At 46.4% G+C, this 245,908-nt stretch overlaps 5 protein-coding genes across 12 annotated transcripts; 3 read left to right on the forward strand and 2 right to left on the reverse strand.

The window, feature by feature from the left end:
* Positions 1–2,423: 2,423 nt before the first annotated feature.
* Positions 2,424–48,574, forward strand: FGFR1 (fibroblast growth factor receptor 1). 6 transcript variants are annotated; one of them, XM_055124580.1, is made up of 18 exons: positions 2,424–2,657; positions 11,339–11,514; positions 32,694–32,960; positions 34,132–34,221; positions 34,360–34,532; positions 39,840–39,963; positions 40,590–40,780; positions 42,382–42,526; positions 43,691–43,887; positions 44,541–44,686; positions 44,866–44,987; positions 45,253–45,363; positions 45,736–45,926; positions 46,521–46,643; positions 46,754–46,824; positions 47,147–47,284; positions 47,577–47,682; positions 47,756–48,574. In XM_055124580.1, exons 2-18 carry the CDS (start codon positions 11,424–11,426, stop codon positions 47,930–47,932), a joined length of 2,463 nt encoding a protein of 820 aa, XP_054980555.1. In that variant the 5' UTR covers positions 2,424–2,657; positions 11,339–11,423; the 3' UTR covers positions 47,933–48,574. The 6 variants fall into 6 exon arrangements, with proteins under 6 accessions (XP_054980555.1, XP_054980562.1, XP_054980553.1 ...); XM_055124587.1 differs by having other exon boundaries at positions 34,132–34,215; XM_055124578.1 differs by having other exon boundaries at positions 2,425–2,657; positions 43,691–43,893.
* A 4,158-nt stretch (positions 48,575–52,732) lies between these two features.
* On the reverse strand, positions 52,733–77,667 carry LETM2 (leucine zipper and EF-hand containing transmembrane protein 2). Its single transcript, XM_012932373.2, has 11 exons — positions 77,468–77,667; positions 69,291–69,362; positions 67,480–67,930; positions 64,891–65,034; positions 63,394–63,531; positions 62,014–62,214; positions 60,693–60,812; positions 57,306–57,419; positions 56,115–56,201; positions 53,746–53,847; positions 52,733–52,845 (listed from the first exon to the last, which is right to left on the reverse strand). Exons 2-11 carry the CDS (start codon positions 69,335–69,337, stop codon positions 52,792–52,794), a joined length of 1,458 nt encoding a protein of 485 aa, XP_012787827.2. The 5' UTR covers positions 69,338–69,362; positions 77,468–77,667; the 3' UTR covers positions 52,733–52,791.
* NSD3 (nuclear receptor binding SET domain protein 3) lies at positions 76,486–198,698 on the forward strand. Of its 3 annotated transcripts, XM_055123682.1 has the most exons (24): positions 76,486–76,879; positions 114,714–115,429; positions 130,891–130,962; positions 131,969–132,131; positions 135,437–135,591; positions 137,587–138,102; positions 140,033–140,159; positions 148,519–148,619; positions 150,615–150,660; positions 153,561–153,691; positions 154,051–154,179; positions 156,102–156,228; positions 159,952–160,149; positions 160,315–160,488; positions 165,561–165,707; positions 169,489–169,645; positions 174,829–175,031; positions 175,995–176,107; positions 177,380–177,649; positions 185,191–185,307; positions 190,126–190,267; positions 191,763–191,869; positions 192,469–192,673; positions 192,877–198,698. In XM_055123682.1, exons 2-24 carry the CDS (start codon positions 114,758–114,760, stop codon positions 193,116–193,118), a joined length of 4,314 nt encoding a protein of 1,437 aa, XP_054979657.1. In that variant the 5' UTR covers positions 76,486–76,879; positions 114,714–114,757; the 3' UTR covers positions 193,119–198,698. The 3 variants fall into 3 exon arrangements, with proteins under 3 accessions (XP_054979657.1, XP_054979658.1, XP_054979659.1); XM_055123683.1 differs by lacking the exon at positions 165,561–165,707; XM_055123684.1 differs by lacking the exons at positions 153,561–153,691; positions 154,051–154,179; positions 156,102–156,228; ... (10 more) ...; positions 192,469–192,673; positions 192,877–198,698 and adding an exon at positions 151,542–153,544 and having other exon boundaries at positions 76,487–76,879.
* Positions 198,699–199,051: 353 nt separating this feature from the next.
* On the forward strand, positions 199,052–204,898 carry PLPP5 (phospholipid phosphatase 5). Its single transcript, XM_004606931.2, has 7 exons — positions 199,052–199,155; positions 199,237–199,345; positions 199,671–199,761; positions 200,461–200,524; positions 200,947–201,071; positions 201,970–202,140; positions 204,016–204,898. The coding sequence occupies exons 1-7, from the start codon at positions 199,091–199,093 to the stop codon at positions 204,207–204,209; spliced, it is 819 nt and encodes a 272-aa protein (XP_004606988.2). The 5' UTR covers positions 199,052–199,090; the 3' UTR covers positions 204,210–204,898.
* A 1,089-nt stretch (positions 204,899–205,987) lies between these two features.
* Positions 205,988–242,047, reverse strand: DDHD2 (DDHD domain containing 2). The gene is made up of 18 exons (XM_055133884.1): positions 241,921–242,047; positions 241,307–241,534; positions 238,636–238,826; positions 235,399–235,488; positions 231,753–231,873; positions 227,525–227,614; positions 225,542–225,677; positions 219,693–219,901; positions 219,146–219,213; positions 218,180–218,302; positions 216,016–216,111; positions 214,253–214,378; positions 213,688–213,843; positions 213,361–213,463; positions 213,070–213,240; positions 211,657–211,813; positions 208,613–208,720; positions 205,988–208,237 (listed from the first exon to the last, which is right to left on the reverse strand). The coding sequence occupies exons 2-17, from the start codon at positions 241,524–241,526 to the stop codon at positions 208,639–208,641; spliced, it is 2,139 nt and encodes a 712-aa protein (XP_054989859.1). The 5' UTR covers positions 241,527–241,534; positions 241,921–242,047; the 3' UTR covers positions 205,988–208,237; positions 208,613–208,638.
* Positions 242,048–245,908: the final 3,861 nt, after the last annotated feature.

Genomic DNA, 245,908 nt, shown 5'->3' on the forward strand with positions numbered 1-245,908 from the left:
CCCGCAGACCGGGAGGTAACAGGCCCCCAACTGGTTATCTGGTCCCGGAGCGTGAGGGCCTTTGTCTCCCCTCAGACATCTCGCAGGCAGGGCAAGGGGCCGACAAATCCTCCCTGACCCTCCCAGCTCTTTGTTATCTCGGAGGGAAGATTACATTTCTGTGTGGCGAGGCAAGGTGCCAGGAGGCGTCGGAGCAGGACCGAGGCGGGCAGAGCTGGCGGCCGACGCGGTTGCCTGGAGCCGCTCAGGCCGTCCTGGGGATGTGCTCCGTCCCGGCCTGGGCTGCCCAAGCACAGAGGAGGGGGTGGTAAGGCGCGGGAGGAAGCCGGCTGGGGGGAAGCAACCAGCTCTCAATTACTCATGAGCAAAGTCTGCGGGGCTTTGGAGGGTGTCTGCACTCTGGCTTTTCTCACCTTCCTCACCCCTAGTCTTGGGCCCCGGGAGGGGAGAAGCGGGAGGGAGGGCCACTGTCTTCATCTGGATCTCTTTCGGGTGACATCTCCTCAACACCCCCCACCCCCCCCAAAGCACTGGGTTTATTTACATCAAGGACATATGCTTTAACGTATTCGGGGGGGTGGGGAGAAGCCTAAAATGGCCCCAAAAGAAATGAAAAGAGGGCTTCACTTAAACTTCCTGCTTTGGGGTGGGAGGGGGGTGTGGGGAGCGTTGGTGATGGGTATGGTGCTGGAATTATGTGCATGAGAAACCATTATTAACAGGATTGAAAAACACAAAGTCTCAAGCAATAAAAAATTTAAAAAGACAAAACTCCCTCTTTCTTGAAGGCTCAAAGAGAGAAAGAGTGACAGATCTCTTTTAGAGGCAAATGGGGGAAACTAGTTAGATGTGAACCTTCGCACCGGACTTCCCCAGCCTGTCTTCTACCGGACTCCCTGCTCTGGTTGGTTCCCTTCTGTGCCTTCATCACGTTCATCCACAAGGATGGGTTTACAGCCAGGACAGACATCCAGGAGGGCTCCTTGTCCTTGAACAGTCTCAAAGCCTGTTGAAGAGAGTTTTTAAGAGATAATTCAGAGTGATGCGAAGGATCACTCCAGAAGGCCGGTGAGGACTCCAGGGACTGACAGGGCTGGGATTAGCGAGGCAGGCCTCTCTGGTGGGAAGCGGCATGGATTTGGCTTTCCTAAAGGGCCGGGGGAGGTAGTATATGATTATTTAAAATGAAGGAGAACTTGGGTCTGGAGAGACAGTACAGCAGGTAGCGTGTTTGCCTTGCACAGAGCCAGTCTCAGCTTGAATCCTGGCATCCTATCCAGTCCTCTAAACAGTGCTACAAGTGACCTCTGAGCACAGAGGCAGAGTAACCCCCGAGCCTTACCAGGTGTGCCCCCCAAACAAAGACAGGAATCGGGGCGCCCAGGTCTGGATTCAGGGATTCACGTATACTTGAGTTGTCTCCCCAGATCCCTGCTATTTTAACTGATCCTTATGAAAACCTAGCGAGGGAGTCCCAAACATCTGGGGAGGGGGGTAATAAACAAGTTTTGATTTTTTCAGATCAGTGACTTGCCCAAAATCAAACTATTGACAAGTATGGGGGGAGGGTGTGCAGAGCACTTCCTGTCTAGTGTGGCCTATGCATCCCACCCTCCCGCCCTTTTTCAAAGCTTTAGAAAGTTAGACTCTGCTTCTTCCTGGGACAGTCTGAGCAGGCCCAACACTGTCAGTGGGAAAGTTCCCCACAGGATTCAGGCCGGTTCCACTAGGGAACCACCAAACGCGGTTGCCTCTGTCTGAGCAGCCGGCTCCTTTGCCCTCAGCTCCCAGCCACTCCAGCGTTCTGCGGGAGGAGTCTGATTCTGAAGCAGCACCACGACCCCCAATCTCCACCACCAACTCTGCTTCTAAACATTCTTCGCAAGGCGGAAACTTCTAGAGGCCAAGCATTGCACGCCCCGTGTAGAGGGTCAAGCTCCCCGCCGGCCAGCCACGAGACCTAAGTTTTGTGATGGGAAAAGAGGAGAGGGAAGGGAAGTGTCGGGGTGGGGAGGAGGGGGGAGGTGGCCCACCTTCTCGGGGATAAATGCCGCTTGCTATTTATGGAGTGTTAACTACGTGCCAGGTTTCCCTCCACCCCACCCCTGCCGGAGAGTCCTCCCAGCCGCCCCATCCCCGTTTCGGAACCGCTGAGAGGCAGCGAGCAGCGCTTCCCCGGGACCCACGATCGGAGTCCAGGCGGGGCCCCCCGGGCGGGCCCCCCCGAAGCCCGACTCCGCTCAGCCGCGGCGCACCCCGGGGCCCAGGCAGAGGCCGGGCCGGGCCGGGCGGCTGCCCCTCGGCTCGGGGGCCCGGCCCGGGACTACAAGGCCCAGCAGGCAGCGGCGGGGGCGGGGCGGGGGTGGGGCCAGGCCGGGCGCGGGCGAGCGGACCCTCCCGGCCCCTGCCCACTGCTGCGGCGGCGTCGGCTGGAGCGGGACTCGGCGGGAGCCCGCGCAGCGCACGGCGGCGGCCACCCAGGCGCGGGCCCTGGGGCGGGCGCGGCGGGACGCCTGAGGCGACACGGCCGCGGGGTCCCGCGCCCACCCGCGCGCCGCCTCCGGGGCCCCCGCTCCCGCTCCATTGTTCGCGCCCGCGCGCGGCGGGGACGGGCCGGAGCCGGGCCCGGGCCCCGGCGGGAGCGCGGCGCCCCCGAGGTAAGAGCCGCCCCGCGCCCCCCTTTGTCTGGCCCGCGGCGCCCCGCGCCCCCGCCCCGCGCGCCGCCCGACGCCCAACTTTTCCGCGGAGTCGCGCCGGCAGCGCGGCGGGGGGTTCGGGAGGGGCCGGCCGGGCCGCGGGGCAGCGTGTGTGTGCGTGTGTCCTGGTGTGTGTGGGGGACGTGTCGCCGTGTGTATGTCCCCGTGTGCGTGTCCCCGTGTGCGTGTGTCCCGGTGCGTGCGTGTCCCCGTGTGTGCCTGTTCCCGTGCGCGTGTGTGTCCGTGAGTCTGTCCCTTGCGCGCGTGTCCCCGTGCGTGTCTCCCCCGCGAGCGTGTCCCCGTGTGTGTCCCCGTGCGCGCGGGCTGCGTCGCGCCCCGCAGGTCCGTGGGTGGGCGTGCGGACCCGGCGGGGCGGCGGGCCGCCCGCGCTCCTCCCGCAGGAGGCTGGAGAGGGTGTCGTCACCCGGCGGCCCACTGTGCCGGCGCGCGGCGCGGAGAAAGGAATTCCCGGTCCCGAGAGCGTGCGCGGCGGGGGCGCCCCCTTGGTCGCCGGGAAGGTGGGAAGTTCGAGGGGCGGGGGTCCCGTCCGGGCCGCGGGGTGGGGGCAGGGACGCGGCTGGTGCGGTACGGCCGATCGCCGGGCCCCGCGCCCGTTGCCGGTGGGGCGTGGGACTGGGTCGGCTGCGGCGCGGGGAGCGCCGAGGGTGCAGTTGGGGAGTTGGGGCGGAGAGGGGGCTGACGCGGGCTTCTTTTTTCCTGGGCCCAGAAGCCATTAGCCCATTAAAACATTTCTGCGGTGTCTTTCTCCCCCGGGTTCCCCTCGGCCCCCTTTCTTTTCCAGATGTGCCGGCCGCATCTGGTTCCGTTTGGCCCTCGGCGGGCACACCGCAGCCGCATTGCTCACATCCTTCTCCCGCCCCGCGGGTGCGCAGTTCCCGGCCCGGAGGGGCGCGCGAGGGGAGCGGAGCGAGTTCGGGGGGCGCGGAGCGGGGCCTCCGCCGGCACCGCAGCGGCTGCGGCCCAAACCCCGCCCGAACCCGCGGGCGCGGGGTTTCGGGCCACGGCTCCAGCCGGGCGGAGATCCCCGGACTTTTCCAAGCTTCTTTCAAATTGAAAACACTTCTCTGGTTTCCTCCTCTGGGCGCCCGTTCCGAGGCTGTAATGAAATCGCACTTTCTCTAGACATGGTAATTACGGCGACTTGTTTCCTCCGCAGATGGGCCCTGCCCTTTGCACCTCCGGACCAGCGCTTTTTTCGGAAACCGTCTAAGTCGTAGAACCTTAGCTTTGGCACGGGGCAGCAGAAAGTGGCCATTTTCCCCCTTGGCCCGGGCCCCTGTTTCCTCTCGAGCTTGTTTAAAAGCTGGGCCCCTGGGACGCGGCTGGGGCTGCCTAATTGCCCCGGAGTCTGGGTCATCTCTCCTCAGTGACCTAGGGAGAGCCGCTGGCCGGCCTGTCTTCCTAATGACTTGTTTACATATCTGCCCCATTTGGTTGGGAGATGGGGGGGCTTCAAAGTGGTGCTGCGGCAGACCCCAAAAGGAGTACTGGGGTCCTTGGGGACCGGCGGGATCGTTGTCAGGTCTGCTTCAGTGACCAGCTCTTCCAAGTGTCTGTTGCATTTACTCCAGTGGGGCCAGCAGGGAGGGAGGGCCCCTGGACTCCCGGCCTCCGAGAGACTGGGCCCTTCCACTCAGAGCTTGGGGGCCCCTCTTCCTTGGCCTCTTCTGGCTTAGGGAAAGTGCCCGTCAGCTCCCGCTGGGTAGCAGGTGAAGCACCTCGGGCCAGGGAACCCTGGTCTGGGCTAGCCCGCTTACTTTATTCCTGGTGGCTTCCAGAGGTCAGGGATACGGGCTGATGGACTTAGCCATGCACACCTAGGAAAAGTCATGAGTTCTTTTGTTGTTTTTCTCCTTAGGTTTTGGCCACACTCAGCATTGCTCTAGGGGCTACTCCTGGCACAGTGCTCAGAGGTGGAACAAAGACAGAGGTGCTTTGCACATGCCCAGACAGTTGAGCTGTCGCTCCATCCGAGTCATCAGTTTTTTGCTTTCAGTTGTGTGTTTTTTTGCTTTAGCAGTTCACCTAAAACTAGATTCCTAAAATAGATTGGCTCCTGCGAGCTGAGGACTGTAGCAGCCAGCTTCTCTCAGTGTTTCCTTCTGGCCTCCATTTTTTACTCTTTCGTCAAAATGGCTGTGAGTTAAGAGCTTCGTAGGAAAGTTTTAGTCTCGCTGCTGGTGGAGAGGCCCCAGAATGGATTCCAAGTCTTACTCTGGAAAGCCTCCGGAGCTCTTAAGATGAGTTTCATTTTCTCTTGGGAAATTTGTCTTGCATTTGTCTTCCCAAGCACTTTGCCTGACTGTTGGGAGTCCAGCTGGAGGGCTTTAAGGAAGAGTTGGTGTTTCCAGAAAGAATGAAATACCACGCCTGGGCCGGGGGGGTTTGCCTTTCTCCCTGAGGATGCATCTTGCGTAGGGCAGAAGTTCTCTCCGCATGACCACTACCAGTTAAAGCAGCTCTGTTTGGGCCGCCTGCCCCCCGAGTAGATAGCTTCTGGGAAGTGATCCGCTCCAGGGGCACGGGGCTCCCCTAGTCCTGCGACGGAGCCTCCCGGGCTACAGAGAGAAGCCTTGGGTTTTTATTTATTACTAATACTTATTTCTTAATATGCGTCACTCCCAAGGACTAGAGACTCTTTCTTTGTTTTTCTTTCTTTTTGGTTTGAGACCCACTCCTTGTTCTGTGCTGAGATGACCGTGGAGGGTACCAGGGATTAGACTAGAGTCAGCTGTGCCAAAGCAGATGCCTCATGCCCTGGACTGTATTTATGGGCCCAGAACTCCCCACCCCCCTTCTCACAGAAACTTAAAAAAAAAAAATTGTAGACTGAGCGGCTTAACTTTCTGCCCCTAACCTTTTTTGGGGGACCCACACCCAGTGGTACTTGGGGCTTAATCCTGCCTCTGTGCTCAGGGATCACTCCTGGTAGGGCTTGGGGGGCATTGCGGGGTGCCAGGGACTGAAGCCAGGTACCTTACCACTCGGACTCTCTCTCTGGCCCTGCTCCAGTGTTTTGAAGTACTCGCCGCGCCATTCTGCGTCTGTTTGCTTGTTAGAGGGCACAGGCCAGTTAACACTCTGGACGATTGTGGTCACTCCAGGTGGTGCTTAGGGTCCCGGGTGAAGCCAAGGATGGGACCTAGCTCATCTGTGTGTAGAGCATGTGCTCAGCCCTAGCAGCTGTTGCCCCAGCCTGGCGCAGCCACTCTGAAAAGTGAGTAAAGAGCGCTCTCGTTGGGGAAAATGACCATTTCTGTGAAGAAGCTATTTTATTAAATTATTGTTTTTTGGACAGTCAAAAACACTCAAAACAATAGTTTTGCTGTTGTTTCCTTACTATTGAGGACTCTGAGGTGTTTAGAAAATGTCCCAGTTGGAATGCTTGGGAGTAGAGTTTGCCAGGCTGATCAGGTGAACTTGACCGTTGCTTTCTCAACCTCTTTTCTGTTGAGTTTGTTTCTTTCCAGTCAGCCTTTCTTTCATTCACAAGCTCCTCTAATTAGCAAATGTGTCAGCATCCACCTGGCAGGTGTTAGGTGCTGAGGATGGGAACAAAAGTCAGATGCGAGGGAAAAGAGACAGGAGAGCATGAATAACACTCCTGCCGATGAGACTAGCACGCATGAAGGGGGCTGGGAAAACTTTGGGGACTGCTTTGGAAATTCAGAGGGATGCGATCCTCAGCAAGAAGATTTGAGAGACTTGTAGAGACTCTGCTTGTCTCCGTGAGACTCAGAACGGTGAGCTCTTGGCTTGGTGGACGTGAGCGAAGGGCAAAGAAGAAACTCGGGCCGGGAGCTTGCCGAGCTGTGTCATCCCATTGAAATAGCGCATGAGCCACCGGGAGCCACGTCCACAACAACAACAGAAGGGAAACCCATTTTCCATAATTCATAAGTGTGTTTAGATTTTAATATTTTGCTTAAACACAGTATCAGCTATTTGAGTAATCAGCATAAGAATTTAATTGAGCTATGTTCTTTTTTCAAAATATCCTGGTTTCTAACATCAGTATATTTTTCACTTCTAGCATATGTCAGCTTAGGTTAGCCACTTTTTAGTTGTCTGACCGTTTCAAGCAGCTAGGAGCCCTGATGGCACAATGAAGCCTAGAGTCTGGGTTTGAGGATGGATGGATAGTAGCGAATTTATAAAAGTGGGAAGTTCTTTTCCTCTTGCCCCCAGCTACCGAGATGTACTGGGTGCTGACCAGGAGTGACTCAAAGCACACTCCTTGTAACTTCCTCCACTCGATTATTACTGTGGAGAGAAGCGGTGAGTTTTACCCACTGCCCGTCTGAGCCTTATAGCTACCTGTGCAAGCGTTTGTTTCTCTCTGGCAGGTGGGACTCTGGGGCTAAGGAAGGTTGAGTGATGTGCTTAGGACAGGAGTTCACTTTTCCCTGGGCTGGAGAGATAGTACAGGACTTACATCCAGCTGACCCTTGGTTTGACTCACCAAGCACCGCCAGGAGCCATTTCTGAGCACAGAACCAGGAGTAGCCCTAAGCATCATGGATATGCCGCCTCCAAGCCTCCAAGGAAATTAATTCAAAAGGATTTACCTCCTAACCCTACCAGATTAGCTTTACCCCCTCACCCTATTCACTAGTATTGACTCCATATAATTTTGTTGGCTCTTGGGTTTGTGTTTGGTGCGGGGGCCACTCCCGACAGTGTCCAGGGCTTACTACTGGCTCTGCTCTCAGGGGTCATTCCCAGTGGGGCTTGGAAACTGTATGGGGTCGCCACCTGCAAGGCAAGTGCCCTACCTGCGGTACAACCTCTCAGGCCCCTCCGCATTATTTTTAGACTAGGAGTATCATCTGAGCTTCACCCCAGACTCTGAGACATTGTGGAGGCACATGCTAATCTGTGTGTGAAACACCCATTTACCCTGAGATTTACTGAGTGAGATGCCCTTGCCCTCAGCCGCTGGGGTTGGAGGCCCCCTCCGACCGGTGGGAGGCAAATATACGTTCCTGTACCCCTGTACTCGCTGTGAGGCCTTTGCACCTTGGCGGCGCTGAGTCCTCCCCAGGAAACCAGGCCAGGGGGAGAGCTGAGGTGGAACAGCTGTCTCGGAGGAAGCTGCCGTCCGCACCTGTGAGGCTCCACATCTGTGGAGCAGTGAAGGAAGGAGAGTGCCCCTAAGGGCTTTCAAGAATTCGCTAATTGGAGAAAGAGCAGAAGGTGAGGGGAGGAGGAGGTGGCAGTCCAGGCTCCAGACTGCCTGTGGACGAGCAGTTAGAACTCGTTGGCTCCAGCCTTCGGAAGGGGTGTGCCAGGGGTATGCCGCCCCTTCCAGGAGCCACTGCCTGCCTGGGAGGCTGGGCTTTTCTTGCCATCCTTTGTCCTAAAGATTCGGGAAGGAGGGGCTGGAGCAATAGCACGGCAGCTAGGATGTTTGCCTTGCACACGGCCGACCCGGGTTCGATTCCCAGCATCCCATATGGTCCCTTGAGCACCGCCAGGAGTAATTCCTGAGTGCAGAGCCAGGAGTAACCCCTGTGCATCGCTGGGTGTGACCCAAAAAGAAAAAAAAAAGATTCAGGAAAGGTAGGATGGGAACTTTGCAAGGAAGCCATGAGATTAGTTTGTTTTGCTTGGGGCTGGGGGTAGACTTACCTAGCAGTGCTCAGGGGTCATTCCTTATGCTCTTGAGGGACTATATGGGGTGCTGGGGATCAAACCCAGGTTGGCTGTTTGCAAGGCAAGGTGCCCTGCCCGCTGTGCTGTTGCTCCAGCCCCAGCTATGAGAAGAGTTTCGGGTGACCGACTGGCAGGGTTGAAATAGGGCTGTCACTGTGGCAGGTGGGCAGGATTTTCAGGACACAGTGCCAAGTGGTAGTAGGAGCCTCTGTCTGTTTCTTTTGAAAACAATCTTGTCACAAGATGATGCCACCCTTTCCTGGAGGGTTACTGGACAGGAGTGATAGCCCAGCGGGTAGGGTGTTTGCCTTGCACGCGGCCAACCCAGGTTCGATTCCCTCTCGGAGAGCCCAGCAAGCTGCCGAGAGTATCTCGTCTGCACAGCAGAGCCTGGCAAGCTCCCCGTGGCGTATTTGATATGTCAAAAACAGTAACAACAAGTCTCACAATGGAGATGTTACTGGTGCCCACTCAAGCAAATCGATGAACAACGGGGACGACAGTGCTACTAAAAGTCCCCTTTTTGTGGTGGGGACACACCCCACAGTGTGCAGGGCTTACTCCTGGCTCTGCATTTCAGAGATCACTCCTGATGGTTCTGGGTGCCCTGGCCCCTGAAACGTCTAGACTCTGGTGGTTTCGTGGGACTTAGGTTCTTAGCATGTATCTGTTGTTTCTGGACTGTGTCCTGTGTTTGGTGTGTCTCTGGGCTATGGACTCATAGCAAGAGCACTGATTGGCCACTCTTCGACCCTTGTGAAGCAGGCTGAGAATCCCCCTGCGGGCAGAACTTCCCGACCAGGGATGGCCCCGTGTCCTGGATGGCAACAAGGGTCTGTCTTTCAAGCAGGGAACTGAGAATGGAAGTGAGTGAGAGTTTGTGTCAGTTCCAGCAGGCTACACTAGCCCCTTTGCCTCTGACAGCTGAGCCTAGATACTGTTGCTTTCCAGCTGGGAGTCCTTGCAGAGCTGAGCCTCTCCTGGTCTTTCCCATCCCAGTGGGTTTACTGTGAGAAGAAAGGACATCTTACATGTTACCAGTGTTCACGGAGCCTGCTTACCCCAGCAGCGATGGCATTGCTTTGCATGTAGCCGGCCCAGGTTCAATCCTTGGCATCCTGTATTGTCCCCTGAGCACCGCCACGAGTGATTCCTGAGTGAGAGCCAGGAGTCAGCTCTAGCACCACCACGTGTGGTTCCCCACCTCTCCCCCTCCAAGACCCTGCTCGACCCATACTAGGTGTTCAGTACATATTTGTCCATCACAATTTTTTTTTTCAGTTTCCTCCTTACAGTCAGGAAAACTAAGATAATTTTTGTTTGGTGTTTTTGGACCACCCCCAGCGATTCACAGGTCTGTCTCTGTACTCTGGGGTCATTCCTGTCAGGCTCAAGGGACTGTTTGGGGTGCTGAGGATCAAACCCAGGTTGGTTGTGTGCAAGGCAAACCCCTACCCTACCGGCTGTACTATTGCTCTAGCCCCGAACTTTTTTTTTTTCTTTTTGGGTCACACCCAGCGATGCTCAGGGGTTACTCCTGGCTCTGGACTCAAAAATTACTTCTGGCGGTGCTCGGGGGACCATAAGGGATGCCGGGGATCGAACCTAGGTTGGCCGCATGCGAGGCAAACACCCTACCCACTGTACTATTGCTCTGGCCCCTAGCCCCCAACGAGAAATTTAAAGCATGCCTCTTTGAAAATAAAGAGAAATTCTCCTTTGATGTGAGTTCATTAGGATTCTCGGAAAGCCTTGGGCGGAAGCACATGAGCGTGGCCTGCTGCTGACAGGTTCTGGGGGGCTCTGCTATCCAGGCCTGATGTCCCTCCACTCGGGCTGTCGGGAGGCAGGGCTGCGGTACCTCAGTGGGCACGGCCCCAGGAGATGGATTCTCTGAAGAGCTTGGATGGTTCCCTGGAGTAGTTAGGGCAAAAGCCACCTTGATGATGGAGACGGTCACCCTGGGAAGGTATTGCTCAGTCCGAGGTCATCAGTGGAGCTCTCTCAGCCTTACAGCCCAGAGGTGCTCGAAAGTTCCCCCTCCAGCCCCAGGGCAGTGGGTGGGTGCTCTGCCTCTGCGGTGAGATGGTGAGTGGTGTGAGCCGTCACTGCATTCTGTCTGGCCGCACCCACTTCCAGATGGGCTCGGCTTGCGGCCTGACCCCACTGCCCTGTGCAGTGTGCCTGTGCTGGACAGAGAGGCACAGCGTGGGGCCCAGCCGGAGTGGTCCAGAATCCCCGTATCCCTATGTCCTAGTTCTTTGTGTGTGTGTGTGTGTGTGTGTGTGTGTGTGTGTGTGTGTGTGTGTGTTTTCTTTTTGCATCACACCCAGCGATGCACAGGGGTTACTCCTGGCTCTGCACTCAGGAATTACCCCTGGCGGTGCTCAGGGAACCACATGGGATGCTGGGAATCGAACCCGGGTCGACCGCGTGCAAGGCAAACGCTCTCCCCGCTGTGTTATCGCTCCAGCCCCTATTTCCTGCACCCCACCTCACTCCCTCCTTCAGCCCTCCCCGCTTGCCCTCACAGGATTCGCCTTATTGGGGCCCTCTTGGCAGGCCCAGCCTCCTGCAACCAACCACACCTAGGAAGCCCTTGCCCAATAAGCGTCAGGACCCTCGGCCTTCCATGAGTCCATTTGCTCTCCTGGCACAGGCAGTCTCGGCTTTGTGCCTGGGAGAGCTTCACGACAACTTTCCCAGCAAGCCGGCACATAGTCCGCATTCAGTAAATAATTGCAGAGCTGAGTTAAAGTGCTCCTTTGTGTGATCCAGGCCTCTAACCTCAGATCCAACATTTGGGCAGGGCCACAATTCTCCTCTTTGTGCCTTGAGGGAGGAACGTTATTGCTTCAAGAACCCTCCGGACAGAGGAACTCGGAACATGCTCCTCTCCCCGCTCTGCACCCCCTATCACCCACTGCTGCGCACCCGCCTAACATTTCCGTTCTTCCTTCCCCCAGAGTCAGCTCGGAGAGGATTACGCTCAAGGCGGAGTCTCCATGGAGGTGTGGCGCCTGGTCACCAACCTCTAACTGCGGAACTGGGATGTGGAGCTGGAAGTACCTCCTCGTCTGGGCTGTGCTGGTCACAGCCACACTCTGCACTGCCAGGCCGGCCCCAACCCTGCCTGAACAAGGTAAAGTCAACGCCTGGCCCTCGCCAGCGGGTGGGGCGGGGGCAGAGCCACTGGGCCTCCTGTCACTGGGAGACTGCCAGGCCCCCTCCCTGCTGTGGGCCTGCTCAGAATCAGTTTCATCATTGAGTTGTGAGGCCCGAGGTTGGTCGTGAGGTCAGAGGTTGGTCATGAGGTCAGCGGTTGGCCATGGGTGACCTGCTCAGGGCAGGTTTGTGCTTTTTTTCTACCTGAAACGAAAGAGCTGTGATTAGGCCCCCAGAGTGGGCTCCCTAAGCCAGACAACGATGTCCAGATTGAGGCTGTGTGAGGCAGTGGTGCGCGAGGGACACTAAATTAGGGTTCAGTGCTTGGGTCACACTCCAGGGACTGTCAGGGAAGGGGGAGCAGATAAACAGCCCAGGCCCCTAGGGAATGGGCAGTGCTTCTGTGAGAGCGGCATCGGGGCCTGTCTGTGTGCCATCTTGCCTTCCTGCCGGCGGCTGGAGAGTCGGGGAGCACCGGGTGAGAGGTGGGGAGGACGGAGAGTGACTAGCTGGAGCAGCGTGGGAGAGGGGAAGGTGAATGTGGCTCCAGTTGGGGCCTGAGCCATCGTGCGGTGGGTAAAGTACTTGCCTTTCTGTGGCTGACTGGGGTTCTATCCCCAGCACCCCATACAGTGCCCTGCACACCCCCCCCCCCCCCCGGCAGTGGTCTCTGAGCATCGAGCCAGGAGGAAGTCCTGCACAACACCAGAGACAGGAGAAGAAAAGAAAAGTGCAGTTCTGGGGAGAATTGGATTGGGTCGGCTTTGTTCCGCGCTAAGGTGGACAAGGTGTACTAAAGTGCAGTACGTGAAAGAACTTCGAAAAGATTTTGTTTTGTTTCAGGACTCTGGGGTCGTGCTCAGGGGCTACATCTGACTCTGCCTAGGGCTTAGAGCAGATATAGCCCAGGGGTCAAGCAAAGTGGGGTCTGCCACATGCGAAGCAAGTGCCTTAACCCTTCTGCTATCTCCCGGCCTTTAAAAAGTTGTGATCCGGTTGTCACTTTTCAGCTAGTTCATCTGGCCCAGCTGAGTTCGGGTGGATGGGAGGAAGAAGCTATGTTTGAACCCTGTTCCACCACTTAATGAATGAAATGTATTACTGGTTTTGACAAATCACTCAAACACATGAACCTTTGTTCATCTTTAAAATGGGGGTGTAAGGGACTGGAGACATAGTCCAGTGGGGAGGATGTTTGCCTTGCACGCAGGGTTTGATTCCAGTGCCTCAGGGTCCCTTGAGCCTTTCCAGGACTAATCCTGAGCACAGAGCCGGGAGTAAGTCCTGAGCCCCACTGGCTGTGGCTCAAAAACCAAAAAAATAAACAAAAGTAAAATCATCGCCTGGGGGTAGTAATAAAGGGCTAACTAAAATAATCTGGATCGATCAGTTATCGGTCAGGTGTTTCTACTTATTACCACTGCTATAGCTTTTGCCAAAAAGACAATTGGGTGGTGGTTTTAATGAGGATAGGTGGGTATGAACAAGGGTAGGATCCCTGTAATTGTAATGGAAGAAAAAATAGTGAAAGATACTTCAGAAATAGGACCTATGGGTTTAAATGTGTTGATTGGCAATGGAGTCGTTAAGGTCGGAAGTTTGTAAGGATTTGCATCAGCTGTCAAATCGCGTAGATAGGGATAAGGGGTCACAAGAGCACTGACCACGGGATGATGGTTGCGATATGCATTTGTGATAGGTCCTAAAGTGGCCTTTAAATAAAACCCTCAAGCTCTTGCAGGTCTGAGAGGGTGGGAGAATGAGGTAATGTGAATCTCAGAGTTGCACATTTGCAAGCAAGAAAAGGGCATCTAAGCTATAAGCATAAGAAACTGCAGGGGGACGCTAGCGGTGGTGGAGGAGATGATCGAAGCTCCTGTTTGAATTTATCATTAGAAAAGGAAGCCAGGCAGGGTGGAAGGAGCTGGGGGCTGAGAGTTTGGTTTGGTTTCAGGCCGCTCCTGGCAGTGCTGTAGGGCCGTATGTGGTCTGGGTTCAGACCAGGATCACATTTGCGCGGTGCTGCCAGTTAAGCGCCTTTGCCTCCGTAGCTTCTCTCTGGCCCAGGCTGAGTGTTGTTGACAATAAATAAGATTCTAGAAAGGGAGAAGAGATGGGAGAAGTGGAGGCTGTGCAGGAATAAGACTGAGTTAGATGCCACGGAGCAAATCAACTTGGGCTGTAATTCTGTGAAACGTCACTTTCTCATGTGTTGTAAGTACAGGGTAGTGTTCATAATGTAACATCCAGGTAACTTTCACCCCAATCAGGATAGGGAACACTTTCCTCACTCCCCACACTTCCCACATGCTCCTTTGCAATCCCTTTGCACGGACCTACGCACGCACCATCCATGTGACTTCATCGCTGTACTTGAGTTTCACCTGCTCTGGAACTTCATATAATGGAATTATCGGCTGAATCTAAACCCCTTTACTGTTGATGGCTGTTTGGGTTGTTAATACCCAAATCCCTGTGAGTATACATGTCTGAGTCTTTGTGTGGGCATGCATTTTCCGTGCTTTAGTTTTGTGGTTGGCTCTGCTTCTCACGGACGGTTAAACTGGGGAGGATGCATCTCTGTGCCTACATAATCTATACTGGTGATGAACATCCGCTCTCGGCGACACTTGATTCCTCTGAGTGTCAAGTGAGACTGTACACGAAGCCTTTGCACAGAGCCGGGAGCGGCAGAGCGGGCAGGCGCTGTCTCCCCTGTTGCTAGGAGGCACTTTGCTTTGCGGCTGGCTGGAGCCAGGACAGACTCAGATTTGGAGGGCCCAGCTCTCTGGCCAGCGTGTGTCCGTGCTGCCCGTCTGCGTGGGCTTCAGGCCTCCTGGGAGAGCACTGGGCCCTGCCGTGAGCTGCCATGACACCGTGGGGGGAATCCGCCTGTGCTTCCCTCACCTGTCAGGTACTACCATGCTGTCTCGGCCCTGCTGACAAGTAATGCTGCTGTCCTCGGGGAAACTCATCTCTGTAAAACCAAAACCAAAACTCTGCCCAAAACTGTAGCAGAGCCTCCCATACTTACTTGGCCTACTGTTGCCCTTTACCAGGAAAAAAAAAAATGACTCCGCGCCTCACCTCCTGGAAATCTACTTTGGGAACATATAGAAAGTGCCCCCTGGTTGCACTCCTGGGTGGTGTGAGAGCCTCTGCCAACTCTTTAGAAAGGGGTGTGTGTGGGTGTGTGTATCTGTCTGTCTCGAGTTAGTCTCTGTGTCAGGAGGCCTCCCACCCCCACCATGTCTGCAAATGTCCCTGAGGGATGAGGAGGTCCAAAGTTCCTGGCTGTCCTTGGAAATTTGATTTAATAAAGGTTCCAGGAGAACCAAGCTCTCTCCCCTCCCCCTCTCCTTCCTGCCCTTCTCAGCTCGGAATCCTGAAGCAGCCCAGCTGGCTTGAGCTCCAGCTTGGAGGGAGGGACAGGGGTGCGTGGATGCACTGTGGGGGTCATGCGCTGAGTGTGGTGGGGCCAGGGGCGGGGGACTCTTTGCGAAGAGGCAGGCCAACTTGAAACAAACCTGTTTCTATGCATTTTTTCTCTGTTAGAGCAAATCCACATTCTCAAAGTAAATCCAGAATTGCACGTAAGGCCAGTTTTTAAGAGTTGGGTAGGGGGAGTTCTACCCCTCTCTTAGACCCCCCAGACCATGGTCAGAGGGACACAGCTCTGAGTTCACGCTCAGAAACCTGCAACTAATAAGTGCTTGAGTGGGCGGGGCTTCACAGTCCCTCCCGCCTTCCAGACTCCAAGGGGCGAGGTTCCACTTAATGGAAAAGCTGCAAGTTTCCATTTCTGGCCGCAAGCCCCCTGGACTCTGTGTCCCACAAAGCCAGGCTTTGTCTTTGTTCTGCAGAAACCTGTGTCGCGGGGCTTCAGGCATCGGTGACGCTCCCGGGGTCTGGCCACACTGCCCAACCCCCGCCACACTGCCCAACCCCCGCTGCCTCGGGAGGTGGAGGTGGAGGCTGGAGGCACGCAGACGGGCACTCAGGGAGAAGAGCACTTTCCTTCTGCTTCACATGCATGCCGAGGGGGACTTTCTCACTCGTGCCAAGAGAGCGCTTGGGATTTCAAGGAGCTGAGGGTGAAATTAGACAACCCACTTGGACGGGATGAGGGTTAGGGTTCCCAGGTTTCTGCAGGGGCTCAGTTACCAGGTTCCATACACCCCGCCTGGGCCCCTCTGCCCCGTATTCCCCAGAGGGGTGTCTGACTGCGAGTGCCTCTAAAAAGGTGTGGGCCAGTGATCTAGTGGAGGTGGGACGGGGACACACACACACACACACACACACACACACACACACACACACATACACACACACACACACACACACACACACACACCGCCCCGGCCACAGTGAGGAAGAGGGGCTCACTTGTCGGGACACACACACACCCCCAGGCCTGACCACACAGGGCCTGAGCGCCGCGGCCTCTCCTTGCTGTGTTCTTGGCTCTGGCGTCTGCATTGCTCCACCATTAGCTCCACCGATTTTCCACTCTGACTTTGCCAAGCAGCTCCCCGGAGTCAGGGAGGAGCAAATGGCCGTCCGGAGCCTTGCGTACGGGGCTGGGCCGTGCCCCTGCACGGGGTCTGGCCAGGATTCTGTCACCTGGCACGGGGACAAGCAAGGATGGTGGCCAGAGATGCACCATCGCGGCTCAGCAGTGAGTGCCAGGGGGTCGCCATGCTGGCCATGAGGTCTGGGGTCTGAGAGCCTGGCCAGGAGCTATGCCCTGTGGACACCACCTTCGTCACTTCTCTGCTGCCCAGGGTCGCAGGTCTCTCCGGGGAGGTGCCCCTCCCCCCAGGCTTTTGTGCAGATTCCTTCCTTGCTGCTGTTACCCGTTTGGGAGGCACGTCAGATGCTCAGGCTCCCTCTGTGACCAAGGCCAGGGAGCCAGTGCCCTGTTTGGGGGGCACATCAGATGCTCAGGCTCCCTCTGTGACCAAGACCAGGGAGTCAGTGCCCTGCTGGCGTCAGACAGCCCCCTCCCTCCCCGCCCACCTCCCCCTGCCCTCTCCCTGTGCCCTGGAGGTGCTCCCGCTCCTCCCTGCTTGGAAGAGTCTTGGGAAATCAAGCTGCCCGAGCACTCAGTGCTTTGTCTCAAGACCCAGTTGACAGGCCTGCTGTCCCTCAGTGCTCACTTTCCACTGCCCACTGCCCGCATGGACAGGCCTCTGGGCGTGAGGGGTGAAGGGCCGGGACGGGAAGGAAGTTAAAAACCATCAAGGCTGGAGTTCTCAGGACTTAATCAATAAGGAAGATGGATTTACAGCTTATTCTTCCCTAGTGCTCTATAAGGTTGGAAAGGAACCTCGGCTGATGGCTCCTGGCTCACAGATAACCTTCCCCTGTCTCACCCCCCCCTTCTTCTCAATGTCTTACTCTCTCTCTTTTTTTTTTTTTTGCTTTTTGGGTCACACCCAGGATGCTCAGGGGTTACTCCTGGCTCTGCACTCAGGAATTACTCCTGGCGGTGCTTGTGGGACCGTATGGAATGCCAGGGATCGAACCCAAGTCATCCTCGTGCAAGGCAAACGCCCTACCCGCTGTACTATCGCCCCGGTCCCTGTGTTACTCTCTTTCATCCCTGTGTTCTTCCACCCATCTGGCCAAGGACTTTCTCTATTCCTTTTCTCTAAAGGGAATACGGGTTTATATTAGACAGGCTAATGTTTATTATATATGTGTATACATATGTATGTAAAGTCATTGCTTATTCTGGTCTGTTACCCTGAAGTGTCCACCCCTACCCTTTCTCCGTTCATTTTGTGACTCCTGATGAGTTCTATGAGGCTTATCTTGGGTTTGGTATAAAGCTCAGCTTGATGCCTTCCCTGCCCTCCCTCTCTGTTCACCTCCCGACCTAGTGTTTACTACCTTCTGCCGTATATTATAAGGAGTTTTTTAACATATAGCAGCTTTTTCCACTTCAAAGTTTTGCCAGCCAGAAATAATAATTTTATTCTTTTAAAACATTGTTACTTCGATCTGTAGCCTATTACAGATAATTTAGAAAATACAGACCTGTAAAGAGACAAAATAGCAACTCTTGTATCCTCATCCCAAAATAATTATTTATCCAAAAATAATTTCTACTAACTCCAAATCTATTCTTTTAAGACCTTTGTCTTTCATTTGTACAAATGTGACTTTTCAGAAATGGACTTTATATTGCCCTGTAGCTTAAAGATGTTTTTGCCAGCAGGAACATTTTTCCTACATGCTTAATAACTACATAGTATTCCGTTGTGTAAATAAAGATTGTATTTAGTTATGCAGCCCTCTGTTATTCTTAGTAGTTCGCACAGAGGGCTGAAGTGATATGTAGCAGATCGGGCTTTTGCCTTAAAGCAGCTGACCTGGGTTCTATCCCTGGCACTACCCCCTGCCAGGAGTGATTCCTGAGTGCACAGTCAGGAGTAAGACCTGGGCACCAGGTGTGATCCTAGAAACAACAATTTGAGGGTTTTTTTTTAAGGTAAGCACTGTCATCCCATTGTTCATTGATTTGCTCGAGCAGGCATCAGTAACGTCTCCACTGTGAGGCTTGTTACTGTTCTTGGCATATCGAATATGCCACGGGGAGCTTGCCAGGGTTGCTCTGCGTGTGGGCCAGATACTCTCGGTAGCTTGCCATGCTCTCTGAGAGGGACAGAGGAATCGAACCCAGTCGGCAGTGTGCAAGGCAAACGCCCTACCTGCTGTGCTATCACTCCAGCCCTTTCATTTATTTCTTTTGGGTTTTTCTCATGGGGGTTAAGAACACTCATTACTAGCCACAGCAAAGGTCTTTAAACGACAAATAAAGGACAGGGTGTGCACACACTGTGAGGCCTTGAGTCAGTTCCCTGGCATCACAAATGAAGTAAAGTAATATTTAAAGAACTACTTAATATATCTTCATGCTTTACATATTTTTATATCCTAACACATTCCCTCCCACTCCCACCCCCCTCCACCACTGACCCCCAGAGCCATCAGTGTGTGGGTAATCCCATGAGAAAACAGGACTCTGGGTCACGCAGCTGGAGGGGGTGGGGCGGGGTGGCACTCAACGACACACGGCAGGTGTGCTTCCAGGGTTCCCAGTGCTCCAGACTGTCCCTTTGTCTAATTGAGTTGAATCAGGCGTCAGGGTCCGGAGCGATAGTGCGAGCAGGGAGGGCGTTTGCCTTGCACAGGGCAGATCTTGGTTTGATCCTCAGCATCCCATATGGTCCCCCGAGCACCACCAGGTATAATTCCTGAGTGCAGAGCCAGGAGTAACCCTGCCTCAAAAAAGAGAGATGGGGGGGAGGGAGGGAGGGAGGGAGGGAGGGAGGGAAAAGAAGAGAAAAGAAAAGAGAAAAGAATAGAAAAGAAAAGAAAAAAGTTCAGCTCCCTTTGCCGGTCCTGTAGTGCTGGGAATAGGGCTGCGAGGTGGCTGCCGGTGGCGCCTGCTCCTGATCAGAAAAGTGGTTTCCTAAGTGAAAGTCATCAATAGAACAAAAGCCCTATTGAGACCTACCTGGACAGGGCCTGGGGTCAGGCCACCAAGTGATCGGTCCCTGCCCTGGCATTTTGGGTGGGCTGCTGTAAGTTCTGGAATGTGGTGCCTTTGCAGGGACACACGTACATAGCTTGTTTCTCTCATGGCTGTGGCCCGCAGTGTCGTGGATGGGAAGAAACAGCCTAAAGGCTGGGGAGCAGCAATATTGTTTGGACTTGCCCGGGTCTTTTTTTTTTTTTTTTTTTTTTTAGTTAAATGCAGAAAGGAAGGGGGTGCATGGAAGTTCAGGAATTTTGTTTTTGTCAGCATTGACATTTAACAAATTAATGTTTTAAACATGTAGCTGTAGTAATAAAATAATTATAGAATTAAAATATATATATTAGTTTGTGGTATGAAATCTGAAGTGTACCACGGAAACTGAACACAGATTTCCAGAGCATCACTGCTAAGTTCCTTATGTCAGTTCCGTATAACCTTCAGGGAGGAAGGACAGTAAAAGTCTGAGAGGCCTTGGGCAGTTATCTTGCATGCAGCCAGCCCTTGCTCAATCCCTGGAAGCCCATCTGGTCCCCTGAGCACTGCCAAGATTAAATCCCAAGTGCAAAGTCAGCATTAACCCTTGAACATTGCCAGGTATAATATAAAAACACAGGGCCAGAGCAATAGTTCAGCAGGTAGGGCATTTGCCTTGTACCTAGCCGTCCCGGGTTCGATCCCTGGCATATGGTTCCCTAAGCACCGCCAAGAGTAATTCCTGAGTGCAGAGCCAGGAGTAACCCCTGAGCATCGCTGGGTGTGACCCCAAAAGCCAGTATGTAGATAAATGAAATTAAAACACACAAATACATAGTCTTAGAGGTCTTCCTTGAAAAGGGGGCCACTTCCTGCTTCTACTCTGGGCCTTCCCATGGGTTGCACCCAGCCCTGACAAGTATTAATCTCATCAGCCAGATGCAAATACATTATGTGGCTCATTTTAAAAGCTTCATCTCCAGAAGGATTTTAAGTAAGATTTGGTTCATATTAGATACCCAGTTAAATATTTTGAAAATGAATGAACTGGTGAGTGGTCACTCATTTTCCCTTCTGGGGAGCTGCACCCTGGCAAGGCCAGGGCCTGGGTCCTGGGTTCGGTCAAATGCAAGGGAAGGGTCTGGATCTCCAAGCCTTCTCTCCGACTCCTGTGTTTCTTTCTTGAAAGATACCTAAGAGGCCGGAGCAATAGTACAGCAGGGAAGGCATTTGCCTTGCACCCAGCCGATGCGGGTTTGGTCCCTGGCATCCCATCCCTGAGCAGAGCCAGGAGTCAGCCCTGAGCATCTCTGGGTGCCACCAAAAAAAAAAAAAAAAAAAAAGCTACCTAGGACCTGAGAGATGGCTGAAAGCCTGGGGGCATGCTGTGCCCGTCCCTGGGGTGCTGACAGGAGGGCCCAGGAGGGCCCTGGGAGCTCGGAGAGGGAGAGGACCTGCCAGCATTCTCTGCGTCTTGCTGTGTGTGCATGCCCTGGCCGGGCTCTCAGCAGCACCAAGAAGGCTCGGCCAGGGCCATAACAGCTGTTCCAGAACCTTCACTGGCTTCTAATGGTGATGATGAGCATGGTTCCACAGCTGCATTTTAAGTCACAAGGACCCTAGCACTGGGGAAACTTGTCAACCTCACAGACAGGTGAATTGGATGTGGAGTGATCAGCCCCAAAGTTGATGTGCAGCTTAAAGATCTAGATCAATGCAGAATAACCACCTCCTGCCCCGTCGTTTGGGTTTTGTTGTTTTGATGACCCTGGCGTAGGTCCCAGAGTGAAGAAACTAGGCAAAAGGGACATCTTGGGATTCTTTGTTTAGATATGTGAGATGAGTGTACAATTAAATGTCTTAACAGAAAATAAATAGATGCCTTGAAAATTGTGATTTTTAGAAGAAGAGAGGGGCAAAATCCTTCCTTGGTAGCGGGAAGATAAGGAGACGAGGTGAGAATCACTGCAGGTGTGGGCCTGCATCATCTGGCAGTGACTCGGGATTTTCTCACCCGGCTTCTTCAAAGCCATTGTAGTTCTCTTGCAAGGTTTTTTCTTTCTTTCTTTCTTTCTTTTTGGATCACACCTGACGATGCTCAGGGGTTACTCTTGGCGGTGCTCGGGGGGGACCATATGGGATGCTGGGGATTGAATCCCGGTCAGCAAATGCCCTACCCTCTGTGCTATCACTCCAGCCCTTCTTGCAAGGCTCTTGACTATGATGGGAAACCCAAGCTGGTGTTTCTCACATGCCCTCAGTTTCCTGTGTATGCAAGGACCACATTTTAAATTCTTATCAGTTTAGAAGATAGGTGCTCCTTCTAGTTTAGAGGTTGGGAAAGTGATTATAAACAGCATACTTGGGTTTGGGTTTTGGTGTTTAGGCCACACCCAGCAGTGCTCCTGACTCTGCACTCAGGGATCACTCTTGGTGGGGCCTGAAGGACCAGATAGGGTTTATTGAACCCAGGTCAGCTATATGTAAGATGGGCACCCTATCTGCTGTGCTGTCTTTCCAGTCTGAAGAGTAGTTGTTTTTATTTTATTTTATTTTATTTTTTCTTTTTGGGTCACACCCAGCGATGCTTAGGGGTTACTCTGGCTTTGCACTCAGGAATTACTCCTGGCAATGCTTGGGGGACCATATGGGATGCCGGGGATCAAACCCGGGTTGGCCGCGTGCAAGGCAAACGCCCTACCCGCTGTGCTATTGCTCCGGCCCCAAGAGTAGTTGTTTTTAAACATCGTTTCAGACTGGCAGTGGTTGAAGGACGCTTGTCTGATGCTGTTTGAGGAAGGAGACTTTCTTGGGGCACTTTCTTGCTTTGCTGGAGTTTTGACTTGAAGTCAGTTATCACCCCAGTGGAATGCCAGCCAGCGCTGCAGCCTTGTAGAAGAATCCTGTGCATCCCCCATCTCTGCTCCTTTATTGTCAAACTCCAGTTTACTTTTGGAATTAAGGTTTATTTTCCTTAGGTTTAGGAATTAGCTTTTGAACCTTAGACAGTCAGATTCCTCTTCTGACTGCCGAGTGAAGGTCCCCCTCTGGAATTCAAAACTTTTCTTATCTTAAGCATTCAAGATTATACTAATGCTTTTAAGGGTGCATTTGGAAGTGGCATTTATTCTATCACTTTAGCCCTCATTGCCCTCAGGCAGTTTGTTTGTTTGTTTTTTATTTGATTTATTTGCCTAGATTGTTCTTGTGGGATGAGCTTGATTATCTGGCTGACAGTGTTCTAGCCTCTGTATCCATGCTTCTGAGGCTTCTTCTCGTGACCGCACCTCCGGCTTAGGAGAAGGGACAAGGAATGGAAGCCTTTATTGCAGGTGCGAGTAGCTGGAGCTCTGCAACCACAACAGCACCTCTTTGTTGTTATTTTTGTTTTCTCTTCGGGTCACATAAAGTGATGCCCAGGGCTGAGCTGTGGCTCTGCAGGGTCCGCTCAGTGGGGTGGGCAGGCTGGGAGGCTGGGATCGGGCAAGGCACGGGCTTTACCCGCCACTCTAGCACTGCGGGCCCCCAAGTGGTATCGCATAAGAAGGAAAGTCTCATACTGTGGGGCTGAGAGGATGACCTCAGTGATGTCCAGCGATTCCCAGTGGAATTTGAAATGCTTGGAGCTGGAGCATGCCTAGAGCTTGTCAGACCCACATACTCCACGCTGAGGAGACTGAGACCTGAGGCAGGGGACATGCCCTAACGCTCACTCACAGTTCGTGGTCACCCGTTAGCCAGCTGGCTCTAACGGAGTGAGGGGCTACGTGGGTTTGACCAGGATCTTAAGCTTGCCTCTGTCCCAGAGCACCTCTGGAATGCTGACATTTCCCAGGGTCACCTCATAACCTCTCCCAGGTTATCTGAGCAGAGGGTTCCCCATGTGGATGTTGGTCCTCACCTGGCCCCAGGCGCTGCCTGAGAGCCTTACTGCCGCTCTGGGGGAAATCCCTCCGCCACATTCCTTGCATTTCTTTAAACAGTGCTCAGTGTTCAGCTTCCACGTGTGTGGGGGAGGAGAGAAGAATGGAAGCGCGGCCTGTGCTGCGTGGGGTATAAACGAACCACTTCCTACCCCCCTGTCCTGCAGATCAGTAGAACAGACCCGGGTCCCCAAGGTAGATTTCAGGGGCCAACAGAAACCAGCCCCTCCCAGTGCCTCCAATGTGGGGAAACTTGACAGGGTTGACAACACTTTGTCAAGTTGGAACATTTTTTATTTTTATTTTATTTTATTTTTGCTTTTTGGGTCACACCCAGTGATGCTCAGGGGTCACTCCTGGCTCTGTACTCAGGAATTACCCCTGGCCGTGCTCAGGGGACCATATGGGATGCTGGGAATCGAACCCGGGTTGGCCGCATGCAAGGCAAATGCCCTACCCACTGTGCTATCACTCCAGCCCCAGTTGGAACATTTTTTAAAAGCCCAGTGCCATCCACACCATCATTTTTGTGTGGTTCTAAAGTAAAATTTCCCATTTTTAACTTTGATTTCTTTTGTTTTGGGGCCACAGGGCTGACTCCTAGCTCTGTTCTCAGCTTTTACTCCTGAGAGCGTGGGGGGACCGTATGGGATGCCAGGGATCGAACCAGGTTGGCTTTGTGTAAGATGTGTTCACCCTGGAGCTTCCATCTCCAGGACTTTTTCACCATTCCTGACTGAATCTCTGAACCCTTTAAGCACTAAGTGTCCCCCGCCCTTCCCCAGCCCCTAGCAACCACCTTCCTACATCATTTGTTTTGTTACGTTTTGCTTTCGCCACACCTGGCGATGCTCAGGGCTTACTCCAGGCCCTGTGCTCAGGAGTCACTCCTGGTAGTGATCAAGGAGGCTATGAAGGTGCCAGGGATCACCCCCAGGCCTGCAGCATGCAGGGCAAGCGCCCTCCCCGCTGTGCTGTTCTTCAGCCCAACCCCCATCACTTAATTTTTAAAAGATGTTTGTACCTTCGTTTCCATAAAGTAAGACTAGGGTCATTTCTTGAACCTCTCCGATTCTCTGGGGCGGGCCTTTGGCCCAGACCCACCCCTGGAACTGGACAGGAAGGGAATCTGGCCATGTGCCGGGCTGCCGGAACCTGGTGCATTGCGCTTGCACTCGGAGCCGTGGCTGAGGGGAGTGCAGGGCAGAAAGGCAGATTCCGAAGCAGCTGAGGCCTCTGCTGATTCATCAGCAAGCAGTTGGGGGGACATGCTCTTTCCTGCCCAGATGCTGGCCCCTTCCCCAAACCCAGCTGGGGGGGGTGGAGTATCCACACACACACACACACACACCTTTTTTCTTTTAGGAATCTGAAGGGACTCTGAGGTCAGAGCACTGCGGAGTGGGAGCTGCAGGGCTGCTTGCGCCTTGCCTGCGCCCCCTCCCCTCTCCTCCCCTGCCCTCCCCTCCCCCAGGCTTAATGATCTTTCCATTACAGAACCCAGACCAGGAAGTGCATGACAGGTCGCAGCTGCAGACACATGGCTGGGAGGCCGGGGCTCGGGGCCAGGATGGGAGGGTCTGAGTGTCTCTCCTAGCAGTGAGCCTCTCCCCCCCCACCCAACGTGCGCACGCGCGCGCGCGAGAGAGAGCGCACGTACATACATAGAACATGTCCTCTACTTCTCATGCCAGTTGGTGGCCAGAGAATCTTTGGCTCTGTGGTTTTAGGGATTTCTTTAAAAGTAAAAGCAGGAGCAGATCCCTGCGTCTCGCTGTCCCCCGGAAGGCCCTGGACCTGACCCCAGTCACTGTGGTCTCTGGTTCTACACGAGAAGAGCCCAGTTGTGAGAGCATGCACTTGGGAAACACATTTTTGTGATGTGGGTTCGAATCCTGGTGAAGCAGTTGAGCGCTTATGTTTTTCCAGTCCTCCCGGCGGGTGACCCTTCCCTACACAGGCTAGCTCAGGAAATGTTAATTTACCCCAGAGTGTGTCCCGGGGGGCAGTTGTCACACTGCAGATCCTGTCTCAGCCACCAGCTGTGTTGCTGGCTTTCTTCCCTGACCTGCCCAGGCTGGATTCCTCTGGTGTCAAGTGCCAAGTGTGAACCAGTGACACAAACTTCCAGGAACTGGGGTTGGGGCGGCCTCCTGGGCCTCCCCCAGAGCTTCGGGGCTTCTCCTGGGGCTGCACCCCGGGCGGACTGGCGAAGCTGGAGGGAGAGAGTGCGGCCACTGGGAATTGCTTTAGGAAATGGATGTGTCACGTTTTCTGTGCGCTTCGTCCCTGGTGTGCAGGCAGACAGTGGGACGAGAGCTTCTGCTGGGAAAGAGGAAAAGGGGAATTTCTTTTAAAACAACTCCTGGGCACATTCCTTTGTTAATCGCTTAATTACAGCCTGGGCGTTCGCTCCCCTTTGTGGGAGGTGGGGAAGGGGGGTGCTAGGACTGAGACTAGGGGCCTGATCTCTGGGGGGGGGTTGCAGACACCAGGATGCATCCTACTCCCCGCCCAGTGGGGGGCCTTGACCCCAACCCCATCCTATCACCATTTGACTCCTGGGGGCGCCTCTTGCAAGGTCTGCGCCCTGATGCCCCCTGGGTGGGGCTCTGCAGCCCTGGGGCGCCGTGCCTGGAGGGGGCTCTGGGGTTGTGGGGGGCTGCACTGGCCACTCCGCAGTAACTTACAGTGACAACGTGGGACACACAAAAGACCGAAATCTTTTTTTAATAAAAACAAAACAAAACTCGGCCGAGCCTCAGGCTGCTGAATGGCGGAGGCTGGAGGCTTCCTGTCAGGATTAGCCGGGCTGCCTTTCTCCTCAGGAAATACCTTTAGTAAGCCCTGGTGGGGTCCCCATGGCAACGCGCGTGGGGACCCGCTGACGGGCCATTCAGCCCACCATTGTTCTGCCGCCCTTTGTTGGCAGCTGTATTGCTGCTCCTCTGGCAAACACAGCAGTTTGCACCGTTTTGTCAGGCTGAAAGTGGAGTTTTTACATTTTAATGGGCACTTCTGGCAGTGGCCCATTTGCATGCAAAATGCTCCTTCTTTTCCTTTTTCTATTAAAAAAAACAAAACTCCGCCACCACCCTACACGGCAGACCCTCGGGTTGAGGGCTGTGAGGTCAGGGTGGCGCCCCACTAACTGCCGGTGCTCCTAGCTGCCCACCACACGTGTGCTCCCCTTTTCCGCAACTTCCCCCAGGGCAGGGAATCCCGGACCTCTGGCGTTTCCTCTTCATGCCCCAGGCCCAGGCATGAGTCCACCTAGCCAGCCCCCCTTTCTTTGGTATTTCAGTGTGATTTCTCCCTCTCTGGCCAGACTAAAGTGAGTTTTCAGTTCCATTTCAAAGGCAAAATAATGCAATAAAACCCTCTGCAGAGAGCTCTCGCCCCGCTGGGCGGCTTTCAAAGCCGCCCCAGTTCCTCCCCCACCCACAATTGCCCTCTCATTTATCTCTGGAGAGTTTGTGGCAAGACTGTAAACACTTCTGGACCACCTGTCCCCCGTGGCCCTCCGTTAGAGGAGGGCCATTCGCCCCTGATGTTCTAAGCCCAGAGTCACTTCCTTAAGCCTGCTTCTTTGGGGCCCGTGAGCCACACTTGGTCCCTCCAGCCTTTGGAATCAAAGGGTCCCAGTCCTCCCTGATTGGCAGAGATGACGCCTGGGCCAAGCCTCACCCCAACGGGAAACTGGGACGGTGGCGAGCTCCTGGGAAGGGGCTGGGAGCAGAGCACTTGGCTGGCCTGTGGTGACCCTGGTTAAATCCTAGGCGCCGTTTATGGCCCTCATCCCTGAGCACTCCAAGAAAAATGCTCCCCCCGAAAAAAGAAAAAGAATGGGATTAGGAACGTCCGAAGGGTGAGCGTGTAGGGTCACGAGGTGGGAGAGAAAGCAGTGGTCCTTGAGTGGCAGAAAGCTAAGTTGTGGTAGCGAGGCCAGTGGCCAGGCTGCACAGGACACGGGTGGCTGGGATGCTCTGGGATGCTCGGCCCTGTGGGTGCCCCCAGAGCTGGAGGGGAGGGTGTGCAGAGCAGTCCTATGGAGGGCTCAGGGATAATCTGCGCCTGTGTGACCAGGAGCACTGGCCCGAGGGGAGGGTGACAGCCCCTTTGCCTGATGTCCTTAATCTTCTCAATGCAGCAGGCAGGGGTCATCAGAGGTCATCAGCTGTATGCTGCCCTCCAGGGCGAGGGGCTTGTGAGGAGCCTGGTGTCAGGTGGCTGCTGCTACACGTTGGAGACAGGCCCCTCAGAGGGCAGGAGGCCAGTGCCCGCCACTAGTGGTCCAGGTCCAGCCCCAAGTACTGTGACGGTCCCCCGCCTCCAGGACCCAGCAGTTACAGCCAGTGCTGACCCCTGATCGGGCCAGCTTTGGGAGAAGACCCTCGACCCCCATTTCCTTGTGATTCCAAGGGACTAAGAATGGCAGGAGCATGAATCAAGGTTCAAGTGCCAGAGCAGGGCATTGGCCTTAGTTGCCTGCCTGCCACTCCTAGTCCCCAGAGGGTGCAGGGTGACAGAGAGGAAGACTCACATGTCAGCCGAAAGGCAATAACAAGCTGGGAGAGGGCTCAGAGGCCATTGCTGTCTTTGCAGGGGGTCCTGCATTGGTTGGTCATTGCAGCCAGGCGGGGCTAGAATAAAAATCACTAAACTATACACGGAAAGGTGAGCTAGGAGATGGGGAGCCAGTAGCTGGGGAAGCAGGTTACTGTAGTGGTGTTGTGTAAGATACACAGATAATGAGTGCTGTTACACACCTGAGATTAATCTGTGTCCGTTATAACTAAATCTGTTTGTTAGTGCTTGGGCTTACTCAGACTTCCTGCGGGCTCCTTCCTGGATCTGCTTAGGAATCACTTATGACCAGGCCTAGAGGACCATGTGAGGTGTTGGAGATACGTCCTGGGCTGGCTGCATATAAGGCAAGAGCCCCGCCCACTCTGCGCTCCCCACCCCGCAATTATTTTTTTATTCTGTACATTGGAAGGTAGTTGTGTGACTGAGGGAAGGAAAGAATAAGCCAAGGAACCAACTTCAGAGACTCATTTGCTGAGCAAGGGGATGTGGCTGCCTACGAGGGGACAGGGCTGGACAGAGAGCATTTCAGTTGCTTCTGAAAGTCAGGGTCTGGGGCTGGGGAGATGGTCCGGCAGTGCAGCGCCTGCCTTGCACACAGCCGACCTGGGTTCGATTCCCAGCATCCCATGTGGCCCCTCAAGCACTAGGAGTGATGCCTGAGTGCAGAGCCAGGAGCATCGCGAAGTGTGGCCCCCAACACCAACCAAACAAAAGCGTCAGGGTTTCTGAGAGTCGCCAGGGCTTGGATCCAGCTTAGCAGCAGTGCCCAGTGCTGCCCAGGAACCTAAGAACATACTGAACGGCTCTGCCTCAGTGTCCCCTCTGGACATAGAGGGTAATTCCAGGGCCTGCTTGGCTTGAGGATTCCTGAGGGCTGTGCTTGGCACACAGTGAACTTGCGCAACCACAGGGTAAGCGGCTGATAGGCTCGGCTTCTCGGGGTTGGGTGAGGATTAAGTGAGAGTTGTGCTAAAAGGCTTCGCATGGTTTATGTACAGGACACAGGAAGCACGCTGTAAGTATTGGCCAGTGTTGGTGTTACCGTTTGTGGAGTTGATTCAGGGTCCCAAGACCCCCCCGGAAGCACAGGGTGAACTGCTGGGCGCTGTGCAAATGAGCCCGTCTGCTCCCCTGGATTTGTGTTCGGTTGTATGGTTTGGGGACGGGCCACGTCCAGACCAAATGGGCTGTGCGGGGCCACAGCCGCTGCAGTGGTTTTCCAGATGCAGGTTCAGGCAACTATGCGTGAGGCCTGAACAGCCTGTGTCCATCGGCCTGCGGGCACGTGTGTGGGTGGGACTGTACTTTCCACCACAAGCCAGAATCCTGTTTGCTGCTTTTGGTGTCTTTGTGTTTTTGACTGAACCTCGCTCCAAGCAGGCCAGGAGGCCCAGCGTCACCTCCCACTGCCTCTCGTCCCCAAACTCAGCCCTGCTTCTGAGCAGCTCGTCTCTCTCCCTCCTCGCACAGCACCTGGCTCTGCCCTGAGCACCCGCCAGCAGTGCCCAGTGCTGCCCAGGAACCTAAGAACCGCCCTGGGCTGTTCTGTTCTCCTGTTGCCCGTGTCGCAGTACAAAGTGCTTCAAGCTCTGGAGGCGTGGGCTGAATCTTATCATCCTGGTAGGGAGAGCGGAATGCATCTGCCCTTGCTTTAATCCCTTTCACCTCCTGGCACAGCCCCAAGAGCTCACAGAGGCACCCAGGGGAGCTGTTCTGAAGGAACTTTCCTGTCTTCGCCTCAGACGTGCGAACTTGGGTCTCTTCTCAGGGAAAACAAGGTCTGTGCTTGTTCGGGCCTCCTCAGAGCTCCGTGCCCCTGGCCTTGCACAGTGCTGCAAGTTGGCTGAAGACAAAGGTTTAGAATCAAGACTTTGGGTGAGGTGCTCGAGTCAGCCCTCACTGTTCCTGAACCTGGTGGTGAGTTCAGTGCAGTTCCTCGTTTTTTCTCCAGCCCACAGAACACATCGCACCGAGAAGAGCAAAGTCATTTGACTTGCAGCCAGACATTTTCAGCTCAGGATAGGTCACCATGGAATCCAGTTGCCAGAAGTCCTCGGCCTCCATGCCTCACCTCATCTCTGGGGAAACAAGATGGATAAAGCGAGTGTTTGGGTTTGCCGCTTCCCTCGCAGCCTCCCCATTCCAATTAAATTAGATTCTCCAAGAGTTGGTTTCAAGTGGCTGAGCAATAAACTGGCATTCTGTTTTCATCTCTCATGGCCAGCCCAATAAAAGTGTCTGTTAGCTGCTCTCTCGCTGACACCCAGCATTTCTAGCCCTGGCTCACTGATCTCGTGTATGGCCGTGCAGAGCCGGGGCCAAAGCCTTCCCGCTCAGGGTATAAGTTGGGCACTAGGAAGACTGCATAGAGAGGGGTGACCTGGGGGCGGCTGGCTTCCAGTGCGCAGTGGTACCCTTAAATCGGCTGCCTGACCCAAGGCCCCCAAGGTCAGCGCCATCAACCAACGCAACCATGCAGCTAGGCAGAGCCCAGAAAGCCAGCACTCGACCAGTTCCCTTACCATCACCTCCCAGAGAAAAATGTCATCCTCCCATTTCATAAATGGACGCCTTGGCCTACATCCCAGGGCGTTATCGGCCTTGAAAAAAAAAAGTTCACTATAACCCCCAAACTCAAGACTGATTTTTGGTACCTCTGAAAATTTGCCTGTACCAGCTGCTAAAGCCAGTTTCAAGCCCCTCGGAGTATTTTCCATTTCAGACGTTGTTTAGCACTGGGGAAATCACCAGCGATAATTCTGCTTTGAGTTACATGCTCCTCCCTAGGTGTGGCAAGGCATGGGGCTGTTTGGAAGCAATATACTTGATGAATAAATGTGTTATGGACAAACAGTGAAATATCTGGCAGTGAAAGGAAAGAAGCAGTGATGCATTCTCCAGCCCGAGAGAAGCCCGTCAGGAGACCATGTGTCGTGTGTTCTGTCAGGAGGCTCCGTGTAGAAGGCTGTGGATGTAGCTTCGTGATGTCTGCATCGGTTGGTACAGTGAGAAGCAGAGTGGTGGTGGCTTAGACCAAGGGTGGCTGGGGGCGACCCATGACTGCACCTGGACTTCTTCTGGAGGCTGGTAAAGTGGCCTGAATTTAGATTGTGATGATGGTTGCATAACTCGGAATACGTTAGGAACCACTGAATTATACCCTAAAATGGGTGACTCGTCTGGTATGTGAATTATAGCCCTCAAGGAGAATAAGACATAGTGGTACAAAGTTGTGAACTGGAGTGGGCCAGAGGAAGTTAGGGAGAGGTGCAGAGTCTGCTGAAAGGACAGGCCTTGGGCTGGTTTGAGGGGGGTTGGGGTAGCCTAGGGCACTCCCAAGAGAACTTCTGTTTGGGGCCACCCCTAGTTGTATGTCCCTGAAGCACCTTGCGGGGCTTCAGGGACATATGCTGGGGATCAAGCCTGGTTCAGCCAGTGGACTTCTCTTTGGAACCTTCCAGAGGCTTCTCACAGGCGCCTGTAGAAGAGTTTTGGATGCGTATCTTGCTGGGGTGCGTGGGAGTTAGGGCCTCAAGCTGGAACCCCCAGAACTGGCCCGGGCCCCCTCGTAGTTTTCCCCAGGACTTGCCTACATCCCCCAGCTCCCTTCTGTTCGAAGTCAACGGGGCGGCTAGGACTTTGAATTTCCTGAGTTTGCAGTTTGGCCAGCCTGGTGCAGATCCCAAGCTGCAGGACGTTGACTCGGTGAGGTCCCAGGGGGAAGTGACATCTGATCAACAGGGATGTCTGCTGCTTCCCTTGGGGCACATCGGAGCTGCCTTTCTTCTCCCTTCTTTGACAAAACCACACGCACTAAAAATGGAAAAAAAAGTCTGTTTTCAAAAGACCCACAAAGGCTGACTTCGATCACTTGTGCGGTCTGCTCACCTTGGCGATGTCACTCTTGCCCTGACTCACAGAAATAGGGAGTGCGAGCCCGCTGGTTTCCCCTTGAAACAGCGCCGGCTTCTAACGACATGACTTCTGCTGCCCTGCCGGGCCCCGGGTTGGCATGGGCCGGAGCCGAGACTGGCCCTGTCTTCTTTGTTTCCTTCATGAGGTTTCCCGTGGAGACTGCTTAGCACTTCAGGGAATGTTCGGGGGGCGGCCAGACAGGTGCCCGCGTTAAGGCACTTGCCTTGTGCATAGTTCACTGGGTTCAACGCCCTGAACCCACCCTCGCCGGATTTGTGATCCCAAAGTAAAAACAATCACAGAGCAGTGGATGAGTCCTTTGGCGGAGGGAGGGAGTATGGCCGGCGTTGCAGAGCTCCCCTTTGCGGGTTCCTGAGACAGGTGCCACGGTGTGCGCACGAGGGCTCAGGGGGACACAGGGCCTCAGGCCCTGGGGCAGGGGTTCGTCAGGCTCTGTAGAGACTGCCGGGAGTTGCTAGAGCTTTCCAGGACGTCCGTCCGTTTATCCCCACCCCCACCCCGGCGAATGCAGGGGGCCCTGGGGGTTTGCTTCAGGCCGGCTCTGAGCGCCCGCCAGCCTGTGGACAGGACCGGATGGGTGGACGTGGTCAGGGCAGAGCAGGTGGTTCTCCGGGTTTTGGGCAGAGTGGGGCGGTGGATATGTCTCCGTGCGCAGGGCAGAGGTGGGCGGGACCTGGAGGGGCTGAGAAGAAAGGAGCTTTGTGTCCGACCCCGGCGACCGCTGCCAGAGCAAGTGTGGCTCCGTGGCAGCTGCGGCCTCCGTCCCGAGCAGAGAAGCCCCCGAGCCGCAGCCCACAGCTGTTCGCTGACGTTCCCCTGAGCTGACCTCTCCTGCCCGCCTCCCCGGGGGCTGCAGATCTCGGTGGCAGGGGTGTGTGCAGCCGGGCCCAGGCCGAGCCGGCCTAAATGAAATGGGGTGACGTGCTGGGCACCAGACTGCAGGAGGGGGCGAGGACCCTACAGGAGCCGTCTAACGCTGCCGCCGCTGCTGCCTAACTTTGCCTCTTGCTTCCTTTGGCCTTGGGGGGTGGGCAAGGAGCTGACCGGGGGTCCCAGAGGCTGGCCTTGCCCACGAGCCCTGGTCCCTGCGGCAGCGGCAGTGCAGCTCAGCGTAATGCCCTCTCTCTCTCTCCTTCCCTCTCTCCGTCCTCCCCTCGCTTCCTCCCGTTGCCTGGGGGGCCATAGCCCAGCCCTGGGGCGCCCCCGTGGAAGTGGAGTCCCTCCTGGTCCACCCCGGCGACCTGCTGCAGCTGCGCTGCCGGCTGCGGGACGATGTCCAGAGCATCAACTGGCTGCGGGACGGGGTGCAGCTGGCCGAGAGCAACCGCACCCACATCACGGGGGAGGAGGTGGAGGTGCGGGACTCCGTGCCCGCCGACTCGGGCCTCTACGCGTGCGTGACCAGCAGCCCCTCGGGCAGCGACACCACCTACTTCTCCGTCAATGTCTCAGGTTGGTAGCCCCGCCCGCCTGCCCGCCCCCCTCCCGGCGGCTGCCCCCACTCTGCTTCAGAAACGGCTGCCCACTAACCTCGCACCCGCCCGCCGCGCGGCTTAGCTCTCCAAGGAGGGTGACCAGGTGGGCAACTGGGCCTTCCCGGACCCACCTCGCGGCTGCGCCTCTAGCAGGACGGTCAGTAGTCACCCCCTCACCGTCCGCCGAGATCACGGTCTGGAGGCTCCGAGCAGTGCTCAGAGGGCCTGAGACTGGTATTTCCGGTTGAGGGCCAAGAGTGCCGTGCCCCTCGGCCTGCAGTGCTGGCGTCAACCCGGGCTAGGGGAACGCCAGTGTGACCCTCACCCCCGTCCTGCCACCCCCCAGACAGTCTCCCTGGTACTGTCCTCACCATTTGAACTTGGTCCTTGGCTAAGTACTGGGTGCTTGACTAAGTGCTTGGCCCCAGATGGCCAGTGAGGTCCCTGCCATGCCGGGGACAGACCCAGTCGCACCTCATCCCTGCAGGGTCGTTCTCCAGCCTCAGCTGGATTCTAGGGCTCTGGGACTTTGGACATCAACCACTTTCAGAATGCAAGTCCCACACCGTTGGGCGGAGCTGGTGGAGCTGGGCAACCCGCGGGCCACCCCCTTGAGCCACCCCCGTGGACAGCAGTTAGCCCCTGCACAGGGGCCTGCCCTGCCCACTGCTTCCAAACCTCTGGGAATGGCCAGAAAAAGATTTGGCCTGAACCCTGACCGGTGGCTGCCTGCTCCAGGGCCGGACCTTGTTGGGGAATGGCGGCAGCTGCAGGGCGTGCGGTGGGCCACCCGTCCCCTTGGACCAGTGCCCCTCTCCGGCCTCAGCAGCTGCACAGCGGGGTTTCAGGAAAGCTTTGGTAATGGCCCCGACCTCAGTGTGCCTGGGTCTGTGTGGGTCCCTCCGACGCCCAGGAGGTGATAGAAGGCACAGATGCAGAGCAGAATGAGGCAGGGCCGGCCCAGGGTCTGTGCAGGACCCGCCCCATGGGCTTGCCGGGCAGAGGGTGGAGGCAGTTCGGCGCCCTGAGAGTGTTTCTCTGCTCTGGGGAGGCTGTGGGGAGGGGAGTGCGGGGGCTCATGATGTGGCCAGAAGTCACGAGAGTCTTGTCCCCTGGACGGGACCTCAGTGCCCCACTCCTTCCCCTAGATGCCCTCCCCTCCTCCGAGGACGACGATGACGATGATGACTCCTCTTCCGAGGAGAAAGAGACAGATAACACCAAACCAAACCGTATGCGTGAGACACAGTTTCTGTCTTCCTGCCCCCGGGGCCTGGGTGTGGGGTGTGAGTGGGGCGGGGTGGTCCAGTGGTTGGGGGTGGGCGGGGAGGGCGTCCACCTCAGCCTGACCAGCCCCCCGGCCTGTCTCTGGGCAGCCGTGGCTCCATACTGGACGTCCCCAGAAAAGATGGAGAAGAAGCTGCACGCAGTGCCAGCTGCCAAGACCGTGAAGTTCAAATGCCCGTCCAATGGGACTCCCAACCCCACTCTGCGCTGGCTGAAGAATGGCAAAGAATTCAAGCCCGACCACCGGATTGGCGGCTACAAGGTAGGCGTGTCTGTGAAAGCAGACTCAGAAGAACAAGAGAGAGAACTGGGAATCCTAGGCCTCTCACTGTCTAATGTTATGCCTACTGATCATTAAAGGAGCAAAGTTTTTAAAAATCACCAGTCTAAGAAGTACAGATAAGGTGTTAATTTTTTTTTAATGTATATATACTTTTTTTTTTTTTTTTTTTTTTTTTTTTTTTTTTTTTTTGCTTTTTGGGTCACACCCAGTGATGCTCAGGGGTCACTCCTGGCTCTGCACTCAGGAATTACCCCTGGTCGTGCTCAGGGGACCATATGGGATGCTGGGAATCAAACCCGGGTCGGCCGCGTGCAAGGCAAACGCCCTACCCGCTGTTCTATCACTCCAGCCCCTGTATATATACTTTTGATATAAAATTTTTTCTTGGTGCTGGAGCGATAGCACAGCGGGTAGGGCGTTTGCCTTGTATGCGGCCAACCCAGGTTCAATTCCCAGCATCCCATATAGTCCCCTGAGCACCGCCAGGAGTGATCACACAGGCAGAGCCATGTGTGACCCCAAAAGCAAAAAAAAAAAAAAATTTACTTGCCATTTGTTAACATTATAACACGAGTCTTTTGCCTTGTTTGAATTTTTCATGGCTGTGTGATATTCCACCATCCAAGAGGACCGTAGCTTTAATTAGCTATTCTGTGTGATAGCACAGCAGTAGGGCGATCGCCTTTCATGCGGCCGACCCGGGTTCGATTCCTCCGCCCCTCTTGGAGAGCCTGGCAAGCTACCAAGAATATTGCACCCGCATGGCAGAGCCTGGCAAGCAACCGTGGCGTGTTCAATATGCCAAAAACAGTAACAATAAGTCTCACAATGAGAGACATTACTGGTGCCCACTCGAACAAATCGATGAGCAACTGGATGACAGTGACAGTATTAGTTATTTTCTAAGGCTTATGGGTGGGGGAGCTGTTTATTGGTTTCTCTTTCTCATTTTCAGTATTAATAATGTTATGGGGCATATCTTAGTTGGCATTTCAAAATGTTCTTCTTTAGGACTGATGCAAGAAGGAAAGTTGCTTGATTGAAAATAAACATTTTTCTTTTGTTTTATTTGGGGGCCACATCCCACAGTGCTCAGGAGTTGCACCTGGATGCTTAGGTAAATCATGCAGTGTCAGGGATCAAACTCAGAGCCTCTGACATGCAGAATATGTGCTCAGGCCACTGACCTTTCTGTGGCCTGAAGCATCTTTAAGCCTTTGAGACATGTTACTCAACTACTTGTTTTCCTAGTAGTTAGTTTTATTTATTCACCTTCATTCCATAAGTTTTTTTAAAGATCTATTGGTTTTTTTCTAGTAACAGAGTTTTTGCAATGAGTTCTAAATTCATATTCAAAATTATGGTGTTTATTTTCTTTTAAACTTTTGTTTTGTTTTTTGGGTCACACCTGGCAGTGCTCAAGGCTTACTCCTGGCTCTGTGCTCATCAGTAGTCACTCCTGGCAGGGCTCAGGGAAGAAACATGGGGGCGCTGCCTGCAAAGTAAATCACAACCCACTGTGCTACTGCTCCAACCCCAAATTTGTTGCATTTAAACTCAGATAAACGAACGTTTATATGTCTAAATTGTATACTTGAACTTAGAAGGTGAAGTACAACTTAACTTTAAAAAAAAATACACAGTACAAAAATAGTTAACAGTAAAAATGTCTAATCTTGACAACATGTGGAAACTCTTTGTCAGAGAGATGCATCTTCTTAATCTGATCATCCAAATCGTTAAAATATGGATGATTCCCTGCCATTTTGCTAGAATTGGCTGGGTTAAGCTAATGTTTCTGAGAGAGGATCTGGGCCGTTTTCATCCAAGTTTTTCACATGGGATACTTGTTTCCTGAGTTCTACTTTGGAGATATGTTCTAACAGCCCTGGAAAGATTCCACCTTTGGACAAACTTCATTATTGGGAGTACCCAAAGTTCTGAAAGTTCTGAAGAGTTAATCAATTCGTAGTCACCATGGGAAGTTGGTTTCTTCATTTCTGGTTCCACAAAGACAACACCCTGTGTCAGTGGGAGTGTGTAGCAAGCTGACCTGGCAGTGCGTCTTGAAATATGTACCAGAGTGTGCCCGTCTCATAGATGTTGCTTCCTACAGGCCAGTAAGTCATCTAGTAGCTCTGGCAAGGCACCAAGAGTGAAAGCACAGCTCCTTGGAGGACTGGCTACAGTGAAGAGTCCATGAACAGACCAAGAGGTGTAGATCCCAGTTATTTCTTGAGCTCCTCAGGGAGCTCAGGAATTCAGGGGTGGGCGTCAAGCGTATCCCTGGAATCACACATAAGCACATCTTGTTGTTTTGTTTTGTTTTGTTTTGTTTTGTTTTGCTTTTTGGGTTCGGCGATGCACAGGGGTTACTCCTGGCTCTGCACTCAGGAATTAGTCCTATTGGTGCTTGGGGGACCATATGGGATGCTGGGAATCGAATCCGGGTCAGCTGCATGCAAGGCCAATGCCCTCCCCACTGTGCTATTACCACACAAGCACATCTTAAAGACTGACCACACTTGGGTGATGAGGCTTTTCTGATAGAGAAATTTCCCTAATAGCAGTGCTGGGAGCACCTTCCTTTTTATTTACTTGTCTCTTTTTTCCCACGACTACTACTTGACCCATAGTTCTGTGTCTGCCCTTCTAAGCAATGCCATGGGCATGATTTCCTCTGTTTGGGTACAGGCTTCCACTATCACTCAGTCCGTGGCTGCTGTGGCTGCGGTGCCCTGCCCTTTGTCTCCCGGGAGCCAAATGGGAAGCCACGTGGCTCCCTGAAGGCCGACAAATAAAGAGAAATACCTTCCACGCATTTATCTGCGTGGCACCCGCCCCCCAGCCCCCCACGTGCCTTCCTGTCCCAGAGTATAATTACCAGAGCCGGGGACCTAGCCCCAAGCTTGGTCCAACACCTGGGTTGCCTCCATGGACATTTTCTTTTGGTAGGTTTTTTGTTTTGTTTTGTTTTTTTATTTTTTATTTTTTTTTTCCTTTTGGGTCACACCTGGCGATGCACAGGGGTTACTCCTGGCTCTGCACTCAGGAATTTCTCCTGGTGGTGCTCAGGGGACCATATGGGATGCTGGGAATTGAACCCGGGTCGGCCGCGTGCAAGGCAAACGCCCTACCTGCTGTGCTATTGCTCCAGCCCCTTGTTTTGTTTTTTTAATAAAGTACAATATTACATTTCATATTCGAACACCAATCCCACCACCATTACACCTTCCCACCACCATATTTCCATCCCGAGCCCCAAACAGAACCTCCCAAGCAGAACCAAAATAATTTATTTTGTATTGCTTGTTATGAATACTCCTCTAAAAATGATCCGTGAAAGGTTTCTTAGAGGAAAGTGTGTGAACATTGTTATATTACACCCAGAAGCCATTAAGCCCTTCTATTAGAGATTAGTAACATGTTGTTAAAGACTGAGCCTTGTGTGCTTAAATATATTTATCTATAAAAATATATTTCCCTCTGGGGCTGGAGCGATAGCACAGCGGGTAGGGCATTTGCCTTGCGCGTGGCCGACCCAGGTTCTATTCTCAGCATCCCGTATGGTCCCCTGAGCACCACCAATGGTAATTCTTGAGTGCAAAAGCCAGGAGTAACCCCTAGGAATCTCCAGTTGTGACCCAAAAAGAAAAAAATATGTACATATATTTCCCTCTAAGATTGGTTGCCTTCTACTTTAAACCCCATCAAATGTGGTATATTGGTATATTGGTGGTGTCCAGGAATAGATTCATTCTCCATGAGATTCACTCTCATGGACAATTTTTAACATGTCTTTCAGAAAGCTTACCAGGCAGTACAGAGTTCAAACTACAGTGAGAGAATATAAAAATCTATGGTAGCAATTTGCTCTAATGGAGGATAATAGGGATAATGAGTTGCGGTGTGATTTTTTTTTTTATTGTAACAATTGCTTTCTCAGAAAAATATAATTTATTTACCTTCCCATAGCAGAAAGTGAAAATGACAGACTCGTTATATCTTTCTCAATAAAGTAGATAGATGAAAAGTTCTCATTATTCTTAGCAACTTCTGTCTCATATATAAGTTGTTCATTACCAATTTTCATTTCTAGGAAGACCATCTTATGACCTGTTCTTTAAAATCTGATCACTTATAAATTTCATTTTTCTTCGATCTCACAGACCATCTTTTCTCATCCATTTTGTGAAACAGGAGCAGAGGAGATGAGAAAAAATAGGGAAAGCTTTTCAATGCTGACACCAAATACTGTATGCTATGAGCAGCAGATCGATCTAGCAGATGGTAGAAGTGGTGCATCCTGGGAGACCAAGCCCGCCAATGGAGAGAGGGTGGGGGCTTGGCCATGCAGGGGCACTATCTCCCTCAGCCCACGGTGACCCCAGCCCGTAGAGTGTCTGCCCAGAGACAGCCTATCCTCTTCAGCGGGTGTCTCGGAGAAAAGCAGATTCTAATTTTAAAAATTTGAACCATTAAAAATGGATTACGGGGGCTGGAGCGATAGCATAGCAGGTAGGGCGTTTGCCTTGCACGCGGCCGACCCGGGTTCAAATCCCAGCATCCCATATGGTCCCCTGAGCACGGCCAGCGGTAATTCCTGAGTGCGGAGCCAGGAGTAACCCCTGTGCATCACCAGGTGTGACCCAAAAAGCAAAAAATAAAAATAAAAATGGATTACGGGGCCAGAGTGATAGCACAGTGGGTAGGGCATTTGCCTTGCACACTGCTGACCGGGTTCGATTCCCAGCATCCTATATGGTCCCCTGAACATCGCCAGGAGTGATTACTGAGTGAAAAGCCAGGAATAACCCCTGAGCATCGCTAGATATGACCCAAAAAGCAAGCAAAAAAAAAAAAAAAAGAAAAGAAAAGAAAAGAAATGGAATACAAGTACCGAGGAGGCATCACCTTCTTGTGGTCTACTGTGTCCCTTAACCTCTAAGCAAGAACCTCTCTCTCTCTACATATATATATATAGAGAGAGAGAATAGGACGGCAAGTGTCCTACTCCGTATGCTGCTCCGGGCCCCGGGGAGGGCCGTCAGGTGTGGGGACTGAGCTGGACTGTGCTGTTCCCACGTGTGTCTGGGTGACAGTGGCCCGGGCTGCTGTGGACCGGCCGGCGGAGCTCGCCCTGATCTGCCGTCTTGTTTACATGCTTCAGTGCCTCCTCTGGGCTGTCCCCCCGATGCTCGGCTGGGGGGTCAGGACTGCACAGCACCAGTGGTCTCGCTCGGTTCTCGGGCCCTCAGCAGGGCCCCGTTGGCATGTCCCCCTCAGGTCCGATACGCCACCTGGAGCATCATCATGGATTCCGTGGTTCCCTCGGATAAGGGCAACTACACCTGCATCGTGGAGAACGAATACGGCAGCATCAACCACACCTACCAGCTCGATGTCGTGGGTAAGACCGGAGAGGCCGGGAGGGAGCCTGCGCCCAGGCCCTCCGAGGGCCTTCCTCATCCTCCTCCTTTGCGTGCTCACTCCTTCCTGGACGTCGATGTAGTATTGCAGGGAGTCATAAATTCTCCCCCTCCGCACCCCAGATCAGAGGAGCAGCTGCTCCGTAGCCCAGACCATAGCCCATCCCCTCAGTGGTCTGAGGCTTCCTCTCCAGCGAGGCGTTCCCTAGCCGACGTTCTCTCGGTCTGAGGCCGTGATCCAGAGAGGACACGTGTGGTCCAGACAGTCAAGAAGCGTCTCTAAAGATTTGGCGTTTCTAAGAGGCCCCTGGCGCTCCTGGGTTGGCGCTTGGCCCTGCAGAGTGTCTCAGAGACTGTCTCCAGTTGGGCAGCCCAGGCCGTGCTGAGGTTAGGGACTGTTAGCAGCTCCTCACTAAAGCCTGCCGACCCCCAGGGCATCTCTGCAGGGAAGCTTCTTCTCCAGGCTGGAAGGCCCCGACCCCAGCAGAGGCCCTGCCTGCCACTGGGGGGCGCACTTGTCTGTCGTGTGGGGAACAGGAGCCTGGTGTGTCCCGACCACAACAGGCCTCGTGGGCTGGCTGAGCCTCTCTCCTCCCTGCCTCCACAGAGCGGTCTCCGCACCGGCCCATCCTGCAGGCGGGCCTGCCTGCCAATAAGACAGTGGCCCTGGGCAGCAACGTTGAGTTCATGTGTAAGGTGTACAGTGACCCTCAGCCCCACATCCAGTGGCTGAAGCACATCGAGGTGAATGGGAGTAAGATTGGCCCAGACAACCTGCCGTATGTTCAGATCCTGAAGGTAATCCTAGGCGGTCTCTGCGGTCCGGGTGTGGGGAAGGGCAGGGCTCCGGGTGCTGTGGGCCGGCGCCGTCCCGGACGGAGCGCATGCTCGATGCTTTCCTGTCCACCAGGAACTCAGCCAGTTCCCCACGGCTAGTGACTGGCGCAAGGGGCTGAGAGGCGGGCAGGGGCCACGGTGGCATGGACAGTGTCGGTTTCTAAACCATTTGGGATGAATTTGGTGGGGCCTGGGGGCCACTACTCAAGGCATTTGCAGCCCCTGCCTTTCCATCTCCCGGGACCCGAGCCTTTCCAGCAAGTATTCGCCGTTCTCTGCCCTGTTTCCTGAGTCTCTATGGCAGGTGGGACGGATGAGAAGGGCAGAGAGTGTCAGCGGAGGTGGAAAAGCAAATGCCACCGATAAATTCTAAGCGGTGTCAGGAGTAATGGCATTCTCTTCCTCTTTCCTCTCACCCCCAGACTGTGGTTGTCCCTGAATGCGCCATTAATCCAGGGAAGGTAATTGCCCAGCTCGCCCGTGGACCTTGCGGCAGGAAGTCACAGAAGCTGGGAAAGTAGTTTACCTCCTGGTCCCAGCATTAGGGCGCATCCTGGCGCGACTGCCCCCGAGATTTACTGCCCGTCCCTCTCCCTTCCGAGGCTGAGGTGCTGGGGGCGGCACCGCTGGACGGGGGCCATGGCCACGGCCACATCCTGTCCCTGAAAGCTGCCGCCTGTCTCATGTCGCCCGTGTCGGATGGCTCAAGTCCGACTCGTTTTGTCGTGCTCAAAGGGGGACCCCGAGAGTCTCGCCCCGCGCCCGTCTCGGGCCCTAAGGTCCACGGGCGCGAGGTACAGCCGTCTGGGTCCCGCCCGACTGACTGGCGTGTCGTTGGTCTGTTCCAGCATTCGGGGATTAATAGCTCGGATGCGGAGGTGCTGACCCTGCTCAATGTGACAGAGGCCCAGAGCGGGGAGTATGTGTGTAAGGTTTCCAATTACATTGGTGAAGCTCACCAGTCTGCGTGGCTCACTGTCACCAGACCTGTGGCCGCAGGTAACGGGGAGACGGACGGGCCCTGTGCTGGGGGTTCTGACGGAGGCCCCTCCCGAGCGGCTGGGCAGGCGGGGAGCCGGCGCCGGACTCTCCCTGTGGATCTGCTGTGTTCCTAGTGTCCAGAGCCATGGAAAAATGCCCGGCCCGGGCAGCTGCTTTGGTTCGGGACCGTGGGTGTCTGCCCGTGCCTCTGTGTGCCCCGGCATGTGTGGGGGACCGAGCCCCCCGTGCCCGCTCCCCTTCTTCGCCTGCAACCAAGCAGCGCCCTCCTGCCGGGCCCCATTTCTCCATGCTGTCGCGCCCGCATGCTTGTTGGGCCCGGGGCTACCGGCGTGTGGTGAAGGGTCGTAACGGCTCAGGCGGGGCCCTGGGGCCTCACTCTCTTCCTCTAACAGGGCTTGCTGCCTGGTGGTGTCTGTGTGTCCGTTGTGGCCCGGAGCCTCGGGGAGCGTTTCTTCCTCTGGTTTCCGACCCCGGCTCCTCGCTCGCTCCCTTTCTCTCTCCGCGTCCCGAGGCATCCCCCGCCCCGCGCCGGTCCATCGGCTTCCGTTGTCTCTTTCTAGACTGCCGGAGTTAATACCACCGACAAGGAGATGGAGGTGCTTCACTTAAGGAATGTCTCCTTTGAGGACGCGGGGGAGTATACGTGCTTGGCGGGTAACTCTATCGGACTGTCCCATCACTCTGCATGGCTGACCGTTCTGGAAGGTATACACTGTACTTCTCCTCTCGTCCTGCCCACGCACGGGCACGGGGGGAGCATGCATCGAAGGCCGGGGGGCGACCCGCAGCCAGGAGGTGGCCCACACGGCTGGCTCTCCCCTTGGCCCGTGCGATGCATGCCGGGGTCTGGTTTTAACCTGCCGCTCGGCTCCTTCAGGACAGGCTCCTTCCGCCCGTGGGCCTGGCGGCCCCCACCTGCCCGATAAGCCGGGTTCTCCCCCGGCCAGGCTGCCCCCAGAGTCCAGGGCAGGGCGCGCCTCCCGCCTCTAGCCAAATGCAAGCCTAAATGGCCTTGCCGGGAGCCAGGCCGCCCCTTCCCCCTCTAGCTGGGGAGATTCCGCCCAGACAAGTGACTGGAGCATCTTTTAAGTAAGACGGAGTGACCGCAGGGCCCCCCGGGATGGGGTGCCACCAGTCATGCCCGCGGAGGAAGGAGCCTGCAGGTGGCGGGCTGGTGTGGGTGCTGCTCTGGGGCTGCTGGCCCTGCCCTCTCTGCTCTCCTGCCCGCCTGCCCCCGGGCTGGGGCCCCTCGCTGGGGGCCGGGAAGCGTCCTGTATCTGTCCCTGTCGCTGTCTGTCCGTGCGTGCTCGTCGTCACCGGGGATGGGGAAACAGAAGCCCTGCTCCTTGTCGCTCCGCCCTCTCCATCCCAGGGAGTTCTGTCTGGGCCCGGCCTTTCCGGGGAGGTCCCTTGCCAGAGGGTGAGGTGGGGGCTGTTCCCACGGGTGCTCGGGAAGGGAGCACACAGCTTCGTGTTCCGGGGGCATGTCCAGTCGGTTCTGCCCGCGTGTCGGGCCCCGTATGAGGGACACAGGCCGGCCACTCCCTCCCTGCCCTCACTCAGGCCTCCAGGTGCCACAGAACCCTGCGGGCCTTCCTGTGAGAACCGAAGCTGGGGCATGTCGGCGGGCGCACAGCGGGGGCCCTGCAGGCAGGGCTGTCCAGAGAGGGGACGGCTGGACTGTCCCGTCTCTCCCGCACAGCAGCAGCCCCTCCAAGCACCTCCGGAGGCGCAGGTGCAGCCTCTCGTGCCGGGACCCCCTCTAAGGAGGACCCAGCTTGGCTCTGGTGCCCCAGGGAAGTGCCCCGTAGGGCCGGCCTGGTGGACGGGGCCCCTGAGCCCTCTAACATTCTGTTCACGCCGACTCAGCCCTGGACGACAGACCAGCGGTGATGGCCTCGCCTTTCTACCTGGAGATCATCATCTACTGCACGGGGGCCTTCCTCATTTCCTGCATGGCAGGCTCCGCCGTCATCTACAAGATGAAGAGCGGCACGAAGAAGAGCGACTTCCACAGCCAGATGGCCGTGCACAAGCTGGCCAAGAGCATCCCCCTGCGCAGACAGGTAACAGAAAGTAGATGGGGGGTTTGCACGCCTTCCCTCCCCGCCCTCCCTCTCCAGGCCACAGGCTCCGCCCCGCCACTGCCCTGCGGGTGTGGTGTAAGCTCAGGTCCCGACCCTCAACCCTCGGGTTCCTAGCACTCCTGGCTCCTGCTGGGTGCGTGTGCGGCTGCCCAGGGCTGTGAGGTGCAGCGCTGCAGGGACCTGGGCGGGGCCTTGATGCTGCTTGCCCTGTTCCTTTCCTCTCCCACTTACACCAGAACCAGGGACGGGAGGGCCCCCGCAGAGCCGTGCCGGCCCCAGGGAGTGCGTAGGGGCCCAAGGGCTTCACAGACTGGGGCAAGAGTCGTTTCTATTGTAAAGAATCAGAGGAGCATCCTAGAGAGGGCTTAGGGGGCCCAGGGCCCTGTGGCCTGAGGCGGTCTTCACAGAGGCCTGAAGGAGGCGCTGTTCTGTGGCGCACGTGTCCGTCTGTCCAAGGTGAGTGGCTCAGGGCTCAGGAGAGCACGAGCTTGGTCAATCGCAGTCTGGCTCAGCCCTGGCGGTCTCCTGCCGCTGACATCGAGAAGAATCTCAAGGACGCCACACAGCAGCCTCGGGCTCGGAGGCCGGCCCCCGCCGCCCCCGCTCGAAGGGTGACCCCACTCCTCCTCTAGGTGTCCGCGGACTCCAGTGCCTCCATGAACTCAGGGGTCCTGCTGGTCCGGCCCTCGAGGCTGTCCTCCAGCGGGACCCCCATGCTGGCTGGGGTCTCCGAGTATGAGCTTCCGGAGGACCCTCGCTGGGAGCTGCCCCGAGATAGGTCAGTGCTGGCGTTTCTCAGCGTGGGAGCCGGCGCGTGGCTATGCGCGGGGGCTGCCGGCCGGGGCAGGTCGAAACAGCCCCGCTTTGTGCACCCGGTGGGTGGAGTGTGGAGCAGGGGGGCGAGCAAGCTCGGGCCGCACGGCGCCAGCCCAACTCCCACCACTTGTTTCCCCCAAGACTGGTCCTAGGCAAACCCCTGGGAGAAGGCTGCTTCGGGCAGGTGGTGTTGGCTGAGGCCATTGGGCTGGACAAGGACAAACCCAACCGTGTGACCAAAGTAGCTGTGAAGATGTTGAAATGTAAGTGATGTTTCTGGCAGTTTACCTCGAGGGCGGGCGTTTCTGGTCCCCACGCCTCAGCTTCCCTCCCACAGCCCCATTTCTTGCTAGCGGGGGCAGCACTGGCTCTTATAGGGGGACAGAGAAACATGTTTAGGCGTGGAGAGGATGCGAGCCATGCGGCGGGGGAGGAGTGCACAGGCTGCTCCCCCACCTCCCCCCCCAGCGGTCACTACACCGCCCTTCCAAAGAGCTGACTCCCACGCATGCTCTGGTCTGTGCAAAGCGGACGCCACTGAGAAGGACCTGTCCGACCTCATCTCGGAGATGGAGATGATGAAGATGATCGGGAAGCACAAGAACATCATCAACCTGCTGGGGGCCTGCACGCAGGATGGTAAGTGCGAGGAGGGGGTTCCCGGCCCCGCAGACAACAACATGTCAGAGAGGGAAGTGGTAGCATGTGGGTGCCACAGCGCGTTCATGGGGCAGGCTTGAGAGTGTGACGAGAGTGGGGCTGTTTCCTGGCGGGGCACTGAGTCTCACGCACCGTGAATATTCACACTTCACGGGAGGGCCCTTCCCGTCACCTTTACGAGGGTGCTTCCCCATCCGTGCCGGGGAGAATTACTGCCGTGATTTTCTCTGGGTGGTGGACGGGCCCACCCCGGGCTGTCTAAAGGCATGGTGGTGGCCGAGGGCAGTACCTGGTCCTTGGAGCATGGGCTAACCCTTCTCCCCCATTGGCCTCTCCTCACCCCTGCCCCAGGCCCTTTGTATGTCATCGTGGAATATGCCTCCAAGGGCAACCTCCGGGAGTACCTGCAGGCGCGCCGGCCGCCAGGGCTCGAGTATTGCTACAACCCCAGCCACGACCCCGAGGAGCAGCTGTCCTCCAAGGACCTGGTGTCCTGTGCCTATCAGGTGGCCCGGGGCATGGAGTATCTGGCCTCCAAGAAGGTGAGGCGCTCTGCGGCCCTGGTGGGGGCAGCACCCTCCTTAGGCCACACTGTGCCTCACAGCCCATGTCTGGCCGTGGGCGGGCAGTGTGCAGGCCGGGCTGCAGAGTGGTTCTGGGTGCGGAGTCCCGCAAGACTTAGCGGCTATGCATCGGGTGGGGACCTTCAGGGTCGGGGGGGGGTGCATACCCTTAAATGGGCATTAAATGGGCATTGGCACAAAGGCTGGGCCTTTGGGTGTGGGGGGAGCGACTTGGGGCCTGCAGCTGGAGGTATTTGGGGGGAGGGTAGCCACCGGCTATGCTCAGGGCTTCCTCCTGGCTCTGCCTCAGGGGTCACTCCTGGTGGGCTCCAGGAACCATAGTGGTGCCAGTGTTCGGGCCAGGCTCGGCCCCTGGGAGGCAGGCACCCTCCTGCTGCACTGTCGCTCCAGCCCAGCCTGGAGGCATTGGAGGGACCGGGCAGGAAATGGGGGCGACGGGCACTCTCATGGAACATTCTGGAGCCGGAGCGGGCCAGCAGCCCGGCTGATGACGGGGCATGCTTCCCAGCTGCTCATGCCCTGCCCACTGGCCTCTCCTCCCGCTGCCCACAGTGCATCCACCGAGACCTGGCCGCCAGGAATGTCCTCGTGACAGAGGACAACGTGATGAAAATCGCGGACTTCGGGCTGGCTCGGGACATCCATCACATCGACTACTACAAGAAGACGACCAACGTGAGTGCTGGTGCCATCCCGTGGGCCAGGTCGCCGCGTGGTCCAGCCCAGGGTGCTGCCGAGCCGGGCTGCTGTTCCGGTCCTCAGTCCTCTCTCTGACCCCCTCGCAGGGCCGACTGCCGGTGAAGTGGATGGCACCTGAGGCCCTGTTTGACCGGATCTACACCCACCAGAGCGACGTGTGAGTGCCAGGAGTGCGGCAGGAGCGCGGCAGGGAGGGGGTCCATGCCGCTGTGGCTTGGGCAGACCACCCCGTTAGGACAAAGGGTTGTGGGATCGAGACTGACAGGCTCATGGAGCGGGAGGGACTGCAGGTCAGTGATGGTCAGCCTGGGTCCATGGACGGGCGTGTCAGCTGGTGTCGGCTGAAACCACGCTTCAGGCTGGAGCCATAGTAAGCAGAGAGGGAAGGGGGCCTGCTGTGTACCAGCTGGCCCGGCCAAGTCTCAAGCCCGCCGGGTCCTCCCCTGCCTTTGCCCTCGGCCTGACTGCCCTGCCCACAGGTGGTCGTTCGGGGTGCTCCTGTGGGAGATCTTCACTCTGGGCGGCTCTCCGTACCCTGGCGTGCCCGTGGAGGAGCTGTTCAAGCTGCTGAAGGAGGGTCATCGGATGGACAAGCCCAGTAACTGCACGAATGAGCTGTAAGCGTGAGGCCGTGGGGGAGGGCAGAAGGGCGGGAGGCCCATGAAGCAGAAGCAAGCCCCGAGGCCTGGACAGCTGACTGGAGCGGCCGGGCTGGGGACCAGCATTGCCTCAGTAGTATAAGAACAGGGCCGAGTCCAGGGATCCGGGCACTTGCCTTCAGCCCATCCTGCTCCGTCCTGGGCCCCGAGTGTGCCCCTGAGCCCCCCAGGAGGCAGGGGCCGGTCAGGGGTCTTCAGGATTTGTCGAGGTGGGCTGGCGTGAAGCAGTGCCCTCGCTGCTCCCGCACAGGTACATGATGATGCGCGACTGCTGGCACGCGGTGCCCTCGCAGAGGCCCACCTTCAAGCAGCTGGTGGAGGACCTGGACCGCATCGTGGCCTTGACGTCCAACCAGGTGAGGCGCCCGCCCCCACTCGCCCAGCCTGGGGAAGGGCAGGCCCGGCACTGCCCTCTGCCTCCGCCCACAGGAGTACCTGGACCTGTCGGTGCCCCTGGACCAGTACTCGCCCAGCTTCCCCGACACCCGCAGCTCTACCTGCTCCTCCGGGGAGGACTCTGTCTTTTCACACGAGCCGCTGCCCGAGGAGCCCTGCCTGCCCCGACACCCCGCCCAGCTTGCCAACGGCGGACTCAAACGACGCTGAGCCGTGCCCTGCCCTCGGACCCTCAGCCGCCTTCCCCCCCGCCCCTCCCCGCCCCCAGCCCCCTCTCCTCTGAGAGACGCAGAGGCCGGCCCTGGCCGGCGGCCACCTCAATCCCTGCCAGATGTTGGACCAAGACGCCCCAGCTCCGCTCCCTGGCCTGCCCAGTCGGGAGCCCCGCCTGGTCTCAGCAGTGGGCCAGGGAGGCGACCTCTGCCCAGACTAACGGTGCCACGGGCTTATTCACTCTGATACTAATTTGCTTTGCTGACCAAATGCCAGGGGGCAGCGGGTAGGGAGGCAAAGGGCGGGAGTAGCCTGGTGGCCCCGGGGCCCAGCCCGGACTGGGGGCTCTGTATATAGCTATGAAGAAAACACAAAGTGTATAAATCTGAGTATATATTTACATGTCTTTCTAAAAGGGTCGTTACCAGAAATTTACCCACTGGGTAAAGATGCTCCTGGTGGCTGGGAGGCATCAGTTGCTATGTATTAAAAAACAAAGAAAAAAGAAAAAAAAAGGAAAATGTTTTTAAAAAGGTCATATATTTTTTGCTACTTTTGCTGTTTTATTTTTTTAAATTATGTTCTAAACCTATTTTCAGTTTAGGTCCCTCAATAAAAATTGCTGCTGCTTCATTTTTATATGGGCTGTGTGACAAAAGGAGAGCGTGTCCATTAAAAGGAGGGAGGCTCGGGGACCCCGGGCTGTGTCTGTCTGAGGGGCCACACTCTGCTCTGTAGTTTGCTCCAGGCCGGGTCCAAAGCCGGCCTGCAGCCTCCAAGCACAGATCAGGGCCCAGGGGGACTGAGGGGACTCCCTCGGAATAGCCGAGGCGTGAGCAAAACTAGAGAGCCTGGAGAACAGAGCCGGAGAGCGGCCGCCTGTCTGTGGGGGGTGGGCATCTGTCTGTGCTGCTCTGGAAGGGAAAGCTTGCCCTGAGTCAGTACTGGGTCCAGGCCCCTGGCTTGGTGTTCCCCAGCTTACCTGCCGGCTCTCTGCCCCGCATCGTTCTCCATGCGCCCGGCGCTCACCAGGCTGCATTGGTTGGGACTGCCCTGGATCTTTGGCGCCGTGAGTCTCCGGATTCAAGCTGCACCCTGTCCCTCGGGCTAGGGAGAAAGTGCTCTGAATGTTTGTTTGGGGGCTGCTTGGAAATCTCCTTCCTCTGCCACCTGTCCTGGCCCCACGGAACCTTCGTTTGTGTTCAGCCTACTCAGTTTCCGTGATGAAACAGACTTTTTTTCTTGCCGGATCACTGCCAAATGCAAAAGAAAGGTCAAGATGGCTTGTCTCTGTCGGAGGATGGGGTTGCTGCTTTACATTTCCTGCCGAGGCGAGTTATTTTTTAGCAGCTGTGGTGTTGGCCGTTATTGTGAAATTCCCACTTGTCCTTCATGTGTATGTAAATGTGCAACTGTCAACATATTACAGTTTGTATTTATGTTTAACGAAGGCATCATTTGGTGAACAGAGCCAGGAAATGAATTTCAGCTCTTAAAACCTTTGCTTTGAGACCTTACAAGCAGTGTCTTTTGTTGTGAAATAGTGACGAGCCTCCCTGCGGGTGCACTGCCTGGAACGCAGTGTCTCTCGAACAGGTGGAGACATGCACGGGGCCATCAGGGCTGGGGACGTGCTGGTTCCCACAGGTCGCTGTTGGGATGCGAGCACGTATCTCTGCTGTTACGGCTCAAATCACCCCCGAAGTTCCCCGGAGACAGAGCTGGCTGTCAAATAAAAGCTAGTGAAATTGACCTGAGAGAAAATGAAATGGCCATTTCACTTAGATGACCAGACAGGTCTCCTGAGGAAAGGAATCCAGCTTATCTAATGAAGACATTTCTGTTGTTAAGGCACCGAATCTGCCTCATGGCCCAAGGGTTAAAAGATTAGTCCCCGCCACAGCAGTGATCGATACTGCCTTTCCTAATTGCCCGGGGGGCGGGGATCATCAGTCCCCCGAGACTGCTAATGTAACTTATTGATCTCAGGTAAGTAAGATTGAGCCTCTGAGGAAACCATCTATCAGTGACAGTGAAGTCGCTGTGCCTAGCAGCCACCACTGAGGGGAGCCAGTGGGCCACAGTCTCACTACCGGAAGTTGATGTCCCAGTCTTTAGGCTTTGAAATCTCACAAGTCTGACTTTCTTACAGGTATAAACTGGTGCTGACAGCTTAGGGTCAGGGTTAGCATTATAGCAGATGTATCTGGTCTCACCAGTGACTCAGTAGTGAGTCACTATGACAAGTCCAGAATCAGACTGGGCCCCAGTGCAGCTCCGTGAGTGGCACTAACACCTCACTACGATAGAGCCCTCGGTGTCGAGGACACTGGCCAAGCTCGGCACCACCGAGACTCGGTTTTAGAAAATTCCAAAAAGAAAACATCCAGTGAGGTTTAGCAACATCTGGCGCGACGGGGGTGTCTGTTACATGCCCCCTGTTACACATGGGGAGGGACAGCTTCGAAACAGCTTGCTCCGCCCCTTTGTGCTCATGGCAAGACAAGGAGAGGGAGGCAGTCCAGTGTGGGGCAATCTCAGCGGGCACGTCACTGCGACAGGGGTGCCCCATCTGATGGACATGCCCCTGCGAAGGCCGTTTGTCTCTGAAAACTCAAGCATCTACTGCTGGCACCAGCTGAATGTCCAGCTCTTCCCAGCTTGAAGGGATTCAGTGACACTGGTGGCTTGGAATCGGCCAGTGAGTCGCCTCAGTGGAATCTTGATGTTGCCTATAAGTCCCACAGCCCACCAGAGTTGACTAGTAATTAATCAGGACCCTTGGGCGGGACTTCATCTGGGGCTAGATCTAACATCAGAGCCAATAGCTAAACACTAAGTGTCAAAAAGCACCTTCAAGAGCTCATGGGAGAAAAGCCAGAGTGATAGCACAGGAGGTAGGGCATTTGCCTTGCATGTGACCGACCCAGGTTCAATCTCCGGCATCCCATACGGTCCCCTAAGCACAGCCAGGAGTAATTCCTGAGCGTAGAGGCAGGAGTAACCCCTGAGAACTGCTGAGTGTGACCCAAGAAGCAAAAAAGAAAAAAGCTCATGGGAGAATGAGGAGGTAAACGGGTGACTTCAGTGCCACCAGGTGGCAGAAACAGATGAAGGATGAAGGCCAGGTGGGTCAGGAGACCCAGGGCCTCTGTCTACCTATTCCTACGCAGGAATGAATCGCAGGACAGGGAGGCAGGAAATTGCACCTGGCCCGGTTTCCACCCACAGCACCACTGAGCCGAGACCCCAGCACTGCAGGCCCTTCATTTTGGACCATCTCATCTCCACTGTCATCCTGGTCTGGCCAAGTATCGACAGGACTGGCCAGTATCCCTGAGCCTGGTTGGGGAGGTCCCTCAAAAAAAAAAAAAAAACTGCCCAGTGGTACATATATGAATCATTCCCTAGAACAGGATGGAGCAAGTTAGCTAGCTAATCCCTTTCCCACATTCAACACTTTGAAATGTGAACTAATTAAACACCCATCATTTTATAAATGGGGAGATTTGCTGTGAATCACCATGCGAGGCCAGTGGCAGAGTCCGTGGGATGCCCCAGAGCAGGGCCTCCTCCTGAGGGGCAGGAGTCCTTAGTCAGGCACGGAGGGGCCTGTCCTGCCGTGGGGAGGTGGCTGAGGACGCATCGGAAAGTGCACACACACCCTTGCCACAGAGTGCTCCTGACAGTCCTCTCCGTGACCCAGATAGGGAGATTCACATCTTCCTAGATTTAAGCTGACTCCTAACTCCTTTCAGTCTTGGCAGGAAACTCCATCACCCACAGTCCCGAGTCCTTTTCCCTTCGGAGGGTTTCTGAAGGGGGGATGTTTGTCAGCGGTCCCGCAATCTATTCTTGTAAGGGTTTGTTTTTCTTTGCAGTATTGACAGTACTGAAAATACCCAGCATAAATATCCAAACATAATACTTGTCATTGGGTAGCACAGGAATTATATCAGACTTAATAACCTCTATGACTAACATACAGTCTTGTTTGCGAAAGACAAACAGACCAGAAAACACATACCCAGCACAAACAAATGGTTAAGTCTTAAATCCTTAATGATGTTTCCTAGGAAAATGGGGCTAATGAAAGCCATATGCTCCACCGTGGCAGACTCCAGCTTCCCGGAGTCTCTGTGGGTCCTGGAGGGGGGCGTTCACGATTGCCAGTCTTTTAGCTCCCCGTTTTCTCCTCCCAGAAACATTTTCTTCTTTGTATCCAGGAAGACCTTGCTGGGGAGTTTGTATTTCCATTCCGTCTCATAAGGCACTTTATTTTCTACAGTGGGTCACTGAGCTATTCAGGGCTTTCATACTGAGTTTTGGAGTTTCCACGTTCTTACAGGCCTTGCCAAGCCACGTGAGGCAGAAGTATCTCAGGCAACAAGCTGATTTCCATTATGCAAAATAAAAATAAATCGTCTTAAAAGGCATACAGAGAGGCCAGAGAGACAGCACAGGGGTTAAGGCATTTGCCTTGATGTGGCCAACCCTGGTTTAATCCCTGGCACCACATGTGTCCCCGACCACTGAGTGTGACCCCAAAACAAGGGGGGAGAGGGGCATGCACCTAAATATATTCTGAAGTGTTCAAAAAACAACAGGGGCGGGCTTTCCATAAAGTTTAGTTAAGAGGACATAATGACACAGACTTTTCTAAGGGGTCTGCACTTGCTCTCACTGATGATACCACCATCATCATCTGCAACAGTTTTGCCTTAACCAATTGACTCCAGGGACTACGCAGCAGGTTCTCTACCTCCGACCAGGCACAGCCATCGTTGCCAGGCCCTTTCCGGCTCTCACTGCTTCAGCACAGGCAGGTGAAGAGAACGCATCACCTCCAGCAGACCTTAGGTGCCTTTGGAATCAGCCTTGCTGTTCTGGACTGTCTTCTGTGCCGCGGCCTGGGGTCAAGGCGGGAAACATAAGGATGTGTTAGACCCTCAGCACTGCTCTAGATGTGTGGCTTCTGGGGGTCCCTCTTATGTTTTCCAGTCACAATGAAACTCACATCTGCATTTACATTTCCTTTGGTAATGAACACCCTCCCTCGTCATACACACACACACACACACACACACACACACACACACACACACATACTCCTCGTGGTGCCGTACACATCTGCTTTGCCCTCCCAGCAGGGGAGGCCAGGCCCCGCCCCCACTCGCCCTTTGTGTCATACATGCTTTGTGAGCTCACATTGCTCCATCCAAATGGGAACAGTGGGTAAAGTAATTCCTTACACACAGCTCTCCTAAGGATTGGAGCTGCTTTCTTTCTAGTGTTCCCTGATCAAGATGCCTGTGTAAAATATACAACATATGGGAACCATTTCCATCTGGCACCAAAAAAATAATAATTTGCCTATATGGTAATTAGCTTCTAGAGATTACTTGTTTAGTCCGGATTCACGATGACATTGATTAAATTTACTTTCCACTTTTGGATAACTTTTAAAATGTGGTTATGACTAAAGTTCAGCCTACAACTTCCTGTTCGGGTGGCAGGAAGAACTGCGCAGTGTTTAGCAATAATTTCAATTTCAGATTCCTACTGCCCTTAAAAATAACTAGAGAAGGGCTGGAGTGACAGTACAGCAGGTAGGGTGTTTGCCTCCATGTGGCCGGCCTGGGTTCCATCCCCAGCATCCCAGATGGTCCCCTGAACCTGCCAGAAGTAATTCCTGAGCACAGAGTGAGAAGTAAGCCCTGAGCAGCCACCCAGCGTAGCCCAAAAATAAAAAAACGAGAGAAAGGGTTGTCTCTCTCCCCGTGCTCTCACCCTTCTTTTCAGACACTTACAGCTTGCTTAGCAGAAGCGATGGATTCTTTAGGTAATGAAATAGTGACAGATGATGTGATGGGTGGTGATGTAACTGGTGGCACTTGCCTGAGTTCTTCATCCTTAAACATCAGAACAAGAGTCAGATTACTGGGGGCTGGAGTGATAGCACAGCAGGTTGGGCGTTTGCCTTGCACACGGCAACCCAGGTGTGATTCCCAGTATCCCATATGCCCCCCTACACACACCGGGAGAAACCACCAGTAGTAACTCCTGAGTGCAGAGCCAAGAGTAACCCCTGTGCATCGCTGGGTGTGACCCAAAAAGAGTTGGGCTACTAATTTATTTATTTATTTGTTTTTAATTTAATTTTTTTAATTGATGAGTCACCATGAGGGTGCAGTTACAGAGTTTCATGCCTGTGTTACAATTATACAATACTCAAGTACCCATCCCTCCACTGGTGCCCATTCTCCTCCATTGATGGCACCAGGGTCCCTCCCCCACCTCCTGTCTCTCCCCCCCCTACTAATTTAAAACAAAGTATCAGATTTGTAGTCATACTGCCATGCCCACCTGCAACTTTTACAACCTCTTCTTATTCTGGCACAGGACTCTCAAAACTAGTTGCATAGGGGGCTGGAGCCATAGCACAGCGGGTAGGGTGTTTGCCTTGCACGCAGCCAACCCAGGTTTGATTCCCAGCATCTCATATGGTCTCCCGAGCTCAGCCAGGAGTAATTCCTGAGTGCATGAGCCAGGAATAACCCTTGTGCATCGCCAGGTGTGACCCAAAAAGGAAAAAAAAAAACTAGTTGCATAAAATCAGCTGTTGAGCTTTTATAGAAGCCAATCAAACAGTGCAACGAGTGCTCGGTAAACGTCACGGTAGGGGCTGAGACAGTGGGCAGGTGGAGCATCTGCCTTGCACGTGACAGATCCAGTCTCAGCCACCAGGACCCCGTGTGGTCCCTTGTGGTTTGCCGGAAGTGATTACTGAGCAGCAGAGCTGAAGTAAACCCCGAACACGGCCAGGTGTGGCCCAAAAATCAAAAACAAGATTTTTTTTTTTTAAATCGCACTGTAGGGGGCCTTGGAGATTCCCCGGTAGCTGACAAATCTGCCTCGTGCAGCCAGGAGCTCAATGCCCAGTGCCACCACTTGTAGCCAGCATGACCCTGGCAGATTCCCACTACGGAAAATGTGTGAGAGCCCCACAACTAACAATACATACTGCAACAAGGAGTGTGGGCTCCACACCAGACCTGTGTAACCCCGTCATAGCAACAAAAGCATCAGAGGAAGAAGGGGCAGGGACAGAAATGCAAGTTCCCTTCTAGGAGTGAATGAACCTGGAGCTTGAGGAGGGGCGAGAGCGCGTCACTGTATTGTGATCCAGTTTCATCCAGGAGGTAAAAACGAGCAATGACCAGAGAGACCAACAGGCTGGAGTCCATGCGGGGACCCTGGCCTGGGTCTCTGGCCCTACAAGGTTGCCTGGGAGCCCAGTCAAGCGTGTAGCCGCTGAGCACTGCCTAATGAGCCACAGCCCAGCCCCGTCCCACCCACCACCACCAAGAAGAACCAGAGAAAGCAGGGCCTGGAGAAAGTCTGGCGGCTCGGAGCCCCCGCCGGGCAAGCTCATGGTCACAAGTCATCCCCAGCGTCCCTCATGAGCCCCAGTGCCGTCCGGGCGGCTCTGCTGGCTGTGCTCTCTGGCACCAGCAGTCACTGCAGCAATGCGGCAGCCAGGTGTTCGAGCATCACCAAAGAGAGGCTCAACTCCCATCCCAGTGACCCCCACAGTCTAAAACATCCCCATAAGTGTCATAACCAGAAAGCATGGCTTCAGGCAGGCACACGGGTGAGCCCTGCAGCCAGCACCAGGGAGGAACCCACCACAGCCAGACACGCGGCCCCTGATGAGCACAGCGGCCAGGCTGGAGTGCAGCCCACAGAAACACCTGCTAGAAAGATGATGGGAAGCTTGAGGGAATAATGAGAGTGCAGGGGGGTGGAGCAATAGTACAGCAGGTAGGGCGCTTGTCTTGCATGCAACTGACCTGGGTTCAATCTCCGAAATCCCAAAGGGTCCCTTGAACCCCTCCAGGAGTGATTCCTGAGTGCAGAGCCAGAAGTAACATCTGAGCATGACTTACATGTGGCCAATCCGGGTTTGATTCCTCTGTCCCTCTCAGAGAACCCAGCAAGCTACCGAGAGTGTCCCGCCCACATGGCAGAGCCTGGCAAGCTACCAGTGGCATATTCGATATGCCAAAAACAATAACAAGTCTCACAATGGAGACATTATTGGTGCCCGCTCGAGCAATCGATGAACAACAGGATGACAGTGCAACGACAGACAGTGCTAATCAAAATAGTATCTAACCTTGGATCCCTTTGGTTGAGGTGATCCATCCACCAAGTTCTCTTTCGGTGCAGGGGGGGTAAGTGATTCCAAGGGAATGTCTGTTGTCTAGGGAGAGAAGAGGAACATAAGCTTTCTGCTCATCCTGAACTGCAGAAACATTTCTCCAGTAGTCAATGCTTGGCAGCGCAATTTGTCTCAACTTCCTCCAACTATACCCTTTATGAATAACATATGAACTACGCCTGAGTAGCAACTTAGAATTATTTATCTTTGCATTTTGAGCACCCTATGTACAAAAAGTTGCACGCTAATTCTACTCTAGTATTAAGAATTCATCCTACATAGATGCAAAAGTATAGCATATATTAGATTGCCCAAGTTCTTTATAGTTCTTTGTAGTACTTGGTATAGTACTTGGTATATTATAAAGTATAATATTCTTTATAGTATATCAAAAAAACATTTGATACTCATGGAGAATGGAAACTTAGAAACATGGATTTCAAAAAGTACACCATGGGGCTAGCATGCGGCTGACCTGGGTTCCATCCCTAGCATACCATTTGGTCCCCCAAGCCCACCTTGAGTGATCCCTGAACACCACCGTGTGTGGCCCCCAAACAACCCAAATCAGGAAACTTAAATGAGAGAAATAGTAGAGGTGTAAGACAGTAGCCTTGCATGGAGCTGAAGGTAGTGGAACCCCAACACTGTGTATGGTCCCTGGGCCCCAGGGGCAGTGCCTACAATCAGGAGTAGCCCCAACGCACACTGTGGCCCCCAAACCCTTCCTCCCTCCTAATTAATAATCTGACAAATGAGACAGCCATGAAAGAACTATTCAGTCTCAACAAAGAAAGAGTGGCGAGGGGAGAGCTTGCTGAGGAAGGGGCTGGATGAGGGGGGGCAAGGGTACACGCAGGAACCCAGGTGGATCCCCAGCACTTCATGGGCCCCCAAACACTGCTGGGTGTAGCCCCCAAACAAAATAAAACCAACACAAAAGTCTGCTGGGATTATAGGGAATAACATTTTCCCTAAAAGTCATTTGAATGATTTGATATCTAGAGGAATTTTGTAAAGGTTTAAAGCCAGCTGGGCCAAATTCCAAAATATTTACCTAGATGTTTCCTCTGCTGGGAAGAGGTAAATTGTGGCCAGAGGCCTCACTTAACAGAAATCCAGGTTCTCTCTGGGTCAGTTACTCACCTGCCTAGGTAGTGGTATCTCAACTGGCTTTGGCTTCACATCTAACAGGTAAAATGTTCGTGACAGGAGCAAAAGAGAAGGAGGTACATTCTCTTTCAGGTGGAGATGCTGCCACTGGAGACGGGAATGACAAAGGACAGAGTCGCAGAATGTCAGAGCTGAATGAGAGCTCAGACACCCACGGTTCCCCATACATGCTGACGGGAGATGCAACAGGCCAGGGCTGGAGCAGGAGCCCTTAGCTTCTACGCCAGCAGTGCTGGGGTTGGAGAGGTAAGGAAGCATGGGGGGCGGGGCTCAGGGCCTCACACACGCAAGGCTGTGCCTACCACTTAAACTATCTCCCCAACCCACTAGAAACGCATCTTTAAATTTTGAAAGATATTGTAACTTATTTTTTTTTAGTTTTTTTTTCTTTTTGGGTCACACCCGGCAATGCACAGGGGTTCCTCCTGACTTTGTACTCAGGAATTACTCCTGGTGGTGCTCTGGGGACCATATGGGATGCTGGGGATCGAACCCGGATCGGCCGTGTGCAAGGCAAATGCTCTACCCACTGTACTATTGCTCCAGCCCCAATTTTTAAAAAATTTTATTTTTATAAAGTTGTTCACAATAATTTGTTACACTTAATATCCCAACACCTACCCCGTTCCTCCCTGGAGGCTCTGCCAGCAGCGTAGGACACCTCCCTCCCCAGCCCTTACCAACACCATGTACTACAGATGCCACTGTGCCAACACTGAATGTGGTCTCTCATTAGAGTACCTATTATGAGGTTAAGATGGGTCCTGTTTACCATTTAAAGATTTTCTCTGTACAAAATGCTGCTTGCATCCTATCAGAGAATTTTTGGAACACAGATTCTAAAGAAAAAGAGGCCCTCCAAAAAAGGTGCATATATACACTTTCAGATAATATAATAATAATAATAATTTAGAGAGACTGAAGCGATAGCACAGCAAGTAGGGCGTTTGCCTTGTACGAGGCCGACCGGGTTCAATTTCCACATCCCATATGGTCCCCCAAGTACTGCCAGGAGTAATTCCTGAGTGTATGAGCCAGAAGTAACCCCTATGCATCACAGGCTGTGACCCAAAAAAACCAAAAGGTTAAAAAAAAATTTAGAGGATACAGAGAGTATAAAGAAACAAAGCTGTTCATGGCCCTATCACTTAAACAATGATAATCTTTGAGTATAAAATGTATGTACATGTTTAAAGAGAAAAAATACATGGTGAACTAAATATCTGCTTAGATTAGAAGCCACATTTCCTGTAGTGGGATTTGTAAAATGATCTTGTCAAGAAAGACCTTACAAGGGGCCAGAGCAATAGTACAACAGGTAGGGCATTTGCCTTGCATGTGGCTGACCCAGGTTCAATCCCCAGCATCCCATATGGTCTCCTAAGCACCGCCAGGAGTAACTCCTGAGCATCACTGGATGTGACCCAAAAAAGCAAAAACAAAAGAAGAAGAAAAGAAAAAGAAAGACCTGGCAAGCATGAACCCACTTAGAAGTCTGTCCTCAAGAATAAATATTTTTCTTTGCTTTTTTTTGTTTTTCTTTTTGGGTCACACCTGGCGATGCACAGGGGTTACACCTGGCTCTGCACTCAGGAATTACTCCTGGCAGTGCTCAGGGGACCATATGGGATGTTGGGAATTGAACCCGGGTCGGCCGCATGCAAGGCAAACACCCTCCCCGCTGTGCTATTGCTTCAGCCCAAGAATAAATGGTTTTAAGTACATCTTTGTTTGAGTATCTAATAGAGTCATCTTTCTCTTTTTGTAGCTTATAGGACCACACCTGGGGATGTTCAGGGGTTACTCCTGGTTCTGTGCTTCTGAGTTACTCCTGGTACTTTCGGGGGATCCTGAAGACAGCTGGGAATTGAACCCGGGTTGGCTGTGTGCAAAGCAAGTGCCCTAACTGCTCTACTATTGCTCCAGCTCCTAATGTGATCATCTTCTAACAAAAGAGATCCAACATATTGGAGGAAATAGTTAACTACACAATCACAATGACTTGATTCCAAAATAATCTGTAAAATAATCTGTATACATTTTATAACACTTTCTACAATTAAGAAATGAGAGATTGAATAACTGTGATAGCATTGACAGTTGAAATATAAATGCTTCAGGGCTGGGATTTGTGGCTTATGGGAAACCACTTGCATTGCATGTGTGAGCCCCTGGGTTCAATTCCCAGAAAAACAAAAAAAATACAAATATGACATCAGATTTGATATCATATGGTATCAGATGGACTGGAGTGATAGCACAGCGGGTAAGGCATTTGCCTTGCATGCAGCCGACCCAGGTTCTATTCTTCTGTCCCTCTCAGAGAGCCCGGCAAGCTACTGAGAGTATCCTGCCTGCACGGCAGAGCCTGGCAAGCTCCCCATGGCATATTGGATATGCCAAAAATAATAACAACAAGTCTCAAAATGGAGACATTACTGGTGCCCGCTTGAGCAAATCGATGAACAATGGAAGGACAGGACAGGACAGATATCAGATGGGGAAATATTAAATATACTTTTCCAAAGCTACCACTTTACATTGGGTGAGGGTACTAACAGGGAAAGCATCCTGGGTGAGCAAGGTTTAGATCTCCTGATGGATTCATACTGATGACAAGCCTTGAAATAAAGATTTTGCCCTGGCACTTAGAGTAGCAGGACTATGCAAAATTCTCAAATGGTCCTGTAAGTCATTGTGTTTTGAGCCCACACCTTCTCCCAGTTATTCATAGAGTAATCTAAGTCCCATTACAAAGGGATTCTGCAGATATAATTAAGGTAGCAAGTCAGTTGACCTTGATTTGGAGATTACCCTGGTAGTTCACTAGTCTAATCACTTGCAATCCTTAAGTCTGAGGGTAGTTAGTGGTCAAAAACTGGGAAAGGTGAGATTCGAAGATGTGGGTAGTTTGACACCTGAGAAGTTCTAAGTTGCTGGCTTTGCAGATGGAGAGGACTTAGGGCTACAGAAAGGGTGACTTCCAGGACTCTGAGCAGCCTGGGGGTGATAGCCATGAGAAAAAAAGGTCCGACAGCTGCAAGGAACTAGCCAGCCAAAAAAACAGAATGAATGTGGAAGTGGATTCTTCTCTTGCAGGAGTAACACCGCCTGCACTGCCAAGCTGTGAGCTAATAAAGAGCTGTTGTTTTAAGTCCCTAGAGCTTGCTATATAGCAACAGTAAACGAATGCAATGCCACCTGAGTCAAAAATAAATTTAATTTGTTCAGCCTCCCTTTGCTCAATGAAATAAGGTAAATTGCGTAACAGGATTCCCTTGCAAAGTAGAAACTGCAGAGTAAGGTGTGCAAATGCAGGGGAAAGTTCTAGTGAGAAGACCGGAGAGAGCTGCTACTTGCCTCTGTGAGCGCTTGTCTCAATTGTTTCTCAGTGAGACCCAAGGACCTCATCCCCCGGGCCCTACAGGCAGCCTGTAGCTCTGACACACTCAAAGTATTCACACCTTCTCTGGCAATTGCCTGAAAGAAACACAGGGCATGGAATTGGGCTTTTGTTTCTCATTGTACCTAATCCTTGTCTCCCAACCAAAGGCACCAGAATCTGGACACTTGATCCTGGGAACTGAGAGCACACAGGCCATTCCCCTGGAAGTCCAGATGACTTAGACAGAGGCAGGAGTTGAGATCCAGGGGTGCTTTCTAGCAGAGACCTTCCCGACTCTGCCCGGGCCTTGTCACTAGGTAGTTCTTTCCCCTCTTCATTAGCAGTTGACCCGGTGGTGGCAGCTCTACTGTCCCCATGGCAGCTTTAGGATTCATTAGAAAAAGAGTTGCACCTGAGAGACATTCGGTGCATGGCCCAGAATATTGTTCTCCCACGAGCCCATCTCACCACCTCACGATAGCCCCAATTCTGTTATCTATAAAACTCCCTTTATAAGCAGTTTCTGCTTGATGTGACAGAAACAATGGTTCTAGGACCAGGGCTGTTTGTTCCCAGGTCCTGATGACAACTGAGAGCTGACTGGGGCCAGTGAGATCATGTTTGCCCAGGTCTGGGCCTCCTGCTGCTGGGGTAGAATGCTTTCAGGCACCTGCTTCCAACTCAAGGAACATTCTTTCCATTTCCGAAGCAGTCTGATTAATTCAACAGGTCCTTGCCCACCTTCCCCGTCAGAGCGAGGCCCTGCTTTCCCTCCCTGAATTAGTCTTGTCACCCCTTCTTACCAGACCAACTTGCCCAGAGAATATTCACTTTGGTGACAGCAAATGTGGGCACATGGGAGCAGCACAGAGTTCCAGTGGCAGCAGAAGGCAGACACTGAGCTGCTCACCCCCCACCCCCGACCTGCCGCTATGAATCCAAATTACTAGGAGCATATGGGGACCTCTAGAGAGCAAGTCAGGGAGTGATAGGACTGTGCCAGGGTGATTCCCCTGCACTTGCTGACCCGGGTTTGACCACCAGCCCCCAAGTGCCGAGCCAGGAGTAAGGACAGCACCGCTGGATATAGCCCCCCAACAAAAGCAAAAAGAGAAAAGAGAGTCAGAGGTGACAAATAACTCTTACAATGAGTAATCAATGTACAGGGTGGCACGACCGTGGCTGCTGAGTCCACTCGCCCTGCCAGACCTAGATGAGGCCTCACTGTGGTGGAAGCCACCCTCGGCAATCTCCCTGTGCCCTGCTAGCTCCTTACAGCTACAGTGAAACGCTTACTTCATCATCTGTTTTTATCGACTTCAGCTGCAGCAGGAGTTGGAAGCGGAGTAAATTGTTGGTTCCAAAGGACTGCAGTTCTAGCAGCTTGCACAAGGCAACAAGCTGAGATCGGTCTAGATGCTCCAGAGTTAGCTGATCCTCGAACAGTTTGGAAAAACGTACAATCTCCGCGGTGCTGGGTTTGTGGCCCGTCTGAACCTTGACAATGAGGTAAAGAGGCTAGTTAAAAAATAGTTCCTGTCTAACCTTCCTTGTCGACTTGAAAACAGGTCAAGTCTTTGATGAAAGACATCAGATAGAAAGACATCAATTGCTTTCTTCAAATGGGCCTATGGTACAGAGGGGAAGAGAGGTCTAAGGTTGGGGGTGTGGCTTAGCTGTGGCGCATGTATCTCTAACGCAAGAGTCCCTGGGTTCAAGTTCCAGCACGATAAAAAAAAAAAGAAGAAGAAGAATATTGATCTATCCCATTCAATGCCAAAGTGACAATTCAACTGGGCTGGAGTGCTTGCTTTGCGTACAGGGGGCCCGTTTGATTCCCAGCCCACATATGGTCCTCTGAGCAATGCTGCAAGCAACCCTGAGCACCAAGCCAGAAATATCCCCTAAGCACCACCAAAAGAAAGTTGGGAGTGGGTGCTAGAGAGGTAGTATAGTGGGCAAGGCACTTGCTCACATGCCACTGACCCAGGTTTGATCCCCAGCACCACCCCATATGATTCCCCCAAGCCCCACCAGGAGTAATTCTTGATCCCTGAGCACAGAGCCAGGAGTAATCCCTTAGCATCGCCAGGTGTGGCTCCCCTGTCCCCCGCAAAGAAAGGCAATATTGAAAATGTTTAATACATTGCTTTGAAATATTTTTGTTTGTTTTCCAGATTGGAAAGATCAGTCTAGGGGCCGGAGTGATAGCACAGTGGGTAGGGCGTTTGCCTTGCACGCGTCGACCCGGGTTCGATCCCTGGCATCCCTTATAATCCCCCAAGCACTGCCAGGATCAATTCCTGAGTGCAAAGCCAGGAGTAACCCCTGAGCATCGCTGGGTGTGACCCAAAAAGCAAAAAAAAAAAAAAAAAAAAAAGGAAAGATCAGTCTAGTGAGGAAGGCACTTGCCTTGTACACGGCTGACCTATGTTCAATCCCCCGCCCCACATAGGGTTACCAACCATCGTCAGAAATGATTCCTGAGATCAGAGTCAGGAGTCAGTCCTGAGCATCACCGGGTGTGGTTCCTGTCCCCCAAAAATAGGTTTCTCTGAAAACTACTATAAATGTTCACAAGGTTGTATTACAAATATGGTGCTTGCAAGAGATTGTGAATGATTTGGAAGATGACATGAATCTTTATTTTTACTCTGGCTTCATGTGATCTTTCACCTGTTTGATGTAGGATGAGAACTGTGTGGAAGCATCACCCAACTTGGCCCTATTCCGCCACGCCATTTCTGTAATTGTTTCCTGAAGAAATTTTGCTACTTCCAACTTTGCAGCCAGTGTCTTTTTCTGTTTTTCTTCCTTAAGAACAGAAGAGGAAAAAAGCTAATCAGTCCTTCATTATTACAACTTAGAAACTCAAGAGGAGAAAAGAATAAATGCCACCTTGCTACTGGTGGTCCACTTGTCAGAGTAATATAATTTTCAGACCCGATTAAGTGGTTTTCATGAGGGGCCAGAGCAACAGTGCAGTGGGGAGGGCATTTGCCTTGCACATGGCTGACCCAGGTTTGATCCCCAGCATTCCATAGGGTTCTCTGAGCTCACCAGAGATCCCTGAGTGATCCCTGAGAGCAGAGCCAGTAATAAGCCCAGAGCAATGCTGGGTGAGGCCCAAAATAAATAAATAAACAAATAAATAATTCTCATAAATTCTCTTATGAGAATTAGAACAAATAAGCCTTGAGCACTGTCCAGTGTGGCCCCAAAACAAAAAACAAAAAGTTAAATATAGTCTCACCATATGTTCCAGCAATTATTCTAGACTTTTATCCAAATTTGTGGAAGTTTATATCCAAACGAATAAATATTTATAGCAAGTTAATTCATAGCTACCCCAAATCAGAAGCAATCAAGATGTCTTTAAATAGGTAAATGGATAAACAAGTTCCATTAAAGCTATAAACAAAATTGTACACTGTGATAGATAAAAGGACATGACTATTGTGAAAAGACATGACAGAATCTTAGTTGTATATTGTTAAATTAAATAAGTCACACTGAAATGGCTAGACACTGTACAGTTCCAACAATCTGACATTTTAGAAAAGGTAAAACCATAGATACAGGGTCCAGAAAGAGAGAAGAGCAGTTAAGATATTTGCCCTCCTACAGCGGACCCAGCGTGATCTTTGGCAACGTATATAGTCCCTGAGCACTGCCAAGAGTGAGCCCTGAGCAGTGCCAGAAGTAAGCCCTGAGCAGTGCCAGAAGTAAGCCCTGAGCTCCAGGGGCATGGCCCAAATAAAACAAACAACAAAAAGCAAATGAAAAAGAAAAACATAGTACAGAGATCAGTGTTAGCTCCAGGTTGAGAGAGAAGGGAGGAGAGAAAAATGATAAACAAGCGAAGCATAAGTAATTTGGAGGCAATGAAATTATTATGTATGATATTGTGATGCATATACATGGCAAGACACACTTGTCAAAGCCCATAGATCTGTGTAATACAAAGAGTGAAGGAAAAGCATGAGCTTCAATTTATAATATACGTAGTGGTCCTATTGCAACAAATATACCTTACTCATTCAAGATATTAATAATACGAAAATAAGCAGAAGAGTATATATTAAAGAGATCTCTTTCTGCTCAGTTTTTCAGTACACCTAAGCATGGCTCTAAAAAAAGTCATAATTAAAAAAAATTTTAAATCCTACATACCTTTTTAGATTCACTTTCAAAAGTTGATGGCAACATCTCTGGGAAGAGTTTCAGAAACACTGGTAATAAGAATTCCATGAAGGGTACAAATATGAATACCATAAATGGAACCAAGCGGAAGATGTCAGCACAAGTTCTCAACAGCTAAAGAATTAAATGCATATGAAATATTCATTATTTTAGAATATGCAAAAAAAAACAGAGAAAGAACCCCAAAACAAAGAAGTTTGCCTTGGTTCTCAAAGTGTTAAAAATCAAAGACAGATTTTCTGCAGCTGTTCATAAAATGGAATAGTGGAGCTTTCCATGGGTCTGAAGTAATAATATATATATGTGTGTATATATATATATGTACATATATATACATATATCTTAAAGAAAATCTGTGACAATCAAAACCTGTATTCATTACGTGCTGTTTTGCTCTTTCCTAGCTTGTATCTAAGTTTGGCGTCTATACTTAAATACAATGGTATCTTTTAGAATCGGTTCTAGGGGCCCAAGCTATGGTACAGTGGGTAGGATGCTTGCCTCACACACGGCTGACACAAGTTTGATCCCCGGCACCAAAAATGGTCTCCTGAGCCCCACCAGGAGCGACCCCTGAGCACAGTGCCAGGAGTTAGCCCTGAGCATCACCTGGTGTAGTCCAAAACCCAAAATAAATGAAATAAAACTGGTGTTCAGTGGGGCTGGAGAGATACAACCCCGGTTAAGATGACTGCTGCTGACAACCAACCTGTGTCAGTAGCCCACACCCATAGGGTCCCACAGACACTGCCAGGAGTGTTCCCTGAGCGCAGAGCACAGCATAAGCCATGCACACAACTAGATGTGGTCTCCAAATTAAAAATAAAACAAAATTTTTTTTATTTTGTTTTTTATGCACCAGTAAATTCAGTGCACTGAGCACCTTCTTTTTGTGCAGGAAGCCCAACTGCCATCCCTGGCACTCACCGTCCTGTTGCATAGTCGTGAAGAACCCGTGAGGGGTGGCGACACAGTGAGTGGGCACTAGCCCTGCACAAAACTGACCGGGGTTCTACCCCTGTTACCTGACAAGGTTCCCCAAGTCTCTGAGTACAGAATCAGGAGTAAGCCCTGAGCACAGCCAGCAGTGGCCCCCCCAACAAATAAACAAAAGGAATGACCCCTGAACCCTGCTAGGTGTAGCCAAGAGAACACAAATGACAAGTTTGTGTTCATTATTTTATTTTTTTTCATTGATTCATTATTTTATTTTTACTTTGGGCCACACTCGACAGGGCTCAGCACTTACTTCTGGCTCTGTACTCAGGGGTCACTCCTAAAGGTGCTTGGGGGGCATATAGGGTGCCAAGTGACAAACACCCCTCTACTATCTGTTTAGCTCCTAGAATGCATTTTCTTTATGGTCCAGAGAGATGGCTCAACAGGCTGAGCACAACTTTTGAATGCTGGGGGCCCATGTTCAATACCCAGAACCAAATGGCCCCCAAATATTGCTCGGAGTAATCCTCAGCACAGAGCAAGGAGTAGCCCCCAGAACCACCAGGTATGGTCGCAAATATACACATACATGTGATATTTTATGTAAATTTTTATATGCTAACAACTTTTTTTTTTAGGTATACAAACCAAAGTTGAAGCTTTACAATGTTTTTTTTCCCCCCAGTGGTTTTCTTTCTTTTTTATTAGCGCTCAGGGGACCATATGGGATGCTGGGAATAGAACCCACGTTGGCAGCATGCAAGGCAAATGCCCTACCTGCTGTGCTATCACTCCAGCCCCTTTACAATGTTTTTATAATGTTTTTAGAAAACAGTTTTAACCATTCTATAGGCAAACTATACACATTTTAAGAGTTTTACCTAGGGGCTGGAGCAATAGCACAGCGGGTAGGGTGTTTACCTTGCACGCAGCCGACCCGACTTTGATTCCCAGCATCCCATATGGTCCCCTGAGCACCGCCAGGAGTGATTCCTGAGTGCAAAGCCAGGAGTAACCCCTGTGCATCGCCAGGTGTGAACCAAAAAGCAAAAACAAAAACAAAACAAAACAAAAAAAAACAAGAATTTTACCTAGAGCTATATAGTAAGTCAGTTGTTGGCAAATAGAAAATCTTTAAGAAATTTTGGTTTTCACCTTCAAATAATGTTGCTACTTTGCAATTTTTATGATGAGCTTTAAAATGAGTTTGAACTTAATTCTGTGGGCTAGGGATGTAACACTTGCCTTGCTTGTATCAGGGCTGGGTTCAATGCCCAAAGTACACTCACACACACACACAAAAACAAGTCAAAACAAAACATTTGGTTCTAGGCCAGGTAGCTTAAAGGGCTGGAGCACAAGTATTTACAAGCTAGAGTTCTAGGGTTCATTCCCAGGCAGCACACAGTCCTGAGTCCTGCTGGGAGAACTTGGTTCAGAATAGTTCATTTGGGAACAAAGAGGTAGTATGGCAGGTAAGTCTGACCCCTGGAATTACATATGGTCCCACCAGCCACACTAGGAGTAAGCCCCAACTAATGCCAGGTGTGCGTGCGCTCCCCACCAAGGCCAGTTCATTTAACCCTTACATTTTCTTTCTCAAATATGAGTCTTGCCTACCCTTCGTCTCTCCCGTCTGGTCAGCACCTGTCCATGCAACAGGTTCCAAACCATTCTGGCAGCATTTTTGGTGTCAATCCAAAGCAAAGAGAATCCATTGTAATAATATTTCAATTCATCCACAATTTTTTGTCTAAGAGACCGCTTTGCTTCCTTAGTCTTCATGCCAGTTTCTTTTGTTGGCTCAAGGCTTGACACCTGTGGCTTTTTGGAAGTTTGCGCTAGCTGATGTTTACCCGGGACCTCTTGCAGCCAGCAGGTTGATGTGTGTAGTTTCTGTATGATTCTAGTGCGTACATGAGGCACTTTATAGCCTGAATGACTAAGATAGAATGTCTTGCTTCCATAATTCTTCATAATTGTTTTGTTTAAATGGGAATCTGGCAAGTGATGAAACGCAATTGATGGGAAATAAGGAACACAGGCTGGATGGATTAAATGGCTAAGGAATCTGAAATAAAGAGTAATATTCTCTGAGTTGAGCACATACTATTACAAGCTTAAAAGTTAAATGGGTACTTTCTCTGACTAAACTAAAACAATACTTTTTCAGTCTGGATTTAAAAGCAGATGATATATCATTAATGAATGAAATATAGCATTGTTTTCTATTGAACAATATGCAGTAGGGTTGAATGATATACTACATAAGAAATATTGAGTTAATTCTCAAGAGTAATTGCTTTATAAGAAATTAAAAATCTTTTGTCTATATTAATTAAAAACTAAATAACAAACTACCACCAGGGGTTGCTTGAAGTTTAATTTTCATCTACATAAAACAGGAAAAGAATTAGGTCTTTGCCTACTCTACTGGAGATAGTAATACTGTTGGAATGAAACACTTAAGGGTCCCTGTGGGGAATTATCAACCACATAATAGGACTTTGTGTATGTATTACCCAGGAACTAGCTCAAATGAGAGGTACTTAAGAGCTGAAATGCCCTTCACCTAAGATTCTTCAAAAACACTACGCATGGGAATTAGAATTGGGTGCTACTAAGAATTTCTCTACTCCAGTTTTGCTACAGCTGACAAATTCCAACTTAACTAACACATCAGATCACTTAAAAATAAAAATAAGGCCAAACTAGACAAAGACAGTTTCTGGCAGAATTCTCTTTTGGCGAAAAGACAGCCTTTACCATTCTTTTGAACTGTTTCCATTTTTCAAAATAAGGAAAAATGGAAACAGTTCAAAAGAGTAATGAAGGCCACTTTTGGCCATCATTGGCCTAAGAGAAGATATACAATTCATCCAATACATCATAAGTTCTAAGTGGTTATTCTTGTTCATTGATTTGGTTTAGGCTTTTGGTTGGGGGCCATACCTGCAGTGCTTGGACCTTACTTCTGGCACTGGGATCACTCCTGAAGGGGTGTCAGGAATCAAATCTTCAAAACAAATACTCTACCCCCTCTACTATCTCTTTAGCCCCCTAAGTGGATTTTCTTTGAAATAAAGGATTTCAGACTTTACTGGGACAGAAATGTTCCTAAAATTGATTTGTTTGTCAGCTATTTTACTTGTTTACAACCAAAAGACTCATATAATATTCCTCAATTATAGAGCGGTCATTCAAACTATTACGTCTCCTACCTTTAGCTCACCTCTACAAAATCACTCAACCTGAGTTCTAAAGCACATAGAAAATTGGGGGTAAAAAAAATTGGGGGTAAATTTACATACATTAAAATGTCAGCTTCCTGTAAATTAGCAAAACTTCAGTTGTATATTAAGCCTATCCTTTCACATACTGACAAATACAGTTCATATAACTATTGAGTGGAATGGATTCTCAAAGCTTACCTTGTCCGGCCAAGAGTTAAGACTGTATTATAACCGAAGAAAGCCATATTTATATATAGTCAATAGAAGGACCTAGATAAAAATGAGTAAATAACTTACTATTTAAAAACAAACTAGGGTGGGGGCTGGAGCGATAGCACAGTGGGTAGGGTGTTTGCCTTGCATGCAGCCGACTCGGGTTCGATTCCCAGTATCCCATATGGTCCCCCGACCACCACCAGGAGTAATTCCTGAGTGCATGAGCCAGGAGTAACCCCTGTTCAATGCCAGGTGTGACCCAAAAAGCAAAAGAAAAACAAACAAACAAACAAAAACCCCAAATTAGGGACCAGAATAACAGTACAACGGGTAGGGTATTTGCCTCTCATGAGGTTGACAGGGGTTTGATCTTCGGTATCCCATATGGTCCCCAAAGGCTGCTAGGAGTGATCTCTGAATGCAGAACCAGGAGTAAAACCTGAGCATCACTAGGTATGACCCAAAAACAATAAAAAACACACACCATGGGGCTGGAGTTATAGCACAGCAGGCAGGGTGTTTGCCTTGCACGTGGCTGACCCAGGTTTGATTCCCAGCATCCCATATGGTCCCCTGAGCACCAGCAGGAGTAACTCCTGAGTGCATGAGCCAGGAGTAACCCTTGTGCATTGCCGGGTGTGACCCAAAAAGCAAAACAAAAACAAAAACAAAAAAAACCCACACACCATATACTGGGTTTAAAAGCAATAATATCAGGATTTAATGTTTTTTTAACTATCGCAAGGATAGAGATATTGCATGTTCTTATCAGAATACAAAATCATCAAGTTCATTTCCAAAAAACATGATTAGTATTTCCTTAGCCCTGAGTTTGGGAATGGTACTTTGAAATCCCAATAAGCATGAATGATTTCTAATGTGATGATGTTGATGATAATGTTCTTAATGACATTTTGATTTATAGTCAGTAATATCTATTATTATGTAATATATGTAGGGGCAAGAGCGATAGTACAGCATATAAGGCACTTGCCTTGTACACGGCTGACCAGGGTTTGATCAGCACCCCATTTGGTGCCCCAAGCATCACCAGGTATGATCCCTGAGCCAGGAGTAAGCCCTGAGAACAGCTGGGCACCCCAAACAATAAATAGAAATAATAACACCTAGTAATCTCTTCAAGTGTTTAAAAAATATTTAAGAAACTGAACGTGAATACTTAAATGTAGCCTCAAAATACAGGGAGGGGGCTGAAGAGACAGTAGAGAACAGAGCCCTTGCTTTGCATGTGGGGGGACTTCAGTTCTATCCCTACGCCACATATGTACTCTGAGTACTGCCAGGCGGAATCCCTGAACACAGACCCAGGAGGAAGTCTTGAGTATCTCCGGGTGTGTCCAGAAGAAAAGAAATCAGAAAGTGAATCTAGATCTGTCGGCTTCCCTGCCACCCACATTTGGCCAAGCTGCCCCAAAAGTTGAAGATTAAAAATCGAAAGTACTCACTACGTTTCTTTATGTCCCTACTAAATCAGTTTCCTGTTCTAGTGATGCTCCAAAGAAACCAAACTGAACTTTCATCTTTGTAAACACACTTGACCCAAACCTTTATCCATCCAGGAGTACTTTTCAGTCCAGGGCAGGAAAGAGCTCTTACTAACTCATTCTATGCACTCAGCTTTCTGTGTCTGGTAAAGAAGTTCCAGGGGTCTCTCCTGGGCAGAAACCTCACCCACAGAGGTGACATTTTGAACCACAGCACGTCAGACCATCTGAATCCAGCACTGAGTGGAGATAGTCTAAGGCGGAGGGAGGCGAAGCCGGTCTCGGCCCCCTGTGCTCTCCCCGCCACGCCCAGGACTGCGGGTAACCACGCCCCGAAGGGCGTGGAGGGGCGGGGCCTATATCTAGCCCCGCCCACATCCCGGCGCCGCGGGCTATCTTGGCTAGACGCGCCGGACTGTGGGGCGTCGCGCGGCCGGCGCCTGGACTGCCGCTGTCCTTAGCGCGCGTAGAGGAGTCGGGGGAGGGGGAGTGTCCTGTTGGGCTGTTAAGGTGGGCGGAGAGGGAAGACGGACCTTAAGAAGAGGAAGCTGGAGCAGGAAAAAGGAGGAAGAGAACGAGCCCGGCAGGTGGGGGTGACCCGTGGGGGACGAGGCCAGGATGGGGCACTGGCAGCTGTCGACAAAACGAGGCGCTGCCGCCGGCGGAGGATGCGGACGGCCCGGCCTGGCAGAAGAACAGGCAGGCCAGGGCCACTAGGGAGCAGCCGGAGGACTTGGCCCGCTCACCCCTAACTCCTCGGCCTGGCTCCCCGGACCGGCTTTCGGTCCTCCAGACCCGCCCCAGCTCCTGGCTAGAAGGGCCCAAGCTGAGACTCTATGGCTCCACCTCTTCTCTCCCCACCCCCGCGCTCGTGATGTCACTCTGAGTGACGACACTGCTCACCAATGAACTCCCAGGATCTGGGAGGGGCGGGCGTCTCTGTCCGGGCCGGCTCGGAGCGGCGAGCCCTGGGCCTGCGGGCGGCAGGGTTTTTGCGCCGGGTTCGAGTCCCTGGAGTAGCGGCTGGCGCTCGGCCAACTTCTCTGAGACCCAGCGAAGGCCGTATTAAAGCAGCAGTTCATCTACGCAGAGTGTATTGTGCTTTATGGTCGCCGTGGCAACCATTTTGGACTCACGAGTGACCTCACTTTGATGCAGTTCCCCCCCCACCGCCGGCCCCCGACGAGTGTGGGAGAGGGAGCGGCAGAAAGGGCGGGAATGGTTCGGAAGACACCCCGCTCCTGCCCCGGGCCCAGACTGCTGTACTGCGAAATCTTCCAACGGAAATAGGAGTGCCACTAGATTTGCATTACGATGAGTGGTTTGAGCAGCAACCATTTAAAATTCATATGAAATACTACAGGTGTGCGATGACATAAGCACCTTCGATTGGGGTGGGGAGGACCTCATTTCTAGGATGGGCTTCCTAGAAAAATGTTAGCGCCCCGCTTTTCTGCGCTCTTCCATTTTTATCTGGTGCTACAAGGGAGACAACATTTTTAGAGGCTCTCTGAGCACCACCAGCGACAGCTTTCTCACGGAGAATACTCTTCCTTACCACGTGAGCTAACCACAAACGTCACTCATCTGGCCGCACATTTGTAAGAATGAAGATGGGGATACAAAATTGCAGTTTTTTAAGGAAATACTTTGAATCCGCAACACTCAGCCAAAACCAAATGAAACAACTGTGTCAAGCAAGAATTTTCAGTTTGGCCACTAGAGGTCCCTTTGAACATATCTAATCAACTTTGTACCTAAAGGTTTCAATTCCCATTCTGTTTACTAGAATTAATTCAATCTCCGTAGCTTTGATCTCTACCTTACCCTCCCTGAAAATTCCTGATGGTGAATTTTTGAGCTCTAAAAGCTTAGGTAAAATATAATTCTGAAACTCATTGCATAAATTAATCACCACCACTATGCACACATTTTTTTCTGGAAAAAGATCATAAAGGATTCAGAAATACTCTCTGGGAGACATTTTAGACTGGAAAATATTTTTATTCATGCATTGTATTCACTTAAACCAGCCAAAGTGAAAATCATTAAGTATTCATAAACCAGATGAACAATTCCAAGCTCAGTACTGAAAGATGAGCTAGGTTTTCAACTCCGGCCATATGTTGGCAATCCTATTCTGTAAAGGGATGGATTAAGAAACCTTATTGAAATCCATTTGTTCAAGGCAATGTCTGCCTTCTGTTATAAATCCTGGCTCTTTTTTTCCTTCATGATAATTTATCATGTAAGCAATTTTTTTTGTGTGTGTGCTTTTTGGGTCACACCCAGCGATGCACAGGGGTTACTCCTGGCTCTACACTCAGGAATTACTCCTGGCGGTGCTCAGGGGACCATATGGGATGCTGGGATTAGAACCCGGGTCGGCCGCGTGCAAGGCAAACGCCCTACCTGAGGTGCTATCGCTCCAGCCCCCATGTAAGCAATTTTTAGATATACTTTTCTGAAGTGAAACCAAACAAATAGCTCCATAACCCCAGCCCTGAGAATTGTTCTAGATGAACTTGTGTTTTCACTATTGCTCCAACCCCAAGATAAACTGTCCCAATGAATTGTTTCTTCTTCTTTTTCTCCTCCTTCTCTTCCTTCCCCTCCTCCTATTTCCTCTTCTCCACTTCTCCTCCTCCTATCATCATGAGATTCAGAGTTACAAGGCTGTCATGGTAGGGTTTCAGTCATACAGTGTTCCAACACCCATCTCTCCATCAGCATACATTTTCCACCACCAATGTCCCCAGTTTCCCTGTTTATTTATTTTCTATGAAGAAAAAGCAAGTTCTGAACTTCAGAGGAACTTCACTGTCACTGTCACCCCGTTGCTCATCAATTTGCTCCAGCGTGCTGGAACAGGCACCAGTAACGTCTCCATCGTGAGACTTGTTACTGTTTTTGGCATATCGAATACGCCATGAGTAGCTTGCCAGGCTCTGCTGTGCGGGCACAATACTGTCGGTAGCTTGCCGAGCTCTCAGAGAGGGCAGAGGAATCAAACACGGGTCAGCCACATGAAAGGCGAATGCCTTATTGCTGTGCTAGGGCTCCAGCCAATGCTAAAAATATACTTTTTTTTTTTTTTAAAGAGGCCTGTCTGAGAGAGTACAGCTTTGCATATTCCTGACCTAGGTTTTATCCTTGGTACCTACCACACAGGGTCTCTTGATCACTGCCAGGCACATAGCCAAAACCCAATTATTTATATATACATATATATTTAATTTTATACTCTAAGCATAGCTTTGGAAATAGGTTAAATAAAGCACCTCGAGACAATTTAGCATATTTTTTCAAGGAGAAAATCCAGGTGTCAGATCAAGTTCATGGTTTATCAGCAAAACCATGAGAATACAGAATGGTGGGGAAAGAGGTCTTTGGCAGAAAGGGTCATGGAGAGGCCAGTTGGTCTCTCTCCCCAGGAGACAGGTGGCAACTCAAACAGATGCAGGCAATCCTCTTCACAGGTCTGTGTTCTAAAAATACATTGTTTTAAAAATATTTTTTAAAAATTGATCACCATGAGATACAGTTACAAACATTCATGATTTGGTTTCAGCCATACAGTGTTCTAATCCATCCCTTCATCAGTATACATTTCCCACCACCAAAGACATTCAAATCTTTAGAGTTGGGTATTGGCACACTCAGGTGCTTGGGAGGCCACATGTGTTGCCTGGGATTCCAAGCAGGTCAGCAAGCAAATGCCTTGCTTCCTTACAATCGTTCTGTTTCCACTAAAAAAGATACAACAAACATATACAACAAATAAAAACATTTGGGTTTTGGGGCTGGAGTGATAGCACGCGGCCAACCCGGGTTCGAATCCCAGCATCCCATATGATCCCCCGAGCACCACCAGGAGTAATTCCTGAGTGCATGAGCCAGGAGTAACCCCTGTGCATCGCCGGGTGTGACCCAAAAAGAAAAAAAAATTTGGGTTTTGGGGATTTGTTTTAAATTTTTTGGCTTTTGGATCACACCCAGCAGTACTGGGAGGCTATTCTGGGTAAGGAGTTGCTGTGATGATGCTGGGAGTGGTAGCACTGGGTCTCAGGGATCGAACCCAGACGCTCCTGTATTCAAGGCATGTGCTCCAGCCTTTTGAGTCACGTCTACAGCTCCTAAAAATGTGCTATCTACAGCTCCTTTAACTTTGGGTTATTACACAAAGCATGAGTATAACACACGCATAGACTTAGAAATATTTGATGATTAATTGTAATGGGAACTCATAGTTCTGAATGTCATCCTTAGTATTTGTTTACAGATTTTTTATTTTAAATAATTAGATTAGGGACAGCTTGTAGGGCGCTTGCCTTTCACAGTTGACCAGGGTTCAACCCCGGCACCCCATATGGACCCCGGACCCCCCCAGGAGTGATCCCTGAGTGGAGAGCCAGCAGTAAGCCTTGAGCACAAACATGCAAATACTGCTCTGGAGTTATCTTTGAATTTTTCAGTTGTGTAATGATGTCAGGACTTCTTGTAAGGTACCAAATAGACCGATCACTGTACCATCGGAGAGCATAACGTCGGCTGTGCTGCACTTCAGCGTTCTCAGCACGAGCGAAGGACCGGTTTCCTCATCAGACTGGGGAGCGTTTCTTTTGTACGCGCCCGTCTGCGCTGCAACGATCAAAGTCATGAACCGGCCCCTGAACAGATCACCCTGTCTGCACATCCCCGCATGCCTAGTCTCCGCGTCACTCACCTAGGACACCTATTGTTTCACATCAATTTTCTAGAACTGAGGGATGGGGCTAGAGAACTAGAGAATCTTGACAGACCCCCGCCCACCCCCACTCCCCACTTCCTCCTCTCTTCCTCGCGGGAGCTCGGTCAAGGACAGACGCCCTCACATCTCTCGGAGCGAAGGTCTGAGGGGCAGCAGCAGCGGCGGCAGCAGCGGGCTCGAGCACGTGACTGGCACGGAGCCCCCGGGCGCTGACGTCTCCCGCTTACCCACAAGCCTCGGGCTTGCACAGCCAGCAGGAAGAAGGCGCGCGGGCCGGCTGACCCGCAGCCCAGGCCTCGAGATGCGCCAGACTCGCTCTCTGGGGAAGGAGGGGTTCCGCCTCTCACAGCTGTCTCCCCAAACTGAGGCTTGACACTGTTGCCAGGGTTCCCAGATGCGAACGCCTGCGGAGCAGGGTGTGCGCTGACAGCTGTCGGACCCACAATCTAGGGGGCATATATTGTCAAAGTGGCTTCCGGCCGTCTCCAGCCGGCACCTGTCTGTAGGCTGTTCCCGACACCTCGGGGTCGTGCAGCACCGGCACCCTGCGGGCTACCATATGGTGCTGAGGAAGCGCAGTATGGAACCAGGCGCTGTTTCACCCCGGGCCAAACGTCCAGCCCGTGGGCTGGTTCTGCCGTGCGCTCTCCTCTGCATCGTCCCTGCCTTCCCGCTGCCTTTAGGATGAGCGGGGCTCTTGTCGCGCAGACCCCTCGTGCCGCTAGTCTTTTGGGCTCCTGCTCCCGCCGCTCCCCTGCACCCCGCCGTCGGCGCTTCCTCCTCTCGGCCCGCGCCTCCAGCCAGGACTACATCTCCCGGCATGCACCGCGGCCGGCGGCCAATGAGGAGCCGTGGATTTGGCGGCGGCGCCGGCGGCGCTCGGAGAGTCGGGGCGGGGGACGGTGCGCGGCGGCGGCGGCGGCGGCGGCGGCGGCGGCGGCACGGACGGCCGGGCCGAGGCAGAGACCGACGGGGACTGTCCAGTATCGGCGCGGGAAGGCGCGCGAAGACCGAGCCCCGAGGCTCCTGCTGCCCGGCCCCGCCGCCGCTCCGGCTCGCCTGCGGCCTCGGCGGCTGTGCGGTGCCCCCCGGCGCCCCCCGCCGCCCTCCGCCGAGCTCCACGCCCGGCCCGGCCGCGGCCCTCCCGGTGCCGGCCGCCATGGCGCAGGCGTCGGGCGCGGGGGAAATCTAGCCCGGGGATTCCATGCGGCCTAGCTCGCGCCCGCGCGCCTCCCCCGCGGCCCCGCTCGGGGCGTCCGTGTGTCTCCTGTGATCGCGCTGACACGGCCGGGGGGTTAGAATGGAACAGACTGAAGGTACGGAGGGCGCGGGGCGGGCGCGGGGCGGGGGCGCCGGGCGCTGGGAGGCGGGTGGGCGCGGAGGGGGCGTCCGCGCGCGGAGGGGGCGTCCGCGGGGAGGCGGGCGGGTGGGCTGCTGCGGCCAGGGAGCGGACGGGACGCGGGAGGAGGACCGGGCGCGCCTTCCGGCGGGCGGGCGCGGGCCGGGCCGGAGGCGCGGGCGCGGGCGGGGGCCCCGCGGGGCGCGGGCCGGGGGCTGCGGGCCGGGGGCGTGCGGCGGGGACCGCCTTTTGTTTCTGCGTGGGCCCGTGTGTCTGCTTGGGCTCCGGGCGGCCGGCGCGGGCCCGGGTGGCGGCGCGACGGAGGGATGGAGGCGCTGCCGTCCCCGGGGAGGAGGAGCCGGGCGTGTGCGGGGGGCGCGCGGCGGGGGTGGTGGGATGCTCTGGGCGAGGGGAATGAGCACTCTCCGGGCTCAGGGGGGCAGGGGCAGCCATGTTTGCTGCCGGGCACTGCGGTGTAAATAAATCCCTTCCCCGACATCAGGCGGAGCCGGGCAGGGGCCTGCCCAGGTGGTCAGCGCCGGGGTTCCCTTCCCGAACTCCTCACCTGCGGCCTGGGGTCGCGGAAGTGCACTCGTTGCCCCCGAAGAAGGCGGTGGTGTTTCCCCGTCTTGCGTGTTTCACGGCTCTGCCCGCACCCCCCTTTTTGCTCTTCCTTCTGGTGGCAAACAAGGCATGCTAATGAACTGCAGTGTGAAATTGTACCCTCCGTGAAGTTGAACTTCATTTTTTACGAGCGGACCAGACCCTCACTATTCTTGTCTTTTTAAAAATGTCATGAAAAATATCCTTTTACATCGTGAAAATCTGTTTGTTTCCGAAGCAGTCAACATGTTTTCTGCAAATCTTTAAGTAAACAAGGAAATTGCACCGGGTTATTTTACTTGTGCTCTTGACAGGCCTGGCGGCGGGGAGAGGAGGGTGCCTGTCTAGCGTACCTGTTTGCTGTATTTTGAATGTTAGAACATTAGACATGGGGATATTTTTTAGCCATTGTTTTCAGTGCCTCTGGCTTGTAGGTGATGGGTGTGTTGTGTCAGTTTTTCAGGAGCTCTGTTGCATCCCTTCTCTTTAGTCTCAGTCCGTCTCCAAAGGGCAGTTGTGCAAGGTGCACAGTGGTCTGTGAAGCAGACACGCAGTTCTTAGGGCCTCTTGAAATGCCCATTTTGTGTGTGGGGGGGGGGAAGGAAGGGGAACCAGAACTTGAGGAAAGCTACAGTAACTCTTTTATGTATTCAAATGTAATTACTTCTGTGATTTGAAATTGTTGCTTTTTTAGTGGTTTGAATTCTGACAGATTTATAGTAAATTAAGTGAAGCGTATTTCATTTTCACAAGAAGATTAAGCATGTGTGAGCTTTTAGTTTGTAATTGTAGTAATTCAAACTTTAATTCATCATGCTGATATTGGCAGTTTTCTAATACCAGGAAGGCCTGTCAAAATTGTAATATGAATAGCCGCTTCGTCGTACAGCATACTGACTTGGTCTACCCTAATGCAACATCCTTTCAGTTGTTACGTAGAAATTTAGGAGGTGTTCATATCTGTTGGGAAAATTAAATGGCATATTGTTAATGTGGTATTTTGTGAGAGTACTTAAAATTTAAGAGTATTTTGATTTGATAATATTCAGCCCTAAGTTTTAAAAATTTTGTGAGAAAAGTTTCTACTCAGTTATGCAGTATGCATTTTTGTAATTGATTTTTATGAAGAATGTATTTTTTCTATTTCCCATGAGTTGAGTTATTATAATTGATAAAATGTTTGCATGAAATGCACATTTTTAGGAAAATGAGAAGTTATATGTTAAAATAAGAAAAAAACATTACATGGGAACTTTGGGTCACAAGGAAATGAGTATCCTGCCTATTACAGCTTTTCTTTTAAGTGTACCGAATTAATAAATCTGTTTATTGTTATACTGATGAGATTGAATGAGTATTGGTAACTTTTGAAATTAGTCGTTTTGAGTTAATTGTCAAACTTCATTCTAAAGATACTCAATTTCTGGAGTTGATTGTGATATTGATAATGACTGTCCTGTTACAGTTGTTGTGCCCTTTGGTGTGCTGCACTATGTCTTACATGTTTACGGCTGCCTTTTATCCTCCCATCTCTTGGATTTAAGTAACAGAATGTCACATGGTTGGTAAATAAAAGGCCAGAATTTGAACTCAGATCTATTTTTTTTTTTCTTTTTGGGTCACACCCAGCGATGCACAGGGGCCACTCCTGGCTCTGCACTCAGGAATCACCTCAGGCGGTGCTTAGGTGGCCATATGGGATGCTGGGATTTGAACCTGGGTTGGCCGCGTTCAAGGCAAATGCCCTACCCGCTATGCTATCGCTCCAGCCCCAAATCTTTTCTAATTATAGAATTTATACCAACAGATTGTTCTTTTATTTTTTTTTAAATCCATTACAGGGGTCAGAGAGATAGGATAGGGTTTAAGATGCTTGCCGTGCACATAGCCAACCCTGGTTCCAGTCCCTTAGCCAGGAGTGGACCCCGGGCACTGCAGGTTGTGGCCCCAACATCCCCTCCCTTAATTAATAAAATACATGCGGATTGGATCATACTGTTTGCAATTTGGTTATTTGGGACACCTTTATGTATTACTATTTGTGACTCTGCAGCCTTTTATTTTAAGGGTCTTATTTTATTCCATTATTCGGAATATTGATTGACATTTGGCTGTTACCAGCCTTTGTACATTATAAGCAATGCTTTTAATGTCCCTTAATTAAATGCCTATGGAAGAGATACAGTACAACTAATTTGACAAGAGAGGAAACTGTATAGAGTGTTAAATCCAAGACTTTGATGACAAATTTGCTACCTGACTCTTCACACTGATCACATTACGTCATTACTATGAAAATACTTGTGCTCTCACACAGAATTCAAGGTGAAGGAGACTCAGCAAGCTCAAGGCTAAACACACTTAGAATAGGTAAAAGGGGATTAACTTGCATCGAGGCAGAGTGCTCTGTGTTTCTAATACTTGGTTCAACATCTTGTATACATAGCATACATGAAAGTAATTTTATTATATGTACAAATGAATTGTGTCAAATGTTTTGAGTTTGTATTTTGTGTAGTGAAGTGGTTTCAGACAGAATTTTCCTGTTTTAGTAAAATCAGTGACATAATAAAGCAATAAAATGGGTGGGGGAGGTCAGGTCATAGTCCTGGGAAAAAAAACTTGGAAAGAAAATTGACAGACTGGTAAATTTTTAAAAACAAGCTAAGGGAACCTAATTGAAAGCAAGTTAAAAAACAAAAACACTCTGGCAGTCACTACTGATTATTTTAAATTATTTTTGTATATCAAAAAATAAGTAACCACAGTTACTTTGTCATTAAATTGTTTCAAAACAAAAGAATATGTTTTAGATATCTAAAGTTTTAAATCAAAGTTTTAGAGTTTTTTTCACAGAAAGTTTGTTTCTAGATGCAGTGCTGGCATTTTACTTTCGAAAGTAGATGATTATTTTTGAAAGAATAACCAAGATGATTTATTCTTTTGTTACTGAGTAATACGTCCAGCTTTTAAGTTTTTAAATGGTGTTTTATTTCTGTTAGCTAATCTTTCTATAAACATTGATAAGCATAGAGAACTTGATTGTACCACAAACTACCCTTTTTTTCAAAATCTTACAGGGTTTTGTTTTGGGTTTTGTATTGTTGACACTGCTAAGTACTTAATAAGGCTTTTTAAACACTTATTGTACTATACCTGTACAGTTTGGCAAAAAAAAAGAAGGTAAAAGAAGTTAAAAAATTGTGATTATAAGGAATTTTCAGTTTTTATCAGTGTGTAATTGTTACCACTGAAGTACTACTTTTGATTTGATAAAGGTCTTTTAAAAAGGATTTCTACCTAATTTTTATATTTTAGATAACTTTTTAAAAAGTAGGTTCCCTTCTTGTGTGTCATTTAGGGCTTAATTGAGAAAGTGAATAGAAAAATAAATTTTTCTAATAGTAGTTTTCATTTTACTTATAAATATATTATTGTCTAATGAAACCTTGCACTCAGACACTTTTCACATGTTAGAGTTCCCTATAGTTATGCTATTTTAAAAAATGTGCCAGAGCAGTAACCCAGTGGGTAGGGTTCTTAACCCAGTGGGTAGGGCTCTTACCTTGAACGTAGCCTATCTGGGCTCCATCCCCATGCACTGCTTATGGTTCCCCACTCACTGCCAGGTGATCCCTGAGCACTGCCAGGTGTGGCCTAAAAGTCCCCCATTCTCAACCTCTTCCCCTAAAAATGTTGGAAAGCAAAAGAATTACTTAATCTCATGTAAGTTGGGAAAATAGAAATTTCACAAATTCTTAAGGCCTAAAAGATTGGATTTCATTCTGATTACTTATACTTTTTCTCCCCCCCAAAAGTGTATGATTTGAATATTTTTCTTTCATAGCCTGAATTATTTTTTTAATAGACAATTATTAAGTGACAAGTTTTTGTTTTGCTATAACAAACTTAAAAAAATGTGGGTATGGCCTTTGCCTTGAGGCCACCTACCTGGTTTTGATCTCTGCCATGCATATTGTCTCCCAGTACCACCGGAGTGATCCCTAGCACAGAGCCAGGAGCAAGCCCCGAGCATCGCTGGCTGTGGCCCAAACCCCTTCTCATCAAATAAAATAATAATTTAAAAATTATTTTGGTCCAACTTGTATACACACCTCTTCATATATAGGTAAATATTTCACATTTGAGAAATGTGTGGCATCCTGTGTTTTGTGGGTAACATCAATTTTAGTTTATTAAATTTTTTTGAGATTAGGAAGATTGAAATTTCATGAAGACTTGTGTAGTTGCATTTTGGCTGCTTTTAGGATAGTATTGTGTCTGCTGAGTCTTGTGTTACTAACTTTCACTATGATAAGACGTATATACCTAAGGAGCCCCCAAATTAAGGATTTAAAGAACTTTAAAGTTAATAAACATGACACATAAAGAGAATAAAATCTGAATGCTCAGTATAAACTAGTAATTAGCAAAGTGAAAATTGTGAAGTTCCTCGTTGCCCTTTGGGAAGAGCTGCAGTGACAGCCTCACTGGGTTCACGGGGCCACTGAGATGGTAGTTGCACCTGGAGATAAAGTACAAGTGAGATTTTAGCAAGTCAGTCTGCGGAAAGAAAGTACTTGTGTTAAGAAAACATGACATAGAAGGTTTAAACTTATGAAACAAAGTTTTTTATATTATAAAATTATCTTTCTATCCAGTCAAGATGTCTTTATTGTGTGTGGTTTAAGGTGTTTTCATTCAAAATTTATTTAGAAATGCCTTATTTTAGAAAATATCTATAGAAAATCTTCACTCTGGTAAATTTGTCACCTTAGCGTGGTTTTAAGAGAGGTTTGCTTTGCTTTGACCTTCACCCTCAAAGTTCTGTTGTCTGTTTGCTTTAAGCCATTTAACAAAATGTCTGTTTTTTTTTCTTTTTTAAGCTCTGGTCAGTGGAGTGTAGGGCAAGAGTCACGGAGACCTGAGTCCTATCCCCACAGTTCTATTGGGTCTCAGCATTCTTACCTAGATGAAATGAAAATGAAAATGATTTTCTAGAGTTAGAGAGATCCAGGTTAGAAGTGCTAGCACATGCCCTGCTCTGTAACAGGCATATAACTACTAATCTTTTTTTAACATTAAAAAATGTTTTAATATAAGAAAAATGAACTTTATTCACATAGTGAATGAAGACAGATTCAGTTTGCTGAAACTCACTTTCATAGAAGTTAAAAGCTGAATGTTAACTTAAGACTTGAACAAAATCTTTGTAAGGATGGATGGGTGTTTCTCTGTTGGTAAGAGGGTTCATTCCGGTGCAAGTATGAACATGAAGTTAACTTTCCTGTCTAAATTTACTTCCACTGTTATTATGCCATTATTACAACAGCATTGTGGCTATAGCTTCAGCAATACTTAGAGTTCTGATTAAGCAAGCAGGTGATAATATAAAAGTGAATACATGGTATGATGTTTCTTATGTTTTACTTTTTTTATATTTTTGTTTCGTAGGGCTGCACTGGGCAGTGCTCAAAGCCCCCCTCACTCCTGGTGTTACTCGGGGAACATATGGGATGCTAGGGATAAACCCAAGTTGACTGTGTGCAAAGCTACCCACTGTACTATGGCCCATGTTTTAACTTGGCTTGTTTTGGAAAAAAAAAAAAGTTGAATACAGTTGAAAGTTGAATCTGAAATACTAAAGTGCTAGACCCGATGACCCAACCAAAAAGAAAAAAAAAACCAATGCTAGAATTTATAGAAATAATAAACTCTGAACTATTTTTTTGATGTGATGATTGCTTAGTACTGTTTAAAAATGTATTATTTTTACGAAACTTTTGCAGAGCTTTGGAGAATATAAGGCAAAAGTAAAATTGAAATATTTGCCCCTTTTTTTTCTGTTGCTTTTGATTTTTTGGGGGGGCATACCAGACTCTTGTTTGGGGTTACTCCCAGCTTGGTGCTCAAGGTCTGCTCCCAGAGGTGTGGAGCTACCAGGCAGTGCTGGGAACAAACCCTGGGCTTCACACAGAGACACAGCCCACGGCCCAATCTACAAAATTTTAAGAATCAGTCTCGGGCACCATTTTTAAAAAGTGAAATATATCAGTTTTACGTAGAGAAATATGAGGGGAGGAATATAGAAAGGAAAGAAGGAGAGAGGGTGGCTGGGTGAGAGTGAAGGAAAAGCATCTCAGGCTGAGAAGCAGATCTCTACTGCTGAGAAATGTGTTTCTCCGAAACCATGTTACTATCATTTAAACTAAGGAAAGTGCTAGGAAAATACATAGATGAAAGTGTTTATTAGATTTCATGGTGAATGGAACAAAATGACTGATACAAGTTATTTTGTAGTAATTTTCAGTATGAGCCAGAGCCCTTATGGCAAGGCTCATACTGGAAAATAATTTAATGCTAATTTTTTTTTCAAGTGGTAATACCCTGTCTATTGTTTCTGGGTGTGGTCAAGAACAAAGTGAAGACAGTTGAGGTTAAACCAAAAAGATAAGGGAAATGGGGGGTTTTACTAGTAAATTTTGTATTGTATTCGATAGTAACATGGTTTACTCAGGAGAAAATAAGAGCTGCACAACAAGTAAAAATGTTGTGTAACATTGGAATCACAGATAAAAATTTAGTCATCTTTTCTAGTGAAATGAAACGAGTTTTCTTTCCTCTTTTTTGGCATTTTTAAAAATTTCATGCAGGTAATTTCCTAGGAATATTATAATTATATCATAATATTTTAAATAGTAATAATTATTATTGTTTGGCTTGGGGGCTGCCCCAGTGGTGTTCTGTGGTTGTTTCTGGGCTTGGTGCTTGTGCGTGGCTCGTAGCTTGGTGTTTGGGAGACTGAAGTGTTAGGGATCTGGGCTCCCCGTGCGCAGAGCATACCCTCTCACACTGAGCTCTCTCTGGCAAGTATGCTTTTTTTGGTTTTTCTTTTTTAAGCAAGATAGCTGTTACTGATTCAGAAAGAGAAGCCTGTTGGGGCCATGCCCGGCAGTGCTCAGGGGTTACTCTTGGCTTTGTGCTCAGGGATCACTCTTGGTTCCGGGGGAATCAGAGGCAATGATGGGGATTGAACCAAGGTTAGCCACCTGCAAGGCCAATTATTTTTCTTTCCTTTTTTTTTTTCTTTTGGGGTCACACCCGGCGTTACACAGGGGTTATTTCCCTGTTACTTCCCAGGATACCCCTGGCTTTTGTACTCAGGAATTACTCCTTTTGGTGCTCAGGGGACCATATGAGATGCTGGGAATAGAACCCAGGTCAGCTGGGTGCAAGGCAAACGCCTTGCCCGCTTTGCTATCGCTCCAGCCCCGGCCAATTATTTCTTAATCCTTAATCCTTTTACTATTTTTTTTTTAGTAATTACTGAACAAATGTTAATATTCAATACTTGAAATGTGACTTACATGACTGAGAACTAATTGTTTTATTGCGTTTTGTTTTTGTCTGTTTTGTTCGTTTTGGGGCCACCCTCAGCGGTGCTTAGGGGTTACTTCTGGTTATTGCCCAAGCGTCTCTCCTGGCAGGCTTGGGGGACCATGTGGGTGCTACGGTCGAACCTGTGTCTGCCTTAGCCACTGTGCACCGTCTCCACCCCTTGTGTAGTTGTGATTCACTTAAATAGCCTACGTGACTAGTACAGGTGTAGATTGTTTGTGATGGGAGAGAACTGACATTTTTACATTCTTGTGATTATGTGTTACTGTGTTTTCTGAGGCTAGGTTTTTACATTCAGATTTTTTCAAGTGTTTATTCTTAGAATTAAGTTCATTCACAGGAAACAATTTAGCAGTAGTTGTTTGAATGCTAATGTAGTTCTTTCAGTTAGTTTTTATTAACAGAACTATATACTGCTGGCCATCAAAATGTTTTCATATCACAAATGCTTTGGAATATTACTGTCTTTAGGGATAGGACACACCCAGAGATGCTCTGGGCATGCTTGCAGAGCTGTGTGGGGTCAGGGATCCAGTGCAGAGTTCCTGTATGCAAAGCATGCTCAGCTCTGCGCTATCTCCTAATCCTAGGTACAGTTTTAAGCTTAAACCTGTAGTATTGCCTGGAATATTTGACTAAATTATTATTTAAATGTTTTCACCTTAACCATACCTCAGAAGCCTCTGCCATAGAGAGGATGGAAAGAAAATAAGAGACATGCTGAGTGATCACTTCTTCACTGTCTTCCTCCAGTCTTTCTGTATGACCGATTTCCTGCTTTAGATTCTGTGAGTTCTTTTCTTCTCCTTCCCCTTCTTTCCTCCCCCTCTCCTCCCCTTCTCCTCTCCTCCTCTTCTTCTCTTCTCCCTTCTCCTCCCTTGTTTCTTCTTCCTCCTCCTCCTCCTCTTTTTTTTTTTTTTTTGACATTCTGTAATGCTCAGGGTTGGTTACTCCTAGTTCTGCACCCAGGAATTATTCCTGGCAGTGCTTGGGTGACCATATGGGATGCTTGGGTTTGAGTCTGGGTCAGCGATATGCAAGGCATATGCACTAGCCACTATCCTATCTCTCCAGCCCCTCTGTTAGTTTTTTGGGTTTTTAGAAATTTATTTATTTTTTTGTCTTTTTGGCTCACACCCAGCCTTGCTCAGAGGTTACTCCTGGATCTGCACTCAGAAATTCCTGCTGGCAGTGCTTGGGGGACCTTATGGGATGCTGGGGATCAAACCTGGTTCAGTGGCATGTAAGGCGAAACCCTCCCTGCTGTACTGTTGCTTTGTCTTCTCTATTAGTTTTTTTTTTTTTTTAATGACACTTCAGTAGCCAGTCACTTTCACCTACTACCCTGTTTTTTAAGTTGCTTATCACATTCTGAAGTTTTCTTGCTTATTTAAACTCCGTGAAACCAGAATCTTATTTACTTTGATTCCCCTGAACCGAAACCAGGCTTTGTTACACTGATGATTTTCAAGTAAAGCCCTGTACCACAAATGACAAAAAAGAGCGCTGTGAGTTCTTGTATCTATCTGTATTTATATATGTATATAGCAGATACATATCTGAGGTAACACGCAGCTGGAGCTTGGACCAGGCATGGTGAGACTCGGTTTTTTATTAGTGGTGTTGGTGTGAATTAGGTAAATGGTTTTGAGTTGGAGCATTTATCTGAGAATTCTAGTTTTAAAAACAAACTTTTGTCCAGACATACAAAACGGTTCAAGTAAGTTCTGCCCATATAAAATATCAGGGTTGGAAAATATATAATTAGAGTTGATTAAAAAGGGAGTGGTGGGGCTGGAGCGATAGCACAGCGGGTAGGGCGTTTGCCTTGCACGTGGCCGACCCGGGTTCGATTCCCAGCATCCCATATGGTCCTCCGAGCACCGCCAGGGGTGATTCCTGAGTGCAGAGCCAGGAGTAACCCCTGAACATCGCCGGGTGTGACCCAAAAAGCAAAAAAAAAAAAAAAGGGGGGGAGTGGTATTGAAAAAATTATAGTTCATTTTTAAGGACTTAATATCATTTCCCCCTCTCGGAGAGCTCAGCAAGCTACCGAGAGTATCCCACCCGCATGGCAGAGCCTGGCAAGCTACCCGTGACGTACTCAATATACCAAAAACAGTAACAACGACGGTCCTCATTCCCCTGACCCTGAAAGAGCCCCCAGTATGCCATCGGGTTGCACTAGTGTGCGACAGAGACTAATGGAGACGTTACTGGCACCCCTCGAGCAAATCGATAAACAGCAGGATCACAATGATACAGTGAATATCATTTTCTAATCTTTTAGCTAGAGATAAAGGGAATTTGCCCAAAACCACTTCCATGTCTTCAGTCACTGCTCTGCAGTGCCAGGGCCCAGGTCACGCAGGAGACCAGATCAGGGTTTGTATGTGGCAGGCATACGCTCTCCCTCTTGCGCTTGGCCTCTGCCTGTCTCCCTGTTTACAGTGGGAAGAGCTGCCAACTCTGTTCTTGCAGCACGGTGTTTTGACTTAGGACCCTTGAATGACCGTCACTGTGAGGCAGACACAGGCACCTGGACAGACACAGCAGGAGTTGACTGGTTTGGGTTTGATTATCCGTAGTTAGAGGTTTATAACGAGTGAGGTAGTTTATATATTTTTTTAGCTTATCGTTTTTAAATGCCAACAGCTCCTCTCATCATTCATGCTCTTAAGTGGACAACACATTAGGTATTAGGATTTCTGTAGTGGATGGGCATCGTACATACCCAGCCTGGTAAAGTTCTGTGTTCAGTCCCCACCACTGCCAAAAAAATTATAAAGGAACAAACCATAAAGAGTGGTGTTGTGTGTGTTTGTTTTGGAGTCACAGGTGCTCAGGATTACTTCTGGCTCTGCACTCAAGGATCAGTTTTGTCCTGGCAGGCCTCAGGAACGAAAGGGGGTGTTGAGGATGGAACCATGTTGGCTGCAAGGCAAGTGCCCTACCTGCTGTACCTGCTGTACCGTCTTGCCAGCCACATAGAAATGTGCTTTAAGTTGTGAATGAAACCTTTTTACTTAGGTTTATGCCTTTATTTTTCTTTTTGGGTCACACCCAGTGATGCTCAGGGGTTACTTCTGGCTCTGCACTCAGGAATTACTCCTGGTGGTGCTTGGGGGCCATGTTGGGTGCAGGGATTGAACCCAGGTCAGCCATGTGCAAGGTAAATGCCCTACCTGCTGTACTGTCGCTCTGGCCCCTGTACCTTTATCTTTACAAAAAAAAATTTGTTTTTGTTTTTGGGCCATACCTGGAAATGCTCAGGGGTTATTCCAGACTCTGTGCTCAGGGGTCACTCCTAGTGGTGCTCCGGGGCCATATGGGATGCCGGGAATCATCCCAAGTTGGCCATATATGAGGCACGCACCCTACCTGATGGTCTATCTCTCGTTCACAAAATAAATTTCTGTTTAGGGGTTATTTGTTAGAAAAAAACACTGGCTTAAGGGCCAGAGTGAGAGTATACCAGGTAGGTTCTTGACTTGTATGCAGATGACCCGGGTTAAATCCCCAGTACTTAATGGTCCCCCTGAGCCCCGCCAGGAGTAAGCCCTGAGCATGGCCGCATGTAGCCCAAAAACCCAAAAAAGAAAGAAAAAAATAGTCTTTTGGATGACTACAAGAAACTTCTCCCCCCCCCTTAAAAATCAAACCTATTGTATGTTTAACATTTTGTTGTTATTGTTGCTTTGTTTTTCTTTTTTGGGTCACACCCCATGATGCTCCTGGCTCTGCACTCAGGAATTACTCCTGGCAGTGCTCAGAGGACCATATGGGATGCTGGGGATTGAACCCAGGTCAGCTGCGTGCAAGACAAACGCCCTACCCGCTGTACTATCTCCGCTCCAGCCTGTTTAACAGATTTTTTTTAAAAGGGTAATTTAAATTTAAAATCTGTGGTGTGTCTTCCATACTCCAAATTTTCCTTCCCATTAACGTTTTTATAAAACTGACTACAAAGTCCAGTGTGATCTAGAGATTTGGGTTATCAGAAGCTGAGAGTCCTTTGCGGAGGGATGGAGGCGGGGGCTTAGGGACTCAGACCGGCACCTCATTCTGCCCCTGCACATGAGGCTTGTGCCCTGCCACAGCTGCACACCCCCAACCGGAGAGGGGGCCGCAGAGTCTGAGCCACACAAAGCCTGTCACATTAGTGTGCCAGCCTGGTAGTGGCTAGACTGCCATTTCCTTATTGCTGTCACTTCTCTGACTAGATTGAAAGGAAACTCCAGAGCATAGAAAGCAGCGGTGACTGTGCCAACAAAATGGAAAGAAACACTTTCATTTCCTCTGTCTCTGTGAAGGTGGCCACAGCACCCTGTAAGCAATTACAGTTTAATGGCTTTTCTTGGCTGTCCTGGGACCAGTTGTAGGTCACATTAGCATATTTGTATCCATTGATCGGGCTATTTATGATATGATGGCATGAGTCTTTTTAAGTAATATTTCTATTTTAGGTTCTCCAAATCTTAAGGAACGTAAGGGAATTCCCCTCTTCCCTGTTACGTGTTTTATAGGGTTGATAGTGGAACTAAAAAACACAAATGGAGTATTTAAAAGTTCATGCTTTCAAAGAAGCCTCTACAAATTGCCTCTAACATGACATCTAATACAGTGGCTTAAACAAAGAAATGTAAGACAATACAGGTTTATTATATTACAGATCTGGATGTCAGAAGGCTACCATGGCTCTTACTGTGCTAAAATCAAGGTTTCGGCAGGACTGCTTTCCTCTTGAAGGCTGGAGTGTTTTCTCACCTTTTCTGGCTTCTAGAGCCCATGTACATTCTTTGTTTCCTGGTCCCAGTCCTATGATGTCAAAGCCAGAAGCATAGCATTTTAAAAGCTCTTGCCTCTGACTTTTCATTTGTGATTACAGTCAGCACACCTGGGTGATCCAACATAATTGTCCATTGCTAGGTTCTTAATTTAATCATGCCTGCAAAGTCCCTTTTTGACACATAAGGTAATATAACATGTTCACAGGACCTAGGGATTAGGATGAGAGAAGAAGGTAATATTTATCACAGCTTCAGTGCTGCTGGAAGATGGGCTTTATTTATTGTAATAATAGGGTTATTTTCTAAGGCATAGCCATTGACTTCTGATTTAATAAAGACATGATACTCAAATGGCTCAGTGGTCAGTGGCAGGATGGTTTGTGGCCGAGTACAGGTCAGGAAGCAGACTGCCTGGCTTTGGCTCTGAGCTTTCCCACTAATTTTGTGTGTGACCATTTGAGGAAAAGCCACCTCATCTCTGGTTTTTGAATGCAATTCCTCTTCTGCGAAATGCGTATATTAGCATTGACTTTATAAAGTTGAGGGTTAAATGGGATAATGCTGTACTTGGAACAGGTGCAGAAAACCATTGAGTGCTCAATATATGATCATAATTTGAAGCATCTTTTTTTTTTCTTTTTGGGTCACACCCAGCAATGCACAGGGGTCACTCCTGGCTCATGCACTCAGAAATCACCCCTGGCGGTGCTCAGGGGACCATATGGAATGCTGGGATTTGAACCCGGATCGGCCGCGTGCAAGGCAAAGGCCCTACCCGCTGTGCTACCACTCCAGCCCCAATTTGAAGCATCTTTAAAGCAGTTTCTTATATGAACTTTCATAGTTGTGGGTTTTTTTTTGTTTGTTTTGTTTTGTTTGTGCCACATCTGGTGGTACTTGGGGTTTACTCCTGGCTCTAAACTCAAGGATCATTCCTGGCAGTGCTTGGGAGGACCATACGGGATGCCAGGGATCGAACCAGGTCAGCTGTGTACAAGACAAGTGCTCTGCCCGCTGTACTGTCCTTCAGCCCTGTGTACCATTTTCTAAGATGTCTAAGATGGTTGAACCAGTTTACATTTTCACAAAACATGTATTTTCTTTTGTCTTCAAAACTTGGTTGAAATTTAGTAAAAGAACATAGTTTTCTTTGTCTTGTCTTTCACTTACTGTATTAAGGGATAAAGATAGAAAAAATGGGCAAGACCTGAAAGTGCCCAGTACCTTTGCTAGAATGAAAGTAATTTTGCTTTGTTCCTTTTTGTTTTTTCCCCATGACCAAAGAAGGTACTATTACTCTTTGCTTTGGAAATTAAAGACAAGTTTGATAACTAGACATATCAGGCAACAATTTTGTTGCCAGAAGTTATCAAAGATGCATCAGTTCTAATGTGAGTTGATTTCATAGCATAGATTTTGGATTCATCTATAAATGAGTTTTCTAAAGGAAGTCATTGATTTCAGGTTCATATATACTACGCTCAACTGTGATAATGTGATAGTTTTTCTCTTACCCTTTTAGTTGAGCATTGTTAGGGTCTCCCAACGTGTTGTTGGGCCACACCCACCAGCGTTCAGAGCTTATTCCTGAATCTAAGGTCAGGAATCACTCCGGACAGTGCTTGGGTACCATATGTGGTGCCAGGAATTAGACCAGAATTGGCTGTGGAGAGTCAAGCACCTTAACCATTGTACTCTCTTCAGCCTTGTTTGTGTTTTTTTGTGTTTCCCTTTTAGTGACTTGTTTACCTGCTGCTAATTTAATTCATGCATAGTGTAGATTTTTTTTTTTTTTTTTGCTTTTTGGGTCACACCCAGCGATGCTCAGGGGTTACTCCTGGCTTTGCACTCAGGAATTACTCCTGGCGGTGCTGGGGGACCATATGGGATGCCGGGGATCGAACCTGGGTCGGCCGCGTGCAAGGCAAACGCCCTACCCGCTGTGCTATCGCTCCAGCCCCAGTGTAGATATTTTTAGCTTTATTCCCAATCTTTTTAGGAATGAAAAGCAAGCAAACCTGTATAATCTAAAATGCATGCTGGCAGCAAACAGTGGTATTTCAGTAGTACCAGTTAATGGTTATTAGCATATTTTAGAGTAGTTCATATTAATCCAGTCATATGAATCCTTGCTGTAAAACTGAAAAACCTTGTTTCTTTTCTGATAATGAGCCAGGCTATTGCAGTTGGTTTTAGGGATTTCACAGATGAAGTAGTCTATATTCTCAACATAAATGTTCCATCTTTCCATAGTCTCTGGCATCTGAAGGAAGTAGTAGATTTTTAGAAAATGCTTGTGATTTGTTATTTTCGAAAAGCATCCCAATAATCCAGATCATTTGGAAGCTGTCCTATTAAAAGACAAGAAAGTTATTTTTTTGTGAGTGGGGAGAGGACTTGTGGCCATTCCCAGCAGTGTGTAGGGGCTGTCCCTGCCTCTGGGCTCAGGGGTCATCTCTGGCACTCCTGAGGGTGTGCAGGGCAGGTGGCCACATGGCTTGTGCATGGCCGGGATCCTGTAGTTGCTCTCTGTCCTAAGAAAGCTCAGAGCCAAAGGTTTTCAGACACTTGGGAAGTTGGCCTGTGCCTTGCTCGGCAGTTGCAACTTTGTTTCCAGAGCCTGGCAATCTGAGCTGCCTCATCCAGTCTCTGGCCTCACCCACCCAGCCTCTCAACCCTGGGTGTTTCCCTTTATCTCCTGGAAAAGGGGTACTGTAACGGTCTTGTTCATCTTTTATCTGCAGTACTTAAGACTGAGTATAGTATGGATACTTAATGTGAAATGAGTAAATGACTTACCAGAAGCAATTTCTGGGCCTCATTTTGGTGCTTTCCTTTGTTTTCCCAGCAGGGATTTTATGATTTTAGGAATCAAGTTTGAATTTTTTATCTCTAGAACTTGAATGCTTAGCCCATGGTCTGGGGTCCTCAGTAAATGTTTGCTTTTGTTTTTTGGGGGGGCACAATTGGTGGTGCTTAGGATTCACTCCTGGCTCTGCTGTAAAGGGTCACTCTTGGTGATGCTCAGGGGACCACATTTGGTGCTGGACATTGAACCCAGGCTGACTCTGTGCAAGACAAGCGCCCTGCCTGTGGTGCTGTTGTTCTGGCTCGTCTATAAGTTTTTGTCTTTATTGAAATGTCTGTATTGGTTGGATGGGACGGACCCCGCTGTAGGAGAATGAAAAGGGAGAGTTGACGGGAACCGCACCCGAAGTGCCCTGTCTGTAGAGAATGCACTTAGATGTCTAGAATTGATGGAATAGAGGGTTTTACACTTCTCATCCAGATGTATTATGAGAAATACCGCATAGGACACATTCACTTGTGTGCAAATACCTCCCTTTAAACCAAGGTGGCCCTGTGCTAAGCGATCAGTAGGAGTCTACACTGGTAGGTGAGATGTGCAGGAGGGTACTTGATCCGACCTTAAAGATGTCAGATGTCTAAGGGGTTAGTTACCTGGAAAAGTCTTTTTTTGTATTTTCATATATCTGAGTAAATCTCAAAGGATAAGTGTGCAGTAAGTAGGAGAGGAAATAAGAGAATGGTCAAGGGTGAGGCAGGAAAGCGAAAGCAGCAGGAAGGGAGGCATGGCAAGTCGGCTCAGACTGAATCAGAACTCCCCCAAGTCTTGGCCAGTCGAAGGGAGGCTATTATTTGAGTGTCGGTCTGCTGAAGAGAGAAAATTAGAGGAGACAACTTTGGAACCAAAAAGAACAGTTTGGAAGCTATTGTTCTTTTTGGATTCAGACGAGGAATGATGTGGCTGAACCAATAAGCATAGCAAGAATTGAGCAGATTTGGAGCAGAGTTGGTGGGTGGAATCCAGGTTATTGTGTGCATATATCTCCTAGCCTCTGCATTTGTTTGTTTACTTCTCATTTACAGCTTATTTATTTATTTTTGCCACACCTGGCAATCTTCAAGTTTTACTTCAGACTCTGTGCTCAAGAGATCACTTCTGGCAGGGCTTGGGGACCATCTCGGATGCCGGGAATGGAACCCGGTCAGCCTGTGCCAGGCAGATGCACTCTCCTCTGTACTACCCATCCTGCCTCGACGGCAGCTAGTTACCTTACTGGTATTAAGTTTTCCTTTATGTTTTGTATTCTGGTTTCATAAACCTTTCTCACCTTGTTTATAAAGATCTATTTATTTTATATGTTTAAAAAAACATTCAAAATTTTATTTTAGTTTTGTCCACCTGAAGATTTAAGTTTTCTTTTTTCTTTTTTTTTTGCCATAGCCAGTGGAGCTTTGGGCTTACTCCTGCCTCTGTGCTCAGGGATCACTCCTTATGGGCCTTGGGAGACCTATGAGGTGTTCAGTTTGAACCCAGGTCGTCAGTGTGCAAGGCAAGCACCTTGCCCGCTGTACTATTGCTCTGGCCATCATTATGGTTGTTTATTTGTTTGTTTGAGAAAGCATTATTTATTTATTTATTTATTTATTTATTTATTTATTGCTTTTTGGGTCACACCCCGCGATGCACAGGGGTTATTCCTGGTTCATGTGCTTAGGAATTACACCTGGCTGTGCTTGAGGGACCATATGGGATGCTGGGATTCGAATCCGGGTCGGCTGCGTGCAAGGCAAATGCCTTACTCACTGTGCTATCACTCCAGGCCCTGAGAAAGCATTCTTAAATTGAGTAAAATTAATAGATTAGCAGAGCATTTTGTTGGGGTAGTGCTGAATCTTTAAGAAAATAGGACAAAAATGGTGCACATGGGGAGAAAAAGGAAAAACTTATCAGTGTTTGTTTTTTCAATTTATTTTAGTTGACTATCAAATTCTCCTTTATTTCTCCTTCATTTATTTAAAAGAACTCAGTCCTAAGCTTTTGCTTATTTTCTTAATCAGTAGCATCAAATTGTACTAGTCTGGTTCGAGATGGGTATCACCCCATGATATGTCTCAAATATATTATATGTAGACAGAGAAGACAACCTTGATAGGTTTTGTTAACAGTTGTATTAAGATTACATAACTGGGCTCAGGAGATAGAGAGGGGCTAGGGTCGTGCCTTTCTTGTGCTGTCTCCTCCTCAATCCCTGGTGCTGCATGCATCCCAGAGCCACCAGGCGTGCCCAGCAGCACATCTTCAGAGTCACTGGGAATAACCCTGGATCCCACCATTGCTTGGGAGGGCCAAAAAAGAAAAAGCAACAGAATTTACATCTAGAAGGTGGTAAGAAGATAGAAGCACATACAAACATTATGGGAATATATTCTCTCCTGGATTCTTTTGGTTGTTTTTTTTTTTTTTCCGCTTGGGGGACACATCCAGTGGTGTATAGGGGTTACTCTTGGCTCTGCACTAGGGATCACTGCTGGCAGTTTGGGACCATGTGGGATGCTGGGGATCAAACCTGGGTCAGCAGCATGTGGCAGGCATTTTACTGCTGTGCTCTCTGGCTCCTGCATTGTGTCTTTTTCAAAGAAGTAGATTTTCCAGTTTAATCCAGAAATTAGTCAGCAACTTAGAGCTCTTTTTTCAAAAGGCCACCTTGGAAAGTACCTTTAAGTCAAAATATGCAGATGAGATTTACTAACATGGAACATTTCTAAAGCTCTTGTGTCATTTGATGAATTGATCTACTCCAGAAATAAAAAGTCTTTCCCCTGTGTCATAGTGTTAAACTTTCAAAGTGTTAGCCTCAAGCAGAATCATAAGCCAATCTATGATTCAGAAGTTTGTTTTTTGTGTGTTTTGGTTTTGTTTTGGGGCCACACCAGGCATTTACTCAAGGGCTAACTCCTAACTCATTGCTGGGGATTCTTCCACCAGGGTGAAACCCAGGCATCCTGCAGACAGAGCTTGCCCTCCAGTCTGTGAAGCTGTTTCTCTGCCCTGATTCAGATTAGTAACCAACAGTCTTCAGATCTCTTTGTTTTTTTAATTTTAACAACCTCACTTTTTTTTTTTTGCTTTGTTTTATTTTTGGGGCCACACCCAGCAATGCTCAGGGGTTGCTCCTGGCTCTACACTCAGGAATTACGCCTCCCTGGGAGACCATGTGGGATGGAGGTATCGTACCCAGGTTGGCAAAGTAAGCACCCGACCCACTTGAACTATCTCTTTAGTCCCAACCAACCTCATTTTTTTTTCTTTTTGGGTCACACCCGGCGTTGTACAGGGGTTACTCTGGGCTCATGCACTTAGGAATTACTCCTGGCGGTGCTCGGGGAACCATTTGGGATGCTGGGAATCGAACCCGGGTCAGCCACGTGCAAGGCAAACACCCTACCTGCTGTGCTCCAGCCCCAACGTCACATTTTTAATAGAGACATAGGAAATAAAAAGCCTGTTTAGTACTGGTAGAGTTAATATCATAATGTCATGAGTTTTAGAAGTCAAACATCCACGTGACTCTGGGAATTTAGTGAATTGAGGAAAAATGTCTAAATTTCAGACAGAAATAATCTGCTTCTGTAGCACCATTATTAAAACTTTTTTGTTTGGTGTCAAAAAATTAAACCCAGGACCTCATATCTGTGGGACGCTGAGCCCCATCCCTGGCCCCGACTTTGATGGATCACTCTAACTGCTAGTAATATAGCACCTGGATGCTGTTAAAATACTTTATTTTATTTGTGGATAAAATAATAAATCTTGTTATCTGATACAATTTTTGTTCCCTCAAAAGATAAGATCATCCAAAAACAAATCAAACTACCACTTTGATTTTAAGTTCTGTTCGTGATTTATTTTTCTTTTTTGTGGGGAGGGAGGCAGTGGCCATCAGCTGTGTTCAGGGCTTACTTCTAGCCCTGCACTTAGGAACTACTCCTGGCAGGCTTTCAGGACTATATGGGGTGCCAGGGACCGGTTCGGCCACATGCAAAGCAAGCGCCCTCATGCTATTGTTCGAGCCCCAGTTCTGTTTGTGTTTTCTTTTTCCTTTTTTCTTTTGCTTTTTGGGTCATACCCAGCGATGCACATGGGGTTACTCCTGGCTCTGCACTCAGGAATTACTCCTGGTGGTGCTTGGGTGACCATATGGGATGCTGGGAATTGAACTTGGGTAGGCTCCATGCAAGGCAAACACCCTACCTGCTGTGCTATCGCTCTAGCCCCTGTTTGTGTTTTCTTGACAAGAAATTGCAAGGGGCATTTTATTTAGAAGTTTGATATGCTGAGCCAAAGTGCTAGTACAGCGGGAAGGGCGCTTGCCTTGCACAATGGCCAACCTGGGTTAATCCTTGGCATCCCATATTGTTTCCCTGAACCTGCCAGCAGGGATTCTTGAGTTCAAAGCCAGGAGAAACCCCTGAGCAGGCTCGGGTATGGCCCCCCAGAGGAAAAACAAGCAGAAAGCTTGGTGCTGAGGGCCAAAGAGCTAGTTCAGTGGGCTACATGTGAGAGTTCAAACCCCAGCACTGAATAGTCCCTGAGCACTGTCAGGAGCCGCCCTAGAGAACAGAGCTGGCAGTAGCCTTGCCAAGCACCACTTACTGCTTTAAAGACCAGAAGGAAAAAAATTCCAAACGAGACTGATCCTAAATTATATGATCTATTTATGAAATTCATTTATTGCCTTTTTCAGTTACAGAGTTAAATGCATTTTTTGGGCGATGGGGTGCAGAGACAACCACACACGGGTGCTACCTTCTAACTATGCTTAAGATCATTCCTGGTGGAGCTCAGGGGGTCATATTTGGTGCTGGGCATTGAACTTGATCTGGTTGAGTGCAAAACAAGCACTGCATCTGCTATACTATCTCTGCAGCCCCAAGATGGTTATCTGTTATAACTGGTTTTGTTAACTCTAAGATATGTGCTCGCGGATTTCTCTTTCAGTGCTACAGAGCAGGGCTTCTTAAACTTTTCCCCTTTCCCCTGAGAAATTTGTATGCAACCCCAAGTACACAGGTGTATAAAATAGTTAAAGCAAACGTTTACTGATCATAAATTGGAAAGGAAAATATTTTTGTTTTTTTAATTTGGGCCACCCCTGGCTGTGCTCAGGGCTTAGTCCTGACTGCTCAGGGATCACTCCTGGCAGGCGTGGGGAACCATGTTGGGTGCTGGGATTAGATCCAGATCAGCTGCCTGTAAAGCAGGTACCTTACCTGCTGGACTCTCTCCAGCCCCTGGCCCCGGGGTTTGTAAGGTGTGTGTTTGGGCTCTTGATCTTGCGGGAAGCCTGGGTTCAGTCCCCGGAACGGTGTGGTCCCTGTCTGCGCACCACCAAGAACTCGCCTCAGCACAGAAACAGGAGTGGCCTGAGCACTGCCAAGTGTCACCCCCAGACCAACATAATTATCTCCTTCTTACAAAAAAGGGGAATCGCTTACAGTTTTAAAACAGGTGTAACAAAATCTTGAATTCTTTGGTTTGTCTTGTTTTTAAGCCACACCTGGCTGTGCACAGCCCTTACTGGCTCTGTGCTCAGAGTCCACTTCTGGCGGTGCTGTGGGAACCACGTGTGGTGCTGGGGATTCAGACCACACGCACAGCCAGCCCTTCACTCCTCTACTCTCGCTAGCTTCTCTGCTCTCCTTTTTAAACATACACCTTTATTGCAGTACTGATAAATTCTGAAAGGCAAAATGAACAATGTGTAATTTACAGCTTATAGAAAAAAATCACCGATTAGGTAATTAGATTAAAATATTACTAGAAAATGGAACCAAAGGAAAAAAATAATGGCCTCTCTTTTAAAAAATATCTTGACATTAGGATTTTTAAAGCATTTTTCCTATAAATCCTATAAATTAAGCATGCTTTTTCACGTTTTTGATGTAGAGAGACTTTAGTTTCACAAGAGCAGAGAGATAGCGCAGTAGGTAAGGTGTTTGCCCTGAGTGCGGCTGACTGGTTCAGTCCCCAGTACCACATACAGTCTGTCGAGCACTCCGCAGGCTGATCCCTGAGTATGGAGCCAGGAATAATCCCAGAGCACTGCTTGGTTTGGCCCCAAAGCAAAAAGTTCTCTTCTGTGTTCTTGATCTGGATTCTGGGTATAAAATAGTATAATAAAAATCTCTTCTTGACGCTGTTAGCTGAAAATTTTTATATTATGTCATTAAGTGTGATTTATAGTTGAAGATTTGGGAGGGTTTGGATATGTATGTGTATGTATATGTCTGTCTTTATATATGTATATACATATATATCTTATTTAGAACCATTAAGTAATCAGGTACTTAGAAATCTGTATATGATTTTATTTGGTAGGTTTGTTATGCCTCAGAGTATATAATTTAGCTTGTATTGCATCTCAACTTTTGCTTTAAAATGAAAGGACTAATTCTTTTCACGTTTCTTAAAATGTTACTAAAACAATGTTGTGCTACAGAACTCACCGATGAGTGTGTCTGGTTCTCAAGCATAGCTGGTTCATTACTGTAACATGTCTGCGTGTACTCCATTCCTGTTACTATAGAAACACAGACTGAACTTATCATGAATCTTGAGAAATGTTTTTTGCAATAGTTCACATACAGAAACATCTGGATCCATTGTTTATTCTGGGGTAAAGGAAGACCACCCTTTTCTGTGCTTTGGAAATTAATTATATTTCATTACTTATTTATGAAAATTCTAATGTTGATATATAAAGTATACTTTGTCTTATAATTTGTATCTTTGCTTGCTTGTTTTAAGTCATACCCAGCAGTGCTGAGAGCTTTCCCCTTTCTCTGCATGTAGGAATCACTTCTGACAGAGCTCAGATATATCTGTGATAGGAATAGAACCCAGGTTGACTGTGTGCAAAGCTAACAGCCTACCCTTTATATTATTTCTCCAGAATCCACTTTGTATTTTACTTTGATAATAATTACTGAAATAAGGTAGAAGTATTAAGATGTGTTTTGGCCTGAAAACATTAATTATAGTGGACAGGATGCTTGCTTTGCACAAGCCAACCCTGGCTTGTTCCCTGGCAGCACATCTGGTCCCTGAGCACAGAGCCAGGAGTAAACCTTTGTGCACAGCCAGGTGAGGCCCAAAGACAAACAAGAGTTATGCTTATGTCAGTTCAGTTAACTATGAGGATTGTATTTTGAGAGCTTTTGTATTCTGCATTTCAGATCTAAATATTGATACAGGGTTTTATTTTTATTGCTTTATAGAGTTTGTTGGTTTTGATATGGTTTGGTTTTTGCACTGTGCCTGGCTGGGTTCCGGGCTTACTCGTGGCTCTTTGTTCAGAGATCACTCCTGGTGGGGATGAAACAGGGGCTGTGTATATTGCCCACTCTACTGTATCTCCAGCTCATGTCTCAGAATTTATTTGGGAGGGCCATATCCGGTGATGCTTAGGGGTTACTCTTGGCTCTGCTCAGGAATCATTCCAGGCAGTGCTCCGGGACCATATTGGATGCTGGAATTGAACCCACTGAATACTCTGACCAGCCCCTCAAGTTTTATTTTTACTAAGTGAGTATAAAGGTTTTATAAAGGCTTTATATTTCATGTATAAAATTTTTGATCTGTTATCGGGGTACCAGGACTTTACTTTGGAAGTTCATTTGACTTCCTGCCAGTCTTTTAGAGCTTATTTAAGCCTTGAGAAAAGGTTAGCGCTGAACTAAGAACATCAGTAAAGGCTGGATAAACTGTTGTCCAGTTTTGCCAAAGAAGTTATAACTCCATTTATATTCTCTTGCCTTCTCCATGGGGTCTCAGCAACTTCTTAAAGCATTTCGCTTATGAATAATAACACCTTAGTTCATTTAAGAAGCTTCCTTAAGCTCCTCATTTGATATTTTATTTACATAATAAAAGTACATGGATTTGGGGGCTGGAGCGATAGCACAGTGGCTAGGGCGTTTGCCTTGCATGTGGCTGACCCAGGTTTGATTCCCAGCATCCCATATGGTCCTGCAAGCACCACCAGAAGTAACTCCGGGATGTATGAGCTAGGAGTAACCCCTGTGCATCACCGGGTATGACCCAATAAGAAAAAAAAATGGATTTAAAAAAAAATTACTCTTTAAAAATAAAATCACCCTTGGGGGCAGAGTGGGCAGGTGCATGCCTTGCATGCCTTTGAAGCAGTTAGATCCCCAGCACCAGAGATGGTCCCCTGAGACCTGCTAGAAATGATCCCTGTGCTCAGAGTCAGGAGTAAGCCCTGAGCACTACAGGGTTTGGCCTCAAAACAAAACAAATAAATAGAAGCTTGTAAACATTGGTCAGAGGAAAGAATTTGTCATTTTGGGATGGGTGGAAGACTTGTGCCATTTCCTGTCCCATCAAGTGGTTAATCCTGGGGAATGAGAGTAAGGAAATGAAGTGTAAAGTAGGAATGTTTTTATTGTTTTCGCATGCTGAGGGATTGTGGGGAATATAACTTGTTAAGAGCTAATGTTGGGGAGCAGAGTAATGATGCTCATGTTTGAATCTCCCACTGACTAGGTATATGGCTGTGGAAATAATCATGTTGACACTCATTTTTCACTTATGAAATGAAGATACAATAGTATTTCTTCAAAGGGATGCTACCAGGAATAAAACAGTGTAACAAATGTGAAATATTTGGGATAATACTAACACATAGTCCTCAAATAGTAGCCATTGGCTGATAATAATAACAGTTTAGTAGTAAAAGAATCAAAACATGTATTCTTTATCAGGGACAACTGTGTGAGAATTTTGGGTAGGCTATTTAGGTGGTTTTTACAATTAATCTGTTAGTGAAAATGAGCTTATTTAAACTAGTGAAAAATACCCAATTTCTGTCCTGCCATCTCTCATGGTTTAAATGCCATCTTACCTGGTGGCACTGTACATTGTTAAAATTGCAATGGGAACACAGTTCAATTCACTTACTTGTTGCTTTATTTAATGCTTTATGATTCTTACCCATAAACTTTCCTTGGGGCTTACTGTTGGCTCTGTTCTCTGATCAGCCTTGGGCCATCTTTAGGGGCCAGATGTGCTGCTGGGAACTGCTGCGCACACTGGCAAGTGCTCTACCCGCTGTGCATCAGGTTTTTCACAAGCTCTGTGTGCCTGACACTGTGCTGAGTGGTAACAATAGATGACTTGGACTGCGCTCTGCATTGAGTTACCCCTGACCCACAGTTTGACTTCCTATGGTTTCAGCTGCCCACAGTCAGCAGTTCAAAGATTTGAGAAGAGATTTTTCAGAGCATATTCACATGCCCTTTGTTCTGTTGCTATTGCTGTCCATCTCCGATTGCGCCTCATTTATAAGCTTCAGTGTCCTTTGGGCCGGAGGGGCAGCCTAGCAGACTGGGCGGCCCAGGCTTGAGTCCCTCCTGCCTCAGCAGTGGTACCTCCCCGGCACCACCGGGAACAGCCCAAACCTGAAATCAATTAAATTAACTCTCCCTAGCATGGATTCTTAGGGGAACACAGTAAAAGTAGGGCTTGGTACTTCTGGCTTCTGGAGTTATTTGGTCTTAGAAAATCCCGGTGCATAAAGGGGATCACCTTACTCCGAGCACTGTCTGGGTCACAGCTCATGGGTTGGTTGTCTTTCTCACACAGAGCTGTGCAGGATGGATATTCCTCTGCAGAAGGAAGGACGGCTTAGTGAGATTTATCTTTTTCCAGTTGCCTAAAATCACAGAACCAGCAAGCACTGGATCCGGATTCTGAACTTGACAGTTTTGTTCTGTGCTCATATTCTCAACCACAGTGCTCGGTAGAGTCTCATAATTCAGTAATGTCTCCACTATTAAATTCATCTGAATGTTTTATTATTTGAAAGTTAGTTTTTATTTATTTATTTATTATTATTTTTTTTTTTTGCTTTTTTTGGGTCACACCCAGCAATGCACAGGGGTTACTCCTGGCTTTTCACTCAGGAATTACTCCTGGCGGTGCTTGGGGGACCATATGGGATGCCGGGGATCGAACCCAGGTCGGCCGTGTGCAAGGCAAACGCCCTACCCGCTGTGCTATCACTCCGGCCCCTGAAAGTTAGTTTTTAAAATTTAAAATAAATATTTTTGAGCCACATGTAGTGATGCTTAGGTACTGCTCTCAGGTTGGTGCTCAGGGACTGTGTGGGGTGCCAGGGATTGAACATGGGATGGCAGCATACAGCAGAACTATCGCTCTGGCCCAATGCTAAGAGCCTTTGGAAAATACTAACAACGTGGACTGTTGGCTGGTTGGTCAGAATGTGGTGTCAGTTATTTATTTACTGGGTTTGGGGCCACACCTGTGTGGACTTACTCCTGGCGAGCTTGGGGACCAGTGGGAAGGCAGGGATCGAACTCAGGTCGGCTTGTGCAAGGCAAGTATCCTACAGCTCTACTATGTCTCTTGCTTCTTTATTTTATTTTTAAGTTATTCCTTTAAAGTGGTGTTAAAATCTGATGCAGATTTTTAGAGCCTTAAGGGGCTGTAGAGTTTTACTTTCAAACATATGCTTTCAAATATGTACTTGAAAACAAAAGAATATATAGTCAGCTGACTGAATTAGCCAGTTGTTGATTGTTGCCTTATTTGTTTCATTGTAGGTATAAAGAGCTGCTTTGCAGGGGGGGAGTCCACCCTCAGCAGTGCTGAAGAGTCCTGAGGACAGGCCAGTCCTGACTGTCCCTGGCCTGGCAGTGCCCCTGACCCACCAAGCCCAGAGTCTGTGCTTGGCCCTGTTGGCACCGTGCCGCTCCGTGATGCCGGATGCGCGGCTGGTGGTGCCATAGCCTGACTTGGGGCCTCCGTCTTTGTGAGACCTGTGTCCATCCAGGTCAGGCCCTCTGGCTCTGTGTGGACTTACCTAATCCAGAATCACTTGAGTGTTGCGGACTCCATAGCACCTCGACTATTTCAGTCTTACCAGCCCCAGAGTAAGGACAGTCGCTCACGGAAACAACGGAATACATCATATTGTTGTGAAAATCAGATGGCTCATTTTTTTAATAGCTAGGCCATATTTAATATTTTTATTGTCCCACCAAATACTTTTTTTGTTTTGTTTTGTTTTTTGGGTCACACCCAGCGATGCACAGGGGTTACTCCTGGCTCTTCACTCAGGAATTACTCCTGGCAGTGCTCAGGGGACCATATGGGATGCTGGGATTAGAACCCGGGTCGGCCGCGTGCTATCGCTCCAGCCCCCAAATACATTTTTTTTCACCTAGGTGTGTTTAGTTTTGGGGTTTTGTTTTTGTTTTCTGGGCTTCACCCTGTTGTGCTCAGAGCCTGCTCTTGACTCTGTGCCCAGGGATCACTCCTGGCAGTGCTCGGGGGACCATATCTGTTGCCATGAACCCAATCTGGGTTGGTCATGTTGTCAGGCAAGTATCTTGTCGGATGCACTGTCTCTCCTGTCTCTCCAGCCCTTCTGCATGTGTTTATTTTTGAAATTTTAAAGATTTTTGTTGTTGTTTGGGCCACACCCAGGCATGCTTGGGGTTTGCTCCTGGTTCTGTGCTCAGGAATCACTCCTGGCGGGCTCAAGGAACCGTGTTGGGTGCAGGGATCCAACCAGATCAGCCGCGTGCCAGGCGAATAGCCTACCCACAGCACTATTGCTCTGGCCCCTCGAAATGTTAAATCTTACCTTTTAAATTCATTGAATGATCTCTCCACTTTCTGTTGATAGCACTGCTTATTTATTTCATTAGCAGGTGGGAGGTCATTTGGTGGTGTCTCAGGGCTAGCCCTGGCTCTGTGTTTGGGAGTTGCTCAGTAGACTATGCAGTACTGGGGAGTCAAACCCAGACACCTCCATGCAAAGCATTCTTTTTTTGCGCTCAGTCTGTTAAACTGTCTTTCTGACTTTGCCTTTTTGAGCCCTACCTACCTATATCCAGGGCTTCCTGCTGGCTCTGTGCTCAGGGCTCACTTGGAAGTGCTTCAGAGACCATATGTGGTGCTGGGGAGTGAACTTGGTTGGCAGTGCTCAAGAAAGTCCCCTTACTTGTGTAATGTCTGTCTGCCCACAGCATTGCTTTTGAAAAGTCCCAGCCAGTCTTAGAGTCAGCCCCACAGTTTGGATTTAGCCGATTGTTTCCTTATTTTGAAATTCACTTTAAACATTGGGAAGAATACTTTGAGATGATGATGTATTAATGAGTCATCTCATGAGGCACATAATGCTAGGTTGTCCTGCTTTTGGTAATTTTTAGTCATTTAAAATGTCTGCCAGTTTGTTTTACTGTACCTATTTTTGTTTGCAATTAATAAATAATCTGAGTAATAATGAATTTTATCACTTCTCTTTTTTGGTGCAGAAGGCTTTTGTAGTTCTCTCCTTGTTTCCTAGATATGAGAATATAAGGATGTTCTTGGTTAAATGAGCATATACATTATTTATTTTGATTTTGGGGCCATAGTGAGCAGTGTTCAGGGCTTCTGACTGCTCAGGGATCATTCCTGGCAGTGCTGGGTGCCAGGGATTGAACCCAGGTCGATTGCAAGGCATGATCTCTACCCACTATACTTTTGGCCAGATTCAGAGATTTTGAGTGTTTTGGGTGGAGGCACACACCTGTGTGTTCAGGCTTATTCCTAACTCTGTGCTCAGGGCTTGACCCTGGGTTAGCCACATGCAAGGCAAGTGTCCTACTTGGCATACTATTGCTCCAGCTAGTTAGTTGAGTACTTTGCAGGTGTTGTCTCCTAACTTGACTTGCCTGTTTGGTTTTCTTAATTGTCTTTTGAAGAAAAGAGATTTCAGTTTCAAGGTTTTTTTATTGATGTTTTTTCTTTCATAGTTCATGGTGTTTGTGTCATGTTTGAGAAGTCTTTGCCAAACCGTTTCATATATTTTCTCCTATATTTTCTTCTAGAGGTGTTATATAGTTAAACTTGGGTATTAGGCTCATGAACTGTTGTTGTTTATTTTTGTTATAATGTAAGTATTGAGGTTCACTTTTTCCATGCAGATGATACAATGAGTTGTGCCAGCCTCATTTGTTGAAGGTACTTTTTCCATTGAATTACCTTGACATCTTTGGGGAAAATCACAAACATTTAACCACATAACTTTTTTTTTTTGCTTTTTGGGTCACATGTGGCGATGCACAGGGGTTACTCCTGGCTCTGCACCCAGGAATTACCCCTGGCGGTGCTCAGGGGACCATATGGGATGCTGGGAATTGAACCCGGGTTGGCCGCATGCAAGGCAAACGCCCTACCCGCTGTGCTATTGCTCCAGCCCCTGACCACATAACTCTTGATGTCAGTGGTTTTTCATTCTGTTTATTTATTACAATGAACTTAGCACACTTTCCCAAGCAAGGAGTTAGACTGAGAGTGAGGTCATGCTGGGTGTACTAACCGGTGACAGCAGATAAACGAAGAGTACTGGTCATGAAGCTGTTGAGGACAGGGGCTCTTTTATTCAGCTACCTGTAAACATAGTTGGGAGTCTAGCATTGAGTAAGACTTTCATGGTCCCTACCTTTATAGATCATACAATGGAGTAAGAGAAATAAACAGGAAGGGGGTAAATATGTTACGAAAGTGCTATGAAGGGAAAAAATAGCGTAGTGAGAATGACCAGGGGACCTCCTGGCTTCTCTAAGGGGTTGTGGGTATTCAGGTAGCTTGATCCAGCAGATGTGAACCCCCAGCACATTTGAGAAACCAAAAGAAGCACATGTGTAGAGTATAGTAAGCGTATTATGTGTTAGTTGATGTTGGAAACGTGAAATAAGGCCTGACGGTGCAGGCTTTGCTGGGCGTGCTGAGAGCTTTGGGTTTGATTGGAGTGCAGTGGGAAACCACCTAAGATTTTGTTCTGTTTGTTTTAGTAATCTATAAATTAAAATTGTAAAATTTGCCTAAGGCCTTCCTTTAGTGTTTACAGTTCACCCCTACCCCATTCCAGTTACTCAGACAGCTACAGTTTCAGATTTAGTTTGATCTAATTTTTTGAACCTGTTATCAATGGAAGCACACTGCATATTGTATGGCAAGAGTTGCTGTTTGTTTGCTTTCATTCAGAATGACATTTGTGAGCAACATCCTTATTAAGTACTGCAGCCATTCATTTCCCTTTCACGTTCTGTGGGAAATAGTTACACGATGGGGTTAGTTTTTTTATAATGGGAAAATAGATTTTAGAGGGACAGGAGAAGCAGAAGACTGGAGAATGGGAATGTAGCTATGACAAGACTGTGAGGAGCTTGGACTAGCATGAAAAGCAAGAGATAGAACAAAATAGATAAATGTGAGATACAAACTTTGTAGATAAAACACCAGTAGTTTGTTGATAAGTTGGATAGAAGTAGGAGTAAGGGAAAGGAATGTCCTGTGATTCTTGGGTTTCTGAAGATTTCTTTTTCTTTCTTCTGTTTTTATTATAGAGGGATGGGAAGGACACATTTAAATGAAATAAGAGTTTTATTATTAGATCTGAGAGAAGCTATCAAATAGAAATGAGTATGGAACATACTGGAAATAACTGGGAAATCTAGATAGGTTGCTGATAAAATGGCAGTGCCATTTAGTAGGCACTGTATTACAATTAGAAGAATAAGCTCATCATTTTACTTAACTTTTTATCAACTGTGTCTAAAGACTACTGGTCTTTTCGAGCTTCATTCTTATCTGAATGGAAAATATTTTAGTTTCATAGTATTAAAATGTATTTTGAGGGGCCGGAGCGATAGCACAGCGGGTAGGGTGTTTGCCTTGCATGCGGCCGACCCGGGTTCGATCCCCGGCATCCCATATGGTCCCCCAAGCACTGCCAGGAGTAATTCCTGAGTGCAAAGCCAGGAGTAACCCCTGAGCATCGCTGGGTGTGACCCAAAAAAGCAAAAAAAAAAAAAAAGTGTATTTTGAGTATAGACACATTTTACAGATTTTTAGAGCATAGAAGTTCAGAAAAGTTAATGCTTGCACATATAACTTAGACTGAAAATTAGATTATGAAGAATGTTGAAAGGCATGAATGGTGTTTGGTATAATACAGAGACTTAGAGTTTCTTATTATGGGGATGTACTCATTAAAGTTTGGTTTTAGAACAAATCTAACTGCTCTGCCTGAAGAAGTTAGGGACAAGAAATATCTGCAGTATCTGTTATAGTTTAAAGTAAAGTTCTGAGGGCCTGCCTAACATAAATGTAAAGATCAAAGAATAAATAAGAGCTAGTCCAGCAAGTAAGGCACTTGCCTTGCATCCAGCCCACTAGAGTGATTCTAGAGTGCACAGCCAGGAGTTATCCTGAGCGCCACTGGGTGTCTTCCCCCTCCGCATTACCCCCAGGTTTTTTGATAATTTGTTTTCTATTGCTGATAATGAAGAGCATATGATTTTGGATTTCTGGTATTTTAGTAATTAAGTCTGGAGTGATTTCTGCCAGAAGCTGCTGGGTTCCGGCATTGGTTTGTATGCCTGTGGGATCATGGTCATTCAGGAGCAGAGGAGCTGTTTGTGGGCGGCCACTCGGCGTCTCGTCTGGGTAGGGAGCAGCGCCGCTACCACCCCCCATCCTGAGATTTCCCATGCACCCAGTCACTGCAAACTTGTACCTCTGTCTAATGGGCTCTGAAAGATGGCGGTCACCATGCCGCCACCACGGAAAGGAAAGGCCAAGGGACAAAAACCTTTTCCCTCCCAGTGCGGCACGGGGCCATAGCTTAGTTCACAGTCTAGAGGCATTTCTGCAAGAAGCTGCTGGGTGCCGAAATTGCTTTGTGTGCCTCTGGGGTTCTCTCTGTAGTTTGGGGCAGTATATTTTGCTTGGATATTCAACACCACCATTCAAGCCTGCCTTCTAGGGGCAGATGCTAGATCATCTATTTTTCATTGCTCACTTTGTATATCAAGAAAGATTTGGAGAAATAGTCCTGGTCCTCACATACCGGAGCCATGCTTGTAGAAGCTCATGGTCGCTGGGATTCCATCTGGAGAAGGCAGGAGACTGCATCTCCTCCATCTGGGGCACCCCAGTGATAATGGCTCGGTTTGGGGCCTGGAACATTTTCCAGTGTTGCGGTGCCCACCGGCCAGGATTCTTCACTGCTGAGTGCGGCAAGGTGGTGCTGGGGGCTAGAGGAGCTTTTCAATTGGGTGTAAGCTTTGGGGTTGGGATGTGATTGCCGAGGCTCCAGAGTACAGAGAGGTGAGGGGAGGTAGCCCATCTTGACCCCAAGAAAGACTGGAGACTGCAGTCACAAACCCGCATACCCATATTCTCAGCAGATTATATCTTGGTGAGGTCTGTTCAGAGACGGTGGAGTCAGGCTGGGGATATGGCAGCGATTTTGTATTGTGGAAGCAAGCAGCTGCCAGGGGCTCTGAGTGGCAGGCCCCTGGCCAACCCGCCCCCCTCCAATTAACTCTGGTCTGTTCAGCCATGCACAGGTCCGAGAGTCTCTGCATCTTATTTATGGGTCTCTGAAGCACCCATAGTTGCATCGTTGCATGTTCTTTGGCAGTGAGATATTACAGAAAAAGAGTTCAGGGTTCAGAGTCCGATTGATTCTTTTTCAGGCTTATTAAGTAGCCTTGTAGTCTTGGGAAATTTAGCATCTCAAATATTCAGTGCATATAGCCCAAAAAATGAAATTAGGGGTTGAAGAGAAAGTGGGTGCTTGCCTTGCAGGTAGCTCACCCAGCTCCATCCCTAGCACCTCATCAGGTTCTCTGGGTCCTACAAGAAGTGATTGAGCCAGGAGTAAGCCCTGAGCACATGCAGCTGTGGCCCAAGATCCAGAAGAAAAAAATAAAGCATGTTTGGAAATAAAAGCATTAGAAACCATAGTCTCTAAATTTATACTCCAGAAAAGCACTGTAGACTGTAATTTGGGAGACTAATCTGGAAGCTGGCCTTGTAAACAACAGTTGTGAGAAACAAAACCACAGCTTTTATCTTATCAAATGTCAATATATAGTGTGTCTTTAAGAAGGAAGTTTTTTGAAGAACTTTTATTTATTTTTAATTGAACAGTGAGATACATGTTACAAAGTTGTTCATGATTGGACTTCAGTCGTACAATATTCCAACATCTATCCTTCATCAGTGTACATTTTCTTCCACCAGTGTCCCCAGCTTCCCTCCCACAGCCCCCACCACATCTCCGCCTGCCTCTGTTACTTTCTCTCCCCTGCCCCCCGCCTTTTGAGTTCCATCCTGTAGTTGCCCCATATGTATTTATAGAATTTTCTCACCTACCATTCTTTTGTTTGTGAGCTATACATTTTTTTTCCAAGAGTCACATCAGGGTAATATTTAAATTCTTCACCTATGAAAAAAAAAGAACTATTGCTAACATTTATCAGCATTATCGGAACATTATGAAACACTCTGAAACCAGACTTCCTTGATGGAATCCAAGCCCTGTCAGTTAATGACTACTAGCCTTGTGTACTTACGCAAGTCATTTAATCTCTTCATCCTCTACATTTTTTTTGTTCTGGTTTGTTTTTGGCGTCTTGGGGGCCACACCTGGTGATGCTTGTCAACTACTCCTGGCACTACTAGGGGATCATACTGTGTCCAGGTGTCAAGGTGCATCTTGACCTCTCCAGGCTTTCTAGTCTGTGCTGCAATGCACACTAACATTATTACTCCCTAAAGGCCACTGGAAGGAGTAAGTGTAGTGTGCTGTATGTGAGGCATTTAGAATGGCAGTGGGCACAATATAAGTACAGGTCATTGTTGGTGATGGTTATTCAAGATTAGTTGCTATCTGGCAGTGACCCAACAAATAAAAAATATGAATAATAGGAAGGCATCCTCTTAGAGCAATAGCTGAAGGAAGTAAAAGAGGTGTAGAGGTAAAAATTATACAAGTCAGGTGTGCATGGATTCATATATTTGCATTCTGTTCCTTTTGTTGCTGAACCTCTGTGAAAGCTGTTTCTTCCCGTTATGACCAGAATCTTACTCCCTGTCTTGTAAAGGCCTTTTTAGCATTTAATGAGATAATGTATAAAATTCTTGGCCCAGATGAGGGGGGTGGGAGGGGAGGGGAGAAAGAGAGACAGAGAGAGACAGAGACAGAGACAGAGACAGAGAGAGAAGAAAGAAAGCACTTTATGCCCACAGTCTCTCACCCTTTCACTTCACTATAGAGTAATAAGAGCATCCTAGAGTTTAAAAAGTAAAATAAAAACCTTCTTATAATTTGTTTTGGGGTCACACTAGCAATGCTCAGGGGTTACGCCTGGCTCTGTACTTAGGAATTACTCCTCGCAGTGCTTGGGGGACCATATGGGAGGTCAGAGATTGAACCCGGGTAGACCATGTGCAAGGCAAATGCCCTCTCATTATACCAACGTTCAGCCCCCCAGCCTGTTATTATTGTTTTTTTTTTAATGTAGGAGCACTGCTATTCAGCCATTAATTAATCTGATTGAATTGGGCATGAACTACATATCACTTTTTAAAAAAACTTTCTTTAATTGAATATCCATGAGATAGACCATTAAAAAGCTGTTCATAATTGGGTTCCAGTCATGGAATGATCCAGCACCCATCCCTCCACCAGTGGACATATTGCCAGTGACCCCTGCTTTTTTACCACCATCCCCCAACACCCCACCCCCTCCACCCCCAACCTCCCTCCATGGGAGGCACTTTCCTACTTGCTCTTTCTCTCCTTTTCCTTTTGTGCATTATGGTTTGCAATATGGGCGCTAAGAGGTGGTGGTATTTGTTCAGGGCATTCAGTGTTTTTATCGGGATGGTAAGGCTAGAGTAGTTTCTCAGTTGGGTGGCTGCTTTGGGGTATGGATGTGACTGTTGAGGCTTCTGGAAGTACAGGGAAGTGGGGGGAGGTAGCCCATCCAAACCCCTAGAAAACCTGGAGATTTCAGTCACAAAACCCACATACCTGAATTTCCAGCAGATTATATATTGGTGAGGTCCATCCTGAGACAGTGCAGTCAGGCCGGGGATATGGCGGGACTTTTGGATTGTGGAAGCAAGTGACTGCCAGAGGCTCTGCATGGGCGGGCACAGGACAACCCACCCCCCTCCGATTTATCCTGGTCTGTTCAGCCATGCGTGGGTTCGGGATTAGCTGTGGCTTTTGATCTCTTGCAAAATTTATTTATGGGTCTCTGAAATAAAGCCAGTAAATGAGCTTGTATAGCTGAGCTGAAGGTGGTTTGTGGGCGTGGCTCCCACATACCTGACTTTTAGTCATTTAATTTCTTGGTAAACTGCTCCCCAAGGGGTTGGGTCCAGCCAAATGCACAGCAGCAGTTTGGGGGTATCAGGAAGCCTGAAGGCACCATCGGGCTACTGATGCATTCACCTCACAGGTAGAGGTTGACCTGTTGACCTCCTGGTGGCACCATTTCTCCCCCCACACACACACCCCAGCTGTTTTTGTTTTTGAGCCATACCTGGCTGTGCTCGGACTGGAGCAATAGCACAGCAGGTAGGGTATTTGCCTTGCACTTGGCCAACCCGGGTTCAATTCCTCCGTCCCTCTCGGAGAGCCCAGCAAGCTACTGAGAGTATCCCACCCGCATGGTAGAGCCTGGCAAGATACCCGTGGCGTATTCGGTATGCCAAAACAGTAACAAGTCTCACAATAGAGATGTTACTGGTGCCCGCTCGGGCAAATTGATGAACAACAGGACAACAGTGCTATAGTGCTACTTGGCTGTGCTCAGGGCTTATTCCTGGCTCTCAGGGGTCACTCCTGACCATCTATGGATTGAACCTGGGTCAACTGTGTGCAAGGCCTTACCCACTGGATCCTCTATTGGGCCCTCCCAGAATAAATATTTATGCTAAATAATGTGTGGGCTGTCTAATTATCCTCTTACTTGCGTGTCAGGCCTTATAACAAAGCACAGTGGTCTTAGAGCTTTTTCCAGCAGAAGCACGTCTGTGTGTGCCATTGTTACAGGTGTGGCATCTCTAAGTACCTCTTTGTGGGAGGGGCTGGCTTTGGGCTTTGGATCCTCACCAGCAGTGCTCGGGGGACCATATGTGGTACCAGGGATCACCGAGTCTTGGCTCTGTGCAAGGCGAGTGCCCTCCTATTGCTCTTGAGGTACCTTCTGTTGGAGAAACAGTTGTTTTGCTCCATCCTGTGTTTGGTTTGTTTGGGGGCCACACCTGGTGGTGTTCATGATCCCTTGTAATGGGTTCAGAGAACCATACAGGGTTCCAGGGATCAAACCTGGGTCAGTCTCCTGCAGGCAAATGCCCTGTTTCTCTGGCCCCAGGAGTAATAGTTTAAGGAATGTGATGCGAGATAATAATGTACTGACCCATCCAGGCGTGTGCTTCCCAGTCTGCGGGCAAGTGCTTGTGCTCCAGGGCTCACCCTAGGCTGACTGAATCAGCTTCATCAGACCTCAACATATGTATTTTCTGAGAGTATTCCAAACTATTTTGCCCTGTATACAGCTGATTAAAAATAGCCAGATACAAGGCTGAATAGTACAGTGGGCAGGACACTTGCCTTCCATTCTGCCGCTTCCCCAGCTTCAGTTTCTGACCCCCTTCTTGTCTCCCAAGTCCACCCTGAGCACAGAGCCAGAAGAAAGCCCTGACTGAGAACTGCCAGGGATAGCCCAGAAACAAACCAAAGAGAAAAGAAAAAATACTGGCAAGAACATAGAAAATTGGGCCAGCAGTACAGATCAGTGATAGATTGCTTTACATGCACGAGCACTAGGTTTGATTCCTGGCACCACACATACAAAAGCATACTGTCCATTCCTTTGTCCCCACAGTCTTCCCCACCCTGACAGAGTAGAGAATAAGGCATCTTCACACACACTTGGTATGGGTGTGAATCAATGTAGTCCCACCTGTAGAACAGTGAATAGAACCTGTCAACTTCAGAGCACATGTATTCCAGAATCACTCTTTAGAGACACCTTCACCCTGTAATCTGGGAGTTTCCCTCCCTCCCTCCCTCCCTCTCTCCCTCCCTCCCTCCCTTCCTTCTTTCCTTCCTTCCTTCCTTCCTTTTCTTTCTTCTTCCTTTTCCTTTAAGTATTCTCAAAAAAGGAAGAAAGGAGAAAAAAAAGGAAATACATATTGCACAAAAGTACAATTTCAAGAAAATGTCTTATAAAACTTTATACTATCAATAAGTTGGGAACATCTAAATGATTAGATCACAGTGGTTAAATACATTAGATAGACACCATTATTTACTGTACAGCCATTAAAAGAATAAAGTATGTGTGAAAATTATCTTTGATGTAGGATAGTATAAGAATCTATTGTTAAGTTAAATAAATTGCAGATAAACCCTACTTAAAATTCTGTTTTGGGGGTATTTTTTGGGTGCCCCACCTGGAGATGCTCAGTGATTAGTCCTGGCTCTGCACTCAAGAGTTAGTCCTGACAAGACTGGGGGGTAGGGGGCTGGAGGATGCTGGGATCAAACACAGGTTGGCCATGTGCATGACAAGCATTCCACCCTGCTGTATCATCTGTTCGGCTCCCTACTTTAAAATTTTTGTTGTAAGTAGAGAAAAATTTGGAAAAAATGCTTACTGAAATGTTTTTTGTAATAATTTCTGATGGAGAATAATGGGATGATGAAGAGGGGCAGAAGCAGTGTCTTGCTGCCACACCAATCAGTGCTCAGGAGTCACTCCTGCTGATGGCCGTATGTGGTGTTGCTGGAGCTTGAATCTGGCTTAGCTGCATAAAGGAAAACACCTAACCTGCAGTCCTGACTCTCCAGCCCCAGGAGTATTCCTTTTTATCATTTGGTTGAAGTTGTTTTCCTCTTACAGTACTGAAAAAAGAACAACTGGATGAAACAGATTATTGAAAGGGCACTCATATGTAACCTGCTGGTTTGTGTCAGGATGCTGGTAATCTGCAAAGGCCAGTTTTAACCTGAGACTCAGAATCTGCTGACTTGGGAAATAGAAAGGAATGTCAAAACTGTCTGACATGTTTGCAAGGAGGATAAAGTTTTGTTATCAAAGCTATTATTAAAGTCATTGCAAATTTCAAATAGGCATGTAAATAGAGAGTATATGCCATGTGGCAGAATTACATTGGCTTTGCTGTAAGGATATCCTGTCTGCATATCTGGATATGAAACGTGGATTTAGAATAATTGTTTTTAAACTGTTTAGCCTTTAAGCCTCACAGGATATTAATACCTTTTTTCAATCTCTTTTAAACTCTAGGCTCGATGAGAGAAAGGGAAAGTTAAGGATGCTGGAGCAGAACAATGGATTTCTCTTTCTCTTTCATGCAAGGGATCATGGGAAACACAATTCAGCAACCACCTCAACTCATTGACTCCGCCAACATCCGCCAGGAGGATGCCTTTGACAACAGCAGTGACATTGTCGAAGATGGTGGCCAGACACCATATGAAACTACCTTGCAGCAAGGCTTTCAGTATCCACCTACAACAGAAGACCTTCCTCCACTCACAAATGGCTACCCACCATCAATCAGCGTGTATGAACCTCAAACCAAATACCAGTCATATAATCAGTATCCCAATGGCTCAGCCAATGGCTTTGGCGCAGTTAGAAACTTTAGCCCCACTGACTATTACCATGCAGATATCCCGAACACCAGACCACAGGAAGTTTCGGGAAGATCTCCTCCCCAGCCACCGCCTCCTCCCTCGGCACCACAGACTGTGATTCCAAAGAAAACTGGCTCACCTGAAATTAAACTGAAAATAACCAAAACTATCCAGAATGGCAGGGAATTGTTTGAGTCTTCCCTCTGCGGAGACCTTTTAAATGAAGTTCAGGCCAGTGAGCACACAAAGTCCAAGCATGAGAGCAGGAAAGAGAAGAGGAAAAAGAGCATGAGGCACGACGCCTCCCGGTCCGAGGAGCGCAGGTCACACAAGGTCCCCAAGCCGGAGCCAGAGCAGCAGAGTGTGAGTGGGGCATCTCGGGGAAAGGCTGCCGTATTTCAGGTTTCCTGGAAATTAGTGACTTTTTAGATTTTGTCTATTCACATGTAGGTATTTTTGATAACTTCTAATAATTACAGTGAATATGGGAAAGAAAAAATGGTTTGAGTAAATATTCATTGAATGAATCAGTTGGTGTTCTGAAAGTGAAGAAATGCTTTTAAAAACATGTGACACTGGGGCTGGAGTGATAGCACAGCAGATAGGGCGTTTGCTTTGCACGCGGTCTGCCCGGGTTGGATTCCCAGCATCCCACATGGTCCCCCGAGCACCGCCAGGAGTAATTCCTCAGTGCAGAGCCAGGAATAATCCCTAGGTGTGACCCAAAAACAAGGGGAAAAAAAAACCCAAACATGTGACACTAAGAGTCTTGCTTTATATATTTCTTTGACCTAGGAGCTTCACTTATTTTCATTTGCTTCTAGTAATCTCATTTCTAAAGACAAAAGGGAAAGTGAAGGAGAAGGTTCATGTTGTTTTTCCCTTAGTCAGTTTTCCAGTGCTTGCTAATATGCTATAAAATAATATGAATTTTGGGGCCAGAGAGATAGTATAGTGGATAAGGTGCTTGCCGTGCACACGGCCAAGCCAAGTTCGCTTTTGACTCCCTATATGGTCCCCGGGCCCCACCAGGAGTGATTCCTGAATGCAGAGCCAAGCTTTGACCACCACCTCTGTGTTGCCCCCAAAACAAAACAAAATATCCTGGATAGAAGAATTCCTTTTATTAAAGTTAGTTACTCTTCTTTTGGGGCCGGAGGGGGACATACCCAGTGATGCTCAGGGCTTACTCCTGGCTCTGTACTCTTGGCAGGGGTGAGGGGGACCATATGGGATGTTAGGGATTAAACCCGTTGGCCGAATGCATGCTGGACTGTCACTCTTACTCCAATATTCACACAGTTTGATTAAAGCTCTAGGTACAGGCTTTAAAACTCATGCTTCAGAATAGATATTGTCAGAGATGCATAGTATGTTGAATTTTTTTTTTCAGCATCTGAGGATTTAGTGTGAATTTTAATAGGAATGTGATCAATTCTAACTTGAATAAAGAAGTCTTAGTCTTAGTATGAAAGTCATTTCCCAGCCATTGATTCGGGAAGAAACAAATTCATATCTCTGTGACAGTCAGCACTTTTATATCTAGTATGCCTGAATAAGTTAATTTGCTATCTTCTTCTGGAAGAAATGTTTCCTTCTGACCATTCACCTTTTCCTTGGCAGTTGAGTTTTAGTACTTCATACATCTCACATGTGATCTTGTCTGGAGAAAGGCCACACCTGTTCTAGATGCTCACAAATTGAGATGATATGTTATAGTATGTTTTCTCATTTTTCTATAATTTTTCTATTTAATAAATATCAGTTAAATACTATATGCTAGACATTGGTCTAAGGATTGAAAGTAAAAGCAATGAATGAAAGTATAAATATCTGCATTCGAGACTGGTATCTAGACAGTACATTTACACTTATATGTATATAAGTTCAGAATGAGATGAGGCTATTAAGAAGATAAAAGTAGGCAATGAGTTAAAAAGTAATTAGGGCCACTTTTAGTTTTCCAGTGTTTAGCTTTTTATTTGTAAAATGAAAGAGTGAGACCTTTGGAACAAGGTGGTTTCTGAACCGTCTTGTATGTTTGGTCCGGGGGCTGGTGCTGGCGGAGAGGCTCCTGCTGGCTCTGCACCAGCTCGCTCCTTTTGGTGCTGGGGTCCATGCTGCCTGCTCTCTGGGGCAAAACCAGTTACTTCTCAAAGTACAGTACGATGTCGTTTATTCATTTGTTTCTTAAATCTTTTCCCTCTAAACTTTGCTCACTTAGTGGTCCATACCAGAGGTGTTATCTTTTGTTTTTAAGTTTGCTTGGGGTCCACGCCCAGTGGTGCTCTAAGCTCCTGGAGATGCTTAGGGGACTTCACAGTGTCCCCGCTGGGCCTTGAACTCTGGCACCCACATGCAAAGCTCATGCTCCAACTCTTGGAGCTATCTCTGGGCCTAGAAGCTAGCTTTTTAGATTCCAGATGTGTTCCCAGTTTCTCTTGCCTGGACCCGCAGGGAAAAGATAGGTGACATCTCCAACCCCCGAGAATCACAAGAAGGCATAAAACCTGAATGCCGGTTCTGAGGACTGCCTTGCTGACCCATCTTGCCTTTGCTCTAGAGAATCTAGCAGATAGTAGACTATCCAACTTGATTTATTAGGATAGACTTTTTGCCCTTATTTATTGATATAGTAAAAAACACACCTTCAAAATAGAAATAGTGCTGAAATCAGAGGCAGGAGACAGCCTGTTTATCTTTCATTTCTTCTTTATTGGAATCTAGCACAGCAGGTATCGCATTTATTTGCCTTGCATGCGGCCGACCCGGGTTTGATTCCCAGCATCCCGTATGGTTCCCCAAGCACCGCCAGGGGTAATTCCTGAGTGCAGAGGTAGGAGTGACCCCTGTGCATCTCAAGATGTGACCCAAAAAGCCAAAAGAAAAAAAAATTCAGTGGGGTTTCTAGTAGACACTGTGCAAGTGAGGTTTTAAAGTCAATTGCTGTTCTTTGTGGGATGCCTACTCTGCCTGGTTCTTTCTTGTCAGTGGTTTCCAACTCCATGGCCTGGTGACTTTCCTCAGGCATGAGAGCTTGAGAAGCACGGCTTCAATCACTGTTCAGATACAGGAGTCTTAGTTTCTTTAGTAAACCAAATGGAGCATAGTTTAATATTTGATAATTTAGAACGTACATATTTTAGGGTAAAGGGATGCCATGTTGAAGGAAATTGAAAGTGGTACACTAGCATCCTTTGGCCACACCAACTCTCAACCTTGCTCACTGCCTTAGGTTGAGGTAGTGGGCACCTGCAGTGTGGTAAATACATGGTTTGCCCGTGGGGGCCCTGGGCCCAGTCTCGGGCATCGTTCTCCAACGCTGCCCAGTGTGGGCCCTGAGCACCACAGAAAGCTATGGCTTCTGGGGGAAATCATTTTCTTGTGTTACTTACCATTTTATCTCTTTCTCCCCTGTCTTTCTTGCCATGGTCCTCTTTCCCTCCCCCATTCCCCTCTATCTCCCCAAAGAGTAAAATAACTCAGTTTTGGGCTTTTTTGTGTGTGTGGAACAGGTGGTGTTTGTTTGGAGGGCCACAGCTAGCAGTGCTCTGGGCTTCTCCTGGCTCTCTGCTCAGGGTCAGACCTGGTGTGGTGCGTGGAGACTAGATGCAGTGCTGGGCATTTGAACCAGGCTCAGCCACTTGCAGGGCCTTTCTCACTATATTCTCTCTCTGATCCCTCTTTTTGTTTTTTTGTTTGTTTGAGGGGCACACCCAGTGATGCACAGGGGTTACTCCTGGCTCTGCACTCAGGAATTACTCCTGGCAGTGCTCAGGGGACCATATGGGGTGCTGGGATGGAACCTGGGTCGGCTGCAGGCAGTGCAAGCACCCTACCCCTATATTATTGCTCTGGCCCTAACAGATAATTTAAAAATATCTGCCCTTGTGTGCTGGAGCGATAGTACAGTGGGTAGGGCATTGACTTGCACGCGGCCAACCGGGTTTAATCTTCAGCATTCCATATGGTCCCCCAACTGGGGCCAGAGTGATAGTCCAGCAAGTAAGGTGTTTGCCTTGCACATGACCTACCTGGGTTTGATCCCCGGCATCCCATATGGTCCCCCGACCACCGCCAGGAGTAATTCCTGAGTGCAGAGCCAGGAGTAACCCCTGTGCATCACTGGGTGTGACCCAAAAAGCCAAAAAAAAACAAACCACCATATGCTCCCCTAGCACCTCCAGGAGTAATTCCTGAGTTTTCCTGGGGCCCTTGTTGCCAGGGTCTGGACGTGGTCCCCACTGCTGAGCTATCTTCCCCATCGTGTGTGTGTGTGTGTGTGTGTGTGTGTGTGTGTGTGTCCACTGCTGAACTATCTTATCTTCCCCATCGTGTGTGTGTGTGTGTGTGTGTGTGTTTAATGTACCCTCACGAGACTGTGTCTGTGAGAAACTTTAAATTTGTGATGCCCTTGCTCCTTTTCGTTGTCCCCATCGTGTGTGTGTGTGTGTGTGTGTGTGTGTGTGTGTGTGTGTGTGTGTGTGTGTGTGTGTGTGTGTGTGTAATGTACTCCCACGGGACCGTGTCTGTGAGAAGCTTTAAATTTGTGATGCCCTTGCTCCTTTTCATTGTCCCATGTTTGTTAGGACTTAGCAATCAAAGAGAAGCTGGACCGGAGCCACAGAACAGTGGGGAGGGCTCTTGCCTGGGGCGCAGCCCACCCTGTATGGTACCCCGAGCCTGCCAGGAACGATCCTGGAGCACACAGGGTCAGGAGCAAGCCCTGAGCATAGCCAGGTGTGGCACCCACTCCCCCCTCCTGGGAAAAACAAACAAACAAAAAGACATTTAGGAAAACGAACCAGAAAACCCACCTCTCTTCAGGAGGGATAGTAGGACAGCTAAGGTGCTTGCCCTGCATGCCGATGGCCCTGGTTTGGTTCCCAGCATTTCATATGGTCCCCTGAGCACCTGCAGAAGTGATTCCTGAGTACAGAGACATTGCCAGGTGTGACCCCCAAACTGATCCCCACCCACAACTGCGAGCCCCCCACCCCACCCCAAGAAGCCAGTTAAAAGTTAACTTGCACCTATGGACAGCTCTCCCCCAGATGCCTTAGGGAATCCTTGAGGGATCTTCTGTGTCATGGTTAGGGAGAACTGTGCATCTAGAACAGAGGTTTGAAATGAGTGTCTTAAATCTAGATTTGCTTTTATGTACACAGATGGATTCTCTCTCTCTGCCTCTCTCTCACACACACACAGACACACATGTTTTTTGTTGTTGTTTTTTGTTCTTGTCCTCGTTGTTTTCTTGGGGCCACTCCCAGCTGTGCTGATGGCTTCCTCCTGGCTCTGTATTCAGGGCTCACTCCTGGCAGGATTCAGGGGACCGTGTACAGTGCCAGAGATGGAGCCTGTGTTGGCTGCATACAAGGCAAGCATCTTCCCCTGTGTTATCTCTCCAGCTGAGAGAGGTATATTTTTTTTAGCAAACAAATCCCATTTTTTTTTTTTTTTTTACAAATCCCATTTTAAACAAGGACTTTTAAGATTTCACTTGCTACTCCTTACCTTCCCTTTTTTTCCCCTTTCCGCCCTCTACAAGTATTTCCTCTCCATTCTGAGCTGCTTGCCCTTCACAGGAATGGCTGTTCTTGGAATATACTTGGAATTGCTTAAGCATAACTTCTCAACAATGAAAATGTGCCCAAACATCCAGGCAGCAGGAGATCTGAGATCACTACTGAAATTGTATATTTTGTAAATCTGCTTTAGCTGTTTTTCTTCCTACTAAATTAGAAACATGTGGAAATGTTTCTGCATGTCTTCCTTCTTGGCAGGTACAATACCTCCAGCCTGTGATTGCAGGCCCTGTTCAAACTTTGGTCTTCACCAGCACCTTAGTAGGCTACCGAGTAAGGCAAGCCTCATTAACTTAGTTTACCGTTTTCACGTAGAAAGATTGCTGGTTTGGTCCCATTAGCATTAAGAGGTTATATTGGTTCTCTGGCCTCAGAGGATTGGTTCTTACAATTCTTAGAAACTGTTCACATTTGGTGCTGGAGTGATAGTACGGTGGGTAGGACGTTTGCCTTACATATGGTCGACTTGGGTTTGGTCCCTACTGTCCCATATGGTCCCCTGAGCACTGTCAGGAGAGTAATTTTGATTGCAGAGCCAGGAGTAACTCCTGAACATCACCAGAAAGCAAAAAAAAAAGAGAGAGAGAGAGAGAGAGAAACTGTTCATATTTACACAGTGTTCTTTTTGTACAGATTTATTAGCATTCTTTAAATTTTTATTTTCATAAGGTTGTTCACATTAATTGATTACATTTAATATTTCAACACCAATCCCACCACCATTACACCTTCCCATTACCATTATTTCGAATTTTCCTACTACCATTCAAGCTTGTCTGCCCGTATCGGATGCTAGATAATTTATTTTTTATTGCTTATTATGAGTATCATGAGACATCACACGGCCACTTTCAGAATTCTAGGATTGTAAATGGTTGGGGGTCCAGAAACATCTCTGTAGGGAGCTACATTCTTTTTTTTTTTTTTGGGGTCACAACACCCAGCGATGCACAGGGGTTACTCCTGGCTCTGCACTCAGGAATTACCCCCTGGCAGTGCTCAGAGGACCATATGGGATGCTGGGAATCGAACTCAGGTTGGCCATGTACAAGGCAAACGTCCTACCTGCTGTGCTATTGCTCCAGCCCAAGGGAGCTACATTTTAAGATTCATTTGGGAGTCTGTGGATCCAGCCATTGATGCATTGAGATGGCACCCGGAGGCAGATCATGGGTGGGACAAGGAAGTTATGGCCTATATCCACTGCTGCCCTGTGGCCTGGAGTCTCAGTTCCTGAACCCGAGTACCTGGGGTTGCTTCTGGAAGCTCGTGGCCACTGGGGTTTCATCTGGGTGGGCGGAGGAGAATACCCGCTCATCTGAGGTGCCCGGTGGAATTGGCTCGGTATGGGATCCAGAGACATCTTCGGTTAGCTGTTGTCTTCCACCGTCCACCGCTGTGTCTCAGATTCGTTAGTTTCAAAAGTTATTATTCTAAGCAGTTACCTGTCAATGTCATCCCGTTGTTCATCGATTTTTTTTGAGTGGGTGCCAGTAACATCTTCATTCATCCTTGTGTGCTAGTGTAGCCCGATGGTGTCTGCTTGCTCCAAGAACACGAAGAGCATGTTGTTGTTACTGTTACTGTTTTGGGCATATCAAGTATGTCACGGGTAGCTTGCCAGGCCTGGCAAGCAGTTATCTAGGAAGAAAAATGCATGAACAACTTACTGCCTTAAAAATATTTTGGGGGGCTGGAGCCATAGCACAGCGGGTAGGCGTTTGCCTTGCACTCAGCCTACCTGGGTTCGATTCCCAGCATCCCATGTGGTCTCCCGAGTACTGCCAGGAGTAATTTCTGAGTGCATGAGCCGGGAAGTTGACCCCTGTGCCCTGGCCCTGTGTGACCCAAAAAGAAAAGAAAAAAATTTCTACCTTAAAAGTTGACAGAAATTTTTTGTTACTTTAGAGACAATTATTTTGCTTAATGTTTTTAAGGGACTTGGCATTCTGCCAAATCTGATACATGTCATTTATAAATCTTAATAAATATATTGGATGCTAACGAAAGTACTAGACTAAGTTTTATGTTTTTAATTTTTGTATTTTATTGAGGCATTTGTCTTTTCTATGGGGTCACACCCGGCGATGCTCAGGGCTGACTCCTGGCTCTGTACTCAGGAATTACTCCTTGCAGTGCTCAAGGGACCATATGGGATGCAGGGAATCGAACCCGGGTCGGCCATGTGCAAGGCAAACGCCCTACCCGCTGTGCTTGCTCCAGCCCCTATTGAGGCATAATTGACATTAATTTCAGACATACAATATACAACATTGTTTACTGTGAAATGACAAATTCTTAAAGGAATATTTAGGATGGCATAATTTTTTTCTAAGTTGTTCTCGACTTTTTTTTTTTTCTGTTTGAGGAACTTCCTGTGGTTCTTTCCTGGAATATTGGTCCTTCCATGTGGAATCAATTTAAAATGTAAAAAACGTGGTATTTACTCATAAAACCCTTTGGGGGGGGCGGTGGCACATTGGACGATACTCAGGGGCTGCTCCTGACTCTGTGCTCAGGGTCGTTTCTGGAAGAGCCCAGGTGGTCATGCGTTGCCAGAGATCAGACTCGGTTGGTCACGTGCTAGGCAAGTGCCTTAATTTCTGTACTCTCGTTCCGGCTCCCATACCAGTAAAATCCTAAGTTTAAAATTCAGATAAATAAAATTTAGATAAATCGAACATTAAGGAGAACGAACTCAAGCCATCTTTTTGCTTAAATGCTTTTTCTTAATAAAACAACACTGTTGCTTTATAAAAAAATTTGATGTATTTTCTGTTCTTGATTTTGTTTTTAAGCTTCTCTATCCTTTGAACAACTGAAGGAAATGTATTTTATATCCAGAAGTATTTTATCTGTTGGTGTTTCCTGAGTCCATTTTTCTTTTCCCCTCCTAAACATTTGCCCCATTTTTTTTTTTCTTTTTGGGTCACACCCGGTGATGCACAGGGGTCACTCCTGACTCATGCACTCAGGAATTACTCCTGGCAGAGCTCGGAGGACCATATGGGATGCTGGGAACCGAACCCAGGTCGGCCTCGTGCAAACGCCCTACCCGCTGTGCTATCACTCCAGCCCCTGTCCCATTTTTTCGTAAGACCTCCCCTTCGAAGCCTGAGAGGTAGCTTGAAGGACTGAATACATGCTTTGCATGCCAGAGGTGCTGGTTTGATCCCTGGCACCACATTTTCGTAAGCAAAGAGCTGCTAGTAACCCCAACCCCACCCACCAACACTGCCGGATGTGGCCTCAGAATGGGTGGGGAGATGATTCCCAAAAAAACCCCAACTTCTTCTTGAGCCAAGGATTGACACAGTGGTAGAGGATATCCTTTATATGTATGAGTCCATGTGTTCAGTCCCCAGCACAGCAAAATTTTGCTTTTTGGGGGTGTTGAGAGGGTGCAGATGTTGAGCCATACCTAACTGTGCTTAGGGTTTACTCCTGGCCCTGTGTTTAGGGGGTCATACGGGGTGCCAGGATATAACCTAGGTCAGCCTTCTGCAAGGCAAGTAAATGTCTTATCCACTATACTACTTTCTGGGTCTACTTTTTCCTTTCTTAATTGGTATTTGAGATTCTTTGCTCTTTCCTGGTTTACTTGATGCCTGCCTTTCTTTTGGGACCAAGTCATAGATTGCTTAATGTTTGCTAGATATTTCTGGCTTGTTCCTGCATTAGCACATTTTACTGTATACAATTATTTTATCGGGGGAGGGTCACACCTAGTGATGCTCAGGGGTTACTCTTGTTGGTGTCTGGGGAACCATATGGGATGCCGGGGATCAAACCCTGGTCAGCCCCATGCAAGGCAAATGTCCTACCTCTGTACTATTGCTCAGGCCCCGATGTACCTTTCTCTTAGTGCAGAATCTATTTTTATTACTTTTTTTGGTGTATGGGCCATACCAGATGTTGCTCAGGGCCTACTCTTGGTTCTTCATTCAGCATTCACTTTTGGTGGGGGCTGGGGAACCATGTGGGATGCTAGAAATTGAACCCCGGTTAGCTATGTGCAAGGCAAGAGCTCTACCAGTTGTACTATCTCTCTGATACTCCAAAATCCATATTTGAGTTATTGATTGTCTTGATAGTTTGGAATAAATCTGGCTTCTTTCATCCTGTTTTTCATGTAAAAAGATTGAGTTTTGGGGCCCAGAGCAGCAGTGCGGCGAGTAGGGCACTTGCCTCGCATGCAGCTGATGCGGGTTTGGTCCCTGGCATCACATATGTTCCCCTCGAGTACCATCGGGAGTAATATTTTTTTTTTTTTTTTTTTTTTTTTGCTTTTTGGGTCACACCTGGCGATGCACAGGGGTCACTCCTGGCTCTGCACTCAGGAATTACCCCTGGCCGTGCTCAGGGGACCATATGGGATGCTGGGATTTGAACCCGGGTCGGCCGTGTGCAAGGCAAACGCCCTACCCGCTGTGCTATCTCTCCAGCCCCCGGGAGTAATTCTTGAGTGCGTATTGGGGAGTAACCCTGAGCATTGCTGGGTTTGACTCAAAAAAAAAAATCCCTCCCCCCCAAAAAAAATTTAGTTTTGTGAAAGTGATTTTAACAATATTTCAAAGGGTCCTGAAAGAAATGGCAACAGTTTGAAATTAATTGGAATGGGAGTGAGGGAAGAAGATAAGACATACCAATAAAAACACTTTGAAGAAAGTCCTATCTTTAATCTGTAAAGAGAAAATATGCTATGGCTTTATGCTAGTTCTTACAGTGATGGAATTCTTTTGTTTTTAAAGCAATATTAATACTGATTAGTCACTCCATACCTGTCTGCCCTCAAAGGAGAGTAAGAGACAGTCACACCCAGACATCATGGGGATTGAATGTGCGGGGGAGGTGACTGGTCTTGGCTGCATATGTGCTTGTCTTCCTGCTCTAACTTGAGACTCAGAAGGTAAGATGAGAAGCTTTAAGCTACAACTAGACTCAAATGAAGACACTGAATGAGTGGCTATAAAATATGGCTAGTGTTCTAGAAACTGCTTTATTCATACACTGGTGCTCAGGGAAACACTTCATTGGAACACAGGTTTTCTCTGATTGCCAATGAGCAGAGTCCTTGTAGAGCAGTTAATAATAGTACCCCTACAATGACAGCTTTTCAACAGAGCTAATTTTGTGCTCGTCAGTACGTTGCCCGGCCTTCTTCCACCAGGGATAGTTTCTAGTATTTTCAGTACCTTCATCAGTAAGTAGTCTGCTTCCCCTTTTGCTTCATCTCAAAATTTTCTTCACATAACAGCAGACAGTCTTTTTTTTCTCTTTTTTTTGGGTCACACCCAGTGATGCACAGGGGTAACTCCTGGCTCTGCACTCAGGAATTACTCCTGTCAGTGCTGGGGGACTGACTATATGGGATGCTGAGGATCAAACCCGGGTCGGTCGCGTGCATGGCAAACGCTTTACCCGCTGTGCTATCACTCCAGCCCCCAAAGAATTTTTTTACAGCATAAATTGACACGTGGATTCCTCTAATTCTCTTCGGTGGCTTCTCATTGCACTTAATATAAAACACTTGAGGGAGAAGAAAAACATACTGGGTGATCTCACTTATCTGTAGTATATACAGAAATGAAAACAAGGGGATGGAAAATACTGAAATTAGTACAAACCCTGGACTTTGGATTGCAAAGCTGAGATCACCCGAGCAGTGAGAGGAGGGAAGGAAAGAAAGAAGAGGTGGGCAGAGGTGGCAGAGGGGCACGGGTGGGGGTCGGGGCAGCGAGGTGGAGGGGAAGGTGCCGTAACACTGTCTGCCCAGGCCGTCCACGTTAACACCGTTGTGCCCGTGTTGCCTGCGGTAAACAGACCCTCGGCCACAGCTCACAGTGCCCTCCCAGAGTCGCCGCCTTCACGCCCACCCTGTGACTGTCTTGGATAGCTGAGCCCCTTGTGTTGGCTTTCTACCGAAGGGGGTGGGGGCATGTTACTTCAGTGGTTCTTGGGGGGCTGTGCTCAGCGCTGGCCTGCAGTGCAGCCCTCGGCCACACCGGGCATGTGCTCCGACCTCTGAGCTCTCTGCCTTTTTTTTTCCCCTTTTTTGGGTCACACTGGGCAATGCACAGGAGTTACTTCTGGTACTCCACTCAGGATTTACACCTGGGCGTGCTCAAGGGACCATATGGGATGCTGGGAGTCGAATCTGGTCGGTCACGTGCAAGGCAAACACCCTACCCGCTGTGCTGTCGCTCCAGCCCCGGAGGTCTCTGCTTTCTACCGTGTTTTGCCTCAATGAGGCATTTCTTTTTTCTGGGTTCTTTTCCCCCATGTCTTTAATTTGTCTTATGCCTTTTGTTTTGTTCTTGACTTACAGTTTACTTTCTCAGAGAGGACTTTTTGACTTCTATATCTAGAGATACATACATCAGTATTTCTCATACCGTTATATCGTGAAAGTTGTGTTTGTGTTTTTATTTTGATGTCTTTTTTCCCCACTTGCTCCTTAAAGTTAGGGAAGCACATCTGTTTCAAATTCAGATACTCCATTTTTAGAACAGTGCCTGGAAAGTTATAGGCATTGTTGAGTGAATGCTTGATATTTGGAGTTTGGTATACTCATTTGGCCTATTTCCTGACAGTTAACTGCCCCACCCCACCCACCCTCTGAAAAAAACAAAACAATTCTCTTGTACACTAAACTTTTAAAACTATAATATACTTTTATTATAAGTGTAGTCTTATAGGCCAAAATTAATTGAATTCATGTTTTATTTATTTTAAAGAATTAACTTTGTTTTGGGCCATTTGGCAGTGCTCAGGGTCACATGGCATGATGGCGTTGGTGGCAGCATTTGGTGCTTGGGATTGGACTCAGAACTCTACCCCTTGAGCCACATCGAACCCAGAACTCTACCCCTTGAGTCAAGTAATTTAAATAACTGCTTGTGTATTTGTAGTTGCACAAGCACTAAATACATACCCTTCTCTTTCTTTGTTAAAAATTTGAGAAGGAAAGACTCACTACAGTCTGTTCTTTGTCTTCAAGGAACATTTGTCCAGGTAGGAGGAAGGCCAAGCTTCTGTATCAGTGTATTCATGGAGAAACATAAGTGGGCTCCCGGGCGATGGTTCGGGAAGCTGGAGGACTTTGGGTTTGGCCCTGGGCTCCTGGTGGTCCCTGGCGCACCACGGAGAGCAGCCTCTGAGTACTGGCAGGAAGCTGCCTGCAGGTCTGGCCGAGGAGGGCCCACAAAACCAAGACAGAAAAGCAAAAATGAAAAACCAAAATGGGGGAGGGTATCTGATAGAGTTGGTGTGGTTTTTGAGAAAAGAAAGCAGAACCCAAGATAAACTGGATGTTGTAATGTTGGTGCCGTTCCTCCTACAACATAAATTATTATCATTCTTAGCTGATTTGGGTGGCGTTCAAGGTAATAGCACAGGGGCGGGAAGAACAGAAGGTACCTGAGTGCATTTCTGCCCCTTGTGGCTTCCTATGAACACAGTGTTAGGGTTAGAACTAGGGCCTCTGGGCCCCCATAGGTTGTCTTTTCCTGTTTCCACTCTCCCTTCTTATGTTGTTCCTCAGTCTTGAGGGATTGGCTGCAGTGAATCTTTGGCTGCTTCCTGCTGGCCAGGGCCAGCATAGCTCAGGGTTTGGGAAAGAGAGAATAAAAAACAAATGTGATTTGCTTTTTACAGAAATACAAATATACAAAGGTATAGAAGATCTGGTACTATTTTCCTAATTCACTCCCCAAAGATACCAGTTTGATATACAATGTATTGAACATTTTCAATTTATTTCTAGACCGTTAAAAATAGACATATATATATATATACACATATATATATATTTTGCTTTTTGCATCATACCTGGAGATGCACAGGGGTTACTCCTGGCTCTCTGTACTCAGGAAATGCTGCTGGCAGTGCTCAGGGGAACATATAGGATGCTGGGAATCCAACTCGAGTCAGTCGTGTGCAAGGCAAATGCCCTACCCTCTGTGCTATCACCCTAGCCCCCCCCCAAAAAAAAGATGTATATTTTTTGTGGTACTAGATATTAAACCCAAGGCCTCACACATGCAAAGTAGGTGCTTTACCTTTGAGATAAGGCCCTGGCCCATTTGTCCCTTTTATTTATTTTTGGTGGTTTTTTGGTGCAGACTATTTTACAGTTGGTAGCATAAGGCATGTAGGTATTGGCATGGAATGTGCTACAATTATCACCTTTCTGCTTCAGCCTTCCCATTTTGTGTATTTCTATAGGCTAGTCTCCTAAAAAAAAAATTGCTGAATTGTACATATTTTGGAGTATGATAGGTATTTCCAAATTACTCAAAAGCTTGTAGGAATTAATTTTAAACAACTTATGATTACGAGTGTAATATTTATTATAGACAAGAATATAGAAAAGCATACAACATTCTTCACACACTTCTAAAAAATTTTTTTGATCATTTTTAGCTAATTATTCATAACAAGCAATTTAAAATAAATTATTAGGGCCTGCTATTGGCAGGCTTGGGTAGTGTTGAGAAAATTGGAAATAATGGTGGTGAGATTGGTGCTAGAATATTGAATATAATAAGTCATCACGATCAACTTAATGAAAGTAAACTAATTTTTTAAAGGCTATATAAAACAGTACAATAGGCCCTATTATTAAATTATGAAATAGGATATTTAAAAATAGTGGTAGAAAAAAAACTGGAGTGGAAAAGCAATGGAGAAACTCAAAACGAAAGGATTTTTTCAAAAAGTAATAAAAAAAATTAGTGGTGGGAAATGTACACTGGTGAAGGGATGGGTATTGGCATATCCTGGGACTGAAACTCAATCATGTACAGCTTTGTAACTGTGTATCTCATAGTGTTCAATAAAAATTCTTTTTAAAGAGTATAGAAAAACTCACCAAAAACAATTACTATTCTGCCACTTGTCTGTAACCTTTTTTAGATCTTTCTAGACTTTTTCTCTGCATGTAAAAACTTGTTTTTTCAACATTGGGTCATACTGTATGAAGTGTTTTGGTACTACAGTTTTCAGATACTATTTTTCCATGTCTTTTTTTTTTAATTTTTGGGGTCACACCTGGCGATGCTCAGGGGTTACTCCTGGCTCTGCACTCAGGAATTATTCCTGGTAGTGCTCAGGAAACCATATGGGATGCTGGGAATTGGACCCGGGTCAGCCGTGTGCAAAGCAGACGCCCTCCCCGCTGTGCTATTGCTCCAGCCCCTTTTCCATGTCATTTAAAGTCGATATTATCCAGTTCTAGTGAAACTGTTGTGTGCAGGTGCTCCTTCATTAGCAGCAGTGTGCTGTATCTTTCTTCTTTCCTTTTGGTTCCCCTTTCTCTCCCACAGTCGATGTGGTGGTTGCGGTGATGGGACCGCACACTTGCTTGGGTGTACTTGCATACTTGCTCACCAGCTCAGTTTCCTGGCTGCAGTGCTCACACTAGATTCTTAACTGTGATTCTCTCACATACCTCCTGTGGGGCAGCCGGGGACTCACAGACTGCCAGCGTGCCCATATCATGTTGGTATATGCAGTGGCTTTGGGGGTTCACCCCATGGTCTTCTCTTCCAGGGCAGGAGCTTTTAGACATGGCACCATTTCCCCAACCTTACTTCCTCATTCTTCTTAATCTGGTTTTATTTTTGTTTTTTTTATTTTGTAGTAGATTAGCTCAATCTGAAAAGTTAAGTTTTTCATGCTTTTTTTCCTCCCCCCCTCTTTTGGTTCACACTCAGCAACATGTTTAGGATTACTCCTGGCTCTGCCTTCAGGAATTACTCCAGGTCATGCTTGGGAACATATGGGATGCTGGGATCAAACCTGGGTTGGCCGCATGCAAGGCAAATGCTCTGTCTGCTGGACTATTGCTCCAGCATCACGTTTTTCATGCTTCTTATTTCTTACTCTCCAGAAAACTTAGACAAAACCCCAAAATATGTTTAATTAGAAAAGGTTTGGGAGGGGACTGGGGAGTGCAGTGGGGGGAGAGCACTTGCCTTACACGCGGCTGATGCAGGTCATCCCCTGGCACTCCATATGGCCCCTGAGCCCTGCCAGGAGTCAGCCTTGAGCACCCGCAGTAAGAAATAAGGCTATACCTCCTGTGTCAAACAAAAACGATCTGAAGACAGTAGAGAAAGCTGTAGCCTTATTACATTATCAGTTAGCAAATGTCCTTTATTCTCTTTGCTGTTTAGTTTTGATTGTTTTGTGTGTGATTCCTTGATTTTGCCATTTTGTTTTTTTTTTACCTAGAGACCAAATGAGAGGATTGACGCTGTATCAGAAAAGCCAAGAGAAGACCCAGTCCTAAGAGAGGAACCCCCAGTGAGTTGCTTTGTTGAGTACTTTCCAGCCACACACATGGTGTATGTCAGAAGATGAAAGCAAAGTGATTCAAGTGCAGCACATTTGACATGTCGCTACAGTGTCATACTTCAGTGAGAAGTTATTTAAAAACTTGGCGTAAGAGGTAGATATGTGTAGGCGTGGGACAGGGAGCCCGGAGGGCTGGAGCGTGGTGTGCTTGGCAGTGGGGCTGCGGCTTGGTCCCCAGCACTGCCTCTGATGCCTTCTCCTCAAAAGAGGTGTATATTTTTGGTGAATTGTTTTCCTTTCCAAGACCATAGTGTTCAGCACCCCTTGGGGACTGCTCCAAACCCTGTATTTGAGGGATCATATGATGCCAGGGTCAGATGCAGGTCTTCTGTGTGCAAAGCATGCACTTACGTGTGTTGAGCTATTTCTCCGGTTCCCGTTACCTTTTTTGGTTTTGGTTTTGGGGTTGCGCCTGGTGGCACTCAGGTCTTGCTCCTGGTTCTGTGCGTCGGGGTTCCTCCTAGCTGTGCTTAGGGAACCAGATGCCACGTGTGGTTCTGGAAGTTGATCGAACCGGGGTTCAAGGCAAGCTCCCTAACCCCTGTTTTATCTCTCCTGCCCCTCAGTTACCAGTTTCTAGTAGACTATGTGAATTTAGTGATAGAAACCATCAAAGCTGATTTTCTTCCCTTTTTTGAGGGGGAGGCTTTGGGCATAGTGCTAGTGGGCTACTCTTGAGTCTAGGGTGGAGCCCATGTGGTGCGAGGGACCCAAGTGGGCTTGTCTGCATGCAGCACGGGCGCCTTACCCTGTTCCGTGTTTCTGGCCCAGCCTCTTCTCTCTGTTTGGAGTCAGCTCATTGTTTTCCTTTCATTCCTTCCCTCATTAAAGATAAGCATTCATCAGAGAATGGATGATTGAAGATGAACTTCACATGGTTAGCTGTCTCGTGTACTTTGTGCCTAGTTTCTTTTACAGAGTCTTCCTGCTGATATTTTCTGATCTTTTGTTACAGGTTCAGCCAGTATTACCTTCTGTCCCAACAACAGAAGTATCTGCTGGTGTTCAGTTCCAGGTTGGTGACCTTGTCTGGTCAAAGGTGGGAACCTATCCTTGGTGGCCTTGTATGGTTTCAAGTGATCCCCAGCTTGAGGTTCATACCAAAATTAACACAAGAGGTAAGAAAAAGTGTAAATGTATGTAAATATAAGAATGCACACATAATATATAATTGGGTGCTGGGTACTGTCATCTTAGCTCGCTGATAGCCTTTGTAAATGATAAAATCCTTGCTTTCCATTTTAACTCTGCATTTGTTTCATCATTTCTTTTTTTTTTTTCTTTTTGGGTCACACCCGGCAATGCACAGGGGTCATTCCTGGCTCTACACTCAGGAATGACCCCTGGCGGTGCTCAGGGGACCATATGGGACGCTGGGAATCGAACCCGGGTCGGCCGCGTGCAAGGCAAATGCCCTACCCGCTGTGCTATCACTCCAGCCCCTGTTTCATCATTTCTTTCATGCTTTTTTTTCCCCCTCTCTTTTTCAAAAGACCTTAATCTGGCTGACTTTTCATAAAAATTTCAAAAGGAAGCAGATGGATAAAGTAATTATTTTTCTAATACGAACTTAAATGGCATTTGGTTTCTTACACCACACTGTCTGTGTTAGGGCTACTGGGGAGTTACTCTGTCAGTGCTTGAGATACTGTACAAAGTGTGTGCTCAGACCTGTTGAACTACTTCTCCAGCCACTGTGTTGCACATAAAACGGATCTTTTACTTTTCATACATTGGTTATTAAAAAAAATGCTGGTGAGCCAGATAGTACAGTGGGTAAGGTGTTTGCACTTGCCTTGCGTGTGACTGGCCAGGCTAGATCCTGACATCCCATATCATCACCAGGAGAGCCCACAGGAGTGATTCCTGAGCACCACTGGGTGTGACCCAAAGCCTAAAAAAATGAAAATAAATACTTTTTTTTTCTTTTTGGGTCATACCCAGCGATGCACAGGGGTTACTCCTGGCTCAGAACTCAGGAATTACTCCTGATGGTGCTCAGGGGACCATATGTGTTGCTGGGAATTGAACCTGGATCAGCTACGTGCAAGGCAAATGCCCTACCCGCTGTGTTATCTCTCCAGCCCCAATAAATACATTTTTAAATACTGTGTCATGCTTCTCTATCAGTTACTACTTCTCACTTTGATTGACGTAGTATAACATAGACTTCCGATGCACTTCACTATAAATTTATTTTGAAGACACATTGTTAATACCACTGGTAATTTCATCAGGAACTTCTTTGATTATTGGACAGTTGAAATATTCAGAGACTGTTACTAGTTTTCCAAAATTCTAAATTTTATAAGATTCAATTCTAAAACTTTTAAAATTTTAGGCACCATGATCTATAAGAGTATTAATAGCAAGAGTTTAACGCAAATTATGTTACAACATCATACTCTCCCCCAGAGAGACAGTTCCCCTCTCCCCACTTCAGCTCCAGCTTTCTCTGTCTCCCCACCATAAGCTCACTTCTGTAGATCAGTTTCAGTTTTATTATTCAAAATGAATACTGTTGATTGATTTTGTGTGTGTGTGTGTGTTTTGAAGTGCCAAGATTTTTTTTTCACTTTTGAGGAAATACTTGCCAAATGTTCAGGTTCAAAATAATCTCCATTTTTCTGGTGTTCAGTGGGGGGGGAAAGTGGTGAATTTGAACCTTGCAAATCAAAATGTCTGAAAAGTTTTTTTTGTTTTTGTTTTTTTGGTTTTTTTTTTGCTTTTTGGGTCACACTGGGCGATGCACAGAGGTCACTCCTGGCTCTGCACTCAGGAATCACCCCTAGTGGTGCTCAGGGAACCATATGGATACTGGAAATCGAACCTGGGTCAGCCGCCGCCACGTGCAAGGCAAACGCCCTACCCGCTGTGCTATCGCTCCAGCCCCTCAAAAGTTTTTTGTTTTGTTTTTTTTTTTCAGGATACTGATCAGACTTCAGTATGCAGAATGCTTTCTGCATATTTCCCATGTTATCACATAGAATATTAAAGAATATATTCAGAAGTTGAGATTTCGTCCAATTAATTTCACTGCTGTATTAAATATATTTAATAAAACTGACGTTTTGTAAAATCACCAGTTTGTTCTGGTGAAGATTGTGACTCTTTTATAGTTGGATGCCGCTCATCACCTTGTGGTGGTAAGATGCCAGGGGACTTAACCACCATCGCTCTTGCAGCATTACGTGCCAGGGAAGAAGACTGTATCATGGAATTTTACCTCACAGTGTACCTGATAGGGTCTCAGGGGCCTTTCCTCCTCTGTCTGTAGGTCTATGTATATAACTTTTTTGTGTGTGTATGACGCCAGATTGTTTTGTTTTGGGGCCACACCCGGCAGTGCTCGGGGGTGATTGTTGGCTCTGCACTCAGGAATTAACTCCTGCCATTGCTTGGGGGCCATCTGGGATGCCAAGGATAGAACCCAGGTTGACTTCCTACAAGGCAAGCATGGTACCCATGAACTAGCTCTTGAGCCCTGAAGAAAGATAGTTTTTTATTGAAACTAGTTTAGAAAGATGAGGAGGGAGGAAAGGGAGGAAATGTGAGTTTAAAAGAGAACAACGGACTTCCCAGAGTGGAAAAAGCCAAGACAAGCATAATACAGGCTCAAGGGATAACGTGAGCATGAAGAGCCTGTAGCTTTTGGGGCCAGAGCGATAGTATGGAGTGTAGGACATTTGCCTTGCACGAGGCCCACCCAAGTTCAATCCCCAGCATTCCATATGGTTCCCCAAGCCCCACCAGGAGTAATTCCTGAGTGCAGAGTCAGGAGCAGCCCCTGAACATCACTGGGTGTGGCCCAAAAAGCAAAAAAAAAAAAAAAAATTAATTAAAAAAAAGAGCCTGTAGCTCTCACATAGCTAGAAAGTTGATCATCCAGGACTTGGTGATTAGAGGTTTCCTTCAAGAAATGATAGTCGGGACTGGAATGATAGCACAGCGGGTAGGGCATTTACCTTGCATGCAGCCGACCTGGGTTCTAATCCCAGCATCCCATATGGTCCCCCGAGCACCACCAGGAGTAATTCCTGAGTACTTGAGCCAGGAGTAACCCCTGAGCATCGCTGGATGTGACCCAAAAGCAAAAAAAAAAGAAAATGAAACTATAGTCATATTCACTGTAAAAAGGCTTGAGGCAAGAAAAATAAATTGTGTAATCAAGGTAAAAAAATATAATTACAGAATTTCTGATTTTCATCATCTTAAAATGTATACATGTGAATTGGTTGCAGTAATTTTTACAATGAATATTAGTTGTGTTTTTTGGTAGCTAATAGATTATAGTTCTGGACAATTCAGAATGTATACATTTTAATAGAAGCAGTATTAGGCAGCTTGCGTTACTTTCAGCATTTTGGCAAAATATAAACATATGTCCATGTTTGAAATTATTAATAAGAATTTTTACTTGCAGGTGCCCGGGAATATCATGTTCAGTTTTTTAGCAACCAGCCAGAGAGGGCGTGGGTTCATGAAAAGCGGGTACGAGAGTATAAAGGTCATAAACAGTATGAAGAATTATTGGCTGAAGCAACCAAACAAGCCAGCAATCACTCTGAGAAACAAAAGGTAACTAACAATTTTAGAGTTTTGTCAAAGGGGTATCTAATAACCTAAAAAGCTATTAATATTTCCAATAAGATATGGTTAAAGAGGATTAGAAGAATTTTTCATGATTAAGTAAAACTTTATCAAAGCCACTAAGATACCTATGGGGGGAAGGTCCAGAAAGTGGGAGCAGAAGATGGGCAGTCCTGGCTGGGCCTCCTTAGCAGGTGTGCCCTGGACAGGTGTTCATCTGGACAGACTGAGCATGTACTGCTTTACTGTTTTACTGTTGTACTGGACTAGAGCGATAGCACAGCGGGTAGGGCGGCCCTGGTTCGATTCCTCTGCCCCTCTCGAAGAGCCTGGCAAACTTCCTATGCCAAAAACAGTAGCAACAAGTCTCACAGTGGCGACATTGCTGGTTCCCACTCGAACAATTGATGAACAACGGGACAACAGTGCTACAGAGTAAAACTTTAAAGGGTTTGTTTTTTTAACTCCTATAAGTTTAGTTTTAGTAATTTATTGTGCCAGTGTTTCATGTCATTAAAATATTATAACCTTATTAAAAGTGAACTGTTGGGGAAAAAAAAAGTGGGGGGGGGGAGTGAACTGTCTTCCTGGTCCTGTGTTGGCTTCTGCTTTGATTGAATGAGTGTAGCATAAAGACAAGTGCTGTACCTGCTGGACTATTGCTCCACCCTAGGTTGAGGTTTTTTAGCTTGGCTTATTTTAACCTGGGCCTCTTGTAATTCAGAAGATTGTTTTATTTTTACACTTGAAAAAGTACATTATATATATATTTATTTATTTATTTTGGTTTTTGGGTCACACCAGGCGATGCACAGGGGTTTCTCCTGGCTCTTCACTCAGGAATTACCCCTGGCAGTGCTCAGGGGACCATATGGGATGCTGGGGTTAGAACCCAGGTTGGCCGTGTGCAAGGCAAACACCCTACCTGCTGTGCTATTGCTCCAGCCCCGAAAAAGTACATTTTATTTTTTTTTTTCTTTTTTTTCTTTTTTTTTTTTTTTTTTTGCTTTTTGGGTCACACCCAGCGATGCTCAGGGGTTACTCCTGGCTTTGCACTCAGGAATTGCTCCTGGCAGTGCTTGGGGGACCATATGGGATGCCGGGGATCGAACCCAGGTCGGCCGCGTGCAAGGCAAACGCCCTACCCGCTGTGCTATCGCTCCGGCCCCAAAAGTACATTTTATCATGGAGGATTTTGACTCATTTTCATCACACTTAAAACATTTTCAGGCTTATATATGAATGTTCAACGTAGCTATAGGTTGGTTGGCTCACTTACAACAACTTCATTCTCACCCCTGGGTAACTCCTATCGTTGTTTGGTCATCCCGCATGCTCTTTTTTGAAGACTTCTTCACTCCTGATCATCCTGAACATAGACATGTGTGGGAAATGTGATTCGGGTGTTTGTTTTTTCTCCTGCATTCCTGCTTTCCTGTGTCAGCTTTCGGACTTTCTCCTCTCTCTCCTGTGCAGGATGCACTATGAAACAAACGAGCAGCAAAACTTCCTTTTCTGCCTTTAGCTTTGCTGCGGTCTCAGTAGTATCCCTAACTCTTGGTTGGGGACCACACCCAGTGGTGCTCAGGGCTTATTCCTGACTCTGTGCTCAGCGATTACTCCTGGTGGGGCTCGGGCACCAGATGGCGTGCTAGGGATGGAGCCCAGCTCAGCCACTGCAAGCCAGCAGCCCTAGTGTCTCTCCAGTCCCAGCACCCCTGATTCTTAGGGTGTGGCTTTAAAACTTGGTGCTGTTATTGGCTACTGAGAGTACTCGTTTCTATACTCTTTCTTTCCTTTGCCTTCATTATACAGAACAGTTGTGGGAAGTCATGACTCTAGAACATACACCTATTCTACTGAGATGTTTATGTGCACCTGAAAAGATGGATAGGATCCCATGGAAAGCGCTTATGATTTAAATGTAACTATTGGATTCTAGGCATGTTCAATAATGCCAGTATCTTTTTTTTTTCCCCAAAGATTCGGAAACCCCGACCTCAGAGAGAACGTGCTCAGTGGGACATTGGCATTGCTCATGCAGAAAAAGCTTTGAAAATGACCCGAGAGGAAAGAATAGAACAGTATACTTTTATCTATATTGATAAACAGCCTGAGGAGGCTTTATCCCAAACAAAAAAGAATGTTGCCTCTAAAACTGAAGTTAAAAAATCTCGAAGACCAAGATCAGTGCTGAATGCTCAGCCAGAACAGACCAATGCAGGCGAAGTACCCTCCTCACTCTCCGGTGCTGAAAGCCGGAGGCAGAGCCAGAGGCGGCACACCAGCGTAGATGAGGAAGAAACACCTCCAGTAAAAATTGCTTGGAAGACAGCAGCGGCTCGGAAATCCTTACCAGCGTCCATCACGATGCACAAAGGGGGCTTGGATTTGCAAAAGTGCAACATGTCTCCCGTTGTGAAGATTGAGCAAGTGTTTGCTCTTCAGAATGCTACAGGAGATGGGAAATTTATTGATCAGTTTGTTTATTCAACAAAGGTACCTTCACAAGTGTTTTTCTAGATCGTCAACTTTGGCATTTAAACTAAAACACAGGGGGCTGGATCGATAGCACAGCGGGTAGGGCGTTCGCCTTGCACTCGGCCTACCCTGGTTTGATCCCCGGCATCCCATATGGTCCCCTAAGCACCGCCAGGAATAATTTCTGAGTGCAAAGCCAGGAGTAACCCCTGAGCATCGCTGGGTGTGACCCAAAAAGAAAAAAAAAATTAAACTAAAACACAGGATTAATACTTTACCCTTTGTATCCACTGCACTTGAAATGTCCATTTACTCTGTTCATAATAGCAAGGGGCTGTGCTTCTCTTTCTTTTTTCCCCTCCCTCTTTTGTAATATCCCCATCTGTACTAGATTATTCCTGAACCATGCAGCCAAAATTGAGCTTAACTCCCTAAAGTCATGGAAAAAAACTGGGCGCTTTGCCTGTTTCTAGCTTGCATAGTTCTTGGATGCAAAGTGTTCTTCTTATTAAATCATTTTGGAGGGTTTTGTGAATTAATCATTGTATTAATTATGTCTACTGACCAGTAATTTTTTTAGGCATATATGGGTTTGGGGTATCTTAATGCATTTTAGAGAAGTACTTGAACTATGTACCAATTAACTGAGGAAATACCTCCTTCAGATAGTATCTCCATCCACCAGCCCAGTTGGGACACTCACAACTTTAGTTTTAAGACTTCATAGTTCTTTCATAACATTTTTAATACTAATCCCTGATACCTCATCACTGTTCCAACCTATACCACAAGTGTGAGCTTGACCTTCAGTTTAGCTGCACCTCTTGGATGTCTACTTCTAAAGAACTGTGTGGGTTTTCCCTGGTAGAAAATTTGCTGTAGACGTGCCTCCTGTATGTTCTTGGAGAGGGTGTGGGTTTCCAGTGTTGGCCTGTTCCTGCCAATAGGGCCTGGGAGTTCATCCGGTTTCAGTAAGGCTAAGCCATTTGGAAAGAACTCTATTAATCCCCACTTGGTTCTACTGGTGGTTCTGAATAGTAAATGAATAGATTGAATCCTTTTTTTATCCCCCCTACAAATTGACTTCATTTTTGGAGCAGATTTTATCTGCTTTTGGATGTACAAATCAAACTTAGACATCTTCTCCAAAGAGTGGATCAAATTCAAGATAAATGCTATCTTTTCCAGATGAAGACTAAAACTGCACTCTCCTTTATCTCATTGCATTAAAAATATCTAATACAGTGAAACTGTAATTGTACTTGCCTTTTTGTATGATGACCCATATTTGTTGAGTGTGCATTTTGGTCACCAGGAATGGTGTATTTCTGTATGGAAGGACATTCTGATACTTAAGACATGTTGGCATTTTTGTCTGCATAGTAAGGTAGTTTGTCCGAATAAAAATGACTGGCTTTCTCTTACTGTGACGTGGATAAAGCAAGAGTATTCAGAATAGACCAGGAAAGGTTTCATTTTTGATAGATAACTCAGCGATATAGATATATTTTTTAATGATTCCTATCATCTGAACTTAGTTTTTTTTTTTGAACTTAGTTTTTTTTTTAACATTGTCTTTATTGTTCATTTTAAACTGTATCCTGATGTCTGAATCAAATTGTTCTCATAATGACTAGGACAATAAATTACAACCAAAGATCACATAAATTTCAAGCAGGGTCTGGAGAGATCGTACAGCAGGTAGGACACTTGCCTTGCCTACAGCCAGCCTGAGTTCAATCCCTAGCTTCCCATATGGTCTCCTCAATACTACCAGGGGTAATTCCTCAGTGAAGAGCCAGGAGTAACCCCTGAGCATTGCTGGATAGGGCCCCAAAACAAGCAAAAAGAAAACAAAAAGACATTCAAGCAAATTATGATTATCTTAGCCAGGATGGTATTTGTCTAGTAATTAATTACATCTTTTTCAATTTGCCTTGTTTTGAAGGGAATTGGTAACAAAACGGAAATAAGTGTCAGGGGACAAGACAGACTTATAATTTCTACACCAAATCAGAGAAATGAAAAGGCAACTCAGAATATATCATCTCCTGAAGCAGCATCTGGTCCTACAGGTGGGTGTAGCCGAAGACTATCAGTCAGTTTTCAGAGGTTACAGTTCTATTCTGCGATAAATACTTTGTTCCCAAGAAAATATTTCCAAAATTAAGTGAAAATTTTCAAATAGAAAGTGAATAAATTATAAAAACCTTTATTTTTTAAAGGAAAGAAAATATAGTGGCATGAGCACTGCTGAGTGTGGTCCTAAAACAAAAAGAATAAATAGAAGTTAGCTTTATTCATAATAACAGTTAATTTTGCTATAGGAATTTAAATAATAGGAAGGTTCTAGAATTAAGAGTATAGCTCGGAATGTGATTCAGTGTCATGCACAAGTTTCACGTGTAGGAGGCCATTGGTTTGATTCTTGGTACCAAAAAATAAAATCCACAACAATAAAAAATCATGGGGCTGGAGCAATAGCACAGCGGGTAGGGCATTTGCCTTGCATGCAGCCGACCTGGGTTCTATTCCCAGCATCCCAGATGGTCCCCCAAGCACCACCAGGACTAATTCCTGAGTGCAAAGCCAGGAGTAACCCCTGAGCATCGCAGAGTGTGACCCAAAAAGCAATATATATAAAAATCATGGGGGCAAGGATAGTACACCAGGCAGGCACCTGCCTTGCATGTGTGGGACCTGGGTTGTTTGTTTGTTTTTTTAATCTAATTTTTATAAAGTTGTTCACAGTATTTGTTTACATTTAATATTCTAACACCAGTCCCACCATCATTACACCTTCCCACCACCATATTTCCATCCTGAATCCCAAACCCTGCCCCCAAAGCAGAATCAAAATAATTTTTTTTGCATTGCTTATTATGAATAATTTGCTAAAAATGATGTAAAAATGGTGGTTTCTTAGAGGAACGTGTGTGAAGATTGTTTTATTTCCCCAAGAGCCATTAACCCTACTATAGGAGATTAGTAACATGCTGTTAAAGGTTGAGCCTTGTGTGCTTATATATAAATCTGTATAAATATATTTCCCTCTAAGATTGGTTGCCTTCTACTTTAAACTCTATCAAATGTGGTGTGCTGCTTTTGGCATATCAGTGGTGTAAAGTGTGGTAAGCCCAGGAATAGGTTCCCTTGTGGGTGAGGCCCGTCTGAGTGTGTGGAGAGCAGCCATGAGCATGGTGCTGGTTGAGTTCTGGAGGGTTTGGCTGCCAGGCTACCTCTATTGGACTGGGGAAGGGCCTCACCCGGCCCTCTCCCGGTTGCCCCAAATGAAGCAGCCTGGCGTGGGGTCTGACGGCATGGCTATGACATCTCATCCTGTGCTCTGAGAGATTTATTGTTGAGTCTCTGAATCATGACCATTGATGAGATTATATGGTGGGCTTGTGGAGATGACTGCCAAGCTGCTGGAAACGGGCATGGGGGGAGGTGACCCATTTCCGGTTCTGTTGAGTCTCGAGTTTTCAGTCACAAGGGACCTGGTTTTAATCTTCAGTCAGTCCCCTCAGTTTTGCCAGGAGTGATACCTGAGCACAAAGCCAGAAGTAAATCCCTGGCACCCAGATGGGTTCCCTGAGTACAACCAGCAGTAGTTCCTGAGTGAAGTGTCATGGGTAACCCCTGAGCATCATCAGGTATGGCCCTGGTTCAATCCCTGGAACTTTATATGGTTCTCAGGGAGTAATCCTTGAGCCCAGAGGCAGGAGTAAGACCCAAACACTGCCAGATATGGCCCATAAACAAAAACAAAAACTATTTACTCAAGAGTGTCTGAGTTACAGGTGATTCAGAATTATTGCATCAGGTTTTAAGCTTCCCAGAAAATTAATTGGTCACTTCTTAATTTTTTTTAATAATGTAAGAGTATTGTTATTTATTCAGTCATTGATAAAGCTGATTGAATTGGGCATGGACTCCACATTACTTTTTTTTTATTATTCTATTCTGAATGTTTATTTTATTATTATTTCCCCTCCTTTATTTTATTTTATTTTATTATTTATTTATTTATTTATTTATTTTTTGCTTTTTTGGGTCACACCCAGCGATGCTCAGGGGTTACTCCTGGCTTTGCATTCAGGAATTACTCCTGGCAGTGCTTGGGGGACCATATGGGATGCCGGGGATCGAACCCGGGTCGGCCGCGTGCAAGGCAAACGCCCTACCCACTGTGCTATCGCTCCGGCCCCCAACCCCTACTTTATTTTTTGATTCACCGGGAGATACAGCTACAGAGCTTTCATGTTTGAGCTTCAGTCATATAATCACCAAACACCCATCCCTTCACTAGTGCACACTTCCCCTCCGGCCCCCTCTCCCCCCCCTTCAACCCTTCTCCTGCTTGTGTGGCGGACAATATCCTCCATACTCTCTCTACTCTGGTTACATTCAATTTTCAACACCAGTCTCACCACTACTCAAACCTGCCGAAAAGGCAATGCTAGACAATTTGTTTTGTATTGCCTGTTATGACTAGAATATAATGTTCAAGAAATTCTGTGTCATTCTCTTCCAGGAGCTTTAGTTTCTAATCTCTGGGTCTTGGCCATTGTTGAGATTACATGGCACCAGGGGCAGTCTGTGGGTGTGACTGCCAAGCTTCTGGAAAATTGGGGACCTGGGACGCGGAGGGAGGCCCAGTCCCAATCCAAGCAGGCTTGGAGATCTCAGTCACGGGTTCCCACATACCTGGGTTTTACTGCCGGTCCATTCTCTGGTGAGGTTCATCCTGTTTTGGGTGAGGCTTGTCCGAGCATGTGGAGAGTGGCCTTGGGCATGGTGGTGGTTGGGTTCTGGAGGTTTTCAGCTGCTGGGGTTCTGCTTGGGGCAGGGAGGGAAACTCAGTCCGCCCCCCCTCCCCAGGTGCCCCAGTGAAGACAGCCTGGCACGGAGTCAGGGAATTCTGTGGCGCTCTCTTCTGGGAGCTTTAGTTTATAGTCTCTGGGCCTTGGCCATTGATTACATGGTGCCAGGGGCAGTTATGTGGGTGTGACTGCCAAGCTACTGGAAAACTGGGAACCTGGGGGGAGGAGCCGAGTCCTGATCCAGGTGAGCCTGGGGCTCTCTCAGTGATGGGTTCCCACCTACCCTGCGCTACAGGTCCTAACTGCATCTTTTGATCTCTTTCTAGATTTATGGGTCTCTGAAATAAGACCAATAACTGAGCTTATATAGCTGAGCTGAAGGTGGTTTTTGGGTGTATCTCCCACATACCTAATGTTTGGCCGTTTAATTCTTGGTAAACTTGGCCCCAAGTTGTTGGGGTCTGACCAGAGGCACAGCAGCAGTTTGGGATATCTGGGAGTCTGAAGGCATCATCAGGCTACTGATGCACTTGCCCCATAGGTACAGGTAGACCTGCTGGCAGCACCATACCCCCCCCCCCAAATTTTTTTTTTTTTAAAGAATAAAGTAAACCAAACTCTTTTCTCTTAAACTAGACAAAGCTAGTTGAGGGGCTGGAGCTATAGTATAGCGGGCAGGGCATTTGCCTTGCGTGCAGCTGACCAGGGTTCAATCCTCAGCCTCCTGTATGGTCCCCTGAGCACCACCAGGAGTAACCCCTCAGCATCGCTGGAAGTGACTTAAGCAGCCGGGGGGGGGGGGGGGGAAAGACAGTTAGTTGATAGCTCTTTTGTTAATGGGTGCCTGAAACAGTTAAACAAATTTAAAAATCCTTAAGAAGTCTGCCCTTCAGGCTTTGGGGGTTGGGGTGGAAGCATTCTAAATATGGTATTGGGAAGGTATAATGGTGGTGGGATTGGTGTTGTATTATTAAATGTAGTAAATTATTGTGAACAACTTTATAAAAGTAAGTTTAAATTTTAAAAATGGAAGTCTGCCCTTACTTAACAAAAATTATTTTGACCATTCCAGAGGCACAGTTTTACTAAATATCAGCATTTCTCTTGAATGAAGAATAGTATACCTGGTTCTCAGTTCATAGCACCAGAGTGTTTGGCCCCTAGACTGCTAACCTAGGAAGGAGGAGTGTCGCATTCACCTGTGGGCCAGAGCGGGAAAGGGGAAGAATGGGTTTTCAGTACTGAGAAAGTTATGTCGGGGCCAGAGTGATAGCACAGCGGGGAGGGAATTTGCCTTGCTGGGTTTGATCCCCGGCATCCCATATGGTTCCCGAGCACCACCAGGAGTGATTACTGAGTGCAGAGCCAGGAGTAGCCCCTGAGCATTGCCGCGTGTGACCCAGAAAGCAAAATTAAAAAAGTTAAGTAAATAAGAAAAGAAAACGGAAAAAGTAAGTTGTTGGTCTCATGCACAGAAAATAAAATAGTGCATTTTCTCAGATATGTATACATGTTATAAATATGAATCTATACATATATAGGTATATATGTATAGATACAGTTTTGATTTTGAAGCCACACCTGGTGATGTTCAGGGTAATTAACTCAGGCACTAATGAATAAATATTTTTGTTTTTTGGGGTCACACCAGCAGTGCTCACAGCTTACTCTTGTCTCTGTGCCCAGAGATCACCCCTGCCCTAGAGTCTGTTGGGGAGTTGGCAGGAAGGAAACTGGGGACATTGGTGGTGGGAAATGTACACTGGTAGAGGGACGGGTGTTGAACAGTGTATGATTGAAACCCAGTCCTGAGCAGCTCTGTAATGCTGTGACTCGCGGTTATGCAATAAAAGGAATATAATTTTAAAGAAGAAAGAAAATGAGAGGTGCTGGACATGCAGCCAACCCAGTGTTGATCCCCGGCATCCCATATGGTCCCCCTGAGTGATCAGGAGTGATCCCTGAGTGTTGAGCCAGGAGTAACCCCTGAGCACTACTAGATGTGGCCCAAAAATCAAAAGAGAAATAAGGAAGGGAGGGAAGGGAAGGGGAAGGGAAACGAAGGGAAAGGACCAGAATCAGATTTGCATTTTGTGACCCTCAGAAATAATATATTAAACAATGAAGCTCCAGGGTCAGGGTGAGAGCCCAGAGCCCAAAGCCCTAAGGCATATGTAAGGCCTCAGATTTGCTTTCCCATCACCACGAGGCCCCAGCACCCCATTCTGTGCCCTGGGTGGCCCCTAAATTCTGTCAGGGAGTCCCTTTAGTTTCCTAGCACCAACCCAGAACACTGATTCAGGCCCGCCCTACTGTGTCAGGAGTGACCCCTGGGAGCATCAAGAACTGCTGAAGGCCTCCCCTCCACAAAACAAAATGATAATGGTGACGGAACAAGTAAATGAATATTGGCACTGAACAGCCATAGCCATAATTATTTGAACATTAAAAGAATCTTTGGCCTCAGATCTCCATGGTTAGGTATTTCATTTTGTTATCTTTACATAAACTATTGGTAATATTCTGAATTTAAGTGCGACATATAGACTAGAGAGATATTTAAACATTTGCTTTAATCTAGGGGGAGAAAATAAATTCTTCATATAATACTAGACAGATTTTTAAATATTACACATTTAGGGTTTTTTTTTTTTTGGGTTTTTTTTGGGGTCACACCTGGCGATGCACAGAGGTTACTCCTGGCTCTTCACTCAGGAATTACCCCTGGCGGTGCTCAGGGGACCATATGGGATGCTGGGAATCGAACCCAGGTCGGCCGCGTGCAAGGCAAACGCCCTACCCGCTGTGCTATTGCTCCAGCCCCTACACATTTAGTTTTAATGGAGATGAAAAGTATTGAACACTTGGGGCTATAGAACTTTTTTTTATATATTCTTTTTTTTTTTTTTTTTTTTTGCTTTTTGGGTCACACCTGGCGATGCACAGGGGTTACTCCTGGCTCTGCACTCAGGAATCACCCCTGGCGGTGCTCAGGGGACCATATGGGATGCTGGGATTCGAACCCGGGTTGGCTGCGTGCAAGGCAAACACCCTACCCGCTGTGCTATCACTCCAGCCTCCTATATTCTTTTCATTATAAGGTTTAGTTTCTGCTATGAATTGCCTTTTTCTTTCTTTGAAGTGAAAGGCAAAGTAGAAAACTTGAATTCACTTTAAAGTCACTTAGTTCCTTTCTTAGGTAAACATTTATAATATTAAATTATTTTAAATTAATGAAATTAAAATATATGGGCTTTTCCCCTCCTGGCCCTCCCAAGTCTACATGTGTGCCAAAGAGATAGCTTCAAAGGGCTCCGAGCAAGCCTTGCATGTGTGAGGCCTGGGTTCAGTCCCCAGCACCACGTGGTTGCTAGGCACACTAGTTGTGGCTCCACCCTCCGCTCCATTTAAAATAATTAAGATGTGTGAAAATTTTTAATATTATAAATTAAATTAATACTAGAACCTTAGCTGGGGGATGAGTGCAGTGAAACTTTGGCCTTGTTTTAAATTTCATTATCAGCTATGTAAATTTGCAATAATTAAACATAATTTAAAATGGCTGATAAACATTTTACCATTTTTTTAAATTTGTTTTTTTTGGGGGGGTTTGGGTCACACCTGGCGATGCACAGGGTTTACTCCTGGCTCATGCACTCAGGAATTACTCCTGGCAGTGCTCAGGGGACCATATGGGATGCTGGGAATCGAACCCGGGTTGGCCTCATGCAAGGCAAACGTCCTAGCCGCTGTGCTATTGCTCCAGCCCCTTTTCTTTTTAAATGAAAAATTTGCTTATTGTGAAAAATGGCTTCACTTGGTGAAAATCAAGAGGAGAAACTTGTTCTTTCTTCAGAAGCCAATTCCCTCATTATCAGAGTTGGTGTTTACTGCTTAGGGAGAAGTCTTGAGCCTTTTCCATGTAACATTTGGGAAAAACAAAGACTGTTGTATTGCTGTCTTTGTATGATATGAAGAATTGTATTTATATTTATGCCAGGTTTTGAAGTTATTTTCCAAATTTAGAGATTCTCACCTCTTTGTCACTTTGATAAAGATAATGTTTGTTACTTAAAAGCAGTAGAATTTTTGTATTTTTCAGGTGCTTTCAGAAGAAGTGTCATATAAGACAGTATATCAGCTCTTACCTGTACTTCATGAAAATTATATTGTCATCCTCAGCACAAGTACAGATTTCTTTGTTTTAAGCAGTTGTGTATTTTCTTCTTGTGGGCCCTTATTGTTTTAAAGTATTGGTCTCTGGACTACTCAGGTATCAATAAGGGTAGGTTATATGTTGTCTTAAACATTTTTATCAGTGTAGAAGAGTGAGGTAAAAAGAAAAAAAAGCCATTGTTGTCATAGGCAACTTTTCTGTTAAAAATTGCCGGAGCAGTAATACCAGCAGGTAAGGCACTTGCTTTGCATGCTGCCAACCTGGTTTCAGTCCCTGGCATTTCATATGATCCTGGGCACCACTAGGAATGATTTCTGAGTGTAGAGCCTGAAGTAACCGAGCATCGCCCCCCCCCCCCAAAAAAAAAAAGTTGATTACCCATAGGTCAAGCAATATATTATTATCCAAACTACCCACTTCTCCAAAACAAAAGTAGTAAATTTATTTTTTGTTTTGGCTCTGAACTGAGAGGGAAGCCAGTTATGAATGGACAAGAACAGTGGAACCAGACAAGTCTCATGGTGATAGGGAAGTCTTCCTTGAAGTAACTTCAGCCTGATCCTATAGGTATTAATAACTTTCCTGCAAGGGAAAGTGATTATTATCTAGAAAGACCATTTGTGTGGTCCAGGCACTGAACTGTTGAGCATTTGCAGAGAGCAGCCTGATGGGGTCTCCCTCCTGGGGCAGGGAGAAGCCCTCCCGGACTCAGGTCCTTCCAGGGCGTGCTCTGCACTTAGACTTCCCTCTCCAAATGGGCCCGTGTGGATTTCCTTCTGTTCACTTTCAGAGAATTGTACTGTTTAAGAGTCTTAATATTTTTTTCTTTTACCACGTACCATGAAAAAGCTTGATGATTGGTTTCAAAACTGGCTTTCCATGACTATTTCTAAAATATAACAAGTACCTTAATATGCAGGTTAATAATTCTGCATTTTTGTGGCTTTCCTCCTTTTTCCCTTTAAGTGTAAACACTACAACAATAGTAAAACAGTAGTACACCAAATAGTGTTAAGCATTTTACATAGAGAGTTAATTTATTTATAAAATATAAAGTAGTAGTCCTGGTTGAATATTTAACCAGTGATTCCTAAGGTCAGCTGGCTAATAAAGTCATCTTCACTTACCCCTCAATTTCTTTGTCTCTTGTAGTTACCTGGATGTATTTTGCCTTATAAAATTAAACTGTGTCTCTGCCAATTCAGTTTTATAATTTCAGTCCTTTTTCACTGATACCATTTAGAGACCTTTTTGAATCCCAGTTTTAATTTATCGGACTTTACAATTTGATCTATAAAATGTTTTATTTGTTCCCAAGTAATATTTTTTAACGATTTATAACTAAAAGAGAATGCAGCCAAATCTTAATACATCAATATCATGGTACACTTAAATGAGTTTTTATTTGCTTGTCTTTAAACCCTCTCTTAGGCTCAGTAGAAAAGAAGCAGCAGAGAAGGTCGATCAGAACTCGTTCTGAGTCAGAGAAATCCACTGAGGTTGTGCCAAAGAAGAAGATCAAAAAGGAGCAGGTTGGCTTCCTACCTGTAGAGAGTTAGAACGTTGTGCTTGTGACTCTTGTTGCTTCTGTTGGTACCTTAAGAGAAAGAGAAACTTTCCCACACTGGGTTTCCTCTCTGGACTGTCTTATGCTTCTGCCCTGGTGAGTCCCAGTGCCCAGTTCTAGCACGGCCATCTCTATGATTCTGCTACAGAGTATTTTTCGTGGAAAACAGTCAGGCTTCAGGCATTGGGAAGCCAAGTGGTACAAAACTCTTGATTCCTCACATTTATTTTGAAATTTCTGTTATGAGCATAATGATTTCATGTTTTTTTATTTGGAGCTATTGTTCCTTTTCAAATTTTTTGGTTTAAGCTGCTGTTCTATATTGTTTTTATTTTTTAAACAAATCAAATTAACTTAAGAATCATATTTAAGAAACAGATAATCATAGATGGTCTGGTTTTATGTCGGTATCACAGATTTTTTGGAATGTAATTTTCCCAGAATGACATATCAGTTAACTACTATTTAAGAAACAGAGGAGAGGCATTTGACTAATGGGCCTTAAACAAGTATAACATAAAATTACCTTTTCAAAAAAATTTTCAAAACCATTACTCCTTTAAGTTCACAGTAGAATTCTTTTAGGGAAAAAATGAAAAATTATTCCTTTTTACAGCACAAGTAGAAATTCTCTGAATACTATTAATTCCAATAAGTACTTATTTTAAAAACCACTTAAAATGGAAGAGTATTAACTTTTCTATTTAAATTTTCAGTCATGATTTTAAACATACAAATTTAAAAGGTGACTTTGTGGATGCACTATCATATCATCAAGCATATAAAACAATTTTCCCAGCAATATTTTGCTAAAATTTAATATACAGGTTTGTCATTCATTTGATGTAGTTAACTTACATACTTAGGAAATTATATTCCAAAAAAATCTTTCTTAGCTCTTGCAGATCTACAGTATTGATTATCAAAAGGCAGTTGTGATTTTGCCAGCTAATTCCCGAATTCAGCCTGTGACCAGTCAGTTTAAAATGAATAAGCAGTATGACTATAGAAAAACGGGACAAATTGTTAATGCCACTGTGTTGTAGTTAGTAGTAGAACAAATCCAGTGATTGTTTAGAAGATTTTATATTTGTATTACTAACTGTATCTTATAAAAGCACTTGTTGTATGTTTTTTTACCTGCTGTAAAAAAAAATAAAAACATTTTTTTAAAAAAACTTAAGAACAATTCTTAAATATTTACAAATGTGTTTCAACATGCATATTCGCCACATTTTGAGAAAATATAAAAGTTAGTAGTTTAAACCGGAATTCCTCCAAAAGAACATCCTTTTTTAAACTCCAGAGATTCAATCCTCCAGTTGTGTTTTACATATACAGAATAATTTCTGATCTCACTCTCCTAATGTAGGATCAAGACACTGTTTATAAGACACTCAAGAAATTGCTTTTGTAATATCACAAATTTACTTTCTTAAGTTTGTACTAGCAGCAGAAGTGTTGCCCTTGCCGCTGTGTGGAGCCCTGTAGCACTCTCCACTGAGAGGGTCCAGCTCCCAGCTACTTAGCTGCGAGTGAGGCGCGTGAGGCGCGGAAGGGAAGGTCTTAAGGGGGCGTGAGTTACATTACCATGAGTATCGTAGTAAGTAAGTAAACATTTATCCTGACTTCTTTGGGGTGGTCGGGATTTCGAGCAACGCTGGGGCTGGTTGTAGAAACGACCCCCCTCCTGCCTCCCCGACACTGAGGAGATGGTGTTGTGCTGCGTGTTTGGTGGGAATTGGCTTCACCAGAGCGCATGGCTGTAGTATTTAGTGCAGGCAGCTAGGATTCCGCCCCACTTGACCTTGAGACTGAGCATTTTACCCAGAGGATGGGACTGAGTTCCGATTCCAGATAGTTAGTCACTCATTATTAGACTGATGAGAGTATTATTTTTCCCTGTTACTTAAAAGAGAAGAAGTTCCTTTATTAATGCTTTCTCTTTCTGTCCAAACAGGTCGAGACAGTTCCTCAGGCTACAGTGAAGACTGGATTACAGAAAGGTGAGTTATTATAATGTGGCTTTGCATTTCCTTGATTAAAATAAATTTTAAAGAATTACCTATTTGTACTTTATGTATTTTTGTTTGTCTCTGTAAATCATTGTTGCTCTTCAGTCAATAATTTGTGTGAAATCGCGTTATTCCCTGGTGTTTGTGTGTGTGTTCGTATGTATGTGTGTATGTGCGACCTTTAGAGTTACTTTATTCTGTGCCTCCTTGTGAAAAGTCCTATTTGTTTTGGTAAATTGGAGAACACCGTGTAGCCTTGATACCATTTCCGACTTTTCTCCATAAGATTCTGGGATTTCAATAGTTTATCTACTAGGGATGTGACGAATCCACTTTTTTGGTATTCGACTGAATACCGAATAGTAGCTGTTAATATTTGTCAAAATGGACAATGACAAATCAGACACACCTGATTGAAAAAAAAAAACTTGCCATGCTTATTTTTACAGTGCTGTAAAATCTTTTTGTAAATTAAAGTGATTCATAGCATATTTATGGCCATTATCAGATGACCTATGCAAATCTATTTGAGATATGCACAAAGTTTAAGAAACCTTAAACTTATATTTGTATTTTCTGTGTGCAATTTGACTACAGTACAAACTCCATAGCATGATTCGTGCGTTTTGGGTGAGATCATTCAAACTGTATTTAATACCTATAGTTTACTCTGGGCAAATTGCATTATTAAAAAAAAAAAAACACCAGCCTGTCTGCATTCTCGGGGAGAAGTCTGCGGCGATGGTCTCCGTGGAGATCTCAGCAGAACTGCGCTCTGGAGGGAACACTGCTTGGCGGAGCTCCAAGAACAGACATCGCGATCGCTGCGAGATTAGGAGGCCTGATTGCGTTGTGTTTCCACCATTCCACAGGGTCGGCGGACCGGGGAGTGCAGGGCTCTGTCAGATTCAGTGACAGCTCCGTCTCCGCAGCGATTGAGGAAACTGTGGACTGAGATTCCTGTACAATTTCATCCCAGAAACTCCAGACTTGTAGTCTCCATGCAAGATTTCTTTGTCGGCGGCTTGATAAACAGTTTCTTTGTTTTCAGTTTTGATTTGCCAATTACCATTATTGGCATTTTCCTGCCTGGTTTCTTCTTCAAGACTCTGAACAATTGCTTTAACATGCAAATGATTTTTTTTTTTTTTTGGTCTGAGCTGGATGGGTACAGCTTAAATCATGGGTTCAGCCTAAAAAAAAACCACCATAACTTAACTGATCAATTTCAACATGGACTGTTTTTGGTTTTTAAATAAAGCATCATTAATGCACATCTGCAGGGTTTTGCCAAACAGCCCAAACTGTATACATTACCAATCATTAAAAGCTCTTTTTTTTTTTTTTAAATATTAGTGCCGTTATCATGGAGAACAGCATGGCAGCTGTCTTTGGCAGCCTGTCATTTTTCTAGCATTTTCAGAAATTCATCGGAAATGGCGGTACCTGTGTTTCCCTTCGAAAGCCTCTCAGTACAGCACTCCTGTTCCTCTGTTAAAAACTCCTTGTTAATCCAGTGATCTTGTAGGCCAAGGAAATATTTTGTGGTGGTGTTCTGGGTCCATACACCAGCAATGAAGGAGATAGATTTGTGTACTTGTGTTTTTTTTTGTTTTTGTTTTTGTTTTTTAATCAGCGTTAACATGGGCAGGCACCCTCATTTTTAGATGTAAGGAAACGTTCAGTGAAAAACGTGTAGAATGGGATGTGATACCAAGGTTCCGGTTCTCTGAGCAGTCTAAAGAGGCCCACATCCTCCACCACAGAACCTGGCTCTGTACCACGTGCTGCTCCCACTCAGCCTCTTGCGGATCTTCACGGCCCGAGACTTGTTTCTCCGCGGTCCCTCCTGGACTGCACACTGCACCATAGCTTGCTGGGCTGATCTAGATGTCTGTTTGTTGTATGGAGATTTTGGGGGAAATATCCAAAACACAAACTGTGGTTTGAAATATTAACGTCTCCTTGGTTCCTTGATACTCACCGTGCCTGATCTGCACATTTCATCGTGGCTGTTTCTGTATAGCCTATACTGCATTAGCCCAAGAGATTGTTGCTTTGTAACTTTTTGCACTATTGTTTTGGCTGGATTTGTATTACACACAGTTTTAAAAAAAAATTCCACACTATTCTCTGCCTTTTTTTTTTTCCCCATAATTATTCCTTCCCGTACAAATTCCGCCTAGAGGCCTCTCCTCCAGCTCTTCGTGATTTGGCTGCACTTGAACATTGATTGTCCGTTTCCAACCCTCAGCAATGTGCCTCATAATGGCATGACCTATGTAGATGTGCTGCAGCACTTGTTAATGGTCACAATAAATTTTACTTCAAGGAAGTCTCAGATGAACGATTATGAACATCAAAAACTTATTTGGGGGGGCAATAATCAACTGAATTGCAAATTTTGGGGAAAATGGCACTATCCGTGTACGAATCGAATACAAATCAAAGATTTGTCACATCCCTAATAAAAAAAAAAACAGATGGAGATGTCTCTGCGACCATATTTGTAATCTACACAGTGTGTTGGGTTTGTCTTCCCCCCCAAATCGAGTGGTTCTTTGCTCCAAATCAATCAGCTATCCTGCAGCTTTGATAGCATTGGGTTTTAGGTTGGAATTTGGGCTCTATTGTCTGCATATAGCTTTAGAGAAGGAGTACTGAATTAAATAAATGCTTTAATAGAGAAATTGTAAATTAAATCATTCCACTATCAGAAAGGTCTGAAGCTTCTGAAGTTTTGACTTGTTACTTCAGCATTACAAAGACAGCTATGTTTTTTCACACTGCAGATAAGTTTGGGGAAAGAAAATATTCTGCCACCAAAAAAAAAAAACAAACAAAAAACCTTAAGCACTATTTTAGGATTAATTTCGGTGTGTTGTATTAAGGTGCCAGCGAGATTTCAGATTCCTGTAAACCTCTAAAGAAAAGGAGTCGCGCTTCAACTGATGTAGAAATGACTAGTTCAGCATACAGAGACACATCTGACTCCGATTCTAGAGGACTGAGTGATCTGCAGGTAAATATGGCCAAGAATCTGGGCATAGTGCTCAAATTTTTGCTTTGCAAAACCAAATACCATAATGCTTTACCTAACTTATTTGGTGAGATCGAGAAATTTTGAGAATATGCTTGAAAAGAGATTATTTTGGTTATTTTGTAACTGATCAGTGTTAAGCCCTTATGTAACAAATGTAGTTTTTTTGGTTGTTTTTGATTTTAATTTTAACTAGAGCTTCTCACAAAACACCAGATTATAGACTGAGAACAAAAGAGATTGCAGCAAGGTTTTACTTAAGCAAGTCTTAATAACCTGGAGAAAACCTGGAGAAATTTTTTTGTTTTGTTTTTCTTAAAAATGTGTTGTTTTCTATGTAGGTAGGCTTTGGGAAGCAAGTAGATAGCCCTTCCGCTGCTGCAGATGCCGACATTTCTGACGTACAGTCAGTGGACTCGAGTCTTTCCCGAAGAGGCCTGGGGATGAGTAAGAAGGAGTCGGTGTGCCAGGTAGGCCGATGCCCTGTCCTGTGCCCTGGTAGACTGCTGTGTAGCTCTGTCAGGGCTGTCCTGCTGCTGCCGAGCACAGCTTCTTTCTAACACCGGTTGTAATTCTCTGTTCTTGAATGGAAAGAAATGGCAGGTATGAAAATACATTGTATCCTTATTAATTTAGTTTTGTTTGTTTGGGGACAACACCCAGAGATGCTCAGGGGTTACTCCTGGCAGTACTCAGAGACCATATGGGAGGCCAGGGATTGACCCTGAGTCCACATGCAAAGCATGCGCCCTAGCCACTGTACTATCTCTTTGGCCCCTTTCATATTTCTTAATCTTTTTTTGGTTTTGGGGACACGCCCAGAGGTGCTGGTGGGCTACTCCCTGTTCCATGCTCAGGAGTTACTCCCATTGGTGCTCGGGGGACTGTATTTGATGCCAGGCATTGACCTGAGTCTCCCCGCATGCTAAGTTTTTCTGTTTTTTTAAACTTTTTTTAAAAACTTTTAAAAAGTTTCAAAACTGGGCTGGAGCGATAGCACAGCGGGTAGGGCGTTTGCCTTGCACGCGGCCGACCCGGGTTCGAATCCCAGCATCCCATATGGTCCCCTGAGCACCGCTAGGGGTAATTCCTGAGTGCATGAGCCAGGAATGACCCCTGTGCATTGCCGGGTGTGACCCCAAAAAAAAAGCAAAAAAAAAAGTTTCAAAACTCCTTAACTTTTTTTTTTACACAGTAACTTCTATTTTATCTTTTCATTTCAAACTACATCAGAAATTTGAAGCCTTGTTTCTCTTAAACTTTCAATACTATTCTTTTTTTTTTTTTTAATTTTTATTGAATCACCATGTGGAAAGTTACAAAGTTCTCAGGTAAAACTCCTTAACTATTTTTTTTTTTCTTTTTGGGTCACACCTGGCAACGCACAGGGGTTACTCCTGGCTCATGCACTCAGGAATTACTCCTGGCGGTGCTCAGGGGACCATATGGGATGCTGGGAAACGAACCCGGGTCGGCCGCGTGCAAGGCAAATGCCCTACCCGCTGTGCTATCGCTCCAGCACCAAAACTCCTTAACTTTTAAAGGAGTTAAATACAACTCCTTTAACTGTATTCCATCCAAAAACAAAACATTTTCTTAAATTTGTTAACTTTTTTTGTTTGATTGTTTTGGGGCCACACCCAGCAGTGCTCAGGGTTTACTCCTGGCTCTGCCTCAGGGATCACCTAGCAGTGCTCAGGGGTGGGATGCAGGGGATCTTACTTTTCCTGCCATATGCAAGGCAAGCACTTTATCCACTGTACTCTCTCTCAGGCCCCAATTTTGTTGACTTTCTAAGTATTTATGTACTGGACTGGAGCAGTAGCACAGCGGGTAGGCTATTTGCCTTGCACGCGGCCCACCCAGGTTCAGTTCCTCTGTCCCTCTTGGAGAGCCCGAAAAGCTACTGAGAATATCCTGCTCGCACGGCAGAGCTTGGCAAGCTCCTCGTGGCGTATTCGATATGTCAAAAACAGTAACAACAAGTCTCACAATGGAGACGTTACTGGTGCCTGCTTGAGCAAATTGATGAAGAGCGGGACAACAGTGCTATTTATGTACTCTTTTGAAAAATGTTGCTTTGTTCTATGAAGAAAAAGTTGAAAGTGTGCAAATTACAAAGAAGAAATTGTAAAAACTCAAGTATACTGAGACTCTATTCATCTTTATTCTATCCATGGTCTGGAATTGTCATTCTTTGGTTCCAAGGGTGAGGGACATACATTCGGAATATGTGCATTACCAGGAACTTGATGGGAATGCAGATTCTGGACTCTGCCCCAGACCTCCTGGTCCAGAAGCAGGGATATAAGGCTCCTCCAGTGGTTCTTTGTGGCTGCTCGGCTCTTTGTGGCTGCTCAAGTGAACCCACTGCTGCTTTGTTGTCCAACAGATCTGTGAAAGCGCTGGCGACTCTTTGGTTCCCTGTGAGGGGGAGTGCTGTAGGCATTTTCACATGGAATGCCTGGGGCTGACGTCACTGCCTGACGGGAAGTTCATATGCACGGAATGTAAAACCGGTAAGCTTACCTGTTTTGATTAATATCAAAAGTTGGACAAAGAGAAGTGTAAATTGCCACCATCTTCCATGACATCTATTTTTCTTACCACTTTTTATCTGCTATTATCCTTTCCCATAAGCGTTTCAGATTAAAACCAGTAATTAACTTCCTAAGATTGAAGTGTAGTTAGCATGTTTTTGTTTTTTTTTTTTTGGTCAGATTCCTCCTTCCTTTGCCATTTATCAAGTAATCAAGATGTATTTACATTTTCTCTAAATAGAGATTGTAGTTTGAATTACTTTTCAGGTGGGCTTGAGTTTTTTTGTTTTTTTTTGGGGGGGGGGTCACACCCAGTGATGCTCAGGGGTTTACTCCTGGCTCATGCACTCAGGAAATACTCCTGGCAGTGCTTGGGAGACTGTATGGGATGCTGGGATTCGAACTCGGGTCGGCCACGTGCAAGGCAAACTCCCTACCCACTGTGCTATTTATTGCTCTAGCCGCCTGAGTTTTTGTTTTTAATAAATAGATTTAAAGGTTCCTGATTCTAAGAGACTGGAATCATTGTAAATCACCAAACTATAAACACGGTTATTGTACTCTTTTTGTTGTTGTTTGACTTTGTTTTGGGGCCACTCTGCTATGCTTGGGAGTTACTCCTGGCTCTGCAGATGGTGCTCAGGAGACCATTATAGGATGCCATGGATCGAGCCTGGGTCCACATGCAAAGCAATAAAAAAAATTTTCTGTTTGTTGTTGTTTAGGGGCCACACCCAGCATTGCTCACTAATTCATGGCTCTGCACTCAGGAATTAATCCTGGTGGTGCTTGGGGGACACGGACGCCAGGGATCTAACTCAGGTCAGCCGCTTGCAAGGCAGATGCCCTCCCTGTTGTATTATGGCTCTGGCCCCTGTTCCTTAATTTTATTTCTACAGCATAGCCAGCAGGGAAAATTTTTTGCCTGTCAGTTGTAAATACTCTTTTAAAGGATTTTTGAACCCAGAGTGATAGTTCAGCAGGCTAACTGCAGGATTTGCTTGCAGGAGACAAGGTTGACTCACCCATATGACATGGTCCCATGAGCACTGCTGCCAGGAGCACTGCTCCTGTCAGTCCCCCAGACAAATGGAGGACTTTTGTAGTTCATTGAGTTAAATTTAACTTTCTTTGAAAAATCTAAACAAACCTTGTATTGCTAATTTTTTTTCAACGTTAGACTAAAGGTCTGGAGAGATAATACAGCAGGCAGGGCCCATGTAGGGGACCGGGGGTTTGATCTCCTGTGCCCCATGTGGGCCCCTGAGCCTCACCAGGAACAGCCCCTAACCTCAGAGCCAGGATTGACCCAGAAGTACTGTGAAGTGTGGGTCAAAAACAAACAGAGAACAGGGGAGGGAGAGAGGCAAGAGACTTAAGTCTTTTCTTTTCTCTTTTTTTTTTTTTTTTGCTTTTTGGGTCACACCCAGCAATGCACAGGGGTTACTCCTGGCTCTGCACTCAGGAATTACTCCTGGCGGTGCTCAGGGGACCATATGGGATGCTGGGATTCGAACCCGGGTCGGCTTTGTGCAAGGCAAACGCCCTACCCCATTGTGCTATCACTCCAGCCCCAAGAGACTTAAGTCTTTTCAAATGGCCAATTAATAGTTAAAATTTTCACTTGTAAACAGACACAAAATGAAAACATCCACTTTTTTTTCCAACGTCATATGAATGTTTCTTACAAAATAATATTAAAGAAAATGTTGGTAAGAACAGAAAAAAATAGAGAAAGATAATGGAATTCTGAAAATTTCTGAAATACAATTGAATTCTTTATGTATTTAGATATTAATTTTTAATGTTAATTCACTAATTTTTTTGCTTTTTGGGTCACACCCGCTGATGCACGGGGGTTACTCCTGGCTCTGCACTCAGGAATTACCCTTGGCGGTGCTCAGTGGACCATATGGGATGCTGGAATCGAACCCGGGTCAGCGTAGTGCAAGGCAAAAAGCAGGACTGAGTAATTCCTGAGTTTATGAGCCCTACCCAGGGCTGGAGCGATAGCACAGCAGTTGGGCGTTCGCCTTTCACATGGCCGACCCGAGTTCGATTCCTCCGCCCCTCTCAGAGAGCCCGGTAAGCTACCGAGTATCAAGCCCTCAAGGCAGAGCCTGGCAAGCTACTCGTGCGTATTGGATATGCCCAAAGCAGTAACAATAAGTCTCTCAATGAGAGATGACGTTACTGGTGCCCGCTCGAACAAATCGATGAGCAACTGGATGACAGTGACAGTGACAGTGATGAGCCCTACCCACTGTGCTATCACTCTAGCCCCTAATTTCTTACAAGATATATAGTTTGCAGTTATTTTTTTCCATTTTGATTTTGTAGGTTGTTTCTTCCTTTCATTGTTTCTGTTTGTTTGCTTTTTTTTCCCTAGTTTACAGGCTGGCCATTTATTCAATACAATATATCATTTCCCTGCTTTGGTTCCCAGCCCACTCTCTTAGTTTTTAAAAGACAGAAAAGGATTGGAGTGATAGCGCAGTGGTGTTGGGTGCTGGCCGTGCACACAGCCAACCCACATTCAATCTCTGGCTGTCCTGAGCCTGTCAGGCGTGATCCCTGAGCACCACAGGGTGTGGTCCAAAAACAAAAACAAATGGGCAGAAAATTACACATAGCTACACCTGTAATTAATTACATATAGCTACACATATATTTAGATTAGGAAAACAATTTTTAAATATCACAGAAATGATAATTGCCATTAAAGAAAATACTAAACATGTTATATTTTGCATATCTGTATTTTTACCCCTTTTTTTCTGTGTATTGACTTTCCCTTCATCTTCTCCATTCATTATTTGCACTATTAGAGGTCTGCATATCACTTGTTAGTATTTAACATTTATCCCTAATTATATAAATAATAGATGTAATGTTATAAAAATATTCTAACATGATTCTGGATAAGTTTTACTTTTTAAGCACTTCAATTTTAGTATAAAGTTAGAGGTGGGAGTCTTAATTTTATTTTTTGTTTTTGTTTTTTGCTTTTTGGGTCATACCTGGCGATGCACAGGGCTTACTCCTGGCTCTGCACTCAGGAATCACTCCTGGCGGTGCTCAGGGGACCATATGGAATGCTGGGAATCTAACCTGGGTCGGCCGCGTGCAAGGCAAATGTCCTACCCACTGTGCTATTGCTCCAGCCCCTCATTTATTTTTGTTTTCTTGGTCACACCTGGTGATGCACAGGGGTTACTCCTGGCTCTGCACTCAGGAATTACTCCTGGCAATGCTCAGGGGACCATATGGAATGCTGGAAATCAAACCCGGGTCAGCCGCATGCAAGGCAAACGCCCTATCCACTTTACTATTGCTTCAGCCTTTTATTAATCTTTTAATGTAACCATTTCTTTTCGGTGTCTTTTTGTAAGTTAAATTATTTTTCATAATAGCCTTTTGGGGATGACTCTTTGATTCAGTTACTGCTTCTACTTAAAAGGAATACGCTTTAAGCCGGAGTGATATGACAAGATAGGGCATGTGTCTTGCACGTAGTTGACCAATGTTCGGTCTCCAGGATCCCATATGGTCCCCTGAGCATTGCCAGGAGTAATTCCTGAGTGCAGAGCCAGGAGTAACCCCTGAGCATCGCTGGGTGTGGCTCAAAACCAAAAATTAAATGAAAAGGAACGTGGTTTCATCAGATTTTATTTAATCCATGTTTTTCAACCAATTTTCCAGGCCAACACCCGTGTTTTTCATGTAAAGTTTCTGGTATAGATGTGAAGCGTTGCTCTGTTGGTGCTTGTGGGAAGTTTTATCATGAAGACTGTGTCCGCAAATTCCCTACTGCCATCTTTGAGTCAAAAGGGTTCCGCTGTCCCCAGCACTGCTGCTCTGCCTGCTCTATGGAGAAAGATATCCACAAAGCAAGTAAAGGTAAAAAATAGAGCTAAAGAAGGGGCGGGCGTTCTGGTTTATGTATATACAGTAGCAAGTAAGATTATGTGTATTATTTTAAAGAGCAAACCCAGGTCCAGATCTTCCTGTATCTCTAAGTGATGCCGTCTGATGGGAATTTTTTTCTCACTTCTCTTTGGGCAGGCCGAATGATGAGATGTTTGAGGTGTCCTGTGGCCTATCACTCCGGAGACTCTTGCATTGCTGCCGGAAGCATGTCTGTGTCCCCCTACGTTCTCATCTGCAGTGACCACTCCAAACGGAGCAGCAGTTCTTCCTCTGCTGTAAATGTAGGGTTTTGTTTCGTTTGTGCAAGAGGTGAGTGTCCTTTCTCTGGAATTCCCCATGAGTTTATTGGTGTATTACTCCATTTTGTTAGATTTTCAGTAATACCTTTTGGAGAGATGAATACCTCCAGTATCTATCCCTCTTGTAACTTTAAGACATTCAAATAGTTTTGGTACCAGTTCTTTCATGCATTGATCTAAAATCTGTATTTTTAAATGGTAAATTTATGAATTATTCTATTTAGAGTATAATAGGATAGTCTCTTCTGCAGAGTTCTCATGTCATAGTCTATAGATTCTTCCCTAATACAGGCTTTTCAGCTGACTGAGATTTCACTTGGAAGACAAATATATATATTTTTTCAGTTTATAATTTTGCAATTTATTGTGTTTTGGTCTGGCATTGGGGAAGGCCTCATGGGATACAGCCAAGACAAAATATGTGATGGTGATAGTTAAGAGCCAATGGTGCACACTTCCTTCCTTGCCGGCGGTTGATATTTAAGTACGCCAAGAGATTGATCAACTAGAAAATAATATTGTGTCCCGGGGCTGGGGGAGAGGGGTGAGCAGTGATACTGAGTTTCTGATAAATATAAAACTTAGTTAAAGATGATATAGAATATTTAGCTTTCTTTTCGCTGTACTAGGAATCATTTAATATCCTCAAATGCAGTTTGTCTCACACATTCTCTCCTTTAAAAGTATAAATGATAAGTTTTCAAACTTTGCTTAGTGTGAAATATCTGAAAGGACTTTGGCATCAGGCTTGTGAGATTGTGTTTAGAACATAGTGAAGATGGTTTTGGTTTACCTTAAGAGACAGCCTTAATTTGTTGACAGTATATTAATAACTTGTGTTTTAATAAGATTTGTGTACTATGTAAATCTTTGATGTATCTTATTTTAAAAAAGTAAAAGGCAGGGACCAGGGCGAAAGTACGGTGGGTAGGACATTTGTCTGGCATGTGGGCGACCTGTGCTAATTCCTGTCATGCCATATGGTCTCCAGAGCACTGTCAGGAGCAATGTCCGAGCACAGAGCCAGGAAGAAGACCTGAGCTTTGCTGGATGTGACCCCAAAACCAAGTGATTCTTTAAAACTTTTTTAAAATATAAACTTTGTGGGGCCCAAGGGATAATACAGTGGGTAGGGTGCTTGCTTTGTGCATGGCGACCCAGGTTCAATCCCCAGCATCCCAGATGGTCCCCTGAGCCCCACCAGGAGTTATTCCTGAGTACAGAGCCAGGAGTAATCCCTGAGCATTGCCAGCTGTGGCCCCCAAACAAAGTTATAAGGCAGTGGACAATGAAAGCTGAAATAAATTATGTCTTTTTGTTGCAGCCACAGGACTCATTGTACATACGGCTTTCATTATGCCAGAGAGTGGTAAGGAGGAGGGTTGTGTTTCCTTAGAGGGGCACTGTTGTGTCTCTCTTCACTGAAGAGTTATAGCTGTTCTTGAGTTGTACTAGTGCTGGAGGAAGGATGAGGGGAGGCCTGAAATGATTAGTGTGCTACATTGTTACAGGTGATAACAAATTGAAACTGTCCAAATAAATGAGTTACCACTAGTGCCTTTTCCATATGTCTTTATAGATAATGCTACTATATGAATCAGTGGTTAATGATTTGTGCAAAGTATAAAACTTTTCAATTTTATTTTATTTTATTTATTTATTTATTTTTTAAGCTTTTTGGGTCACACCTGGCGATGCACAGGGGTTATTCCTGGCTCTGCACTCAGGAATTACTCCTGGTGGTGCTCAGGGGACCATATGGGATGCTGGGATTTGAACCCGGGTTGGCCGCGTGCAAGGCAAACGCCCTACCCGCTGTGCTATCGCTCCAGCCCCAAAACTTTTCAATTTTAATTAGAAGATCCGTGCTCATTTATTATAGTATTAAGCAAATGAGCAATTTTTTGCATTATTAAAATTTTTTTATCAAAAGTAACTATAGAATAGAAAGAATGAATTGCCATTAAGTGACTACTTTTGGAGATTTTTAAGTAGATGTGTATCAGGATAACAAAGTATATCACTTTGTATTTTATTCTGCCATTCTACTAGGTGTGTATATTGTGTGTATGTCGTGTTTGTGTAACTCTCAGGTTTATAACTACTATCTTGTCTTTGGAGCACTGTTTTTTTTGTTTGTTTGTTTTTGGTTTTGGGTCACAGCTGGCAGTGCTCAGGGCTTATTCTTGGCTCTGAGCTCAGGGATCACTCCTGTACTGTCACTCCAGTCCCGGGAGCAGTCTTAATAAAGCATAACCAATACTATATTAGGTGTTAAATAATACCTCTTCTGAGGTGATAGCACAACAGGTAGGGCTTTTGCCTTGCACATGCTGACCTGGGTTCGATTCCTCCGTCTCTCTCAGACAGCCCAGCAAGCTACTGAGAATATCCTGCCTGAGCGGCAGAGCCTGGCAAGCTCCCCGTGGCGTATTCAATATGCCAAAAACAGTAACAAGTCTCACAATGGAGACGTTATTGGTGCCCTCTTGAGCAAATTGATGAACAATGGGATGACAGTACTACAGTGCCACAGACAGGCTGAGGCCTTTAAAATGTATGTTTTCAATTTTAAGATAGGTAGAAAATGGTCCACTGTCAGGGAACCTGACCGTTTATAGAAACTAGCCATTTTGTTGGATTTAACTGTAAGCATTGATTAAAAGCTTGAGATCATATGAATGAGGGGAAACCTGGGTTTTTTTGGTTGTTGGTTTTTTTTTTTTTTTTTTTTTTGGTCACACCCGGCGATGCACAAAGGTTACTTCTGGCGGTGCTTGGGGGACCATATGGGATGCTGAGAATCAAACCCAGGTCTGCCGCTTGCAAGGCAAATGCTCTACCTGCTGTGCTATCGCTCCAGCCCTGAAACCCAGGTTTTAACAACAGTATTTGTGCGTATATCTTATTAATTTGACAATCTGAATGTTACTGTATTTATATGCCTATATATGAAAGGTTAGTAAGTTCCCCTATATTTTAACTGAAATTGTTTGCAGTAAACAGAAATTGTTTTGTCTTGTCTGGTTTTTTGGCCACACCTGGCAGTGCTCAGGGCTTTCTCATGGGCTCTGCCCTCAGGGGTCACTCCTGGCAACCATTTGGGGTGCTGGAAATCAAACCTGGGTGGACCTTGTGCAGGGCAGATTTGCTCCAGGCCCTGCAAAGGAACTTATTTCCCAGCATTTTATAAAGGCCTACTCTAAATAGATGAGAAAATTTGAGAAAACTATTTCTAACATTTTAAAAAATGGATATATATTTTTAAGAATCAATATTTACCTTTTTTTTTTAAATACTTTAATCATTTAATCACTTCAGTTCTGGTGTTAGAATAAATTTAGCTTATTCTTTTGTTTATTATTATTTGCCTTTCTTTCTTGACTCAGAATTTTTGTCCTGTAAAGGATTTTTCTCATTTCTTAGTTATCATTTAAAGTCACTAGGGTAGGGGCTGGAGCAATAGCACAGCAGATAGGGCGTTTGCCTTCACACAGCCAACCCAGGTTCGATTCCCAGCATCCCATATGGTCCCCTGAGCACCGCCAGGGGTAATTCCTGAGTGCAGACCAGGTGTGACCCAAAAAAGCAAAATAATTAAATAAAGTCACTAGGGTAATTTTTGTTGTTGTTGTAACTGGGGGAAGGGTTGGGCCACTCTCAGCAGTGCTCAGGGGATGTTCCTGGCACTGTATTCAAGAGTGACTCCTGATGATGTTGGAGGCCATATGTAGTGCCAGGTATGGGACTGGGATCAGCCACAGGCACAGCAAGGCCCTCACCCCCTGATACTCTCCAGTTCCCGGAGCCATTCTTAAGGACTAACTAGCTAGTGTTCTTAGAATGTTTAAAGATTAGAGGACCCTTTTGCCTTCCCTCTCCTTATAATATCATGGGAAATGTTGAGTCACTTCAATGTTGTATATACTTTGAGTATATCCTTTCATCTAGAGGGTGGTGTAAAATAAAAATCATACATTTCTTTCTTTGTACTGGTAATTTAAAATGGAGACAGTAGATTAATTTCTTGTTTAATATATTAGAACGCTGAAACCCAATTTAATTTGCCTGATATACAAGTTAATTGTTAGAGGAACCAGCATTTAGACCTCATCTCCCTTATTTTCAAAGCCTATATTGTCTATAACTTATTATCTATTAGTATCAAAATAATATGTGAAAAAGTAAATGGTAACCCTTTTAAAGATAAAATTCTTCCTGTTCTCAAAATGATGTCTATAAAACTTAGCATGATTTGTTTTTTAAAGATTCAGATTATTTTAGACTAGCTAGAAATCAGAGAAGATTTTCACTGATTTCACAAGTCCACAGGTTTAAGATTAACTTGTTACTTTATAATGAACTTAATTAAGAGAAAGAGGGAGGATGAGAAAGAAGTGGGTGTTACAGGTAGTTCATACATTTTTTTCCAAATAAGATAACTTTATTGGTGGAGCAAAGGGACTGTTTTTATTGGTGTCCTAAGTAGGTAATCATTTTATATCTTGGTAAAGGAAATATTTTAATGATTTCCACTAAGTTAAAATTTTATGATTCCTCTAGAATCATATATCTTGCTACTAAGAAAAAACTTCATTATGACAGGAAACCTAGAATTTGACTGTAGCATATTTCAAAATATAAATAGAGAAGAGACTCAGTTCTGCCTGTAAGTGCCTCTTGATAATCAAAGGCATCTCAGACTCTGGCCCTGTTTTGTTCTTACTTCTAGTAAGTAAGCCCTATGTCATCTTATTCTTTGAAATGCCACAGAGTACATCTAAATATTAAGGAATATAACCTTATTTTTGGTGTAACGTCAAATGCAGTTTACATCTTTAAATCAATTTGAAATTTTCTGCTGTATATAGGTTTCTTGATAGGGATAAGGCATTAAGTAGCATAAGCTCCCTTTAATAACATAGAAAGCCTTCTGTCAGATACTCATTTTTCTTCATATTCTTCCACCACCCTCCCCCCCAACTTGAAGCAGCTACATCATAGGTACTGATTTATTTTTCATCCTCATGGAATCATGGGTAGTTCCATTGCAGCTCATCTCTTTCTGTTTGTTTCGTATAGGGCTGATAGTTCAGGACCATTCAGACCCCATGTTCAGTTCCTATGCCTATAAGTCCCACTACCTACTGAATGAATCAAATCGTGCAGAGTTGATGAAATTACCTATGATTCCTTCTTCGTCAGCTTCCAAAAAGAAATGTGAGAAAGGTAATAATCAAAATAGTTTATCTCTTGCTTTTATTTTTGCATTTCCTATTTTTCTCTCTTTAAATAAGGGGGGAAATGTATGCCTGTCAAGCGCCATCTGTTGCTTTCGGTAAATTCTACCTTGGTGGTTGTGACTGTCTTCATATGGCTGCAAAATTATTTAAAGGGGCTTAAAATAATTCCATTGTTACAAAATTTTACTAATTCTTCTCCTAAAATAATTTTCAAACTTTCCATATACCTGTGGGTTATCAAAAATGAAAGACTAGAATTTTGCTCAGTATAAAAGAATATTGTAAGACTTTGTTCCACAAAGTATAGAGCTTTTATGGTACAATAGAGTAGAAAGGATATAATATGTTACTTTCAACTAAATAACAAAATGGGTTCTTAAATAGGAAACCAAAATAATAATATTTAAATTTTTTTATTTTAGGATATAATCTCTCTGTCTGTCTCTGCCTCTCGCGTTCTCTCTTTCTCTCTCTCTCTCTCTTTCTCTCCTCTCTCTCTCTACCTGTATACTTTTGATAAATTTAATAAAAATTAGTTGCCCTTCTCTTACATGATGAAGTGCTGGGTTGCAGCTGGAGCAGATACCCCAATACAGACTATTGAAAGGCAAATCAGTTGAAGAATTACTTATGGGTTGTGTGTGTGTATGTGTGTGTGTGCGTGCGCGTGCATGCGCCAGGGCTCCAACCCAGAGCCTCCCAGTTGCAAGCATATACTCTACCACTGAGCTACGTCCCCAGCTGCTTATATATGGATAATTTAGCCACAGAGAACCAAGAGTTAAATGTATCTCAGAATCTCACAGTTAATCTAAGGGAGAAAACCTTGCCTTGTGTTCAGCTTTACATAGCCTACTGGTAATAAAGGAAAAATTGGTTTGATAATAATATAATATTTGGAAATTTTTATCCCAGATGGTAAAAATAAATAACCTGAAATTGTGAGGACCTGTAGAATTTCCCATTATTATGTAGAGGCTAGAGTGAAAATCTTTACAGAAAAATTAATCTATACTTATTACAAAATTTAAAATGGGCTTCTCCCTATCCCCACCATCATTCTGTGTGTTGCCTGCGTGATGTAACTTTACTCCATCTGAAGTGGCAACTCATAACAAAGAAAGTTGAACTAAAAAGTGAGTTGATTAGAGAGCCTAATGGAGAAGTAGGTTATTAAGTGTCCTGACATTTTTATTGTCACTGAAGTCAGAGTATTATAATGACAGCTTGCTGGTGATACCATCTACATCCAAAATGAAGGTGGACATAAGTCTGACTGATTCCGTAATGCTGTACAGTTAGACTCATCAGGCATTTAGGAAAAGCCGTATCTCCCTGTTGGTGCATTTATGAGGTTAGATCAATTCAGTTGTTGCTTACTTTGTGTTTAGTGCTCCGCACTAATCTTGACACGAATTGAAATTATTTTGAGCCCTCTGTTTGCGTATCTTGAACCATGCTTTCTCTCGCATCCCAAAGCAGTTTTCTTGCATAGCACCAAGGTGGATTGTTTGCATTTTTTTTCTTTCTTTCTTTGTGTAATTTTTGGTCCAAAATCATAATATTTTTTACTTAAGATTTTGTAATCTGGGTCTGTATTTCCTCTGAAGACTAAAATTAAGGCTGTGCCCTAATGCTAAAGTGGCTGGCCTGAGTATTCCATGTTAGCTCGAGTAATTACGGTGTATCCTCCAACGCTGTTTTCAAAGGCTGCGCTCCCTACTGGTCATTCCTTTCTGTTGCAAAATTAGAGTGAATTATTTGATTTTGCTTTGAACTTACAGAAGAGTTCACTGTGTAGGAGAAGAGCACACGGGAGCAAATCTCTAGTTTGGAGAATTGGAGTGATTAATCCATATTAAAATATCTACAAAGGAAAAAAATCTCAATGATTGAAGTAAATGCTTTGAAGCAGAGGAAATATAGTAATTTTATTCATCACTGGTTGTCTGTGGATTTCTTTTTATGCTAATTATTTAGAACCTTGAAAGCCTACTGAATGATAAGAGCTTAAGGAAAAATCATAGCAAAACCTTAGATGGTTGGAGCATATGATTTGCATAGGTCTCTTCAACTTTTGCTTATGATACTTTAAATCTCCAAAGATCAATTTTCTGCTGGAAAGATAATTTCTTTTTTCTTTTCAGTAGATGTCTTTATTATGTTCCATCTCTACTGGTTAACGTCCTTCACCACCACTTGTTTAAATACCTGTTAGAATTATCTCCACCAAATCCATTTTATTTTTTGCATTTATACATGTTTTGTTTGCTGTACCTATTTTGTTCTTAATTCAGAGATCATCTTGTGAACTTCAAAGATTTTGCTAGGGAATTTAGAAGGAATTCCTCGTGTGTGGTGCTTCATTCTATCCTGATATTTACTCAGTTTTATGCTATAAAGCAGTGGTTCTCAAGAAATCAGAAAAGACATAAAACAAATTTTGGGGGGTGGCGGGGGCTGGAGAGATTGATAAAGAGTTGGAGCACCCGCTTTGCCTACAGAAGCCCGAGGTTCAAACCCAGCACTGCGTGATCCCTGAGCACTGCTGGGAGTAGACGCCAAGTACAATTCAAAACCTTTGTAATGTTCAAATACCCGAAATATGAGAATCACTTTTGTGCAAAATAAGGTTGCATGAGATTCTTTATATCTGGCTGTGATTTGGGTAGAGGAGAGGTGTGGGCCCATCTAACAGTGCTCAGGGGGTCTCTTGTTGCTGGGATTGAACCAGGGCCAGTCACATGCCAGGCAGCCATCTATGTGTGTTGCCATGCGGGGCTGACCGAGGTGGCGATTTCCCCTATCCTGTCTCTCTGGCCCCTTGGCTATGATTCTTAACAATCCAATAAGATAATGATAATTTTATTATTGAGCCCAGAAGCTCTGATTGGCAGTTATATATTGCTTTGGTTAGTAAATGTGAGACTGTTACATTTAAAATACAGAAACTGGCAGAAATGTGGCTTTGTGGTAAAATGTTTGCCTTGCATGCTGAGACCTGGGTTCAATCCCCAGTGCCATCACAATAACAGTAATAATACAGTAAAAATTAAGTGTAAGAATTTGGGTTTTGAGGAAGTTTGGTTTTTTGTTGTTGTTGTTGTTAATATATTATTTCAAAACATATAGGTTCATTACAAAGGGAGATTGTGGGTGATAAAAGCTGCAAACCACTGCTGTATAGCCTTTTTGACTCAGTCCTCACTGAAAAGGTACTAATAATGTAATCATCAATTTAAGAGTACCATCTTTTCACATTTTTGTATTTTATGGGAAGAAGAAACGGTTGATCAACCTATTGGCCATTTAAATTTTTACTTATTTTGTTAAAAGGGATTTAGTTAACTGTGGCACTGGATTAAAATACAAAGATGACTAATACTTCTTTCCTTCACTCAAGATATTTGCTACATATGTATTTGAAAAATTTGCTCAGTTTACTGAAATCTCAGATTTTGTGCATCTGTTCTGTCACACACGAAAGAGTTTCGGCTCCCTGCTAAGCGAAGAGAGCAGTGATGCTTTTAGTACTCCTCAGAAGCTTTTGACTTCTGGCCCCTGAAGACCCGAGAAGGGACTGCAGTGGCTAATGTGTTCTGTTGTTTCCCAGCTTAATTCCATTGCTATAGACATGACTAAATCCCTTTGTTACACCCCCTCACCCCCCGATTGATTGAGTCAAGTCTAATGTAAGTGTAATGTGCTTCAGAGGCCACATTCTCCCTTTTCTTTCCTCTCTCCCGTCACTGTTTGTTTGCTTCAAGGTGGGAGACTGCTATGCTGTGAGTCGTGCCCGGCTTCCTTCCACCCCGAGTGCTTGAGCATCGCCATGCCAGAGGGCTGCTGGAACTGTGATGACTGCAAGGCTGGCAAGAAGCTCCATTATAAGCAGATTGTTTGGGTCAAATTGGGAAATTACAGGCAAGTTTTTCTAAGGGCAAAGAGGAAGTGTTCAGTTATTGTTCAGACATTGCTTCGTAAGCTGTGGAAGAAGGCAGCTGAGATGGCTTAGACAGCGCAGAGCTGCTTCCTTTTAAAACAGAAAGGGCCAGAGAGACAGTACAGTGGGTGGGGTGCTGACCTGCACATGGCCAACCCAGGTTCATTTCTGGGACCCCAAGGATTGAGCCCTGAGCACCTAACCCCTCCCCTTCCAGAAAAGAGAGCACCAAGGAGGGTGCAGAGGGCTAGAGTACCCACTTTTTTTTTTTTAATTTTTAAAATTTTTTTTTCTTTTGGGGCTGGAGGAATAGCACAGCGGGTAGGGCATTTGCTTTGCATTCGGCCGACCCAGGTTCGAATCCCAGCATCCCATATGGTCCCCTGAGCACCACCAGGGGTGATTCCTGAGTGCAGAGCCAGGAGTAACCCCTGTGCATCGCCGGGTGTGACCCAAAAAGCAAAAAAAAAAAAAATTTTTTTTCTTTTATTATTTATTTATTTTACTGAATCACCATGAGATACAGTTACCAACTTACAAATTCTCATGATTACATTTGAATCAAACAGTGTATGAGTACCCATCCCTCCACCAGTGCCCTTTCTCTACCACCAATGTTGCCAGTGTCCCTCCCGCCATCCCCACCCCATCCCTTCTTCCTCTGTGACAGACACATTCCCTCTTACTCTCTCTCCTTTTGGGTGTTAGGTTTGCAGTATAGACACTAAGCAGCCATTGTGTTTCATCCATAGCCTACTCTGAGCACGCATCTCCCATCCCGAGTGAGCCCTTCAACCATCATTCTCTTAGTGGTCTCTTCTCCCTCCAGCCTTTTCCCCCACGCACCTGAGATCGGCTTCCAAGCCGTCGGCACCACTTTTCTTGCTGGAGGGAGCCCTGGGTTAGATCCCTGGTGCCAAATGCTCCCCTAAACTCCCAAGAGTGACCCTTGAGCACCACCAGGTGTGGCCAAAAGAATGAAAGGAAAATGAATTTCCATTTTATTCTTCACAGGGATTATAGTCACTAAATCCATCTTCTGCTCCTACCCTCAAAGACCTCAAAGACATAAGTTTTGAGTCTGACTTTTTTAGAGGATTGAGAAGGTTCTCTTGTTGTTGGATTTTTGTCTTTGTCTTTGATTAGTTAGTTGACTCATTTATAAGCTTTGAAATTCATTTTATATTATTAGCTGTAGGCTACCAGATTTTAGAATTGTTTTTATGTGGATAGGAGATTTTCTTTTTGTATTGTAACTCTATTTATGTTACTTTTGTTACCATGATTTATATTTATATTTTACATAAATGTGCATATATTTAGATATGTCTTGGGGACCACACCTGGCTTAATCCTGGCAGGCTCAGGAGACAGCAGGGGGTGCCAAGGATCAGACCAAGGTCAGCTGCATGCAGGGCAGGCGCTCTACCCACTGGACTAATGCCCCAGTATATTAAGGAATTAAGTATATTAAGTCAGGAACTTACGGTCAATCCAAAATAGTACTCTCTGCCCCTTAATCTGGTCCATTTCGATGTTAGTTAAGCAAATGCTTTGACGGTTTAAAGAGGGTTGGCAGTATAGCTCAGAGGGCAGAGTGCACACCTGGCTGGCCCCAAGTCCCCAGCACTGCACTGGAGTGGTCCTGTTGGCGCCCAGAAGTGCCACCTTGCCAGGCCTGAGCACCAGGCCATCGGCTCCACGACAGCTGATCAAGCACTATTCGGGGGCCTCCCACCCTGCCGCCACCGAAAAAGCAAAATAGGGATTTAAAGAGAAATTATTTTATTAGTAGTGTGTAGTTCCTCCGGAAATGAGGTAGGAAGTAATGTGAAAGGCCAGGGAGATCACTCAGGACCCAGGCCAGATCCACTCTTTGGCACTGCCTCGGCACCACAGACAAGGGCTGTGGCACTTGGCAAGGCCAGGCCGTACCTCAGGGGCTCCCTCAGTGTGTGCTGCCATTTTGATACAATTCTTTCAGTCTTCACGGAACAGAACAGCAATATAGTTAAAGCTTTCTGACTTCTAGGGCTTGAACAAGTGTTTGTCATTGTACCAAGAAAATGTAGACAATTCCAGAAAGCACAGGAGAGCTGTTAGAGTTGAGATTGGTTTTGTTTTCAAGTTAGCCTGAATACATAAACTACCACAGAGTTGTTTGATTTCTGGGCCACACCTGGCGGCACTGTTTGTGGTGCGGGTCAGACCTGGGCGCTGTGAGCACTAGTCCTCAGAGCGCTCTGTCCAGGCCAAAAGATGCCAACTTTTACAAGGTAAATGTCAAACAAGGGGAAAGTGTTTTCTCTTCTACTTTCATTCAGAAAAGGCAGAGGGCTTGGAGTCAGTAAGAAGTCTTCAGGTTTTCAGATAAATTTCAGAATATTTTCTTTCTGTTCTCTCTTTAAAAGGGTGGGGGGCAGAGGAGATAAAATAGAAGTTAAGGGATGGAGCGGTAATGCCACCTGGGTACAACTGGCTCCCAAGTGGCTCTCCAAGCCCCAAGAGGAGTGCTCCGTCCTGAGCACAGAACCAGGTGGGGCCCAAACCCCATGGCCTTTGCACTATCCCTCGGAAGTTGGGCACACGCCATCCATACTGACCGGCTGGGTCCCCAACACGGTGCCCTGGAGGCAGGGCCCTGCGGCTGGATCCTTCAACACTTCATTCTCAGGCCTGGGCAGAGAAGCAGAGTCCTGGTTGGATAAAAATCGCCAGGAGCTGCCCAGGCCTCCTGAGCACTGCTTAGGAGCACCCCTATTTACATATGATTGATAGTTTCAGGCATACGACATAATGTTTCCATATTTGCATACATTATAAGCCAGTCATCATCATAAGTTTAGCCAGTAACCCTCACCATACATTAGACATTTTTTAAGTTAGAACTTAAAAGATCTCTCTGGGCAACATCTAAATATAAAATACAGATTGAATAACTGCAGTCACCATGCATGCTGTACATAATGCATTTTTAAGTTATAAATATGAAAACATTTCATTTAAATGCTTAATTTTAATCGTATTGCATTTTAAACCCAAAGTGATGATCCAGTTTACACCGGATTCTTGCTGCATGTTTTGGGAAGACTTCCATCCATGAACTAGATCTTTCCTTCCATTCTGGCCCAGTTGGATTACATAAAGATTTTTCTTAACTAGCTACTCAAAAGTTGAAGCTTCCTAGCAAATGTAGGGACACAGAACCACCATTGGCAGATTCTCTTACCTAATGATTCCAATGAATGCAGTTGCCATATGCATACTTAATACCTTAACCTGATTTAGAAATAAATTATCTCCAATCCTGCTTTGAAGGAAAAATTAAAACTTAGTACACAAAATATGTTGTTTGATCTTAGCATTTTGGGCATGAGGACCCGGGATGTAGCTCAGTGGTAGAGTTATTTGCCTTGCAAGTATGAGTCAATTTAAAATTTAATTAAAATTTTTTTTTATTTTTAAGTCAATTTTAGCCTGAACTTAATTACCCATATTTAAATTATTTCTTAGATGTATTACAGGGTGCTTTTTTGTTGATTTGGTTTTGGTGTTTGGGGCCGATGCTGATCAGGGGCTACTCTCGACCTGGATGCCAGGGCCAGTGGCAGCAGTGCTTGGGGACCGTGCAGTGTGGGGTCAGCCCGGGCCTCCTGTGTGCGGAGTAGGTGCCCTGCCCTCCAGCAGGGAACTCCGTAGAGGAAACAGATTGAGACCTGCACTAAAGTCTGCCAGTGTAGCCGTGCCACTTATCTTCTATGTAATACAACTGCACATAAAATAAGTGGCTCTATTAGGCATGTGTAAAATAAAAAAAAATAATTTCTGTATATTTACTATTGATGTTGGTGAATTAATCACTGTATCACTGTCGTCCCGTTGCTCATCGATTTGCTCGAGTGGGAGCCAGTAATGTCTCATTTGTCCCTGTTGCATTCAGGGTCGGGAATGATGCCCATTATTGTTAGTTTTTGGCATATCGAATACGCCACGGGTAGCTTGCCAGGCTCTGCCATGCAAGATTCTGCTTTAATATGTCACAAAAATCTTTGCCCTTTAATTCTTGACTTGCCTGATTACTGGAAACTCAAATGTGCTACACAGACCTTTTTTTTTTTTTTTTTTTTTTTGGTTTTTGGGTCACACCCGGCGATGCACAGGGGTTGCTCCTGGCTCTTCTCTTCACTCAGGAATTACCCCTGGCGGTGCTCAGGGGACCATATGGGATGCTGGGATTAGAACCCGGGTTGGCCGAGTGCAGGGCAAATGCCCTACCTGCTGTGCTATCGCTCCAGCCCCCAACTACACAGACATTTAATTTAGTAATTACGGTAGGTTTTTTTTTGGTTGCTGTTGTTTGAGGGCCATGCCCAGCTGTGCTCAGGGATTCTTCCTGCCTCTGTGCTTGGGATCGCACCGTGGGTGCTAGGGGGCCATATGGCCTGGGGATCAAATCTGGGCCAGCTGTATCCAAGGCAAGTGCCCTGCCCTCTGTTCTCTCTCTCAGGCCCATATGGTGGTTTTAACCATCATTGCCTGAAACAACTGTTTTCATTTTGTCCCATATCCCACATTTATTCTGTCACTATTATGATCAATAATGAGTTAGATTTTAAAATTCAGTTGAAATAAAACCTGCTATTGATTAAAAATACTTACCCTGGTTGTAAGTTAGAAACTGTTCATTTGAATGGGAATGTTCATTCCTTGCCATTAGTACATTTTTAATGGTTTCTGTGGCAATCAAAAATAAACTTTTACAGTATTGATATTAAGGATATTTAAATTTAGAGAAAATAGGACTTTTCTGGAATTAAAATTTGATATAGGATAGTATTGACAGTATTTAATATAGGTAGTATTTTAATTCTGAAGTTGGATATCAGGTTTATTATTACTTTACCGTTTTTTTTTTTAATTTAATGGTTTGACATACATTCTAAATAGCAGATATTTAAAAGGAGACTAGAGGTATTTAGGGCCTACTTTGTTTAATCTGTTTTATTTCTTTGTTTTTTTAATCATTATGGTTTTACTGATACATCATTGGAGCAGGATGAAAATAGGAAAGGTTATTTTTTGTCACTTATAGTATGAGTGCAGCTAGCCCTGTAAGGAAGGTAAGGTGTTTCATCCCCGCGTCTGAACTCGCTTCTGTTTCCAGGTGGTGGCCGGCCGAGATCTGCAACCCCAGGTCTGTGCCTCTGAACATCCAGGCCCTCAGGCATGGCCTGGGCGACTTCCCCGTGTTCTTCTTCGGCTCCCACGACTACTACTGGGTGCACCGGGGCAGGGTGTTCCCTTATGTTGAAGGAGACAAAAGCTTTGCCGAGGGACAGACTAGTATTAACAAGACTTTCAAAAAAGGTAAGTTGGATGATATTTTCGAAGTGACTCCACACTAAGACCCCAGTATTGTTTACATAGCAACTCCTGCCCTGCATCGGACATGCTTCTGTTATTAGGTAATTTTCAGCAGTGTTAGTGGCCCCAGTGCGTATGAATTTCCAATCCCATTGTGACTGCATAAGAACCTAAGCAGGTCCAGAAAGGTAGTACAGTGGGTAAAGCACTTGCCTTGCGTGTTGCAGACCTAGGTTGAATCCCTCGCACCACCAGGGGTGAGCCCTGAGCCCAACCTTTCCCCCCAAAAAAGAGAAATTAGAAAACTACATTTCACTGTAATATTGTGCTGGGTGTATATAAATATGAAGGGTGGAGTTTATTTAGGGGGTAGTTGCTTAGTCAGGTAAAGTTCCTCCATAAAAGTGTAGGAAAAGCCATAAAATTTTTCTCAGGAAGTCTGATTTTTCTGGGCACATGTAAAATTAACTTAAATTTTTTGTTAGTTTTTTTTTAAGCTCCTCTTTGATTTCAGAAGCCTCTGGTCCTGGAAGTAAGATCCCTTCTCCTGAGGCGCAGCGGCTTGCAGAGTTTGGGATAGTCACAAATGACCTACTTGTTCTGTTTGCGCATGGTAGTAAATGGATTTTGCAAAATGGAATTTTAAAAAGAGAGTATCGGGGGCCGGAGCGATAGCACAGCGGGTAGGGCATTTGCCTTGCACTCGGCCGACCCGGGTTCGATCCCCGGCATCCCATATGGTCCCCCAAGCATCGCCAGGAGTAATTCCTGAGTGCAAAACCAGGAGTAACCCCTGAGCATCACTGGGTGTGACCTAAAAAGAAAAAAAAAAAAGAGAGAGAGAGAGTATCAGGCCCAGATTCACTTGGAGCACAAAATTCAGATACAACACAAAACGTGGATGAACCCCAGTGGGCTTCATTTTGTTTGCTTCTTGGTGGTATATGTTGTTTGGTCTTTTGGCAGCACTGGAAGAAGCTGCAAAACGTTTCCTGGAATTGAAAGCACAAAGGGAAAGTAAAGAAGCACTGGAGATTGAGAAAAGCTCAAGGAAGCCTCCTCCTTACAAACACATCAAAGTGAGTTCTTTCTTACGAAAATGGCGGTAGTTGACAAGATTAGGCACATGACTTTCTTAGAATGTTAGAATGCTCTTTTGACTTGTGGAAACTTTTGTAATTACCAAGTTTTCTGTGAAACCAACAGAGCTTCTTTAGAAGCATCCATGGGAGTCAGGGCTATTGGACTGTGGGGACCGGTGTCTTTGTTAAAGTCTCACAGGCCAAGAAACAATACACTTTATATTTTATTTTGGAGAGAGGGGTTCTGCATTAAATTTTAACATGGAGAGGAGAGATTCCCCAGACCAGCCACAGCAGTTCCTAGGCCACCAGTCAAGTGGCCCAGAATTCAGCAGATATGCCAGATCTGCTCAGTAATGATGTCAGATTCTATAGGTTGAGACTGAGTTCCAGCACCTGTCCTTTCCAAGGCCAGTACCCTGTCGCAGCCTCGATTACGGACTGTGCTGCTGACTGGCAGCTGTGACTAGTGTCCCCACTGTCTCCTCCCTGGGTGTGACAGATTTGGTATTGTGGCTCTCAGAGCAGAAACATTTCCTTACTCCGTGTTGACTCCTCCTAGATACCCAGGAGAGTCCCTGGAAGCACTGTGGGGAAGGTCCCCTCTCCTTCAGTTGCACATGCACCAGCCCAATCATTCTCCCTTTGATTTTCAGCGGGGCTGTGTCACAGGGGCACGGTTGATAAAGTCAGAGGATCCCGGGCTTATTTGGCCTATCATACCTTTTCCGGGAAAGAAGAAAAAAAATACCCAGTACCTCTAGAAAGCTGCCTTCTTCACACAAACAGAGAGAAGGCGTCTTCCAGATGCACCAGTGTCTGCTGTCACCCACCCCTTGGGTGGTCCCAGCACCCCTGGGAGAGGATTTTGTCCACTTTTGAAACACTGAATTAAATCTTTGGCACAGTAAGGAGCTGGAAAGTTTCAACTGGCAATTTATCAGTGCTTCCCATGATAACCAGTGCCCTGCTAAGATGTAATCAAAAAACCACCTTATTAGTGTAAGCCAGTTGTGTTAGAACTAAGACACCCATATCAGGGCAAGGAACTACAGTGATACTACAACAGGGAGGGCATTTGCCTTGCACGCAGCCAACCCAGGTTCAATCCCATCCCTTCTGGTCCCCCGAGCACCGTCAGGAGTCATTTCTGAGTGCAGAGCCAGGAGTAACCCCTCAGCATCTCCAGGTGTGACCCAAAAAGACAAAAAAAGAGGGGGGTCAAGATACCAATATGTTTAACTTAGTCTCTTATTTGTGGCTTCCTAGGCTAACAAGGTTATGGGGAAGGTCCAGATTCATGTTGCAGACCTGTCGGAGATCCCCCGCTGCAATTGTAAGCCAGCTGATGAGAACCCCTGTGGCCTGGAATCCGAGTGTCTGAACAGAATGTTGCAGTACGAGTGTCACCCGCAGGTGTGCCCTGCCGGGGAGCGTTGCCAGAACCAGTGCTTCACCAAGAGACTTTATCCTGATGCAGAAATCATCAAAACAGAGCGAAGAGGCTGGGGTCTCAGGGCCAAGAGGAGCATTAAAAAGGTAACCGGGCAGGGGGCGCTTGGCAGAGACTGGCGCCCACGCCGCCAAGCAGCTTTGGAGGGATAAGAGACAGAAGGTCTTAGGATGAAATCTGGAAGTTTGTCATTTGACACTTCTTGAGCAGACTCTAGTAGGATGAGGTCATAATAAACTTGACATAAACTTTGGGTTCCATGATAAGTCAGTCTTACCATAGACAAGAGAGCTTCTAAATACAAAATTTTTCCAGAAATGAAAAACACCAGCCGCTGGAGAGAGTACAGCAGCAGGAAGGCTGGGTTCAGTCCTGGTAACCCGCCAAGTCCTGAGCCCCACCAGGAGGGATCCCCGAGTGCAGAGACAGAAGTAAACCCTGAGCACAGCTGAGTGTGCCCCCGAGCTTCCCCCCCCCCACACACACAAAGGTAGAAGGAAAACATCAGTAAACCCTACTTTTCAAACCTTGGCTCGAACTGTAGAGATTCCCAAGAATCTCCTTATTAACATATATTCTTAGGCAGGACTTCTTAAACTTACTTTATCCACATATGACCCCTTCTTGTTAAGAGAAATTTTTATGTGACTGAGCATATTGGTACATAAAATAAGTATATAAATCAAACATATACAGCTAATAAGTCATAAATGTTTTAAAACAAATCTTTTTTTTTTTCTTTTGCTTTATGGGTCACACCCAGCAATGCTCAGGGCTGACTCCTGGCTCTGAACTCAGGAATCACTCCTGGCGGTGCTGGAGGGACCACATGGGATGCTGGGAATCAAACTCAGGTTGGCCGTGTGCAAGCAAATGCCCTACCCGATGCACTGTTGCTCCAGCCCCTAAAACAAATCTTTTGAGGTTTTTCACAACTCCCACATTCAGTTCTGTGAATTAATATGGGATTGTTACTGACCCATATTGTAAGAACTGCATACAGTCAGCCTAGGTTTGATCCCGGGCATCCGTATCAAAATAATAGGGCCAGAGCATTAGTTCAGCGGGTAAGGGCACTTGCCTTGTACAAGTCTGCCCCAGCTTCCATCCCCAGCACCCAATCTGCTCACCCAAGCCCACCAGGAGTGATTTCTGAGCACAGGGCTGAGAGTCAGCCTTGAGCACTGCTGGGTATGCCCCCTTCCTTTCTCCAAAATAAAAAAACTTAAAAAATTGTCAAAGGAGATGGCTGGAGACGTGTTGTCTTTCTTGTGTGGGTAATGGGGGTGGGGGGGAGCAACCTGGCAAAGCTCAGGGATTACTCCTGGCTGGGCATGGGGGGCCATATGGGTGGGTGCTGGGGTCAAACCCTTGGGTCTCCAGAGTCTTCTGAGGTGATGCTATAAATTATAGTAAATAAAAATTAATTGCATGAAAGATACAATCTGGGGTTATTCTTTCCTTTGTGTTGTTGAAATTGCTAATTTGAGATAGTTGGCCTTTTGCAACATACAAATGTACAGCTACTGAAAAGCTTAATCAAAGATAGGGCCAGAGCAACAGCACAGCTGGGAGGGTGTTTGCCTTGCACGTGTACCTGCCCCAGGTTTGATCCCTGGCATTCCATATGGTCCCCCAGAACTGCCAGAAGTAATTCCTCAGCACAGAGCCAGGAGGAACCCCTGTGCATTGCTGGGTGTGACTCAAAAAACCCCCAAGTAAATTTTTTAATTTTTTTTTTAAGTACTTGGTAGGGACAGAGAGTACTAGGGGAGTCACCGGCCTTATGTCATTGGCTCGGTTTTGATCCCTGAGTACCAACAGGAGTGACCCCTGAACACAGCCAGAGCAAGTCCTGAGCACCACTGGATATGTCTCCCAAACAATTTTTTTTTTTTTGGACAGTTATACAGTGAAAGAACAATGAAAGGAGCTGGAGCAATAGCACAGTGGGGAGGGTGTTTGCCTTGCACGTGGCTGACCTGGGTTCGATTCCCAGCATCCCATATGGTCTTCTGAGTGCAGAGCCAGGAGTAACCCCTGTGTATTGCTGAGTGTGACCCGGAAAGCCAAAAAAAAAAAAAAAACTATTAAATGTACACAATTCCATTTTACACATTTTAATTCTTGAAAATGTTTTTCAGTCAAGCAAGGAACTTCCTGTTTTGAAACTGGTTTCCTCCTTGAAAATTAAAAACGTTACATGAAATACCAGATTAATCTCCCTTTACATCAAGTAAATATCCATTTTACAAGGCTTTACATTCATAAGTATTCTAGTTTGAGAAAAACTTCACATACACTGGGCTCGGCAGGAGCTTGGCGGGTGCAGGGTCAGTCCCGGCACCCACGGACCAAGCACTGCTCGGAGCAACCTTCAGCACAGAACCTGGAGTAGCCTCTGAGCATCACTGGATGTGGTTCAACCCCCCCCCCCCAAAAAAAAAAAAAAAGAAAATGGTAACTTCACAGACATACTTCCAAACCATAGCAGATTCACTTTACTACTCACTAAAATGTAAGGTCAATGGAAGAATTATTATAAAGCAATAGAGGTCTGTGAGGCACCATGGGAAAGAAAGTTGTTTCATATATGTCAGTGGTATCAAATGACCTTACACCGAAGTCACAGGGTGCCGGGAACTATGTCAACCTGAATGGTTCTGGCTCTGCCTGATGAGTCTCCCCAGACACTCTCCCATTTGGACCGGGCCCCAGGGGTGAGGTGTGTGGGGCATCTGGGTTCCTGCTGGGGGAAGGAGGTGTGTGGTAGGGACGCCAGGCTGGCTGAACAGAAGAACTTGCTCCCACCTGCTTTCCTCTGCTCACTCTTGGTGGGATCTCGGAAATGTCTTTCACTAGCCGCCTCCAAAGTGCAAACTCTACTCTTTTTTTAATATCTTCAAGGTTTGGGGCTGGAGCGATAGTACACGTAGGGCATTTGCCTTGCACGCAGCCGACAAGTTTGGTCCTCGGCATCCCATATGGTCCCCCAGCACCGCCAGGAGTAATTCCTGAGTGCACGAGCCAGGAGTAACCCCTGAGCATCGCCGGGTATGACTCAAAAAGGAAAATGAAAAAAAAAACAACTTTGAGGTTTGCTGTTGGAATGAAGTAGAGGGAAGAAAGGAAATTTTTCTTCACATTTTTGACCAGACAGAGGTCTGAAAGGGCAGCGCACTGCAAACTGCTCAGGCTTTCTAAAGGATCAATGACAGTGTGTCACTATTTCATAGAAATGACACACCAGGGCCAGAGCCATAGTAGAGTGGGGAGGGCGTTTGCTTTGCATGAGACCGACCTGGGTTCAATCCCCATCATATCCCATATAGTCCCCTGAGCACTGCCAGGAGTAATTCATGAGCAATGCTTGGTGTAACTCAAAAAGCCAAAATAGAAAAAAGAAAAGGAAAAGAACACACAACCTGTAGGTCACAGAGGGTTTCGTGACTAAATGTATGGAATTTTAAATATAAGTAATAAATCGGGCATAGCATATGTTGCTGAAGTTTGAGGGATTCTCAAGGCTGGAAAAATAGTATAAAGGTCAATGCACTTGTCCGACTGCAGCTGTGGCCAGCACCCCAGTTTGAATCCATTACCTGTACACGGTCCCCCAGGCTGCCAGGGGTGGACTCCTGAGCACTGTGGGCTCTGCCCCTCCCTGGCAGTCTCCCACTGGCACAATTGAAATTATGTTTTTAAACGATTTTTTTTTCCGATGCTTTTTTGGGTCACACCCAGCGATGCACAGAGATTACTCCTGGTTTTGCACTCAGGAATTACCCCTGGCAGTGCTAAAGGGACCATATGGGATTCTGGGAATCGAACCCCAGGTCAGCCGCATGCGAGGCAAATGCCCTCCCCACTGTGCTATCCTCCAGCCCCAAATGCTTTTTATTAAAGGAATCTCACCTTCAGTCAACCTGGAAAGCTACTGGCTCTTGGTGGCCCAGCTCTTCTATTTTTTGACAGAGTTAGCATTTTTTGGTATTCTTTAATTTTTGTATTCACAAATGACACAGCTAATGTTTTTAAGTTCATGAAGTTAAAGCGTTTCGCTTTTAGGATCTCTAAAATGTTTCTGTCTCTATTCTCAGTAGTATAGAGTTTATGAGACTTGCATTCATGTCATATGAACCCTTCCTTTTTCTGTCTTTACTGTATGTTCGTGGAATGGTAAATATAAACAAGACAAGGTGCTTCGAGCTTTCAGGGCCACAGAATCATTTCTTCAAATGAAGTGACGTGTGTATGTGAAGTAAAATATTTTTAGAGAAATTTACTTAGAGAAATACAAAAGGAAAGAGAAAAAAAGAAAAGGACAAAGGAAGAGAACACTTGGGGCCAGAGTAAGGGGTTGTGGGGCTTGCCTTGCTGACCTGGGCTCGATCCTGGGCACCGCATATGGTCCCCTGACCACTACCAGGAGGATTCATGAGCACAGAGCCAGTAGTAACCCCTGAGCACTATCAGATGTGACCTTTCCCCCCACAAACACACACCACACATACGAGGGACAGGGAGAAAGGGAGGGCAGCAGCAGGGTGGACATAAGAGGACATCTCAGGTTGAGACAGATGAGTCTCTAAGATGGAGAATAAACTTCAAATGAAATCTTACCTTAAATCCTGCAAAGAAGATGAAGGGAAGCTGATTTGATTGAAATTTCGCCCTAAAGAGTTCTCTTCAAAAGGATTTGCCATAAAAACTGTCAATTACAGGAACCAGAGCAACAGTACGGCAGGTAGGGCGTTTGCCTACACATGACTGACCCAGGTTGGATTCCATCATCCCATAGGTCCCCAAGCCCCACCAGGAGTAATTACTGAGAGAGTAGAGTTAGGAATAACCCCTGGGCGTGACTGGTGTGCCCCCCCCAAAAAAAAAAACTTGCCATAAAATACTTGTCGGGACACATTGACAGTACAATGGGTGGGTGCTTGCCTTGCACACAGCCGCCTCGCTTTCAGTCCCCGATAACCCCATATGGCACTTTGAGCCCCGCTAGAGTGATTCCCGAGCTCAGTCAGGAGTAAACCCAAAACCTCCCTGAAAATAAAAAATTAATGGAACTTCGCTCTGCACGCCTGTTAGAGCAGTAAAATGAAATAGTGGTGTACATAATTCTCAGATGTAGAGAAACAGGGTCTCTCATACATTGGGAATATAAATGTAAAATGATAAGGCCACTTTGGAAACTAGTTTGGCAATTCCTTTTTGTTTGTTTTGGGGCCACTCCTGTTGATGCTCAGGAATTTCTCCTGGCAGTGCTCAGGGTATCGGAGACCATTCAGGATTCTGGGGATCGGCCCTTGAAACAAGTCCCCTATCTTCTGTACTGTCGCTCTGGCCCCTAATATGGCAGTTTCTTAAAAAATTAACCTTAGGTCTAGGGAGCTAGCTCAGAGGGTGAGGGGGCGTGGTTTGCACATAGACGGTCTGGGCTCGATCCCCAGACACCAGCAAGAGTGACCCACAAACGCATGTTGGGGGATACCCCTGGCTACCACCGAGTGTGGCGCAGACTTTCTGCCCCCAAATCAAACATGTGCATATCACTGACAAACCACTCCCAGCCTTCATCCCAGAAACATGAGAACCTCTGTCTACACTAGAACTTTTACCCAAGTGTTCACAGTAGCTTTATTTGCAATAGCCCAAGCCTGGGAGCAATGAGCATTTCCTTTGAGGGGCTAGGGGGATGGTGTTGAGGGTAGGGCGCTTGCCTGGCATGTGTGAACCCAGTTCCTGGCACCTCAGCTTCGCCGTGAATAATACCTAAGCACAGAGCCAGGAGTGAGCCTTGAGCTTAGCTGAGTCTAGTCCAAAAATTAAAAATTTTTTTCTTCTATAGATGATTGAGTAAACAAACTGGTGTATTCATACTGTGAATTGCTACCTCAGAGCATCCATGTGTTGTGTTTAAAACTCAAATAATTATCGATACACTCAACAACGTGGGTGAATTTCAAGGGAATAGAGCCAAGGGTTTTGTTTTTGTTCCTAACCCAAGCTGCACAGGTTGCATATCATATGATTCAATTAATAGAACATTGTTCAAGTGACAGTTACAAAGATAGAGAATAAATCAGGACTGTGACAGAGGATGGTGATACAACAGTTCTGGTTTTGCTTGGGTTTGGGACTCCTGACTGCATTCACTGATCACTCCTGGCGGGGCTCAGGGGACCACATGGGCCTCAGGAGTGGAACCAGGGTTGGCCACATGCAACGCAAGTGCCCAGTCCCCCTAATATCGCTCCAGCCCACAGTTTTGTATTTTAATTAATTTATCGTATTGCAAAAATTGGTTTACAAGAGTGTAAGTGTTTATGTGCTTAGGGTTCCACTTCAGTGTCACACCCTAGCCCAGTTCTGCATCTTGATAGTGGTGGTGATTACGTAATTCTCACTTGATCACACTCAATGGAAGCATACACTCGCACGTGCACACACACAGTCTGGGGCCCCGGGGTGTGTCTCAGTGCTGCCTGGAGAGCAGCCTGGGCAGGCGAGGGAAGGGAAGGGAGCAGATCAGAAGCGATTGCTTGCAAAGAAGAGGGACGTTAGTGGAGCAAAGCAATAGTGAATAGGGTGGGGTGCTTGCCTTGTGGCCAGCCCAAGTTTGATCTCCAGCACCCCATACAGTCCCCTGAACACTGCAGGGAGTGACCCCTGAGTGCAGAGCTAGGAATACGCCTGGGCACCACTGAGTGTGACCCAAGAACAAAAATAAAATCAGGGCTATAAATACAGCCCAGGGGGCTGGAGCACGTGCTTCACATCCCATAGGCCACGCCTCAGGCCCCCGCACTGTGTTCCCCAGGAGCAAGCCCGGAGCACAGAGCCTGAGCATTGCTGGGTGTCAGCAACAAAAAAGGTTTAAGCAACAATAAACAACAATTTTTTTTAATTTAACAATAAAAGTGATGAGATGGAATAAGATTTGTAGCATGTACCAGTGTCGATTTTCTGGTTTTAATATTGTGCTATTATAAATGCTAATGTAATATTGTGCTCATTGTGTAAGACCTTACCAGTGAGCTGACCCGAGGGAACATTGCACAGATTCATATTGACCTTTTTAAAAGTGCTCCTACCTCCAAGGGTCGCTTCTGAGCCCCTGAACACCACCATAGCAGGTGGCCCCAAATGGAACAGCAAAAAACACACACATTTGCTCCAAAGCCATCTTTCAGGTCTAGCCCCAAAGCTACAGACCATAAAAGTCTGTTGCAATACAGTTGCAAAGGCTTGATCACATTACCTTTTTCCCCCAAGTCCCAACAAACTACCATAATGGTGTCACTTGGACTACGAAGTAATATTAAAAGCAAGTAAAAACCCTTTTGGGTGGGGGGAGGTTAGAAAGGATTGGCCTCACCTGGCAGTGCTCAAGGGTTACTCCCAGCTATGTGCTGGGGAGAGAATCAGGCTTGAGGCATTGTTACAAGAAAAATGGTATCTCCAGAATGCCTCCAAATAATAACTGTTGTTCCTAGGTCTGAGTTACATTTCTAGGACTCTTTTTTTGGTTAATTCTCTTGGCTTTTACCTGGTATTGACAAGTGTTTTCTCATGATGTCCTCTGGTTCTACAGTCATGTACTGCTTGTTCTCTCCAGGGCGAATTTGTAAACGAATACGTTGGCGAATTGATAGATGAAGAAGAGTGCAGACTGCGGATCAAGCGAGCCAATGAGAATAGTGTGACCAATTTCTACATGCTGACTGTTACCAAGGTAAAATGGATTATTTTTTTAAATAGAAGATTTTATTTTTGTCTCAGTCTTAGGTAGAACTCAGTTTTTACTGATTTGATATAACCTGGGCATACTTATAATAATTTGCAGTAGGCAGTATGCTACCCATTGTAATGTGTTATTAAACCAGGACACAAAATGACTCAGAGTCTTGCACGTGTCTTGCGAAGCACATTGTGAGATAGACAGGAGCAAGGGTTGACATTCCTGAAGTCTGGCCCTAGTTCTTTAGTCTCTGGTGGACTTGGACCTAGGCTTATCACTGAAGAAAAGGAAAATCACCTCTGTGACTCTGAGCTGTAAACCACTGTTAAAGTTCTGATTTTACAGCAAGTCTCTCTGCGATGCTTTCCTATATTAGGAGAAGTGAATCAGCCTTTAAATGACAGCGAAACTTTTGCTAGCGTAATATGTATTATTATGGTCTATTTGATGCTCATTACATCCATTATCTCCTGTGAACTACAGAGGACAAGAAACTGCACTTCAGCCACTTTAAGTGATTTGCTGGCTCCCGTGGGGTCCTAAGAGCCTGGACTGGCCATTTCACCCGTGGTCCAGGCTCACTGAACCTGTCAGAATTGTCACTGAAAGAAAATAGAGATTATTACAAAGAAATATCTTAATTCATGTGAACTGCTTGAAAGTTTTACAACTCCTCATAAACATAAAGTGCCGTGTATTTATGACGGTGACTGGTCCCTTCAGTCCTGTCCTCTCTGCCAGGGCCCTGCCAGTCATCCTCACAGTACTAGGAAGGGCCTCAGGGCTTGAATTCAAAGACAAAATGTCGTGTTTTTATTGTGCTTTGAACATTTCATTGTATTTTGAAAAAGTGAAAAATAGAATAAATAATCACCCCTAAAGAGTATATCCCAAACTTTGGCCTCCTATTAATCAGGTCAATTCCCAGAGGTTTCTCAGTTGTCCATCCTCGTCTGGCCTAAATCTCCCTGTGTCTCCCGCTGCTAGTCTTACATCCTAATTCAAGAGGAAAAGGAGGGGCCGGAGCAATAGTACAGTGGGTAGGACGTTTGCCTTGCACAGTACATCGGATTGGGCATTGCCTTGCACGCAGCCGACCCGGGTTCAATCCCCAGCATCCCATATGGTCCCCCAAGCACTGGCAAGAGTAATTCCTGAGTGCATGAACCAGGAGCATACCTCACCAACAGACCTCTGCTACCTCCACTACCCAGCCACCGCCATGCTCCAAGCCGCTCTCCGGGCCACGTGGCCACTTCGCAAAAGACACTTAATAAGACACAGCATAAGACACTTAATACCCATTTTCCATAACTTTCACACCATATTTGATGGGCTTCAAATATGGTGTGAACCACGGGAACACCTGTAAGGGCGATTGGAGGCCTCCCTAAAAGCCTCCATCCCTCTCAGAGAGCCTGGCAAGCTACCCGTGACGTATTCAATATGCCAAAAACAGTAACAATGGGCCTCATTTGCCTGACACCGAAAGAGCCCCCAATACGGCAGCGTTAAGAAGGATGAGCAAGGAGAGGCTGATAAAATCTCAGGGACAAACTAGACTGCCAAAATGAAGAAAGACTAAAATGACTATCTGTACTTTCAACGCACGTATGCTGGCATCGGAAGCATCCATCGGGGACCTGACGGTGCAAGCACAGAAGACATCGTTGGTCTGACCGAAACAAGAAGGCATCAGTCACATCACGCCATTTTCTACACTAGAGAAGAACTGTTCTTCTCTAGTTCAGAGGTGTCGGTGGCGTTGGTGTCTTTGTCAACAGGAACTTGGCCATGAGCATTGATACGTTCGAATGCCTAACAACCCGAATCAGATGATTACGCTTGAATAGATGTGTCTCACTGCCTGCAGTTTCTGTCTTCGTCATCTATGCACCAACATCCAACTACAATGAAGAAGACGTTGAGAAGTTCTACGTGGAGCTGGAGAAGTTCTATAAAGAAGACCACACCTTCTACAAGATCATTGTTGGTGATTTTAATACCAAGATAGGACCAAGAAGGTTGCCCAAAAAAATCCACATTGGGTCCCATGGCCTAGAATGGAATAAATAGGGTGAGAGATTGTCTGAATTCATCATGTCGACCAAGACCATCCATGGTAACTCACAGTTCCAGAAAGCCAAATCTAAACATTGGACATGGGAGTCTCCCAGTGGATAGTTCCACAATGAAATTGACCACATCATATTCAATCGAAGGTTTTGCCTGAGCGATGTCGATGTTGTCCCAAAGTTCCAAACAGGATCGGACCACCATTTCCTTCATGCAAAATTCTACTTCACAGGTCAAGGAGAAAGGTCTGCAAAGTTTAAGTTTAAGAAGAGAACTTCCAGAATGACCACCAACTGGGAGCTCTTTGGCACTATTGAAGCAATGTGAGAAGATGCCATTGTTGACAACATCGACGAGGAATATGATCGACTGGTTCAGCACCTCCATGACTGCTCGAAGAATGCCGAGAGTGAGAAAGCCACAAACAGACGCCTGTCTTCAGAAATACTCGAGCTCATTTGCCAACGTGGTTTGACACAAGCCTCAGGCAACCAGAAGCTAACGTCTGAGCTCGCAAAGCTATGCAGAGAAGCGATAAAGGAAGACCTCAAAAAGAGAAGAGTAGCAATGTTGGCCAATGTGGCAGAAGCTGGGAAGAGTATTTGCAACGCTCGCCTGTCCTTCACCAACTACAAAACCAAGATGACTGCCCTCCAACGTCCTAAAAGGCATCACGCCTTCCAGAATGGCAATGGAGAGGATAATTCACGACTTCTACTCGGATCTCTTTGACAACCATGTCCACCTGCCCATATACCAAATTCTGCAGGATGGATATGTTGTTCCCAGCCTCTTCCCTTCTGAAATTCAACACGCCATTTCATCGGTAAAGATGTGTACAGCACCCGGTCCAGACAAGGTCAGACCTGAACAACTGAAGAATCTGCCGCCAGTACTCGTCAATACAATGGCTCGGTTCTTCACACGCTACCTGTCTGAATGCAAGGTTCCGTCCCAATGGAAAACCAGCAGGACCCTGTTGTACAGGAAGGGAGACATCCACAACATCGGCAACTATCACCCAATTTGCCTGTTGTCCATCGTCTACAAGTTGTTCACTCGAGTCATCCTGAATAGAATAGGCAGAACACTAGACGAAGGACAACCATGAGAGCAAGCTGGCTTCCAAAAAGGATTTAGCATGATCAGCCATATCCACACAGTGACCAAGTTCATTGAAGTTTCACAAGAGTTCAAGATGCCGCTCTGTCTAACTTTAGTTCATTGATTTAAAGAAGGCCTTTGATTCTGTTGAGACTGAAGCGGTCATCGAAACCCTAGCCAAACAGGGCGTTCAAACTCAGTACATCAAGATCTTCCTTGAGCTGTATTACGGATTTACTATCAGGATCTCACCATTCTACAAGGAAGTGATCATTGACGACGTAAAGAGAGGGGTTCAGCAGGGTGGTACCATTTCACCGAAACTCTTCAGTGCCACCCTCGAGAACATCATGCAACGACTGGAATGGGAAAGAATGGAAGTGAAGATAGATGGTCGGCAACTACACCACCTCCGCTTTGCTGATGATATTGTTCTCATAACGCGAAACATTAGCCAAGCAGCACAAATGCTGGCCTACTTTGACCGCGAGTGTGGAAAGGTCAGATTGCAGCTGAATCTCAGCAAAATGATGTTTATGAAAAATGAACTAGTCCCTGACATTCCATTTGTTCTCAATGGAACAAACATCTCAGAATGCAGCAGCTGTGTGTACCTGGGTTGAGAACTTAACATGAGGAATGACTTGGCGCTAGTACTGCGCAGGAGGAAGAGAGCAGCGTGGAATGCCTTCAAGAGCGTTGAAGTGGTTAAGAGGACAAAGAACCTCCGGCTCCAGGCACATCTTTTTGATTCCACCGTTCTTCCTGCACTAACATACGCCTCAGAGACCTGGGCCCTATGAAAACAGGATGAGAACACTATTTGGGTATCTCAAAGAGGAATTGAAAGAGCTCTGCTTGGAGTATCACATTTCACTCAAATGAGAGGAGGAATCCAGAGTTCCGACCTCTGTTGACGATCGAGGATCAGGGACGCTGCCTCGTTTGCCAAGGTGTCAAAAATCAGACAGGCCAGACACGTAATTCAATTAGGAGACGACCCCTGGACTAGAGCTGTTACCGACTAGATTCCGTGGGACACCGACTGGATTCCATGGAACGTCAAAAGACCGAATGGCCACCCACCAACGAGATGGTCAGACTTTGTCAAAACCTAAATGAACAGTTTGAGGCTCTTCCTGTTCCTGGAGCGAGCAGACACCATATGGCTACACTAGCACAGGACAGGGACGAATGGAGATGTTACTGGCGCCTGCTCGAGCAAATCAAAGATCAACGGGAAGACAAGTGACACAAGTGATGAGCCAGGAGCAACTCCTGAGTTCTCTAGATGTGACGCCAAAAAAAACCCCGAAAAAACACTAAGAGGAAAAGAAGGGCTGACAGCAAAACACCAGAGTTTCCATCACAACAAACTGAATCTTGAGCTTTCTAATCCTACACTGATGGCCAGCTAATCCTCTCAAGTGGCTTTATTCTTTGATCTCTTTCTGAGGTGGGTAGGTGGGAACTTAAAAGGTCGGTCTCACTTTACCTTTATTGCAGTGATGCCAACATCCTCCACTTGGCATGGAGTGGCATGGAGAAGTGTCGGTTGTCAGGCGGCCATTGGGAGGGACTCAGTGTGTCTGCCCAGTCTCAAATGACCTTTCGCTTCTTACCTTTCTCAAGGACCGGATCATCGATGCTGGCCCCAAAGGCAATTATTCTCGCTTCATGAACCACAGTTGTAACCCCAACTGCGAGACCCAGAAGTGGACGGTGAATGGAGATGTCCGGGTCGGACTTTTTGCTCTTTGCGATATTCCTGCAGGTGAGTCCCTCGATGCCATCTCCTCTCCCGAGGGAGCAGAGGTAGTCATCAGAGTTCAGAATCAGTTGCTGTAAGGCCAGAGTGTCTATGTTTTGCAGGAGTGAGCAAGAGCCTTTAGTAAGAGAAGCTATTCTAGAACTCCTTGTGCACAATTCTACTGAATTAGCTCTCAGAATGATTGTTGTCTGTGTAATGCAACCAGATATTTAAGCTTCTCTCTCTCCTTTCTTCTCTCTCTTTCTCTCTCTCCTTTCTTCTCTCTCTCTCTCTCTCTCTCTCTCTCACTCTTTCTTTCTCTCTCTCTCATAAGTAATTAGCCTGTGTTCACATCATCTGGGTTTTGGGTGTGTTTTTAGGGTTTGTTTTAGTTTGGAAGCTCAATCTAATTTTAAATTAGACATAACAAGCCTCTGAGGCCAGAGTAATTGCTTTCCATTTTCCTTGCTCATCTAGTATCTTAATAAAACTTAGCTTCAGGGGCTGGAGCAATAGTACAGCGGGTAGGGCATTTGCCTTGCACGCGGCTGACCCGGGTTCGATTCCCAGCATCCCATATGGTCCTCTGAGCACTGTCAGGGGTGATTCCTGAGTGCAGAATCAGGAGTAACCCCTGTGCATTGCCAGGTGTGACCCAAAAAGAAAAAATAAATAAATAAAACTTAGCTTCTTTCTTAAATGTATAGAAAAATAGGTGAGAACTGTCATAGCTGAAAGAGATTTTCTAGAATGCACTATATCCTGTCATGCGCAACTGGAGTGAGGCAGCTTCCTAGTTTGCCCCCTGGGCCTTGGGTGGGGCGGGACCCTTGGTGGTGTTCTCCACCAAGCAGCAGTGACTTGCTCTGTGCTCAGGCCTGCCTCAGTTTGAGCCTCTTTCTGCTCATGGTCTAAGGAAGAGACAGGCCGAAGACAGTCCAGTGTGCGGGGCGCTTGCCTCGCACGTGACCAGCCTGGATTTCATCCCCGGTACCGCAGAAGGTCCCCCACCCCCTCCAGGGGTGACGCTGTGTGCACAGCCAGGGGTCCACCTGGAGCACTGCCTGGTGTGGTCCAGAGCCCAGACAAAGGAAAGCAGTGCTTCCTGGTAGTCTGGTCATGCTCTTACTCAGAAAAATTAGGGAAAGGAGTGTAAGCTAGAAATCATATTTTTTGAGCATAGATTTCAAATTCATATTTGCATAATTTTATTCACTTCAGTGAAAAGAATGAGGGTTTTGTTTGTTTCTGCTGTTTCTGCAGCCTCATGCAGGGAAGGCGTGAGTGCCACCTCTGCCATGCATACTGTCGCGCGGCACCCCCCGGCTTCTTTTTTCTGAATAGTTTTTCCTGCTAAAATCCTCCCCTTTGTCTCCTCATAACTATCCTCACTGGGACCCTGGGGACGGAGGAATCTGGCTGTCAGTTCTGTCTTTCTCCATCATGACTATCTAAGGGACGCCATCATGGCCCCCCCCCCCCCGGCTGAGGGTGAGTAATGGCATCTCTCGTGCTTTAGGGATGGAGTTGACATTCAATTACAATCTGGATTGTCTGGGCAATGGCAGGACCAAATGCCACTGCGGAGCCGAGAACTGCAGCGGTTTCCTAGGTGTGCGGCCAAAGGTGAGCAGTGAGGGGTCTCCCTTGAGAAGTGGGGAGTGGGACTGTTGGGGAGGTTGGTGTGTGACCACGTCATAAAAATGCCATCAAGAGTAGCCTTTTTTGTTTAGGAGTCATCATTTATGTTTACCCATGGGTGTAGACATTTTGACTTGGTGTGAAGATAGATCTTAGTCCTGAAAGTGTTTTTGCATTTGTGATCAAAGTCAAAGTTAGTATAATCCTTATCAAACAGATTTTTAATTCGCAATATACTTAAAACCACTGACTCATACACTGATCGCACCACATTCTACAAGTGAATTATATCCTCCGTGCTGAGTGTTCTTTAGGAAACATCTTATTCAGAGGACCAGGGAAAGGAAGCCCTTTTTTTTAGGGGGGCAGTAGGAGGGACTGTTCCTGCAGTGCTCGGAATGCCCCGGGGCTCCTCCTGCCAGTGCTCAGCCCGCTGGGCCCCGGCAGAGGATGCAGTGCCTCGGGGTGCTGCAGGGTGCTGTGGGGCCTGGTCTGTGTCTCAGGAGCTGAACATAGATGCGCCCGTGCGTGCGAGCCTGCAGTGTCTCACTCCTGTTCCTGCACTGACCCTTTGCTTCTGCCAGTCGGCGTGTGTCGCAGCCACTGAAGAGAAGACAAAAAACTCTAAGTTAAAGCAGAAGAGACGGAAAATCAGAGCAGAACCAAAGCAGATCCATGAAGATTACTGTTTTCAATGTGGAGACGGTGGGGAGCTCGTCATGTGTGACAAGAAAGACTGTCCCAAAGCGTACCACCTCCTATGCCTTAACCTCACGCAGCCGCCGTTCGGTAAGCGGCCCTGTCTCCGTGCCCGGCATGGGCAGGGCTAATTCAGAGCGCGCGCGAGGTGGGTCGAGCGTCACTCCCAGCCCTCCTCAGCCCACTCTGGTCTGGCGTGTGTGTGATTCCATGGCGGGCACACTGAATCAGTCTCGGGCTGGGGGGTGGGGAGAGGGACAGCCACTAACTCTTCGCCTCCTGCCTCTCCCCAGGAAAGTGGGAGTGCCCGTGGCACGCGTGCAGCGAGTGCGGCAGCGCCGCCGTCTCCTTCTGCGAGTTCTGCCCACACTCATTCTGTAAGGCGCATGAGAGAGGGGCGCTGGTGCCCTCGGCATTGGGGGGCCTGCTCTGCTGCTCGGAGCATGACCCCGCCGCCCCCGTGCCGCCAGAGTACTGCAACAAGATCAGATGCAAGTTGGAATCCCAAGACCACGCAGAGGAAGTAAAGGAGTGAACGGGTCATGGTTTTCTCGGTTTTCTTTTTATGTGAAGGGGAAAAGCGGAACAGAGCAGATCATGTGTTTGTAACGAGAGAAGGCCGGCCGCAGTGCATACAGCCTTTGCCATCAGTACTGCCTTATTCTGACGCAAAAACGGACAAATGGGGCCCCGTGTGTGCAGGCACCGGCCTGGCGCTATCTGGTTTCTCTGTTGATTTGGGGAGTCTGGGGAGGGTTAAATTCCCTTGGTCTTTTCTTGCCTTTTATTGTGCTTCAATGCCTTTGTGGCTAGAAAAAGAAATCTTTGCTTTTAAAATAACAAAAGAGAAGGAAAGTTCTGTTAATGAGATAAAGTTCAGAATGTGTACCTTGGGTGTAAAAAGCAGAGGTTTCCTATCATTCATTTATTGGTTTTCATTTTTTTTAAATCATGAGGAGTATAGTTCAGATAATCTCGTGTGTGTGTGTGTGTGTGTGTGTGTGTGTGTGTGTGTGTGTGTGTGTGTGTGTGTATTTGTGTGTGGTACTGGCTGGGGGAGGGGGTGGCACACTGCTTCTTTCTCTCTTTAAAAGGTCTCTCGCATCTTAGAGAAGGGCTCAGTAGTATTTTATCTGGCCTCTTGAAAACAAAATGCCTCAGCGGGTTTTACTTCTGTGGTCTTTAAAACTGTGGGCTCTTTAAGAGAATAACTTTACCTAAGAGGTATATAATGTAGTTTTTGTCACTTGTTTGTTTGTTTTGGAGAAAAAAGCAATGGTTGTGCTCACGAGCTGAAAATGTTTTCCATTGACACTGAGTATTGTGATGAAGTACATTTATGTGACATGAATTCATTAGGATGGACATTCCTGTAATCCTGGTACACTGCTCAAGGCAGCTGACAGGAGTAAAAGGTACCCACCAAATGCTGGACCATATTAAGTAACATTTTCTGTCCACTTAATGTAATCCCTGATCTGATTTGGAGAGAATTATGGTCGTTTTATTTTTCGTCTCTGCTTCCTTCTTCTAATTAGACATTCCTTTTTTCAATGGACCCTTGAGTCACTTTTCCTGATGAAAACTACACAAATGAATTTAAATAGTATTTGAATAGATTTTTGTTTAGTTACTCTTGTGGTGGGAATGTACGAAAGGACTTCCCCCAGGATCCATGCAAGCCGTTTCTGTTAAGTATTATCCGTGCTTACAGTGCCCGTTGGTAAGGGGGAGCACTTGTACTCTGACAGGGTGTATGAGACACGTCAGCCGACCTCACCTTAGGGAAAGCACTTAGGGAAAACTCCCGGAGAAAGTCAGTGTTAGTGGGAATGGTTGGCTCTGCTGCTTGGATCTCCTAGATGCAAGTGTTCGAGGTGTCTGCCCACAAAACTCACTTGCTTTTAATGCCTAGGAATATATATATTCCAGTATTCCTTCTATGAAATCGTTAGTAATGTCAGATATTGTTTTAACACTGTACTAAGTAGAAGTCTAGGGTTAGCTTGAATGAACATTAACTTTCTCTGTGAATTTTGACTGCTTACAATCGCTGGTACCTGATAGCATTGATTTTCCCTCCAAAAAATACCTTGTACCCTTCTTAAGGTAGGGAGGACAGGCACCCTGCTGCGGTCCTTATGTGTGTTCCTTTTTCTTAATAGAGTTCTTCTCTGGAAAAAAAGAAGAAAACTTTTTTATGCCTCTCTTTTGTTATGTAAATGTGCGATTATACTGGATTTTTTTTCTTGTTAAAAAACAAAAAACAACAACAACAAAAAAAAACCCACAACACTACAGTTCCTTTACTTAAGCTCCTAAACTGCCATTTGTGTGATTCTAGCAATTAATTCTAAGGTAACTAACTTCCTGGGCCTCCAATAATTCTGTTGACGAGATATGGCCCCCAAAGGGAGAGCTGACTGGGAAATGCTGTCCTGTTACCGAACGTGATTGCTCCAGGTAACATGAATCACAGCTGACCAAAACACTACCCTGTGCCCTTTGAGCACTTCTGTCATTCTTTTTTTAAAAAAAAAATATATATATAAGAAAATCTAGGTTTTATCATACTGAAACATTATTTTATATGTGTAGGATGAATGTTTGCTTTTTTAAACTTACTAACGTTATTTCCTTTAATGTTCAAAATGCAACTCCTAACTGAAATAGTATCTAACATGAAATCTTATCTCTTGATTTCTTTTAGACTTAGTGGTATTTAATACCTGATAATTTTTATATGGTAAACCAGGGTATCCTATGGACTTCAAATACCTTAGGTTTAAGTATTTTATGCAGCATCTTCATTGAGTCCCATTTTGTTTGTCAGTCTGTAACAGAGCTCTGCCGAGATTTTGATTGTTGTGTTTTGGTGGGGAGGAGAGTGAGGGGCCGGGAAGGGTTGTTCTGCCGTTTCAAAAGTCAGTGTGGAGGACAAGCAGCCCAGGCTGGAGTCTCTCGTGGGGTGAAGAGCCCCAGGAGCTCTCCCCACACCGCCACGGTGCAGCCGGTGACCTACTTTCTTTATTTGCAGATTATGGAAGTGGCCAAGGATTAAGTTGTGCTTTGTGTTTACATAACACGCACCGTGCTGCCTGTGCTTAGTCCAGACTGCATATTGCGCACTCGGAGCCTGAGCACTGGTATTGGTCAGTATCCATGAAATCTGTGTGTGGTCAGAGTATGAACAGTTGGGTTTTACTCTTGTTCAAAAATGAAATCATGTACAGAGTAATTGAATAATGCTGGCACTTTCTAACCTCATGTTCATTCCGTGGAAGCATAAGTGAATGTAAGGTTTTGAATCCTCAGCAAATAAAGCTTCAGAATTTGGATTCATCACAACAGTGAGATCGTGGGAACCCCGTGGGCACTTGTCAGCACAGGGAGGGGCGGGATATGGCCAGGTGAGAGGAGAAATGCCCCAGGCAGCAGCCCTGCAGGGAGCTGGATTTCACTCAGGGCCATCCCCTCAGCCTCGGAGCCCCTCCTGGTGCTAGGATTCGCCCCCGAGTCCTGCGAAGGGGTGGTACCCGCCCTTTGAGCCAGCTCCCTGGCCCACTTTCAGTTTTACTTGAACAAGTTCTGTTTTATTCCCCAAAGTGATGCGGTCCTAGCCAGCGAGTAGTCCACCTCCGAGCCACTGGTGCTCGGAGACTTTGGGGTACTGAAATGAGGACCTCTCCCCTGCAGGTGGGGCTGGGCCTCTCCGCTCCCTCCTGCCTCACAGGAGTGTCTGGAGCTGTGCCTGTTGGCAGTGTTGGGAAACCGAGATGTTCACGTCAAGGGCGAGCTCTGAGTTGGCCTCCTGCTTCTTTTCGAGTAGTCTGTCTCCCACGTTCTCTGTCAGGGCCAAAGTGAACCTGGATTTTGGAAACAGAGTCACAGAATACAGTTATATCCAGACCACCCAGGATTTGTTGCTCATCTTTATTTACATTTTAAGTATAAAGTTCTTCCTTAGCATGTAAAAGCCAACGCTGTCGTACCCCTGACCCAACAGGATGAGAAAGCCCATTCCTGTGGAGCCCTTCTAGCTTGGGAAGCTCCCGTTCTCCTCTGCGTAAGGCGCAGTGGCGTGGGGAAGCTGCTCTATTGCTGGGCAGTGCAGACGAGACTTGAATTTCTTATTACCAGGCTGATAGATCTATCCACCCCAAGTTGCTGCAGACTTAATGTGATCATTTGAAACAGTTTCTTTTGGTCTAGGACGATCTGGAGTTGGTCTCCGGTTATTTGTAAAGAGCAAAACTCACTTTCATTTTCAGATAGGTGCGGAAATATATTTAGCGGCTTTGCCATGAGTTAACAGATAACAAAAAGCTGGAAATCTGTATATACTGAAATCTACCAACTTTTATCTGGGGTTTGGGTACAGGGAGAAAAGGGGTTATAAGATAAGGGGGGGATGATGTTTACCACAGGTACGAAGTAGTCACTTTAATGTTTGAGATCTCTGCCTCATTGAATTCAGGACTTTTGAGTACTTGAAACTCTTCCTATTCTCCTGTTTTACAGTTTCTTTTAAATTTATAAAGTAGTAAGCGTTATTTTTTGTCTACTGTTTGGAAAATCAATGGCCTCGTCTCATCCTCTTTAACTTGGATTAAAGCTGTGGGGGGAGGGCTGTTGGCAGGGGGACGCTCCCGTTTGTGTGTACATTTGGGGAAGAGACTTCTGCACAATGTACCCGCAGCATCTGAATGAACAGTTCCTGTGTGTATGCTTTATTTTGTCATTCTGTCATCCCTTTGACAGAGATTTGAAAGAAGATTGTCAGACACTTCTTTCCTTTTAATATATCCCTGTTTAGGGAGAAAACAAACAAAACTTTGCACATATGGTACACTCCTAAAATGCTGGGTGTAACCTCTGTGTTTCAAAATTATTTCCATTCGCTTTTCATCAGTCTACTGCGTAAGTGACAAGTTCAGCTGCTTGCGACACATACCTACACCGGGGAGGAGGAAGGGAGTGACCTGTCCTGAAGTAGCTTCTGAAAGTCACTGATGGATAGTTGCCAAAGTCATCTGTTGAGTCCTGAATGTTCTTATGTGACATCACCACACCTGCGATCCGAAAGAACACGCCCCAAGCCCCTGTGCCCTCCCTGCCCACCACAGGCTTCGTGTGTGCTCTGACCTCTCCGCACCCCTCAAACAGCCAAGACACGGTATTTATTAGGTGTCATCAGCTTAGAAGTGGACTGGATAAAAATTTCCCTTTATTTTATAGTCATTAATAGTGTTCTTTATCTCATTTGTGTTGTCACATGCCCTGTATTTAAAAAGAAAATTCTGTTGCCACTGATAAATAAGATGCTAAATGAGTACACCCGGCGAATAATAAGGTTCTTTTTATATATCACAAGGGTGTGCACATAATTGGAATTGATATGAGAAAATCATTTGTATCCACTTGTGATATTGCACAACAGACATAGATACCTGCAGACTGTTTCCATTTCCTTGCAATCTTTATCTATAATAATGCCCTTTGTAGATTGGTTATTTCTGTACTTTAGCTGTAATAAACTTTGTAGATCCTGTGAAATGTTATTTTGCCTAAATCACTTGAGACTTGAGTCTTGAATAACAGAGCCTCACTCTTCACTAAAGTCAGTCTCTTTTGAGTTTCCATGACTTGGCTAGGCGCTCTTGACACTAACAGATTAGTGTTACATTTTCGGGGGGGAGGGGGGTCCACTAGGGCATTACTGTATAATGATGACTTGATGTTGCCACATAGACTTCAAAATATATAATATTTTGGGGGTTTTGTTGGTTGCCCTATGTTCTATTGCATAGTGTGAAACGTGTAAAGCCGGCTAAACTGTATATAGGGCTAGCATATTGTGACTAGTCATAGTGTACTTAGGACTGCCTGTAATATTTAAGCTTCATACTATTGTGTGCTGGTAGGAACATATAATTTTTGTACATTATATTTACTAATGTTGCCTTTTTTATTTTACAACTATTTTGGAATTCAGATGTGTTTTTTGCTTCAGTGACGATTAATTTGGAAAGGTTTTTAATGACATTCCAATGATTTCAGATTTTGCTTGAGATTGACTTCAATAAATTGTCCTGTATGTTCCAAGTTAAGTGGACTTGTTCATTGCCCGTTGTTTCTTGCTATAACCCAGGGGGCAGGAGGGAGGGAGCCTTGCCCGCGCTGGTGGCCCGGCCCTGCAGCACAGTTAAGTCCGGAATGACAGTTTCCTTCCCTGGAAATGCCTCTGGAGAGCAGCGTCAGGAAGCCCGAGACGCCCCTGCTCCTTACGGTGTGAGGTCTCGAGGTGCCGGTTCCGACCCGCCGAGAGCAGCCTCTCCGGCCCTGCGCGCGCCTTCCCCTTCCTGGGCTGCGCTGCGTGGGTGGCCGCGCGCCTCCGCCCCGGGGCGGGCCCTGTCCTGCCCTGTCCGGCCTTGGCCCCCTCCCCGGCCCGCCCCAGCCCGCCTGCCCGCCACCCGCCTGCCACGTCACCTCTCCTGCGCGGGTCGGATGGGGAAGGCGGCGGCGCTGGGGGTCGAGCTGGGCGTGCGGCTCGCGCTCTCCCTGGCCTTCCTGTGAGCCCGCGGCAGGGCCGGGCGGCCTTGGGCGGCCTTGGGCGGCGGGAGGAGCCACTTGCCCCCTCCGCTCTCCCCCAGGGCCATGGAGCTGCTGCCCCCCTTCGAACGGCGCATCCAGCCCGAGGAGATGTGGCTGTACCGCAACCCCTACGTGGAGGCCGAGCACGTCCCCGCCGCGGCGCTCTTCGTACGTGCGCTGCGCGCCTGCGCGGCTGCCTGGGCGGCGGGCAGACGTTGGTCCTCCCGCAGCTCTGCCCTGGGCCTCCTGGGGCTCTTCCTTGGTCCTCCTGGGGCTCTTCCCTGGGCCTCCCGGCACTCTTCCTTGGTCTTCCTGGCTCTTTGTTGGTCCTCCTGGGGCTCTTCCCTGGGCCTCCCGGGGCTCTTAGGGGAGTGGACGGGACCGTTAGGGGAAGGGCCCCTGGTGTGGCCACTGGCAGGCGCGGCCCGCAGCAGCCCCTCTAGTTGCAGAAGGACTCTTCTTCCTTTCTAACCTTTGAGATGCTCTGGTTCAGGTTATTGCGTTTCTCTCCCCGCTCTCCCTCATCCTCCTGGCCCAGTGTCTGCACAGGGCAGACTCCAGAGACTGCAAGCAAGCCTGCCTGGGTAAGGGGGCTAATCCTCCTGGGGAGTCAGCCTGCCAGGGGAGAGGGTTGACCCTTCCTGGGAAGCAAACCTGCCGGGATAGAGGGGATTAACCCCTCCTGGGGAGCCAGCCAGCCTGGGGAAGAGTTGGTTAACCCTTTATGGGGAGCGAGGGGAGCAAGCCTGCCTGGGGAAGTTAACCATAAGCTTAGGCTTGACACCCCCCCCCCCCACCATTCATCCCCCTCACCCCCCCAACACCCCCTCCCAATCCCATATGGTCCCTCTAAGCTCTGACAGGAGTATCCCTGAGCAAAGCCAGGAATAAGCCCTGAAAAGAACTGGTGTGACCCCAAAACCCAAATCTCAGTGTTAGGATGAGAGAGGTTGTTGTGTTGTGGGGTCACCACTCCAGTTAAAGCCTCAGTTTATGGAGGCCTCTGCATCTTGTGTAGCTAAAATACTAATGATGCCACCTCTGAAATAGGAAGTAGCGCTGTAAGAACCTGCTCGTCAGCCACTCTCTACCTCAGGAGTCCAGATAGGTCATGTGTACCAGAAGTGTGTGCAGCCTGGTATCTAAGTCTTTCCTGTTCTGTCACATGCAGTCACTGACGGTCATAATTCCTGGTATACTTGGCTCAGGTCAGAGCATGTCCACTCTGTCCATCTCAGAGAGGCGTGCCTGCATTCCACCAGCAAAACCTCTCTTGCCCACAGCTGGCAGCCTGGCCTTGACTCTGAACGGCGTCTTCACCAACACAATAAAGCTGATCGTGGGAAGGTAGGTAAGGGTTTGTCCAGCAAGCTGCTCAGGGGCACTACACACAGCTTTCTCTTGGCCTCTTCTCAGCCTAATCCTCCTCACCACTTCCTCCCTCCCCTGCTTGACGGGCACCTGGTTTCTCTCTCCACAGAGTGGGATTCCCCAGGACCCTGCAGTCTCTGTCCCACACTGAAGCTGCAAAGCAGTTTGCACTCATATTACTGAAAAGGAATCAGATATTGGAGAGGCTTTTTCTCTTTCTCTTCCTAATTAAAATGTAGATTTTGGAACATTTCATCGGTGACTATCTTAATTCATTTTCATTATTTAGGCTGTGACTCTTAATTGACCGGCAAATAGAATGACTGATTTCTGATATAACCAAGAAATACTTTCTGGAGCTACAGATGGTGTGTTCACATCCTGTTTTTCTTTTGCAGGCCACGCCCAGACTTCTTCTACCGCTGCTTCCCTGATGGGGAAGCCCATTCCAACCTGTCATGCACAGGAGACAAGAATGTGGTGAATGAGGGTCGGAAGAGCTTCCCCAGTGGACACGCTTCCTGTAGGAATACCATGGATTCTATTTACTTGATTATATTTTTTTAATCATTGAATTTCTTACCAGACGCTTATGAGGATGAAAACATCTCAATGATGTTGTTCTTATGCCTAAAAACTGTTCCTTCTTTGTTTTGGGGCCACACCCCGCGGTGCCCAAGGGTTACTCCTAACAGGCTGGGGAGACCATATGGGGTGCCAGGAATTGAACTTGGGTCAATCTCATGCAAGGCAAACGCCCTACCCACGGTTCTATTGCACCAGTCCCAAATTTTCCCTTCTGTAATAGCCCCAAGATTTCCCTCCACCTGAGCCTCTAGTGTTCGGGGAAATATTCAAAGACAGAAGAGAGGGGGCAGAGAGAGTACAGAGGCTAAGCACTTGGCTTGCATGGTCTGAGTCAGGGCACCGCACATGCCCTCCTCGGGAGCCAGGGATGATCCAAAATCAAATCTAAGATCAAAATAGTTTATTCTTATAGTACTGCTTTGACTACAGTCAAGACTGTATATAGTCAAGCACTATATATATATGCAAGACTTGTACTAGCCATAAAAATATTTACCTTATTGAAAAATTGCTGTGTCAAGCATTTTGGATAATATATACTTCAGTACTATAGCAGCCCAATGAGCTGGGTTCTATTATTATTATGATTCCATTTATAGATGAGGAAACTAAAGCTTTGAAAAGAAACCTGCACAAAGTCTTGTAGCTGTCAAAAAGCTACTCTTAGGTGAATACGAACTTTGGAATTCAAAGGTCTTTGTTTTTCTGTTTTCTTCTCCCTAATAGTAATCTCTATCATAAAACATGTTCATACCCCTCGATCTTGCATTTGGAGATGAATGAGGTATAAGTGAGCTTCCTTTAAGATACATATTTAAGGATTTTTCTTCTAGTTGCATTTGCTGGCCTGGCCTTTGCTTCCTTATACCTGGCAGGGAAGTTACACTGCTTCACACCACGAGGCCGTGGGAGATCATGGAGGTTCTGTGTGTCCCTGTCACCTCTGCTCTTGGCAGCTGTGATCGCACTGTCCCGCACCTGTGACTACAAGCACCACTGGCAAGGTAAGCAAACTGCTCGCCAGGGAAGTTCTGCTGCCCTCATCCCATCCTGAGCAGCAGTCATAAGCACCTGTTGAATGAGTGGACAAAGCACTGTGCGATGGCCAAGGCCGCAGGCCCACACAGGGCTGGCCTGCCACCTCCTTCCAGAAGCAAGATTCCTCAAAGCGCCCCTGGAAATCTACCTTCTTTAAGTGAACAAACAAGGCTCTCTTAGTTGTACCCGAGACTATTACAGCCTTCACCCACGTCCAGTGCCTGGTGGAAGGAAGCATCCCGCACTGGGAGATGCTGGCCTGGGTTCTCACTAAGTATGTATATACAGCGCAGGACAGATGCGGCGAGCACAGAGACCAGGAGGCACGCCCTTCCTTTCCATGAAAGAGTTTTCCCCATTGTCTTCGGGGGATACATTCCAAGGCCCCCCTGTGAATGCCTGAACTATAGAGCATCAACCCCTACTGACTGGGCTTTTTCCTTTGTACATACTTTCTCGTAAGTTTAATTTACTAAGTAGATATAGGGTCCAAGAGATGGTATAGGGCTGGGGTGCTTACCTTGCATGCCACTGGCCCCTATCTGGATGTGGATCCCAAATTAAAAATAGGTAAATTTTATAATAAGAGTTAATAATAGTTATGTGAAAGTAGTCACCCACTCTCCAAGTTTTATTAGGTTTTGACAATGGTTTATCTCAGGTAACAAACTGCAAAAAAGAATCTAGGATATGAGATTACTGTATTTTGAAATAATATGTAAGTTTAGATAAACTCTCAGAAGTGTTTTACAATGACTCTTAAAGTGTACTGCTTAAAAATCAAGCCACGGTACATACCTGATAGTACACATTTGCCTTTTATGTGGCGAAACTAGGGTTTAATCCCCAGCACCCTGTGTGGCCCCCTGAGCACCAGGAGTAAGCAGTGAGCACCACTCACCCCCTGAAAAAAAAGCAAATCAACTTCACTGTCATGAGATGTTATTTCAGAAATAGATAATTCAAGAAGACATAAAATTAAACCAAAGAAACTTAAGTTGAGTGAGAAAATATCCACACAAATGTATAATTTAAAAATTCAAAATTGTTGCAGCAGCAAGTATGCTGCTCAGTGGTAAAGTATGTTTACCTAGGCTTATGTTTACCTAGGTTCAACCCCTGGCACTGAAAAAAGAATTGAAAATTAAACTATTGTTCAGAATCCCTTTAGGTATTGTTTATGAAATGGCAGTACTGGGAACTGAATCTGGGGCTCCAGCTAGTTGTGCGTGCCATCTCCCAAGGTTTTCATTCCTCTACAGATACTTAAGTGGAAGACAGACATTTTTTAACAGTAACTGAACACTGAGTGTTGTTATTCTGAATCTTAAAAATTCTGATAGAGTATACTTGGAAAAAGCCTGTTTAAAATGTTTATGATTTGGTGTGTAGAGAACAATGAGATCATGGTAATCCTATATATATTATAAAATTGAGACAAACTATAAACTGGGGACATTGGTGGTGGGAAATGTACACTGGTGAAAAGGTCAGGTGTTGAAACACTGACTGAAATCCAATCACGAACAACTTTGTAACTATCTCACGGTGATTTAATTTTTAAAAATTAAGACAGAAAACAAAAGAAACTATAAACCTAAGTCTGAGTTTTGCCCAGTAGTTTTTGAAATACTAGGTACATTTGGACAGGTTACTTCTCAACGCTTTAATTTCCTCACCCATAAATGGGAACCATAAAAATAACAGAACCCACTTCACTGGGCTAAAATTGTTACGCAAATAACCTGGAGAGTACACAGTTCTCTAGTCTGTGTCGTGTCTAACTTGATCTTTAAGAGTCGCCTCTGATAAAGGCAAGACCTTATCTCCCTGTTTTTCAGACGTGCTCGTTGGATCCGTGATTGGCCTGACTTTGGCCTATGTCTGCTACAGGCAGTATTACCCTCCTCTGACTGACGCGGAATGCCATAAGCCTTTTCAGGACGAACTTACACTCCCCACTACCCTGAAGAAGCCTGGAGATCTTCATTTTAGCACTGAAGCTAAACACTGGAGCACTCTCAGTGGAGAATAAGTGAATCTCAAAATAGGAATTCCAGGTCTTTTTGTTTTTTCACCTCTTCTAAGGCAAAAATGAGGACAAAAGAACTATCCTTTGCCTCTGCATGATTCCGTGGCTTTGCTGCTCCTCACATAGAAGGACCAGGGGAAGGTTCTTCTCCACTCTGTGCCACATATTCTGGAAGAGAGACCTTGCAACAGTCTCACAACAGCTGTTGTCTGCTTTATCAGACTGATGTCCCAGGGGCCTGAGTATAGGGGGTAGGGCACTTGCCTTGCATATGGCTGACCCAGGTTCAATCCCTAGCATCACATATGGTCCCCTGAGTTAAGCCAGGATTATTCTTGATTATAGAGCTAGAAATTAGCCCTGAGCATCGAAAGGTGTGCCCTCCCTCAAAAAAGAGAGAGAGAGAGACCAATAGTATAGTTAAATTAAATGCTATTCTTGGGGCTTGTCATAAAGATACCTTGATATAAGCCCCACTTCATCCTAGCTAGAGTTGATTATCAAAATTGCATTTCCATTTCCTATAGCTTAAAATCTAGGGCATGACCAATTAAATTATCAAACCTCAAGTAGGGTCCTGTCCAATTATAGCTAATTTACCACTGGTATGTCTAGCCAGATATTGCTATGGACATAAATAACAGTGAATTACTAATAAAACATATTAAAGAAGAAAACGGTTGGGAACCTGGTTTCTGTGCCAACAGGTCATTATTTCTACCCCATTTATCTTTGACTGCTCATAAGCTTCTTTCTCTTCATTTATGACTGATAATCTGCCCAAATGCACCAACTCTGCCAACTGGCTGAGGCAGAAAAGAAAATAATTAGGGGCTGGAGCATAGTACAGCAGGCAGGACGCTTGCCTTGCACACGGCCATCCCAGGTCAGATCCCTGACACCCCATATGGTCCCCTGGGCCCTACCAGACTGATCCGTGGGGAAAAGCCTGGAGTAAGCTATAAATACCAGGGATGGCCCCAAAACAAAACAAAAAGATTAACTTATCTAGAAGATATGAATCTATCCATTCTCTTAAGAACCAATTATGGGGCATCACCAAAACTGATTACTTTTTTTTTTCTTTTTGGGTCACACCCGATGATGCACAGGGGTTACTCCTGGCTCGTGCACTCAGGAATTAACTCCTAGCGATGCTCAGGGGACCATATGGTGGGAATCCATCCTGGTCGGCTGCGTGCAAGGCAAACGCCCTACCCGCTGTGCTATTGCTCCAGCCCCCTGATTACTTTCTCTTTATTGGGATTTAAATACTTCAGATCCACCAGAAAGATACAGGAGGTCGGGCACTTGTCCTACATGCAGCCGGCCCAGTTCAAACCCTCACAGCCCTTGAGTACTACTGGTGTTGTGGCCCAAAAATACTGTGACCTCAGATTATCACTTTCTATGATCTTTATATTGTATCTCTCTTCCTTGGACAAATGGTGTTTTTATTACTTTGAAACATTTCCAAAGTATAACCATTTCCCCCATAGGAGGGGCTGACAAGTATAAGTACTAAGGAGAGTCTCAATATTTGCCTTTTCATTTCCATGCTTTAAATTCTGTCATCTGCCAAAAGAATATATTATCAGTTTTTTGCCCAAAACTTTAGTTCTGGGGGTGCTGGGGTTGCATCCAGAGCTTCATCTATATGAAGCACATGCTCAACTATTCTGGCCCTAGGAACTTTTTCTGAGAGTTTCAGTAAGACATAGGAGAAGAGAAAATGGTTATTGTAGTTTTCTTTATGACAGATTGAAGCGGGTAAAAAGACAACTGGTCATTAAGATTTTATTTCAGTATTTACTAAACTTTAAATATAATCACGTAAAAAACAAACATTTCAAAAAGTGCGAAATATTAGAAAGCTAATCAGTGCTGTTACTCTTTCCATGCAAACAGTCTCTTGTGAGATAAGCAGTACCAGTTCAGCAGCAGGGAATCTGTATAAAGTAATGCTCTACCAAAAGGTTTGTCAGCTTGGTCAAGAGATTGCACATGAAACAACTGAGTAGTGCAAATAATATACAACAAAATAATTTAAAGCAAGCTTCTTGCCCTAAATAATATACAATCATGATAATATCACAGATAGATGGGCTATAAAGCTTTTTTACTTTTTCTCCTCTCTCTTTTTTATTTTTCAGTTAACTGCCCCTCACAACCAGTAAAAGAAACATTTAATACGAATGTGGTTTTATCGCTATCCAGGGTTATGCACTTCATCTTTGGCTTCAGGGACTCATTCTAGTCCTTTGGTTTACTTACAGTCAATATAATGCTAACTAAAGAGTAAAGGTAAAAAATTTGAAAACTTGACAAAAGTTTCCCCTTTAACATACTAAGTGTTCCTAAATTTTCTTATTTCAAACCAGGATTTCTATAATGAAGTATTCCCTATGTTAGAAATGTCTAATGGCTTAGTCAGCATTAGTATATAAATGTTGGTAAGGAAAGGGCCAGGCTTTGGTCTATACTGAATCTTACCTATGCCAGCTCTAGAGTGACAGTAACTAACTTCCTTCCCTTTCCTTTTCTTCTCAAAAAGGAACAAAGACCACTGCTGTCTAAGGGATGGCTTAAGAAAATGTTAAAATGCCAGTGCTTTGGATGCCATGATACATAATGATTTACAAAAAAACCCACAAAAAACAAAACACAGCTTGCCTGCTTCTGCCTCATGCCCAGTGGAAGTATGAAAAGCATAAAAACGACCATCAAAAGAGAATTCTGACCAATGAGGAAAAATATGCCTGTACCTGAGCATATGCCTTGAAAGAAACGAATCTACATTCACTGGTCTTTCCAAGATTTCAGCTTGCACGGCCTAACAGTGGCTTTGCAAAATCACTTCTTGGACCTTATAGAAATGGGTTTTCTTTCCAAATAAAACGTTTTCCCCACACCAAGCCTACCTGTGTCATGAACCTTTTAAGTAAGCAGTCTGGTTTATTGGTATCTAGAAGACAATGGAACCCAGGACCTCACATGTGTGAGGTAGGTGCTCTACCACTAAGCCACATGGCTTCTGCAGAGACAGCAATGCCTCTTCACACAGGTGGATGTGGCCGATGACAAATACACCCAAGGCTTTATGTATAAGCCAGTCTGTCAAGACTGTCAGTTCAAGTTTTCAGATTTATAACTTCACCCTCAACTTAGTAACGGAAGCTACTGGGCTGGAGAGAGTACTCAATGATCTGAGACCCGGGTTCAATCCCCGGCACTGCATGGTCTCCCAAGCACAGGGCCAGGAGCAGCCCCAAAGTATCACCAGGTGTGGAACAGAAAATAAAAGTCAGACTCATCTGGAGTCTTGATATACAACACCTCTGCTTTATAAACACTCAGTTAATAGGAACTAAATTATTCCCTTTAGGTTCAGAGCAACTGAAGTAGCTTTGAAAGAAGGAGCAGCATTATTGGTTGGCAGCAGGAGGTCTGCTTGTTGAATGCAGAGAGTCAACAGTGCTCTCTGAGCTTCATTTTAGTCTGTTCATTACTGTGTGTGTGTGTGTAGGAGAATGATTTTAAAATTTGACTACTTGATAGTCTTTTCCATATCCACTCAGACTTAGTTTTGAAATGCACAGGACAACAATGAGATGAATATACTTCAAAATTCCTTCTGAAACCTCTAGAGTCTGCTTCCAAACTAGATTTTTTTTATAAAACAAGTATTTCTATGAGAATTTCTACCCAGTCTGAAACAAATCAAAGCAAAACAGACTTTACCTTCTCAAGTAGTAAGCTATAATGCTTGGTACCTATTGACCACCATCAAAGAATTAAAGATGTAAACCATCCCTGGCTATGGAAAAAAATAATGTTTTTATATAAAGCCGTCAATGAAAAGTAATAGGGTCTTCCAATTGCTTTTCCATTCACTTCCAAAAGAAGATTATCTTCCAAGGACCCAGTGGTGAATGTGTGGTCGGCAACATGCAGAAACGATGCATCTGTGGTGAGGGAAACGTCAGCAACAAATAGGTCGATTTTCTGGGGAAGGACCCCTCAGTGTTCACCTATAGGAGAGAGTGGAGAAGATTCCATAGAGAAGATGCCACAACAGGAAGTCAGCAGGGGGAGGCCCCGGCTGTTTCACGCCACAGAAGCAGGCTGAGAGTTTACATCTTAGAATGGGCTCTTTGAAACTGAAATTGCAACTGGTCCTCAGTGATAAGAGTCTGAAAACTGTAGTGTTACTGTACAAAATCACTAACAAAACAAACAGCCTTGCTTTAGTGGCTACTGGCCTTTTCCCATGAATTTTAACCAATTCTTCTATATATGAATAACTCAAACCCTGTGAAAGAATAGAAAAGTGTGAGACTCCACAGTTCCTTATAACATGTTAACATGTAGGAACCATGCTACATAACATGACATTTAAAACTTACATTAAGCAGCTACAGACGGTCCATTTTTACTGTAAAGGCTGATCAAGGAAGATACCCTGGGTTTGGTAGATTTCTTTGAGGACCAACAAAACTGTATCTTCAGATTCCCTGCAAAGAAATATTATGTGGTAAAAGAAGGAACTAATGATTGTACTAAGATACTTTCCACAAATTATAAATTTTTGTTAATTTTATATCATTTATATAAATTAAAATTTATATAAACATAATCTATAAAGCACAAATTCCAAAAGCTGAAAAAGAAAAGTGAAATCTGACTAGATAAATATTTTCGATTTATCAAAAACCATCTAGGCAGTGTCACAGAAAAACTGGAGAAAAAGCATTTGCTATTTATATCACAGATTAATCAATTTAAAAAAAACATCACAGGGTCAGACCCACTAGAACATCTGCTGTGCATACAGCTGACCCAGGATTAATCCCTGGCACCCCATATAGTTGGAGTAAGCCCCAGGCACTGCCAGTTGTGGCCCTTTCAAAAGCAAAGCACAAAAAACAACTTCATCATAAAAAAGAATGTAGATAACAAAGGGAAAAATGGTACTTAAATATCTGTCTGTAGTTAAAATAACTGAATAAGAAAGTAGAACTACTCAAGACTAGCTGATTTCAAGACTTATTCTAAAGCTGCAGCAATCAGAACAAATCTGACTTAGTATAGTCAGAGAGGCACAGCAAGGAAGGTGCTTGCCATGCTCATGATGGACCAGAATATGGGGGCCCCTGAGCACTGAAAAACAGTATTTATTTGTCGCAAAAACAGACAAATTGGGGCTGGCATGCTAGTACAACAGGCAAAGCCCTTGCCCTGCAGCCCACTCAAAACCCACAGGATCCCCCAGCACCACCAGGAGTGATCCCTGATGGAGAGACAACGAGTAAGCCCTGAGCACTGCTGGGTGCGGCCCAAAACAAATGAAAAAATATACATCAATGGAACAAAACACCAAGGCAACTCAGTGGCTTAGCCATGTGTTTTATCCAAATGTTAGAGTAAGGGACCAGCCATACATAGAAGAGTGAACCTCAATCCTTCCCGTAGACTGTTAAAATCTCCGACTAAGGGGCTGGAGCGATAGCACAGCAGGGAGGGCGTTTGCCTTACATGCAGCCGACCTGCATTCAATTCCCAGCATCCCATATGGTTCCCTGAGCACCACCAGGAGTAATAACTGAGTGCAGAGCCAGGAGGAACCCCTGTGCAATGCCGGGTGTGACAAAAAAAAAAAAATCTCCAACTGAACTAGAAACTCTAAGTGAGAGTGAGGGGTAAGGGGGCCCAGGTCCCGACTCCCAGCACTGTGTGCTGCTCCCTCTCCACCCACCTATGTCACCTCACAACCATCCAGCCTGACCCCCTGGGCTCAGCAACCCCAGGACCACCTGAGCACTGCCTGGAAGACCACAAACTACTGGAATTTGAAGTGATGTCACAGCTGCAGCCATGTGCTAGGCAAGTGCCCTGTCCTCTATACTATTTCTTTGCCCCACAAGGAAAATTTTAATGACTTTGGGTTTAGCAAAATTTCTGGGGCTGGAGCAACAGTACAGCAGGTAGGGTGCTTGGCTTACATGTTGGTGACTAGCACCCCATTTGGTCCCCCAAGTCCCAAGGAATGATCCCTGGGCTTGGAGTCAGGAGTAAGGCCTAAATACAGACAGGTGTGAGCCTCCCAAACCAAAAAATAGCTTGGAGGCCATGTGCCCAGCAGTGCCCAGAAGGAACTCGAGGGGTTGCTCAGGGGACCAGGTGCTAAGTCTTGAAGCAGGCCACCTGAAGCATATGCTCATGTCTCTGAGCTACCTCTGGCTCTCAGAAGAAACTCCTGCAGCTTAGTAATGAAGATAACCCGTTCTGGGGCCAGAGAGAGAGAGCAGCTGAGAGACTTGTCCTGCAGTGGCTGCCCTAGTTCAACATCAGGCACCACATATGGTCCCTCAAGCACAGCCATGAGTCATCCTTAAACCTCCCCCCAAAAAAAAAACTAAAAGAAATAATTTTGTTTGGGGGCCACACCCAGAGGTACTCAGGGTTTCTCCTGGCTCTGTACCATGTATCACTCCTGGCAGTGCTCAGAGGACCATATGGGGTGCCAAGGATTCAACCCAGTCAGCTGCTTGCAAGGCAAAGCCTTACTCACTGTACTATTGCTCCAGCCCAGATGGCCCATTCTGTTATTGTTTATGTTTTGGGGCCACACGTGGCAATGCTCAGGGGTTACTTTTAGCTCTGCACTTAGGAATTACTCCTAACGGTGCTCAGAAAACCATATGTGATGTCTAGGATCATTATACCTTGAAAGACTAATCCTAATATAACCATGATACAGAGCAACTGTCAAATGAGAGTTTGACAGCTCATGAGAGGGGCTGGAGCGATAGCACAGCGGGTAGGGCGTTTGCCTTGCACGCGGCCGACCCAGGTTCGATTCCCAGCATCCCATATGGTCCTCCGAGCACCGCCAGGGGTAATTCCTGAGTGCAGAGCCAGGAGTGACCCCTGTGCATCATTGGGTGTGACTCAAAAAGCAAAAAAAAAAAAAAAAAATTCATTAGAATGGGAAAATGCCAAAGAAACAGGTTTATCACAAATTACCTAGTCATCCATTCCTAAGAATTTAAAAATATATCCACCCCCACCTTACCGCTCCCACCTCTCTTCTCTCTTCTGGAAGATGGAGCCTGGGTGGGGCACACTGTACTATATTTCTCTGCCCCCAATTTCTTTCTTAGTAAAATTCGTTATTTTTATGTTAAAGGTTGGGGAGATGCCAGTATTTGCAGTTATTCTAGTTAAATCGTGGGTTTACATCCTGTCCAAAGGACAGCCAAGGACACTTTGAGCATTCTGCTAACTGAAGTCACAGCGGGTGTCATTTAGCCCCATGAACTAAAATTATAAAATGGAATCACTGTAAGTATGTGAGTGCAACAAACCTATCCTTTTCCCACACTATCAAATACCTCTAACACCCAGAAACCAAGAAAGTCTCCCTAAAACAAAAATAAGGACCCTTTACCAGTAGCACAGGTGACTTTGCAGAGCGAATAAATACTCGTTGAAGCTCTCGATGGGCTTCTCCTGGAGCACGTAGTCGATTCGCTGGCCGCCGTTCAGCAGCCCGACGTTGATGGGCGGCTCTTCCTCCTTGGCGGCAGCCTCTTCTGCACCCTCCTCTGCAGGGGAGCCACAGCAAGGGTCACACTCTCCCACTCCTCAAAGTTGTCTCGTGACTTCTCAGACGTCCACACTCTACTCAGAAAGCTTCCATTCCCTGCCCCAACCCCCAGAAAGCTTCTCCTCTACTGGACTTATTTGGAGGTTGGAGAGACAGTAGAGCAGGGAGGGTGCTTGCCTTGCACGCTGTCGATCTCAGTTCAGGCCCTGGGACCCGTTTGGTCCTCTGGGCACCACCAGGACAAATCCTGAGTGCAGAGCCAGGAGCAAGCCCTGAGCTCTGCCAATGTGTGCCTCCTGCCAAAAAAGTCAGACTTTGTCCAAGCCCTTTTTTGTGTACCCTTGATTGCTAATTCATTTTCCTTCCATTCATAAACTGAAAGCAATCAGAGAATTCTAGTGTAGTTAAAAACTAAAGGTAGCAAATAAAATGTTATGAAATTAACTTAAGAGGGTATCCTAGCTAATTTGCTAGTTAGTACCCAGCCAGGAAACTGTAACTGACTCATACATAGCTATTCTATGTAAAAGGTACTTCAGAGAATAGGCTTTTAACATCACCATCGTAATTCCCATTTGCTAATGGGTTATGTTTCTGGGGTTTTTGGTGCTGGGGATCCAATCCAGGGCCTCATCCATACAAAGCATGCAAATTCTAACACTGAGTAACATCCTTTTTTGGTTGGCTTTGTTTAGGGGCCACACTCAGCAGTGCTTAGGAGAGCTTAGGGGATCGATCATGCAGTACTGGGAATCAAACCAGGGCCTCCGCATGCAAAGCATGTGCTCTCAGCCTCTGTGCTATCTCTCTCACCCTAGGGAACGTTTGAAAACCTTGTTACCAGATAATCAGATTCTTGTGCCATTTTTTTCCTCACAAATAATGTTTTTCCATAATTTGTGGCTATTAGATGACAGAAAAGGTCAACAAAGTTGAAGGTCCATTAGGATTCACAGTACTGGCCTATACAATAAAAAGGGAAAAGGAGAGCCAGAGAGCAATTACAGGAGGTAAGGCATTGCCATGCATCCTGCCAACCCTGATTCGAATCCCCAGCACCATAAGTGGCCCCCCACAAGGACCACCAGGAGTGAGCACAGAGCCAGGAACAGCCCCTGAGAACTGCAAAATATGGACAAACCCCATATCCCAAAAAAAGGAAAAGGAAGAAACCCCTGGGGGAGCGGAAACTACTGCACAGAGCGCCTCTCATCTGGCCAGAGGCAGGGAACCAACATGTGGCGCATCACTGACCATTAGGCTTCTCTGAACTTGATTCAGATTCTACTTCAGTTTCTTCTGCAGCTTCTGCGGCTGGTAAGGCGGGGTCTGGTGTTCTGGTGAAAGACTTCCAGGCCATACGCAGTGACCCTAGAAGGTTGTTCTTGAAGTCCATACTCATCCTGGACAAGCCCTCTCTCAGTTCTGGAATTAAAGGAATTATGAAGAGTTTAGGGCCTAATATTGCTGAACTAAGTGAATTAAATCTAGTTAGTTTGTACTAATCAGAAGATCTAGAATTATCAAGTCTATACTCAGACATACCTAAGTGCATTCGCTTTCTGCCTTTATGATGCGGGATCAGCATTGGCTCAAATTCCACTCCTGGGACCACCATTGGTTCAATCCTGTAGGCCACAGGATCAAACTACACAGGAAATACATGAGTTACAGTTAACTCTTCTGAAGAAGTGGAAATAGTCTAAGAAACTGAACATCAGGCTCATCACATAAAAAGTTTTCTGCTCTATCACTTCCAAGTCAATACTATTTTAAGTTGTCTTCTTACTATAGAATAGCATAGAAAAAAAACCAAACTAACGCAACAGATGTTATATTATGGTAAGCTGGTAAAAGTTATTCAATGCTTACAGGATGATAAATATTGAAGAAACCTTTGCATGTTGGAAATTTGTAGTTGGGATCAATTCTTTTTAATCCTCGAACAGTAAGGAACATCCCAATGGGAGATCCAAAGGCAAAGAATATTTCAGGTTTATATATGAGCCGCGGGTACTTTACAGACACCTGTGAGAAGGAAACAGAAGCATCTCTCACTAAAGCTCCTTTCCAGAGCCAGAGAGAATATGGGACTGGGGTGTATGTCTTGGATGAAGCGAGCCAGGTCTGACATGGAGAGGCACTAGCACGGGTCAGCAAGGCGGGCTGCACAGAAATGGCAGCAGCTCTGGAGCACCTGGCGGGGGGAAAACGCAAGGCTGGGAAAGGTGCGCAAAGGGCTGGAGAACCTGCTTTGCATGGGAAGACTCAGCTCAGTCCTCAGCACAACAGGGCCCCGAGCACTGAGGGGAGCAATCCCCGCACGGAGCTGACAGCAGCCCCCAGGCACCACTGGTGTGGCCCAAACAACAACATTTCCATTTTTCCCGCCATACCAATGGAAAATAAAGAACCTGAAAAAAATCAGTACTGTTACCTGTCCTATGCCAACGTCCAGATAGTTCTCTCCAGTATCATCAGCTCCACAGCAGCCCTCCGCGTCTCTGGGGGTGTCAGACAGATTCATCCCTGAAGCTGGGGGTGGGATCGCTCTATTAATACCCTAAAGAATAAAAAACAGTTTTGTGGACCTGCTATGAAATGAAAAGACCCAAAGGATATGAAGTTTTCAACTGGTTTAAAAGGACACTTGGAAAAGTTTTTAAATGACAGTCAATGCGCCATATAAGTTCATAACAGCCATGATCCAGATACTCAGATAAATCTGGAAGAGAAAAGCAATATGATGCAGAGATGCCTCCACACCCCAAAGTCACCATCTAGTTAAAATTTTAACTCCAGCTCTATGACTCTATTCAAAATTTTAGAATTTCTGGAGCATGCAGCCCCATACATCTCATACATTATGCAACTGATGTACCAAGAATATATTAGCGTACAAGGGACAACCTATAATAACATGTTAGTAATCTCTTATACAAAGGCTTACTGGCTCCAGGGTGAGATAACAACAATCTTCACACACTTTCCTCTAAGAAAATATTTTTGGATCATTTTTAGCAAATTGTTCATAACAACAATACAAAATAGTATGTGTGCTTGGGGCAGGTTTGGGTGGTGGTGGGAAAATTCAAAATAATGGTGGTGGGATGGTGTAATGATGTCGATTTTGGTATTGGAATATTGAATATAATAAATTATTGTGAACAACTCTAAAAAATATAAATAAATGACAGCCAATAATTATAGCTGATGGACACAAAAGTTGCTTTAAGATATGAATTGACATCCTTACAACAACCTAAAATGATGAAGGCTCTACAGTCATTTGGGCAGCAAACACTGAAACAGCACAATGTTAAGGACTGCTGAAGAGATTTAAAGCTTTTTTAAAAAGTTGTATATATGTCTCTATGAGTACAGAATATGATGCCTACTAAAGTAAGAACTGAGAAACCTTTTAAAATGCTAAAACAGGGCCAAAGAGATAGTACAATGAGTAAGGCACTTGCCTTGCACATAGCTCCTCTGGATTTGACCCCCAATATTCCACATGGTTCCCTGAGCCCACCAGGAGTAAGCCCTGAGCACAGTCAAGTTGGCCCCCCAAAAAACAAACAGAAAAGGGTTGAAAAGTGGCTGGAGAGACAATACAGCAGCAAGGCACTTATCTTGCACATGGCCAACCCAGTTTTGATGCCAGTACCATGGCCCACGAGCTCTGTCAGCAGTGATTCTGGACCTTAAAGCCAGGAATTAGTCCTCAAAACCCCTGGGTGTGGCTCAACAACAACAACAACAAAGAATACATAAAAGTTATTGCTAGTAGGATAATGGAAATATTCTGGAATCAAGAGCATGATCATAAAACTATGAATACAGTAAAAAACATCAAACAAAAAAAAAAGCAACACCCAGTCAGCCGTGTGCAAAGCAAGCATCCTACCCACTATATTATCTACATCTAGCCCCGAGGTGATAAGACTTCTATCACCTAGCACTAATGCTAAAACAACTAATAACAGTTTTAAGAGTATCACTGTCATCCCATTGTTCATCGATTTGCTCAAGGGAGCACCAGTAACGTCTCATTCGCCCCAATCCTGTTTTAAGGGTATCAATAAAAATATGCTTAATTGCTGAAGAGACCCAAGACCAATAAATAACACTTGGTTCACTAAACACAAAATACAATAATATAAAGAACTGTTTATACCAACAATCTATATTAGTACGTACCACTGAGCTTTTTCTGGTCCTAAAATAGTTTAGTATCTTCTTTCTTGGTCCTAAAGGTATTCCCATTTCCTGTAGATCCTTTTCTGAACATAAGGCCTAGGCATAGAAAACAAACCATATTGTTCTTATTTATCTTGGTATGTGAACCACACCCAGTGATGCTCAGGGCTTACTCCTGGCTCTGACCTCAGGGGTTACTCCTGGCAGTGCTCAGGGAGCCAGGGTGGTGCCAGAGATCAGCAGGGTACAAGGCAAGTGCCCTACCTGCTGTAATATATCTCTGGCTCCTGTTCCTATTTCCAGGCAAAATAAAATCAAATAATGTTCCTCAAAAAAAAGAAAGAAAAATCCTGCCCTGTTCTCTGAAAAAAAATAAGGTCTATACAATCTGTTATTCTTTGATTTCTATTACTAAAGCTTCCTCATGATGGGGGCCGGAGTGATAGCACAGCGGGTAGGGCGTTTGCCTTGCACGCGGCCGACCCGGGTTCGATCCCCGGCATCCCATATGGTCCCCCAAGCACTGCCAGGAGTAATTCCTGAGTGCAAAGCCAGGAGTGACCCCTGCGCATCGCTGGGTGTGACCCAAAAAGCAAAAAAAAAAAAAAAAAAAAGCTTCCTCATGATACAACATCCTTAATAATTTTAAAAAAAGAGTACAGTCCAAAAAAAAGAAAAAAGAGTACAGTCCAAAGAATAGAAAATATCAATACCAAAGTATTGGTATATAAATAAGGGCTATGGCATATCTAACTTCATGACAATAAAACACTGATTACTATGTTCACATAGATGTCACAATCCTAGGAACTTCCAATTTGTCACTCATGGACAAGCAGTAAGAACATATAGCAATAGAACAAAACACAGAACAGACAAGTAAGACCCCAGCTTAAGTGCACCTGATTAGGAAAGCCCAGCTTCACCTGCCCATAATAAATTCGTTCAACTTGTTATCATTCTTCTATCACTGGGTACTTTCTTCTTACTTAGAACTTAATTGTCTGGTTATATAATGTGCATCACTTCCAGTAACAATAAATATCACGATGTAGGAAACATAAACCATTCTAACATCAGTACTTAATACAGTATGCCCAATCATAGGAAATACCTACCAACACCTATTAATGTATCCTGAATCTGAAAACAAATAACAGGTCAGAGAGATGACTCCCTGGCCTGGAGTATATATTCTGCAAGCATTATCTCTGGCACCACATGGTCCTGAGCACTGCCAGCAACAGCCCCCAAGTACCAAGCCAGAAAGTGACCCTAACAACTACCAAATGTGGTTCCAAAACAAAACAAGAGTGGGAAAAAAAATGCAAATATCAACAGTTGCACTCTTGAAAGGTTAAGAGAAATAAAAGTTGTATAATTAGTGGTCATTTGCTGTTTTCTAAGCAGTACTTTTTTCTTTTTTTGAGTATGTACTCTAGCACTGTATGTACATCAATACCGGCACAAAGCATAAATCACTTTATATGTGATTTTTTTTCTGTATTCATTTTTCAGGCCACACTGGCAACGCACTCAGGAATTACTCTAGGAGTCAGAGAGATAGTATTCCTGAGTGCAAGCCAGGAGTGACCCCTGAGCATCACCCAGTGTAGCCCAAACACTTAAAAGCAAGTGGGGGGGAAAGGAATTACTCCTATCTAGCAATGCTCGAGGGATCAAATGAGATGCTGAGGACTGAAACCAAGATGGCCAAGTGCAAGGCAAGGGCCCAATCTGCTGTACTATCTCTTTAGCCCTTTATTTTATATGCCTTGAAAAACAATTCTATGAACATTAGTAATAATTTGTGACTAAAATGCTTCCTATACTAGAGATAGCACAGGGGTTAAGCCACATGACTCACATGCTGATGACCCCAATTTTATCCCTAGCATCACACGGTCCCCAGAGCCCTGCTGGATGTGGCCTCTGAGCAGACTATTTCTCAGGCCCACAGCAGCCTCTGGGTCTCCTGAGGACCTCTAGGGAGGCAAAAAAAAAACAACCTTTGACTGAATAGGCTGAGAAGTTATTAAAAATAAGTAATAAATGTGACTAATCTAAAACCCACCTTTGAATAACTGTAAATCATGGTGCTTTAATAAAAATTTTTAATTAAAAAAATCAATAAAATGGTACTATTAAAGAATTTTTTTTTTACCAGAGCTTCCTTATCTACTTTCTCCTTTTCAAAGACACTATAAAATTCAGAGAGCTGAAGTTTCTTCAAATCTTCCTCTAGGGTCAGTGTGTCTCCATGATCCGTTATGACATCCGGAGAATCCTAAAAATCAAGTTGCAAAGCTCACATACTCTAAGTAGAGGAATATTTATATTTTTCTCAATGTAATTTCGTAATAAAGAAATGTACTATGTAAAGGCTTCTACAAGATGTATCTTAACTTTAAACAAGCTTTAAATAAAGTTAAGAAGCAAACCTTAAGATTTTTAACTTCAGTTGAAACTTTCTTAAAGTAATAAAGTATTTTTCACTTTTCATTACAATTTACAAAACATTTTCTGAGTTCTCCGTAGGAGAACAGTATTTAGGGCATAAAATAAGACAAAGCTCCTATCCTAGAAGAACTCATGGCCCAACACAATAAATATAATGCATTTTTTTAAGGAAAAAAAAATGTACATGTACACATACACACATACATCCATATATATACATATATATGCCAAGTACTAAATTAAATTAGCACTATAGATAACTGTTTATAAGATTCTGTTTACTAGAAGATGCTTAAGTATCAAGTCATCTCACTGCTTTCAATTTATATAAATTATCAGTTGCATACAATCAACTTTATTTATTTAAATCAACTTTATTTATCATATGCAAATTCCACTCCAGCTCAATGGTTTTATAATAAGATTTTACTATCAGTAGTATAAACTTATAATATTTGGTATCTAGTTATTTTTAAATGTGGCAAAAATCTGTAGAAGCATAGTTACTTCTGTCATCCATAAATAACAGAAAAAAATAAGAAGTTTATTAAAATACATATGAATTTAATGTGAAGGCTTGAGACTAAAATAAAGCAACATTTAAGTTTTAACATCTAAAAATCCTTACTAATACATACTATAAGAGAACCTAGATGAATATCTAAATTACCTTTTCACTGTCAATATTCTCCAAAGAATCTTTCTGGTTTGTTAGAATATCAAATAATATAAGCGAACCTACAAGTAAAATAGAAGAAAAAAAATGACAATTTCTAAGCATTAGCACTACAGAGCTATCTTTCATATAAAAATGTAATGTTGGGGCTGGAGTGATAGCACAGCGGGTGGGGCGGTTGCCTTGCACGCGGCCAACCTGGGTTCGATTCCCAGCATCCCATATGGTCCCCTGAGCACCGCCAGGAGTAATTCCTGAGTGCAGAGCCAGGATTAACCCCTGTGCATTGCTAGGTGTGACCCAAAAAGCAAAACAAAAACAAAAAAATAAAATAAAAATGTAATGTCAGTTACCCAATGTAGCAAAATTCACAAAGCAAGCAGTCTTTTATTTCAATGTATCACCCCCTAGCCCCTCCCAAATTTACCACATTCAGTTTTAAACCTAAAACTGGATTTGATACTGATAAAACATACTGTGCTTTTAAAATAGTGTCCATAAGATGTGAGAGTCCTCCCTGGTCAGAAAGAATTCATGTTACCTAAACTATGACCAGCAATGGATACACCCCCTTTGAAATCAGGGTTCCTCTGCAGAAAAAGCGTATATATTCGGTTCATTTCCGAAGCCACCGTGTTCACAATGGTCTGACAGTAGGTGGGGCTGTTGTAGAAGAAGACGTCCAGAATGGTGTCATTCGTGAAGTGCCTCAGGCGGTTAATGCTGGGCAGGGTGATCCGCTGCAGGTCTCTGAAACACAGTAGAAGATACTCAGCAGAAAATTCAGTACCATCCCTGACCGCCTCCAGTCCCAGCTTCTTACACAGTGGCTTCAAGGTAGTGGAACAGGGCAATGGTAACAGGTTTCCAGACATATAATAAGCAAAAATTAACTCAGAACCAAACATGTAAGGAATCTGACACCCTGATACATTTCTCAGGTGAAAGGGACTGACAGCTGAAATAAGAAGCCCTGCTTTAAGTCACTACCAGCTAAGTCTTCTTCTAGCTTAGACAGAGAACCTGAAGATATAAGTGATAACTGTAACTTTGTAGGAACTGGAATGGCAGAAAAACATGTTTAATGAAGCCACAGGAATGTGATCGGTAAAATTCTGTGTGAAAAAACCAAACTACCCAGTAATCAAGAGATTGAGACTTGAATGGCATATCGACTAATTGCCATGTATAGATCTGACTTGGAATTCAATTTTAAAATGTGTGATCATCAAAAATCAGATCAAAATGGATTAAAGACCTCAACATCAGACTACAATCCATAAGGTACATCGAAGACAAGGTTAGCAAAACCTTTCACGATATTGAAGCTAAAGGTATCTTCAAAGATGACACGGAACTAAGCAATCTAGTAGAAACAGAGATAAACAAATGGGACTACATTAAACTAAAAGCTTCTGCACCGCAAAAGACACAGTGACCAGAATACAAAGGCAATCTACAGAATGGGAAAGGATATTCACCCAATACCCATCCAATAAAGGGTTGATATCAAGGGTATATAAAGCACTGGTTGAACTCTACAAGAAGAAAACATCCAACCCCATCAGAAAATGGGCAAAGAAATGAACAGAAACTTTTCCAAGGAAGAGATACGAATGGCCAAAAGGCACATGAAAAAATGCTCTGCATCACTAATCATCAGGGAGATGCAGCTCAAAACAACCATGAGATACCACCTCACACCACAGAGACTAGCACACATCCAAAAGAACAAAAGCAACCGCTGTTGGAGAGGATGTGGGGAGAAAGGGACCCTTCTACACTGCTGGTGGGAATGCCGACTGGTCCAGCCCCTTTGGAAAACAATATGGACAATTCTCAAAAAATTAGAAATTGAGCTTCCATTTGATCCAGCAATACCACTTCTGGGAATAGATCCTGGAGAAACAAAAAAGTATAGTCGAAATGACATCTGCACTTATATGTTCATCGCAGCACTGTTTACAATATAGCCAGAATCTGGAAAAAAACTGAGTGCCCGAGAACAGATGACTGGTTAATGAAACTTTGGTACATCTACACAATGGAATACTATGCAGCTGTTAGAAAGGATGAAGTCATGAACTTTGCATGTAAGTGGATCAACATGGAAAGTATCATGCTAAGTGAAATGAGCCAGAAAGAGAGGGAGAGACATAGAAAGACTGCACTCATCTGTGAAATATAAAACAACAGAATAGGAGACTAATACCCAAGAATAGTAGTATATAATACCAGGAGGTTGGCTCCATAGCTTGGAAGCTGGCCTCACACGTTGGGGGAAAGTCATCCCAGATAGAGAAGGGAACACCAAGTGAAATGTGATTGGAGATCCATCGTGGGAAGGGAGATGCATGCTGAAAGTAGACTAGAGACTGAACAGGATGACCACTCAATACCCCTATTGCAAACCACAACACCCAAAAGGAGAGAGAGATATCAAATTGGAATGCCCCACCACAGAGGCAGGGTGGTGGGGGGGATGGGATTGGGGGGTGGGAGGGATACTGGGTTCATTGGTGGTGGAGAATGGACACTGGTGGAGGAATGGGCTCTCAAACATTGCATGAGGGAAAAACAAGCACGAAAATGTGTGAATCTGTAACTGTACCCTCACTGTGACTCACTAATTAAAAAATAAATGAATTTTGGGGGCTGGAGCAATAGCACAGAGGGTAGGGCGTTTGCCTTGCACGCGGCCAACCCGGGTTCAATTCCCAGCATCCCATATGGTCCCCCGAGCACAGCCAGTAGTAATTCCTGAGTGCATGAATCAGGAGTAACCCTTGTGCATTGCCGGGTGTGACCCAAAAATAAAAAAAAAAAAAATTTTTAAAAGAATATAAATAAATAAATAAATAAATTTAAATAATAAAAAACAAAAAAGTGTGTGATCATGAACTGGTATTTGTATGCAAATATAAAATGGCATGTATATGTGTATAAATATGTTGTTTATATACATGCACACATGATATTAGTTGGAAATTAGAATACTTGAGTATATATTTGCTGATGTAAGAAGAATTTAGGAGGCCAGAGCGGTAGCCCCGTGGGCTGAACCATGCTCTGCACATAGGACGCACAGGTTCAATCCTCCAAGCACTGCAGGGAGGGACCCCTAAGTACAGAAGTCACTCCCAGAGGTGCAGGGAGACCATACATTCAGCCATTTGAGCTGGCCAAGGCTATGAGTGCCATTTCCACTGCCAGAACACCAACAGTTTTCCTGCTTGGGACCCACCCAAACACAACTAAACGGTGTGACCCCAAGAGGTGTCACCGTCAGTTAAGTATGTGAACACCAAAACCAAGAGTGTGAAATAAGTTATTACAACAGTAGCAACAATGAAAGAAGGGAAGGGTGGGGAATATATCAACACACACGGGCGAGATGGGCAGTAGACACAGGGATGAAGATGAAGTGGGCAGAACTGGCTGTGTTCAGGCTCGTTGAGGCTGGGTAATCATAATCACTATGTTAAATTTTATTACACACACTGCTTTTATATATATATATATATATATATATATATATATATATATATATAATTCTCTAAAACGAAATCTCAGAAAATATACAGAAAGGCTTTTGCTCAAGTTTTCAACATTAAGGTTTTTTGATCACAACTGATAGCACCATCTTTCAATGCAAAATTTCAGTTGACACGGGTTCAATCGCTGGTGTCCCGTGTGGTCCCCTGAACCCCAACAAGAGTAATTCCTGAGTGCAGAACCAGGAGTCACCCCTAAGTGTCGCAGAGTATGGCCACCACCACCCCCCAAAAAGAAGATGATATGCTGGTATAATCTATATGAACTTCTAGTTAAAGCTTCCTCAAAATTCCCAGAAATATTCCTCGAAGATTCAACTGCTTCTGTCGTTCAGTGAGGGCACTGAGTCACTTCCTGGCATCACCTCACGTCTAGAAGCACGAGCGCCACACCAGGGCAGCAGTGTCACGGCAGAGCACAGGCCCCAGGAACATAAGCAAAGCATAGGGCACCAAGAACTGAAAGACAATGGAAAGTCACTTTTACTTTTTTCCCCTTTTTTGTTTTGCTTTGGTTTGGGGCCCAGCGATGCTTAGGGCTTACTCCCAGCTCTTCCCTCAGGATGGCTTCTGGCAGTGGTTGGGGACCATATGCAGTGCCAGGGACCAAACCCAGGTTGGTTATGTGCAAAGCAAGTACCCTAGCTACTGTACTATCTCCTCCTAAAAGCAGCATGGAAATAATGCTGATAACTTCCTTGATCTTCCAGAGACGCATTCCAGTTCTGTCCTAGACCTTTACTTTTATTTTTATTTATTTATTTATTTGTCCTAGACCTTTATTATGAACACATTTCTTTCTGGAGAGCCCTCAGTTCAAAATTAATCTTTTCTGATATTAACATAAAATTTACATTTGACATTTCATAAAATTTCTTGTAATTTAGAAAGTCATCACTTTAAGGTCATTGTGTTAATTATCTGTCAGGTCATAATTGTAACATTTGGAAATTTATTTTCCCACTAAATCCGGGCAAATATTATTTAAATATAGTCATGAAAGGAATAACCATCTTCTTTGTACATCCTGAGGTATGGTTAGCTTTTGACATCTTAAATTTTTTTGCTTTATGGGTCACACCTGGCGATGCACAGAGGTTACTCCTGACTCTGCACTCAGGAATTACTCCTGGCGGTGCTCAGGGGACCATATGGGATGCTGGGAATCAAACCTGGGTCGGTCACGTGCAAGGCAAAGCCCTACCCGCTGTGCTATTGCTCCAGCCCCGCTTTTGACACCTTAAGATAAAAATGTTCATATTATAAAGCTGGAGCAATAGTACAGCAAGTAGGGCGTTTGCCTTGCACAAGGCCGACCTGGGTTCAATCCCCGGCATCCCATATGGTCCCCAAAGCAACAGCAGGAGTAACTTCTGTGTGCAGAGCCTAGAGTAACCCCTGAGCATCGCTGGGTATGACCCAAAAAGAAAAAAAAAATGCTTACACTATAAACAAAAATCACTGTTTGCACCACTGGGTATGCACAAAGACACAAAGAATTCAATATCTGGGGCTGGAGCGATAGCACAGCGGGTAAGGCACTTGCCTTGCACACGGCCGACCTGGATTCGATTCCCAGCATCCCATATGACCCCTGAGCACTGCCAGGAGTAATTCCTGAGTGCAGAGCCAGGAGTAATCCCTGAGTATGACTGGGTGTGACTCAAAAAGCAAAAAAAAAAAAAAAAATTCAATGTCTGCCTCTGTATGCTTAAAAAAAAAAGCTGTTGTAATAAATATTAACCACTGTCACTGTCACTGTCAACCCAATGCTCACCTATTTGCTCAAGCGGGCAACAGTAACGTCTCCATTGTGAGACTCGTTACTGTTTTTGGCATATTGAATATGCCACGGGTAGCTTGCCAGGCTCTGCCATGTGGGCGAGATACTCTCGGTAGCTTGCCGCGCTCTCCGAGAGGGGAGGAGGAATCAAACCCGGGTCGGCTGCATGCAAGGCAGACGCCCTACCCGCTGGGCTATCACTCCAGCCCAACAAATATTAATGATTAAGTAAAATATAATGGAAGTCACAATTAGCTCTTAATCTGGCTATTTAAACCAAGAGATTTGATAGCATTTAATAATACATAATTAAGACGAAAAACAGGGGCTGGAGTGATAGCCCAGCGGGTAGGGCGTTTGCCTTGCACGCGGCCAACCCAGGTTCAAATCCCAGCATCCCATATGGTCCCCTGAGCACTGCCAGGGGTGATTCCTGAGTGCATGAGCCAGGAGTGACCCCTGTGCATTGCTGGGTGTGACCCAAAAAGCAAAAAAAAAAAAAAAAAGAAGAAAAACAGAAGTACAAAACTCGGGCCAGAGAATAAGGTGATTGCTTTTCACAAAGCTGACACGGGTCTGAGCCCGCAGCAGAGAGCCCTGGAAGCACTGCCCAGAGTGATCCCTCAGAAATCCTAAACACAGCTGGGTGTGGCCAAGAAACAGAACACACAGTGCAAAATGTTTGAGGCTGAATAGACTTTAAATATATAATCATCTACAGCAGAAGTGCCACAAACATAATCAGGAAGCATACTATGATTCAGGAGGTAGGGTATATTCCGAGGGCTGGAGGATCTGCCTGGAATGGGTGAAGCTCAGCCCTTCCCCTGCACAGCTGGATGAGCCCCGGCAGCCCCAGCATCACCCTCCCAACCAGCACCACATCACCAAGCTAACCACAGAACCATCAAGCTCAGCCCAAGGCCAAGTATCTCTAGGAGGGACCATCCCAGCCACCACCATAAACCCTCGGCACTGCTGAAGGGGCAGAGCCCCTACCACTACTATCTCGCACAGAAAAAAAAAAGAAAAGAAAAAAAAAGTATTACTCACACATCCACTCCAGTAGAATGTAAAGGACTATGCCAGTTGACTGGAAGAAATTCTACCCTCCCGATCTGCTGATTTTCCTGAGCTTTCTTAAAATGTGTCTGCAGCAGGTTCAAAGAAACACTGCGAAAGTCATTAACTGGAAAAGAAAATTAACTTATGCATCAACAATGAAAAATAAGATCAGAGAATTAGGATGAAATGAGCAGTATAATTACACTGTCTATAATTATGTTTGACTCAAATACAGCAGAAGGATATTCGGGAAAAATTACCTACAGGAAATTTTTCTACAGGAAAACATATCTCTCTGAAATAGAAGATGCTTTTACCATACAAAATATTTTATCAAAGAAAAAGTTAAATTAAAAATTTCTACTATTCCAGGAACTGTTTCAATTTAAAAAAAAAAAAAATCTCATCAGTATGTCAATAGGCCTCAAAATCAGATTCTTATCCTAACATTCTGGTTCTTACAAACAAGCAATGTTCAGTACTCCAGCTTTTTAAAAACATCCTTGAAATTTATATTTAATCAATCTTAACCTTATAGCTTATGCTTAATTGGCTAACACCCTCCAATCAGGACAGAAGCACTCTGACTTCTATCAAGTTAGCAGTCTGTCAGAAGACAACCCGAGCCCCTGAGACGGTGACCTCGGCTGCGTCAGGCCTGGGAACTGTCTGTGGAAGCGTGGCCACCAAGTGCACGGAGTGCCTTTCCCGGCCCTCTGGGAAGGCCCCCGGTCCTGCCGCTCAAGGCTGGCACCTTGATATATTATGGTGGTAACAAGTTAACTAGTAAGTGATTGTATGTGGTTGCTGATAAAGGAGAAACGTACTATGTGATTCACTGTAACAGGATAACTGCCTTGTTATCAGTAGGAAATTGCTTTTTTAATCATGCAAAGTATATAACCACTGATGGTTTGGAATAAGGACAGTGCATGCTGGACGTGTAGTCACCTGTCCCTTCCTGAGCACAATGCATCATCCCAGGCTTCGTGTCCTTCGAGATGCATCAGAGGCTGCTACCTTCCCAAATCAAGTTATACTAATAACCTGTATCGGAGGTTTTTGTAATTCATACTATGATTAGCTTTTTTAATATTCTAATTGATATGCCCAGATATATTTAGGAATATTTAGGAAATATATTAGGAAATATACTTAGGTATATTTCAATTAGAATATAAAAAAATTACACAATGAGTTACAATATGAATTATAAAAAAATAGTTGAAGTTTGTTATTCAATTAAATGGTATATTTTCTTTTTTTTTTTTTTTTGGTTTTTGGGTCACACCCAGCGATGCACAGGGGTTACTCCTGGCTCATGCACTCAGGAATTACTACTGGCCGTGCTCAGGGGACCATATGGGATGCTAGGATTCGAACCCGGGTCGGCCGCGTGCAAGGCAAACGCCCTACCCGCTGTGCTATTGCTCCAGCCACTATTTTCATTTTTTTAAGTGAAGCAAAGTACTTGTTCTTGACAAAACTTGCTTAGAAAGATGTGAGAGGAGAGAAAGTGGGGACATGTGTTCAAGAGAGAACACAGCCTTCTCCAGAGTGGAACAAGCAAGCTAGGAAACAGGGAACACAGACTTGAGGGAGGCCTACACTACATCATCTTTAAATGTGCAATGGTAAAAAATAGGGTCATCACATTTAAAAGCAATTTTTAAGGATTAAGAGCTTATTCACTCAAGAGTTGCTAAAAAAAAAAAAAGGAGGGGGGCTGGAGCAGTAGCACATCGGGTAGGGCATTTGCCTTGCACGTGGCCGACCCGGGTTCAATTCCCAGCATCCCATATGGTCCCCTGAGTAACCCCTGTGAGTTGCCAGGTGTGACCCAAAAAGCAAAAAAAAAAAAAAGAGTTGCTAAAAAATAAACTACTAGCCTAAGAAATGTACTGTTCCACTCGGTCTAAGTGGGGACAAGCTGACTCCAGTGTTCTACATGCATGCACTCTGCACACCTACCACACTGAACGATGCTTCTGAAGCGGAGATCACAAGCAGGTCCGATGCCGTGGACCACAAAGACCAAGTGATCTATCTGGAGAGGCTCCCCTGGAACAGAATCAGAAGAAAATTATTCCAGACAGCAAATCACGTGTTCTAAAATCACACATTCACAACAAATAAGTGACAAAGATGCACAAGTTAATATGAGCAAGTAATTTAAAGGATATATAACTGTCCTATACTTAATTACTTAATAAAATTACAATGGTTTCAAAAAATAAAATAAATGACAATGGTTTCTCTTAAAATAAGCACAAAATCTTTTTTAATTGTAAAAAGGGGTGGGGTGGGGCAATAGTACAGTGGGGAGTGCGTTTGCACATGGCCAACCCCAGTTCGATTCCCGGCACCCCTTATGTCCGCCAGGGTCACAAGGAGTAATTCCTGAGCACAGAACCAGGAGTAACCCCTGAGCATCTCTGGATATGGCCCAAAAACAAACAAAAAAAGGGGTTAAGGCACTTGCCTTGCATGTGGCCCACCCTGTTCAGATCCCCAGTAATACACATGGTCCCCTGGGCACCACCAAGTGCAGCCCCACCCCCTGCCAAAAAAATAAAACACACTCAAAAAGATTGTTAAAAAAAAATCTTATTATTAGGCTCATGAGATAGTACAGCAGGTAAGGCACTGCCTTACACACCACCGACCTGGGTTCAATCCCCAGCAGCCCATATCGTCTCCTGCACACTGCTAGGAATGATTCCTGAGTGCAGAGCCAGGAGTAACCCCTGTGCATCGGCCCCAAAACAAAACAAAATTTTATTGTTAACTGAAACCTTATGGAGAATTAGTATAGAAATTCTCCTATGTCCGGCTTTAATGCTAACATATATCACACTTAGTTTATTAACCTCTCTTTTATGTGTGTATAAATCATACATTTTCCCAAATTATCTGGGAATTCTAAATTATCAGATTGCATGTATCTATTATTATCCTGCATACAACCACAGTGCAGTTATCAAATTCAAGCAATTTAACAGTAACAGGATTTGGAAGTGTGGGTGTGAGGGGTCACATCTGAGGTTACTCCTGGCAGTGCTTGGGGACCACATTCCTGGGATGCTCAGGATCAAACCAAGGCCAGCTGCATGCAAGGCAGAGGTCCCATCTGCTGTACTGTCACTCCAGTTCCAGTAATAGATTTTTTAATATTATTATGTTGTTGTTTGGTAGAGGGTGGCAGGGGACCCATGGCGTATAGTGTCGGGATCAAACCTGAAGCCCATGGAACACATACAATGCAGTCCTTGAGCTATCACCCCAGTCCTCTACTATACTGGGGGTAGGATGCTGTTAAGCCACACCAACAGTGATCAGACCATCGTACAGCAAATAAACTGAACCCAGGCCTCACACATGCATGGCAAGTGCTCAGCTGCATCCCTAGCCCCTACAATGTCTAGTATGTAACTAAAGCCTGAAATTTTAAAGTTACCTTTTCAAATTACCAACTCTAACATTCTAGTCAAGAGACAAGCCATTTCCTGGGGCTGGAGCGATAGCACAGTGGGTAGGGCATTTGCCTTGCACCTGGCCGACCCAGGTTCGATTCCCAGCATCCCATATGGTCCCCTGAGCACTGCCAGGAGTAATTCCTGAGTGCATGAGCCAGGAATAACCCCCCTGTGCATCACCAGGTGTGACCCAAAAAGAAAAAAAAAAAAAGAGACAAGCCATTTCCTATGTAAGATAAAAGGAATCTGGGGGACTAAAAAGACAGCACTGCGGGTAGGATGCTGGCCTTGCATCAACCAGCTTGGGTCTGACCCTGGGCACCCCAGATCATCCCTCATGCCCATCAGGAGTGATACCCTGGGCACCCCAGATCATCCCTCATGCCCATCAGGAGTGATTCCTGAGCATCACCAGGTACGGACCAAAAAAAAAAGTAAAAAAATGTAAAGAGGAATTTTATAATCTAGTTAAGTATATTATAAAACCAATAATAAATGGCCCTACTTAGACCTCAATAGATAACTACCAAAATTCTACTGAAAAAATAGTTCTTATTTCAAAAGCTTCAAGGAGTTAAGAGGAATAAATTTCTAATCAAGCAGAGGGAATCACATTTCTTAGAATTAGGACTAAATCAGTTTATCAGTCCTAATGACTTCCAGGTTTCTATTGCCAATTTCACCCAACCTCCTATATATATTGTCACTGTCACTGTCATCCCGTTGCTCATCGATTTGTTCGAGCAGGCACCAGTAACGTCTCTCATGGAGAGACTTATTGTTACTGTTTTTGGCATAGCACAGCGGTTGGGCATTCGCCTTTCACTCCTACCCGAGTTTGATTCCTCTGCCCCTCTCAAAGAGCCCAGCAAGCTACCAAGAGTATCGAGCCCGCTCGGCAGAGCCTGGCAAGCTACCCGTGCATATTGGAGATGCCTATATATATTAAGCAACTTTTTTTTTTCTTTTTGGGTCACACCCGGTGATGCACAGGGGTTACTCCTGGCTGTACACTCAGGAATTATTCCTGGTGGTGCTCAGGGGACCATATGGGATGCTGGGAATCAAACCCGGGTTGGCCGCGTGCAAGGCAAACGCCCTACTCACTGTGCTATTGCTCCAGCCCCTGTATTAAGCAACTTTGTAAGAGGCTATCATAAGATTCTTACTTGATGTGACCACTTCTGGAGAAGGGGGGGTGGGCCAGGCCCTGGGCTCTCCAGGCTGCTCCTGGAACTGTGCTCAGAGGTGCTCCCTGGCAGTACTCAAGGGCCAATGACATACAAGGAGGGGCTGGAGCGATAGCATAGCGGGTAGGGCATTTGCCTTGCACAGGACTGACCTGGGTTAGACTTCCAGCATCCCATATGGTCCCCTGAGCACCGCCAGGAGTAATTCCTGAGTGCATGAGCCAGGAGTAATCCCTGTGCATCCCGGGTGTGACCCAAAAAGCAAAATAAACAAACAAAAACAAAAACAAAACCCAAAATAACAATGTGATACAAGGAACTGAACCAGGTTCACAGAAGCAAGGCAAATGCCCTAGGCCTTGAACTACCTTTCTGGCCCATGATATTAATTTTTTGTTTGTTTTGGATTTGGGGCCATGCCTGGTGATGCTCAGGAATTACTCCTGGCTCTGCACTCAGGAATTACTCCTGGCAGTGTTCAGGGGACTATATGGGATGCCAACATCCCCTGCATTATTGCTCTGGCCCCCATGACATTAAACTTAGACTAAAGCCATATGATGTAACATCTTTTTTTTTTTTTTCGGCTTTTTGGGTCACACCTGGCAATGCACAGGGGTTACTCCTGGCTTTGCACTCAGGAATTACTCCTGGTGATGCTCAGGGGACATGGGATGCTGGGAATCGAACCCAGGCCGGCTATGTGCAGGCAAACGCACTACCCGCCATACTATTGCCCCAGCTCCATGACACATTTCTTTTTCTTTTTTTTAAATTTTTTTCTTTTTTTTTTCTTTTTGGGTCACATGTGGCAATGCACAGGGGTTACTCCTGGCTCTGCACTCAGGAATCACCCCTGGCGGTGCTCAGGGGGCCATATGGAATGCTGGGAATAGAACCCGGGTCAGCCACATGCAAGGCAAATGCCCTACCCGCTGTGCTATCGCTCCAGCCCCTCTTTTTTTTTTTAATTTTTTAAAAAAAAGTATTTGTAATGAATCACCGTGAGATACAGTTACAGACTTACAACACCTTCATGCTTACGTTTCAGTCCTACAGTGATCAAATACCCAACCCTCCACCAGTGCCCATTCTCCAACACCAATGTTCCCAGCATCCCTCTCCCCAACACACACCCCGCCCTACCCCACCCCCAGCCTCTGTGGCAGGCGGATTCCCTTTTACTCTCTCTCTCCTTCAGGGTGTTGTGGTCTGCAATGCAGTTTAGGGTATTGTGGTCTGCAATGCTGGTGTTAAATGGCCATCATGATCAGTCTGTAGTCTACTTTCAGCACACATCTCCCATCCCGAGTGGGTCCTCCAAGCATCCTTTACTTGGTGTTCCCTTCTGTATCTTTTCCCCTAGCATGTGAGGCCGGCTTCCAAGCCATGGAGAAATCCTCTTGGTACTTATCTCTACGATCCTTGGTTGTTAGCCCATGACACAATTCTAAGCCTGTGGAAAACCCAAATTCACAGGTAGAGATCACCATTTAAGTCATGAGTCAGAAAATGAAAAATAAAAATGATTACCACAATGAATGTCCACAGAGATGTTTTCAACCCCTCTCTTCACTGTTCTTGGTCGCCCCTGCTCAGTGGGTGTCGAGCCCCATTCATCAGAGCTTGCAACTGGCTGGTAATGCACCATAAGCTTAAATTAAAAAATGAAAAAAAATCAGAACAATAAAAACTTTCTACTTTAGAGCCATCTCTACTTATTCATTTAAGAAGGTAAGAACATGCCTTTCAAAACATAGTCAAATCTCAACTGGAGTTCTGATAGGCATCTCCAAAACTTGCAACTGAAAACCCTGAAAATAGAGTACAACAAAAAACATACATTTTACGTATGTTACAACTTAATTAAACTAGATGGAGATTGAGAATACAAGAGACATCCGGTCGTACTTTATAAAAAATCATTTTTATTGAGATACTGGGATTTACAATATTGTTACTCAAACTTTTCATGTTTGCATCACTCTAACACTACAGTAGAGAGCTCATTTCCTCTACCACGGTTCCAAGGAACCTTCCACATTCCACCCCCAAGGTGCTATAAATTCAGTTCCACAAACAAAACAGTCAAAACGTTTTGGTTCATTTGTTGGTCCCTTACTATGTTTCTTTTTATTTCATATTTGGGATAGATCTCTTCTTTTAATTGTGGAGGTAGGAACAGCTACACATAGAGGTGAACAGAGCGAAAGTCCTAGAATTCACATAATTATATCATAACTGATAAAATAACTTTTTTTCAAAAACTATTTTTAATAGTATATAAATTTAAAAAGTACTACAAATAATTCTGTGCTAATGTATTTTAATATTTACATGAAGTAAATAAATTCTACAAATGTAAAATTTAGTAAGAGAAAATAGAGTAAAAAAAATTTAAGGGGAGCATCTGAATAGGCCTATAGAAGTATGAAAGTCTGTTTCATCCTAAGAATGGGGATATTGGCATTATGTTAGAAAATATTATGACAGGTGCTGGTGAAATGTCTGTATTAGTAAAGGTCGTAATAAAAATCTCCACAGATGGGGCTGGAGCGATAGCACAGCGGGTAGGGCGTTTGCCTTGCACGCGGCCGACCCGGGTTCGAATCCCAGCATCCCATATGGTCCCCTGAGCACGGCCAGGGGTGATTCCTGAGTGCAGAGCCAGGAGTAACCCGTGTGCATCGCCAGGTGTGACCCAAAAAGCAAAAAAATAAAATCTCCACAGATGAGGTGGAGTGACAGCGGGCAAGGCGCTGGCCTTGCAATGGTGTAGTGAGGTTCACGCTCCAGCACCACACAACTCCCCCAGTCCTGATCAAGCCAATTTAACTAAGAAATGCAAAACCCCTTGTACATGGGAGGGAAGTCCAAATAATTTCAGCGACTTCTTCATCTCAGGGGCAATATCTTCCGTAAGAAAATTCTGTCTCGGAGGCAGAGTGTCACCAGCAGGTCAACCTGTACTTGCGGGGCAAGTACGTCAGCAGCCTGATGGTACCTTCAGGCTTCCCGACACCCCAAAATTGCCACTGTGCCTTTGGGCAGCCCCAACAACTTGGGACCAAGTTTACCAAGAAATTTAATGGCAAGGGCGCCATTAAATCAGGTATGTGGGAACCATGCCCACAAACCACCTCCAGCTCAGCTATACAAGCTCATTTATTGGCCTTATTTCAGAGACCCATAGATAAATCTCGAAAGAGATCCAAAGCCACAGTTAATCTCGAACCCGTGCATGACTGAAAAGACTGGGGTAAATTGGAGGGGGGCAGGTTGGCCTGGTGGCCTGCCCAAGCAAAGCAGAGCCCCAGCAGCTGCTTGCTTCCTCAATCCAAAATCACCGCCATACCCCCGGCCTGACTCCAGCGTCTCAGGACAGACTGTCACTGACTGTCACTGTCACTGTCATTGTCACTGTCATCCCGTTGCTCATCGATTTGTTCGAGCAGGTATCAGTAACATCTCCATTGTGAGATTTGTTACTGTTTTTGGCATATCGAATACACCACGGGTAGCTTGCCAGGCTCTGCTGTGTAGGCAAGATACTCTCAGTAGCTTGCCAGGCTCTCTGAGAGGGGCAGAGGAATTGAATTCAGGTCGTCCGTGTGCAACACAGACACCCTACCCACTGTGCTATTGCTCCAGCCCAGGACGGACCTCACCAAGATATAATCTGCTGAAAATTCTGGTATGCGTGTTTTGTGACAGAAATCTCCAGGCTTTCACGGAGTTGGGGTAAGCTACCTCCCCACACTTCCTAATACTCATGGAAGCACTGGCAGTCACCCCCACGAGCCAACTCCAGCACCACTATGTAATCTCTATTACTGGCCTTGCTTCAGAGACCCATAAATAAATCTCAAAAGAAATCAAAAGCCAGAGACACAGCAGCGAGTCCCGGAAGACACCACAGTGCCAGAGATCTCTCCAGGCCCCACCTAGCCAAAACCGGGGCACCCCAGATGGAACAGGTGCAGTATCTCTGCCTGCTCCAGACGGAACCCCGGTGACCAAGAGCTTCCACAAGCAAGGCCTAGGTATGTGGGTTCCAGGACTAAATCTCCATGCTGGGCTGTCCCTCCCTGGCTCTCGCCCACTCATCTGATATGCCCACAATGTGCCTCCAGGCACCATCTTGGCGCACCAACAGCCCTGGTCCAGAGACTCCCAAATGAATCCCAAAACGAATTGGTGCCCTAAAGATATGTCTCTGGGATCCAACCATTTATAATCTAGGACTCCAGAAGCGTGCAGCCACAGCACCCATCATATTCAAAATGAGCAATGGGGGCGGGAGTGATAGTACAGCCAGTAGGGCGTTTGCCTTGCACGTGGCCAACTTGGGTTTGATCCCCGGCATCCCATATGGTCGCCCAAGCACCGCCAGGAGTAATTCCTGAGTGCAGAGCCAAGAGTAACCCTTGAGCATCGCTGGGTGTGACCCAAAAAGCAAATAAATAAATAAAATGAGCAATGAATAATAAATGATCTAGCATCTGCCCCTGGCAGGCAGGCTTAAATGGTGGAGGGAAAATTCAGCAAAACATAATGCCTAAAAGTAGAGAGAGAGAGTATTAGGAAGACTGTCTGCCATGGAGGCAGGGTGTTAACTGGGATGGAGGGGAGGATATACTTGGGACACTGGTAGTGGAAAGTGTGCACCGGTGGAGGGATGGATGTTCAATCATTATACGGCAGCTAAATCTTGAACATGAAAGCTTTGTAACTGTATCTCACAGTGATTCAATTAAAAAAAAAAAAGTAATGTGGAGTTCATGTCCAATTCAATCAGCTTAATCAATGGCTGAATAAATAGCAGTACTCCTACATTTCTAAAAAAATGTGGGGTTTTTTGTTTTTTGGTTTTTTTTTGCTTTTTGGGTCACACCTGCCTTGCACGCAGCTGACCCGGATTCGATTCCCAGCATCCTATATGGTTCCTTGAGCACCGCCAGGAGTAATTGCTGAGTGCAGAGCCAGGAGTAATCACTGTGCATCACCAGGTGTGACCCAAAAAGAAAAAAAAAAGTTTCATATCTATGAAGATAACATAAAAGATTACCAAAGGTCGTCCTAAATAGAATCATTCAGAAAAAGAAACCAATCGAGTTATCCTTAGTAATGAAATTAACCTTTCCTCCCATATTAGACAAAGACTTTAGTGTACCTTTACCTTTGGATTGTGTAATATTATAATTTCCCTATTGGGAGATTCTATTTTCTTTTTCCATTCATCCAGAGTTACAGCAAGCATGTAAGTTTCCTTAAAAGAAAACACATTTCATTAGATTTCTCTAACATATCATTTAAAACAAATCTTATTCACAAGAAAAATGCCAGATAAAATATTACAAATAGAATTTCTATACTCCAAACAATATGAATGTTTCTCAAAAAACTAGATATTGAGGGGCTGGAGTGATAGCACAGTGGGTAGGGCATTTGCCTTGCACACAGCCGACCCGGGTTCGAGTCCCAGCATCCCGTATGGTCCCCTGAGCACCGCCAGGAGTAATTTCTGAGTGCAGAGCCAGGAGTAACCCCTGTGCATTGCCGTGTGTGACCCAAAAAGCAAATAAAAACAAAAAAAAAAAACCTAGATATTGAGCTCCCATTTGACCCAGCACCCACCACTTCTGGGAATATGCCCTGGGAGATGCAAAAACACACAACAGAAACACCATCTCACTCATATGTTCATTGCAGCACTATTCACCATGGCCAGAACCTGGAAACAACCTGAGTGCCCAAGAACAGACGAACAGATAAAGAAACTATGGCACATCTATACAATGGAATACTATACAGCTGTCAGGAAAAATGAGGTCATGAAATTTGCCTATAAAGGATGGATTTAGAGAGTATCATGCTGAGTAAAATGAATCAGAAGCAGAGGGACAGATATAGAATGACCGCATTTGTGGTATATAAACATAAATACACAGTAGAAGACTAATATCCATGGCAGGGAAAACAAGGGTTAGACTGGTCAATGGTTGGATTTAACCACAAGTGTGGGGGGGGCTGAGAGTAGATAAAAGAGAGAAGAGACCAGTATAGCAATAACAGCTGGGAATGATCACCTGGACAAGAACTGAGTGTTAAAAGCAGGTAAAAGGATATTCTTGGTAACCTTTTAGTATCAATATTGCAAACCACAATGCCCAAAAGTAGAGGGCGGGGGTGGGGGGAAGAGAGACAGAAAGAGCAAGAGAGATAGAGACAAGAGAGGGAGGGGTGTGGGAGAGGGAGAAGAAAAGCACCTGCCATAGAGGCAGGCAGGGAGTGGGGGTAGGGGTGATGGGAAGGAACCTGGGGGTACTGGTGCTGGGAAATGTGCACTGGTGGAGGGATGGATGTTGGAACACTGTATGTCTGAAATTCAATCATGAACAGCTTTGTAAGGGTCTATCTCAGTGATTCAATAAAAAAGAGAGAAAAAAATTTTCATACTCCAACTTATCAAATTTGATAATCCTTTTAAAATTAGAATAGATAGGGGCTGGAGTGATAGCACAGCAGGTAGGGCCTTGCATGCGGCCGACCCAGGTTCGATTCCCAGCATTCCATATGGTCCCCTGAGCACCACCAGGAGTGATTCCTGAGTGCTTGAACAAAAAGTAACCCCTGTACAATGCCGGGTGTGACCCATAAAGCAAAAAAATACCAAACAAATAAATAAAATTAGAATAGAGAATAGTATATAGCAAAGAATCATTCCTACCTTTGTCACTTAAATTGAAGTAAATTTCTGTTCACGTTTCTTTCAATAAGTATAAAATATCATATTTTCTATAAAATTAAGAATAGGGCTGGATGGGACCGGAGCGACAGCACAGCGGGTAGGGCTTTTGCCTTGCACGCTGCTGACCTGGGTTCAATTTCCAGCATCCCATAGGGTCCCCCGAGCACCGCCAGGAGTAATTCCTGAGTACAGAGCCAGGAGAAACCCCTGTGCATCGCCGGTTGTGACACAAAAAGAAATAAAAATAAAGATTAAATTAAAAATAGTTTTTGAGTTAACAAATTGATTTTAAATTTTAAATTTCTGTTAGAAGTATAAATAATAGTGTAGAGAAAAAGGAAAAAAAGTACTTCAATTATGTCCTCTAGAGATCATAATCATATTTTTCCTTTAACAATAATGTGCTCCAATTTTTTTAAAGAAACAAAAATTAGATGCTTTTTAGATTAAGAAAAATGAATGAAGGGAAAAAGACCAAATCTGTGGTCACGAGTTAAATATTAGTAGGGAGCCAGGGAGGTGGCACAATGGTAAATCATAAGCCTTGAATTCTATCCCTGGGGCTCAATCCCCAGGAATAGAAAAAAAATTAAATCTATATCAACAATGATGGGACTGGGGATATGGCTCACTGGTCTAGCACAAGCCCTGCATGCCTGAGGGAGCCCTGGGGTGAATCCCCGCATCACATATCCCATCACCATCACCACAGCACCACCACATGTGGCCTCACAACAGTAGCACTGCACTGTAGCACTGTAATCCCTGTTGTTTATCGATTTGCTTGAGCGGGCACCAGTAACGTCTCCATTGAGAGACTTATTGTTACTGTTTTTGGCATATCAAATATGCCATGGGTAGCTTGCCAGCTCTGCCGTGCAGGCAGGATACTCTTGGTAGCTTGCCGGGCTCTCCGAGAGGGATGGAGGAATCAAGCCCAGGCTGGCCATGTGCAAGGCAAACGCTGTACCGCGCTGCTATCGCTCCAGTCCCTCACAACAGTAATATGTAGTATTAACAATGATCACTTTAGAAAAACATTTGAATTTTTTGAGAAGCACTTTAATTTAAAGGTCTAACAGTTTCCACAGTATTGGTTGGAGGAGGGTTCCCGGCCATCTGGGCTTGCCCGAGGATGCAACGCTGGCCTACCCAGGCCACCCTAGGAAGGTGCTCAGGGAGCCTCCAGGGCTGCACCCAGAGACTTTCAGGAATCGAACCCAGGTCAGACTTATGCCTCGCCTGGACCCTACCCACTGTACAATCTCCTGTATTGAAAATCAGAACTTAATACTACTCTACCACAGCGCTGGAGAGATGACTCTAAGAACTGGAGCAACGGTGTTACAGATAAGAGGTTTCAGATTCTCTCTCCAGCACTGTGGGTAGCCTCGGTGGCCACTGCATAGCAGGGTCCTAGCGCAAGAACTGCACTCTCCATCAGGCATCACAGTGAGGGACCCTCGGGGCCCGAGAACCACTGGAAAGGCCCCCGAGCCAAAACACAAATTTCTTCTTCTTGGAACTTGCAAAAGAAATTATCTAAACCATGATGCAAAAGACCCAAACTCTTCCTGGAAATTTCATAAAATTAATCACAAGGAAGAAAGATATTAAATAAAGATAATTACAGAAAATGATGAACTGAAAAAGAGTCAAAAATACCTCTAGTACTTGGCTGAAGCTCTCGGAGTAGGGGACATACTTATTATCCTTGTCTCCCTTGTAAAACCAGGTGCACCGTCTGACTTCTGATGCCAGCTCATCCCAGTATACAGCATACCGCATCCTCTCTCCCAGATGGACATCATATCTGCCCCCATCAGTAGGGACAACTCTCCCATTACAATCTTTTCCTATCAAGGATTGGAAAGGGAAAAAGAAATATACATACATTAAAGTAAGTTTACCAAAATATAATGCTGAGTTAGATACTATAGAGCCTTTTGAAACAAAATTCTACTTGGCTAAATATTAAACAAAATGGCACCATCTCTCTCTTGGGGGTCGCCTGCATCTCAAATACACACTTGGCAACGTGCATTTTTCACCTGCCTCTGGAGAAGCCCATGTGCATGCTCATTCTCTCCTCTCTCTCTCCCTCCTCTCTTTCTCCCTCTTCTCTCTCTCTCCTCTTCCTCCGTCTTCTCTCTCTCTCTCTCTCTCTCTCTCTCTCTCTCTCTCTCTCTCTCTCTCTCTCTCTCTCTCCCCCCTCTCCTCTCTGTTTCTCTCCCTCCTCTCTCCCTCCTCTCTCTCCATCTGTCTCTTTCTATTTTTGAATCACTCCTGGAGGTGTTTGGGGGATAATATGGATGCCAGGAATCAAACCTGCATTGGCCGTGTGCAAGGCAAACACACTACCTGCTGTGCTATCGCTCTGGCCTTTTAAAAAAAATTTTAAATGGAATTTAACTGAATATTTTTATTTTACAAACTATCAAAACTATTCTTGATTTTAAAGGAACACGGGGAAAAAACACAGAACACTTTTTGTTCTTTTTCTGAGGAGAAATGAAAGTGTCACTTAAAAAGAAAATTGTGTAGGGGCTGGAGCGACAGCACAGCAGGTAGGGCATTTGCCTTACACTCGGCCAACCCAGGTTTGAATCCCAGCATCCCATATGGTCCCCTAAGCACCACCAGGGGTAATTCCTGAGTGCAGAGTCAGGAGTAACCCCTGTGCATCACCAGGTGTGACCCAAAAAGCAAAAAAAAAAAAAAAAAAAATCATGCTGCCTGAACTATAATAAAAATAATTTAAAAAGAAAATTGTGTAAGGCCAGAGAGATAAAATCAACAGGCTAGAATGCAAGCTTTGCATGCAGGCCTCGTTCATTTCCCAGGACCAGTATCACATACTGCCCCCAGCCCCCCAGCACTGCTATGAATGACCCCCAAGAACTGCTGGTATGGCTCCCACCCCCTCAAAAAAAAAGAACTTATTGCTGAAGAAACAGTTCAGAGAGCTGGAGTGCATGATTTGCATCTAGGAAACACCTGGGTTTGATCCCCTGCACTCCTGAGAATCCAGAGTGACCGACCTCCAAGCACAGAACCAGGAGGAGTCCCTGAACACCATCACCTATGACCCAAAACCCCAAAATATACAGTAGGGCCAAGAGCACACTTTCCCTGCAGAACACCAAGGTTTGGGTTTGATCCCCAGCACTGCAGGGTTCCCCTGAGCCACGTCTAGTCCCAACAACCACTGGGTATGCCCCAGAAACAAAACTTCAAAATTTAAATTAAAATTGTGGGAGAGGGCTGGAGCGATAGCACAGCGAATAGGGCGTTCGCCTTGCATGCGGCCGACCCGGGTTCAATTCCCAGCATCCCATATGGTCCCCTGAGCACCGCCAGGAGTGATTCCTGAGTGCATGAGCCAGGAGTAACCCCTGTGCACTGCCAGGTGTGACCCAAGAAGCAAAAAAAAAAAAAAAAATTGTGTGGGGTGGGGAGTTGGGCCCTTGGGAGTTCAGGGCACCATATGCAGTAGCAGGGATCTAACCAGGGGCTGCTACATACAAGGCAAGCACCTTGACCCCTTGTATTAACTCTCCAACCCAAAATTTTGAAAAATTTGGGTGGATTTTTGGACCACATTTGGCAGTGCTCAGGGGGCTTACTCATGGCTCTGTGCTCAGCACTCCTGGTGGTGCTTGAGGGACCAGATGTGGTACCAGGGATCAAACTGGAATCAGCTGCTTGCATAACAAGTGCCTCAACCCCTATAATATCTCTGAAACCCCTGCCGCCCCAAAAAACTGTTTTCTGCTTCAGTTTGGTTTGGGGCCCATACCTGGCCGTACGCAGGGATCACTCCTGGCAGACCCAGGGAACCAGAGAGGACCCCAGAGATCAAATCTGGCTTGGTTTCAAGCAAGGTAAGAGCCCCTTCCCACGGTACTATCTCTCAGAGCCCTTTCCCAAACTTTACAGTATTTAAGAAAGCTTTAATGAAATTTCACTAGAGGAACAAAAAGTATATTAATCACCATGGTGATTATGATAATGATAAAACAGTACCAGCATTACTCTTGCTTCAGAACAAAAGGCTGGAAGTTAAGTTCCTTCTTTTCCACTGTAATACCGACTCCTTATAAACAACGCCTGGGTACTTTCGAGAACATAAGAGTTTACTATATGACAATAAAGACACTACAGTAAGCCCTTTCGTACTTTCAGAATACAAACCGACTTCTTGAATGTTACAAACCGGTGGGCAGCAAGGCAGATCTACCTACGCACGCTAACAGCAATGCCTACGAAACACCGGTGCACGATCCGGACCAATACCCTAACATCGCCGGGAGAGCCGGGACGCGGGAGCGCCTACCCGAGCCGAACGCCTCCTCCAGCTGCTGCGAGTCCTCGGCGTCGAAGGGGACCCACGTCTCCCTGGAGTCCACGGTCTTGCAGTAAAACCAGTGCGGCGACACCGGCTCGTACAGACTGCCTGCGTCCATGTCGAGCAGCTCAAAGGAACTGCATGAGTTCGGCGACGGGGACGGGTCCGACTGGGGCAAAGGTTCCCGCTGTGATTCCACTGATGACATGTCGCTCTCTGAAAGACACACGCACGCGCGCGCACGCACACACACACACACACACAAACACAGACACACGCACAGGCGCGCGCGCGCGCGCACACACACACACACACACACACACACGCCCTATCAGGAAACGACTTTCCCCTCCAGGTGAGCGACTCCGCCCAGGCACGCGCCGCCAGGTAGCAGGCGGGCAGCCCCTCCGGAGCCGCCTCCCCTCCGCCCCGTCAGGGTCCCACACCGGCGCGGCCCGGCCCAGCGCCTGTACTCTCGGGACACGGTTCGCCGGGCCGGCCGCGCGCCGCGTCCGAGCCCCGGGAAGGCCGCCGCGCCCGCGCCCCCTCCCCGCGACGCCCCCTCCCCGCCGCCCGCGTCCCCAGCGCCCGCTCCGACTCACCCGCTGCCCCGCAGCCCGGCCGGGCGGGGCTCCCGGCGCCCAGGGCGTGGGCGAGGACGCGGGGCCCGCGGCGCGCGGGGAGGCCCGAAGCCTCGCGAGAAGAGGCGCAGGTCGCGCGAGACGCGGCCGCTCCGCGCGCCGGCGGGGGCTGCGCGAGGCGTGGGCAAGTGAGGCGCGGGCGGGGCGCGAAGGGCGCGGGGCCCACCTGTCCGGCCCCTCCCCACCCCCCGCCAGCGCAGGCGCGCGGCCGCTGTCAGGGCAGGGGGCACGGAATGTTCCCGTGTTTTGTTTTGTTTTATTTTATTGCTGTCTGGGTCCCGCCCGGCGACGCTCAGGGGCCACTCCTGGCGGTGCTCGGGGACCCTGTGGGATGCCGGGAATCGAACTGGGGTCGGCCGCGTGCCAGGCCAACGCCCTCTCCGCTGTGCTCTGGCTCCAGCCCGTTTTGTTTCTCAGCCCGGCGGGGCTCACAGTTTCCCGCGCCCGCCGCGACCGCGGCCCTGCCGAGGGGTGTGGATCCACGGCGCGGCCCGCCCGCCCTTGCGTCTCTCCCCTCCCCGCGCCGGAGGGACGCGGGCTGTGCGCGCTGGCCCCGCTGAGAGAAGTTCAGGAGTGGATGGGCAGTGAAGGGGCAGATGTTATTCGGAGGGCTGGAAGGGGAAGGGGAGAGGGGGAGAGCCTCTCCGAGGGACGCCGCGGGCGGGCTCGTCTGCCTCCGGAATGTTCTGGAGTCTCCTGGGCTGGAGCGCTGAAGTTACTGGGACTGAAGGAGAGTTCCGCGAGGCCCGCGGGTTTCCCACGAGAGGAGCTTCAGGAGGGTCTGGGCGCCTCAGGTCTTTGTCTTCTGCGCCCACACGGCGGGTCCGGCTCAACATTCTCCTTCCCAGACGCTCTGCTGACCGACGTTTGAGTGCGAGGCCCTTCCCGCCTGCATCAGCATCACCCCGTGTTTAGCCTTCTTCTGGCCTACTTCGCTTAGCGTATTTCCCGGTCCATCTATTTTTTTAAAGCTTCTTCAAAAACCAAAATAAAGGAAACAAAAGGAATTTTCACATTATCTTGCATTTATTTTTATTTATTTTATTTTTATTTTTTTTGCTTCTTGGGTCACACCCGGCAATGCACAGAGGTTACTCCTGGCTCTGCACTCAGGAATTACTCCTGGTGGTGCTCAGGGGACCATATGGGATGCTGGGAATTGAACCCAGGTCGGCCGGGTGCAAGGCAAACGCCCTACCCGCTGTGCTATTGCTCCAGCCCCCTTGCATTTTTATTCTTTGTCAAATTCACAACTCCTGAAAAGTTTCTGTTCTCCAGAGACACTTGTTCTTCATCAAGAAACCAGGACAGTCCCATTCTCTAGGATCCTATCGGATAATTTACTAATTAGACTATTCATAGTACCTAACGCTTACTGAGCTCGGTGTGGTAGAGTTGTAAAACCTGGCTACTATAGTTACTTCTATTTGCAGAGATAAAATGACTCACCCAAAGTCATGCTACCACCACGTGAGGAAGTCTTAAATTATAGTCTGACTTGATGCCTACAACTGAGGATGTGAGTCAGTTAAGTCACAAATCTGAACTTGAATCCAGCTACTCTGTACAAATGCCATCCTAGAGGCTAGGAGGGAGTACAGTGTTAGGACTCCGGACTCGCATGCCCGGGTTTGATTCGCAGCATCACATGGGTCTCCTGAGCATCGCCAGGGGAGACCCCCAAAACCAGAGGGGTGGCTATTCCTCATCACAACAGGGCCTGCGCAGCGCTGCATCCTCAGATACACCCCCCCACCCCATTCAACCGGGGGCCCTAGCACTCTCTGGGAGGCACCACCACCCCAAAACTAAAAACAAATCCCACTATAGCCTCTCCCAAATCTCAGGGGTTTTTTGGTCTCAGGTTGCATATGCAACCTCAGAGAGCCAGCATGTGTGTGCAACCTTAAAGAGCAAGCAACTGGGGGCTGGAGCGATAACAGCAGGTAGGGCGTTTGCCTTGTGCGCCGGCCGACCCAGGTTCGATTCCCAACATCCCATATGGTCCCCTGAGCACCGCAAAAAAAAAAAAAAAGAGCAAGCACCTGTGCAAACTCAGAGAGCCAGCACCTGTGTAACCTCAGACAGCCAGCATGCATCTGCCATCCCATACATCTAGGCAATAGCCCCCACGACAAAGGGAACTATTAATATGAATAATTTTTTAGTGCGTGTTGTAACAAGCAATAAAAACAAAACAATCTTATTCTTGCCTAGGGGAAAACTGGGAACAATGGTGGAGAGAAGGTCTCACTGATGGTGGGATTGGTGTTGGAGCACTGAATGCCTGAAACAGCTGTATTATGAATAACCTTTAAATCAAGAATTTTTTTAAAAAAATAACTCTTTACACTCTTGCTTATGTTTCCCCCCCCCCACTTTATTTACTTATTTATTTTTTGCTTTTTGGGGTCACACCCGGCTCTGCAGTCAGGAGTTACCCCTGGCAGTTCTCAGGGACCATATGGGATGCTGGGATTCGAACCCGGGTCAGCCGCGTGCGAGGCAAATGCCCTACCCGCTGTGCTATCGCTCCAGCCCCTTTCCCCTCACTTAAAAAAATTGGGGCTGGAGCGATAGCACAGCGGGTAGGGCATTTGCCTCGCACGCGGATGACCCGGGTTCGAATCCCAGCATCCCATATGGTCCCTGAGAACTGCCAGGGGTAATTCCTGAGTGCAGAGCCAGGAGTAACCCCTGTGCATCACTGAGTGTGACCTCCCCCCCCCAAAAAAAAAGCAAAAACACTTTTAAAAAAATTTCACTAGAGGCCCTGGTTGTAGAACTCAGGGGCCCAGGACCCCTCCGAGTGAGGTTCCATGGGCATGCCTGTGCTGGGAACCCCCATATACCCAGTACAGGAGGAGGGGAGTCATGTACTAGAGTGACCTCTCTGTAGGTTATTCAGCAACTCCTATCTCAAAATCAAAACTGAGAATTTTAAATAGTAATTCATTTCCAAATGACATAAAACTGCAATTCCTATAATGTATATGAAAAATAACTTTTCTGACAGTCTTTTAAAATTTTTTAAATTTAAAAATCACTTTATATATTTTATAAATAAATGTCTAATAATGCTTAATATGAAAGAGGTGGTGGTCAGCCTCATATTTATTTCCACATTCAACTGTTACCATTTTATCATTTTAGTTTTTGAGGGAAAAACTATGAAAAAATTATGAAAAAAAATCGAACTTCATTCAGGTAGGTACTTGGAGAAGAGAGTTGTTCAGTACTCTTTTCAGATCATTATGGGGTGTTTTTTTTGAACCACACTTCGTGACACTCAGGAATCACTCCGGCTGTGCTCGGGAACCGTCTGGGGTGGACAGGATTGAACCAAGTACCTTACGAAGTACTAATGCTCCCGCCCTGGATATTCTTTAATGCTACATTAAAGTTCTTGGGGTGGGGAGTGACAGCTGGCAGGACTCAGGGGCTGCTCTGGCTTTGCTCTGCTTGGGAGTTGTTCCCTGTGATGGTGGGGGATCACGTAGTTTTGGGGACCAAAACCAGATTTCCCACACATGGCTCCCATGCTCTGAGCCTCCAATAAGTGGTAGCTCATTACACGTTAGTTACACGGTGGAATCTGGAAGCTTATCACTGTGCTTTTTGCACCAAGATAAGTTAAAATTCTTTGACCTGTCTTACTCTTTGAATGGACCTTTCACCCACGCCTTACTGATGACCTCATGACTGGTCATTTGGAAGGTACTGGTTCACTGAGCGATCAGGTCTTCCAAATGTTAACACATTTTATTACACAGTATGTACCTTCTTAATTAAGGCCAGTCTCACTAGAAAGATCTTTATTGGAAAGTTGTAAGCTCATATTGGATAACAGTTTTCCAAACTTCTGAGCTGGAGTGGTAGTACAGCCAGTAGGGCAACTGCTTTGCGCATGACCAGCTGGGTTCCATCTTGGCAATGCATATGGCCGCCA

This window comes from Sorex araneus, chromosome 1 (genome assembly GCF_027595985.1).
Source record: "Sorex araneus isolate mSorAra2 chromosome 1, mSorAra2.pri, whole genome shotgun sequence".
Taxonomy (NCBI): Eukaryota; Metazoa; Chordata; class Mammalia; order Eulipotyphla; family Soricidae; genus Sorex; species Sorex araneus.

Excerpts from the sequence above, each read along its gene's own strand:
- FGFR1 (XM_055124578.1), top strand. The coding sequence starts at position 11,424 with ATGTGGAGCTGGAAGTACCTCCTCGTCTGGGCTGTGCTGGTCACAGCC. Across the intron at positions 40,781-42,381 it reads CGTATGTTCAGATCCTGAAG|ACTGCCGGAGTTAATACCAC; the intron begins GTAATCCTAGGC and ends GTCTCTTTCTAG. Across the intron at positions 42,527-43,690 it reads ATGGCTGACCGTTCTGGAAG|CCCTGGACGACAGACCAGCG; the intron begins GTATACACTGTA and ends ACGCCGACTCAG.
- LETM2 (XM_012932373.2), bottom strand. The coding sequence starts at position 69,337 with ATGGCTTTCTTCGGTTATAATACAGTCTTAACTCTTGGCCGGACAAG. Across the intron at positions 53,848-56,114 it reads CTCAACCAAAGGGATCCAAG|GATGAAGAACTCAGGCAAGT; the intron begins GTTAGATACTAT and ends CTGATGTTTAAG. Across the intron at positions 52,846-53,745 it reads TCGCTTCTGCTAAGCAAGCT|GCCGCGGCACAGAAGACAGT; the intron begins GTAAGTGTCTGA and ends CCTTGACCCCAG.
- NSD3 (XM_055123682.1), top strand. The coding sequence starts at position 114,758 with ATGGATTTCTCTTTCTCTTTCATGCAAGGGATCATGGGAAACACAATT. Across the intron at positions 150,661-153,560 it reads GAAGACTGGATTACAGAAAG|GTGCCAGCGAGATTTCAGAT; the intron begins GTGAGTTATTAT and ends TGTTGTATTAAG. Across the intron at positions 190,268-191,762 it reads TCTTTGCGATATTCCTGCAG|GGATGGAGTTGACATTCAAT; the intron begins GTGAGTCCCTCG and ends CTCGTGCTTTAG.
- PLPP5 (XM_004606931.2), top strand. The coding sequence starts at position 199,091 with ATGGGGAAGGCGGCGGCGCTGGGGGTCGAGCTGGGCGTGCGGCTCGCG. Across the intron at positions 199,346-199,670 it reads TCCCCGCCGCGGCGCTCTTC|GTTATTGCGTTTCTCTCCCC; the intron begins GTACGTGCGCTG and ends GCTCTGGTTCAG. Across the intron at positions 200,525-200,946 it reads ATAAAGCTGATCGTGGGAAG|GCCACGCCCAGACTTCTTCT; the intron begins GTAGGTAAGGGT and ends TTTCTTTTGCAG.
- DDHD2 (XM_055133884.1), bottom strand. The coding sequence starts at position 241,526 with ATGTCATCAGTGGAATCACAGCGGGAACCTTTGCCCCAGTCGGACCCG. Across the intron at positions 216,112-218,179 it reads AAGTAGATAAGGAAGCTCTG|GCCTTATGTTCAGAAAAGGA; the intron begins GTAAAAAAAAAA and ends TTCTATGCCTAG. Across the intron at positions 208,721-211,656 it reads CAAAGTCACCTGTGCTACTG|GGAATCTGAAGATACAGTTT; the intron begins GTAAAGGGTCCT and ends ATTTCTTTGCAG.